This window comes from Desmodus rotundus, chromosome 5, assembly GCF_022682495.2.
Source record: "Desmodus rotundus isolate HL8 chromosome 5, HLdesRot8A.1, whole genome shotgun sequence".
NCBI classification, from domain to species: domain Eukaryota; kingdom Metazoa; phylum Chordata; class Mammalia; order Chiroptera; family Phyllostomidae; genus Desmodus; species Desmodus rotundus.
In genome coordinates this window covers 32,879,338-33,167,695 of record NC_071391.1, presented here as the reverse complement: position 1 = coordinate 33,167,695, position 288,358 = coordinate 32,879,338, and the positions used below count along the sequence as shown (strand labels likewise).

At 49.1% G+C, this 288,358-nt stretch overlaps 3 protein-coding genes and 1 long non-coding RNA gene across 4 annotated transcripts in view; 3 read left to right on the top strand and 1 right to left on the bottom strand.

The window, feature by feature from the left end:
• The window catches only part of LOC123479565 (uncharacterized), a 2,396-nt gene extending 2,059 nt beyond the window's left edge, over window positions 1-337 (top strand). The window contains exon 3 of the long non-coding RNA XR_006655214.2: window positions 267-337. This is a non-coding gene — a long non-coding RNA (uncharacterized lncRNA). The remainder of the gene's footprint in view (window positions 1-266) is intronic.
• A 43,293-nt stretch (window positions 338-43,630) lies between these two features.
• Window positions 43,631-45,692, top strand: MYOD1 (myogenic differentiation 1). Its single transcript, XM_024558640.3, has 3 exons — window positions 43,631-44,313; window positions 44,794-44,872; window positions 45,171-45,692. The coding sequence occupies exons 1-3, from the start codon at window positions 43,684-43,686 to the stop codon at window positions 45,425-45,427; spliced, it is 966 nt and encodes a 321-aa protein (XP_024414408.2). The 5' UTR covers window positions 43,631-43,683; the 3' UTR covers window positions 45,428-45,692.
• Window positions 45,693-58,568: 12,876 nt separating this feature from the next.
• KCNC1 (potassium voltage-gated channel subfamily C member 1) lies at window positions 58,569-101,638 on the top strand. The gene is made up of 4 exons (XM_024558984.3): window positions 58,569-60,161; window positions 90,243-91,176; window positions 98,045-98,233; window positions 100,251-101,638. Exons 1-4 carry the CDS (start codon window positions 59,592-59,594, stop codon window positions 100,313-100,315), a joined length of 1,758 nt encoding a protein of 585 aa, XP_024414752.2. The 5' UTR covers window positions 58,569-59,591; the 3' UTR covers window positions 100,316-101,638.
• A 4,852-nt stretch (window positions 101,639-106,490) lies between these two features.
• SERGEF (secretion regulating guanine nucleotide exchange factor) lies at window positions 106,491-286,469 on the bottom strand. The gene is given in 12 exon segments (XM_024558699.4): window positions 106,491-106,581; window positions 106,583-106,790; window positions 168,762-168,798; window positions 240,552-240,718; window positions 265,176-265,334; window positions 269,699-269,761; window positions 271,447-271,560; window positions 275,606-275,666; window positions 278,182-278,276; window positions 280,457-280,612; window positions 282,495-282,630; window positions 286,381-286,469. Coding segments are annotated over 12 exon segments (1,323 nt in total). The 5' UTR covers window positions 286,441-286,469; the 3' UTR covers window positions 106,491-106,514.
• Between the last annotated feature and the right edge of the window lie 1,889 nt (window positions 286,470-288,358).

Here is a 288,358-nt window from a genome sequence, read left to right as displayed (position 1 = left end):
TACTTATATAACCACTAAAATGTACCCATTTAATAGTGTAAAAGCCATTCTTTGCTTGTGGTCTACAAATAAACAGTGGTTAGCTGGGTTTGGCTCATGAGCTATGATTTGGTAACTACCATCATGGGTCCATGGGTGGGCATGTGACCCAAAGTTGCCCAGTTAGACTTAAGAGAAAGACTTAACTCCATGGCTGGGGAGAGATTACTTTCCTCTTTGCCATTAAACTGAATAAAGTGGGGGAAAATCTCCCTTCCTTCTGGCAGCTACCTTGTAACTACGAGGCAACCATCTTACAACATGGAGTACAACAGAGCTGAGAAACAGAAAGAACCTGAATCCTCGACGACATGGCTGAGCGGCCTGATCTACTGGTCCTGAGGCTTACTTTATCTCTGAACTTCTTGTAAAGTGACCTAATAAATGCCCCTATTGTTCCATTCACTCTGAGCTGGGTTTTCTGTTATGTGTTGCCAAACCCATCCTGCACCCATATAATCCCACACTTCCCACACTAATGGAACCCATACTTCCATTAGTAAATGAATCTCTACTTCGTGAAAAAGAAACGGGCTCACAGAGGCAAGAACCTAATAAGAATGGGTCCCTTGCCTTTTAGCCTTAGCCACTTATCCTCCTCTCATTCTCCAATGATCTTACAAACTGGTCCTTGACTTTGGCTCTGACACTCTCCTCATCTCCAATCTGTGGGTCCCAGATCTGTCAGGACAACCCTGGCCCCCGTTAACTATGAATCCAACTTCAGCCCCTAACTTATGCCTATTGTAGATCCCCACACTAGGCAGACCCATAAATGAGAGCTTCACTGCCTGGTTGTCACCCTGGCCTGTGTGGTCACACTCCTCTCTCTAGGCCTCTACATACAATAACTGGGCTGGACTATATGTCTCATGGTTTCTCCTAGCTCTGACATTCCATGATTCCTGGACTAGATACATCGAATTCTACCCAAGAGAGTTCTGTTGTCTCCCTTTTCCTTGGAAATTCTAGTGACCACTTCCTCCTCCAACCCCTTTCTATAAGCTACATCAATTCCCCCTGCCCCTCATCCTGAACCTTGTTCCAATTCCCAAGCTTTCTCCAGCCCCAGCTGGGTTGAAAATCTAGGAAAGGAGAAGGCAAAATTTTTAGTCCTGTTTTGGGAAGGGGTGTAAAGAAGGGGTCAGTGGGAGAGAGAAAAGAAGTGGAGGCTTTTGAAATGAAAGCCGGGCCAAGCTCATCAGAGATTAATGTAAGAAAAGCCCAGCTTGCCTGATAGGGTCCAGATGGTGGGCAGACTTGCAGAGGCTGCTGACAGATCCTGACGGTCCACAGCCTGCCTCCCACTTCTCATCCTCATCTTGGACAAAAGGATGTAGGCCTGCGCCCCCTTGGGAAGCCTGGGGCTGCCCCAGGGCTATTCCCAGACCAGGTGGGGTGCTCTGGCTCCTTAGTAGCCACCTAGTAGCTCTTACCTCTCGCTGCCTGTATACATGGGTGTGCACATACCCACAGACACACTCACATGGAGAAAGAGGAAGAAAACAGACATTTGACCCAGGCTCTTTCTTCCACAGGAAGCCTGGCCCAGAGGAGAAAGGCCCCAGAGCATACCCTGATCTTGTTCACTAGCTGGAAGTTGGTGGAAAGAGTTGTGACTACTATCACAGCTTCAAACCCTCCCTCAGCTACCCCATACTCAGTTGTGGCCCTGTCTTTTCCTTCTCTTTCTAGCCAAGCTCCTCCAAGCCAAGGTGGTCTCCATTTGCAGCACTCTGCTTCCTCACTCCTCAACTCCTTGTCGTGGAAACCACCTTGTTCCCATCACTTTGTTGCTAAATTTAATGGACACATCTCAGTCCTTAATGGTTTGGACCTCCCAGCATTATAATAGATATTGGTAGCTCCCTCCTTCTCGAGCTTCTCTCTCCTTCCTTCCTTTAACATTGCACTTTCCTGTCTCCACTGACTGCTCCTCTTCTGCCTGCTTCATTGGCTTTTCTTTTGTTGCCTTTCCATTGTCTTTCTTTCCTTAAAGGTAGGGGCTCCTCTCCACACTCTCTTCAGTTCTCTTCTCTCAAGGCACTCTCCCTGACATGTCTTCTCTTCCAAAGTCTTTACACACCAACTCTAGGCTGATGAGGCCCAAAGCAACATCATCAGCTTCAGTCTCTCATGGATCCCCTAGTTTATCCACCCCTCTGCCTCCTTAACAGTCCCTTCTGGGCACCTCCACTCAACACACCAGCTCAGACCACAGTCCTTGTCTTTCCCCAACTTCTCCTTGGGGTTTCCCAACTCAGGGTAGGATACCATCATCCATGCAGTTGGCAGAGTCAGAAACCTAAGACTCATCACACCCCCATATCCTCTCAGCACACGGGACCTGCTGAGTCTACCTCCTAAATATCACTGGGAATCTGCTCCCCTCCATCTTCAGTGACCGTAGGCCTCCATGCCTCTTCCTCTCCCTCCTGAAAAATTGAAAACAGCTCCCAACTGATTAGCCCACTTCCATCCTTGTCTTTTCCAATTCACTTTTCAAGAATATTGCCTGGTCATCCCTCCATTCTTATCCTATTCTCTGCCTCCCCAAACCTCACTCATGGGATGCAGCCAACACTGCTCACCCTGGAATTCAAGGCCCTTCATATTTGACCCTAGTCTTCTGTTATGATTGATGTCTTACCTCTCCTTTATGTTGCCCCTTGTGCCCCTCCCATGCACCCTACAATCCAGCCACAAGAGGTACTGCCCCCTCTATTTCTTTGCTCACACTGCCTGAAATTGCCTTCTAGCTTCTCATCTGGAAAGCCTAGATGCCACCTCCTCCTGGAAGTCTTTTCTTATTTCCCCAAGAAAAATGACTCTCTTTCTTTTCTGGGCTCTCATAGCACATTTCACATGCCCCTAATGTGAAATTCACATTGTGAATGCCCCTGAAATTCACATTCAATATGTCCCCATATGAATTCACACTGGCTTTCACTTCACCCCTTAGATTTCTGCTTCCTTGACTAAATGGCGAACTCCTTGAGGACAGAAATGGTGTCTGAGTCATCTTCAAATAGCCATTCTGTAGCCCAGGGCATAACGAGTGATCAAAATATTTGATGTTTCACTAAATGATTCTAAATCAAGTGCTGTGTCTGCCTTCTTCAAAGGAAGTCAACATAAGATTTCTCTGTGCTGAATCTAGGATACTGAGGACCAGTCTGGCTGCCCCCAGACGGAGCATGGAGCAGAGCAATTATTTCCAAACTGGGTGTTTCCATGGGTATAAGCAATGCTGTGGTGAATATCTTTGTGCATAAAGCTATTTCTGCATCCTGGATTCTTTCCTTGGGACAAATAAGAAAGAAGAGCAATCAGACTGCCTAGCTCTTATCTGGGAAAAGATAGGCTCATCTCAGCTCCTCTGGGAACCTACCCTGCAACTTCTCATAAACCAGGTCTTATTGGTGTTACATCTCATTAATGAGTTATGGAATATGAGCACTGAGGAGACTTGGGGACAGGATGGAACGGTTCCACCGTACTGTGGGTGAGAATCTAAGGCTCAGGGAAGGGAGCAGCTCATCTGAGATTGCCCAAGTAAATAAACAGCCTAAGAACCAAGGTTTTCTGATTGCTACACCTTGCTCTTGTTTCTGCATCCCATGCCTGCTTTGCAGTTAACAAGCTCCCCAGCAGGGAGGACAGAGGTGGTCTCAGGAAAGAAGAGAGGCTCTGGGTAAAGGAGAGCCTTGAGGCTAGGAAGCAAGGACTCCCACTAGGAGGCAGACCTTCAGAACTTTTTCCATTCCCCTGTCCTACAAAGACTTTAGCTTAGGGGTTTCCACACGGACCTAGGAATCAAGGGCGGGGGATGGGAGGTGGGACACAGCAGGGAATTAAGGCGCTTAAAGAATGTAGTGGGATCACCCTGTTCTCCTCCTCATCATTCTTAAGATAATAGATAGTAATAACAACCACTATCATAATAAACATTTCATTGTCTAAGCTTCTCAAGTACCACGTGACAATGGTATTCTTATCAACGGAAGCAGGCTATACCAACTTGTTCAAAGCCATACAACATGTAGATATGTCGACACACTCCACAGCCTACAGAATTAACTCCAAAGACAGAAATTTCCCAATGTCCAGCCAGTCTCAGGCCAGGCCTCTGTTGAGCAACTCTGGAAGGCACTCCTGCAGACTCCTAGAGAGTTGTACGAGTTAAACTCTCACGAAGAGTCGTTGTGAAGGATAAAGTAGATAAACAGGAACACACACACATATGGACACCTGATTTATGACAAAGATCCCACTGCAGTGCAATGGGGAAATGATTATATTTTCTGTAAATGGTGTTAGGCCAACAGAATGTTGACCCCCACCTCAGACCCTACACAGAAAAAAATTCCATTGGGATCACAAATTTAAATGTGAAAGGTAAAACACAAATGCTTTTAGAGTAAAACATCAAACATTTTTGTGGCTTTGAGATGGGCAAAAGTTTCTCAAATAGGACATAAAAAGCAGTAACCAAAAAGGGAATTAAAAAAAAAAGAAATTAGACCGTATTAAGATAAGAATGTCTGTTCATCAAAAGGTGAGAGTGAAAAACCAAAACATCAACAGAATGAGAAGACAAGTCCCATACTGGGTGAAAATATTCACGTAAGACATATTTAATTGTTTAAAAACTGTCTTCAAAATATACAAAGAACTCTTAAAACTCAACAATAAACACTGACCAGCGTGACTCAGTTGGTTGGGGATTCTCCCATGGAGCGAAAGGTTGCTAGTTCGATTCCTGGTCAGGGCACATGCCAGGGTTGCAGGGTAGGTAGGTCCCTGGTTGGGGCACGTTCAAGAAGCAACTGATTGATGTTTCTCTCTCACATATTTCTCTTCCTCTCTTTCTCCCTCTCTTCCTCTCTCTCTAAAAATAAATAAAGAAAATCATTTAAAAAAACTCAGCAATAAGAAAATAAACAATTCAATTTAAAAATAGGCAAAGGCTCTGAATAGACACCCCACCAATGAAAATATACAAATGGCAAATAAGCATGTGAGAATATGCTTAATGTCATATGCCATTAAAGAATTGCAAAGTAAAGCAATAAGATACCGCTGCATACCTATTAGAACGCCCCAAATACCAAACACCAACAACATCAAATGCTGGCAAGGATGTGGAGCAACAGGGATTCCCACTCACTGCTGGTAAGAGTGAAAAATGGTGCAGCCACTTTGGTAGACAGTTTGGCAGTTTCTTAGAAAACTAAACACATTGTTACCATACGATCCAGCAATTGCACTTCTTGGTATTTAGCCAGATGAGTTGAAATTTTATGTCCACACCAAAAAACTGTACATGAATATTTTAGCAGCCTTATTCATTTGCCAAAACTTGGAAGTAACCAAGATGTCCTCCAGGAGGTGAATAGATAAATAACTGTGGTACATCCAGACAATGGAATATTATTCAGTGTTAAAAAGAAATCAGTAATCCAGCCATGAAAAGACATGGAGGAAACTTAAATGCATATTACTAAGAAAAGAAGCCAATCTGAAAAGGTCACATACTGTATGACCTCTGGAAAGAGAAAAATTATGGAGACAAAAATATGGTGGTCAGGGTTATGGAGAAGGGAGGAATGATAGGTAGAGCACAGAGGAATTTTAGGGCAGCGAAACTGGCCTGTATGAAACCATAATGATGGATACGTGCCATTATACATTTGTCCAAACCCATAGCATGTACAACACTAAGAGTGAACCCTAATACAAACTACGGGCCTTGGATGATAATGATCTTTCTATGCAGATTCATCAATTGTGACGAATGTACCACTTTGGCTCAGGGTGTTAACTGAGGGGAGGCTGTGAATGTGTAGAGATGGGGTGTATAGGAACTCTCTGTACTTTTCACTCAATTTTGCCGTGAACATAAAACTTTTCTAAAAAAATAAGTTTTTTAAAAAGGGCACCACAAGAGTGGGAGACAGTATTGCAATGCATATGTCCAACAAAGCACTCACATCCAAAGCAATAAGAGGTAAAAAATAAAAATAAATAAAAATAAAAAGCAATGCAATGAAATAGAAGTCAAAAGACTTGAATAGGTACTTGTCAAAAAATAATACCCAAATGGCCAATAAATATATGACATGGTGCTCAACTTCACTAGTCACCAGGGGAGTGCACATTAAGCCCAGGACAACACCACGTGTCTACCATTGAGTGACTAAAGTGAAAAAGGGAAATACCAAGATTTGCTAAGGATGTGGAAACTAGGACTCTGTGAACTGCTAATGGAATATAAATCGGTGGAACCACTTTGGAAAGTACTTTCAGTATGTCTCAAAGATAAACACACATACCCTAAGACCCATCGATCCCACTCCTCAGTAGATCTCTGACAGACATGCTTATATATATATTCACCCAAGGAGACAGCAGAATGTTCCTAACATATAAAAATTGCAACTACCAGAGTGTCCACCAGCAGAAGACCAGGTAAATAAGTTGTGAGAGAGGCACACAATGAAATAAAACAAGAATAAACAAACTACAACTACATACAGTTCAATGAAAGAAGTCAGAAATGAAAGGACACTGTCTGGTACAATTTAGATAAAGTTCAAAGCCAGGCAAAACTCTTGGTGGTGACGGAACATCCTGGCTGTGGAGGTGATCGCATGAACCTGCGTATGTGATACAACGTCATAGAACTATACGCCCAGAAAAGGTGCACGCGGGAACTGGTGAAAGCTGCCTAAGATCCGCAGCTAAGTTACTATTATTGTACTGCTGTCAATGTCCTGGTTTTGATATTGTTCCATGGTAACCAATGTCCCTGGGGGAAGCTGGGTAAAGGGTATGCAGGAATTCTCTGCAGTATTTTTGCAACTTCTTATGAGTCTAGACTTATTTAAAAATAAGAAGTTTTAATGAAACAGATTAAATGTATCTATGGCACTAGAAGTGAGGGTAGTCATTCACCCTGGGAGAGTCGGATGTGACTGGGTGGGGACACTAGGGGGCTTCTGGGGTGCTGTCATGATCTGGCTCTCTATTCGGGGGCTAACTACACAGGTGTGTTCACTTCATAAAACTTCATCTATAAACTTACACACATTTTTCTCTATGTATATTATACTTTGACAGAAAGTTTTAAAATAAAAATCAATGATACGCTCATAGGAACTTGGCCCAGTGTCCAGAACATTGAAGACTGTGTCTGTGGCTGTCTGCTCCCTTGCTCTCCTGTCTGGTTCTCTCTTGCATTGCCTCTGCCACCCAGGTAAGCACATTTCATAAAGCAGATGCTTTAGCCCATAGGACTACAGGGCGGGATTTCCAGGCAGGTATTTGGGGATTAACAAGACCACCTGGCAGAAGAAAAATGGACCCACATGTGAAGTTTAATGTGCCTCCCGCCAACACTGAACACAATAAAAAAGGTTTATTGTAATTACTGGCACATAACTTTACTCATAGCCAATAATTTACTGGTTTATTGGTTAAAGCAAAAGTACTCTTCATTGAAAAAACCCCTGAAAATGTTAAATAATCCTTGACAATATAACAATCAAGAACTATTCTATTGCTGTGAAGAACTGCATACAAAGTTCAAAGGGTATGCTCTGGTTTTACAACACCTGAGCGTAAGGGGGTCCAGTTAGTTGAGCCCTTCTGATAAGCCACATTAGCCTCACAAAGGTACTGTCTCTGACAGTTCCTTAAAAGGCCTTGAATTATTTCTAATTTCAGGAAAGAACATTTTGTCCAAGTTCAAGGTGATAGGAATTGTTCAAACTGTGACATACACTGCAGAGAAGCAGGCAGTTGAGTTGTAATATTTCATAGTAACCACCCCAGAAAACTGTCTGAATTTTTTGCCAGTTTGGCATTTAATGATTTTACATAGAGCAGCATTGGTAATGCTTCTGAAGGGTCACCTGAGAACTGCTTTTGCAGTGGTGTGTCTGCTACATTGAATGTTTCACTCATTTTTAATTTGGGGGTGTAAGCCATACAAACAAAGCCAGTGGCTGTATTTCACCTCTGAAGTCTTGGGTCTCAGTAGGCAGTTAGTGTATCAATTACAGAATGAAAAATGGCGAATTATAATCTTTTCCCCTAAAGAATCTGCAGATCAGAGAACCATCATATGCTCTGGAGCAGATGACACAAAAATGTTTTAACTATTATCCTTTCAACCAAGAAAGTTTTACAATATGGGAAATCTGATTTAAAACAGTTGGTTTATACTATTTTGAAAGAACATAAGCACCCCTATGTTCATTGCAGTGTATTTACAGCAGCCAAGATACAGAAGAAGCCTAAGTGTCCATCAGTAGATGAGTGGATAAGACAACTATGGGACATTTACACAATGGAATACTACTCGGCCGTAAAAAAGAAGAAAATTTTACCCCTTGTGACAGCATGGATGGACCTGGAGAACATTATGCTAAGTGAAAGAAGCCAGCCAGAGAAAGACAAACACCATAAGATTTCACTCATATGTGGAATCTAATGAACAATCTGAACTAACAAGCAAAATAGAGACAGACCCACAGATAGAGAGCAGGCGGACAGCTATGGGGTGGGGCAGGTTAAGGGGCAGAAGGATCAAGCAAAAAGGACTCATGGACATGGACAACAGTGTGGTGATTGCAGGGGGGAAGAGAGGTGGAAGGGGGTTCAATGGTAATGGAACAACAATAAAAAATAAATCAATAAAACCGTTGGTTTAGCAGAGCCTTTAGGACAATGCCCCCAGCCACTGTATACTTCGGTAACTGGATTATAGTTTATGCATTACAATCAGACATGCAAGAGAATATGCTTTTTTATTCTCTGGATAGTTTTTATCTTGTTTTAAAGCCTAAACAAGATGAAGGTGGGAAAAAATATATACTCCTCTAGTTCAAATAGCCTCTGAGTAAAGCCACTCTCTGGTAGCTACTCCATCCTTCAAGGTGTTCTCACTTACCCCTTCCTCTCTGTTCCCTGAGGGCTGCAGGGGCACCAGCAGGGAGAGGGCCTTCTGGTCTGAGCCTTGTGGCTTCTGCTCATCTAGGGGAAAGGGGAGCTCCACCCACCTGATCTCTGGACATGGAGGAGACTTCATGCTCCCTGCTCCTTGGCTGTGGAATCTGTAGCTGGGCAGCTCGCAGCCTGTGTGGGCAGCACAGTCACTGTGTGGGAGGTTGCTTTCTAGGAGATGGCCGTCTCGCCCTGCTATTGGGCTCCTGCCCCAGCTGCTGATGCTCTGAGACTCATCTACAACACCCACCTGAATCCCCAGTTTGGGGCTGCCTGCCCACAGCCTTTTGTTATGGGAGTCCTTGTACTTCCATGCAATGCTGGGGCAGGTCCCTGCACCTCCACACCATGGCAAGCTTTCATCAGGCCTACTGATTCTCAATTCTCAGCCACCTTCCGTTTGTGATAGTTGTGTAGATGTTTCTGGATCTCTTCCATGGCATACTAAGACTACTTCAGGCTACCAGTCGACAGGTCTTGCAGCAAGAGGGTGGGGCTGGGAGAAAATGCAACACAGCATGAATGCTTGCTTCATTTGCCTGACCCTGTTGGGGAACTGCGTTTCTATTGGGGCATCTACTGTCTTCCCTTTCCCCCCTGCCTGCCACCCCCCCCCCAGCCCCGCATCCTTGAGCTAAGGCAGCAGCAGCATGCTGATCTTATTTCATCCCTTCCTAGCAACTGAAGAGTTCTCTTTCCCCTTCCTGTCTGGAAAGGCTTCTCTCACATCACCTCCTCTTCGTTTGCCACCCTGCCCCACAGTCAGAAGGTTGATGGTACAAGTGCTGTAGGGCACAAACCCAAACCACTTAGAATAGAAAATACATCAGGAGGTATTAAAATATATATATAACCCCTGACATATGATTCTGATAAAGATTTCTATGCACTTTCAGCTAACAAGCAGCCAAGTCTCAAAGGGCCAGCAACTACTCACAGGACAGTTTACCTGCGCCGATGCTCACACAAACTTCCAGATTCTTCTGGCAAAGAGCGGGCAGTGACCAGTTTACACAAGGCTTCCCAATATACTGGCAGATATATGTATATTATTTTTGCATATGAAAATTATCCAGGCACCATATAGCCCCATCCTAAAATTCTAGGATAATAAATGCAAGTGAAACATCCTTTGACAAAATAAAGCCTGGATTTTAAAGCTGAATTTGAACAATATAGTAATTTCTTGTACCTTTCTTTTAAACCACTGATATTTTTCTTTTTACCAGCACAACGTATTTTGCTCTTGCAACTGCTTAACCAATTAAAGACTAAGAGGATGGCTATTAAGTGTTATTGGGCAACTGGCCGAAAATTGTGTTAGTGGGAGACGCACTTTAATATGGCTTAGCCCTCACCTCTCTCTGTTGTCACAAGTGTCGTACATGATGATGCTGTAGCTGTGTGTTTGAACCCAGATCCTTGATCATGTATTTGAATCTCATTAAGTATGCATTTTGTCTTTGCTAGTGTGTTAATGCTCATTTAAAATGCTTTAGCCTATTTTTAATAGGCACAAGCAATATTCTTGCTACCACTGACTTATATGGTGTCTCAGAGCCACTAGTGTAAACACTTCTAGTTTCCTCCTGGCCTCTGGCTCACACCTGAAGCCTCTGACTGCACCTCAAGAGGGACAGCCAGGCAGGACCAGACACTGAGGTTGTCCTCGCCCAGGAAGATAAAAACTGCCTCCGTAAGATCACTGACCATCCATCACTCGGGTCTGCATACTGGCTGATCTTGGACGAATCCTTAGCCACTGGAGCAGAAGGCTGGGCTTTCTTGTTCTGCAAGTTCCCTTTCCTCTAAACTCACGATAGCAATAGCTAACATTTGTTGAGAACTCATTATGTACCAAATATGTGGCATTCATGATCTCATTTAATTCTCGTAATACCTTTGAGGGATGTACTACTCATATCTCTATTTTATAGCTGAGGAAAGTAAGGCTCACAGAAGTTAAGTGATCATTGGAAATCACACAGCAAGCAAGCAATGTGTACCCATCTAACTCTAGGATTCTTAGCTATTAAAATTGGGCATACAAAAGTTAAATAGCTTGTCTATAGCTATAAAGCTATTAAGTGGCTGGGGTGGGATGAAAATCCAGATCTCATTCAAATTCAGACCTTCGTTCTTTACCCTACAGGACAGAGAAGAGGCATAAAGCACAAAGTAGGCCTAGGAGAGCAGCATGAATTCAGACAGCGATAGCAGGAATTAGCCTTTAAATAGAAATTGGATGGAAGGTGCGTGAGAACCAACCAAACGATTCGTTTCAGCTGACTGGCATGTGGGGCTTACCAACCAGAGAACACGATCTTTGGAGAACATATGGTGGACTTGACCAATAAGAGCTGTATATTGTGAGGTTGGGGGCGGGGGGGAAGGGGAACTGGCCAATCAGAAACTGCAAAAAGGGATTAGTCAGTGAAACTGACCAATCATGGTGTCCCAGAGAGACCTATGTCTCTGAGTTGCAACTTGCTCCTTGGAGAGGTAATCTGACTTCCTAATGGCGAAAGGCCACTCAGGGCTCTGACTGGCGCCAGGGTTCCAGGAAGCAGATCTGAGGCTGTTCCCGTGCCAGTAGTCACTGCCAGCGCGCCTTTGCTCATAGATTAGCCATGAGGTCAACCATTTCAGTGACTCACCTCGTGAAAATGAGATGGCAGTGTCAGGACTTACTGTTTCTCAGTAAGCATTTAAATTGATTTTTCCAGATGGATAAATCCCCCTTTGTTTTTATATAGAGGCTTAAGACGTATCTGGATATAGGCTCCGAAGATATTAACCAGGTGAGAGAGTCCCCCACCCCACCCATTCAGGATCCAGATGCTGTGACCCATGGACCTGGCATCAGTACTATGGCGGAGAGTCACTGGCTGAGACAGCCCCACTAGTGACAGCCTGGGGAAGCCGGCACCAAGGGCTGAGCTCAGTACATCACTAACTAGAGACAGGGACTCATCCTGAAACACCCCCACAGAGTGATGACCGCACCCATTGCCACAAGTGTCAAGAGATCACACATCCCTGCCCACTCCTGTAAACCACGTGATGCCTGCCTTTAGGTCAGAAACTTCAGAACCTTCAGGAATTTTAGATGAGAATCTCTAGGCGAGGAAAGGAGGTCCTGGCTTCTGCATCCCCAGGAGTTTTACTTTTTGTCCTACTCTGCCCTCAGAAGTCCCCTCCCACACGCCCATCATGCTGCTCCCAGGTCACACAGTCTTCCAGGTACCTGCACACCATCTTGGTTTGTGTCACTCTGAAAGCAGAGCCTGAGGCAAGGATTTGATGGAGGTGGTCTACTCAGAAAGTGACCCGAAGAAGTGTGGAGTTGGAAGAGTGAATCAGGGAAATAGGAAAGACAAGATGGCTTTCAATAGGGCGTGTTTCCTTGAGGTTGCGTCTGCGAGCATATGGGGATAATTTCTGCTGAACCTCTGCGGAGTGTGCAGAAAGCCCCCCAGAAGTATCCATGTGACAGGTGATAGCTGGAGTCTTTCTCCTCCATCTCCCTCACTGATGGAAAATTGTTCCTGGGGCAGTTAACTCCCGTGTGCTTCTGGGAAGCACTTGCTGGCTGTGAGTGAGCTCCTGTGGTATGGGAGAAAGCCTGGATAAGAATTTGGATAGACTGGTTCCAGCTTACAGCAGGACACTGAGAAAGCGTCTGAGCCAGTGTAGAACTGGAGCCCGTGTCTAGTCTGTCCACAGCGGCTGTAGCTGAGATTAGAGATGGGCCCAGGGCTTTTGGTGCAGACACCACAGGCTACACACACTGACTGCAACCTTCCCGAACACTTGTGAAAGCTGATAGAGAGCAGCAGGGAAATAAACGTAAAAGGAGCAAGAACTGTGAATGAGTTTACCTCGCCCAAACCGAAGTATGTAGTATTCCACACTTTTATCCAGAAGGCTTTGGAGAAAAATGTATTGACTTCTAAATCCTACAAATGTGGGTCCAAATCCTGGTTCTGCCGCATAGAAAGTTAGTAACCTCAGGCACGCCATCTGAGAGCTCTAACCCTGTTTCCTCAAGTGTACAACAGGGATACAAATACTTACTTTGCAAAAAAGTTGTACGCTGCCCTGGCTGGTGTTGCTCAGTTGGTAGGAGTATCATACCGTACACAAAAATATTGGAGGTTTGATTCCCAGTCAGGACACATACTTAGGTTGCAGGTTCGATCCCCAGTAGGGGCGCGTATGGGAGGCAACCAATCAAGGTCTCTCTCTCTCTCTCCCCCGCCCTCTTCCTCTCTCTCTCTTAAAAAAAATAAATCAATAAACACATTTTAAAAAGTTGTATGCAAAGCCTTTGGGACATGCTAAGCCCTTTCTCAACATAAGGCAGCTCTCATCAAAGGGCTGGCACGTTTTCCGCACCCTCAGTCACCTCGGAGCTCCAGGCTGTCGCTGAGGGAAGGTGGCTATTTCACCTTCTCTAGACTAGAGCTGCCTGACATCCTGACACTTTGAAGGATAGCCACAGTCCTCACCCACAGAACCTTAAAAGAACCACTTCTTTTCCTAGAGATTTGGTTCACACCATTTCAGAGGCACAAAGGAAGAAGGTTTGAGTGACATCTGTAAAATTCAGGCATTAAAAAAAAAAATTTAAACAATGTGGGAACGATCACTTTTTGGATAGTTATCGTGACCTTTCTCAACCACTGAAGACAAAAATGCAAGCTTTCCTCTATGAATTTTACTCTTTCATAGTCTACGTTTCCATACCTTTGGGTAAAGCAGTAACTTTGAATGACCGTTGTAATAAGCCAAACTCAGATTCCAGAGGTGAATGTTCCTATGAATCAAACCCAATCATCTGTGTTCCTCAGTTGGGCTAAAAGTGGTGCTATGTCTGTCTATAAAGGACATTAAAAAACTTATGTATTGCCCTTATTTCAATTATTCCCATATCTTCATCCATGCTAGTCCTCAAATTCTCAACTTTAAATGACCTAAAATTTGACTGCTTTAATCTGGGTTAAAAAGATCAAGTTCAAAAACTTCCTTCCCTGATCTGCTTTGTCCCAGGGGTCTGGGACTGGACATGAGCTCCCATTTCAGACCCCATTACCCAGACAGTAAGTCTGCAGGAGAAATTCCCCAGACCCCCAGAAATTCCCCCAAGGAAAAAGCCTGGGCTGGGAGTGGACAGATCAGAGTTCTAGTGCGAGCTCTGCTGTGACCAGGCTGTGTGACCTTGGGCAGGTGCCTCACCTCTCTGGGCCCCAGTTTCCTGTTCTTTAAGGTGAGAAGCCTAGAGAGGAGGTGCTCTGAGAATCAGTGGATGGGATCCTTGGGGGCTTAGGCAGAGGTCCCTGGATAGCTGGGATTTTTCTGAGACCCGCCATGGCGTCCCTAGCCTGGCTAGGGTCTCCCGCAGGGCAGGATCACATTGCCCCAGATTCCAGGACTCTCTGTGGCACAGACCCAGGATCGGGTGACAGATCCTTCCAGCCTGGACTGGCTCAACCTCTTAGCTACAGCCGCAGCCATGGGGGCTGGAAAACCAGAGCTAATGCAAGCCAGCTGGAGGCTAGGACAAGATTGATGAAGGACAGGGAGAGGATTTGGCCAGGGGGTTGGTGGGGCTAGAGCATAATTAGTCCTGCCTGCTTCCCAGAGGCCCGCAAGCTAGGTAAACCTCATTAATTAGGAACCCCCAGTGGGGGATTCCTGCTCGTGACCCAGAAAAGGAAGGGCTAGTTAGGAGTTAATTAGTAGTGAAAGTGCCAATCAGAGAAAGTGTTTAAACTATTAAATGGCTGAGCACCTGTTTACCTACAAACAACTGATATGTCAATTATCTGACCATCAAAGCAGGTCCCCTAAGATAGTGATTACCAACCTCAGTGATCCTAAAGGTCACCTAAAAACCTTGTTAAGCACCAGTCTCCAAAGCAGTGATCCTGATTGGTCAGCCAGGGGAGCAAACTATTGCTCTAAGCTATCCACTAGCTCAAGGTCCCTTGGTCCAATCTCAGTGGCTACGTGTATCAGCAAGCAAGAAGTAACACCTAACAACTACTACTGCTACTGCTCTTTCTGTAATTTATTTAGCAGTTACCTTGCACCAAGAAAATGCTCGGCTTTTACAATGTATTTTCTCTTTTAATCCACATAAAGGCTATTTGTGTACAGAAGATAAGGTAACTCAAAGAATTCAAAGAGGTGGAGAAATGAACTAGAAATAATAGTAAGTGACAAAGATTACATTTGGTTTCACATATTTTGACTCCTGAGCCTAAGTCTTTTTTTTTTTAATCTTCACCCAAGGATATATATTTTTATTGATTTTAGAGAGAGGGGAAGGGAGATAGAGAAAGTTAGAAACACTGATGTGAGAGAGAAACATCGATTGGTTGCCTCCTGTATGCACCCTAACTGGGGAACCCACAATGTAGGTATGTGCCCTGACTGGGGATCGAACCCAAAGCCTTTTGGTGTACGGCACAATGCTTCAATTATCTGAGCCTCCTGGACAGGACCAAATCTTTACCTTTTATTAATGATTTCAAAACCCTTTCCTGTCTTTTGACTGGCTAAGGCAACACTGTGTTAGGATTTTAAGGATAGTCATAGGACTATTAAAAATATTATCCATTGCTCAGAGAGGAAAATCAAGTCCCCAAAAGGAGACATTAATTGGTTCAAAGGGTCCAGGTTTATGGATTCCATGCCTGGGCAATTTTCCATTAGACAAGGCTATCACCTGGAATTAAGGACTAGAAGGAAGGAGAAAGGCCAGTCCCAATGCTAAAAGTCAACATGTGAACCCCGATATTCAAGAGGCAGAGTAATTCAGTTAGGAGCACTGGGCTATAATCACAGCCGTACCACTGATGTCAGTGTGACCTGGGGCAAGGCACTACACTTCTGCAAGTCTCTGTTTCCCCATCTGTCAAGTGGAAGTGCTGCCATCTGATTCGCCTTCCTCCTTGTGAGGAACAAATGAGGGGAGGTGAATGAGAGAAAAGAGAGTGCTGTAATGATGTAAGGATTGCTCCAAGTGTTGTGGGACAGCCTTGACTTTAGGGAGCCTCTCACACAATTAAACAGCAACTTAGGGCTTGATAAGATAGCCCTTTAGGCTTTGGTCCCTAGAGCCAATCTTGCCCTTCCTGGGTTGCAGGAAACTAAAAAAAAAACATTTCCTGATTGTCTCCAGAAAAGTGGCAAGATGGTTGACCAGATGGCCCCCTTGGCCTCCATATGTAGTTCCTGGATTTGACCTTATTGGTCAGGCAAATGTTGCAGCCCTACCCCTCAGGCTAAGGGCAGATTCTTCCAAAGCCAACCTCACTTAGGGGCCCCATCCGGATGCCCGCCTAGTTCCCTTCCGGCCCTGGAGAAGGCCTGAGCCTCCCCCACCTCCTGCTCACTCCTCGGCCGCCAGCCCAGCAGCTGTTGCCTCAGATCAGTGTGGACCATCTAATCCCCTCTCCAGAGCCCCGGCCCCCTCCTCAGGCAGTAAATTAAGGAGGATGTAAGAACAGAGGGCACCAGCGTCAGCAGAGCGGCATCCAAAACATCCTCCCCCACCCTGTGCCTGAGTCATAGGGCCCAGAATTGGCCCCCTCTCTGCTTGGGGTGAGGGAGGAGGAGGCAGGGAGAACCAGGCCTGAGGGAAGAGGGAAGAGGGAGATGAGAACCCAGAGGATGGAAAGGGCAAGAGGTTTGTAGAGAGGAACTAGGCCAGGTCCCTAAGGGTGTTCTAACTCGATCACCTTCCCTGTCGCTCTGTGTGAGACCCCAAACTCATACACTGGAGTGATGAGGACACGGAGCCCCGACATCAGTTTCTAAGGCCCTAATCTCATCTCCTTCACATGTCACATCTGCCCCAGCTGTTGTGTCTCCGTCCCTGAAACAGACAGAGAATAGTCAGCTCACAAGATAAGGAACACCTCTCACCCTAGGACCCACCTTGAGTCCCTGTGTTGGGGGACTGTGGTGGAAGTGGCACCTTTGGCAGCTGTCCTTAACTCCTGCCCCTGAGAGCACAATTGACAGACCTGACTTTAAAATTCTATTACTCTGTGACTTAACACACCACCTAAGATTCCCATGCGTATAATGTATTGAAAGTCACAGCAAGAGCTTCCTGATCTGACACCAATCTACCAACAAACTGATGAAAATGGAGGAAAAGAGAGAAATATGGCAGATAAAACTGCTAGGGCATCTACTGGTATGACTTAGAAAGAATAGCAAGGTAGGGATGCTACCCAGCTTTTCAGAGATTCCACCTGGAAGCAGGGGCTGGTGAATAAAGCAGTGACTTCCAATGCAGAGATCAGAGTAGGGTGATAACCCCCATAAGCTTGCAACTCTAAGTCATCAAAATCAATACCACCTCTTAATCTTCATGGAGATGTAGTAAGATGCAACTCACCTTTCAGAAACAGTATGGAAATGTTTCACGTGCACAAAGAAAATGGTCTATTTAGGGGGAAGGACAAACAGTCCTTATATATCAAAAACATCAATGTTTGTGTTTCAGTGTTGCTGAAAACACCATTTATATGCTGACTATCAAATTTCTACCTTCAGCCCAGGTGTCTCAGATAAACTCTAAACTCTATCAGTCTGCGTGACTTTCCAATAGCCCTCACAAGCTTAATCTGTCCAAAAGCAAACTCCTGATCTCCTCTCTCAGATTTGCTTTACATACAACCTTTCCCACCTCAGTTTACGGCAACTCCATCATTCAAGTTGCTCAAGCAAAAACTTTGACACTATCTTTGGATCTTCTCTTTGTCTCTCCTCTATGGTAACTCCATCATTCACGTTGCTCAAGCAAAAACTTTGACACTATCTTTGGATCTTCTCTTTGTCTCTCCTCTCTACTCCCACATCCAATCTGTTGTAAGATCTTATTGGCTTTACTTTCAAATGCCATATCAAAAAGCTAACTACCTCTTACTCCCTCCACTATTACCACTGTGAACCAAGGTACAACTGTCTCTAAACTGGGTGATGCAAAGGACTTCGTACAGTCCTCCTGCTTTGACCATTGCCCTCACCCCACCTCCTCACCCCCATCTACTCTCAGCACAGCAGCTAGAAGAATCTTTTTAAAATGCAAGTTAGGTTTCATAACCCTTCTTCTCAAAACCCTTCAAGGCTGACCATTACTTCCAACTAAAAGCCAAAGTCCTGGCAATGTCCACAAGGCTCAGCATGAACATGTTCCATTAATACTTGGCTCTTATCTCCTGCTATTCTTCCTCCTTCTCTGCTCCAGATACACTGACTTCCTAGCTGTCCTCAAGCCTGACAGACATGTTCTGCTACAGAACTTTTGTTGTACTTTTTCCCTGTGCTTAGAATGTTCTTCTGCCAGATATCTACCTACCTTCCTCATTCCTCACCACCTTCAAGTTTTTGCTTAAGTCTGTTTTCACCAAGGTCTGCCCTGACCATCCTTTAACTGAAATTAAAGTCTCTTTTCTCCAGCATCCTGATCTCCCTTGCGCCAGTTGACTTTCCTTTTTGTTTTTATGACACTTATACCCTTAGAGTATATAATTCACTTATTCAGTAGCTTTATGCTTGCTGATCATCTGCTTCCACTAAAAGGTAAGCCCCACGAGATCTATATGTTGTGTCTCAAGTGCCTAGAACTGAACTTGGCTCATTGATGAGTGAACAAATGAATCAAGGTGGTAAAGGGGCGAGGAATGTCCCTAAAAGCTGTCTGGTTAGATTACAGAAATAGAGGTTGGCATATTGAAATATGTTACAGGTCTGGCCCAGAGATCTATTTAAGCAGTTTTGGGGTTTCCATCCATCCAGATGCCCTGCTACAAGGGACTTGTGGCTAAAAGTCAAACATATTGCAGACTTTGGGGTACATTTGTGACAGCCATAAGTATGACTAACCCAATAGAAATGGGCAAAATCTGAAAGCAAATTCCTCCTAATATTCCTGAAGTTCACCCCACGCCTGCCACTCTATTCGCACCTTCATAACTGGACCTCCCACCCTTGGCAGTCCATACCCACCTTGTAAGAGTACCATTTATTGACTTCTTTGGCCTTTCAACTCAAATGGCTTATTTTGTTACCAGCTTTTGCCCATTTCCATTTTTGCCACTTGTGTGTGAAAAAGACTTGTATTAGTTTGACATAGTTGTGTAACAAATTACCCCAAACTTAGTGTCTTAAAATAATATCCACTTTACATAAGTTGTCATTAGAGAAGTGATAAGATACCAACTTTGTACATATTGGGATGGTTTTCATTTTAAAAAGATAAATATAACAACTGTTGGCATGGATGTGGAGAAATTGGAACTCTCATGCATTGCTGGTGAAATGCAAACTGATGCAATCACTTTGGGAAACAGTCTGGTAGGTCTTCAAAAAGTTACACATAGAGCTATCCTCTGGCCCAGCAATTCTGCTCCTAGGTGAACAGCCAAGAGAATTAAAAATGTAAGTCCATACAAAAACCTCTTGACATGTTCACAGCAGCTTTATTCATAAGAGCCTAAAAATAGAAGCAAGTCAAATGTCTATCAATTGATGAATGGATAAATATAATGTGGTATATCCATACAATGGAATATTATTTAGCCATAAAAATGAAGGGTGGATATATACCACAACATGGATTAACCTTGACAATATCATGCTAAGCAAAAGAAGTCCAGACACAAAAGGCCACGTATTGTATGATCCCATTCATGTGAAATGTCTAGAATAGAGGAATCTGTACATACTAAAAGTAGGTTCATGACTGCCGGGGCTGGAGGAAGTGGGCAATGGGGAGTGACTGCTTAATGAATACAGGCTCTGTTGGGAGTGGAGGGGCTGATGAAAAGGCCCTGGGTGGTCTTGGCTGGGTCCTAATCTCAAGACTGAAATCAAGGTGTCAGAAGGAGGATGGCATGAGACATAGTCCAGGGATCTGCTTCCAGACTCATTCGATTTGTTGGCAGAATGCAATCATTGTGATTATAGGGCAGTCATTGTGATTATAGGGCTGGGGTCCCTGTTCTTGGCTGGTCAGTACCTTAAGGCCACACACATTCCTTCTCATATGGCCTCCTCAATCTCCAAACTAGCAAATTGAATCAGGGTACTGAGTCCTTCTTAAGCTTCAGAGCTCTCTGACTTCCTTTTCTGCCACTAACCCGAGAGAGCTCTTTGCTGTTCATAACTCATGGGATTAGATTAGACCACCTCAGATAATCACCCCTTTTTAAGGTCAACTGTACCATATAACATACATAATACAATGAGGGGAGTGGTATCTCCTCATATTCACAGGTTCCAGTGATTAAAGCATGGAATCTTGGGAGCCATTCCTAGAAATTCTGCCACTACAGAACTTGATGATTATTTCAAGCGGACTTACTGACAATTTTATCTCCCAGAATGAGCAAGCATTCCCGAGCACCTGTTTCATTCAGACGCTGGAAGTCCCATGAGTTACCCCACCCCCTGCTGCATCTCCCTGGTCTCTAGCCCAGTCCTAGCACATGCTATGTGTTCCATGAATACTTATCATGTGTTTGCTGAACTGTCCCTACCTATAGTATGTCTCTGATCATTGAAGAAGACAGAACCATCTGTATGCTGGGGAGTTTTGGGAGCTGATAGCTGTGAGAGGTAAGTATGAGTGGTGGGAGCACACAGGGGGTTGTGATGTAGAGAACGGTTTCTTTGAAACTAGTCCTGACCTGTTAAATTAAGATAGGTGGCAGGACCCCTGAAAAAAGGTAACAAGTTACTTTAGAGCTTGCGATAACCATAGAGGTTATCTGCATGAGATAAATGTCCCCATTTTTTGAAAGCATATTTCAAAAAAATGGGAGAGAAGATAGATGGGCTCTCATGAGCAGATGTGTTATTCAAAGGTAACATTTTAAAAAATATTAATTGCAAATGATTCTCATGAAGAAGAGAAGTTTTGGGGTGAGGAGGGGAGGGTAGTATCCAAGGAGAACAATATAGACTAATAGGGCCTCTGCAGAGTGTCTTCTGATGATTGCTTTCCTGTTTCAACCAATACCTACTAAGGACACGGTGCTAGGTGGGATACTACAGGGAGACACCCAATGGCAAATGCAGTATGCAGCCCCTAAGATGGCCCCCAATGATCCCCACCTCCTGGTATAATGCAGTCTCTTCCCTCTGCATGTGAATATCAGCAGAAGTATTGGAATGTCACCTCCAAGATTAGGTTATAAAAATACAGCTTTGTTTTGGGTATGTTCTCTCTCTCTCTTGCTCTCTCTCAACTCAACTGCTCTGAAAGAAGCCAGCTGCCCACATGACAAGGAACTGATGTCTCCAGCCAAGAGCCAGTGAGGACACGAGGCCTGCCAACAGCCACATGAGTGAGCTGGACATGGATCTTCCCTCAGTCACACTTCGACATACGGCCCCAGCCAACACCTTGATTGCAGCCTATGAAGGACCCTGAGCTAGAGTCACAGCTAAGCTGCTCCTGGATTCTTGACCCACAGAAACAGTGGGATAATAAAAGTTCATTGTTTTAAGGTGCTAAATTTGGGGGAAATTTGTTATGCAGCAATGGGTAACTAAAACAGGAAGGTTTACAAAAGAGGTAATAATATTTTATAATAGTTATCATAAGGAATATAAATAAAGAATATACCCCCAAATCAAAGGCAGGGCACACATCTACCCGAGGATGAGCCGAAGCAAAGGCTTGAGAGAAGGGAGTCAGAAAGAAGACCCATACTGAGTGAGACTCAGAAAAATGCTAAAGGCAGAACACAGGGCTTCTTCAGTTTTGTTTACGGCAAGAAGCGAACAAAGAAGGCTTCCTGTTGAGGTGAAGGGGGGCAGAGGGGCTGGGTACTCCCCAGTTTCATCCTGCATCTATTGTCACTAGAGATGGCAATGTGCCCCAGGCTACTTCATTCATCCCTCAGATGTTGCCAAGGGCGGAATCAGGTCTGACTGGAGCAGAAGGAGATCCTGAAGACCATCCAAGAGCTCAGAGTCTGCCAAGTGCATCCTCTTAAGGCCCCGAGAACCCACCCTGAAGCCCAAGGACATGGGAAGGAAGTATTGAAGTGCTATTGGTGGCCCTTGGGGAGGTCTGGGGGGTGGTAGGGGTCATATTGTTAGAGAGAACAGGCACTGTCCTGCTTCTCAGAAAGGAGGAGGTGGGTCTTGAGACACACAGACCAGTGATCCCGATATGGGAGACGGTCAAGAACAGATGCAGAAGAGACAACGTGTGAGCTCCAGGCCCAGCCTAGAGTTTGCTAGGCAACTCAGGTCTGACCTTGCATGCGGTCTTGGTTTTTAACAGCAAAGAATGAGCAATCAAAGCCAGGATTCAGGTAAGGCTGTGGAAATAGCATATCCTGATTTCATCTGATTTCATGTCAATTAACAGCCTCTCATGGAAAGTGGAATAAAAATACTACTAGGGTGATTTATAACCATTTCAACAATTATGGCCAGAAATTACTGATTAAAGGAACACTATTGACTTGGGTGTTCCCAGGAGCCCTTCAGCCCCCACTGGATAATGACATTAACAGCTAACGTGTATTGTGGACTTACCTTGTACTAGGAATTATTCTAAGCACTTCTGATGGATTGTCTCATTTGATCCTCAGAACAATAAGATAAGATATTTATTATGATCATCTCCATTTAACAGATAAAGGACCTGAGGTACAGGGAAGTTGACAAGGTCACAGAGTTAGGTTATCACAGAGCCAGGACTGGTGTCTGGTGGCCCAGACAATGCCTTTGTCTTTATTCCATGGCTCTATTGTCCACATTCACGCCCCTGAGAAGAAGCAACTTGGCCCAGTTTGCATGCAGCCCTGCATTAGTGCACGTGTCTGTGTGCGCAGCGTGAATCTGCCCGTGTGTGGTACCCGTGTGCCCGTGTGCTCTGAGCCAGCCAGTTGGGGGAAATGCTGAAGGAGAGGGGGTGGGGCTCTGCAGCCCTGATCACCCAGTGCCCAGGGTGCTGCGAAGCAGCAGGAAGTTGGTCAGTGGGTCAGGCAGCTGGTCACCCGAGCAGGAGGGTGACAGGTGGGTAGGGGTGACCAGCCGGCTCCCACCTGCCAGGGCTGTCCATCAGCACCAGTGCTGGCAGTGCCTGAGGCCAGGACCCCCAGCAGGCCAGTCCCAAAGGCACACCATTCCAGGGGACATCCCAAGGTGGCAGAGACCCTGCCACAGCCAGCCCCAAGCCCTGGCCTAGAGCTAAGCACCCAGATTCCACCCCGTCCACTTTTACCCACCCCCACACTGGAGGCTAAAAGCTGCCCCGGCTGGCTCAGACCCTGCAAGCTAGGTGATGGGATAAGATCAGGTGGGGACAGGGGTCAGTGGGAGCCCTTCCACACTTATCTGTCATCAACATTCAGATGATAGGAGGCACATGACCTTGCTAATGCTCTGGGATAGGAGAAGGCAAAGTGTCCTCAGAAGTCATCTATATCACACCTCTTTATTTTCAGACAAGTAAAACTGAGGTTCAAAGAGACCCTGGCATCCCCTCAAAGATCCTGGAGTCCATCTGGGGTCTAGCAAGAATCAGAGGATTAGAACTGAAGTTTGGCTGCCCTGGGGGAAGGTGAGCTCTGCCCAAAACAGCATGAGCACATGGAGGCTGAAAATTCTCATGGTAGGGGACGAGGGAACCCCACCCCTCCAAACTTTACAAATCCAGGTAGGGGTGGGGTAGGTGAGGGGTGGCCAGCTGAGGAGGGCACAGCAGATGAATGAGAAGGGTGGAGAGTGAGTGCATAAGCTCAAGCCGTGCTCTAGTAGAGGGGGTGCATGGAACTGGCAGGTGGGTGGCTCTGGGGCGGGGCTGAGCACTGCAGGGCCTGCGGAGTTGAGGCTGGCATGGGGGTGGCAGGCAGTCTGCCTGAGGACCCTCATAGAAGATGATGGGCAAATAGGGGGAGGATCTGGGGGCGGGGCAGTAGAGTGCTAAGGGATAGACGAAGGTGGGGGCACAGGGTCAGTGGGTGGTGAGGGGTGGGGGCGGGTAGTGCAGGGCTGGGGGAGATGGGAGTGGGTGGAGTGTGGGGAGGGGCCCCGCAGTGGGCGCCTGGCAGGGGAGGGCGGTGGGCTGGGGCTGCGGTGATGGGCGGCGCGTGGCCGGCCGCCCCCAGCTGTGGCGTCGCTCAGGCCCGGCTTAGCGGGCCAGGGCCAGGGATTAGGGGCAGTGGCCGCACCTGGTGGGACGGCCGCAGGGCTAATGCTGTGTGACCGCGCGGCCCCGCCCGACAACTGGCTCCCTCCTGCCGCCGAGGAGGGCTGTGGGCTCGTTAGCCCTCGCTGGCGTGTGTGCTCGGGTGTGTGAGGCCTCAGGAGGCGGGTGCACGTGTGCCACCGGGGCCCTGCGGCTGTCGCTGATCGTCCACGGCTGGCTGCGCAGGCCTGAGAGGGTTCCTGGAGCGAGGCTGCTGAGGGGCAGCGGCCTGAAGGTGTCTCACCCTGAGTCAGGGCTTTAAGGGTCAAGTGGGGGCTACCTGATTGTGTGCCACGGTGAGCAGTTGTCGCCTTCTGATGGTGTTGCTCTGGGTCTGCACCTCTAAAGGTCTGGCTGGGGCTGCTTCTCTGAAATGACAGTCCCCATTTTCACCCTATGTTCACTGAGCGTCACCATCCAGGACCTTAACCTGTATGTGAGACTGAGTGTCCCTGGACAAGACTATGTGGGACACCTCCTTACTCAGAGTATTTAGGGGGTGTCAGGAAGAACTCTCACCCTCTTTGGGACGAGCTGCTCAAGTTCCTTCTGCAGAGGTAGCCTCTGGGGCACAAGCCCCATCCCCACCCCCAGCAAGCTGCCTACTTCCCAGCAGCAGTGAGCTCAGCCTTGTGCACGCCGCAGGGCCCCAGCCCTCTGGTGCTGACTAAAGACCACAGGAGGGGAATTCTGGCCCCTGAGCTTCGCTTTCCCTAAACTCCGGCCTGCCCCCTCAAGCCCATTCCCAATCTGTGCCTGACTCAGACTTGCTCTAACGGGTCCATTTTCCACCACGACAATCACATCTGGGCAGCTGGAATTGGGAGTTCTTATCTAATGCCAGAGATAAGCCTCTGGGCCTTTGCCCCTGCTGTTCCCTCTGCCCGGAAGGAGGCCTCTCTATTTCCTAGAGCACAGGAGCTGCCTCCACCAGGAAGCTTTCCCTGTAGTACCCACACCCCGCCCCGCTCTTCCCTTTCCTTGCAGAATCTTGGCCCACACCAGGCTTGGACTACTCCAATGTCATCTGCATCACTGGGAGATGGGGGTTTGCTGAGAACAGAGGCAGGCCTGGACACATGAAAAGTGGAAGGGGCTGCTCACCGAGCTGAGGCACTGGACAGACAGAGCTATGGAAGCTGCCCCTGCCCACATACACCTAGGAAAGCCTCCTAGGGGCTTCATTTCCGAGAGGAAGGAGGGTCAGGCAAGCCCTGCCTCCACTCACTCTTCCATGTGTACACGTACGTGTCCTCTCTCTTCTCACGGGGGCACCAAGCTGCCAAGAGCAGACCTGCCCTCTCACCAGCTCCCCAGCCATCAGGAACTAGGCTGAGCTGTCCTTACCCGCCCTCCTGGCCTCACCCTGGCCCTTCCCTGGCCCTGCCTGGGGATGCCAGGACCCACAGCAGGTGCCTGGACAGACTTGGGGCTGCAGAGAAGGGCTGGGCGCAGCAGGCCAGCCTCTGGCCAAGAGCAGAACTCACAGAGAGACAAGGTCCAAAATCTTCCTCTTCCTCATTCTCCCCACCTCCTCCTCAGTACTGTTAATAACAACAGCTACCATTTACTGGGTGCTTACTGTCTGCCTTACACAGTGATGATGCATGTGCATTATCTCCTTAGTGCTAAGTCAATCCTGAGCAACGGGTGTTATTACCCCCATGTTTCTGATAAGGCAGTAGAGATTCAGAGAGGTTACATGTCTTGTCCACGGTCACCCCACGGGTCAGAGGCAGAGCCAGGGTTCACACACAGAGCTCCTCTTGCCCTTGTCCCCCGTGCCGACCCCAGGTGCTGCTCCCCTCACCCTGAGGGCTGGTGACCTCTGTTACACATGTCAGAGTGGGGGCTGTGGGACAGTAAGGACTGTCCTGTTGTCTTGATTGCCCCAGTGACAGTACCGAGGAATGCTAGCGGAATGGTGTTAATTTGGCTGTTAGCACAGCAAGGGGTGGGGTTCCAACCCCAGATCTATTTTACTTGCTCTGTGACCTTGGATGCTAACCTTTCTGCCTCAGTCTCCTCATCTGTAAAATGGGAAGGATAACCATACAGTGGCATTAGGAGGCTGAGTTAACTTAGGGAAAGTTTCTGCATGTAGTAGGTGGTATAAGTATTAGATATTACTCTTATTGTCTCCCAGTAGACTAGAATGGGCCCTGTAAGGGGTCTTTCTGTTCCCTCATCTGTAAAATGTGGCTGAAAATATCCAGCTTCCCAGATCAAGAGGATGCCTATAAAGAGGTGCCTGGGCAGAGGCTGGCATCGGTAGTTGTACCAGTGAGGCTGCGGATAGGATGATAAGGGCTTGGGCCAGCTTGGGCTCTCTTGGATACCCCATCTTTGGATCCAGGGCAGCATCATCCTCCTGTCCACATCCCCTCCAGGCCTCAGTAGAGAGGTAACACAGAACTCACTCAGACTGTGCCCCTCAAACATCTAGGAAGACCCCCAGATGTCAATGGCCAGCCTGGGGACAAGATGTCTCCTCCTCACCCCTTGCTGGGGGTCTTCCCCAAGGAACTGGCAGGCCAGGGCACTGGGAATGGAGTTGGGTAAACAGGAAGGTACCCAGCAGATCATCCCAAGCAAACTTCTTCAAGAGAGGAATCCTATCTTCAGTTAAGTTCTTACATGAGACACTGATACATAAAGCATATCAAGGTACCATTTTGTTGTTGTAAATTAATTATGTTAGTTCAAATGTATAACTCATTTCTCATAAAGAACACCACTGTTCCCCATCAGCCTGAGCTTGCCACATAGCAGTCGCTCAGTAACTTTTGACTGAGTGGATAGTCAATCTGTGGGGGAAAGTGGGGTTATTTGGGTGAATATAAGCATGTGGGATGGGAAGAGGGGTTCTGTGTGGTAGTTGGAGAACCCTACTAGCCTGAACGTCCAATCCAGCACTTGTGGAGTCCCTGTGGCACTTCTGAATGGCCCAGGACTCCACAGACCACTGTGTGAAAACCGATGGCCTACGAGAGTCCTCTTTTTAGTGAATGAGGACACTAAGGCCAGAGGGTTGGTGGCAGCCCCTGAACAGGATGCATTCTGGAGCCCTGGGTCAGGTCTTTCCTGTCCCTTCCCCCACTGCCTGGGACAGCCTGTGTGCCAGCAGCCCACCAGCCACTCTAGGCATTTCCCACCAGCCTCTGCCCCTGGCCTGAGGCAGGCAGGAGCCAGGCCCTTCCCACTGACTTCAGTCTGGGCTCGGTTCCTAATGTGTGTCATCCGGGGAAGGAAGACCCATTGCCTAAGACCCCTCTTGGAACCACCAGGCAGTCCCAATAGGTGCCAGAGGAGCAGAACCTGTGGGTAGGTGAGGACTGGGGGAATGAGTACAGCCACTGAAGGCCTGGGCAGGGGGAGCACCTAGGATCTCCCCAGATCTTGGGCCCCACAGCAGTTGTGGGCATTTATGGGCCTTCCTATAAACTTCTGAGAGGGTAACTTTATCCCGCTTCTTTCGGCCAAGTATCCTCCTCCAGCAGCTGGTCCCAAAGCTGGTTAATCTCCCAGAGTGCTCAGCTTAAAACCCGTGACTCACAGCACCGCCAGTGTGGGGGGAGGGGCAGCCGCCTCCAAAACGTGGCGCCCAGAGTCAGCTGTCCCGGGGCCTTCTCGAGTTTCCCTAACTTAGGCCAGAGGTTTGGGGCCTTGTCTTCCCTCCTGGAGTCCTGCTCCTCCCTGGCCCCTAGATACAAGCTAGGAGAGACTGGGGCCCTGGGAAGAAGGCCAGTTTCAGGGCCTTGGCTTTGGCCAAGACCTCAGGCTGTCCCAGGAATGACCAGCAGGCATTGGCCTTCAAGGGCAGGGCGAGATTTCAAGTGTAACTCCAGTATGGGAGAGAGGACAGCCCTCCCCACCGGGGGTCCCTCACCTGTATAGACCTGGGGAAATTCCCTTTCAATCACGACCGCCTCCCTACAAATCTGCCACTGTCTCGTCAGCGTGTGACATGAGGGACATGGAGAGCCAGCTAAAGCAGGCTTCCAAAAAGTAACACAGATGTCCAGTGGCCACTGACTTGAAACGAGCAGAGTAAACCCAAAACCTTTAAGGGAGAACAAGTGAAGTAGTTAAGAGTATTGGCCTTGGAGGTGGAGAAGCTTGGGTTCAAGTCCCAAATCTGCCACTTGCTCACTGAATGGCGTTTCTGAGCCTCTGTCCCCTCATCTGTAAGATGGGGATCATAATAGTACTAGCCTCGTGAGTTGATGTGAGAACCAGATGAGATGCTGTTTTGCCTACCTAGCAGGTGGGAGCCATGAACATTATTGTTGTACCACCATCATCATCGCTGTCATTGCTCGAGAGGCAGGAGAATCCATTCTCGATTGTCAGGGACTGCCTGTGTAGCAGGAGGGAAGCTGACGCTTAGGAAGCCTTTCAGTGACTCCTTTCAGTGGATAGTATGTTCAGATGAACAGAACTCCGCGAATGATGAGCGCGCATCTGCCAACCGGTGGCACTGTGCTTGTTAAGCCTGAAGACCAAACCCGAGAGTCAGCTCTAGCAGATACAGGGCACAGGGCCCCACTGGTAGCTCCATAAGCAGGGCATAAATCATGTGTGAACCTTTCCTGCTGTGGCTGCAGAAAATCTCCACATTTCCTACTCTATCCAAGAAGTCCCAGAAACAGCCGAAGATTTCTGTGGTGAAGAGGAGGTAACCACTTTCTACATTTCTATTACGGGCTGGGCCTATATTAAACACATATATCTGACCACGTCTAGTCTTTGTGGCAATCCTGTGGGGTGAGCATACTATTATCCCCGTGTGGTAGACTAATTATATGAATGGGCCCTATTCCTCATCCCTCCCGGTACCCATGCCCGTTGCCATGTGTCTTTGAAGCTCTTCGCATCAGGAGGCCTATTCTCCACCCCTCAATTCTGAGTTCAGTCATGAAACTTGGGCTGGCCCAAGGGATATCATACATGACTCAGGCAGAGATTTGAAAAAGCACCCGGGCGCTTCTGCCTGCACCTTGGCACCATTGCCGTTACCATGAAAATGTGTGCGGACTAGCCTTCTTGAAGATGAGAGACCAAGAGAAAAGAGCTGAGTTGCCCTAGTCACCCCAGTCAAAGCCAGCCCAGAGCAGCCAGCAGCCGGTCAGCTGCCACATGTGAGCCCAGCTGGGCCCACAGCAGCCTCCCAGGTGAGTCCAGGAGGGCGGCCCTATCTGGCCGACTTGCAGCCTCATAAACTAAATAATGCTTATCGTTGGAACACGCTGACTGTTGGGGTGGATCACTACATAGCATTATCATGGTAATAGATAACAGGTACACACCTTCTTTTACAAATAGACTTTTTTTTTTATCCTCACCTATGTATATATCTTTATTATTGATTTTAGAGAGAGAGAAGGAGGGTGGTGGGGGAGAGAGGGAAAGAGAAACAGCAATGTGAAAGAGGAACAGTGATTGGTTGCCTCCCGTTCATGGCCCAATGAGAATTAAACCTTCTTCAACCTAGCTATAAGCCATGACTGGGAATTGAACCTGCAACCTTTTGGTGTACAGGATGATACTCCAACCAGTCAGGGCTAGACTTTATTTTTCTAGAGAAGTTTTAGGTTTATAATAAAGTTAAGCAAAGTATAGAGAGATTTCCCATGTATCCCCTAACCCCATAAATACACAACCCCCCCCACTATCAACATCCTGCACCAGAGTGGTACATTTGTCACAACTGATGAACCTGCATTGACATCTGAATCACCCAAAGCCCATTGTTTACCTTCGATTTCACTCCTAATGTTGGACATTGTGCTTGGACAAATGTGTAATGATGTGTATCCACCATTATAGTATCATATAGAGTAGCTCCACTGCCCTCGAAATCCTGTGCTCTGACAGTCCATCTCTCCCTCCCCCATAGCCCCTGGCTAACACCGATCTTCCCGTCTCCAGCGTGTCGTATCGCTGCCATCAGACAGTGTGCAGCCTTTTTCAGATCGGCTTCTTCCACTTAGGAATAGCATTTAAGTTTCCTCCTCGTCTTTTCATGGCTTGATACCTCGTTTCTTTTTGGCACTAAATAATATTCCATTGTCTAGATATGCCACAGTTTATCCAGTCACCTGCTGAAGGACACCTCGATTGCTCTCAAGTTTTGATACATCATTTTTTAGATGAGGAAATTGAGCGCAAAGTGGTTAGTCTGTCCAAAAACACACAGCCATAAGCGGCACGTCTGGGATTTAAAGTTAGGTCTTATTTCAGAAATCATGAAGTTCATATTCTTTTGTCGGACTGTCCCTATAAAACCATGCTCTTTCGGAGTGCTTTGCTTTGCCTATTCTCATCCCTCTAGTTAGAAGAACTAATTTCATTCTTCCCCCTGAGTTGAGGAAATATTTCCCCATCTGCCCTCCTGGCTCAAACATTATAGACTTAAATAAAAAGGCCAAAACCAAGATGTGTTCAATTTTACATCTTTTAGAGCTAGGCACCAAGTAAAAACACATGGTTTGTTGAAAGAATGCATGAGTGAGCTAAGCCAATGGGAGTCATTTACAACAAGGGATAAAACTGCCTGTTCATTCTGGCCCCTCCTCCTGAGAGCCATGAGAGGTGAGAGTCATCAGGGAGCTGCCCTTGGGAAACATTTTTAATAGATTTATACCTAGATCCTACACATGTGCTGATGGTTGCTCCCCATTGGGCCAAGTGAGGTCTCTATCCTCGTGTAGGATAAAAAATAAGGTGACGGAAGGATGGGGCAGGCAGGAGAGACCCCTTACCTTTTTGCTCCCTTCTGTGGTCAGGGGCTATTAAACACCGGCTATAACTGTTCTAGAAGTCTGTGTGTGTAAATTACTATCTACACTCTTTAGATGTGGAAACTGAGGCTCTGAGATTTAAGGGACTTTCCCAAATCACACAGTTAGAGTCAGAGTCAGGAGTCCAACAAAGGCAGTGTGACAGAGCCCACAGGTTCAACCACATTGCCTACACTCCTTCCCTCCATGTGGCTCTTCCTTCTCATCTTCCCTAAAGGCAACTTCAGAACCTCTACTTCTATCTCAGGAACATACCATCTGTTGGCCTTGGGAGATTCAGCAACTTCTTGGTGCTGTCTACAAAATGAAGGTAACAATCCATACTCACTAAGCAGCCAACTTAGCCCCACGGATATTTCTTGCCTTCTTTGTTTATCTTCACATAATTTCCTGGGCATATCTCAGCCACTATACGTACCACATGCATTAGACATTTTATTTCCCAGAGCCCCCTTGCATAGCTGGTATTCATTAGGAGACAGGTTAGGCTGCTGTCACAACAAATACACCTAAATATTCACTTTATTCCTTTCTTACATAAAATTCCAGGGCTGTAGTCAAAGACTCATGTGGCAACCTACCAATGCTGGGGAACCCGGTTCTTTCTATCTTGTTGCTCTGCTACCTTCGATAAGCAACTTCCACCCCATAATCTAAGATGGTATACTAGTTTTCTAGTGCTGCAGAAACATTACCACAAACTTGATCGTGTAAAACAACACGTACTTATTATTTTACAGTGATAGTGGTCAGAAATCTGAAATGAGTCTTACAAGGCTAAGATCAAGGTGTTGGCAGAGCAGTGTTCCTTCTGAAGGCTCTAGAGGAGTATTCTTTCCTTGCTTTTTTTTTTTATCAGCTCTAGAAACTACTGGTATTCCGTGGTCTGTGGACACATCATTTCAACCTCTGCTTCTGTAGACACATGTTCTTCTCTGACTTCCTTGCCTCCCTCTTTTCCTTTAAGAACACATGAGATTACACTGGGCAAACTAGCTAATCCATAATGATCTCCCCATCAAGATCCTTGACTTAATCACATCTGCAAAATTCTTTATGCCATGTAAGGTAACATACCCACAAGTTCTGAGCATTAGAATATGGACATCTTTGGTGGCTCATTATTCTGTCTACCATAGATGTATTCTCTAGCTGCTGCCATTCACCCATATTCCGGCCAGTGGAAGGGAGAAAGAAAGGAGACAAGAAGTCATAACAAAGAAGTTGCATGCAAATCACTTCCACTCAGATCTCATTGGCCAGAACTTACTCATATGGACACAGATAGCTGTGAGAGAATCTGGAAAATGTAGTCTTCTGCTACGTGGCCATGTTTCAGACTAAAAATTATATCAGTATGTAAAAATATATTTTTTAAAAAACCATAAGTATACAATCAGAAAACAGACCATATAAAATTCCACTGGCCAAACATTCCAGTTTTTTTTCAATAAATAAATTGCAAAGGAAACAAAAAGATATGGAGGAGGAACTTTTAGATTTAAAGAGACTTAAAAGACAAATTATCCTTGGCTGGTGTGGCTTAGTGGATTCAATACCAGCCTGCAAACCGAATGGTTGCCAGTTCGATTCCCAGTCAGGGCACATGTCTGGGTTGTGGGCCAGGTCCTCAGTTGGGGGTGTGTTAAAGGCAACCGATTGATGTTTCTCTCACACATTGTATTCCCTTCCCTCTCTTCCTCCCTCCCTTCCCTTCTCTAAAAATAAAGAAATAAAATCTTTATTACAAAAAAGACAGATTAACCAATTATAGGCCCTATTTGGATCCTGATTCAAACAAACAAAAACATTTAAGAGATCATTGAAAATTTGATTACTAATTGGATATTTGATGGCATAAGGAATTACCGTTATTTTTTTAACACTTCCAGTCACTAATGGCATTGTGCTAATGTAAAAAATGGTTTTTATTTTTTATAAATACATATAAGTAAATTATATGATGTCTGAAATGTGTTTCAGAATAATACAGGAAGGGAGGAAGGGCAGGATGTCACAGGTCAGTTTTCGACACGGGTTAATGGTTGCTGAAGCTGGTGATGGGGCTCACCGTGCTATCGTGTCTATTGCAATGTTTGACGTCACGATGAAGAGTGCAAAAGGAGTTTAGGCTGGGAAGGGGACAAGAGCAGGGGAAGGACTAAATGGACTGGGAGCAAGTTTGATGGACCCAGCAAGTCCTCTAAGACCAGATGTCTTTTTCTCCCCAACTCCCCTGCCTCTCCCTCCTTCCTGGGACAAGCACACTCTGAGCCCTCATCCCAAACTAGATAGTGAGACCCCAAATTTCTGAGTCAGATGGATCAGAAGCCAAATGTCAGGGCAGAGGGGGATCCTCTCGACCATAGGGAAATCAAATCAGTGCCAGCTTCTGGTGACCCCACATTTGCCTTTGACTACCAAAGGCGGGGTGGTGTCCCTGCTTCAAGGGCATGGAGTGGGGGCAAGTTCATCCCTATCTATTCAGAGAATCCTGGGCACAAAGGGGTCTCAGGAAGCCGTCAACTCCATTTCCCTGTCTCCAAGGTCTGGGCTTCGTAGAGTTGGCTGGGTAGAGCCAAAAAACCTGTGTTCCTGTTGCAGAGCTGCCATAGCCGAGCATATGTGAGCCCAGGGCAGGTTGCTACAGATTCCTACACTGTACAATGGGAATAAATGTTGCCACTGGTGTTGGGGAGGGGGGGTTGCAGGGGCACTGGCCACTGGGATGCGGCCTCCGCTGGGCCCAGCCTTCTCTGGAGATGGCTTGCACAGAGCTGCCTCCCTGGGCCTCGCCCAGCCCCTCCTCCTGGCCCTGCCTGCACCAGCCTCTCTGCATCTGTCATCAGCCTGCTCTGCTCCCCCAGGGCCAGGCTTTGTTTGGGGGCGACTGGCAGGCTGCCCATGTGCACAGTGGAGGCGGTGACGCCCGCTGCTGCAGACAATACTTTACAGGCTGTGTGGTTACCTACGCTTCCAGCCGTCCCACACCCTACCATAGCCTCCAGTTCCAAGAAGTCCAGAGCCCAGAATAGCCAGGCCAGGCCCCCCAGCGCCCCATCCCCTCCCACTGTTTGCTCATAGCTTCCATCTAAACGGAGAGCGAGCAAGGCAAGAGTAATCCCCAAGCTCCTACTGTGCCCCATGAGGCAGGCTTCACACGCGGCACATGCCTTGGAGTATGGAACCCTTACAGTCCTGAGACATAGGTGCTGGGACTAGTCACATTTTACTGTTGCGAAAAGTGAGGCTCAAAAAGGGTAAGTGACTTACCCAAGGTAAGTTAGGGGCAGAGCCAGCATTGGAGTCCAGGTGGACCTGACCCTTAGGTCTGGAGGAGACACCTGAGAACACAGGTCTAGGCATTGGTCTCTGGGTGACAGGCAAGATCAGTGCCGTATCCTTGAAAGCCACGTTCAGACGGGGCCTGGGAGAGGTTGTGCTATATCTTCAGGAGAAGCCAAAGACCAAGACACTCATGGTCCCCGGCATCCACTGGGTGGAGGACCTCCAAGTTAAGTGCTTTTGCAGTCTGAGGGACAGTTTCTGCATCTCATGCTGGGCGCCAGCCTCACTCAGGCTTCTGCTCCTCCCGCCTCCAGCCCTGTGCTGGGCCAGGTGGAAGAAGTCAAAGAACAGGCCTTTGCCCTCCATACCTGGAAGGGAGGCCCAAGAGGGAGGCAAGGAGGCCAGGGACCCTGGCAAGACTTCTTCCTGAGAGGGAGTGGAGCGAGGAGTCTCGTGCCTCCATTCTACATGGAGAAAGTAAGCTCCAGGAAGGGGTGTGGGGGGTTCAGAGAGTGTCACTCAGCAGCACGCGGCCGACGCAGTGGAAACCCTGGTCTTTAGGCGGCAGGTCAAGCTCTCTCCACTGTACAGGTTTGCTGTCCTCCCCCTGCAGTCCCTCCTCACTCCACCCTCTACCCTTGACTTAACCTGTTGTCTTGCTTGTCCTAACTGGTGGGCTTTACTTCAGGCAGGATTCATTGACCCCCCTGGGGGTCTGAGGAATCGCAAATGACCAAAGGTCCCAAATGACCAAAGGACCCCCAGATACAGTGCCAGCTACAGGGGGAGAATTCTATGTGGCACATTGTCATGCCTTCTGGCCTTGGCTCCGACTCTTCCCTAAGTCTGGAATTTCTTTTCCTTCAGCTCTTCAACTGCGCACTCCTACTCATCCTTCAGTACCCGAGAAGAAGAGCGCCAATGTGTCCTCCTTGGGGAAGTCTTCTTGGAGATTCTCAGGAAAGTTCGTTGCCCACTCTGCTCCCACAGGGTGTTTTGATGACTTATTTGTGGGTCTCCCTGTCCCCACTAGATGGAGCTCCTAGAGGCCAGAGGCCCTGTCCGAAACTCCCTTAGATCCTGCCACAGTGCCTAGCTTGAAGCCTGGGAATAGAGTGGGTGCTTACGGGATGCTTGAGGATTGGAGGGACAGGAGGCCTGTGGGGGCAGATGGGCTGTAAATCACTTTCCAAAACCAAGGGGGAAGGAGCAATCCAGGAGTGCTTCATGGAGGTGGCAGGGCAGGATGGAGGGCAGAGGCAGATGGCAGATGTCTCAGGCAGCTTGGATACCACTCATGAGGCCCTTGCCCTCTATCTTTCTGCCAGGAAACCTTTGCCCTGGGTGCCACTGCCCAGGAGTGGGCAGGTTTAGGGGAGAGAATCAGGCCTCCCCAAGGCACCCGACCTCCCCTTGGAGGCGCATGGCTGGGGCAGCTGCTGGGGGCAACAGCTGGTGTCTGTCCCTGGAGCCCAACGGCTGTGTGTGCCTTAATCCCAGTTCCTTGGAGCCCCCCCAGGCTGGCAGGTGGGCCGATTGGGCAGAATGGAGGCAATGGTAGAGGGGTGGGGAGCCAAGCCCTTCCCCAGGCCCCCACAGCTGCCCGCTGGATCTTGCCACATGTGCCATTCCCCCCAACCCCCCAGCCCCAGCTCCCCCTCAGCCCATAGCTGCTCCTCCCTCATCCCTTGCTTACACGGAGGCCTGACCTTCTCTGGGCAGGAAGATTCAGCCCTAAAACTTTAAACTACAAACTTCAAAAAAGTTTGCTGCGGCCAATATGCCCCCTTAGTGTCTTCATTCTGAATGGAGTGGGGTCAGCCAGACACATAGGTGGAAGCAAATGGTCACCCTGGGACCAAAGTGTGGATGTACCTGACATAAAATAGGAGCAGTGAGTGTGAGACACAGGTGTGGTGCAGACATGGGGTGTGAGGTGGGTTCTGTAGGTGAGGTGTACGCAGCATGTGGGGTGTATACATGTGTGAGGGATGCATGGAGTACGAGGGGTACGTAGCACATGATGTGGAATGGGTGTGAGGCGGAGACGGTGTGAGAGGTGTACACAGTGTGGAAGACATGTCCTTCGTGTGAGATACACTCATACATGAGGCATACATGGTGTGGAAGGTGTAAACAGAATTCAAGGGGTATGTGACATGTGAAGTGCACAAGGAGCAGGCAGCGCACATGAGTCGAGGTTGCAGCTTGTGAGGTGTGCTCTGTGTAAGATGTGCACGGAGTGCGCCATCCGCGTGGAGTGCGAGGTCCCGTGGAAGGTAAGTTGTACTCGGAGTGCGAGGTCCCGTGGAGCGTGAGGTGGACACGCTGTGAAAGATGTGTTCAGTCTCTGAGGTGAACACAGTGAGAGGTGTCCACAGCTTATGGGGCGCTCATGCCTGTAACCTAGCATAAGGGGGTATGGGGGTGAGGACGATGGGTCTGTCCAAGGAAATGTGCCTGTCCGCTCTGTCCTGGACCCAGACGCTGGACCCTTGGCACAGCCTGTGGAGGGTCACTGGCAAGGAGACAGAGGGATGTCCTCTGGCTTTTCGCAGATGCTGACACGTATAAATGAGAAAGCTACTTGGAGGGGCCTTCTCGTGATCCTGCTGTCCTAACAGAACCCTTAACATGCCTGCCTTAACACTTCCACTCATTGAGCTGTGCCCACCTTATTTGTGTTGTTTTAGGAAACCACAGTGACTTTGCATTTCAGACCCCAGGAATCTGGGCCGCAAAGGCCCCCGTGCTCACCTGTGAGGTACAAAAAGGCTTTAATGACATAAAGAATAGACTCGAAGGAGAGAGGCTGGGTGCATGAACTCCTCAGGTCTTTTCAGGAGGCAGATATCAGGTGGTTCTTAAATTGGGCCTCAGCTTTCCCTGCCTCTGTCAAGCAGTCTGGGCTCCTGGTAGCTTCCTTCACTGGCTCCCCAGTGCTGGGGAAAGACTGGAGGTGAGGGCAGTGTGCAGGCGTGTGGAGGGAGGTGCACACGGCACGCGGGGTCATCAGGGTGGAAAGCTATGCAGGCTATGGGGTTTCTCCTCCAGCAATGAGAAGCTGTGTACACAACACCCTGTACACAGACTTTCATGTGCAAGAAGCATCCCATCCTCACCTCACCCTGTGGTCCCAAGTCAGCCATCAAACCCCTCCTCACCCCCACCTCATGCCAGCCCCACAGCCCTCACCCAGCCCAGGCAGGACCAGGCATTCGGGCCACACGATCCTGGAAGGGCAGGAGCCATGCCCCTCTTGTTCCCCGTAGAATCCCCTGCCCCCGGCAGAGGTGACTGTGCCATAGAAGGTGCTCAATGTGTTCTTTCTGCCCGGACGCTCTTCCCCAAACAGGTACGAGGTTCACCCCCAATTCTCTTGTCAACCTGACCACTCTTTTTAATTCTGCAGCCAGTCCCGCCCAGGCACCCTAATCCCACTCACCCTGCTCTGCTTTTAGTATTTTTTCCTCAGCACATCTCACCCAACAAATTCCATAATTTACTTTTTAGTATGCTTATTGTTTACTGGTGTTTTTTCTGTTAGGATGTCAGCTCCACAAGGGCAGGGAACTTTGTTTTGCTTTATTCCCAGTCCCTGGCACAGAATGCGGGCTGCATAAGTGTTTGCTGAGTGAGCGAACGAATTGGACGGGACGACTGACCGTGGGCCAGAGCCCCACAGTGCCCACAGCGCACACACCGCCCACGCAGCCACCCAGCTCACCAGCACAGGCAGGAAGTGTACTTGCCATTTGTCATCTCCCTGTGCCCGTCCCCTTTCATGTGGACCCCTTTTCTCCAACTCCCAGTTCATCTGCTAACCTCCCAAGCCCTGCCTATATGTGGGAGGCTGGAGAATACTCCAAAGTGGGCAGCATGGCCATCTGTGGAGAATCTCTGAGACACTGGCCCTGAATCAGGGATCATAGCCGACCACCATAGACCAGGCCCAGGGCAGGATCCATACCCAAGTTTCAGGCTTTCCCAGGGAGCATGGTTGGCAGGGGACAAAGGGGTGTGCTCGCGGTGAATCCAGGAACAAGAAGAGGAAGCCTGGGGAGAGAGAGGGGACCTGGGGCTGGCGCTGCCCCACCTGGCCCACTCATGTTTTCACCCTCTGGCCCCATGGCACCCCTCATCCCAGGCCAGATATGCAGCCTGTGCCAGGCCAGAGGGAGAGGCCACACGTCCAGCCTGGGCAGGGGCAGGGTGCTTGAAGACCCGGACAGGTGCAGGCTGGATTGGGTTTCCAGAGGCTATATATATATATATATAAAAGCTGCCGCAGCCCTGAGGCCGGCCGCTCCCTGAGGGTGCAACGCTGTGAGGCCCAGCCTGGAACGCTCTGAATTCCTGTGCAGAGGCTGGCTCTCCATTTATAGCCCCAGGCAGGCAGGCCAAGGGAGCTGAGGGGGGGCGGGGGGACTAGGAAGGGTGGAGGAAGAAGAAGCCAGGGAGACCTCCTTCCCCACCTTCTGCCAAAGGAGCTCTTCGTTGTGAAGACTGGAAAACCAAGGGCAGGGGTGAGGTGCGCACTTGCCCCAGATCACATAGCCCACCAGTCTGCTCAGCCTTGAACCGGAGGGAGAGGCGCTGGGGGATGGCCCCTCCATAGGACCCTCAGCCCTTTGTCATTGAGCTCTCCCAGCACAAGTCCAGCACCCGTGTCCCAGAGGGACCCCCTTGACTAGACTGTGCAATATAAAGGTTTGGACTCTTCCAGCTTCCAAACTTAATGTCCTTCTCCTCCCTGCCCCCAAGTCAGCACTAGGACAAAGAAGTACCTGGTCCAAGGGGGGACAGACTTCTCCCTGCTCTTTCAGCCACAGGGATGAGACGATGGTGTTGACAAACTTCTCCCCAAAGATGTGATGGCACAACCAGGAGAGTGACCTTGACCAGGCCCGGGTCCCGGTGCTGGAGGCGTCTGTAACGGTCACCGAGCCCAGGCATTCCCGAGCTCTTCAAGCAGCAGAAGCCGTGCAGCAGACAAAGCCCTACGAGGAAGTCTCATAGAAAAGTGGCATGTACCACTAGGGTGTGTGTGAGTTTTTAAAAGTGCTTCCTAATTACTGAAGAAGAAGATAAAGCTATAAATCCAGTTTTAAATGATCAAAGCAGTTAAGCTTTCTAAGCCACAAGTGATAAAATATTAAATGTGTTTTGTAAGTTCAAACATAACATTTATTTATTGGAAAGGCACCCTGACAACAGCAAAACACAAAAAAACAGTTATAATCGTTTAAGTCTCAGCATCCAATTTATTTTTGAGTTTTCTTTGTTTGCTCTGGTTTGAGAAAAGTCTAGGTTTGTTTGGATACATGGTTTAAAGAGCTCACCTGGAAATCTCAGGGTACTCTTCAGTAAAATGGATTAACTGTTTGATTGATTGATTGATCCATTCATTAATTCACCCAACATATTTATTGAGTGCCTAATAGGTGCCAGGCATCCTGCTGAGGCTTGAGCAAGTGGGAAAACATATATTTGTTTCAATCTAAATCACTAATGTAACACTTATTCATATTCCTCATCGTGTTAGTCAAATGAAGACTCAAGCTTATAATAAGCACCAAATCTCCCTTTGGTGTTCTGTTGTGTTGCGATTTTACAGCAAGTCATGTGTAATCACTCAACATAAAGGAGCTTGCCCCTGGCTGATGGGCCCGAGTCTCGCCTGGGAGGAGCGAGTATGCCCGAGCATGTATGTCTAATCGTGTATGCAACTGTCCAGTCTAGAAGAAATACAACCATCCTCATTAATGACACATTTGAACATGTTCAGATATATACATAGAGATTCAAAGGGCCACCCATTCATTCATTCGATGTTGACAAGTTCCTACTCTGTGACAGCCGCCGTGCTGGTTTCTGGAAACGCCATGAGGAACAATACATCCCTGCCTTTGTGGAGCTACATCAATCCATCAACAAAACTAATAAAGGAGATCATTAAGGAGTGGCTATGCTAAGAAGGAAATGAGCAAGTTGAGCTACCTTAGGGTGGTCACAGATGTTCTAAGGAGTCAGTGTTCGACCTGAGACCTGATAAGTGAAAAACAGCCAATTTGGGGAAGAGCCCAGAGGAGGGAGCTGTAATCAGCAAGCACAAAGCCCTGAGGCAGAGCCGCGCTCAGAGTGTTGGGAAGCAGCAATGGTGGTCAGGCTAGAATGGCATGACCAAAGGGAGCAGTAATTCAGATGAAATTGCAGAGATGGGCCCAGGGCAGCTCAGGCGAAGCCTCATAGAACAGGGGTAGGAAATGGGGATTTTATATGAAATGCAATGAGAAGCTGTCACGGGGGTTGAAGCAGAGGGAGATATGGTCCCAGTTCTGTTGTTAAGGGGTTACTCAGGCTGCTGTGCAGTGAATGGATAGACCGGGACAGTAGCGGAAGTAAGAAGAGCGGCCAGGAGGCTGTGGGGGGCGTCCACACCAGCAGTGTGGAGCTCAGTACAACACGGTGACCCTGGAGATGGAGAGCCTTGAGAGATGTCTTAGAGGTCAAGTGGCTAGGTCTTCCACATGAACAGATCTCTCCTCTGGAGCTCCAGCCTCATCGATCTCCCTGCCCACTTGACATCTTCACCTGGATACTGAATATACATTTCAAATTTTGCCCAAACTTGGACTCTTGATCTGCCACCCATAAACCCACTCTTTCCCAACTTTGCTCTTCCAGGAGTCATCCTCAACTGCTCTCATCTCACTACCCATCTCACATTATGAATAAATCTTACTGGCTCCGCCTTCGAAATCTATCTAGAATTCAACCACTTTCACCATCTGTACAGCTGCCACCTACATCTAAGCCACCATTACTACTCACTTTGAGTATTGCAATAGCCTCCAGCTGGCCTCCCTGCTTCTGCCCTTGCTCTCTATAACCAACATGTTCCTACTGAGATGGAAGTCAGATTATGGCATTCTACTCTGCTGCACAGTGGCTTTCCAGAATACAATTTCTGTGCTCTCTCTTCCACCACTCTTTCGCTTGCTCTCCCTTCTCCAGACATACCAGCCTCCTTGCTATACTTTAAGTCTGCCAAACACGATCCTGCCCCAGGACCTTTGCACATGCTTGCCCCCCTCTGTTGGCTCCAGATGTCTACTCTGCCCCCCCCCACCCCCTTCATTTAGCTCTCTGTTCAAATGTAATCATCCCAGAGAGGCCTTCCCTGACCGCTCCCTATAATGAAACAATCCTCATCCCCTTGTTCCCTTGCCTTGTTTGATTTTTCTTCACAGAACTTATAACCTCTTCACATCATATGCTTCCTTGTTTATTCATTTACTGTCTGTCATTCTACCCTAAAATGTAATCACCATGAAAGCAAGGTTTTGGTTGTGTTCATTGCTTTATCCCCAATACCTGGACCAGTACCTGGCACATAACAGATGCTCCATAATATGTGTTGAATGAATAAATGAATGTGGTGTTGTGGAGTGAAGCCCCTCATGAGGGGGACCTTCAGCACTTCTACAAGTGAAGAAGGCAGGGCGCCAAAAGAGCCCTTTAGATTTGGTGGGAAGAGAGGGCTTCCCAGCATGCAGAGAACCAGTAAGGACAGCCTCCAGAAGTTAGTGGGAAAGGCACAAAGGTCAGTCTTGATTATATTCTGGGCTCCAGAAGAAGAGACCCAAGGGAGTGTGTGGTCCAAGGGAGACCCCCAGCCAGAGCGCTGAGAGGAAGGTGTGGACTGCAGATTAAGGAAGAGGCTGAGAGGCCCTATGGGGGTAGGGATACCCCAGGGCTTGTGAGGGAGCCAGAGATTCCACCGGGTGGTTGTCTCCTCCTATCCCCAGTCTCCGCTGTGGGCCTGCTGGGAAGAAATGCAGCAGTAGACTCTGTGGGAGCTGAGCCCTGAGACTACTCAGGCCCCTGTCAGGGCGCAGTGCCCCAACCAACACCTGGAAAGCCCACAGAGAGCGCACAGACCAGCTGGTGCCCGGGGCAGAGGTAGGCCCTGCTGTTAGTATAGCCTTGCACCTGGGACTGCGGTGAGGGCTTCCGCATCCTTTGTCTCTAGATTGTTACCACCATCGGCAGTACTCACTCCAAGAGATGGCTATTATTATCCCCCAATTTACAAAGCGGGAAACAGGCTCCGAAGGCGAGCAATTTCCACAAAATCACACAGGAAACTGTGGAGTTTGGTCTCGAACTCAGGTCATTGGTCTGCAAACTCCACTCTCAGGATGGGAGGTTCTCAGGAGGAATCTGGGCCTTCGAGGCCTTTGTGCAATGAACTTCCTGCCGCAGCACTGCGCACGATAGGGAGGCAAGGCGAGAGCAGATGGAGTTTTCTTCCCAGCCAAAGAGGTATCTCCTCCCAGAGCGGCATTGGCTACTCAGCTGCCGAGAGAAAGGCGCAGGTTGAGAGGGGCAGGAGTTCGCTTCCCTCCCTCCTCGCAGGGGCAGGAGCTGAGTTCGGCGAGATTCGCGCGAAGCTTTAGCAGCAATGGGAAGGTGAACAGGAACTGGTCTGATAACAAGGCCACCACGCTCAGTTTGTTTCTGGTTTACCCACTTAGATTCTTGGAGTCCATCTCTCACTGAGCTCTCCTCCGCTTCTGACTGTAGCTTTCTGCTCTCCGAATATCCCTCAGCCTCTTGCTTTGTCTCTCCCCATCTCACTATCTCAGTCTTGAGTGTGTCTCTGCCCCAAGTCTCTCCGGATCTGATTTCTATGCCTACCCTGTTTCTGGGTCCTCCCCTCCCCACCCCCGTCCCATCCCACCAAATCAGAGGGCAGAGGGGCCCAAAGTCAGCTGGGAGGTGCGTGCCTGCGGCCAGCGTTTCCCGTGAACACAGGAAGAGCCTTGTGCTGGAGAGGTTTGGAAAGAGTGTGCCCGGGAGCCAAGTGCGGCCGCGTTGAGCTGCCAGCTTCTGCCTCCTTGCCTAGGGAGGAGACAGAGAGCGCGTGGAGTGTGGGGGTGTAGGGGGGTGGCCCCTGCAGCCACCCTGGGGATCCCAAGCTCCTCCCTGCCCTGTTCCTATTGGCCTCGGGCGCCCCCGCCCCCAGCAGCCCGCTCCCTCCCCGGGACCTGTAGGCTACTACTGGTTAAATAGCCCCCGGCGCCTGGCTTGTAGATAGGGGTGGAGAAGCCCTAGGGCGCTGCCGCTAGTTTCCCCGGCGTCCGTCGGGCCGCATACGACCGGGCAAGGAAGGGGGCGGGCGGATATACAATCAGACCCCTAGCACTGTACTGTCACACGGCAGGGGCTTCAGGGCGGCTGAAAGTTCGGACAATCCCTGCCGCTGGGGTTGGGCAAAGCCAGGACTGCTCCACTCCCGGCTGGGATATGGAGCTGCTGTCGCCGCCGCTGCGGGACGTAGACTTGACGGGTCCCGACGGCTCTCTCTGCAACTTTGCCACAGCGGACGACTTCTACGATGACCCGTGTTTCGACTCCCCGGACCTGCGCTTCTTCGAGGACCTGGACCCGCGCCTCGTGCACGTGGGCGCACTCCTGAAGCCAGAGGAACACTCGCACTTCCCTGCTGCCGTCCACACAGCCCCGGGCGCGCGCGAGGACGAGCATGTGCGCGCGCCTAGCGGGCACCACCAGGCGGGTCGCTGTCTACTGTGGGCTTGCAAGGCGTGCAAGCGAAAAACCACTAACGCGGACCGCCGCAAGGCCGCCACCATGCGCGAGCGGCGCCGCCTAAGCAAAGTCAACGAGGCCTTCGAGACGCTCAAGCGCTGCACGTCTAGCAATCCTAACCAGCGGCTGCCCAAAGTGGAGATTCTGCGTAACGCCATCCGCTACATCGAGGGCCTGCAAGCGCTGCTACGCGACCAGGACGCCGCGCCCCCTGGCGCTTCGGCCGCCTTCTACGCGCCTGGCTCGCTGCCCTCCGGCCGGGGCGGCGAGCACTACAGCGGAGACTCAGACGCATCCAGCCCGCGCTCCAACTGCTCCGACGGCATGGTAAGGCTGGAAACCCGGGCTGGAGGAGAAGTGGGGCAGCTCTGGGGTGGGGGTGGGGCGTAAGGGGGTTATCTGGGAAGCATTTCCGAGGGCGGAGAGCTTGCGCTGTGCAGGGAGGGTTGGACGGGGACCGTCCCCTGGAGTGGACCCCTGTGTCTTGGGCAACTGTCACTGGGGTGGCCTAGTGTTTGGGGAATGCGCGGTAGAGATGCGATCGACCCGACTGGGAGCGCTGTCAGAACACTGCTGCACCGGGGTCTACTTTTTCTCCACTTATCCCTATTTCCAAAATTAAGAGTTGTCCTCCGCCCTCTATTTGGCCTGGCATGCTGCAGACAGCTCCTCTCCACCCTACCTCACACCAACTCCATTAAGAAGGGCAGGAAACTCGTGGCTGAGACTTAGGGAGTTGGGGAGGGAGACACAGAGAGTGATGTTCCGGTCCCGCGCGCCTGAGTCGGTCGCTCTTGCCATTTGCAGATGGACTACAGCGGCCCCCCGAGCGGTGCCCGGCGGCGGAACTGCTACGATGGCACCTACTTCAGCGAGGCGCCCGGTGGTGCGTATTCGCGCCTCCTTCCCACGTTCCCCTTTGAGCTGTCCTGCTTTCCCTCTACACAGGGATTTCTCCCCCCACCCGCCCCCCACGCGCATACACACACACATTCTGGAAGATGGTACAAGGAATGAAAGACTAAGCATGTAGCTCCCTCTCTTTTCGCCCCTCACTCTCGCTGGATCGGCCGGGATAATGGCAGGCCCTCGGTTTCCCCGTCTCTCTTAAAGCACTGGGACCAGAAGTGGGAGAGTGGTCCGAGGCTCACCCGCTGCATACTAACCTACTCCTCCCCGCGCAGAATCCAGGTCCGGGAAGAGCGCGGCGGTGTCGAGCCTCGATTGCCTGTCCAGCATCGTGGAGCGCATCTCCACCGAGAGCCCCGCTGCGCCCGCACTTCTGCTCGCAGATGCGCCGCCAGAGTCGTCTCCGGGCCCGCACGAGGCGGCCGCCACCAATGAGGACAATCGCGGCGCCCCTACCCCTACCCCTACCCCTGATGCTGCCCCGCAGTGCCCGGTGGCCGCGAACCCCAACCCGATCTACCAGGTGCTCTAAGGGTGTGGACAGCCGTGTCAGAGGACGCCGCTGTCCACCTGTCCGAGGGATGGTGCCCCGAGGGTCCCCTCGTTCCCAAAAGATTGAGCTTAAGTGCCAATCCCTGCCCCCAACCGCGCTTTAAAAGCGACTCCTCCCGAGGGAGGAGAGGCGGCAGAACTGATGCGTTTCCACCTCCCGCACCCCAGGGCAAGGACACAGTCCTTCCCCCACCCCACCCCCCTAGCAGCAGCCTCCCCTGAGTCCCGCTGCGATGGCCTTTATGCGTTCCTCTGTGGCCCAGAGTTGATCCTGGAGGGGCCAGGCCCTTCCTCATCCCCACTCCTCCCCCCCATGGGAGATGGGGCCCGCGCAGACCTAAGCCCGGTCCCTGGACGCCCGGGTTCCTCATGCAGTCGCGGCCTCTCCTTTAGCGAGCTCTGGGGGCATCAGCTCTTTCCCACCACCAAGCGCACTGCGCTCTCCTCCCAAGTGTAACAAGTATAAGGGTAACCACTCCCACCCCCTGTTCAGGACCACTTTTTGTAATACTTTTGTAATCTATTCCTGTAAATAAGAGTTGCTTTGCCGGAGCAGGAGCCCCTAGGGCTGTATTTATCTCTGAGGCATGGTGTGTGGTGCGAAAGGGACTTTGTATGTTTATACCAAAGCCAGGCGAGCCGCACGAGCTCGCTGGGGTGTTCGAATAAAAACGCTAATTTATACCACGCTGGCTCTGGCTTTCCCTAGGGATAGGGGCAGAATATTGACCCACAGGAAAATCCACAAACTGGGCCAGCTGTGTAGCAACTGGGCCTGTAGGTAGGTGGCAGACGGACTGCAATATGGAGCCGAGGCCGGGAGAAGGCAGGGAGGGGCTCACGTGTCTCCAATATCTGGGGAGGTGCCTGTGACCATCCCGAACATCATCACACACAGGTCAGCACTTTTCACGTCACATGCGTATCAGAATGGTCTGACTAGATCACTGTTGTTATAAAGAGATTCACGCCTGCCCCCCCCCCGAAATTATACTTTAATGTGTCTACTTGCCCCAGATACCCGGGGCCAGGTGTTTTTCAAAAGCTTCCCAGGTGGTTCCGAAGTGTACGTAAGGTTGAGAATCTCGCTTAACCATTCAGAAGGTGAAGCCAGAAGGATCACTGGGAAGCCGTGGCCCCAGGTGCCTCTCAGAATCCTCGTGGGAACAGAGGATGTGACAGGGTGCTCACAGCACTCTGAGGAATCACTGAATGGGTGTAAAGGGGCGTGGTAAGCTGTGTGGTACTCACAGGCTCTTTCGTGGTAGGCGTAACCACAAGGGGGCATCACTGATGGGCAGACAGGTACAGATGCCTCTGCTCAGACAGTAACCCAGCACGCACAGCCTGTTGGCACTGCCAGGTCTCGTGAGGCCCAGCCCCCGCATCACCACAGGTGGTGCAGGTGCTCTCATCAAGATATAAACACTCTGACAGCGAGGGGGGGGGGCGGAGCACTGATTTAGCCAAGGTGCTGGGAAAGGCTTCCTGGAAGAGGTGCCACTTGAGCTGTGCCTTGAGAAACAAGGGAAAACAAGCCAATGCTCACAGACCCACACACAGCCACGGGGAGTGATCATCACCCACGCACGCGCACACACACGCACTCGAGGCACTCCTGCCTCCCACCCTCCCCCAGAAGGGCAGAAGTTCCTCCCTAGTCATGCCACTGTGGCCTCAGCCCCTAACACACACACCTGCCACCAAGCCCTCCGTGCTTTCTAATCCCTCCCTTATGGACCCTTTCCCCCATGTAAACCTTACAAGCCCACTTCCAGGGCTCTCATCACCAGTGGGGGTGGGGGGCACTGAGAAGTGCAGGCAAGACGTGATGCCAGCAGGAAGGGCCTCGTTCCACATCTGAGCTCCTGCTCCCTGCTCTCCCCAGCACAGGCTCCCTGAGGAGCCGCCAGAGCTCCTTTGTTACTAATGCACTTCAGCTATTCTTCTGGCTGCTTCCCCAGATGTGCCAGGGGGTTCCTTATACTTCTTTGAGACCCCTTGGGGCTCATCCATGAATTCGTTCATTCATTCAACAGATGTCAAATCCTATGCTGGCAGACAAAAGAGACCAGTGGACACTGTTCTTGCCTCAGGAAGCAACAAGGCATTTGGCAAAATCATATCTTTTAGCAACTGGTTACCTTATGATTAATTAAATGCTATAGGGAGTATATGTGGCAGAGGAACATGGTAGGAACAGGAGGCACAGACAAGCAGGTCACCACTAATAAGAAACTTGAAGGAGTCAGTCAAGAAAGAGGAGTCAAACTAGGATGCTCCAAGCTGAGGAAATAATAGGTACAGAGCCCCAGAGGTGACAGAAAGCAAACCGTGCCCTTGCGGAACCAAAACTGCTCACAGGGAGGAACCAGTGGTGAGATGGGGACAAAGCAGAGGCAGGGCCACAATGGACCTCATTTGGGCTTTATCCTAAAGGCAGTGAAGAGTCCTAGAAGAATCTAAACAGGGGAAGGGTTCAAGTTAGTCTATATTTTAGAAAGGCCAGCCTGGGCCGGCAGAATGGATAGGATGGGAGACACACCAGGGGGCCGGCCTGAACTGGGGCAGTGACTGGCGGATGGAAGAGGAAGCATGGGAGTGGGGACAGTTGTGCCAGATAAAGTGGAGGTGTGAGGGTACAGTGGAGAATCTTAAAGGTGCAGTCCTTACGCTCACACGGCTTAAAACCCACTGGGAAACAGCCATGTGCCAAAGAACCAGGTAGACAAGTGCAACGTTATAAATGCTGAGAAGCGCTATAAGGAAAAGTAGAGAGTATAATGAGAGATGACAATGGGGTATGAAAAGGTAGCCAGGCAGAGGGAGGAGGAGGCAGAGTTTCTGTACTGAAGGAATCAATTACAAAAGTGAAGAGGGCCCTAGTAGCCTCTAGGGAGCCAGTGTGCAACTAGAAACAGGTGTCCTGCTCTGACGGGTGTGGCTCAGTTTGTTGGGTGTCTTTCTACAAAGCAAAAGGTCACCAGTTTGATTCCTGGTCATGGCACATGCCTGGGTTGCGGGTTCGGTCCTCCAGTCAGGATGCTTGCAGGGGGCAACCAATTGATGTTTCTCTCCCTCTTTTTCTCCCTCCCTTCCCCTCTCTCTAAAAATAAATAAGATCCTTTTTAAAAAGACAAGGTGTCCCTCTTTCCCAAGGACACTGCTGTGCACCAGGGTTCATGGCTAGGCAAGCCATGACTGGACTTCAGCTTCCACTCACCTCTCCAGCCAGGTGCACTTACCAACCTGCACAATTCCTCACATTGCCTGATGTGTGGAGGTCCTAATGAAGGGAGGAAATAGGAGGAGACACAGATGAGGCTCTGGTTTGCTTCTGGGTGGGCAGTGGTGCCACAGCAGAGATGGAGACCTCAAAAGAAGCAGCAGATATGGGGACAGATTTAGTCCAGCATACTTCCAGTTGTAAGTGGCAGAAACCCAACTTCAAATGGCTTAACCCCAGAAGAGGGGACACAGGGCAGCTCAAGTGTGGAAGAGCTTCCATGGCCTGGAGGGTGGGACTGGAGCCCCTCCTGCCCATTTGTACATTCCCCTTCTTGCCTCTAGTTGGCTTTACTCTCTTCCTCCATGTTGCTTTTCTCCAGCAGCCCAGGGGCTACCTTGGATCTCACCATTAAACACCAGTTAGAAAATTCCCAGGGAAAAACTCCAACTGGGCCAAGTTAAGTCATGAGGTAGGATTTGAACCCAGGCAGAGGGACTCCAGAGACTGCACTCTTAGCTGCCTTGCTCTGTGGCTTCTACAGAGGAAGTTAGGAGGGAGGAAAGTCAGGAAGGAGGAAAGCAGCTGGAGACTGGATTACCCCACAAATGACAGGATTTGAGGTCCTGGCATGTCCCTCACCTCACCAGTCACTACCCCAGTTCAGGCCATGTTATGTCTCCTCTGTGGCCTCTGGTGGCTCCCTGCTATATCACCCATCCTATATGTCTCCCTGGTGGTGGCAGCCAGGTGGGGGTGGACATCCAGCTGACCCCAACCCATTTGAAGTGTAGATGAAATGTCCTTCACTTGGGGCGTTTTTGCCTGGGCTGGATCTGAGGAAACACTGGGCCATACTTTCCATAGAAATGTATTTTTCTGTCTCTACACGTGTGTGCTCATACAACAGCACATGCGTACCCGGAGCACACCCCCAGAGGCAGATGTTCCGTGACATTTAAACTTCGGGTCCTCTCCCTTGCATGAGCCCATTTTAAGACCCTGGGGAAAGCCCTAGAAGTATGTTTCCATATCTAGTTTCTTTTTTAATTTGCCAAAGTTAATTATGTAGGCCAAGTGGTGATGACCAGGGTCTGGATTCTGGCTTCCCCCTTGTCTTGGATGGCGTGTATGGGCATGCTGGTGTCCCATGCAAAGGCATACATTTTGTCTGGGTTGAGTGGAATATATCTTAAATAAATATCATATAACAACAGAAGCAATAATGGTGAACAATGAAATAAAATGATTCTGACATTGACAAGATAATTATACTCCCAAAATATGTTTGGATCCTACCAAAAAAGTCTATTAAAAGAAAGAGATAACTTTTGAATGGAATTATTGAAAAGACTTTTGCGTTGCTTGATAATCCAATCAATGAAGAACAGTGAATTGTACAAACACATTTGGGAAAGAAAAAGTTTTTGCTGGTTTAACACAAAATACTAACAGCAAGAAAGTCAACAAAACCATTATAGGACAGTGTGATAAGACCTCAATGTTAACAAACACTTTAATGAACGCTGTCAGTTTAAAATCATTTAAAAATTAATCACCACACAAAAAAACCCAAGATACCTTGAACACTAAAAAGTCCACAGATGAAAGAAACTTGACGGAGTTTTCCCCAAACTTGACACCAATCCTAACATTGTACGTGCCATTCCCAATAGAGCGGCGAGTCTGAAATAAGCTCCCCTAAATGATCGAGGATACAAAACAAGTTTTGATCAACCATGTTGAAGGAAAGACTGAATTATCTGACTTGTCTCTCAGTCCTCTGTATAGAAGTGATATTATAATGATACTCCATTGTCACATGAGGAAGAGGCAATAAAATTATGCACCCTGCCAGATGCAGTGGAAAAGAGGGGGCAAGACTGGCAAGGAAAAAAAGAGGGGGAGGGAGAAGGATGAGGAGATGAAGTAGAAGAAAGACAAGAAAGATGAGGGTGCTTCCCTGACCATTGTGGCTCAGTTGGTTGGGAATCCTCTGGCAAAGTGAAAGGTTGTGGGTTCGATTCCCGTTCAGGACTGACCCAAGTTTCTGTTCGTCTGTTTCTCCCTCCCTTCCCCGCCTCTGTGAATAAATATTTTTTCTTCAATGATGGTGCTAATGGTGAAGAAAAGTCCATTCTAGCTCAGTTTTTTTTCTCGTATATAAAATACGTAAATCCTCTGACACAACTCACTACTATTAAAGGAAAAATATTAAAATGTGAGGCTGTGTAGTATTTGTTTTTATACTGTACAGGATCCTTTTCATATAGTTATTCTCTTTTTCAGACAACATTTAACAGCAGGTTTTAATTCATGGAGAGCTCTCCCAGTATCAGGAGAGAGTGAGCCCCAGACCATGTCCGTGGCTACAAAATTCCTGGGATCTAGGCCTGGCTGTGCCGCTGACCAGCTCTGAAACATTGGGAATGCGGCTTAAGCCCTGGTCCCCAACCTTTTTCACACCAGGGACCAGTTTGGTGGAAGACAGTTTTTCCATGGACCGTGGTTGCGGTGGGGAGGGGGCGGGGGGCGGGGGAGCAGGTGGAGACAGAAGGCGGAGCTTAGGCCGGGGTGGGGCATGGGAAACAGGAGGCAGAACTCAGGCGGTAATGCCAATTGCCGGGAGGAGGAAGGTTGGAGACCTCTGGCTTAACCCATCTGGACGTGCACTTTCCTTCTGTGGGATAGATTAGTGAGTTGAAAAGGTCTGTTCTGAAATTCTTTAGTAATTCACTCAAAGCATTTCAGAGAAAGAGATAATGAAGTAGGTCTTCTGAAGACAAGGGAACTGGAACCATGACAAACAGATTTTTCTCAGCAGAAGCCAATAATTTATAGCCTCCTGCTTCACTGATCCTTCTTTTACTTTTCTCAATGTCTTATTGAGATATAATTCATATGCCATAAAATTCACCCCTTTAAAGGGTTCAGTTCAGAGGTTTGCACTGTATTCCCAACCTTGTGCAAACATCACCACCATCATTCCAGGACACTCTCATCACTGCCCTAGAAACCCACACCGGTTCGCCCTCACTCCCCGCCTCCCGCCTCCCGCCTCTCCCCAGCTCCGGGAACCACAAATCCATTTTGTCTCTCTGGATTTGCTCACTCTGGACAATGGAATCACACACTGTGTGGCTTTTTGTGTCTGGCTTCTCTCACTTAACATAATGTTTTCAAGGTTCACCCATGTTGTAGCGTTTATCAGTACCCCATTCCTTTATGTAGTTGAATAATATTCCATTGTATAGACATATCACACTTTATCCATTCATCAGTTGATGGATATTTGGGTTGTTTCCATGTTTTAGCTATTATAAATTATGCTGCTATGAACATTGGCCTACAAGTTTTTGTATAAACATGTGCTTTTGATTCTTTGGGGCATATATCTAAAAGTGAAATTGCTGGGTGCACCATAACTTTATGTTTAAATTTTTGAGGAACTGCCAAAGTTTTCCTCAAAGCAGCTACACCATTTTACATTCCCATCAGTAGTGTATGAGGACGCTAATTTCCCCACATCCTCGACCACACTGTTACTGTCTTGTTATTCTAACCATCCAGGTGGGTGTGAAGTGGTATCTCACTGTGGTTTGATTTGCATTTCCCTAATGAGTAATGACGTTGAGCATTTGTCCCTGTGCTTATGGGCTATTTATATACCTTCTTTGGAGAATTTTTAAAAATCCTTTGTCCATTTTAAAATTCGGTTATTTGCCTTTTTATTGTTGGGTTATAGGAGTTCTTTGTACATTCTAGATATAGACCCTCTCCAGACACATGATTTGCAAGTGTTTTCTCTTGTTCTCTGGGCTGTCTTTTCACTTTCTTGATGGTGTCTTTTGAAGCACAAAAGCTTGCTTTTTGCATTTCAGTAAAGTGTAATACGCCTGTACTTTTCTTTTGTTGCTTGTGTTTTGGGCATCATATCTAAAAAACCATGATCTAATCCACATTCTTCTAAGGGGTTTACAGTTTTAGCTCCTACATATAGGTACTTGATCCATTTTTAGCCCACTTTTGTGTATGGGATGACGAACGGATCCAACTGCATTCCTTTGTGTGTGGATATTCAGATGTCCCCGCATCACTTATGTTGACAAGATTTTCCCCATTGAGTTGTCTGGGCACCCTTGTCAAAAATTAATTGGCCATAAATGTACGGATTTATTTCTGGACTCTCAATTTTATTCTATTAATCTATATTTCCATCCACATGCCAAACATATAATTGTTTGGCATATTGATTACTATAGCTTTGTAATAAGTTTTGAAATCAGGAAGTGTTAAGTCCTTCAGCTTTTTTCTTCTTCACGATTGCTTTAGCTACTCTGGGTCCCATGCATATCATGAATGTATCTTCAGGTAACCCTGTCCTGATGGTATCTTCAAGAACCACAAACCTTGAAATATTGAAGCTGTAAATTGGCATGGAAATCTAAAGTAGGGTCTTTCTGGTGCACAGAAATGACTTTTTCATTTTTAGTTATTTTTGATGCAGCTTTTATAGAATAAATGTTTTGTTCACTGAACATCATTCTGTAATTGCCAAAAAAGTTGCAACTGTTTTTGTTAGCATGAATACTTCTGAGTAACTATAACTGATTTAAACCATTATGTAGGTGTGTCAGGCAGTTAATAAAAATATTAGGTTAGTTTCCCTGGATTTTTCATGTTTATAATATTTGTCAGCTTTTTGAAATTTGCATCTGGTCCTGATTTCTAAGTCTAAATAAATATTCACTTTTGTACCCAATTTTCTATTCTTTTTTTTTAAGAGTGACTCCCATCCTGGCTGGGTGGCTCAGTTGGTTGAAGCATCCTCCCACGTGCCAAAAGCTTGTGGGTTTGAGTACTGGTCAGGACGCATACCTAGGTTGTGGGTTCAAGCCCCAGTTGGGGTACACACAGGAGGCAACTGATGGATATTTCTCTCTCTCTCCCTCTCTCTCTCTCCCTCTCTCTCTCTCCCTCTCTCTTTCTCCCTCTCTCTCTCTCCCTTACTCTCTCTCTAAAATCAATAAACATATCCTTGGGTGAGGATCAAAAGAGGAAGAGTGACTCCCAAACGTTTAAACTTCAGGCCCCACAAAACCTGGACCCGCCCATGCATGCTGCTGAACGTGCTTACCTGCAGCCTGACTCACACCAGGTGCCCACCAGGAGGAGCACACGCGGGAGAACCCACAGGACTGCTATCGAAAGAGTCTGAGAGGGAGGAAGAGCCTTGGGATAGCCTCACACTTCCAGCTGCTTCTAGGAGGACTCAGTGGCCCCCGTCCAGTTCTGGGGACACCCTTGCAGAAATGCCCATGCCCACCCGCCTTCCCAGCACATCCGCACCCCTGACATCCTCATGCATCCTTAATCACAGCCATCATTTCCCACCCCTCCCCTCTCCAATCTTCCCCCAAACCAAGCCTAGGCAGGGCTAACACTCTGCCCCTTGGGCCACACTGACACTTTGAGAAACAGCAGGAGCTCCAGAGGGTAGGGTTGATCACAGAGTTTAGAGGGGTGGGCAGTCCAAGGGAAGAGAAATAAGGGAAGGAGGGGAAGTTCAGTGAGAGACACTATCTCGTTGAATCCTCACAAAATATTATTTCCTTTATGCAGATGAGGAAAGAGAAGCTTAGAGCTTAAAAGTGACCAGGTTACACAGCTAGTAAGCAACAAAATGATATCTGTAACCAAATCTGTCTAGTCAGTGGTTCTCTCAACTGGAGGACATTTTACACCCCAGAGGACATTTGGCAGTGACTGCAGACTTTGGTTGTTGTGACAGAGGAAGGGGTTCTACTGACATCTAGTGGGTAAAGGCCAGGAATGCTGCTGAACACCCCACGACGCACAGGACAGCCACGACCACCAAGGATCTTCTGGTTCAAATGCCAATATTGCAGAATGAGAAACCCTGGTCTGGCACTTCCGCAGAGTACTCTTTGCCTTGGTCCCTTTCTTGACTTCCCTGGGTCTAGGAGATCTGGGATCCACTTGTCCAGGGGTTTCAGGAAGAGACAGCTCTACACCTACCCATGCCCAGGTTAGGTAGCAGGGTCAGTGCTCAAGCTACGGATCCAGCAGCCACAGCCCCCAGTTTCCCACTCTGGCACCTTTAGGTTCACGCTCCCCTGTACATCAAAGGGAGGCGTTCCTGTGTGGGGAGAGAATACGTGTCCTATTGCTTACCGTAACCTCAAAGCCTACCGTCAGTGCCCAGGTTAGGTGAGCTTCCAGATGTGGCCACAAGATGGCACTCTAACCCATCAAGAATGCTAAGGCTCTGGGCCTGGGAGAGCAGCCTTCACTTTGTGTTAGCCTGGACAAAGGCCTGGAGGCTGGCCTTGGGCCAGTTCCAGAGCCTAGCAGGTCAAAGGCCTGCAAGTGCCAGGTGTGAGAACATCGGCCAAACTTGGCTTCAGGACTACCTTCACCTTTTTCTAGTCCAGCCCCAGTTCATCCTCTCAGCCAGTCCCACCACCGATCTTACTGGAGCCTGGCAACCCCTCCTCTCTAGTCTAAATAAGAGAAATTCCAGAGCTGAGGTGTTAAGGATATAGGGATTATTGCTATTCATATACAACAATGAAGAAAATGAGGCACAGGGAAATAGAGTAATTTGCCCAGGGTCACAGCGAGTAATGGTGGAGCTGGGATTTGAACCCAGGCAGTCTGGGTCCTAGCCACTGAACACCATGACCTGTTTGGTAGTGCACTGCTCCCCCCAGCCCCCCAGGCTACTGATCCCAAAGACCCTGGTATGGGACCACAAGATCTCTCTGCAGAGGAGGAGGCAAATGGCTATGAGTAAGGGCAGCACTGCTCGAAAGTGGGAAGGAGTGAGGTTCTCAGTTGGGCTGTGGGTCTGTGGTTAGCAGCTGTGGCTGAGAAGCTAAGGCTCCGTCAGCAAGTCCTCCTCTCACTCTCATTTCTCTGGGGCCTTGGTCCTTCTTCTACTGGGATGCCCTCTTGGTTTTTCTGGGCTTTCTGCAAATGCCAGCCTTCTTACAGTGTGAAGAGGAAGTGAGAAAGAGACTTTTACATCCCTGCTTGGGATAGAGAAGGTGGGGGACATTCTTTGAAGTCTGGGCTGGGAGTGTCATGAAGGATGAAGGTGAGAATCCTAAAGTGGGACAGTGTGGGGCAGCTGAGAGGCAGCTACCCTTTACCACCTGGAAGTCTCTTCTCGCTGAGCCTTCTCTGCTCACTTCACAGGGGGTTCTGGGGTGTGATGGATGCCCTCTGACACCCCCCTTCCCTCTAACCATGCCTGGCCTCTTTTTCTAGCACATCCTCCAGGGCCAGGCATGACCAGAGCTCCATATTAGGAGCCCATCGCCTCTCTCTGTCTCTCCCCCTTCTTCTCTCTGCCATCTGGGGCACACTTCAGATCCCCATGTGATTCACCATGGGGTAGTGGCTTGAGTGGGCTCTGCACTGACTCCCTGAGAGACCCTGCTTAAGGCCCTCCTCCTGACTCAGCCTCAATTAAGGGCTCCAGACTCCTCCAGCCTCTGATACTGGGATTCTAGGATGCTGGCCCCTCTCCTGGCCTTTCTCAAACCACCCAGCCTTTAATGAGGAGCTCCTGCATTCTGGGCACTGTGGAGGGAAGCAAACAAGGAGCATCCCTGGAGGAACTGATAGTCACTTTGGAGATGAGCTAGAGGGAAGGATGGCGAGTCATACTTTGATCCCATGTGGTTCTGCAGGAAAGGGAAGGGATGGAGCCCTGGGCCCCTGTGGCTGGCAGAATCGCAGAAGGCTTCCTGGGGGCTGAAGAGCCGTGAACATCTATCTGACTGGAAGGAAGGGAAGGTTTGGAAAGATCTCTTTCTTGTCTCTCCCCATCTTGATTTCTGCCAGCCAGGTGTATGTGTGTGTATGTCTCCATCTCTCTGTGTCTATCTTCTTCTTTTCCCTCTGGGTATCCATTTCTGTTTTATCACTTTCTCGGATTGGGGCAGTTTTCTGAGAGCCTGTGTCCAGGAAGTCTGAATCTGGGCCAGGCTGAGCCACACCAGGTCAGGCCTCTTTATGGTTAGGGGATGGTGCTCACTGGTCAGAGTGAAAGGAAAACTCAAAAGCACTCTCACCCTTGCATTATTCTGAGACTGCAGGGGAAATAGCTCCCATTTAGAGGACTAACGCAGATCAATCACTGGAGGGAGGACTGGCCCCATGCACCAGCTTTCTCTTTAACTCTGCCCATCTCCACCCTTGTTTCTGCCCTGATGCTGCCTCTTTCTGTCCTGCCTCTTGTACTTCTATCCCTCATCTCTTGCTCTGCCCTTGGACTTTCTCCACCATCTCTACTTCTCCAAATCTTTTCCCCAGTGCACACAGATTTCCCTGGGGCCAGGCTGGGATTCCCCTGGCCAAGTGAGGAGAGAGATGCCTGCAGCACAGCCTGTGTCCCCAGGCCCACAATAGTGTCCACGGGTCAGTGTCAAGGGACAGCTGTCTGCACAGTTAGCAAGTGCCGACAGGTAAGTAAGAGCCTCATGTCTTCTTAATTAAATCGCCCTTTGCCCAGGCAGTCTCGTGTTCGATTGAGCTGGGCTGAGATCGATAAGTCTCTTTCCGGGCACAGCCATCCCTGGAGCTGGGCCTGACCTTCTCTGCCCTGTCCAGGCCCACCTGCCCACCATCCCACCCCCCACCCCACCCCAGCCTGAGAGACCCCCGAGGGCAGGGACTCTTGTGCTCCTGTGCCTGGGACAGAGTCTGGAACCACTAAAGGAGTGATTGTTCAATTGAGTAAACTGAGGCTAACTCGGGCCAGGAAGGCTTGGAGACCCCAGCTGCAACTCCCAACCCCACGATCACCTTTGAAGCTGTAGCAAGCACAGCAGGTAGCTGCTCCCATCCAGCCCTCAGGCACAGGATCAGCTTACCAACCAGGGTAGCTGAAGTCCTACAGGGAGAGGGGCAATTGTCAACATTGAGAACCACCTTCTGACCTCTAAGGACAGAATGTCCTTCCCTTAAGGGATCTCCACTTAAGGATCCAGCGCTAGTGTGGGAGGATCAGTGGGCGGGACCGACGTGGTAGAATGTGTGCCACTCAAGGGAGACCAGGGTCAGTCTGGAGTATGAAGGTCCCCGGGTCAGTGAGGGTGGAAAGAGGTTAATAAGCACCCAGGATTATTGGATTGTTAGTAGGGAGCTTAGAGGACGGCATGTGTGTTATTTGTATGGGGGTGGGGGGAGACTTGTTTAGCGGGTCCAAGCGAGAGGGTACCTTTGAAAGGATCATGTAGGCTCCAGATTCCATGACAAGGGTCAGTGTTAAAGGGTTGCTTGCAGTGGCCAATACTGGTCAGGCTCAAGGTGTCTCTCATAGCGGTTTCGGTTCGCTAGAGGAAGATAGTCCCTAGTTTCAAAAGAGACGGGTGTGGGCAGACGCCTTTTCACCTCGGTCTGACCCGGGGACGCTGGCCTAGACGTCTCCCGGGGCCCTCGTGCAGCGAGTGGCACTCCCCTGAGGCGGAGCGTCGGCGGGTCCCCCTGGAGATTCAGGAGCCCTGTGGGGCGGGCGCCCCCAGAGCCGGGGTTGAGGGAGGCCCGGCTCCGCGCGGGACTGGGAGGGGGCGCGGAATCAGGGCTTTTTAGGACCCAGCGCGGCACCTCCCTCCGGGGGCGAGTGCGGCTGCGCGCGCCGTGTGCCCGTGTCCGGAGAGCGGCGGGCTGGACGCGGACCGCGCGAGCGAGCAAGCTAGCAAGAGAGCAAGCCAGCCAAGCAGCAGCCCGGGCGGCAGCAGCGTCGCGGCGGCGGCGGCCGCTCCGCGCCTCGCCTCCCCGGCCTCGCCGAGCCGCGCCCCGACCCACCACCCCCGCCTCCCGGGCGGGACCACCGCAGCCCCCTCGCTTCGGCCGGCAGCGCCAACCGCCTGTCTGAAGCGGGGCGCGGAGTGCAGGGCGCAGAGGCACCGGAGCCAGTGCCCGCCGGCCCCGCAGACCGTAACCAGCCTGGAGAACCCCTGCCGGGCCCCACACAGCTCCACAACAGTCCGGGAGCTGTCCCTTCAGCACCGCAGCCGGAGCCGGAGCCCGAGTCCGAGCGCAGCCCAGCGGAACCGCAGCTTGAGCCCGAGCGCACCGAGCGCGGCGCTCCACGGCAGCCGCACCGAGCAGCGTTCCCGGCACCCCTGTCCAGGGGGCCCGCCATCTCCTTCAAGAGGCGGGGAGAAGGAGCGAGGAGGGCGGGCAGGCGGGCGGGCGCGCCCGCCGCCGGGGGGAGCAGGCAACCAGGCAAGGAAAGAGGGAGGGGGCCGGAGCCCGCCCTGCGCCCCTAGCTGCAGCCCGGCCACGCAGGGAGGAAGGCAGCGGGCATCCATCTCCCCCGCGTCGAGAGCGCGCTGCAGCGACCACCGCACAACAGAGCGCGAATTTCCTGGCCCTTTCTCCCTCCTCCCCCTTCTGGGGGCTGATCTATCTGTCCGGCCCTGGGAGCAGCTGACCTTACCTACAAAAGCTTTGTGTTGATTTCTACATTTTCCCGCTGAGATGGGGATGGGAGCCCGGTCCCCCCACCCTCTTTTCCCTCCGCCCAGGGCTCGCCGCTGAGCGCCGCCCCCCTCCCTCCCTTCTTCCTTCCCTCTCTCCCGCCCTTCTTTCCTCCTCTGCCTCCTCCGCAGCCGGACCAGCTCTCTCCTACATCTGGCGCCTAGAGACCCTTGGGATCCCGCGCACACTCCCCTGGAACACTCCCCTGGACCAGCACCCGACAGAAAGCGCCCTGAGGGGCTTGCGTTGCTCTTGGGGTTGCCAGAGCCGCGGTCCTCTGTACCCCCCGACGGCTGGGGGGAGGGGGGAGGAGGCTGCGCGCCCCCCTCCCCGGCACCAACTCCCCCTGGCGGCTGCTCCCATGGGTGTCGCTGGGCCGCGCCATGCCTAAGGGGGCGCCGCGATGGGCCAAGGGGACGAGAGCGAGCGCATCGTGATAAACGTGGGCGGCACGCGCCACCAGACGTACCGCTCGACGCTGCGCACGCTGCCGGGCACGCGGCTCGCCTGGCTGGCGGAGCCCGATGCCCACAGCCATTTCGACTATGACCCGCGTGCCGACGAGTTCTTTTTCGACCGCCACCCGGGCGTCTTTGCGCACATTTTGAACTACTACCGAACGGGCAAGCTGCACTGCCCAGCAGACGTGTGCGGGCCGCTCTACGAAGAGGAGCTGGCCTTCTGGGGCATCGACGAGACGGACGTGGAGCCCTGCTGCTGGATGACTTACCGCCAGCACCGGGACGCTGAGGAGGCGCTCGACAGCTTTGGCGGTGCGCCACTGGACAACAGCGCTGACGACGCGGACGCCGACGGTCCTGGAGACTCAGGCGACGGCGAGGACGAGCTGGAGATGACCAAGCGCCTGGCGCTCAGTGACTCCCCTGACGGTCGGCCTGGTGGCTTCTGGCGCCGCTGGCAGCCTCGCATCTGGGCGCTCTTTGAGGACCCCTACTCATCCCGCTACGCGAGGGTAAGTGACAACTTACCCATCAGAAGATGGGGGCGGGGGTGTATTCAAGAACTGGCACCTAGTGAGTCAGAACTGAAAGGGGTGCGTGTGGCATGTGTGTGTGTGTGTGTGTACACATACGTGTTCGTGCGTAAGAGAGGGGATGATTTCTTTCGAGGGTGTCTAGTTTTGTACGTATGTAAGATCTGTGTTTCCGGATTTAATATGTATGAGCAAGTATAAATGGGTGTGTTCGTGTGTATGAGTAGATTGTGTGTGCCTATTTATGTAAATGTGGCCGTGTACATTTGGGTGGGTAAGGAATGTAGTGAGAATTAGTGAGCATGGGTGTATGTTTGAATGTGCAAGAGTGCCTGTGCATCATGTTTGTGTCTCTGCAGATGTAAATTGTGCAGGTCTGATTCGCCCTTTAGATTTTGGTGTGGGGAGAGAGGCTGGGCACCCTTCTTCTCCCCAGGTCAGGGCATCTGGAGCCAGCCAGGGCCCACAGACAAGGGCTTAAGGCCTGGCTTTGCTACTTGAGGCAGACCCTTATCCCCAGGGAGCAGCATCAGGCCGTTCGGAGGCGGTGGTCAGGGGGAGTCTTTATGGCTAATGACTACAATAGCTTGGTAGGTGGCATAGGACTGGGCGGTGGGGAGGTGGGTGTGATTTCTCTGAAGCCTGCCCCTGGGAGCAGAGCCTGTTCTTCTTTCTTGTCCAATGGGCAGGGTATTGGAGGGGGCCACTGTACTTATGCCTCCGGGGCCTGTCAGGAGCAGAGAGGGGGTCGAAAGGGGGCACCTACAAAGAGAGGGTCCCTGAGAGGTGGGTGTGTCTTCTTCGTCGGCCACTCCCCTTTCCTGACAGCAGCGGTGTGTTCGTTACAGGGGAGGAAGGGCACCCTGCTGCTGACCTTGGCCCCCTGGGTGGCCTTTCTGGATCAGTTTTCTCATCTGCAAAATAGGAGAGGGAGGTCTAGTGAATTCTAAGGGTTTTTGCTACTTAACTAAGCCCAAAAGGGAGGCAGTGGTAGCAGTCACCTACTTGGGAAGAGGTACCCCTTGCCTTCACTGGCGCTGTCCTCAGGCCTGCATGGAGCCTAAGGCATGAAGGGGAGGGTCAGAGATAGGAATTTAAAGGAGAGCCCCTCCCTCATCCAACCCCCCCACCTCTGCAACCCTCTGCCTCTGCCCACCCTCCTTGCTGCTGTGTTCCACATGCCTTCCCTCCTGCCCAGTAGAACTGGGAGGGAAGGCTGGGGCAGGGCAGGGGCAGGAGTGACTGCCCAGTTGCTGAGGATCAGTGTGGGAAGGGGACTTGGGGCCACTGAGGTGCCCCACAGGCAGAAAAAAGCTGAGTTTAGGCACAGGCCTGGTAGATTTGTTACTGAGATAAAACACTCAATGTTTTAGCATCTTTTAAGGAGAGAGCAGCAGGTCAGAGTGTTATATAGTGAATCCTAGAATAGATGTGCATGGGGGGCTAGCAGGAAGAGAGCCAACCCCCTCATTTTGCCACTGAGGACCCTGCCCAAGGTCACCAGGGAGCTAGAGGCTAAGCAGGACCAGAACCAGGTCTCCTGGGACCTCGTCCTCCTCAGAGCTGGCCACCTTGGGCTCGGCTTTAGGGCTCTGACATATGTATGTCCCTGAGTTTCAGAATCGGCAGGGGTCATGTGGGGCACGTTCCAGCCCCCTGCCCTGTCCATCTCCTTGCACTGGACATTCCTAGGCGGTGCGGTGGCCGTCACCCAGTGCAGACACTTGGGCTGGCTAGTGTGGTTCGGAGACCTGTCGGTGTACACACCTCATAGAAAAGTCCTGATCCCACTGAGCGTCCACTGACGAGCAGACTCGGAGGGAAAAGCTGGGCAGTAGAGGGGGTGGGGGTGAGTTAGAAGGTGACTCCCCAAGCCTATCCGTGCTGCCTTCTTTCCCCAGGAGCCTCACAGAGTCGTTCCAACATCCTGGGGTGACAGATGAGGACACTGAGGCCCCCAGGGGAAGGGACCTGCCCAAGGGCACACAGGGACCGAGGGCAGAGCCTGGATTAGAACCCAGGCTTCCTGCCGCCCTCCGGCAGGCCTAGCTGCATTGCGCTGCCTCTCTGCGGCTCGTCTGCGCAGAGACCAGCCGGCTGCCCGCCCTCCCTCCCCCTCCATCTTTGCTCTGCCGCTGCCGCCCTCACCTCGTTCACCCCTCCCCCACGGGCCCCAGACCTCCTCAAACTGGTGGGCCGGGATTGAAATTTTATTTAGATTCTAGACCACGGTCCTCTGTGTGTGTGTGTGTGTGTGTGTGTGACATTGTATGTGTGAAAGGAAAGCCGTGTGTTTGAGAGAGTCTGTGTAAGAGACTCTTCAAGTGTGTGAGAAAGACTATGAGAATAAAACTGTGTGTGAGACTCTGGGTGTGGTGGTGGGCTGTGTGTGTGCGTGCTCGTGTGGTGAGACCGACTGTGTGAGGTTCTGTGTCTCTCTCAGAGAATTCTGTGTGAGTGTGAGAGAGACAGTCTGTGTGTGTTTGGAGAGGTGGGCTCCGTGTGTGAGAATGAGACTGGGGGGGGAGAGTGCATATATAAGAAACAGAGACTATGCGTATAAGAGAAATACTGTGTGTGCCTGTGTGTGTGTGTGTGAGAGAGAGAGAGAGAGAGATTCTTGGGAGAGGTGTGAGGGACTTGAGGTGAGTGTGAGTGCATTGGCGTGTGTGGCAAATGTGAGACTATGCGAGGCAGTGTGTGGGGTGGGGAACCCTGTGTTGCTGTGTGTGCATGCTTGTGACATGTGGCAGAAACCTTGTGTGGCCTGGGTGTGAGTGTACCTTGAGGAAGATGAAACTCCAGACCAGCTTCCTGCCTGCTGCCTCGTTCTCCTGGGACTTGTGAGCTGCCCTAGTGAGCAGCTGTGCTCCCCGTTTCCCGTCCTCCATAGAATTACTCCGCAGCCCCGGCCAGTTGTCGGTGTGTGGACCCGGCGGCAAGGCCACCTCGCCCAGGCCTTAGCGTTGGCTCTGGAAGACAGGGGCTACTTGGCTGGGGTGACAGTGCTAGCCAGGGCAGCTGGTCCCTTGGCCCTTCTCTCCTATGGTTTTCTGGGTGCCCAGGCTGGGGGGTGCGGGGTGGGGAGATGAGCTGTGACAGGATGGGCCCTGCTTGTATTCTGGGTGTGGGGTGGCGCCCCAGACACACACGACCAAAAGGACGACGGCACTGTGTGGTGAGGGCTGCGAAGGGGCTTCCTGGGGCTCTGAGGGTAAGAACTGTCCCAGGGGAGGGAATGCCAGGCCAAGCGTTGAGGGACAAGTAGGAATTAGCCAGCCAGCTTCGGGCAACAGCAGTCCTCGTGTGCAAAGCCGTAGAGGTGAGGGAGCAGGCAGGACTGTGTTGGGGCGGCCAGGGCAGCCCCGACTTGAAACCTGCCCTCCTCCCTCCCTTGGGGGCCAGTGCAGGTCTGACGCCCTTGGCTGTCGTCGGTGATTTGCATGTTGTCATTGGGAACATCTTTCTGTGTCAGGCCAATGGAGGTCCCTGTGCTAGAGTGTTTGCTCTGTGTGTGTGTGTGTGTGTGTGTGTGTGTGTGTGTGTGGTGACATCTGTCTCCCAGAGTCATTTGACCTTCCAAAATGCCCATGGAAGCTCCACCTCTATCCACCCCAACTGCCCAGCTCTCCACCTCCCCCAGGTCTTTGTCACTGTGCGTTGTCCCACCGTCCCACCTCCATAGGACCTGATGTAGTCCGACACCTTCTCAACCCCCTGGGAAGGAATTCTCCTGGCGACGGGGATGATGAGCTCACCCAGAGACTTCTGTTTCTCCCTTGGGCACCAGGGGACACAGGGCTCTTGAGCTTTGCCGTGGCATGCAGAGGGGTGGGGACGGGGCCTTCCCAGGCAGCTTGCCCCCCAGCTCAGAGCCTACTTCCCCAGGTCAGGGCCCCGGGTGCGTCACAGTGACATGTGACGGAGACCCATGAGCAGTGGTGAAGGGGCTGGGTGTGTCCCCACCCCTAGAGCTCCCTGCCACAGTGTATGCCCCATTCGTCGTCTTTCCCATGATGCTTCACAAGTGTCCTCGTGTGTTCGAGTGGTCCTTCCACCCCACCCCCAACTTCCTTCCTGGTAAAGAAAGGCATAAACCCAGCATCTCCTAGTCCGAGTCTCTCAGCCACTTCACCTCTAAAATGGGCATAAAGATAGAACCCACCCCGGAGGGCCGATGGAAAGATGAACTGAGGCAATGTGTGGAGTCACGCGTCATAGGGCCTGGCATGCAGTAAGTGCTCAATAAATGTTGGCTGCTGTTACTGCTCCTGTTGGTTGCACGATCATTTTACTCCATGACTCTGTAGACTCCATCCTTTGCCCTCTGTCTCCACGTCCACCCTCCTGCTTCAGGCAACCACTGTTTCCCTCAGGCCAGCCTCTCCAACAACTTCCTGAGTGCTCTCCCACCTCCCGTCCCTGCACCTCCAGTTCTTTCTCCACTTGAGAGGTCTCTCAACTCACAAATCTGTCAGCTCACCTCCTTGCCTGCTTAAAACCCTTTGGTGCTTCCCTGGCCCATACCTGCCAGCCTCTCCAGTCTCCTCTGGCCTGGCTCTCCTCATCCCTCACTGAGCTCCAGCCACCCTGGCTTCATTTCAGTCCCTTGCATGTGGCAGGTCTGCCCGCCTGCCTCAGGGCCTTTGCATATGCTGTTCCTTTTGGAGCACTCTCTCATCTTCACCCCCACCTCAAACCTCGGTTCCACAGTGATGCCTCCCCGGACTCCACAGGCTGGGTCAGGGTCCAGAACCACAGTCCTTCCCTTCAGAGAAGCTATCTGGTTTGTAATAAAATGGTCATTAGCAGCCTTGCTCGATTCAGGTTTGTCCGCCCTCTGACTCTAAGCTTCTTTCACATGCAGTATAATAGGAGCTACTATTATGACAGGTGAGGAAGCTGAGGCCCAGAAAGGAGTGCTTTACCCAAGGTCACACATCAGCAGGTTATTTGGGGGGCTGGTTCAGAAATGCAGTCTCTAAGCCCCTACTCAGTAGCCTGCAAACCCCCATCCACCTTAAGACACCTCAGGAAATGTTTGGAGCCTGGTGCTCTGGGGGCAGGTGTCTGCTCTCCTTAGCTCTCAGCAGGAGGTCCTGCATCTCCCGGAAGCTTTGGAGATTAGCTCGAGCCTCCCAATGAGGGAGGCAGGTTGTCTCAGTGGTGGGGGAGGGGTCTGGTGGGGCCTCATTTTAGGCCCGCAGCCTGGCCCAGAGTGCTCAGGAGCTTCCCAGACAGCTGAATATAGTGCCACGGCTATTCTGAGCAGTCCCATGACCAGTGTGTTTGCTCTGGACCAAAAGGTCAGGGCCTCAAGCCGCTGCCTCCTGTCAGCCCCCAAGGCCAGCCCGGCCAACCCCATGGCCTGAGCTTCCCTTCCCTGGGTGCAGGCTCAGAGGAAAAGGGGGGGCGTAAGGAGTTCCAGGGACTGTTGGCTGCCCAGTCCTTATTCAGTAGGGGACCACCTTCCACATACACGGGACTGTTGGAGCAGATGGGTGCTCTCAAGCCACCTCTAGCCACTGTCCCCATCTAGTGGAGGAGAAACAGGCTCAGAGAGGGAAAGACACTTGTCCAAGACCACACAGGGAATCGGCGAGACTCAAAATCATAGCCCAAGCCTCTTGGCCCAGGCTCTGGCCGTCTGCATTTCCTTTGATTCTCAGTTTTCAAAGAATACCACTCAGACCTGTGTGCTCTCTTACTACTCCCTTTACTTACCCCCCTCAAGGATGGAGAATAAGCAGTTACCTGCCCTCCCACCTGTCTTCCTCCCCCCACCCACAGGGCCCAGCACAGCTGAGAACTCCACAGGTCAGTCCACCCAGATTGGCCCAAATCCTGTTCTTGTCCCCAAGAAAGATTTCCCAGCACCCCCTTCCTTTCTTGAATCACAATGCTAATAATGGCTACTGTTTACTAAAGCACTTACTATGTGTCAGAAGTCTTAAGGCTTTGATTCACATATTCTCATTTAATTCTCCCCAAATTCCTGTGGAACTGTATTACTATTCGCATGCCAATGTCACGGGTGAGGCTGCTGAGTCTCAGAGAAGTTTAGTAACGTATCCAAGGCCACTTTGTGGAGGCAGCATTCAGACCCGAGTCTGCCTGACACTGGGCCTCTGTCCATAACGATGGCTCGTACTGCCTCCTGGTGCTCCCAGGGATGGCGGCGTCTGTGGCTTGCTGTGACCCAGGCGTGCGTGCTTACCTGGTTCCCTCCCTCCCACCAAACACGCTTGCCCATCAACTCATCGGGGAATCCTGCTCAGCCATCTCTGGCCCCCAAACAGTGGCAAGTGAGGGTTTGGCCTGGAAGGGCTAAGAGAATCTTCTGGTGGCCCCCAGGAAAAGGGTTTTCAGAAGGTGCCTCAACTGCCCCCACCTACAGACTCCGTCTGCCTGCAGGGAGATGGCAGAGAGCTGGGGAAGGATCACAGTTTCTCCTGCATGAGGCGGGGCATGGTGGGCATTCTGGCTCCTCCTCAGCTCAGCATTCGAGGCCCTCTGCTCCGGCTGCTCCCTCTGCCAGGCTCCTCCCTGGCTGCCTCATCTTCAGCCCTCATTCCAGCCTCCAAATTTTTGCTCATCTCTTCCCTTCCATCAGTATACTTTCTAGTTTCTGCAGAACACGAAAAACCAGCCCTCAAGGTCCCTAATGCTTAGCCTGGTTGCTCCGGCCCTTGACGACCCCCTTTAAGAGTGAGGGCTCTGGGCTAGGCACAGAGTCACCAGGCTTACATGATTCCAGCTGGAGGTCCACGGGTCAGCTATGGAGGCTTTGCTGGGGACAGGCAGGTCTTCAGGATTAGGAACCTGCCCTCGTACAAAGAGAGATGAAGCCACAGACAAGGCCCCGGTTGCGGGCATCATGCAACTGGGCCAGAGCGAGACCTGTAGCCAGGCCATTAAACCCACCAGGTTCCCTTGGGTAAGTTCTTCGTCCCTTCAGGCTATAATTTCTCCACCTGTAAAATACAGAGGTCATTCCAAATGCCCACCAAGTTCCTTCCCAGGCCAAACATTTCAGGAGCCGAAGAATTCTGGGCTTTAGCTTCCCAGAGGTGCTGTGGGAGCCAAGGTAGCCCTTCCCCAGCTCTCCTTCCTCATCCTTGGCCCAGCTCTTCTCTCGGGCACGAGTGCGCTCTCCTGGCAAGGGTGCTGGTACCAACTGGTAGGAGCCCAGGGCAGGGGGCTCTGCAGACGTTCCTGCTACAGTCATTCAGGCTCCCTCACCTGCTCTCACTCACCCATTCATTCATTCATTCAAGGCATAGTAATCACACTCTGCTTGGGGCTCATTCCGGTGCTGGGCCCTGTGAGCCATCGGTGGTGTGGTGAACTCACCCAGTCCTTTCGCAGGCACAGACCTGGGGGTCCCACCTCTTCAGGTTGTGCTTGCTCAGGCCTTGCGGGTGGCACCTGTTGCCCTCTTTCCCAGGCCCTCTGAGAGTTGCAGGAAGGTACACCTAGAGAGGAGATGCTGTGCCTAGCTGTAGGGGCTGGAGCGGGGTGGGGGCAGCTTCGATGGTGCAGGGGCACTGTGGAGAGGGAAGCAGTGAGCGGCTGTTGTGCTGGATGCGGCTGGGCAGGGGTGTCTGCAGCGGCTGCTACAGGGGCTGCAGGGGTGGCTGCTGGAGGACCCCCGCCCATGGCTGCCTCTCAGACTACTTGGGATGTTTCAAAAAGGTCAGGTTCCTAGGCCCTGTATAGCAACAACTCAACTCTTAGATCTTAGGGTCTCGTCAGGATGTTCCCAGTCCCAGGTGATGCTAGTGCTCAGAGAGGAAGGGTCTGCAGTGGGGGACATGATGCCCTTGCTATTTGTGTGGCCCTCTGACCAAAGCACCAACATCACCTGGGCGATTGTTAGAAGAGAAGAGTTTAGCGCCCCACCCCCCACCACCTCCTGCCAGACCTACTGATTCAGAATCTGCATTTTAACAAGAGTCCCAGATGAATCACACACACATTAGGTTCTAAGAAGTGCTGATGAGGCAACAGTTCCCAGTGGAGGGGAAGTGTCAGGACGCAGAGAGGCGTGGACGGGTGCATTCAGGGTGGCGGAGCTTCACGGGTGATTCTGAGTTCTCCTGGTGCCCAGGACGTTGGCGTCGGGGTGGTGGGCCTGGAGGTGAGGCCCAGCTCAGTCAATGGCAACTGCATCCCGTTGCTCAGACCAAAAACCTGTCACTGTCCTGGACTCCTCTTTTTCTCTCACACCCCAGCAAATCCTGTTGTCTGCACGTTGAAAACTCTTCCAGAACCCAACCATGTCTCATCACCTTCACTGCCACCTTCCTGGTTGAAGCCGCCCACGTCTTCTGTCCCCTGGATCGCTGCAAACTGTCCTCCCTGCTTCTGTCCCTGCCAGCACCTCTCCACACTGCAGTCGGGGCCATCCTGATGCAATGCTAGTTAGCCCGAGCCACCCTGCTCTGCTCACTCAGGGGAGGAGCCAAGTCCTCAGGAGGGTTATAAGGAGCCCCTCACCATGTGCACAGGAGCTCCCGCAGCCCACCTGTCCCTCAGGCCCCCTCAGGCCTCCTGTCCCACCAGCGCACTGCTTGTGCTTCTCCCTGAGGACCAGTGCTCGCCAGTCCTTCCCAGTGCCTCCTTTCCCCTCAGGATCCGCCCTCACTTCCTCCAGGTCTGTACTCAGATGCCATTGTCTCAGATTGCACCCTGCCCTTCCCTCCCCACCCCCTTCATGCTTTTCACACAGGGGAAGCTTCCTCAAGTCTGTACAGGGCCTCAGATGCCCCTTCTGTGTTCTCTTTGGTGTCCACTGCCATCTATTATACTTACTCACCTTGTTTCTCGTCTGTTTCCCCCACTAGAATGTAAGTTCCACAAGAGCAGGGACTTTTGTCTCTTTCACCCACTGTTCTGTGCTTGGAACCTAGAACAGGGTCTGGTGTGCGGTGGGTGCTGAATAAGTATTGATTGAAAGGAAGGATAAGGAGGCCACAGCTCAAGACAGGCCAGATGTTGGCACAACACCCGCGAGCCTGCTCCTGGCTGGCCCTCCATCCCACAGGTCTCCGGCCGTGACGGAGATGCAGAGACTGAGGCAGGAGGAGGGTCCCTCCTGTCATTGTCACTGCCCAGAGCCAGGGGAAGCCCTGCACATGCTGGCCCCTCCATCAGCCCAACTACTACCAGCAGCTCAGAGGATAACAAACTATTTTCTAAAACCAGGATGTGCAAACTTTTAGGATGGTGACATTGCAGGGACACTGAATTCCCAGGTCCACTTGGTCCAGCCTGATGCCCACGTCTAACTCCTTAGGACTCTGTTTCCCCTCATGGCCAGCCAGGCTTTTCCTCCTTCCCTCCAGTCTCCTTCCCCGTGCACTTCTCTGCCTTCCCTTTTCCCTCCCATTGGCCTCTTTCATCTATCAGCTGTATTGGTGGGACGTTCTCCCAGGGGTGTCCAACCCACAGCCCGTGGGCGGCATGCAGCCCAGGATGGCTATGAATGTGGCCCAACAAAAAATCGTAAATTTACTTAAAACATTTATTTTTGCTCATCAGTTTTCATTAGTGTTTGTGTATTGAATGTGTGGCCCAAGACAACTCTTCTTCCGTGTGGCCCAGAGACACCGAAAGGTTGGACACTCCTGCACCGAGGCATTAACTCCTGGCTTTCAACACAGACTCTACCCCACGAGTACTTTTTGTCCCAATCACTCTGCTTTGAACCTTGGTTAAGTCTTTAGTAGAAAGTGGGTGGCCTTCACGGCCAGCCCCCACTTCCTGGCTACCTGACCTTGGCAATACGGCCTGGAGCCTTGTTCTCTCCCAAGAACATAGCCTCTTGAGTCAGGAGGCCTGTGTTCGAATCCCAGCTCAATCACTTTCAAGCTGTGTGACCTTGGACAAGTTCCCTAACCTGTCTGTGCATCAAGAGAGGGGTATAAATAGCACCTGACTCATAAGGACGTGGTGAGGATTGAATGTGTTAAGCACTTAGCCCAGAGCCCTGAACATAATAAGTGCTTAATTACCATGGGTTCCATTATTGTCTTTTTACCAGCACTTGGCTCTAAAAGATACAAACACACCCTCACCTGTTCCCTGTCTGCTTCCTTCTCCCAGCAAGCGATTCTCCCTCAAATGCCTCTCTAGGGGTCACCTCACCTACCTTGGCCCTGAGGACTCCTCATTCTAGAGTCTGCCTCCCAGGGGCCAGATCTCAGGGGTGTCCCCCTGGGAAGCAGGCCTGGATTCTGTCTTTGTTCTGCCACAGACCTGCCATGTGTCATGGACAGGTCATGGCCCTGTCAGAGCCTCAGTCTCCCCATCTGTTGTAATGGGCTGCTCATCTGTGCTCTGCCTCCCCGCCCAGCTGTACTGGGGGAATGAGAGAGATGAATGATGGAACTTCCACCTGTGGTTGGAGAGGGAGGGAGGGCCATTGACACCAGGCAGTGGTCAGCCTGGGGACCTGAGACTCGGACAAGTATACCAGCATGGTGAGGCTGGCAGGCGGGGGGCGTGCATCACAATGCAGCATTAAAGCAGAGGACGCTCGGGCACAGGGAGCAGTGGCAGCAGGGGCCAGGCAGGCCCCAGGAGCTGCTGGAGGCCAGGGGCTAGGGCCTGGGGCTCCTCTTGGTGCCAGTGAGTAGTACCCACTCTAGGGCTGGGCTGTCCCGCCACGCCGACGCCAGGCTCAATGGGGACAAACTAATATTAGCTGGGCAGCCCCAGACAGCTGAGCTCAGGGGGCTGCAGGAGCCAGCCTCACTGAGCCCAGGCTCAGATGCTGCTTCGGCCTGGCCCATGGCAACCAAAGGAAGCTTCCTCAAGTCTGTACAGGGCCTCAGATGCCCCTTGCACCCCGGCAAGACCCAGACCCTGCTGGCCTGGCAGCTCCGATCCTGCTGCACCCTGGCTCTGGCTCCAGCCCACAATCCTCTGGCCTGCTGCCCATGGTGTTGCCCCCACTTTACCTCTTTCCTTCCCCATCCACAGTGCAGGACGGGACTTCTCTCCCTGCACCCCTACTCTGCACACAAGGGCAGCCTGTGTAGTTCCCCTGCCAGGGGCTGCTGTTAGCACTGCTCTAGAAGCAGGGGTGGTGGGGTGGAGCTGGAGAGAAGTTGGGGAGGGAGCTGGAGGTGAGTGGCCCTTCCAGACAAAGTCCTGTGGGCAGTTTCCATTCTCAGAGCCCTCCACGGCTGCTCACCTGGCTCACTCCAGGTGTGGTGAGAAGACGGTCAGCGCAGCGGCTCTGGGGCAGACTGGAGCCACACTGCCTTGGTCCAAACCTGGCTCTGCTGATTGTTAGCTGTGTGACCTCTGCGGGCTTCAGCCACCTCAGCTGTGAGGGAGGATAACAAGAGCCCCCACTTCGAGGGGCTGCCATGAGACCAAATGAAGTAAGCTCCAGAAAGCACCCAGCACGGACATGGCACCACACAGGCGTGCCAGTTGGGCCCTGCCAGCGTTCCCACTGTTTGGTGCAGGGAGGCCTCTTTCCGGGGTACTCTGCAGAGCACTCCCCCTGGGAGGTCCGGGAACATGAACCGAATGTCTACAAGGGGATTGCTGTGACTGGGAGGCTTGGTGATTCCCCAGGGAGTATCTCTACCCCTGCAGGAGTTAGAGTGGGGACGTGCGTCTCCCTTGGGCCCTGTCCTCAGGGTGGGACTGTGAACATGCCTTAGACCGCAGCCTCCCACTAGGCTAGCATCTTACCACTTAGCGGTTGTTTTATGCTCCACCTCAGGGGCTCTCTAAGCGGCTGTGAGGAACATGGTCACCTGCTGGGCCACCTGGAGCCATCAAGAGCCCTGGGCAGACGGCCGAAGGCTGGGGCTCTTGGAAGCCCACGTGGCTGTCATCTCTCTGCCGAGGGCCAGCCCTGGGCAGCACGCTTCTCCCGTGTTGCCTCGGTGCTCCTAACTGGTCCCCTGACCAGTCCACACACCTGGAGTGTGGCCCTGGTGTTTCTGGGCCTTAGTTTCTTCATCTATAAGTGTGCATGCTGATGTCCCTGGCCTCTCAGCAATGTTGGGAGAACCCACTAAGACCAGAGGCAGAAAGATAATTTGTGAGGGAGAAAAAGTGGCTTATAGCAGAGCCGTGTGTGGGAGGAGGTGACCATCTCAAGGGCAGGGGGCGTGTTGGGAGGGGACATGGTCGAGGTGAGAGCACAGGCTTTGGACTTGGCTGGGCCTGGGTTTTGGTCTCGGTGCTGCCTCAGTGTGGGCTGGGACAAGTGTCGCGTGGCTGAGCCTGTTTCTTCATGTGTGAGAGGCGGATGAGTCTCAGAGGGGCATGGCCCCCGCACGGTGCCTGGCACACAGGAGGCACTGACTGGAGGTTAGCTCCGGCTACCTGAGGCACCATCGCCACCCTGGTCCTGGGTTCAGATTCCCCTCCGGGTGTTGGTGTAACAAGGCCCCGCTGAGCCGCAGATACTGGGAGGCTGCCATGGAAGCCTCGTGTGATGGCCCAACAGCCTCGGGCATGAACCACTGTCACCAATGATATATTTAGCGGCACAAAGGTCAGAAATGCCAGAAGCTGGCTTCCTTCTAGGCAGCAGGAATCGTGTCTCCTGAGGCCTGGCTGTCACCAAGCAGATGTTTTTTTTCCTGTCTGGCAGTCGGGATCTGGGTAAAAGCCTCGGAGTAAGGAATCACTGTGGTTTGCACTGGCTTGCTGAGACTTTCCATGGCCTTTCTCACACCCTGTTGTGCCGCCCTTGGAACTACACCAGTCCTGTCTCTCCAGATCACCCGCCCTTGGCCTCCAGGCACGTCAACCATGCCCCCAGCGTGCGCCAGCTCCCCTGCCTCCTGCTCTTGCTTAGTCTCTTCCCTCCACCAAGAATGCTCTTTCTTCCATCTCTGTGTGTCTGAAACGGAACCACCCTTCAATGCCAGCTTGATGGCCCTTCTATCTGGAGCCTTTCCTGATCCCCCTCCTGAAGAGACTGCTCTCCCTGGAACTCTTCCTGCCCTTGATCCAGCTGACCTATTGCAGAGGTTACACGTCTCCCTGACTCAGCTGCAGCCTCTTAGAGGTCAAGGACCAACTTCAGCAATGCTAGTGCACACCTGGTACGTAACATGGAACCAATCAATCTTTGCTGAAGCAACATACGTCCCAACAGCCCTGCAAGGTAGGATTCAATATTGTCCCCATTTTATTGATGAAGGAAAAAATGGTCCGGAGAGATTAAATATATGTACACAAGACCACACAGTTAGTAATTGGTGGAAGGTCTTCTTGGGGGAATTAAGAGAGTAAACTAGCGGTGCCAGCGTTCCTTCATGCCCTGTTGTGCGATGGTTCTCTGGTCAAGAATGAGGGGGAGAGATGGACAATGGACAAGTGGCTGCAAGAGTGAATATAAAGATGGGTAAGTGGGTGGGTATGGATGAATGGATGGAGGGAAGGATGTATATGAGTAGATACATATCTACCCCTGCTGGGTGGGAGGCTTAGTGGTGAATCAACACGTGGATGAATATGAGGATGGATGGATAATACCTAGTCTCTTGGCTTCAAGGCAGGAGAGGAAGTCCCACCTCTCATTAAGTGAAAACATCCTAGAGAATGGGACGTGGAAGCTGAGGACTTTAGGGTAGAAGGCAGGGTGGAGCAACCCAGCGCATGTGCAAAGAAAGTGGGTTTGCCAGATATAGGCAGGGGATGGTTTGTGGAGTGAGGAAGCTGGGGACAGGGACTGGCCCAGGGGACTGGTCCATTCTAAAAGGTTAGAAGCTCTGATGGGTCAGAACCAGGACAGGATGGAAAGAAGTGGCAGGCAGTACCATGTGACAAGGGAGGCTTTAGGGCCCAGGGTTTTCCAGACTCCTTGAAGCCATGGGAGGATGGACAGTGAGTGGGGGATTGGCCTCTGAACCCCAGGACACGCTGAACAAGCCTGAGGAGCATGCCTTCCCAAGGCCCTGGATGATCCTGGCTCGGGTACACAGAGATCCACCAACTTCCCACTGCTTTTCGCCATCAATCCCCAGGTTCTAGATATGAGCCCCAAGGCTTTCATTCTAATGGCCTAGCAAGGGCCAATAAAGGGGCCACAAACTTAGGTGGCCAGTCACTGAGCTTGGCAGGGCCAGGAGGTTTAGATGCTGCTAACTTAGAGCAGACCCTTCCAGCTGGAGCCGAGGATCTCCATCTGCACAAGGCACAGTGCTGCAAGCGTCTGTGCTCACAGACACAAAGCCCCGCTCCAGCATTCCCTGCATGAGGCTGCACCCCCGACACACGTACACTGGCCCCAGCAATCTCCCAGGGAAACCAGGTCCCAATGAGAGCCTGGTGTGCTGCTAACTGCTCATTACAGTCATGTCTGCAGCTAAGTATAGCTCCAGCACACACAAGACCAAGACAACAAGGGAAAGTCTTTCCATAAAAAAGCTCCACACGCAAGCACACAAACAGCCACACACCCATGCTCCGCACACTTGTGCATACCAATGGCCTCAGACACTCATGGACCCATCCTTGCACCAACACAAAGTTTCGCTCACTCACTCAGACATCCATTCTATGAAGGTTTGTTGAGGGAGTAGGAGAGTGGTTAAGAGCCTGTGTTCTGGAGTCAGACAAAGCTGGATTCCAAATTCTAACTCTCTCACCTCCCAGGTGTGTTACGATCATGGGCAACTTAACCTTTCCAAGCCTCAGTTTCCTTCTTTGTAAAATTGGGATGGTAACCACAGCACGGACCTCAGAGATGGTGTATGGGTAAGGAGATGGGCATATGGGGGTGCTCAGGAACAGGTCAAGCTCAGGATAAGTGACAGCACACAGTAGGTGTCTTTACCCTCATGGTTAATAACCTACTATGTGCCTAGCTCTGTGATGGGAGCTTTATTGAAAGCTTTATTTGTGCAGGTGGTTGTGAAAAGCAGTACCTGGTGCATAATTGGCACCAGGTAAATACTCAGTGGTTGAATCAACGAACAACTGAGGGAGAGCTGCAGCAGTGGGCGGCCAGCTGTCCTTGGGGCTTTCTTCCTCGGGAGGAGTCCGCCCGCACTTGTCTCTGGTCCAGGCTGTCTCTGGTAGGATCTAGATGTTCTCGTGGGTAACACAGGAACCCTAGAGATAGAGCTGGAGCTTGAGGGGGCCCAGGCCACCCCTCATTTTGCAATGGGGAAATGCAGCCCAGTGGGAGCAGGGAGTTCTGGGCTGGCACTAGGCAGGGCTCCATCTGCCCAGTCTGGGTAGGGGACAGGCTGCAGAATTCAAAGGTGCTGTCACTGTTCCCAACCTTTGAATAGGCCAGCCGCTAAACTGGCTGGGCCATCTCCACCCATTGCACCTCCTCAAAAAGAAAGTGACATTTCCTGGTGCTTTTTTAAGCCTGACTGGCTGGGCCGGCCTGGGTGTAGAGTGGGGCGGGGGCAGGTGGTGCTGGAAGTCACACAGCCCAAGTCTCTCCTCACCTTGAGTGATCTCAAGACGCTGGGAATAGACATGGTCTCATCTCCTTACCATGTTTCCCAGATAACAGTTCTGATGCCCAGATTCCAGATTCCACAGTCCAGTGCCCACTTGTAGGTATCAAATTCCACGTTCCCATGCCAAGCTCTGCACATCCCCCCTGCCCGGCCCCAGGCAGTACTTGGGGTGTTGAACTTCATAACCAGCGCCGTTAGCTGGCAGCCTGCTGAGGGGGAAGGATATGTCTGTCCCTCTCGGAACAGGACCCTTCATTCCGGTGGCCCGTCTCCTCAGGCATTCATGCCCATGGCTGGCGGGAACTCAGGTCTTTGTTTACAGAGTGTCCCCGTTGCCAACAGGTACGCGTGAGTGTGCCCACTGCCTGTGCATCCATGAGTCTGCCGTCAGTGGGTGTGCCCATCGCCAGTGTGGACATGGGTCTGCTGTCAGTCACTGTGCCTATTGCCAGGGCAACTAACACTCTGTGGAGACTGAGTTGATGAGAACATAGCTGAGTGATTCTGAGTGCATCTGGGGCCAGTTTAGTCATAGGCTCGTGGGGAGAGGTTGTCCTTTCCCAGTGTCGATGGAGATCTGATGGAAGCATGTTCAGGGCCAGTGTAGATGCAAGTCTGAGACCAGTGACTGTGTGCATTGCCAGCGTAGACGCAGAGACAGCGTCGGTGAATCGGCAACTATGCACACTGCCCGTGCAGGCCAGGGGAAGTGGGCGCCAGAGGAGGGGTTCACTTCCTGAGAAGGCTGAAGGGAGTAAACTTGCTATACCCATTGTGTAGATAGAAGGCTTGAGGCCAGCAGACACAGAATATGTATCCACCACCTTCCCACAGATGGGACGCTGTGCTCTTGCTTAGCTGTGCCTCTGGCTCTGGAGGAAGGGACTCCCTTCCCCCACTAGTGTTCGGTGTGCGGCCAGGCCTGGTGGCAGGGCCGACCCCAGCCCTCAGATCCAGCCCCCTCATGGGCAAGAAATATGGAAACTCAGTAAATTAGATGGTGTAAGGTGCCCACACTCATCCAATTGGACACTTAGAACGGGTGAACTTTAGTGAATGTTTATTATACCTCAGTAAAGCTGGGGGAAAGTTTCTGTTCAAAGATGGTACACACAGTGGGGGGGGGGGGGTGTAGAGTAAGGAAAACCAGATTGGTCAAGTGTGCTGGTTGAGATTTTAAATGGAGTGGCCAGAGTAGGCCGGCACTTCCGTGAGAAGGCGAGGGAATGATTCATGAGAATACCCGAGGGAATGCCTCTGGGCAGAGGGAACAGCCAGTGTGAGGGCCCTAGGGCAGGCATTTGTCTGGCAAGTTTAAGGAACGTCTTTGAGGAGGAGGGTGTGGCTGGAACAAACGAAGGGGACAGTGGCAGGAGAGGAGCTTGGAGGGACAGTGGAGGACCAGCTCATGTGGGGACCTACAGGGCATGGTGAAGACCTTGGCTTTTCCCTCTGAGAGACATGGGGAGCCTGGGCAGGGTTTGGGCAGAGAAATGACACAGATTTACAGTTAGAAAGGATTACCTGGCTGCTGTGTTAAAAACCAGGAATATTGGAAGCTGAGAGACCAGTTAAGAGGCACTCACCTTAATCTAGGGGCAGATGGTGACGGCTGGGACAGGGTGGTAATGGTGGCGGCGGGAATGGTCAGATTCTGCATTTATGTCAAGCTGGCTAACAGGATTTCCGTATAAATTAAATGTGAGGTGTGACAGGAGAGAGGTGTCAGGATGAGTCCACAGCGTTTATTAAGGATGGAGTCACTATTTCATGAGACGGAGAAGGCAGCAGGCGGTGGGGGCGGCACAGGAGTTCAGTTGACATGTCAGGTTGGGGACAAAGCTATTAGACCTCCACCTAGAGATGCTAAGGACCTGGCTGCTGCCTTGCCTGCTGTGGCTCAGTGGATGGAGTGCTGACCTGAGAACCAAAGGGTGTCTGGTTCGATTCCCAGTCAGGGCACATTCCTGGATTGCAGGCCAGATCCCCAGTAGGGGGCGCATGAGAAGCAACCACACATCGATGTTTCTCTCTTTTTCTCCCTTCCCTTCTCTCTAAAAATAAAAAAAATATTTTAAAAATAAACAAAACAAAACAACAAAAAAGGACCTGGGTGCTGAAGTCCTGAATTCAGGAGAAGGGCTCAGCTGCAGAAGACATGTGGGAGTGTGCTGTTAGTGGGATTTGAGTGGGAGATGGCATTCCAGCCTTGAAACTGGGTGAATCGCTAAAGTGAATGAGTGTAGAAGAGAAGAGGACCAAGGACTGTGCTCTGGAGCACCCCGATGGCTAAAGGCTGGGCGGAGAAGTTGGCAAAGAACATCGAGAGGAACAGCCAGTGTAATGGGAAGAAAATCAAGAGACTGTGGGGCCCTGGGAAGTGTGACAAAAAGGAGGGGGTGACCAGCTGTCTCAGATGCTGCTGATGGTCAAGAGACATGAGGACTGGGAATCGTTCCTGTCCTTTCTGCCTAGATCGCTCTTCCTTGTAGCCTGTATTTTCCTAGTTGATTCTTACCCATCCTTTCGACCTCTCCATTTGTCACTTCCTCCTGGGGCTACTCTAAACCCAAGGCTTGTTAAAGACCCACCAAATGCGTCATGCATTCTCGAAGCCCTGGTCTCAGATAGGTACAGATTTACTTGCATGGTTATTTGATAAATATCAGTCTCCTCTGCCAGGTGGCTGTTTTGCTCACTCTCTACTCAGAGCTGCATAGGCTTGGGTGAAGAGTAAATCTTTGTCAGAGAGACAGCAGGCGAGCAGTCAGCTGCAGTCCTACCCGGGCTGTGCCCACCGCCCTCCTTGAGCTGTCTCTCTTGGGGGTCATCTATTCCTTTCCCCTGAATGTGTACACAGTATATCTATACACACGCACACCCTACTGGGAGTCAGGACCCGACGCAAAAACACAAGTGGGCGCTGGGGGATATCTCCCAGTGGATTTCTAGTGGGCACACCATGAAGTTTGGAGTCTCAGTTTCCTCACCTGCCAAATGGGGACAATCAAGACGGTCCTGCTGGTGGCCCAGCTAGTGTCTGTGTGTGTGTGTGTTACTTGCATAGGATTTAAAACGTGTAGATGTAACCACAGACAGCAGTACCCAGGGTCATCATCATGGGAAGACTACCATCTTCCTCCCAGGTCTCCCTGGGCAGGTGTGAAAGAGATTTGCAGACGGAAGCCCTGGAGCACGGTGGTCTGAGAGAGTAGCCTGCTTTCAAATGCTGCCTCTTGCTCCTGAGCTATGTAGGCTTTTGAGATTTTCGCACTTCTTGATCGCTCTGAACCTCAGTTTTCTTTGCAAGATGGAGGTCATGCCAGCTTCCTTAGGGAGGTTTCTAAAGATGAGTGAGATCATGTTTGTAATGGTGGTCACTGTTACTCGACAGCAGAGGACAGTGAGGCTCAGCAAAACTGAATACTCCTGCCACCCAGGGGATTGCGAGGATCGCAAAGGGTAAAGCACGCAGTCCATTTAGCCATGCCCGGTGAGAGCTCAAGAAAAGCAGGCTCTGAACCAGGCCAGAGGAGCTGGCCCAAGACAGGAGGTATGATGGAAGCTGGAGGAGGCCTGGCCTGCAGGAGGCCCACCTGCAGGGGTGAGCAGGGAAGAAGAGAAGAAGCAGTGTGTTCTTGTGACTCCAGAGGGCAGAACCAGGATCACTGGGAGATAGGGGCAGGGAGGGTGACTGCAGGAAGAAACCCAAGCATGTCTCCAGAGCTGTCCAAAGACAGAATGAGTGGCTTCGGAAGCTCTCTGTCACTGGTGGCCACCAACAGAGACATCCGTCTCAGGGTTACCCTGGGGGATCATTCATTGATCTGCCCCCAGGAAAGCCTGCATACCCTGTGCGGGATGCCTCCTACTCACTTCCTGACCTGGGAACCTCAGCTCCGTATTTCTCGCTCCAAACTGGCACAGAAAGTTTTAAGGCACATGACACACAGCTATAACAGAACCTTTGGATGCAAGTCTGAGAGAGTAAACCCTTGGAAGTAAAGAAGAAAAGAAAAAAGTATAAGAGTATAATGAAGAGAAGAAATAGCAACACCCTACACCCAGGTAAAGGATTAGCCCAGAATTGAGCACCCAATTCAGCTGAGCTCCCTGGCGGTCAGAGCAAAAGAGGGGGAATGCAGAGGTCCCCAGAACCTATCAGACAAGCACACCGGGAGGCACACACAATTCTAAGCCTTCAACTGGAAGAGCGGTGTCCCGTGTGTAACATGAGTGTTTCTCCAAGTTTAGTGTTAACGGGAGACGGTGTTCACAGTCTGGACTCCAGGAGGGAGCGGGTGCTGGTGCCTGATGGGACCTTCCTGGCCCAGGGGACTGTAGGGACACTCTGGGACAGCACAACCCCACACCCCTAAGGCGACCTGGTTGTGCCGTCCTCCCTGAGGCTAAGGTTGAAACCCAGCTGGAGCGGCCAGGTCCAGCTCCCAGGGCACAGCCAGGCCTATCCTGCCGGGATGGCCTGCGCTGCGGGAGGCCTCAGGGGCAGGGCTTCCGGGCAGGGCCGGGCCGTTGAGGGCCTCTGGGACCTTGGGCAAGATTCTTCACCTCCCCGAACCTCAGACTGGCGTCTGAAAAGCAATGGCAATAATAGAACTTACCTCACTGGGCTGCCCTGCAGTTTAAATGCGACGGACGCGTGGAGAGCACAGGATGCAGGGCCTGCTCGAGACCAGGCAGCTGCTGGCGTTAATCCTCTGTCTTGTTACCAGTTAGGCTGGAAAGCCGGGAGCTCTGGCTCGCACCCCGCTCCCTCACTGTGTGACCTTGGGTGTCCTTTCCTACCCAGCCTCGTTCCTCCTGGCCCCAAGGCAGGGGCTCCCATGGGAAACCCTGCGGAAGTGGGAATGAGAAGTCGTCCCGTCACCCTGAGGAGAGTGTCCCTCACAGCTGGAAGCTGCAGTGCTGGGTCTTAGACATGGCCTTGCCCAGGGCTGCGGCACCAGGACTCAGGCTCTGAGGACCATGCCATTGGCTCTCACAAGGCAGCATTTGCTCCTGGTCTGTTGTTAGCAAGTGGTGGAAGGAGCAGGATAGGTTAGAGGGGAAAAAACGGAAATGAAACACATTTCTCCCTTCAGCTGTTGCTGCTGCTCCTTGCACTCCCCAGCCCCACAATTTCGGGGAAAAAAACAAAAATGCTGTGTTTGGACTTCTGTAGAGGGAAGCCTTGGCCCAACTCCTGGAATACCAGCCTACAAAGGAACTGGCAGTCTTGGGGTTTCTCCCTGCCCCAGAATTCTGCCCTAGATCTGGAGAAGCCTTAGACATTCCACTTTTTCCTCCAGGCCTCTCAATAGTGTCTTCCTTCCTGGAGTTTGTTACTATTATTGTCCACATTTTAAGCATGAAGGGACTGAGTCTCTGAGGTATTACTTTCCTGCAGCCATAAGCCAGTGGCAGAGCTGGGATGTGAACCCAGTTCTCTAAGGCTAAGTCCAGGACTCTTCCCCTTCCACTATGCTGCCTTCTCCCCAACCCCTAATGTCTCAGGCTGAGGTTCATTGTACATCAGAGCTGCCTGGCACTGGGTCTCATCTGCCCTCCTGGATCCCAATGCCAGGATGGGGCTGGCAGCATTTGAGCCACTGGGGGTGCAAATTAAAGGTAAATTCTGGTCCCACCCACCACTACCAAACCCCAGTTTCTGGGTGTGGGACTGAGGAATCTGCATTAGTATCTCCACCCAGTCGCTCTCTCCCAGCACCCTCCACAAAAGCCTCTGTCTGCTCCTGCCCCCTTCATGCTCTACCACACTCCTCCAGGAAGGGCTTCTTGCTTCCTGCTTTCCCTTCCACCCTTCCTGGGGCCTTGGCCCTCACCAAGGTCTTTTTGTTGCTAAATTCAGAGACTTCTCTTTGACCTTACCCCATTGGGTCTCCCAGAGGCTGTCCCTCAGGAAACACCCCTCCCTTTGCCCTCAGGGACCAGGGCTGGCCTCAGGGGGCAGACTGGTCCCTGTGCTGCTCAGCCAGGCCCACCCAGGAGCCCACGGGGCTCAGGCTCACTCATGCCACACGGGCTGAGCAGGGGTGGGAGGGGTGCTCCGAAGGACAGTCATACTGTTCTGTGATGTGGGGCACACCTGCGCCCCTGTCCCAGGTGCCTCCCAGCTCAGCAGTTCCCATTCCATGACTGTAAGATTCTCAGCTTTTCTACTTCTGACACTCGGATACCAAGAACTCCATTTTGATGGGAAGGGCCAGGGTGGGAGGTCTGTGTGGGGACTGAAACAGCGTGTTTGAATACCGCCTTCTTGCGTTCTATGTGTCATCGCATTTGGTCATCAGGGCCACCCGAGGGGCAGGGCATCTTATCCCACCTCCTCCCTATCCAGGAATGAAGGCTCAGAAAGGGACAGTGACTTGTCCAAGGTCACTAACTGAGCCAGGCCCAAAACTCAGGTTGGCCTGGCCTCAAGGCCCTGCCATTTCCCGCTCCAGCTGCTGCCTCCTCTGACAAGAGGGACTCGGCTGCTTTTGACCTGGGATCTAGGAGGTGGGCGGGACCTGGGGAGCAGAGAGGCCAGGAGGGTGTTCTAAGCAAAGGCTCAGAGGCCACGAGGATGAAGGCCCCACACAGGAGGCCAGCACTGATGTTTCAGGAGAACGTGGCTCTCGTCTCTGCCCCACCTGAGCACTCCGTGGCCTGGGGCAGGTCCCCTCCCTCACCATGACTCCCCTTCTCCATTTCTGTCACAAGGGGTAGCTTTTGGACCAGAAACCTCTGAGGGCCTTTTCTCTGTGTGTGTGTGTGTGTGTGTGTGTGTGTTAGGTTTCTAAGGACCACGTGTTCACAAGACAAGTTACCACCGACTTAAGACAAGCCATGAGTTAAATAACAGCGTGCTGGGGAAATGGGAAGAAATACTATTTTAAGGATGTGTACATTTTATGACATATTTTCATTTCCAACATGTGAAAAAATGTGTATCTTGGAATGAAAAAGCACCATGGGAACTTCTGCCACCTTCAAAGTTGCCAGCGGCAGGGCAGCCCTTTCTGGGTAGGACTGAGGTCTAGGGTCCTGAGAATGAATTCACGAATTCAGTCAAGCGGGTTCTTATCTCTTGGGGAGTCTGTGCTCCCTGAGACCCGGGAACTGCCTTTTCTGGCCTTGGGTCCCCCACGGCCCACACTGGAGCCCAGGACTGAGAGGGTCGGTGTGGTGGCACAAGGCGATTCTGGTCTGAGTGCAGTCTGCCTCCCTGTGGCTTTCCCCTGGGCTGGCTCAGTGGCCTTTTCTCCACTCCCACCCTGTCTGTCCTCTCTCTCTCAGTCAGGGATGGTCCCCGGAGGAGGCGCACACGCCCAGGCTCCTGTGTGAGTGATCGTGTCTGGCATGGAAAAGGGCGGGGGCCCTGGGCTGGGTCTCAGCTCAGAAAGCACATGGCCAGTGTGCCTGGCCAGACCCTGAGTCCTCCAGGAGCGGGCCCATACATGTGCATGTGTGTGCACACACACCCATACATGTCCTCATACACGTACCTCATACCCATGCATGCCCTCACACATGCCATACCCATACATGTCCCAATAAACACACACACACACACACACATTTCTACAACCTGCATGAAAAACCTCCAGTACACACAGTGACCATTTACACAGCCTTGTACACATGCCTGGAGTCAGGTCACAAGCAGGTGACATACTTTCACCACGTGCCCACCTACTCCACGTTTACACACTGCCTCCCCCTTCCCACCAGCACTCTCCCCAGCGCAGACTTTCCCAAACAGGCGCCCACACAGCCATGTTCCCTGCACACACTCACACCCTCCAGCTCCCGCCCTGCATGCAGCACCATGGGGAGCCCTCCACCCACTGCTCCCTAGGCTGGGTGCCAAGAAGGGAGGATTCGTGAGAAGGGGCTGGGGCCAGGGCCTGGACGCCTGGATGGAGCGCTCAGGAAGGACGCAGCCAGGCCTCTTGGAACTGACGGTGGAGGCATCTATTGATAGACCAAGAAAGGGGCCGGACCCCAAAGGGTCCTTTCGCCCTCTCCCCTCCTCGAAGCCCTCAGCCAGCCCCAAACGTGTGGGCATGCCCAGCCCAAGGAACGGCAGGCGAGCCTAATTCAGTTTCCAAACTCTATTCAACTGACAATTTATTTAGGCCAGTCGGCCGTCCCGCCTGCTCTGCATCACTGACTCCGCATGGATTGACTCAAACGCCGCACACCCCCACTGGGCAGATTTAATTAGACGGAAAAACTGACCTGAAGCCTCTGGGGGCCTGGGGCCTGGACGCCAGCCAAGGCTCCCCTGATTAGCCCCACCACTTGAAACCTTGCCGAGTCTCAGAATCCTCACTCAGAAGGGACCAAGTCCAAACCTCACCTTGCCAATGATGACACTGAGGCCCAGAGAGGGGCAGTAACTTGCCAAAGTCACACAGTGAGAGCTTGGCCAGACCAGGGTGTCGGTCCGTGCCCCATGTCACGACCATCGTCTTGATCCTGGAACACCAAATTGTGAGAACACAGGTCCCCACGGCAAAGCCCTGAATGGTTCTGAAAAGCAAGTACAATTTTCTAAAGATGACTACGGCATAAATAATTTAGAAATGAAAATCATAGCACATATTGGTCATTTTAATAGATAAGGTAGTAAATTGCCTTTCTGATTTATGGTTTCAGGGGTGGGGTTATGATAAAAATAACTTGGTGATTTATAAAATTTCTTCTTCTTAAGTCAACAGATCGTTAGTAGGTTTGTCTGACTTTACAGCCAACAGCCTCACCACCCTGGTTACTATAGAAATGGGATGCCTTGCTCTGTTGCCATGGCTACCACTTTCTAGAACACAATTGGTGGGTCTCTCATGGTTTGTGATTTGGTTCTGGGGCGGGGGGGAGAAGCCAGAAACTACCAGCTTCAGTTTATACTGCATTACCAAGAGATCTCGCCGCCTGTGTTGTCTTAAAATTTCACAGGGTGGTCGCTGAGGTGACCAGGCTGGGTGACAGTTACCACTGGGCTGCTGGACAAAGCTCTCTTTGTGGCCCCTCGCCAGCTAGCAGCCCAGGAGGGATTGGCTTCCGAGCTGGCCTGGATCCTGGCTGTGGGGCACAGATGCTGCCCAGGTGGGCTGGAGAAAGGAGACAAGGTCTTTTGGGTGGCAGGAAATCAAGAAGCCTGTGGATGATGGGCCCTAGGGATGGGAAATCGGGGAGCTGGCACCATCCCAGCAGGGAGGCAGGCTGAGGAGGCAGAGGCAAGGTGGGCTTGGAGAGACAGACACTGAGCCAGTCATACCCCACGGGGGTGAAGTGGGTCGGGGAGGGGCCAGCTGAGCGGCCATGCCTGGGGTCTGTTGTATTCCTAGTGGGTGTGCTGTGTGGTGGCCCTTCTGCATCGTCTGCGTGCTCTGAGTGTACGTGTGTGAGCGCCGTGTGGAGGCTGCAGGACGTGCGCCCTGCAGTGCAGCACCCGGGCGTCTCATTCGGTGCGCGGCCATACGTTTCGGTATGCTCCGTGGGCCCCTGTGTTCTCCGTGTGTGTGTGGTCGGGACAGCATGCTGTAGTTTGTGTGGCCACATGCATGCACAATGTATGTGCTTAAGTAATGGGTGAGGTGTGTACTCTGGGTAGTTGTGTGTCTGCAGTCTCTGAGTGATTGTTCCGTGTCCTCTGGTGACTGGGGATTGGGAGGCAGGCAGCTCCCATGGGGCGCAGCCTCTGCCCTTGCCTGCAGCAGGGATGCCCTCCCTGCCAGCATCCAGTTGACCCCAGGTCCTCTCCTCCTCACCCCATGTCCCCCACTTCCTCTGCCTGAGCTTCTGGAACAAGTTGAGATCATCTTCCAACCCCACCCTCTCTGGGTGTTCGAGGAAGTGGGCCAGGTGGAGGTGCAGGCTAGACCATCCAAAGCTGCTGTCAAAGCTTTGCTCAGACTTCCTGAGCAAAGTGGGGGTGCATGCCCTGGACTGCTGTAGCCCCAGGCACTACCAAGTCCTGGGCCAAGAGGCCCCAGAACCATTCAGGCATTGGCTGGGCTCCAGCCTGTGGATCCAGACATCTCAGCTCTCTCCCTCCCTGGGTACGGGTGTAACCTACTCTCAGGTGGTCTGGGCTGCAGGTGTCAAGCTCCAAGATGAACCAGTCAGACACGATCAGGGGCAGCTCCCCAGTGCACTGTGTTTCTAGCCCCAAGTGCTCTGGCCGCCGTAGTGGTGGAAAGAGCTTAGGCTCTAGAGCTAGACAGATTTAGGTCCAAGCCTCTGCTTCATCACTAGCTTTCAACCCTTGGTTCAGTCCTTGAACCTCTCTGTACCTGGGTTTCCTTTTTTGGCACAGTGGGGTTACAACCACCTGTCTAACCAGGTGGTATGAGGATCAAAGGTACAGAATGGGTCCTTAGCTTAAGTAGCTTCCTGTTCTCTCCTTCCTGTGCTCAGATGCCCTGAGTCCAGACAGAAGGGAGCCTCAGACTCAGCTGGATGTGAGCTCTTGCTTTGGCTGTGCACCATGGCTGACCTGCTAGTCTCCAGGCTTAGGAGAATGTGGCGATCTGAACAAGCCAGGGGCACCTTCCTCCACAGTCCTCCCAGGGGCCCACTTGGACCCGGGTGTTGCTGGGGCTCTGCCTGTGACAAAGGACCAGGCTGCTGGCAGCAAAGGTCAGAAAGAAAGCACTGGGAAGTTGGACAGGGCAGGAGGCCTGGCTTCCACCTCTTCTGGCTTCCCTGGGGAAGAAGTCCTAGTGTCTGGCTTGAGGCCTGGCTACTGCTGTCCACCCCGATCCCCACTCCTTTGGCTCTCGGGCCCAGAGAGGAAAGAATCTAGACAGGCTCTCCACTAATGGCTGAGAACTAAGGATTTTTTTTTCTACCCTAATTTTCATAAGACCTGCCCTATTTCTGGGCCTCATTTCCCCATCAAGGCCTGTCCTGTGAGAGGTGCACATGGGATGAAAGCTCTAGGGGCCTATGGGGCCACCAGGGAGCGAGAAGGCTCCTGGGACATCAGTGCCCTGTCTGGGCTGTTCCCATGAGCCTCCCCTAAGCACTAATGAGCCAGAGTTGGAGGCAGGCTCTCTGTCTCCCAGAGGTGAATTTAGAGGCTTCTTGGGGGGGCCTTCATTTGCTGCCAAGAGGAGTCTCACTTGGAGAAGATGTCCCAGAAGAAGGGCTACTTAGTGGGGTGCTGAAGGATGATGTGTTTTTCCAGAGAAAGATTGGCGAGAACACTCTGATGGAAGGAACAACAGGTATGAAGACGAGGAGGTGAGGGACACGGAGGTGGGGGTCAGAAATAGCAGAGTTGCATGTGGCAAGAACATTGGGCTCATATAAGGAAGTCAGCGAGGCCAGAACACAGAGACCACCAGGCTGAGGAGTTAGGGCTCTCCTCTGGGGGTGGCATGGTCAGGTGGCATGTGGAGCTGGGACTCCAGCCGGATGCTCCCTCTGGTATGGAGGCTGGAACTGGTGGCCAAGACCAAAGCCTAAAACTTGTTAGCTTTGATGGCTATAGCCCTGTTGAGAGAAAGTCAGTACATGCAAAGGGGACAGAGGATAGATGTGGGACAGATTAGGAGGGTGATACCATCCATTGGCTGATGGGGCAGCGAGGAGGAGAGATGCCTCTCTACCACTTGCTTTCTACCACTGCCCAGAGTTGAGAGCCTGGGGGTGCAATGGCCCTGCTCTTGGCTCCCTGTCACAAAGGCCAGGGAAGGGGGTATGGCTGGGGGCATTACCTGCCCATGGGGAGTGTGGGCTGTGAATGCCAACTTCCAAGATGGGGCTTCCCAAAGGGAATCTGGGGACAAATACCCAGGGGACATGGATATTTCAGCTCCAAGAGCTCTGGCAGCTCTGGTGATGGGAAGTGCTAGATAAACTTGGGTCACGAGTGGTAGTCTCTTTCAGTCCACTTTGCTTTCCTGGTCTCCCTCTGGGATGACTCAGGCTGGCACTGTCTGGACCCTTACAGAGCTGTTTTGGGAGTTGAAAGACCTGGTTTAAGTCCTTACCCTACTCCACCTGGCCCAAACCTCACCCACTTCAGGGCTGTGGGGGCTCACCTTTTCAGTCCACTGAATTGTACTCATCTCTGTATGTGTCCTTTACCCTCAGCTGGGCAAGGAGCTCCCTGAGGACTGGGCTAAGGCCTTATCCCCTCTGTGCTAGGCATAGCCTGGTGCTTGATGAGGAAGGAAAGGAATGGAGGGAAGGAAGGAGGAAAAAAGAGGAGAGGAGGGAAGGAAAGAATGGATGAATGCATGTTGGATGGAAGAGAGGGAGGGAAGGGGGAAGGAACAAAGAAAGGAAGGAAGGGAGGGAGGGGGAAAGGATGAATGGATGTGTGGATGAAAGGGAGGTTAGAGATGATAGAAGGAAGGAAGATGGATGATGGGTAGGTAGATGGATGATGGACAGATAAAAGAAAGGAGGGATAGGCGGATGGAAGGAAGGATGCATAAGGATCACGACTGCTAGTGTAGAATAGCATTGTTGAGAATCTCTCAGTGCTCTAAAGCTTAGTGTAGAATAGCATTGTTGAGAATCGCTCAGTGCTCTAAAGCCTACAGGACTATCAGCATACCATAGTGATTGCCTTGGGCAGTTCTCTTCCTGCTTCTGGGCCTCAGGCTTCCGTAGTGTGTAGCGTATTGTTTTAGACCTGATAATCCCGAGAACCTGCTCTTATGTTGACATTCTGAAATGCTGACTTTGTCCCTTCCCCTTACCTCTGCCCTTCCCTCAACCCAGAATGTGACTTGGACGGTCCACAGAGTTCTTGGTTTCTAGATCCTTTCCAGGTTGGGTGCCAGGTCCCATGGCCATGGTCAACCCAGACAGGGCTATTCTGGGACTTCCAATGCTGCCCCCCCGCCACCCAACTGGTGGGGGGGCATTGATGCAAACTAAAGAAATAGTAGAAGCAGCCCGGCTGCCTCCTGCTGAAGATACAGGGTGAGACTGTGGCACTCCTTGAAGTTATCTGTGACAGCAGCTCTGTAAACTAAAGGTGCCGCCTATTCCAAACTGCACCCCAGGGCTGCCTCCAGGAAGATGGCCCTGTTCCAGCCATGGTGTGTCTTGGCCAAGCTGAGAGAAGAGGGGTCCAGAGGGAAAGGGAGCAGCAGGAACATGCAGGCAAGAATGACCAGGTGGGCCACTGGAGGACAGCTGATTAGCCAGGGTTCCATTTGCACAGGATGGTGCCGAAGGGGGCCATGGTATGTTCGAGTTCCAGGGGACCCAGCTGGAGGCTGTAAGAAGAGACCTTGCCTGGAATTCAGTCTGAGCAGGAGGGTTTGAAACTCAGACAGCTGCTTGATTCTCTTTCCTTGGGTTTCCATGTGTGCTAGGGGCTCAAGAAGCCCAAGGGGTCATCATATGGGGCCACCAAACCAAATCAAAGGGTCTCCTGAACCCTTTCCTGGGGTCTCAGGGCCAGAGCTGGTGGTTCTGGACAGGCTGGGTTATTCTGGATTATTTCCTTCTCACTGATGGGGTCTGAGAAAAGCAGGTACCCACACATGTTTGGAAAGCTCCAGAACTGCAACAGCTTCTTCTGCCTCCCACCCACACCTCTGTCCTGGGGCTGGCACGCAGCGGAAGGATAAAAGTAGACCCTATGGTTTATGGTACTTCTGAGGATATCTGGTCCAATTCTCCTCCTGGTGCCCAAACCAGCAACACAGTATCTCCACTTGAATATCCCCAAGGTTGGGGAACTCACTTCTAGATTGGATATATGAGTTCCTAGGAGGATAGAGAAAATAGGTAAAAAAAAAAAAAAGTCATCTAAGGCCCCAAGGCAGATACATGTCCTCTTTAGGTTTAGATAGTGTAGAACCTGAAAGAGAATCCGTGAGTGAGGTGCAGCTTCATAAAAATGAGAGCGAATAGGCTGGAGTAGGAAGGAAGAAAGAGGGGAGATGTGGCTTGGTTCCACCATAGCTGCCCCTTCTCGTTTCTTTGCCAACTTCAGCCCCAGCAAGCTAGGTCACTTTCATTAGTCAGGGTGGCTAAATGCTTTAACCACTACCACCCCCCCCCCCAAACCACAGCAACTTAACACAATAGTAGTCTATTTCCCACTGAAGCAATAGCTCAAGGACGGTATTTAATGGTCTTTCTTTTCAGGGTCTCAGGCTCTTCTTTTCTGGTGGTTCTGTGGGTCCCCCGGGCTTCAGCACTTGCCTGACAGTGGGGGGAAGAAAGAGCATGGAAGACTGAGCAGGAAGGTTTTATGAGCCAGACCCAGCATCAATGCACACCCCTTTGGCGCCCTGTCGACTGGCCTGGATTCAGTCACGTGACCCCACCTCACGCAAGGGAGGCTGGGAAATGTAGTCTAGCTGCACATCCAGGAAGAATGGAACCATGTTCTTGAAAACAAAGCAATCTATGCCACAACCCTTTCAACTCCTCCAGCTTCCTTACCCTGTGCCCTGCGGAGGGAAAGGTGGCCTGTCAGCTCCGCCGGTGTTGTAGGAGGGATCACTGTACGTCTTCCCTTGGCCTGGCCTCCGACTGGACCCAACACAAGGGCACCCCAGGTTTCTCCTCTCTGGGTGGGAGGGCCTCCCCTCTGACACTCTGTGTTTCTGCCCCACAGTATGTGGCCTTTGCCTCCCTCTTCTTCATCCTGGTCTCCATCACCACCTTCTGCCTGGAGACCCACGAGCGCTTCAACCCCATCGTGAACAAGACGGAGATCGAGAATGTCCGGAACGGCACGCAGGTGCGCTACTACCGGGAAGCGGAGACAGAGGCCTTCCTCACCTACATCGAGGGCGTCTGCGTGGTCTGGTTCACCTTCGAGTTCCTCATGCGTGTCGTCTTCTGCCCCAACAAGGTCGAGTTCATCAAGAACTCGCTCAACATCATTGACTTTGTGGCCATCCTCCCCTTCTACCTGGAGGTGGGCCTAAGCGGCCTGTCTTCTAAGGCGGCCAAGGACGTCCTGGGCTTCCTGCGCGTCGTCCGCTTCGTGCGCATCCTGCGCATCTTCAAGCTGACCCGCCATTTCGTGGGCCTGCGCGTCCTGGGCCACACCCTCCGCGCCAGCACCAACGAGTTCTTACTGCTGATCATCTTCCTGGCCCTGGGCGTCCTGATCTTCGCCACCATGATCTACTACGCCGAGAGGATAGGGGCACAGCCCAATGACCCCAGTGCCAGTGAGCACACCCACTTTAAGAACATCCCCATTGGCTTCTGGTGGGCCGTGGTCACCATGACAACACTGGGCTACGGAGACATGTACCCGCAGACGTGGTCCGGGATGCTGGTGGGAGCGCTGTGTGCGCTGGCCGGGGTGCTGACCATCGCCATGCCCGTGCCCGTCATCGTGAACAATTTTGGGATGTATTACTCCTTAGCCATGGCTAAGCAGAAACTACCAAAGAAAAAAAAGAAGCATATTCCACGGCCACCGCAGCTGGGATCTCCCAATTATTGTAAATCTGTCGTAAACTCTCCACACCACAGTACTCAGAGTGACACATGCCCGCTGGCCCAGGAAGAAATTTTAGAAATTAACAGAGCAGGTAGGAAACCTCTTAGAGGCATGTCGATCTGACCTTTCACCTTTGCCCCTTGTAGCGATGATTCCAGATTCAGTCAGACTGCTTCCTTAGTTCCATGGGTGATCCTGGAACCCGCACTCAATCTTGAGGTGTGGAGCCTGGGGGCCCAGGGAGATGCTGGGCAGCCAAATTCACCAGGCGAGAGCCCGCTGGAGGAACCTCACTGGTGGCTCTGGGTAAGGCGGTTGACGTGCTGGTCTCACGAGGTTCTGAAGAGATGACAAGGCCCTCGAGGTTGCTGAGGACTCTCTTAGCAGGAGCCCAGGGAGCTGAAGCTCGGTGGGCAGGAGTCCAGCGTGAGTCTCTGACTCAGGCCACTGACCTGGTGTCCGGGCCGGGCGGGGGTGGGTGTGATTTGGAAATGGCAGACAGCTTCTGATTTAGTCTTTACACGGCTCCCTTCAGGCCGTGCAGACGGCACAAATGGTGCATGGGATCTGGCAGGAGGGTCCCTGCAAAGGCAGTGGCAAGGATTCTCACCCCCAGCAGAGCCTATCTCCATAGCTGAGTAGAATTCGTGCTCTGATTCCGGCTGCCTAGCTCCAGGTGCGTCCTAGGAGACGCCTCTAGCCCTCCGTAACAAGCTTACTTCCCCCATAGCATGCCGAACCAACTCATCTTCTACCACCACTCTAGAGTTTAGCATTTATCTTTAGAACCTGTTGGAGTGACTCTAGCTTTCACGTTGTCTGTTTGGGTTGATGGTTGAGTGGGAGTTTCCGATGGCCTTCTGATGGAAGCGGCTGGTGAGCGAGGGACTAGGGGCAGGGCCACCACCCTGGGCAGCTTAGATGAAAGCGCTACAGACCAGCAACCACCACCCACCGAGGGTTCTCCCCACTTCCGACGGTAGGGACTGCAGCAGCAATACATGACACCCCAACCAGTGTACAACCACTTCCCTGTGACTTCAGTGGGGGTGGGGGGGAGGGGGGCATGAACAATACTAGTCACCATGGGATATATTCTAATATTCCATGGCTAGTGGTTTGTTATGGGACTCTCAGTTTTATGAGAGCCTGCACATAGCACATAAAGTTGATCACGGGGCTCTGGTCCGAAGATATAAAGCCCATAGTCTACCTCTACCCATGGAATACCATCGACTTATTCTGTGGACACAGGGATTGCAAGGGAACAGATGACCCAGAGAAGGATACAGCAGTGAGCTAAGAAGGAGCACCGGGTGAGGCAGGCTGAGTGAGTGCTAGCGTTTAGTCTATGAAGGACATCAGCCTTAGATGAGCAAGTTTCCCGCAATTTGGGCGGCCTCCCCCAGCGTGTGATTGACTCTTCCTCCCTGCTGATGCACTCCCTGCCAAACCACCCCCACCCCACTCCAGATCTGGCTTCATCCTGCAGCTGTGCTGCCTAAAACAGTACCCCCAAGGCCCACCTCTCTGCCCATGGGGGCTCTCCAGCCCCTTCTCCTACCCCATACCCTCCTTTTCCTGGGATTCCTGCAAGACCCTGGGAGGAACTTGGTTAGTGTCCTGGGCTGGGTCAGGAGGTGGGCAGGGGTCTCAGAAGCTGGAATGGGGGGCCTGAGGTGGGGCTGGGCTCCGCCAGCCAAGGCATGGCTCCTGCTTAGGAAGTCGGGCGTCGGTTGGTGGAAAGCTCCTGCCCCACCTCTCTGCTGTGGATTAGCCAGCTCTTTGACCACAGGAGCCACCATCATGGTGAGGAAAGTTCCCGGGGCTCTAGGGGAGGGTCTGGGCTCGCCTGGCCCCAGCTCTACTCCAGGCCCCAGCAGGAAATGCTGAGCCCAAGTGGCACCACCATGGTGCCACTTGGCCATTCTGTCACATCCTCCCCAACACCGGATCTTTCAGGATTAGTGCCCCAAGCTTGGGTGCCCCAGGCCAGCCTGTCAGGGATCCCAGGTCACTCCGGTCAGGCACAGATTGTCTGCACTCCTAGACAAAGCCAGTATTCTCCACGTGCTAAGGGTGCACGCGTGCACACACACACATGCACGCACACACAGAGTGCAGATGTGTGTGTTCTGATGTGTACACCAGCTAGTCCCAGGGACAGAAGCCCTCTTCCCATGCTGCAGCAGGCCTGTAAAGCCCACACACTCCTGCTGGATCCCCTGGGCTCACGGCCATGGCAGCCCTGCCCCTGTGGGCCTCCTTACCCTAGCCCCACGTCTCAAGACCCCAAAGCTCTGGCACAAACAGCCTCCATGGCTGAGAAGGTATTCTGGGCTCTCCCAAGCCTTTCCCCTGGAGCCCAGATGCCAGGATCCTCCTCCTGCCACCCCCTCTCGTCCCCACATTGAATCTCCACTCCCTTCCCAAGCACTCACTTGCCCTGCTGGTGCTGGTTTAATGCCCATACCTGTCCACCTTGGCTCTGAGACCCTGCCTGAGCTTCACCCCTCACCAGAACACTCCTTCCACCAAATGCTGGTGTGTGAGACCAGGATTAACTGTCACTGAGAGGGGTGTGTGAGCCCCCATCTCTGCCTCCCCAGGTCCCTTCCCATCCACCTCCTTTCTGCTTATAGCTGTGCACCTAGATGGGCGTGGGGCTGGGCCGCATTTGTGAGTGAGTGGGGGAGGCCAGAGGCAAGGAAGGCGAATGTGGGTGGAGACCCAGCCCTGCAGGGATAGAAGGAGGTGAGATGCAGCACCCAGCCCTCTCCAGCCTCACTCCACCCACAGGGGCAGTCAGGTGGCCTCATCTAAGAAGCCTGGGGCTCTCCATTTCCTCTTAGAACCTGGATTGGGGCCAAGCACAGCATGCTGGGCCCTGAGGCACGGCCCCTGCTCTAGCAAGGCCTCCCAGTCAGGCCAGCAGCTCCCACCCCCCCCAATACCTCTGTTCTCTCCTGCAGCCTCAGGTCCATGTGTCTGTGAGGACGATCTGGTCTGTTCTGCTGTGCCGTGGCTGGCCTGGCTTCCATGTGGGGGCATCTGTCCTGGGGGGTTGTAGGACCTCACAGGGGGATGCCAGGAGAGCACCCCGCATCATCAGGGGCTGCCTGGGGCTGATGGCCCAGAAGTTGCTCCTGTCCCATCTGCGGTCAGGGGCAGTGGTGGCGGGGCCAGACCACTTGATCTGGACAGCTCCGAGTGCACCCTCTGTCCTGCCATGTCCATTCACGTTGTCTCGTCCATCTCTGCTCCTGTACTGTGGGTTGTTCCTCTGTGGTGCCACGTGTGGGGCTATGGGATCCCACCACAGGTGGGCTGGTCTGGGCAAGGGGTGGTAGCCAAGCCCCCTTTTCTGCCCACAGGCACGCAGAGCAGCAGTGAGGCCCCAGAGAAGACCCTGCCCGGGACCTCTGGGAGCTACCATGGCAGCCTCCTGGGCATCTTTGGGGTGGGGGGTGGGAGGTTCTGCCCTGAGCAAATGAGTCCGAAGTTCTCCTCTCCCAGGCCCCCCGCCTTTCCCCTGCTTGGCTGCGGCTGCGGAGAGAGGCTGGGAGCAGGGCTAGCCCAGGGCAGGAAGTGATATGATAGGGGCGGAGGTGACCGGGCAGGTGTGGCTAGGGCCCCTCCGCATGAGCTGACCAAGTTTCTGCTGGATACAGGGCCGGGGGGCAGCTGGGATCCATGTGGGGTCGGGTGGCCCCCAAGTAGTCTGAGGGGGAAGCATCAGAAAAACGATGCAGCTCTGAGGGCCAGGCCTGGTGTTCTTTTCTGTGTTGTTCATATTCTCTCTTTTTCTCTCTCTTCACTAATCATGTTTCTCTCTCTTTCTCTCCTCGTTTTGTTGCATGACTTGTGCCGGTTCTCGTGACTGTACTCTGCTCGTGTCTCTCCCAGACTGTCCCCAGTTAGCCTGGGACTTTTCCCCTGAGCCCCCCGCTGGGCACACCCCTTGGAGCTAAACCCAAGGAAATGCCCAGCAACCCCCCACCCCGCCCCAGCCTTGTGTGCGCCCCTGGTGGCCGCCGCTGGTCTGAACAGTAAGTACACTGGCGGTGCCTGGAGACCAGGGCGGAAAAGCCAGCCCTGCTGGCTGAGGGCCCTGACACCGGCTTCTCCTTGCTCCAAAGTTTAAAAAAAAATGACCCTCTTGCGGACGCTCATCTATCTCAGCCCATTTCAAAGCCTGGAAACCATCTCTGTGAGCCGCTGCCCATGCTGCCATTTCATCTTCACCAGCCCTCGGGTCCAGTGGGGCGGAGGGGCCCTGGGCCAGGGAGGCAGGGCTCCCGCTTTCTGGGAGCAAGGGGGAACTGAGGCTCCTGGTGGCCATCTCATCCAAAGGATGGGGTGACAGCAGAAGCATGAGGAGTCTTGGGTGAGCCGACCCTCTGGCCTTTTTCATGAGTTCCCCAGGTTTAGAGAGTCGGCCCCTCCTTTGTTTCTCTCTCTTCCAGCCAGCCCTCTGGAGTGGGGAGGGAGAATGCTTCCCAGTTTCTGACAGCACCCCAAACCACAGATAAACCAACGACCCAGGGAGGCTGGCTTCTTCACAGAGCAAGACCTAAACTCTTTTACCCAATTATAGCCCTCTCCTCAAAGTCATGGTTGATAGAAGAAGCAGGCCCAGATGTGTCGGGGGGGAGGTCTCTTTAGGAAGCAAAGGTATGAAGCTCACATCTAACCAAGGATCCCTGATGGTTGCCCCCTGCTCCCGTTCCCTGCAGGAAAAACCAGCCCCAACATTGGAACCTTTAAAGGCTGTGGGAGCTGGATGCTCCAGGGCCATGGCACGGGTGGGGGGAGGGCCGGGGGCAGGGCAGAGCCATTGGTGGGGACTCAGCACTCAGAGCCCGAGGAGAGGTCTCATGCTCCACCGCCCACCTCTGACCAACCCCCGGGCAAGAACTGTAGGCTGTAGCTACCTCTGCTGACAGACAACAGCCATCAGAGAGACAGCAGGTCCTGGCTCCCCTCCCAGATGGAGATGCTGCCTGGTAGGGCTTACTGTTTTCCCCTTGAGGAAAACTTGTGCAGGGTGCTATGGGCCCCGACTTCCACACCTTCATCCACATTCTCCTTCTCATACTTCCCTCCCCTGTCCCCAACCAGCCTCCTCCCTCAGCTCAGAGAGGGAAGGAAGCCAGGAGCCAGCCAGAGCGGGAGGCAGGACCCGGCGTGTCTGTGCGCCCAGGTGTGCGCCTGCAGGCACACCCCCAGTGCTAGGGAGGTCCCAGCCCCAGTTACATGGTGTCAGAGTTACCTTGGTAACTGGCCTTTCTGGCTCAGAGTACATCGGGGAGTGAAGCCCCTGGGATTTGTTGAGAAACGCACTGTACGTGAAATGCTTTGCCATCTTGTATGACAGACATTTTTTTAAGTTCCAAAATTATGATGGGATTTTTTTTGGATTTGCTTTATGAATAAACCTGATTGGTCCATTTCTCTTTTGACTGACTGCCTCTTTGTAGTGACACAATGTGCACAACGGTGGCCCTGCCCGCGGGCACACCGAGCATGTGCCCGCGGAGAAGGATCACCTCTACGTGTAGTTCCACGACGTGAACGGGGTCACGGAAGAGGGTCAGATTGGGAGGAGACTGTCTCTGGCTTTTTTTCCCTTTTAGTCTTTCAGAGACCCCCCTCCTGTGGTCCCACTCACGTTGGTGCCCGTCTTCTCTGGAGGCTCGCACCCTAGGTGAAGTCTTTGAGAAAGCTGAGGTGCCCACAGCGGGGCCTGAGTTGGCTCCACCCTAGCCAGGGACAGTCTGCTTTGAGAGCCCAGAGCGTGGGGCAGGCTCAGTCCCCAGGAGTGATGGGTGGGGGCCGAGGCCAGCAGAGCCCCTCTGCCAGCTCCAGGGACTTCCACAGCGCTGCTCCTGGACCTGGGAGAGGGCGAGCTCCCTGCTGTGGCCACACCTCCCCCCCCAACAGGTGCCCCCAGACCTCCTCCCAGGTTCCTTCTCAGGCTGCCACGGAGGCCGAGACTCGTCTTCCCCACCTGCGCCCATCGCTGCTGTTGTCTTTACACATCCATTCGCTCTGCTTCTCGGGGGAGGCTGCTGAAAGGAGACTGAGGAATGGGAGCCCCGCCCAACCCATGGCTCGCTGTCACCGCCTCATGCAAACATCCCAGTCGTGCCTGCGTGAGCTGACCGGGCCTGCTTGGTGCGGAGCGGGGCGGGCGTCACCGGCTCCGTCTGAGTGGGGGTCGGAGCAGACTGACTGACCAGCACCGGTCTGTGTGGCGCTTGGGGCAGACTGACTGGTCCAGCTGGGTCCGTGTCGGGGACAGAGGAGCCTGTGAGACAGGGCCAAGTCTTTGTGGGGGGCAGAGCATACAGAGTGACCAAATCAGAGCCACATGGGGGGCGGGCAGGCTGTGCAATCAGAGGCGGCGTGTGCGGTGTGGTCAGCGCAGAGTGAGTGAGCAGACGGGATCAGTGGGGCAGAGTCTACGGATGGGGTCTGGGTGGGGCCAGGGAAGCCTGAGCTGGTAGGAATGGGGGGCAGTCAAGCTCTGGTCAGCAGCAGAGGGGTCAGAAAAGGCTGCCTCTCTGGACTGGAGTGTTTCTGTGTGTCTGTCTGTCTTCCCCTGAGCTCTGTGTCTGGCCCTCTACCCATGTCTGCATCTACACCATCATGTCTCATCGGCCCAGCCTTGGGCCCTGGGCCCAGCCCCCAGCACCACGCTTGCTGGGCCCCCGACTCATCTTTTTGCAAACTTTGAGCAAACCCAGGAGCCCTTCCTTCGCAGCACCAGGGACAGCCCACAGGCTGCTGCAACGAGCCGGAACCCCCAGCCTCGAGCCTCCCTCCATGGCCCCTCACTTTTCCATCTCCGTCCTCAGGGACGGGCTGCCCCTTGCTAATGCCCCACCTCTGGCCTGTCCCCCCCCACCCCACTAAACAGTTTTCAGTGTCTCAATAGCTTCTGCTTATGTTTGAAGATTCCAAACTGAATGGGGAGGTGGCGAAGGCCGCGCTGGCGAACGAAGACTGCCCCCACATAGACCAGGCCCTCACTCCCGATGAGGGCCTGCCCTTTACGCGCTCGGGCACCCGCGAGAGATACGGACCCTGCTTCCTCTTATCAACCGGGGAGTACGCGTGCCCACCTGGTGGAGGAATGAGAAAGGGTATGTAGAGGAGGCTGGGGCGCTGCATCAGCCTGGCCGCCTCGCGCTCCTGCAGATGGGTGGGTGGGGTGGTGGGTGAGGGGCATTGAGGGGCAGGCAGGCACACTGATGGGGGGCAGGGAGCAGAAGGAGCCCCCAGGGTTGGCCCCCCACCGAGGTCTGAGTCCCTCTCTCCTAAGTGCAATGTCAGGCCAGCAGGGAGAACCTGAGGCCCAGGCATCCATGGGTTGGTATTAAGGATTAGTAAGTATCCAAGGGGTTGGAAGGGCTGGGGACAGGCTGGCTGACCATGGGCTATGACCCAAGGCAGAGGGGTACCCAGGGATGCGGAAGGAGCTTCGACTGCTCCAGGCTGCTTTGGCAGATGGCAGGTCAGACCCAAAAGGCAAAGTGATCCTTCTGTCCAGTGGTTGAGGAGGGCAACAGGGCAGGCCCTGTGGGCTTAGCTACCCAAGATCCATGCTCTGGAAGAAGCCTCCTTTTAAGAGAAACCGTAGCCCATTGGGAGGGGAGCCATGAAGAAAGAGGTGGCTTCAGGCCAGGGGGGCGGGGGGTGAGGCCAGTGTCTTTGCTAGGGAAGGTGTGTGCTAGTCAGAACATTGCTAGTGACAGATAAGAGAATTTGCCAAGAGAAGGTTGTTAACACGAGACTGTAGCCCCTTCCATCCCCAGCGCCCATTAGCCCGGCCCTGGGTATGGTCAGCGCCCCCTTGTGGTTGGTGAAGGAAGGACGTGGTGGTCTCTGCTCAAGGACTCCTTCTACCAGACCCTTACCTTAGGCTGACACCCTGGGGAAAAGGCTTCTACTAGAGCTAGATTGAGCATGGGCTGGGGAGAGGCTTGGGGTGGGAGCCCAGAGCACCCTAGCTCAAGGCTCCAGGCATTGGCCCAGGGCCCGGAAGGCGGAGAAAGCTATCAGTACAGCGGACTGGCTGGGCCGCTCGTGCATGTCTGGGAGCACCTCCCATGCCCACATGGGATGCATGCCGGCCAGGGGGAGCAGGCTGGGCCACAGTGATAGTTGGCTTTTTAGAGCAACAGCTGTGTAGCCTGTAGCCATTTACAACTGCTCCAGTATTTGAAGTGGTTCAACAATACACAAGGAGAAAATGCAGAGTTCAAAATAAAGGGCAAACCCAAGAGGGATAGACAGCCTACACTGAGATGGGAGAAGTCCTTTTTGTCACGGTGCTTAGTGTGCCCACCTGATCCAGGCTGGTCCCTGCTTCCGTGCCCTGCCTGGAGGTCCCTTGGACCCCAGCGCGGCATACTGCTCCTCGCATGGTGCTGCATGGCGGAGGGCTGCTGGCCTGGCCGGGGGGTGGGCCTCATCCTTGGCACCTTCCATGGATAGGCCTAATGCAACTGGCTTTTCCCCCAGTGGAGGCTCTAGAATGCCAGGAACAGAGGCAGCCCGGGAGAGGGAGGGGAAAGCAGGCACAACATTCCCGGCGTCTGTGGGCTGCCTGCCTCCTCCTTGTGTGTTGGACCAATCTGTGTGGCTTCAAAGAGCAGAAAGGAGAGTCTCTTTACTGTGCTTCCAGAAGCCCAGGGAGTGTGGGACAGATGAAGTCTGCTCTCCCTGCAGTTGCCCAGCGGCAGCCACTGTCCCCAGGTGGTGCCCACTGCCCACTCCCACAGAGGCGAGGAGTGGCTGCCAGAGTCTTTGGGAGGCGCCAAGGGTGAAGTGCCCCAGCCACACTCACTGGGCCCCACTCTCATGGAGCCATGACAGCTGCCAAAGACTTGCTTTTCTCGGGATAATTCCAGGCCATAAGCCCTGTGCAGAGTAGGAGAGGAGTTAGGAACTCTACCCGGCCCCCGCCCAGGAGGGAGAGAAAGAGGCGTGCTAGGCTGGCTCACTGCATGGGAAAGCCAAGCCAGCTGGAGAAGAATCTGCCTGCCTCTGCATGCGGCTGTTCTGTCTTTCCTCCTCCTTCCTTAAAAACTAAGTACCAAGCGGGATGGGAAAGCCAAGAAGAGACGCTCAAGTGTTAATTGTATTCTTTACATACAGATCTTTGCAAAGAAAGCCCTGTCATTACTAAGTATATGCCGACAGAGGCTGTGAGAGTGACTTGACCAGGCGGCTTGGCCGAGGACACTGGTGGCTAATAAGCATCTGGGTGGACCTGCAGCCCCTCCTCACCCTCGGACAGAGTAAATTCACGCCACGCAGGTTTGCCGGACGAGTCCGAGTGGCCCAGGCATTGTGCTAGGACGGACGTAGCTTTTTCTACGGCCAAATGGTAATTGACCGTAGAGGATTTCTTTTTCTTCTTTTCATTTTTTAAACTTTTATTTTATTCGGGGAGGGGTGGGCGGAAGGGTCCCTTAGCATGACTTGCATGAAGTTAAACAGAAAACCTAGCAAACCAAACCCACCCACCCCCTGCAACTGTATGATTACCCTAAACACCACCAACAACGAAAAGAAAACAGCAGAATCTATTTTCTTTCAAAGCTCTTTACTTTCACATGCAGTGGAGCCGGACTGTGAGGGTGTTCGGTTGAAAACTGTACATTTCTGGGGGAGGGGCTGAGGCTGGGAGAGGGGTGGGGCCGGGGAAGAGATCGCTCCCCTTTTTCATACACGAGATCGAGAGGAGAGGTTCCCGAAAGGGCAGTTGGTCAGTCATCGGTCATATTGACCTCCCCTTCATAATTCATCTCTCACGCGGAAACTGAGAACTTCGCTGCAAACAGAATTGTGGAAACTCGCGCTGCCGCCTTCTCCCCTCAGCCTGGCATGCTTGAGACCCAGCGGACGTCGCCCTGAGACCCCCGGCAGCGGCTAGTCTAGGTTGATCCTATCATCTTTTCCGATGTGTAGATCCAGTGTGACCAACTTTCATAACAAATTGTTCGTAGTAAATAACCTACACCGTATGGATTTTCCACGTGTTTCTTTAGAGCACCAAAAGATCAGGACCACGGGAGGGGCGGCCCTCCCCCACCTTTAACGAGGCACAACCTGGCATTGTATGCAACCTAGTACTTCAGAGTAAAAACTGCATGCCCAATGTTATGCAAAGCGACTCTAGCATGAAATAAATTTTGTATCATGGTTTCTGTATAGTCTTAAAGCAGATTTGTTTTGCTGAAGCAATCGGAGGTTTGCAGAGACACACGTCTGCATCTCGAATAAATATAGTATTTTCCCAAAAGAAACAGAGGACAGTAGCTTGGCTTTGGTCTGATTCTAAAATTAGTGGTGGGGGGTGGGGGTGGGGAAGGATGATATTTTTGAAAAACACATGCTTGAGTTGAAAAAAAAAATGCAACATCTCGAGCTTTCACTGCAGCTCGCAGCGTTTCCTGGAAAGAGAGCAATGCTGCTTTAGCTCAACACCCTCCCCTCCCCGGGCCCTGGCTCTTGATAATAAAAAGCTGACTTTTGAGATGAAGCACGGATCTGGGTTTTTATTGCCTCAGTCAGTGTCACAACTTGGTTCCGGGCCGCCGGTCAGGCCCTGAGGAAGAAGTTGCTCCCTAGCCAGGCCCCTGCAGATCCTGTTGGCTGGAGGGTGGAGGAGAGAGGCAGCTCTCCGGAAGGACAGGGCACGCGGGGACCTGACCGAGGACAGGCACGTCCTCTACAGACACGGCAGCTTCTCTGTGGAGTCGTGCTGTAGCCACCACTCCCTGCAGACTCCCAACATCTGGCCGTGCCCCAGCCCGCTCTGCCCTTCCCCTGCAGACATAGTCCCTTCCCCCCAGGGCCATCCTGGAGTCGGGCGGAGGCAGAGGCAGGCGTCTGACTGACAGGTGGGGGCCTCCCCAGTGGTGCTCTGGGGGGACCCAGTCTGGTGGAACACCTTATGGCGCACCCCTCACTCAGCCTGGAGGCGCCTTGGAAGGGGAGGAGCCCTCTCCTAGGGATCTCAATTCCATTGGGTTGTTCACTTGGCTTTGATTGGGGGTGGAATAGGGGACTGGGGTTCCAATTCTTCTCTTAGCCTTTAGGAGATTCAGGAACGTTGAAGCGGAAAAGTTCCTATAGTTGGAGCACTTTACAGACCAGGCCGGAGGCCCGGGGGTGGGGGTGTGGGGGGGTGGGGAGGTGACTGCCCAGGGCCACAGACAAGTGGGTGTTGGTCTCCCCCTGATTTCAATTTCCTTGGTGCCTCCCAGCCTGTCCTGAGTCAACAGTCAGATGGGGGTGGGGAGGGAGCTGAAGGTGTGGGCCCAGTTTTCATCTAACAGTTCACATCCCTTCTAAGCATTTGCCTCAACTTCCTGGTGCCCTGTGAGGTCTGGGAACCAAGAGGTGGGGGTCAGTGGGGTGGTGAGTACAGCAAAGCCTCGGCCCAGGGCTTCTGCGGCTGAACAGCTGCCAGATCTGCGCTGTGTACGTAACGGCCATTCATAAGCTTCAGGACGTAGACACCGAGCAGCCTCAGCTGCCCCAGGGCAGGTCACACGCCCTGTGCCCAGCTCCACCTGGAGGAAGTGCCTCCAGTGGACTCGAGCGGGACTCGACACTAAGCTGCTTGGAATATGGGTTTTCAGGGACATAGTAGCTCATGGGGAAGGGGGATTAACAGACTCTGATCCTCTGTTGGGGGGGGGGTATCGCGGGGGGGTTGTCTAGTGGGAGCCCACAATAATTCAACGTGCCTGTTGTAGAGGCAAGAACAAGACACGAAAGTGACTGGCCCGAAGCCACACGGCCAATGAGTGACGAAGCCGAGGTTTTAAACCCGGGAGGACTGCCTCCGGAGCTTGGGTGAAGCTGTCCCAAGGCCTTCCTGGAGCTGGGGGGCACTTCATAGGAACACTGGAGCTGCTGGTCCTGCATCCCCAGGTCCTGCATCCCCAGGCCCTGCTTCCCCAGGCCCCAGACTGGCCTCCTGGCCTCCCTCACAAAGCGCCATGGGTGTGACTGAGGGGCCACTTCACATGCCGCTCTGAGCTTTGCACGTGCGTATTTGGCCACCGCACTCTCCTGCTTAAGCACCCCGTCACCCTAAGAGTGGAGCTGACTCTCCTTAAATTGGCTACCAAGGCCTCTCTTCTCCCAGCTCTCACTTCTGGTCACCCTGAGATTCGGAGCCTGGAGCAGTCACGCAGGCACACCTCAGGGCCTGGCATTCCTCCCCTTTACCCCCCTGCCCCCACCCCTCCCCACTAACTCGCCAACTCCCCGTTTCAATTTATCACTAAGCTATTTCACTTAGAAATGGTGGGTGTCTGGGGGGCCTGGTGGAGGGCTCTCCTGTGAGCGCCAGGCCTGGACTCACCGTTCCCAAGCACGGTCTCATGTCGCTTTGTTCTGGTGGCCCACTGGGACCGAAGGCAGCAGGTGTGTCAGGACGGGGTACCTGTATCAGGAGGGGGAGTGTGGGCACTAGGTTAAGAGGTGAACACCCCACTAACACTTGGTACCTGGTGGGCTGCCAACCATCACTCCTGGTGAGGCCTGAGACCTGCGAGCGTACAATGGGGTCCCGCCTCTTCACTTCCCTTTCCTTCTCTCACACGGGAGGGCTGGGAGGCCAATTTATAATCGGTCTGTCAGAAAAAATTAACTTTTAAAAACAAGGGGCATTTTCTCTAGCTGGCTCCGGTGGTTCACTAGTGAACAGGCGGATGAGTGCGACCTTGCCGATGGCTATGCACCTCAGGGCACAGCCATCGAATGCCGTGAGAGGGAAAAGCAAAGGATTGGGGGCAAATCACAGCGCCCACTCTCAACCTCCCCACGCCACGGCGACCTACAGACACAGTGACACGTTCACTCACTAACATTTATTGGGCACTTCCTCTGTAGCAGGACCTGTCCTCGGGGACAGTTTGCAGAATTGACCTAGACCCGGTCCTCGCTCCCCAAGAGCTCGGGCCTATTAGGAGCGAAGGGCTCGAACATCTACAGGTCTGAGATGGCGCACCAGGGACCAAAGGGTCCAGAGGAGAGCCTGGGGACACTGTCAACAGCCCCTTACCCCCGGCCCCGGAGCTTTCGGTCACTCATCAGACCCAGCCCATGAAGTGCCTCAAGGAAGCCTGTCTGCCGCTGTCAGGAGGGCGAAACACGGGGACTCAAGGTGACGGGACAGTCTGGTGACTTCAACTGCCACAAGCTACCCATTCCTCCACGTGTGAATCATCTGCGCCTGCGTGCTTCCAAGAAGGGTCTGGCTCAGGTTCTGGGCGAGGGGCTGACCCTGTTTCAGGCTGGAAGGGAGTCCGGAGTCCCTTCTTTCCTCTGCCCGCAAGGCCCCAGCAGAGGCTCTGGGGCTCAGCCTCGGAGGACCTGTGCCTGGGTTTCTCCCGGCAGGTGCTGAAAGAGGTGGGGGGAACTCGGCACTGCCAGGCCCGGAGGCGGTGTGGTGGCCCCTCATGAGTGGAAACGCCGGCTGGGAGGTATGGGCCTGCGCACTGTCCCACATGGGACTGCTCGTTGGCCAGTGTCCTGGGCAGACCCCCCGGCCTGTGGGTGGAGGCTGCTAACGATGGGCTTGCTCCAGCATGGGTCACTCTGAGGGCTCGGTCACCTTGGCAAAACGAGCTCAGAGCGCGCAGAGGTGCCCTTCCCGCGTTCCAGAAGGGCTTCGGGCTGCACTGGCCTCCTGGTTCTAGGAGGTGGGGGACCAAGGACTCAGCGGGCCAGGGAGGCATGTTTATAGGGAACAGGATTGCGAGCAGGATGTCGTGCGTTGGTGTTCAAGGTCAGTCGCCTGTTGTGGGCGGTCTCCATGGTCAGGCCTGGGGAGCTCAGGACTGTCCTCATTCCCGTTGGCATGGGCTGAACCCGCCACTTGTCCTACAGCTCCCCCTTGCCTGCCCACCTTGGCTGGGCTCGGAATGGGCCATCTCCCAATCAGGACCTGGGGCCAGGAGTGAGGTATGTGGTCTTGAGAGGGTACCCCCCCTTCTAGGCCCCCACTTTCCCACACAAACGACGAAAGTCCTGGGTAAGACCGGTGGTTCCAAACCTTTCTTGAGGACCCTGTGTCAAGTGAAGTCTTCTGTGAAGTCGAATATATAATATAGATTAAAATATAGCAACTCTGAATCGGGTAGAGGGTGGGGACCTGGACCTCAGTCCTCCTAGCTTCCATTACCCACAGTCCACCAGGTGGCTACTGAGTTCTCGGGAGACTTCTAGGGCTGTAATGAAGGCAGCTTGAGGCTATGAGGCTAGAAGATCAGTCATTACAGGTCCTCCTGCCTTGGTGCCCGGTGTTCTGCAGCTTCCTAAAGCCATCGGAGCCTGGCCCTCCCAGACCCCAGCCCTCTCCGGGTCACAGAGGGAGGCCATGTGGGAGGAGCACAGAGTGGCTGGCGACCTGGGGCCCTCCCACTTAGCCCCCAGGGATCGATGCCTTCTGACACCCTGTGGCCAAAGGCCTGCTGTCAGTCACAGCAGAAAAGAACTCTGTCCCCCTGAGCCACTGGTGCCACCGGGGAAGCCTGGGGCCCAGGGTCCGGCCTGGTTCCCATTTCACGTGGGGCCCCTTCTTGCAGAGGTTAGGGCCTGGGGGCAGATGCAAGGGGCTTAGGGGCTTAGTGCTGCCATCCCTGCAGACCAGACCCCCTTCCTATGCACGGTGGCCGTCCCTCACCTGAAATGACACAACATGGCAATTTAGTCATACAGATTAGCTCCAGAGGTCGCCTGGCTCAGAAGACATCAATCGTCTGGGAGTTTCTGAATGGTGAGCTCTGGATTACAGATACCTCTGTCTGTCCCAGGGGTCTCCTCTGCTGGGTCTTCCCAGAATTCTTATCTCCTCCTCCACTTACCCACCTCCACTTCCATCGACTCTGACTCCAGAGCCTTATCCCGTGGTCCTAGTCACCAAGACAAGAGCTCCCTCCCATCCAGGTACCCAGCCACCAGACCAGGGTACCCTGATACTCTTGAACCAAAAGCTACATGCTCTGGACCCTGAGAATAAAACCCAGGAGAGGCATGTGGCTGCTCTAAGCACGACTTAGAAACCTTCGGTCTTGCTGAATCACTGGTTGCTGGACCAGAACAACAGCTGGGCATGGGCCTCGCCTTTCTGTCCTCACCAGGCAGGGTGGGCCTGGAGCTTTCCTGCTGCTTCCCACGTCCCTTGGCAAGGACCTAATCCCCATTCTCATCTGCTGGGCGGAAAGGATGTCTCTCCCTGTGCCCCAGGCCCCTGGCCAGCAGCCTCCTGTCACCCCGGCCAGTGCCCAGCCCAAGCACAGTGCCTCCTGAGCCCTCCTTGGCTGACCCCATGCCCCAACAACGCAATTCTCCAGGAACACTCTGAGTGGGAAAAGCTGCTTTATTACAGGGTCTGTGTCACAAGGCTTCCATTTCTGCACCTGTAGGATTGGCTTTGGGTAGGTAGTACTGGTTGTCTTTCCGTGGCTTCCTGAGATTTGGTGTCCGCACTGGCCGCTGGGGGAGGGAGGGCGGGCAGCTGGCAGAAGGCCAGGGAGTGGCCAGCCCCGCAGCCCACGAGGAGCACAGATGACGACTGCAGGGCCTGCACCAGCTTCGGGGCCCAGATGTTGGCTTCACTGCCGTCGCCGCACATGCCGTGCTCGTTCCAGCCCCAAGAGCAGCACGCCCCACCTGCAGAGGAGAGAGGAGGCTGCGGTGGAAGCAGTCTGGGTCTGGGTGAGGGGGTTGAATCGCTCACCGTGGGAGCACAGGCATCGTCACAAACCCCAAGAAACTGAAGCTCAGTGACATTCGGGGGGCTGTTCACCATCCCTGCTTCCACCCCTGCCCTCCCGAGTCTGCCTTTGCTTCACTGCTCCCCACTCCCACCAACCCAGACTTGCTGCCTCCCCAAACCTGGCTCTCCCCTCGACCCCTCCCTCAGTGTCACCCCCCGCATGTGATCTAAGGCCTGAAACCCCATCTCCCAAAATATCTCACATCCTCCCACGTCTCTCCATCTCCACTGCCTCCACCCTGATCCCAGCGCCATTTTCTCTCCAGTGGGGCTGCTCAGCATCCGCAGATCTTCAAAGGGCATCTCTGAGATGCCCAATCTAATCCTGCCGCTGCCCTGCTTAAACCCTTCAATGACTTCCACCACCCTGCCTCCTTCCGGCTCCTCGACTGCGCCCTGGGGGCCCTTCCCTTCTCTCCAAGTCCTTGCTACACTGGGCTCCAGGCCTGCTCCTCACCCTTTGGAGCCCAGTTAAGTGTAGCTCAGAGGCCAGATTCCCCAGGGGCCCAGTTTGCCTTCGGTTCCTCTCCTGGCCCTGGGACTAAGCCAGCACAGGCTGTGGAGAGATGACCTGCGTGGTGACATGCTCACCATCCCCTTCGCACTAGACCTTCCCCTCTATGGCGAGGCAAGGAACTGGACTTCCATTCGCCGCCGTACCCAGCAGGGCGCCTGTGCGCAGCTGGGACTCAGGACAGGTTTGCCGACCAGACCAGAGAGCACAGAACTCAGAGCCCGCATTGCCGCAGGGGCCTCTCTGGCCTCCACCGGGCTCCCGCTTCCGCTCCCACCCCACCGCAGCCCCTCTCCTGGGCTTCTGGACCCTTTCCTAGGGTCTAGATTCACGTTTTCTGTAGTTGTTTAAGAATTCTTTCTGGATATAAATGTAATACATTTTCATAACAAAAAAAGGAAAAAGTGGGAAATATGGATGAGTGTGAAGAAAAGCAGACTTCCAGAATTTTGCCCACTACCGCACATATTTTAAATATCTCTTTCAAATTTTTAATTTGTGAAATTTGTAAATATTTGTGTATATTTGTCCTGTTTTATGCCTTAACACTGTAACACAAACATTTCTCCATGGAATTGCAAATTATTCAAAAAGTAAATTAAAAATAATTTGAAATTTTGAAATAGCTAAATATGCAGAAAGGTCCAAAAAAATAATTTAATAGAAAGACACAATATCTCCGTCCAGATTTAGAATATTAGTTAACATTTTGCCATTTTTGCTTCAACTCTTCCTTTAAAAAAGAAAAATCAATCAAGCTGGTGTACAATATCTGCATGCTTGTTTAATATTTTCCCACGTGTCCTTAAATACTATGTAATAGTTTTAGTTTGTTTTGAAGATGTATATAAATAGTATCATTCAAATATGTATCATTTTTATGACTTGTTGTTTTCACAGCATTGGTTTTGAAATTTACCTGAGCTGACAGTTACAGACCTGGTTCATTTATTTTACTTGTGTATAGTATCCAATTGTGTATAAATCATATTTTACTTATCCATTTCCAGGTCTTTAATGATAATAATTGTTGCTATTTATCAGACAATATATATAATATACAATAATATTACAGTACAACAACACTGGCCTTGTTGCTATTATAAACACCCACTGCAATGAACACCCTTGAACGTGTCTCCTCGTACAGACTGGTGTTTGAGCCGGCCTGGTCCCTACCAGTGAGTGGAGCGGGACTGCGTTTAATGGTACTAGGTATGGCCAGACAGCTCTCCACAGAGGCTGCAGTATAGTCCCGTCAGCCATGGATACGAATTTTTTCCCCTCTGCCTCTGCCTTCAGACTCTTGCTATTCTGGTAAGTACGGTTCATTCATGTGCCTTCTCCGACCACTCGTGAGACGCGCATTCCTTCACGTTCATTAGTCCTCAGGTGCCTCTCCCAGGAGTTGCCGATACCCGTTCTGTCCATATTTTACCCTTTGGTTATCTGCCTTTTTCCTATGGATCTGTAAGTTTTCTTTGTGTATCTTTTGTTTATGGAATTCTTTGTTGTTAAATGTATTGCAGGTGTCTCCTCCCAGAAGTCTGTGTTGTGTCTCCATTTTGTTTATTGTGTCTTTTGTGGCACAGATTGATTTAAAATAACTGCCTACTTGTCCATTAGGGAGATCAAACAATTTCCTTAACCTGTATACCATTGTCAGATAAGTAAGCTGTTTCTAATTTTTCATATTTTGTATAACATTCTTACAAACATCTTTATGCAGGAATCTTTGTCTACCTCTCTAATCATTTTCTCAAGTTAGATTCTCAGATGGGGATTCCTGGTCAAAGGCGGTGGACATCCTCAGGGTTCCCGAGCACTGATGTGCGTGCTGCCAGAGTCCTATTCAGAAAGGTCACTGGATGTCCCTACAGCAACCTGTGGGGAGTCTGTTTCCCTTCACAATTGCCAGTATTTATTCACTGTTACAGTGTTTAAGAATCTTTCCTAATTTGAAAACAAAAATGGTATTTTGTTCATTTGATTTGTATTTTTTGAATACCATTGAAATAAAAAATTAATTCTTATGTTTCTCAGGTATTTGTATTTCCTCTTTTGTGTATTGTCTGCCTCTTATCTTTTTCCTGTTTAGTATAGAAAAATTAAGTGTTCAGACCCAAGAGCCAGATGGCCTGGGTTCAAATCCCAGCTCCTCCATTTATCAGCTGAGTAACCTTGGGCAAGTTAATTAGTCTCCCTTCAGTTCACTAATCTGTTAAATGGGGATAGTAACAGTACCTTTAGCAAAAAGTTGTTTACACGGATTAAATAAGGTATAAAATAGTTAGAATGGTGCCCGGCACATGGTACTATATATGAATATTTGCTATTGTTGTTGTCATGAAGAGCCTTGTTGTCTTAAATATTTTTAAAATTAATCTTTCTCTGTCATGTCTGGCATAAATATTTTTTCTCAGTTTGACTTAAAATTTTGTTTTGGGTCTTTGCTACAAAACACAACTTTTATGGTTCTAAGTATTAAAATTTATTGATCTTTAAAAAATTTTCCCATTGCTTGTAAGAACTGAAAGCCTATCCCTACCTAGATCAAAAGTATCCTTTTTGATTTTTCAATGATTAACACTGTTTACTCTTTACATCTCACTCACTGTCCACTGAAACTCTCAAGACCACGCTTTCAACAGAGGGAGGTTGGCTGGCCCAGGGCTCCCCTTCCCCTAGCTTTTCCCTCATGGGAAGGCAATAACTGGCCAAGAGCTTGGGTTTGGGGGAACACAGATGTCTGCCTGCTTGGTCCCCGAGTGAGGAAGTGTACACAGCGAGGATGCGCCCCAGGCTGCAGCTCCTACAGGGAAGCAAGAGTTTCAGCCAGGTGGATCTGAGGCACGAGGTGGGAGAGTGGAGGAGGCTTGGTACCTTCAGACCTAGCCTGGCACCCGGTGTGGGCTTTGTGCCCAGCCCTGGTGAGTGGCACCAGCTGACAGTCAGCAGGAATAGGGGCAGGAGGAAGGCAGAGCTGACCCTACCAGCAGGACGCGGCAAAATGGGCAGCTGGCAGGTCCCTCTCCTCTTGCCAAAGGAAACACGCTCCGAGGAAGCCACATTGTGGGCTGGGGTAGCCATGGCCCTGAGCCAGGGCTTTCGTGCCCGCTGGGTCGAGAGGCCTGGCAGGGCCCCAGAAGTATCTCCCCCCAACACTTCCAAGGACGCTCCATGAGGTTAGGTGCTTTACAGCCTGTATCTGGTTTAATTCTAAGGACCCTAATGAGGCAGCCGTGTTTTATAGATTGTTCTCACTTCATAGATGATGAAACTGAGGTCTGAAACAGGCGGTATGGCTGCGGAAGCTGTGCTGAACTTTGCATACTATATATCAGGGCTTGCCAAAATTATTCCATAAAGGCAGACAGTAAATATTTTAGGTTTGAGGGTGTCATTTAGTTTCTGTCGTATGTTCTTCTACTTTATCATAACCATTTAAAAATCATTGTAAGCTCGCAAGACCACACAAAACACGCCACAGGTCAGATGTGGCCCGTGGATCATACGTTGCCAGCCCCTGGTATACAGGCAATACTACTTACTACGGGCCCCACATCAACACAGCTGTGTGATGATGGTACTGAGCTCCCCACTTACATCATACGGCTGCCAGGAGGACTGCATGACCATATGTATGTATGTGTATGTATATATATATCTCCCTAGCACAGCACCCGACACAGAGTGACAGCTCACACGCACATATGAGGCAGAGGAGGAAGAGGCAAGGAGAGAGGCAAGTGGCAGAGAGGAGAGGGTGGGACACCACCAGATGGGAAGGCCCCGGGTGGAATGACAAGGAGTCTGAAGGTCCTGAATACTTCAAATAAACCTCACAAAGTGAAAGATTGGCTGTCCCCTTAACCAGAAGGGCTCACAGTGGGGTATCTCTAAGCACTGAGCTCCTCCAGCAGTTTAGCATGGGCTCCCCACCCCCCCACCTCACTTAGGGCCAGTTTTCAGGAGCACAGTGAAGATGGGAAGGGCCTCTGGACTCAGCAACATGCTCCCGTGTGGGCTGTTCTCATGTGGAAGGGAAAGGGAGGAGAGTGCCCCACAGTAAACGCCTCCCCACGCTAACTGGAACACAGAACACCCAGTTTTCAGAACAGCCGAGTTACAGGAGGACCCCTGGCTTTGCAGAGGGCTCCCTGCACCCAGGATGCTGAAATCCCACTGGACTGAGCCAGATCTGCCTTCTGATCCTGGAGCGCACATCTGAGCCTCGTGTGCAGAGCCCGTAGTTACAGATGGATTTCCTAGCCTCTCGAGTTCAGGTCCCCTGTTCACAGGGCTCAACAGATCTGGTCTGACCAGGATGTGACAAGCGATGGAGCTCATGGCCCACCACACTTGCATCAGCCTAAGAGCCCTGCAGGAGGCGGAACCTCGGGACTGGCAGGGTCCCTGGCACAGGCTAGACACAATACCCAAATCTGTTCAGGCCTGTGGCACCTGCCTGAGCTTCTTGGCATCCTGGGTCCTCACAGGGCCTTATGGCACTGGGACTCCAGCCCATTTCTGCTGAGGGCCTTGCCAAGGAGGGGCAAACACCTGACCATGTGTGACAGAGTTTCCTGATTGCCCCTGACCACAGAATGAAGACTCCCCAACCTCTCTTGCAGTGGGGTGTGGCCAGTGAGATGTAAGCTGAAAGATTCTATAATAGGTTATGGTAACCTGCCTTCAAAGACAGATGGCATGTATCTTTTATCCCTTCTTCGTCCCTTCTTTCCTCTTGTCATGGGGAATGTGGGTGTGATACCTGGAGCTCCAGCTGCCATCTCACACCATGAGGATGAGGGCTGCAACATAGGGATGGTGCTTCTCAGGTTCATACAAATGTAACCTTAATTCCCACAACAACCCTAGGGGGTGGTATTATCTTCATTTTACAGGTGAGGTAACTAGGCTCAGAGCAATGACATAACTTGTCCATGGTCACAGGGCCATTCTAGTCAAGATTAGAATCCAAGACTCCCAAGTCTTAGGTTCCTTCACTAGTTCCAAACCATGTGAAAATGGTAATACAATCACTGAATACTTAGTGTGTGCCAGGCCCTGTGATAAGCACTTTTAAGTATTGTATTGGTCAAAAAGTTCATTTGGTTTTATCCATAAGATAGTTTAGTTGTCTTTAACTTCATTTCAAGCAATTTTGTTAGATAGTATTGTGATAGCTGTCATATCAGTGTGCATTTAAAAATAAACATCAAAATTAGTGAATATTTGCATAGCCATTTTAATATTGAAGATGGAAGAAAATATGCAACATTTTTGGAATATTATGCTTTGTTGGCATATTACGTTTTGGCATATTATTTCAAGAAAGGTAAAAATGCAACTAAAACCCCCCAAAAGATTTGTGCAGTGTATGGAGAAGGTGCTGTGACTGATTGAATGTGTCAAAAGTGGTTTGCGAAGTTTCATGCTGGAGATTTCTCGCTGGACGATGCTACATGGATGCGTAGACCAGTTGAAGTTGATAGCAATCAAATCGAGACATTAATTGAGAACAATTGATGTTATACCACACGGGAGACAGCTGACATACTCAAAATATCCAAAGCAATAAAGTTATTGGTGAAAATGAAAAATGTGTCTTTATTTTATGGAAAAAGCCATACAGACGTTTTGGTCAGCCCAGTGTTAATTCACTGAACCCTCTAAACAAGCCTATCCGCGCAATCAAACATCACCCTCATTTCCCAGAGAGGCGGTGAGCACTGTGTAAGGTCACACGGCCAGGGAGAAGCCGAGCTGGTGTCAGACCCAGGCAGCCTGACTCCAGGGCCTCTTCTCTTAATCCACTGTCCTCTCTAGCAAATGCCCCGCTTCCCGGGGAATGAAGAGGTGCACCTGTGCAGGGCGTAGGGCGCACCTGCGCGTGGACGAGGTCAGTGATGGAAGGCAAGAGCTGTAGCTGGTGGGAGCAGCACTCCGTGGAGGGGAAGAAGCCTCACCGAGCCCCGGGAGCACTGCGGCCACAGCTGAGGAAGCCGAAGAAGGCCCTGCTTCCTCCTGCACCGAGCAGGGTGGGAAGAGGAGGGAGGGAGGCTGGGGGTGGAGAAGTCAGGCAGCTAATGGCTCACCTTGTCTCCTCCTGCCAAGGACCTCTCAAAGACTTGGAGCTCTCCCGCACACAGAGGGGAGGGGTGAGGTCTGAGCACCTCATGGAGAGGAAGGCTCCGGATTCAGGGAGCTGGTAAATGGCATCGTGGCTGCAGCCGACCTGGGAGCCTGCAAATCTGGGAAAAACTTCTGTGTGTCCAGCCACCTAAGCTCATGGGGATCCCACCCTTTCGGCAGTAATTGGTAGGACGGTCCCTAGGGTTGTGCCGTGAGCACGCAATAAGTGAGTAAGGAACCCGGCATTCAGGCCACTTGAGGTGTTCTGGGTCTGGGTGGCCACTTCAGGATAGAAGGCGGTTCGGGCCCTCACCTGTCCTGGCTGGACAACAGACAGCTGCTCTACCTTTCATGCCAAGGCGGCTGGCCTGGATAAGGGAAATCAGGCTGAAAGAGCGTGGTCTGGGTCTTCCTGTGGACAGTTTCCTGTCTCCCTGCCATCGATGAGACCCAAACAGAGGGGGCCTGGCCTCTTCCCACCAACCGCATTGCCTCCCCCTGGTCCTCCTGCAGAGGGTTTCAACTGGGCTCCCTCGGCCGCCTCCACCACCGTGGTCTATTCTCCACACAGAGCCTGAGTGGTCTGGTTAAAACCTAACCAGACGTGACGCTGCTCCGCTCAGAATCCTCCTCAGACAAACAAACAGATGGCTGGTCCCCAGCTTCCTCCTTGACCTCACGTCCTATCGCATTCCACCTTGTTGACATCACCATGGCTACACTGACTCCCTGTTCCTCAAACAATCCTCACCTCAGGACCTTTGCACATGCTGTTCCTGCTATCTGGCATGCTCTTGCCCCTGATACCCACAGGTTCACTCCCTTGTGTTGTTCAGGTATTTGTTCAAATGTCACCGATCATGAGGGTCCACCCCTGACAAAGCCATACAAAACAGGAATCTATACCCCTCCTCATCTCTGTCGCTTCGCCTGCTTCATTTCTTTATATACATTTTACTGCTTGTTTATTGCCTATCTCTCTTCACCAGAACACAAGCTCTTTGAGAGCAGACTCTTATTTGCTGCTGTATCCCAGCACCTGAAACACTGCTTGGTATGTACTAGTGCTCAATAAATACCTGTTGTGCAAATGAGCAAACGAATGATTGAATAAACGAATAAATGGCTGGCAAGAGAATGAAGCTGCCCTATTTATTCTCTCCAAGAGGGCCAACGGCTGCCCATGGGCGTGGGGTGCAGACGCCGCGGGAAGGCCGATTTCCGCTCAGCATCAGGAAGAACGCTGTAATGAGGGAAGAACTGCCCCGTCCCTAGCTGGCGAGGGCATTCCCATAGTGCACGGAGTCCGAGGTGAGAGAAACAAAAGTCCTTCTGAGCCTGGGAACTTGTGTGGTGGAGTGGATGGGCATGAATGTGTGTGTGAGAGGGAAGGCAGGTGGCCAAAGAGCTGAGTAGAGCACACACCAGGTCCTCAGGCTGGCTCCTGCAGACCCGAAAGGGTAATGGCCTTGGTTCAGATGGTAAATAAAAATGGGCTGAATTCCTGGGTTTGCCAATTAAAAAATGGGCAAAGGACTTGAACAGACACTTCTCCAAGGAAGACATACAGACGGCCCAGAGACATATGAAAAGATGCTCAGCATCACTAGCCATCAGAGAGATGCAAATTAAAACCACAATGAGGTATCATCTCACACCAGTCAGAATGGCCAACATAAACAAATCCACAAACAAATGTTGGAGAGGATGTGGAGAAAAGGGAACCCTCGTGCACTGTTGGTGGGAATGCAGACTGGTGAGGCCACTGTGGAAAACAATATGGAATTTCCTCAGAAAACTAAAAATGGAACTGCCCTTTGACCCAGTAATTCCGCTGCTGGGATTATACCCTAAGAACACTGAAACACCAATCCAAAAGAATCTGTGCACCCCAATGTTCATAGCAGCACAATTTACAATAGCCAAATACTGGAAGCAACCGAAGTGCCCATCAGCAAACGAGTGGATCCAAAAACTATGGTATATTTACACAATGGAATTCTATGCAGCAGAGAGAAAGAAGGAGCTTATACCCTTTGCAACAGCATGGATGAAACTGGAGAGCATTATGCTAAGTGAAATAAGCCAGGAAGTGAGGGACAAATACCATATGATCTCACCTTTAACTGGAACATAAGCAATAGAAGGAAAAAGCAAACAAAATATAACCAGAGACATTGAAGTTAAGAACAATCTAACAATAGCCAGGGCGGGGGTGGGGGGTGGGGGCGGGGACAGTGGGTAGAGGGGATTACAGGAACTACTATAAAGGACACATGGACAAAACCAAGGGGGAGGGTGGAGAGGGGGGAGGGAGGTGGGTTCACCTGGGGTGGGGTGGAGGGATGGGGAGAAAAGGCATACAACTGTAATTGAATAACAATAAAAAAAAAAAAAAAAGAATTCCTGGGTTTGCCCTCATAGGTCTCATTCTGAGGCTTCAAGGTGCGGACGGCTCTAGAACCTCTTTTAGAACCCCATCGCTCAAAAAGTTGTTCAGTTCTCTTCACCAGTCTCTATCCCTTTACGTAAGAGGAAACGGAGGCCCTGAGCAGGTGGTGTTGCGCCAAAGGTCCCCGGCTACGCACCCTCCCACTGCTCCCTACCTCCCCCGGCTTCATGGCAGGCACCACGTTTTTGATGGTTTACAGCGGCCCGGTGAGGAGGGTGTCTGGGTCAGCTCTGTGTGGGAGGGAGAACTGAGGCTGGGAGAGGTGCAGAAACAGCCAAGCTGGCAGAGGCTGAGGCCAGTGACCCCCACCCCCCACCCACAGGAGTAGGAGGTGCTGCGGCTGCTGTGGCTGCATTTCCTCAGTCACCTGCAAAGGGAGCGTGCACACTGGCTCCACTGGGTGACTATTCTTAGATCTAGGCAGCTAAGGATGATGGATTTAGAACTTACGAGGTGGAAACACGTTGGCCTGTTTTATAAACAACTGAAGTCCTCCCCACAGACTGTCTTTCTGAATTCTGTGTTCTCTGTTAGAACGGCTGGCTTTTCTGAGAGGGACGGAAAAGGCAATAACGCTCTCAAGGGCCTACTGTGACCACGCATGGTGCTCTTTTGCGTGACCCATCCCATGTAACAGAGCAGCTCCGGGAAGAAGGCACTGATCACACTCTGCAGAAGAAGAAACAGAGGCTGAGAGGCGGCCACACAAGCACATCCCGTGACGAGTTAGCCTGACATGGAGTCGGGGGCTGCCGGCAGAGGTCTGGCCCCCGGGACGGAGTAGCGAGGGCAGAGCATAGCGCCTCTGGGGTTTATTCCCCTTAAGTGTTTGCAGATAGCTCTCCCTTCCTCAGATTTCTTCACTCCAGGGACATTATCCTCCCTCTGTATGACCTGGTGGCCTGTGCACATGGCTGTCAGGGCCCCCTCCTCTCAGGAGGCTCCAGGTAGTCATCATCCCTCTCTAAGCGTGCTCCTCGGAGCTGACCGAGCCCATCCTGACGCGCACCTTCTCCCAGAGGCTGCCTCTATCAGGTTAGCCTGGGGTCACTTTAGCCGCACTGAAGTCCAAGTCCACTGACTCTTGCTGAGCCCACAGCCTGTGTTTCCGAGTGAGCTGCTCCCCTGGCCTGGCCCGATGCTGGTGTGTGGGACCTAGCCAGAACTTTCAGTGGTCCCATTAAATGCCACCTTATTAAATGAACACAGAAATCTCTGAGGGGCACCAGCAGAGGGGCAGGGGCACAGAAGTGGCTCTGGGGCCAGGAGCGTCGGGCCTGCTGCCATTCCCAGAGCCTGGTCACTCACAGGGCCTCTCTCCATCATCCTCCCTACGCCCATTTGGGCATCACCGCCATGGAGAGGAAGCTGGGAGTTAGAGCAATGGGGGGCAGGGGCAGGTAGGAGGAGTAAGAAGGCCTGTTCTAGAAGCCAGTGGTGGATCCAGAAGAGACCAAATGCAGATAAGAAAAGTAGGGTCTAGAGTTTACTGAGAAGCCACTGAGGACACAAATCTGAGCGGGAGTTCTCCCTGGGGCTTCCAGTCACCTAATAAACACCTGCTGAGTGTCTGCTCTGCAATTGGTAGTGCACCCAACTCTGTTCAATCAGCTCGCTATCCTCCCTGCTGGCCACACTGACCTCTTTGCTGCTCCTCCCACTGCAGTCATGCTTCTGGCTTTGGCCTTTGTACCAGCTGTTTCCTCTGCTGGGAACATTCCTGCCCAGGTATCCACACAGCTCCCTCTCTCTCTCCACTTTGGTCTTAGTTCAATGTTGTGTTCTCAGAGAGCCTTCCCTGACCACTGACCCCCATCCTTCCATCAGCCCACACCGCTTCAGTCTCCTTCCTGGCATGCGACCCCCATTGTACACTCGTTTGTCTCCCCACTAAACCAAACAGCTCCCTGGGAACCATTTCATTTTGATCCCCTGCTGTATCTGGCGCTTAGAACAGTTTTGGGTACACAAACGGTGCTCAATAAACGTTTGTTTTAGGAATGAATATGTGCCACTTGCCCCAGGGGGAGCTTATTCCCTTGAGAGGAAGCCGAGTCAAAGGGCAGGGCAGGCCGTCCACAGGGGTCACGGCAAAGGAACTGTGGGGGGAGGGGCACTTGCAGTTTGTTGAACCTGCAGCCTCAGTGGGGGGAAGGCAGACAGAGCTAGAGACTGGACAGGTCCCACTTCCAGCCCTGGGACCAACCCCGTCGTGGCAGGCCCAGCCGGGGGAGTGAGGGGCCACTAACTAACCCACACGTGGTCTTGCGTGAGTCACTGTCTCTCCCAGGGCCTCTATTTCTGCACCTAGAAGCTGAAGGCAGCAGCTTTACTGATCTCCAAGGGCCCTTCCAGGCCAGACGTTAACGTTTCAGGACAATGGAGAGTACTTGCCAACATGCGCAGGCTGCTGCCATTCACGGCAAGTCTGAACCAGCTGGCCGGCGGGGGCTGCAGCCCTGCTGAGCTCAAGGTGGCTCACGGAGACACCGTTTGCTGACAACAATGCCCCTGTCCCCAGTCACTGGAGATTCAGACTTCCCAAAGCCTCACTCGAAACCCGAGGCAGGAAGATCGGGCTGTAAGCATGTCTAGAAGAGAGGTGGCTCACTTAAGAGCTGCACCCTGGTAAGTGATGGGGTTGTGACCGACACCAAGGCATTTGACTCCAAGCCCTGTGCCCCTTAATGGGACCATATCTTGGGAAGAGCTACAGACCCAGCCAGAGTTGGAGTCAGAAGGTGGGCCCATGCCCCTGCTCCAGCTCTTTGTGCTGAGTGCTTCTGGGGCAGCCAGCTGGTACTGAGTCTCAGCATCTTCATCCACAATGTGGGGCTGTTACTCCTGACAATCCCAGGGCTATGGTGAGGCTCACGTGAGAGTGAATGGGAACGTTTTGTGTATTAGAAAGCTCTACATTGATTAGCACTAATACCATACATGGTTCCCAATGGTCAGGAGGAATCTACTCCATCTCTCTCTCAAGAAACCCACAGCCCTGGGAAGTGCAGTTCTGGGCCACAAGGCAGCTGGGTACGGAACCTGAACAGGCAGGTCACTTAACTGTGCAGGCTGAGCTTCAAGGACAGACTCTGGGCCTGGCCTGGCTCCAGTCCTATGGAGACCAAATGGCACCAAAGCTAAAAACACTCGGCAGGTGTGGAGAGCCCATCAGTGCGGACAGTTCTTTATTCCGAGCATTCATGCATTCACCCCATTAGCAAACATCCGTCTAACTCAAATATGAGTTTCAGATAAAGTACTATTTGCCTGCGTTGTGTACAAGAGGAGGCACCGGAGCAAGGAGGAGTAAGAAAGTCGCTGTTTTCAAGGAGTTACCAATCTCTTGATAGCTAGTATTTCCTGAGCTCTTACTACATACCAGGAACTGCCTTGTATTACTTCCGTATCTCATTTCACACCCCTAACACACAACAGGGTGGAACGCTCAGGATCCCTATTTTACCCCTGAAGAAGCTGAGGCTCAGGCTCACCTGAAAACTCAGTGGTGGAGCCAGGACTCAAACCAAGGTCAGTCTGTCTCCAGATCCTAAGTTCTTCACCGCTATGTACTATTGCCTCGGCATTGCTGGTGGTCTTAGGCAAACATCTTCCTCTCCAGGTCTCCATTCCCCTATGAAATGTAGAGGTTCAATAATTCCAGTGGGTACAAAGATGTTGCAAACAACTGTGAGCCGAAACAGAAAGCAAGAAATGCCGCCCTGAAGTGAGGGCTGGGTGGGAGGTGTGGAGATCGGTTCCCATACCTCAGGAGGGGAAGGTGTAGGACAGCATCTGGGGGGTGTATGGCCAAGGCCAGGCTTTTGCCACACACGGCTCAAACCAGAAGGTTTCAGAGAAACACAGTGGACTCCTGCCCACCCCTACCAGACCAAACCTACCCCCACCCCGTCTACACACTCAGCTCTTTCCCCAGGTGGGCCTTTGTGCATACCGTTCCCCCTATGCTTCCTCATCTCCTCTGACTTTTCTCTTTCAGGGAGTCCACTCGGATCCTGCAGTTCTCTCCGGCAGACTATCACACACACAACAGCTTTACCAGTCACTTAAATGCCGTTTCATCAGCAAGCCTTTATGTCAACGGGACAGCATTTTCCTATAAGATCACGGTCCTTGGTGCATGGATCCCTGACTTTACCATGTGCTCTGTCTCTAAAGGAGAAGGAACAGTGGCCCTTCTCCATCTGAATCTTTCACAGCAGCAGATGCCAGTAAGGTTGCCTGGAGAGTCTGGAATTGCCATGTTGCCACGGTAACAGCAGACCAGAGTTCGGATGCTTTATCCCTGATGAGCTGCCCTGGCAGTGCCATGCCAGGTTATTGGTGGAATCTTCCCCGATGAACCCCCCCCCAAAAAAAAAACTATTAATGGACAAAAAACTGCTCCGTGGTACTGAGGTTTAGCTCCTGCAAACACATGTGTGGCCACTCGTTCAGCCCCTTGGCTGGTAAGGAGGCCAGGCCCTGCCTCTCTGCACTGTGGCTCACTTGGGGGGTAGTATGGTTTTTAACTGGCTCAGCCAACAAAGCAGGCCCTCCCCCAATCCAGCCCCCAAATGATCACTTCTCTTGTTTGATGCTGCCAACCAGGGATCTGCCGCCGTGGACCCTGGCAATTAGCTCAGCACCCGCATTTGTTGGGCAATTAAGAGCCACTGATTAGCTTAATTCCACGCCATTTACAGGCAGTGAGTGTCAGCCTGAAGTTGGCTTTCCCAAACGGTGGCCCAGAGGCTGGCGCAATCACGGCCTGAGTTCGATGTGGAGGCGAGCGCACGGTGAGGCAGAATGAACCAGGATGAGGACAGGACTCGCCTCTGGACCTGGCTCTGCATCAGCCTTGGCCTCCCCTGGTCCTGCCCACCTCAGGGACCTGCAGACCAGAACGTGTGTCCTCACTGAGGCCATGCCTATTTCCAAGCCGATATCAACCAGAAAGGGAGCCCAAATCCCTTTGACAGCCTCCCTGATGACACCCACTGGGAATGCCCAGCCACAGGACTAGCGAGCCCTAAACTGGGACGTTTTGAGGCTGGAAGCCCAAGATAGTCCCTCACTGGCTGGACAAGACCCTGACACTCTGCCTAGACTCTCCTGCCATCCCAACACCTAACGACCTGAGCCTTTTTATTTGTCCCCCAAGTTGCCATATGGCTAGAGCCTTGAAGCCTGAATGCTCCATAGTAATCACCTGAAGATTCCCGCTGTCAGACCCCGCACCCTCCTGCCGGACAGACCCAGATGGGGCCTCCAGGATGCTGACTTCCCAAGATTACACAGGCCCCTATATCTTGATGGTTGATCCCCACCTGGGCCCAGCAGGAGTTAACTCGATAGCTAGAGGGTTTCCCCCTCTCCTGCCAGTTTGCTTGTATGCAGCATACGTGACCGTGTGCAGCTGGATAACTTAATACGTGCCCACAGACACCAGGGAACCTCCGGTCCCTCCAAGGAAATTCACAGACATTGAGGCCCGGCTAGAAGGCCTTGATGACTAAGCTTCCCTAATTCTAACTCCAGCTTGCTTGAAAATGGGCTGAACTTGGTCTTTCCAGCCACTCATAAAACATTTATTGAGTTTTACTTGGTAGCTGAAATCAGGGATACAGAGTGGGCCATTCATTGCATCTGACATCCAGTGATACATAATCTAGGTGATCAGTAGAGACTTCCCAGCGGAAAAGAAAGTCGTGCAAGAGGGAGGAAGGGCATTTTAAGTAGGAAGAATGGTGCAAATAAAGGCCGTGCTGAGGAGCAGATGGAACTTGTAGAGCTAGCAGTGGCCATACAGTCTGGGAGAAGAAGGGGAAGGGCAACAAGTGGTAGAAGGAGATAAAATCAGAGATGATAGGCAGAGGGCATGTCCCTGCGGAGGGCTCAGGAAACACAGTCCTCAAAATGCCTGCCTAAAGAATTTGGGCTTTACTCAGCAGCCACTGGAAGCCGCTAAGGCTTTTGGGTGAGGGAGCAGCAGAATGAGGGCTGTCCTTCGGAAGTAAGTCTGCACAATACCAATCTTCGTCATCGTGCTGTCATCACGGCAATAACGTTCGCGGGGCTCCTAGACCATGCCCGGCCCTTTCTGATCTTCAGACTGAATACGGAGGAGGGGCCACAGGACGATCTGTTTGGAGGCAGGGGCAGAGCCCAGGAGACAGAGGATGAGCAAAGCCTGTGCTGCCTCAGAGGTGGTAGGATGCAGGAGAGACATCTGGAGAGAAAGCAAGGAGGCAGGACCAAGACGACTTGGCGCTGGCAAAGCTGTGGGCACAGAGGACTGACTGCGAGGAGTCAGACGGCCTGGGCCAGGAGACTGAGAGGAGGTCACAGGCAGGTCTAGGATGGGTGATTCTCTGATTCATAGGCCTGGTAGATGAGTCTAGAATCCAATCCCAACAACACAGTCAAACATTGCTCCTGCTGCCCTGAGTTCAGGAAAACATTCAAGGAGGAAGAGACCATGAGAGAAGGGCCGCTGGCCCAGGAAGACTTGCTCCCTCACACCCTGCCCTGGGCGAGGCCTGGAGAGGCCTCTCCCAGCGTTGATGCTTGTGCGTTCTTGGTGGAGGCCTTTCTCTCAAGGTCTGCATCGCACTGGGGTCCCCAGAGAGGAAGGGGCCCTGGTTTAACCTGCCTCATCTGCTTCCCTGTCCAGCAGGTACCAATGGTGCCCCACCCCTGGGGCGAGGGCCTCCAGATGGAAGGCAAGAGCTGCCTCCTCCAAGACTGCTCTTGCTCCTCAGAGCCCCACGGACCCTCTGCTCCAGCCAGGAGGGCTTCCCGCCCTGCTCCGCCCTCACCTGTGCTCTACGGTCTCTGCCTACGATCACGCATTGCCCCCCCAGCCCAGGAAGACCCCCATCCATTTCTCTTGGGCTGGTCCAAATCCTACTCGAGCCTTCAAGGCTTAGCTCCAGTCCCCATTCCTTTAAAAATTCTACAGCAATCACTCCCTCACTGAACTAGAGCACTCAGAGTGGAAGTTCCATGGCAAACAGGATGCTTTGAGATCACCGGACCAACCCTCTTGACTCGTCATAAGAGGAAACTGGGGCCTGGGGAAGGAATGAACACACCCAGGCCAGAAGAAGGGCTATGACTATGGTACAAGTCTGTGGGTTCCCTGGACGCCCTCCCGTGAACTTAGAGCTCATCTCTGTTCCACCTCACCATGTCACAGACTTGAGACTGTCCATGGGGACAATGCCTTCTTATCTCTACATCCTGTGCCTAGCACAGAGCCCTGGATTTCAGGCAGCCAGGGAATAGAATCCTCAGTAGCCAGAGGCTCAGGGAGACAACAGGTCCCGAGGAAAAGCAAGACATAGGTGAAGAAGGGTAAGAAGAACCGCTGCTTCCAGCAATTCTCCACTGTTCTGGGGTGTAAGCCAAGCCAGCCACTGGATTGGGGGTGGGGACTGAGATGATGCATTCAAAGAGACTTTACATCCAAAAGAGATTTCCACTTCCAATGCCAGTGTTCTATCCCAGAGCTTCCTGGAAGAACAGCTTGGCGAGGCTGGCAGACGGGGTCATGCTGAGGTCAGCCTCCAGCCAAGGGACATGGGTGATGGTGGTGGCAGCAGCTGAGGGAAGATTTTTCTTTTCAAGTTAAATCTTCAGATTTTTAGGGCAAAAGAACTTTTCACAATCACCCAATCCAATTTGCAAATTTTTCAGATAGGGAAACTGAGGTCTTAGGTAAGGAAAGAGGCTTCATCGGGCCATGCAGCACACTGGGGTCACAGCCAGGGCACAGTCCTGGGTCTCCAGAACCCAGCCAGGACTCTCTGCCGGCCACCGTTTCTCCAGTGGAGAGCGTCTTCTGTGAGCTGGCAGGGTCCTGCCTGGTGATGGGGGCGTCCCCAGCCACAGTCACCTCTGTACTCATGGAGCACAGGATGCTGCCTAGCACATCAAGGCACTCAATGTCGAGCTGCCGAGTCAGTGCATGGACAAAGGACACTCCTGTCCCCAAGAGGATCGAGCTGCAGCTCCGATGCTGGCAAAGAAAGGGCCTGCCCACCCAGTGGGGCCCTGTGCACCCTCCATCTGGAGAAGGGGCAGGAGGCAGCTGGCAGGTCCAGAAATGCTGACACAGAGAGGGACAGAGCTTCCAGCCCCAACCAACTTCTCCATGGCAACACGCTGACAGAAAGCTGCACAGGAGACTGAGAATCCAGTTTTTAAATAAAGACACAAAACACTCTCCGTCTGAAATCACACATGCAAAGCAACGGCTCCTGCCTCTTAGCCCCTTAGGAGGGGAGACACAGCCATTAGAAAGGTACCCTCTTCCACTCTGCCATTCCTCTGCCAAGGGCCTGTCGGCCCCTCCTACTGTCTACTCTCCTGAGAGCTGCCAGGCAGAATCTCTCTTGCTTTGCAGTATATACTTCAGGGCCCTGCATCAAATATGACACATGAGAGTAGAGGCTCCACCGGGGTGGGGGCTGGCCAGGCCCTACAGCAAACAGGCTGCAGCAGGGTGGCCAAGGAGAGCAGGCAGGGGCCCTTGCCTCCTGTCTCCAACAGTCAAATCCTGCTTCATCCTTCAGGGCTCAGCTGTGTTTGCCTTCCTCTCCCTGGGATGACTTAATCGCACACACCTCCCCCTGTACATCCAAAGCCCTCTGTTTACATTTCGAATATAAAACTTTTCATTATACTTCTGCTTACAGAAGTAGACAGACAGTCTGCTTTGCATTCTACTTTCGCTTCCTTATTCTGCTCCCCAGTAGAGAACCTGGTCTGTGATAAAGCCTCTATAAATGTTTTCTGAATTGAATCAGCAGTGTGAGAAAACATTTTCATTTGAGTAGCTAGAGACCAACCCTCCTTCGGTTTACGAGGGTCCACTCAGACCGTCATTTCCCTCCAAAGCCTCGGGTGCTTAGGGAGCAGGAAGGCGGTGTTACCCGCTCCTCTCTGTGGCTGTCCTTCCCGCTGCATCCCCTAAGAGCTGGCTGCCAACCCCAGTGTGTGCTCTCTTATAGTTTTACAGATGTCACCACATTCAAAAGGCTGCCCCGAACAGGCTGGACGAGGGACCCTGGGTTCAAGTCTAGCTTCATCACCTCCTATCTGCAGGACCTTAGAAAAGTCATTTAATCTCTTTGAACCTTATCTGCAAAATGGGGACAATCCATTCCCACTCCTGTGTCCTGCCCACCTCACGAGGCTGGTGTAAGGGACAGAGCTGATGAATCGTGAAGATGCTCTGCAAGCTGGAAGGTGGCATCTGTGCAAAGGGAAGGTGAGTGCTGTTTCTGGGGTTTTACAAGAGATGTAGCTGGGGCCTAAACTCACGAGTACTATGCCCGTGATCACACAGGGGAGGCATCAGGCGAGGGTCCAGGTCTCCTAATTCCTGGTCCAAAGTTCTTTTCCTGACCTTATGCTACCTTAGAGATCCCATCTAGGCATTCTGCAACTTTGGCAAAAGCAACTCCACATTACTCTACATTCCATTAAAATGAGAAGCATTTTGGATCACCTGCGGAGTATCAATCTCTTAAATGGAATGGAGTCCAGCTCTCCACTTCCAGGCAGAATGCCACCTGCAACATTCTAGGCAGGGAGTTAACTCTGACTCGCCCAAGGAGCCTTTCCTTCCAGCTCGCACCCTGCAGCAGGAAGGTCATCCTCGTGGCTAACACGGGCTTGCTGAGGCGGAGCTCAGGTCTTCGCACCTATCCTCGGAACCAAAAATCAGAAACGCAACACTGTGCATGTTGGAGAAGCAAGACCAGGAAAGGCTCGGACAGGGCACGGAGGACTGCGGGCATGGCCTGGAGTTCAGGCCTCCAAGGAAAACCACCGTGGGCACTCTAGGGCTTGCCTTAGGAAGTAGGGATGCTGATACCCTGGGGGGTGAAGTCAGCAGAAATAGATCTCAGGGAGACAGGAGGAACACAGAGGCCCCACTGCCAGAGCCTAACAGCTTCTGGGCCCACATGCCAGAGATGCCACCGAGTGAAGCCTCTTTTGACCTCAGCAATGACTTGGAAACAGGGGGAGGGCAGGAGAGAGGGAAGGCAATGTCTTTGTTGAGAGCCCTAACCCTTTCATGGCGTGGTGGTAATTTTGTGTCACCCTGGCTAGCTTATGGTGGCCAGTGGTTGGTCAAACACTAGTCTAGATGTTGCCATAAAGGTACTTTTTTAAGATGTGATTAACATTTGTACTCATCTTTTGGTGGGCCTCATCCAATCAGTTGAAGGCCTCAAGGGCAAAGATTGAGGTTTCCTGAAGAAGGAGGAATTCTGCCTCAAGGCTGCAACATAGAACCCTGCGTGAGCTCCACAATGCAATGTCAGCTCAGCCCTTACGGGTCTCTCCAGTCTGCTGGCTTGCTCCAAGGATTTTGGACTTCCCAGCCCCCATAACCAAGTGAGACAATTCTTTAAGATAAATCTAGATAGGCAAATAGACATACAGATCCTATCAGTTCTGTTTCTCTGGAGAACCCTGACTAATATATAGGGGCTGGGTGTTTTCATCTAACTTAACCTCATACAATCCTCCTAAAGACCCGAGAGTTGCTTTTGCTATCCTGGTGTTGCTCACAGAAGAGGAAGCCGAGGCTTGGAGAGTCAAGTCACGTGGGAAGGGAGACTTCAGAGCCCCTGCTTCAGCAGTTCCACTGCTGAGTGGGAGGAGGCAGAAGGTCTCTGAGAACGCTGGGACTGGAACTACTGGCCAGGGCAAAGTGTTGCTGATCCCTCTGGGCTCTCTTTCTCATGGGGCTATAGCTCATGCCAGCAGGACCAGGGGCCTGAGTAGGTGTGCTCACTCAGCACCACGACCTGCTTTTGCCCAACGCGCTCTTTCAGATCTCCCTCTTCCCAGGGATGGGCACAGATACTTCAGGGCCTCCTCCCGTCTACACCCGAGACTGCGTGTCCGGAGGAGACGAGGGTGCTGTCAGTCCCTGGGTGGTCCTCCTCCTGAAGGCAAACCCAGGATGGAGACTGTCTCCATTTCGCTCCTGCCGGGAAGTGGGAAGAGGATTCCAATAAAGAGAACTGTAGGGGCTGCCTTCTCGGGGGTGGTAACCAAGCAGGCTGCCCTTTCCCAGCCCCACAGTCTCTCACCACCAGCATCTCCTGGGGAAGGGAGCACCCTTCCCTTGGGCAGCTTTACCCCAAGGATGGATGAAGCCTCTTTCTTTCCTTAGTTCCCCTCCATGCAGCCAAGACAGGGTGGGATTTGCAGGAGGAAGTTAGTGCATTAAGTGTGAGGGGGCACTGGAAAGGAAAAAAATCACAGCAATCCAAACACATCTACAGGCAGTAGTGCTGCCAACACGAGGTTTCTGACTCTTGATTTAACCCCCCCCCCCCACTCCAGAGGGCTGGGACACACATCCGCAGCAGCCTCTGCTCAGCTTCCTGTCATCCAAACGTCCAGCGGGTTCCACTGGGTCACTCTCTTGCTTCCTGCCTCCCAGAGCACACTGCCCGACATGTTAAGGCACACAGGAAAAACGACAACATTTGGCACACTGGGGAAAGACAGGGTAAACGGGCCATCCAAGGCCTGGAGCCCGCTAGCCCAAAACAGAGCTTGGAAAGGTAAAGTACCTCATCCGAGGTCCAACGGTGAAAGAGACAGAATGTGATTTGGCTGTTGATCCTTTTCTACTCTGTCCCCAGGACAAGGACCACAAGGTGTCCGGCCCTGAGTTTCCGGTGCCTCACCCATGGCAGTGCTGAGGAAGAGCCCAAACGGCAGAAACCCAGAGAACCCTTCCCTACACGTTCTCAGGCCCTCCAGCTGGTAGCAGAGACCCCCCAGCTGCAGACAAGCACAGAGCCCTCACACCAGAGAAGGTGCTGGCAAAAGTCGAAGACGGCAAAGCATGGCCCGCTTCTGCTTTAAGTGCTATTTCTCTTACAGAGTAGGCATCCCTGCCTGACCCGTGGGCTCTAAGCCCCCACACTCCCCCCCGCCCAAATTTCCTGTCCACGTCTCAGCCCACAGCTCTCAGCCTAGTTCCCACTAGATCGTAATACCTGGTAAAGCTAGGCATGGTCTTCCCATGGCCATCTGTGTTTTAAACCGAAGGAAAGACACCTCAAGAGTTCTGGTTGATCAGGAGGCCACAGGAGGGAAAGAATGGGCTTTACAGTCAGACCACTCCAGGTTTCCAGGCCTCGCTCTGCTACTTCCTTTTTAAATGACCTTGGGTAAGTCACTCCATTTTTCTGACCTTAGTGTCCTTTTGTGGACAATGATAATAAAACCTAACCTACTTCATAGGGTGACTACACAAAGGTCTGACAATCCTGCACTGTGTTCTGGGTTGGAAAGAGACGTCCAGTCTTAGCCGCCAAAACCCAGGATGGTGCCCTATTTGGAAACAGAGCCTTTACAGATGTGACCACATTGAGGATTTTTGAAACGAGAAGATTGGCCTGGATTACATGTAGGCCCTAAGTGCCATCACAAATGTCCTTTTCAGAGAAAGGCAGAGGGGCATTGGACACACAGAGAGGCAGGGGCAATGTGACCACAGAGGCAGCGACTGGTGTGAGGTGGCCACAAGTCAAGGAATGCCAGCAGCCGCCAGAGCCGGAAGAAGCCAGGACATGTGCTCCCAGAAAGCCTCTGCACATGTCCCGAAGCCAGAGGCCATGACCTGAGATCATCCTGGGTTATCCGGGTGGGCCCTATGCAATCACAAGTGTCCTTGTAAGTGACGGACAAGAAAGAACAGACACACTGAGGAGAAAGCAATGCGATGATAGAGGCAGACATTGAAGTTTCGCAGCCTCAAGCCAAGGAACACCTGGAGCCCCGAGACAGAAGAAGCAAGGAAGTTCTGGGCCTGGAGTCCCCAGAGGGGGTGTGGCCCTGCTGACACCTTGATTTCAGACTTCTGGACTCTGGAGCTGTGAGAGGACAAATCTCTGGTGTGAGACACTCAGGCCGTGGTACGAGGTTCCTGTGGCCGTAGGAAACGAATGTGCAGTGTCTCCCCAACTCCTTACATACCACCCCTTCTCTCCTGCTTTATGCTAGAGCCATACAAACCTGGTGTGAAGAATGCAAGCTTCGGGGGACAGGACTCTGGGTCACTACTATGACCCTCATGATTAGCACGGTGCCGATACTTGATAGACGCTCAATCTATTACTTCGAGTAAATGAATGAGTTGTAGTTCTTGGAGCGCGGCGGCCCTTCGTGATTTGCGTCTCTGTCCCCAGCACCCCGGTGCAGGGCACAGGCTCCACACACGTGCAACTTCCCCTTCTCGCATCTAATCCAGCAACTCTCCAAAAGAAAAGGAGGCAAAAATCTTATCATCCTTGAGCCCAGAAAAAGCTTCCATGGTCCACAGAGTCCATGATCCTTGTTTCCAAACTCCCTCTAAACAGAAGCCTTGGAGCCCTGGCCAGGCAGCTCAGTTGGTTCAATTCCTGGTCAGGGCACATACCTAGTTTTCAGGTTCGATCCCCAGTTGGGGCATGTGTGAGAGGCAACCAATCGGTGTATCTCCCTGACATCGATGTTTCTCTCTCTCTCCCTCTCTCTCTAAAATCAATAAACATATCCTTGGGTGAGGATTAAGAAAAAAAAGCCAGAAGCCTTGGAGAGAACCCATGACTGCACAATCCTGGGGGTGACACTATTTAATTAAACAGAGACTCAAGCCACCCGTGTCTGGCTCAGGCTGGGCCTCTGGGACCTGAGCAGGCAACATTTCATCATTAGGAGGAAAGGAGATGACAAACTCTTTCCTGAAAGAGCCCAGCAGGCAGTCAGAATTACTGAATGCGGATAAATAAAACTATTATTTCCAAGTACACAGCCCAGGCAGCACTAACTGCATTCTTGGTATCACAGGCAATACTAAATTTAGAACTGGCAGGTTGAGTCATATGCTGATTCCTGAAGAGAAAAACTAAATTCAAGGGGGAGAAAAAATCAAGTGCTATATAAAAATAAAAATGCAACCCTGGTCCCTTGGAGCAAGCTGTCAAGAGAGGGGAGGGAGAGGTTTCCTGCGAGGAACTGTGCTCGGGAAGGCGCTCCGGAGTGGTGGGGGCAGGGCCCCGCCCAGCCGCAGCAGCCTCTGGGGAACCTCTGGAGTGCCTCCCCCTGCAGAGCTGCCGCGGCAGGAGGGGACTCTGCATGCTGAGTCATACCGTGGGAACACTGTTTCCAAAGCGCTGTCACACGCTGTCGCAGCCCTGCAGTGAAGGGACTGTCACCCCATCACGCAGTTGAGGAACAGCGCTTAGACAGGTGAAGTGACTTGCCCAAGTCACAGTGAGCAGGAGAGCAGGGGTTTATTTTAATCAAGTCTTAAATGAAATGTGCTGGGATGGCAATGGCTAATGGGATTATACAGGTTTCAGGGGCGCAATTCTGTAACACATCTGTATACCGCACTGGGTGCCCACCGCTCGAAGCTAAATCTTCTGTCACCTGTTTGACCCCCTTTACACTTTACTCCCCCCCCACCCCTCTTCCCCCTGGCGACCACCGTACTGTGTCTGCGTCTTTTTGTTTGTTTTTCTTGTGTGTTCATTTATTGCTTTCAGTTTTATATCCCACCTATGAGTGAGGTCACATGGTTCTTACTATTTTGGTCTGACTTATTTTCATTTCAGAATAGATTTACAGAAAAGTGGAAAGGGTACCACAGTTCCCAAATACCCCTCCCCTGGTTGCCCTATTGTCAACAATTGACTATGCTGTATTTGTTACAACGAAGGGACCATCTACCACTAGTACATTATGACTAACTAAATGCCACACTCTGGTTAGACTCTGTTTTCCCCTAATGTCCCTCTGTTTTCCCCTAATGTCCCTTTCGTCCCCAAGGATACCCTCCGGGACACCACAGTACTTTCTACTATCATGTCTCCTAGGCGCCCCTGGTCTGGTAGTTCCCCCAACTTTCCTCGCTTTGGTTGACTGTGACAGTTTGAGGAACTGGTCAGGTGTTTTGTACAATGCGCCCCAGTCTGGGTTTGTCTGATGTTTTACTCATGGTGAGAGTGGCATTATGGGTTTGCAGGAGGAAGACCACAGAGGTGAAATGCCCTCTTCGTCACATCATATGAAAAATACACACTGCCAATACAATTTACTGCTGGTGATGTTAACCTTGACCACGTGGCCAATGTCAAGTTTGCCAGGTTTCTTCACTGTAAAGTTTTCCTCCCTCCCCGTCCCCTACTGTTTGGAAGCAAGTCACTAAGCAGAGGCCAACTCAGGGGATGGATGGGAGGTTAAGTTCCAGCTCCTTAAGTGATGTGCAGCAGGTGTCTACATAACTTACATGGAATTCTGCGTGGGGAGCACACAGAAGACGCTGCCAGCATTGGTTCCTGTGAGACCTCCCTTCCTGGCTTGCAGATGGCCTTTCCTCTGTGCCCACAGGAAGGGAGAGTGATCTCTGGGGTCTCTCCTTCCTCTACAAAGACACCTTCGATTGGATTAAAACTCCATCCTTATGACCTCAGTTAACCTTTGCTATCTCCTTATAGGCCCTGTCTCCCAATATAGTCACATTGGGGGTAAGGGCTTCAGACTATGAATTTTGGGCAGATACAATTCAGCAAGAGAAGACTGACTTCTCTTGCTTAAGCCATTATTATTTCTGGAGTCTGCTGCTAGCATGGCACACAATTCCTTACTGACAGACCTTCAGTGTCTAAGGAACATCTTCTAAACCTTCCACCTTGATGACCTTGTGAGCTAAAAGTCCAAAGGAAACTACCAAAGATGTCACCCTTGAAGCAATTTTGAATGCTGATTCATTAATATCTTCCATTCATTCAACTGACAAACATCTATTCAGCACCTACCATAGGCCAACACCAGGCTATGTGCTGGGGACACTACAAGGCACTTACAGTCTTCACTGATTCACCCACTCGAACTCCTTTCTACTAAAGAGCATCCCTGTAATACAGCAAGTGAAATAGAAATGGAAGTTCAAAACCATGAAAAGGAGGACTATCCAAACACGCCAGCTCTGGGAATTCACATCCATGCTGTGTGTGAGTCTCAGCATTCAAGTTGGCTCTGAGCTTCCTAGAAGCCACGATGAAGAGCAAAACAGAGTGACTCGGTCCTATTTTCTGAAAGGAGGATGAATCCCAGTCACGCGAGGAAGTCAAACGTGAGCATTTTCCTTTCTGAAAGAGCACTACCCAATACTTCTGGGTCACTCGGATGTCACAGAAAGCACCGTTTTCTGACCAAAACCCCAACAATTGTTCTAAATGCCATGCGTGGTGCAGAGAAGAAGGGCTGGTAAATCCAGAAAGCTCTGAAGCTTGGATATTAGGGGATGATTTTAAGAAAAAGGAATAACAAGAAGATAGGACCCCAGAGAAAGGCCAGGGTATGTGGGAGCAGAATACTAAGAATGAAGTCAATTCGACTCCCCTGTGGAGTTCCTTTCTTGGCATATCACAAGCAGTGTCTTATGGCAGCAAGAGTATGAGCTGGAATCCCAGCTCTACTACTCTGCCTCTTACTAGCTCTGTAATTTGGGGAGTGTTAACAGCCCAGAGCCTTCGTTTCCTCATGTAAAATTTAGATGACATTTGCCTAGTATGGGGATTAAATACCAAAGCATTATACATAATATCTCTGCAAAAAAAGTAACCACAGCCAGCACAGACAGGCCGCATCTGCACCGGGTGCTGTATTACACACCTGACATGAATTATCTCATTAGTCTTCACCATGAAGTAGATGCTACTGCAGAATTCAAAACAGGTTCACCCCAAAGCTATGCCAAGCCACATCCTTGGGTGTTTTCGGGAGGAATGTACCATCCACCACCGGCAATCCCCAACACTTGCTCCAACTGACACAGACCTTTAACTCTTGGGATTCCCCAATAAGAGTTTGCAGAACTCAAAGAAAACCCTACCGAGAGGCACTTCCCAACCCCCCTTTGTGGTGGGAAGACAGACATGGATCTCGGAGTGTGCGATTCCAAAGAGGATGACCAGGCCCGGGCGGGGGGCGGGGGTCAGGGGTCAGGAGGGTTATTGTTAACGGTTACAGAGTTTCAATATGGGAAGATGGAAAAGTTCTGGAGATGGATGGCGGGGATGGCTGCACAACAATACTTAAAGTCACCGAACTGTACACTCAAACCTGGTTTCGATGGTAAGTTTTGTTACGCATGTTTCACCACAATAAAAGAGTAACGGTTGTAGTAGTAATAATAAAAGTAGGGTAACCAGGGTGGAAAGGGGTCTAAAAACATAAATGATAAAGAATACCTGAAAAAACTCAGGCATTCTGCAGGCCAAAGTTTGAAAGCCCTTGGCTTTCAAAATAATGATAATATTACCCACTACTTATCAAGTACATCATATATGTTGGCACTTTTTTTTAACATTACCTTTATTTCCTAGCATGTCCCTACAAGGCATTTCTCACTTAGAGGAACCGGATGACCAGCCCAGGATCACACAGCTAGAAAGTGGTAGAGATGGGATTTGAACCCAACTAGTTTCAGTAGACTATGTCCTTCTACACCATGCTGCCTCTCATTCATATATTGAGTAGATATCTAGATTTTAAAAATGCTGAAGATTTACTTTAATCTTAAGATTTTATTATTCTGAATTGGGGTGTGGAGAATAGGAAGCTGAGACGTTCATCTTCTCGAAGGTTCCCTGTACTGCCAGGGCACATAGGCAAACCTGAGCCTGCTGAACAGGTGCTGTGCACTCCAGAGGTAACCATTCTGATCAGAGGGAAGACCTTTGAGATTAGAACCAGAGGCAACATCAGTTTCACAGTACCAGGGGCCTGCATCAGGGCCCATGGACCACTACTAGCTCCCACGGGCTCGGGGGAAGGCCACCAGCCAACAGAAAACACATAGCAAGCTGCAAATACAGCAAGAGCTACTGGAAGCATTTCTCCCCTATGGTGCAGTCACCACATCCCAGAAGGGAGACTTTGGAGAGGAAGGAAGAGGACAAAGCAGAGGAAAGATCAGAGCTAGGGGAGAGGGCCCTAAAGGCTATAGCCTCTGTTCAAATCCCAGCCTATGGATCAGTTGGTAAGAGCGGGCTTGCAACCCTCTGAAGCCAGAGCACAATCTGGCAACTGCCTGGGTGTCCTCAGAAGTCCCGTGGCATTACTTTCTATTTTTCAGTAATGTCCCTCCTGTCACTGAGTCTTGTCCTCTATGGAAAATGGATCTGGGAAACTGTCCTCAGGTCTAAGTCAGTACCTCGAGCACCTAGATAATAAAGGTATTACAGCAGAATCAAGGGGTGGGTGGCAGGGAAATAGGTTTTCTGTAATGTTGATCGGAGACCCCTGGGCACGGGCTCTGCTTCTTCCCCACTGGACAAAATGTAGACTTGCTGGTCCTGAGTTTACGGTGTTGCAAACATTCTTTGAAAAGAAAACACAGAAATTGCTGTGAGTTCGCCAAGAATAATGAGCTAAACCTTGAGTACAAGACCTGTGATGCCACAAGAAGTGGCCGTTTCCTGGATGAGGTAGGACCTACTCTGCACGATGGACAGCGTCACCAACAGGTGCATGCTCCATTACGGAACCAGGGGCCAGAGAAGGCGAGGGAGACATGCCCCGTAGCCACCCCTGTCATGCCTGGCCTCTGCTCCCAGTGTGTACCTTTATCCTTGAATTATTAAGTCAGGCATGCAATATAATCTTATGAATGGTGTGTGTGTGTCTTTGCACCAATCCAGACTCTCACTGCATTCCTCCACTCTCCTTTAAGAACTTCTTGTTTAGCGGGTCCCACTGTACTTATTTGTAAGTTGGGACCCATGTGTATGAGCAGCAGCTGGAACCACTTCCTGAAAAGGACCCTTGGAATACTGAGCAGAGCCTCAGCTGACCGGCCTGCCACGTGGGTCTAGCTGGAGTCTGCTGGGCCCCACCCCATACAGCGCTTGGCTGTCGCCTGCTCACTTCGAGTGGAGGATCTGGCACTTATTTTAGGCCTTTATAAATAATACATTTTGCCATCTTGATTCTTCTTTTAAGCTATTTTTTTTCTCTTTGGGAAAACCACTTTTACTCTACAAGACAGTTGTTCATAAATCAAGAGGAACTCCAAGTGACCCAAGCCTGTATTCCTGACTTCAGAAGGAGTGGGCAGCCGTCAAACCTGATTGGTCAAGGGAGAAGCTGGCCTCGTACAGGAGGAGAATCTTACTTCAAACATGAAAAAAATGTTTATAACATGTTTGATTCCTTGACCTCTGACCCAGCAAGTCCTACTATCAGAACTTTATTTTATGTATTTATTCTTTTAATCCTCACCTGAGGGCATGCTTATTGATTTTAGAGAGAGGGGAGGGAGGAAGAGAGGGAGAGAAACATCAATGTGAGAGAGAAACATGGATTGGTTGCCTCTCGTGCATGCCTAATGGGGGACCGAACCCGCAACCTAGGCATGTGCCCTGACCAGAAATTGAATCCACATCCTTTCAATTTAAGGGACAACGCTCCAACCAACTGAGCCATACTGGCCAGAGCCTCTTACCAGACCTTTAAATACCACCTTCAACCCCTGTCTCCCTAAGAGTCCCTACTGATTGATTACACTCAGTGAAATGCTGCGGGCCCTTACCACCTGTAAAATGGAGACGTCTACCTTCCATGCAGATTTATCCAAGCACCTGGCATACAGTCAAAGCTCAGTCTGCAAGTTCCCTTTAACATTACCTTTATTTTCTAGTGTGTCTCGACAAGGCATTTCTCACTTAGAGGAACCAAGTGACTGCCCCATGATCACACAGCTAGAAAGTGGTGGAGATAGTGGGTGGAAAGTGAGTGGAATTTGAACCCAACTAGTTCTAAGAGTTCCCCTTGAACTCTGCTTGATACCCTGCAGCTCCCAAGAAGATGCACTTGTACCTTGAAGAAGTGTCATTCCCCCTGCCACCCCTTCACTGACCAGGAACCACTGAAAAAGTATTCTTTAATTAATACAGTTGCACAGCGCACAGAACACTGAATTTGGAATTGGAGAGACTAGGGCTTGAATCCTCACTCTGCTGCTTGCTATGGGATCTTGGGCAAGTTCTTTAATCTCCCCAGGCGTTAGTGTCCTAATCAAAAAATGGGGATAAAACACTAACTTCATAGGGAATCTTGTTAAGGTACAGATTCCAGCAAAGGAAATAATCAACAAAATAAAAAGACAATCCACAGAATGGGAGAACATATTCCCGATACATCTGATAAGGGGTTAATATTAAACATTTATGAGGTACTTACAAAACTCAACACCAAAAAAACAAACAACCCAATTAAAAAATGGGCAAAGGACCTGAATAGACACTTCTCCAAGGACGACATACAGATGGCCAATAGACATATGAAAAGATGCTCAATGTCACTGATTATCAGAGAAATTCAAATTAAAACCACAATGAGATACTATCTCACACCTGTCAGAATGACTATCGTCAATAAATCAACAAACAACTTCGGGCAAGGATGTGGAGAAAGGGGAACCTTTTTGCACTGTTGGTGGGAATGTAGATTGGTGCAGCCATGGTGGAAAGCAGTATGAAAATATCTTAAAAAATTAAAAATGGATCTGTCATTTGACCCAGTGATTCCATTTCTGGGAATATATCTGAAGGAACCCAAAACACTAATTTGAAAGAACATAAACACCCCTATGTTCATTGCACGTTATTTGCAATCACCAAGATATGGAAGCAGCCCAAGTGTCCATCAGTAGGTAAGTGGATAAAACAACTATGGGACATTGACACAATGGAATACTACTCTGCTATAAAAAAAAAGAAAATTTCACCCTTTGCAACAATATGGATGGACCTGGAAAACATTATGCTATGTGAAATAAACCAGTAAGAGAAAGACAAATATCATATGATCTCACTCATATGGGGAATCTAATGGACAAACTGAACTAACAAGGAAAATGGGAACAGACTCACAGATGGAGAGCAGACTGACAGCTAGTGAGAGGGAGAGGTTAGGGGGTATAGGGATTGAGCAAAAAGGAGGAAGGACTCATGCACATGGACAACAGTGTGGTGACTGCCAGGGTAACAGGGGTATAGGGGGACTAAATGGTAATGGAAAAAAATACAGTAAAGATTAAATTTTTTTCAAAAGTCCTGATTCTGATTCAGCAGGTCTTGGGTAGGGCCTGAGGCTCTTCCCGTCTCCTTAGCACTGGCCAAGGCCGTGGCCACTGGTTTGTGGAGCTCTTTTTGAGTAGAAAGGACATGCATGGTGAAGGCATTCTGTAAATTGTGAAGGGCTTTGTCAGCTTAAGGTCTGATTCATTAACCACCGTTAATTAACCTTAAACACAAAGAAGGTCATTCTACAACTCAACTTAGACTACGCATTAATCCTTGATTCTTTATAGGTAAGCAAAATAGTGAATATTTATCTAGTGAAATAACAAGGACTGGAGAAAACCATTTGTCACCAACTCTCTTCCCCCAACAAAGCACAACACCTCTACCAGCCAGGTGATGTCAGAGGCAAACTACGAACAAACAATGTCCAACAGACCTTAAAACCACTTCAGATGAAACTTTTGGGGGTAACAATGTAAACCACACCTTCCCAAAAGCACGTTTTAAACCCAAATGTTTATGACTAAACCTCAGTACTGACTTCAGTGCAAGCAGGCTTTGGTAGGGTGAACAAGGGAAAAGCCAAGAACGCTGGGTCTCTGCAATGGGTTCGATGGGGGAAGAGGGGCGGGAACTGAAGAGAGAATCTGATGGCATGAAAGACGGAAGCCAGTGATAGGGACCGTGAAAGGGGCTTTCCTTCTAGAAATAATCGTACTCGTGTTCAAGACGCAGTGCCAGGGTCCCCACCTTGGCCATACCTTCCCTGATAGCTGGTTCATGCTCTTGCTGCCAAAGCACCGATGCCCACCCCTCTGTCCGCCCTGGAGCTGGTGCTCATCATAGCAGACGGAACACTCATTTCTGTATTGATCTCCAACCCCCTGGGGTCAGGGACCATGTCTTATTCATGTCCATATTTCCAGCCCGGCACCGTGCCCTGGCATGTATCGGACGCTCAGTGAATGAGGCTGACGGAATGCACAAGGTGGAAGATATTGATGAGAGTGCTCTAATGGCCTTGCCTCAGGGCCGTCCTTCCTGGAGGTATTCATTCACCGTTCACGCGTCAGGACACGCGCATGCTCCCAGGGTGGGCACTCCGGCCTTTCGCCAGTTTCCAGTGCATTTCAATCTGAGAAATGTCTCGGGCTTTCTTGACCCCAAGATTGTAAATTTAGTAATATAGATAATAATGATATATATTGGTTTTTATAAATATATATAAAACTTCTAGCATTTCTTTCAAAGTGTTTTTGTCTTTTCACTGTAAACTGTGTATGCAATTTCCCTATTTTCAAACAAGGAAACTGAGGACCAGACAAAAAAAATTAAGTGGTCTAAGGCAGAGTCTCAAATTTTAGGTACATGAGAAACACTTGATTCTTGTCAAAAATGCAGATTCCTGGCCCCTCCCCCCAGAGATTCTCATTCAGTGGGGGTAAGACTGAGCCCAGGAATCTCCATGTCAGCGCTCCCTGGGTTCTGAGGCCGGCGGTCAGCAGACCTGAGGCGAGGCCCCCGGAGGATTAGAGGTCAGCCCAGTGCCCCCCTAGGCCCAGAGCCTGGCCCGTTCTGGAGCTCGGGATCTGTTGGAGGTCGTGTCAGGGCTTTGGTTCCACACCTAGAGTCATGAGATGGGAGGCAGGTCACACAGACAGCACCTTCCCAGGGCCTGGCAGGAAACCTAAAACCTGAGACACTCAGATGATGAGGGCAGTTTCAGTATCCCGTGCGTAACCGTGAAGCCAGAGTGGTGGCTGGAAAATGGATCACATTTCTGAAGACTTAAGACCTGAAAGCCTGAGTTCTGGAAAAGGACCAGGCCCTCTAGGCAAGAGGGACTGCGAGAGAGAGAGAGAGAGAGAGAGAGAGAGAGAGAGAGAGAGAGAGAGAGAGAGAGAGAGAGAGAGAGACACTCAATTTAGTAAAGAATGGCAACGGAAGAAAGTACGAGCAGACTTCTCCCTCCCATCTGTCTTCCATGCCCCGCTGACTGCACCCCTGTTTCCTCCATCAACCCCTCCCCCTCCCCCATTGCCAAGGCCCTGATTGAAGACCTCAGGGGTTACCTTTCCCCCAACCCTCACATAAAAGCCTCCCAAAGCTCTGCCTGCTGTTCACCTCTCCTTTCGCTCCCACCAGAAACTGTCCCTCTGCCTATTTCTACTAGAAAGCCTCCCTAATCTTCCCAGAGCACAGATCACACCACAGAGTGTGAACGATCACTGTATTTGAAGCCAGAAGGTCTAGTTCTGGTTCTGGTGCTGGTGCTGGTGCTGGCCCTGGCTCCAGCTCCATTATTAAGTAGTTGTCTGTCCTGGGATTCCCCTTTTGGGATTCAGCCTTTATGTGTGAGATGGGGAGCTGGACTGGGTCATCTCCAAAGTCCTCTCCAACCCTAGGATTTTATGCACATTCCTACTTAAAAACCATGAGTGACATCCTTCTCCCTATAAAATTAAAGATGTTCGAGGAAGTGCCTACCCTGGAGGCCCTCTGTGATCTGGCCCTGCTATGGACTGAATGCTTGTGTCTCCCCAAAATACATAGGTTGCAATTCTAATCCCCACGTGGTGGTGTGTGGAGATGGGGCCTTTGGGAGATGAATGGGTGATGAAGGGGGAGCCCTCACGATGAACTCAGTGCCGTGAGAAGAGGCAGGAAGGAGCTCGCTTCCGCTCTGTCTGCTGTCCCCCGTGCGAGAACTTCCTAAGATGAGGGCCACCCATGAGATAGAGGGAGGGTTCTCAACAAGAACTGACCACGCTGGCCCCCGATCTCAAACTTCCAAGCTCTAGAACTATGAGCAATAAACGTGTGTTGTTTCAGCTACCCAGTCTACGGCAGATGGTCACAGTGGCTTGCATTGACTGAGACAGGCCCAGACGTACTCGAGCATTATTCCCTTTGTGTTCCCTTTGTTGGAGTCCAACTGAAGCATTCCCGGTGCCCTGACGTGCCAGGAGTGCTTCTGCTTCCTCCGCGCTTTTGTCGTTATTTTATTTCAGAAGACCTGCACCTACTTCATACACCTGTTTCAAGGCGTGTGATTCCCACGTTTGTCAAGGTCCAAATCACATGGATTTCTTTTAGGTTTTCCCTTTACGCCACTAGCCAAAAAGTCAAGTCTTCCTCCTCTGACTGCTACTACTTCATTTGTCCCCTCTCACAGCTGGTATCACCATCCTCCCCAGGGCCTGACACATACAGTTTTCAGCTCCAGGAGTGCAAGGCCCGTGTGAGTCTCCTACCCACTTAGCACAGGGCCCGCACAGAGAAGGGCCTGAGAAGGACTGCTGGGTAAGTGGCAGAAAGCAGATGCTCCCATGTTAGTGAGACCCTGGGTTTCAGTGGCAGCCAAAGCAGAAAGGGTCACATGGGCAAACAGTTTCCAATCTTACAAAAGAAAGAATATGAGTTCCTGTCCCAGTGGACAATTTTTTCTTGAAATCAACCGCAAGGATGTGAGCCATCAAAAGGGGCCACTGAGCATGGTGCTGCAGGGGCCCCATTTCTCATAACACCAGGGGCTGAGTGCCTGAGATGATTTTCCCTGCCAACAGCAGCTTGGGCCTCATGAGGTCCTTGACTTGGTGGCTGCAGGCTGACTGGGAGCTCTCGGCACATCTACACAGCACATGCACGTGGCCACGGGGCTCAGTGAATTATGTGCCCTACACAATGTGGTACGAGGCAGACTTCCTGCCTGTGCGATGTACTTGAAGAAGGGGTTTCCTCCTCTGACCTCTTCTCCCTGGACCAGGCCTATCCCAGCTTGTTCTCCGTGAACCTGGGGTCACAGTCAAGTGTGCATGTTTTATCCTCCTGACTAGACCGTCAGTTCCTGCCTGGAAGGATCTTGAGCATCTCGCATCGTGTTCATCTTCCCGTCTCCCACACGCGCAGCACAGAGCCCTGCTCCTAGCAGGTGCCAATAAGTGTTCTCTGGATGGGTGCTTAAATTTAGATCAAATTGACTCAAACCCCAATTAAAATCCCTAGTCAGAAAGACTAGATTTAATTCATTTCTTCCCTACAAAAAGGACAATCTTGCTGTTTAAAATAACCTAATACATTTTCTTCACCACTCAGAGACAGACGCAGTTTCTGTTTTTAGAAGGCATATCTGAGATGCTGTGAAGTACAGCTTGATTTTGATATTTTATTCTGATTAAATCTGAGGCATATCAGTAATCTAGAGCGATGACTTGGCCTGCTCTGAACCATTCTATTCATCGTCCTAGAATCCTGGGGCAGATGGATGTGAGAAGCCTTAGAGGCCGGCGAGGTGCTTCTATAGCTAAGAGAATGGAAATTCAAGCGCTGGGGTGAGCACCCAGCTTTGATGGTTGACTGCATGGTTAGCTGTTCCTTTCTTCTCCTTGTTCATTTAGTCAACAAAGAACACTGAGCACACTCCGTGCGCCAGGTCCTGTGCTGGGTGCCAGGGACAAGGACACGGCAGAGACAATCACAACCATCACTGAGTTCTCAGACTGATGGTCACCTCCTGGTTCCCTGGCGCAGGACATTTTACCTTCTTCAAAGGAGCTACATGGCCTTCAAAAGAGCTTTCTGGGAAAAGAACCAATGTCAGCTGGACAAAGCAGCCTTGCGTTTATTGGAGCGCCACATGTAACTACAGGTCAGGAGCATCCATTCAAGGGCTGGTGGACAGAGATTCCCTGAAATCCTGGTACTTTATGCCCCAGCACGGCCCCCTTGGAAGCCACACAACCAGGGCTGCATGCAGAACCCTTCAGACCAGGTTGCTCTCTCTCCCTTCGGCCTGACGGCCACTCTCTCTTCAATGGCGGGAACACTGCCTTCTCCCCCACTGTCCTCCACGATGTCTCGTACAATGTAGGCAATTTATACTTGTGGCTGAGGAGACAACTGTGAAAGGTAGTTTTTGGTCCTAGAACACTTCTCTCTTTACACTCATCCACAGACTCCTCTCCTTTCGGGAATGGCAAATAGGCCTCATCCTCTGCCAATTCCGGGTGACTGGAAGTGACTGCCTGGAGTGCTATGTTGAGAACGTTTCTGAGGCTGCATCCAGACACAGGAGGAAATGAGCATCTGAGTGATCGGCAGTCTATGGGATAGCCATTTGCCTTCCATCAGCCAGACCCTGGCTTTGAGACCTCTGCTGGTTCCTGCGTGCCTGAGGGGTTATGGCTGATGCTCTCCACATGCCCTACCAGGCCCTCGACAGTGCAGTCAACAACCCGACACCCCCCGCCATGCACTCTATAATCCAGCCACGCTGAGGTGTTCTTGACGGTGCCCCTCTCTTTTAGGGTTCCGGGCCTTTGCAGATGCTACTCCCATTTTCAGGAATACTCTCTCTCTTTACCCCTTTCGGTGCCTGGTTTCTCTGTGAAGCCCTCCCTTACTTCCCCTATGAAAAGCCCCCTCCTCTGTGTTCCCACACTCTCCTGTTCGTCCCTTTGCCATGATACTGACTCATGGAGATTCATCTATTTACATGTCTACCTCCCCTAAGACATGGGAGGTCCTCATTAGCAGGGCCCTGTCTTACCACCAGCAGAACACCAGCCACAGGTAAGGCACTTGCTATAGGACCGTTAAGCGAAGGAACTCTTTGAAAATCTCTCCCCTTTCACTTCTCTCAGCTGCCTTTTAGAGATGCAAGAACTGACTCCTATCTATAGTCTCTTGAACTTGCAGAGGTGCCACCTGGCTGTCGGGCCTGTCGCCTCTCTCGAGTCTGCCCACCAACAGATATTGCCCCCTTCCTCTGCCCCGCCCCACGGTTTAGGAATTAAAACTAGATATCACTTTGATCTACACTAACTGTGTACTGAGCAGACTGAGCAGAATAAATTATTTCATTGAATCCTTCATGAAGACCTGGTTCCTACCTCTATCATAATCACAAAACTATCTGCATCTGTCTCCACTCTCATAGCCCAGTCCAGGCCACTGTCAACTCTCCCGGGCTTCTGTAGCAGCCCCCTAACTGGCATTTCTGCTTCCCTATTCTCAGCTTACAATCCATTCTCCACTTAGCTGCCTCCATTTTCTTTAAGATCCCATCACTCCCCTGCATAAAGCCCTTCAGTGGCTTCCCATTGATTCTAGAAAAAAAAATCCAAGCTCCTCTGCGGCTGCCAGGGCCCAGCGTGACCCAGCTCCTGCCTCTCTCCGACCTTGTCTCCTCTCCCTCTGGCACACCGCGTCCCGGCCACCCAGGTCTCCGTTTCAGTCCTTGCATGGCCAAGCCCTCTGCACCTCTGGGTCTTGTTCTCACTGCTCCCGCGGCCTGGAATGTTCCCGCCCCAGCTTTCCATTTGAGATCTCAGCTCAAAAGGTCAGCTCCTCGAGTTCCTGTCCTGACCATCCTATCTGAAGCGCACAGGGTAGCTCCCTGTGACTCTCTGTCCCAGAGCCCTACTTCTTCCTTTCATGGCATTTAAATCATCTCACCGATTTACCGGTTCATGTTTTTACTATCTACTTCTCCCGCTAGAACGTGCGCTCCATGAAAGAGATACCTGTCTCCTTCCCTTCCCATCCAGTGTCTAATGCAGGGCCTGGCTGAGAGTAGGTGCTAAAAGCTGAATGTGGAAATTCAAAGCTGAATGTGGAAATTTCTGAGGACTCGCACACACAGGGCTCCTATTTATTCCCATGACCTATTGCACACTCCTCTTAACCCTTAAATAACAACAAGCTGCTGAACATGGCATTGGAAGTCAGGAGACCTTGGTTCCAGGTCACTTCCATATGTGGCCCCTCATGAAACACAACGTAACAACATCAAAGATCCAGGCAAGACGCCAAAATAAGGAAAATAACCTGTATTTGCCTTAGAGAAAGTCAGAGAAGAGACAGCCCTGTGACTGGAGAGGCCAGGGTAGCCTTTAGAGGCCCAGAACATAGTCCCGGGCAAATGTCAGCGGTGTGATGGTGCAGCCTGCCAGGGAAGGATGGTGTTTCCTGAACTGGCATAAGACTGAACAGGCGCCCTCTGACTTGGAGCTCAGGTCAGAGCCTCAAGGTGGCCACTCGGAGGGGGGGGGGGGCACGGAATGTGATGGAGAAGGACTTGAGCACCAACTCAGCTTCCAAATGTATTAAATGGGAGGTAGCGGAAAGAACGCCGGAAAGACCACTGGATTAGGAGTCAGAGGGGGGACAAGAGAGAGGAAAGATGCACTGATTGAGCCCCTCCTCCCCTGAAGGGTCTGTGCTATGCAGTTTCCCCACATTACCTCATTCAGTCCTCATAATCACCTCCCCACCCTGCCACAGAGGCAGTCATATCCTCATTGAGAAACTGAGGCTCATACAATCTACTTTAGTTCTCTGAGTTTCAGGTTGCTTACCTGTAAAACGGATGTATAATATAATATAATATAATATAATATAATATAATATAATATAATATAATATAATATAATATAAATAACATAATAAATGTAACAATATAAAAATAAAATGAATAAATGAAACCCATTTCACAGGTCTTGTGCGACAATGCAGTACGATATGGTATAGCGTACCTACACCATGCCAGGGCTTTATAAATTTTACTGTTAATATTAAGAACCACTTACAATATTAATAATTAGCACGTGCAAGGTCACACAGCTCGTGAATGCCATAGGTGAGATGCAAATATAGGGCGGTGTGTTCACTATGCTGGGCTGCCCCAACAGACCAAGCTTTGAAACAAAGACCTGCCAATGATTAGCTGCATGACCTCCTGCAAACTGTCACACCTTCCAAGAGCCATACTCTCTTCCTTGGAATACAGGGGCCGAGAAGTCCACACTCCTGGGCCCGCAGAAATGCCAGGGGGGAAAACAACCCGTGAACACGAATCCACGTTGTGTGTGAGGACAGCCCCACGAACAGGGACAAGTGTCTTCAGGTTGGCATGATTCAAGTCTGCTAGATGGTGGCATATGAAGCCAAAGTCAGGCCTGGAGTGCCAAGGATTTTGCAGGGAGTAAACGGCTTTGAGTCTATAGTGACCGTGTTAACTCCATGCAAAGGCTGATCTGTATCTTGTTAATGTTCCCCTGGAAAATTAGTGTAAAACTCCTAAGGCATCATCAAAAACATGCTTTAAGATTTTATCTAACACATTTGGGAAATAACTCCTCATGAAATCAGCTTTAGGAAAGGGCTGGCACAAGAAAGGGACATAGCCAGAATTCTAACGGGGTCAGATTGCAAGCCATACACCACCTCGGCACCTGAAAGGATTTCTCTGTAATGAGGCCTGAGTTCTTCGGGGAAACTGAAGCCGGTGGGCTGACTGCTTGCTGAGCGGGTGTCTCCTCAGGTAGAAACAGGACAGTGTGTCCCAGCCCACCCCAGGCTGCCAGCAAGCTGACACATGCCCTGCATTTGTGCCCAGGGAGCAACGATGGTGCTCCCTGAGCAGAGCCGTGGACTCAGGCCCCACGCACATGCCACAGAGCTGACAGCTGATCAGAGGCAGCTGATCAGAGGTCCCACAGGCTTCTCCCCTTCTTGCCTCCTGAGGTGCTGGCTGCTGAGCTTCACTCATCCCACTGGAGTACGCAAAGCTCTGCAAGGTATTTTTGAGTCTGGTTGTGCAGACTGACAGAAGGAGTTTCAGAGAACAACTCGCCTAAGTCACACTGTTAGAAGAGGTGGAGCTGGGATTTAGCCGAGGTCCTTCTGACTTCAAGGGCACTTCAGTCCTTGACAGACTTGCCTAAGCAACTTACTTTTAAAATAAAAGGCAAAGAATCAGAGAATCCTAGAGATGGAATTCTCAGTCCATCCCCCAAGCCTCCCCCTGAAGGGGTTTCTCCGTTCACGTGACACAGTGTCACCCCTGCAGGAACACCTTCCCTAACAGGGGCTCACCATCTGTTTCACTTGTAAGAAGTTCTCTGTTCCTCAGACACAGGGAATGCCAGCTTCCCTTGAGCACCAAAATTCACGTAGATTTCCCCCTTTCTCTCTGCAGTGCATGTTAAATATACCAGAGGACTTTTAAAAGAATACCGTGCTGACCTTCACAGTGGTAACCACTGGCCTGAGTTCACGTGGCTCGTGTGTTTAGATTTTCACAGGCAAACATGTTCCTAGAGCATGTATCTATCCCACATGGGTACCCACAGGTCCTATCACATGGTCCCAGGGCTGGATGAGCCACTCCTCTGCCCACACCCCTCCCTGCCCTGACTGCACCCTTCTCCGCCACCCCACAGGAGGACACAGGCCTGCTCTTCCACTTGTGTCACCCTCACCTGAACACAAAGATGCTCTCAGACAACAAACCAGAACACCTGGTACAGGGTCGGGCTGGGGGATGGGAGGTGTGTGCTCAGAATGCCCAGCTAAGTCCCATTCAAAGTCATGAACCAGCATTGTTACTGGTCCTTTACAGGTGCTGTCTAGGGAGACTACAGAAGAGGGAGCCCAGAGACAGACCTGGGGGTCACAGCCACAGAGGGAGCTCCTGAAACACCGACCCTCTGAACTCAAGGACATGCCCCCTGGATAAAAGTCAGCAGTCAGCACCCCGGAGATTTAGCATTCAGAGAAAGGGCAGCATCTTGCTTTATTTTTTATTTTTCATTTTTATTTACTGATTTTAGAGAGAGAGGATGAAGGGAAGAGAGAGAGAGAAACGTTGATTCGTTGTTCCACCCATCTATGCATTCATTGGGTGCTTCTTGTATGTGCCCTGATGGGGGATCGGACCCACAACCTTGGTGTATTGGGACGATGCTCCAGCCAACTGAGCTACATGTCTAGGGCCTGTTTAATTTCTCTGTGCTCATAAGAACACAAAGCAATGCCGGATGGGTTCTAGGTATGTCACTTCCCAAAGAATCCTTTCTCTCTGACTCGGCATTGCACCTGTCACCTTGTATATATTAACAGTAAATATTTTAATTAATAAATGAATAATGAAATGAATAAAAGAACACATATCAAATACAAATATCTCACCCACAGATTTGGGGAAAACCACTCAAACAACACGCATCAATATTGGAATTATTTCTCTGGAGAAGCAGACTCTCTCCAGACTGTTCACACCCCTCTCCTAGGCTGAATTTTCTCATGGCACCCTTTTCAGAATATTCTGGTAAGAAAACAGAACCACAAGGGGCGGGAAGCAAACCATGAGTCCTCAGACCAATTGGACCAAACCACCGGACCCCCAGAGAGGCTGGATCTGGGTCAGACTGCTCAAAGGAATCCCAAGGCCTTTGTCCTACTGTTACAGGTGGCCCTGGGCATGGGCCATCTGCCCTTGGCTGTCTAAAAGGCACCTCAACCAAGTGCAGTGTGTTCAAATTCAGATCAAAATCTCTCTACTCAAACCTGGCCTTTTCCCACTTTACCCCCTTCTTCTTCTTTTTTTCTTTTAGCTTAGAAAGGCAAGGCCATGATCCACTTCTGCATCCAGAAACCTGGAGGTTGTCCTTCCTACTTTCTCCTTCCTCACAGCTATATTTAACCCATCATCAAGTCCTGCCAACTTTATCTCCTAAATACCTCAAAGCTCCTCGTCCTTCCTGTCTCTGCTGTCATTACTCTAAGCCTACCCAGCACTGTTTCTTACCGAGACTAATGCAGAAGCTTCTTCTTGACTGGTTTCCCCACAAGCACTCCTGCACCCTCCAACCCATTCTCCAGACAGCTGCCGAAGAGGTCTCTTGTAAGCATCAAATTGCTCAGATCACTCTCTATACATACAACACACATATAATATCAGCCTTCGCTCAAAACCCTCCAATGGTCCCTATGCTCTTAGAACAAAGAGAAACAAAAATCCTGAACAAGGCCGACAGGGCCCTGCTCTCTCTCTCCAGCCTCTTGTCTTCCCCACTCCAGTTATACTGACCCTCTCCATTCTCCGAAAGCACCGAGCTGCCACTCACCTTAGGGGCCCTATTGGTCCAAGTACCTAGAAAGCTTTTCCCCAACCTCATCCGCTCCCTTACTTAATACTCCTAATGATCCTTCAGACCTCAGCAAGGATGTCACTTCCTCAGCAAAGCTATCCCTGATTAGCTGAAATGGATCAGAACCCCTATTATATGATCTCATGGCAACTTGTCCCTTTCCTTCGTAGTATTTATCCTAATCTGTAATTTTACACTCATTGCAATTTTTCCAATAGTGTCAGACTCCCCCAAGAGACTGTAAGCTATTGGGTTGGCCAATACGTTCGTTTGGTTTTTTTCCATAAGATGGCTCTAATAGCGCTCAGCTATCTTTAACTTCATTTGAAACAATTTTGTTAGATTGTATTGTGATAGCTGTCACATCAGTGTTCATTTAAAAATAAATATCAAGATTGGTAAATTTTTGTGTGGCCATTTTAATATTGAAAGTGGAAAAAAATAAGCAACATTTTTGGCATGTTATGTTTTATTATTTCAAAGGTAAAAATGCAACTGAAATGCAAAAAAAGATTTGTGCAGTGTATGGAGAGGGTGCTGTGACTGACTGAACGTGTCAAAGGTGGTTTGCGAAGTTTCGTGCTGGAGATTCCTCGCTGGACAATGCTCCATGGTTGGGGAGACCAGCTGAAATTGACAGCAATCACATTGAGACATTAATTGAGAACAATCAATGTTATACCACATGGGAGAGAGCCGACATACTCAAAATATCCAAATCAATAAAGTTATTGGTGAAAATGAAAAATGTATCTTTTATGGAAAAGACATAATGGACTTTTGGGCCCACCGGATACTTGAGGGCAGGGGTCACGTGGGTTTTACTGTCATTGTATCTCCAGCTTTTAGCGTCAGGTCTGACACATAGTAGGTAGTCGATAAAAATCCGCTGAATAAATAAACAAAATACAGATCTTTCTGAGTTTATTGCAACCGATACCACCAGGTCCTTTTCTAACACCCTTCCTGAGGGGCCCTTGAGTTTGTCTTGGGCTACTTGGAACTGCTGACGTTTTGTCATCTCTCCTCCTCCCTCTAGTGTCCACTGTAGGGACCTCCCTTCCACAGGGGAAGAGATCCCAGCATTGTCATATTGTCATCACAGTTACATTTATGGAGATTTCACCTACCATGGATTAGACACTGTCGAGTACCACACATGTGGTATTCACGTGGTCCTCCCAGTACCATGAGGTATACATTACTCAACCCTATTTTGCTGATGAAAAAACTGAGACTCAGAGAGGGTTATCTCCAACTTGGTGGGGCCAGGTTTTGAATCTTGGTCTAACTCTGAAGTCTAGTCTTAATTACAACCTGTAGCCCTGGGGAAAGGGGCCAATAGTACCCACTCATAGTGATCTCATGAGGGCTCAGGCACAGAGGCATTTGGGAAAGGGCAGCTATTATTATTGCTGTGGCGCAGGCGCCATTGTGGGGAGGGAGAACCACTTGCCGTTTTGCCCAGAAGAGAGCTAGTCTGGCTGCCCTTCTGGGCTGAAACAGCTGGATTTGGTTTGAAAAAGAGACTTTCATGAAAAGCAGCATGCTGTGGCAGTTCCAACACAGAGTGTGTGGAGATGGAGGCTTTATACCAACAAAACCATCCCAACGGTCTCTGGCCCTGGGAACTCACCATTCTGGATGAACTTGGGTTTGTCTTTGCAAACCCAGACATCAGCCTGCAGTAGTTCCTTGCGTTCCTTTTGCTCCGTAGAGAACACAATGCATTTGGAGGCTAAGTCTGAATTCTAACGTGCCAAGGGCTGAGCAAATAGGGGTCCACCAAGGTGCCTGGGCCTCCGTCAGAGCCTCAAGGGTCCAGGGAAGCCAGCAGATGACAAAGGACCACGTGTCAGCTCTGTGTGAATGCATTCTTCTGAGACTCCCCTCCTTTTCCTGTCACTCACCTGAGGTCATGGAAAGAAGAGCAGCCAAAGCATTCAAATACTTTTACACGCATATTCTCAGGTAGGAAGTTAATCCTCACAACAGAGTTGAGCAACAGGCGTTATTATCCTTATTTCACAATCAAGGAAACTGCAGTTTAAAGAGATTCAATGACTTGGGAGAAATCACTTCACAGTAAGAGGTGGAACTGAAATCCAAATCCAGTCTTGCTAGGTTCAAAAATCTGTGTTCTTTCCATTTATTTGCATTTATCACAGAAGATTTATAATGACTGAGCCTATGGGAAAACTTAAGGAAATTACTTGGATGTGCGTAAGTGGTAGTGAGGCCATGAAAGCCCATTCACTCCCTGTGCTGAGCACCTCCGTGTGCCTGTGCTGGAGGCCAGGCACAGAGATGGACGAGGTAGGGCCCCTGCTCCCGAGAGGTGCCCAGGCTAGTGAGGGGAGCTCTCTAGGGAAAACAGGATAAGAGAAAATCAGGACCCTGAACAAGAGAGAGAAGGCAACGGATTCTAAAACATCAGAACCAAGGGGTTCTTGAAAGACAAATGCTCAAAACTTGGCTGCATCACCTGGAATCACCTGGAGTATTATAAGAACTGAAAGTGTCTAAGCCCTCAATTCCCAGGTTCTGCAGATACGCAGTTGGGCCCAGGAATCTGTACATGTAACAATTATCCCCGTGTGGTTCAATAAAACTGGTTTACAGGCCAGGTGGGTAAAACCACCCCTGGTCCATTCCCTTCACTTGCAGGCAGGAGGGCGGAGGGCGGAAAGGCAATGTGACCAGTCCGAGGACACACGAGAGGCAACGCTTCAGACTCAGGTTTCCAGCTCACCGCCAAATGACTTGCCTTTTTCAAAAATTCTGACTGATTTATTTGAAGCACTAAAAGTGCACATGACCTATCTGATGCACATGGATTAGTTAGTTCTTTATGCACAATGTCATGTGCCCACTAGAAAATTATTTTCTACAAAAATAGAGTGTATAAAATAACAAAGGCCAATTTAGGAGACTAAAACTATATAGGAATACACAGAATACAGGTATGTTTTCCTAACCAAGATCAGTTTTCTCACCCTCTCCTACCCCTGACCTTCTCCATCCTAGGGGATCTCGACAGAGTAGAATACTTTATTAATTAATCAAGGACAGAGCTTCAAAGTGCCGGTTCCAGAACTGTGATGGAGCGACGGGAAAAGCAACAGACAAACAGGCACTACGGTAGCTAGCTGCACCCTTGTATACCCACAGCATCTTCCTCTGCCCAGATGGAGACGTTCTGGTCACTGATAAAGTGCTAAGCCTCCTGCTGCTGACTTCCCTGCAGCCAACTCAATCCCCTGTCTTCACCAGAACAGCAGGAATATCCTCTGTTCCTTCCAGCTTTAGATTCTTTCCACTGGCCAAATGTAGGACACAGGCAAAGGCCAGAGGTGTCCAGAGGCTCTGAGGCTTGCAGGGAGGCAGGCTCTTCTGCAGGTCCTCTGTGAGCTCACTGAGGAGCACCTCACTGGCCACCCTCACCAGGTTCCCTTCTTTGTCAGTGTCACTGTGGCTTGCCTGCCTCTGCTTGAAAACTCTGAGAGCAAACTACATGTTCTGCTTCAGCTTCCTCATGTCCACCTTTGTGGCAGTGCTGGCAGAGTGAATTCCAGTTCCATTGGCCTTCTAAGGCTCAGGGACCAGAGCTACCCCTTCCTCTTCCAGTCATGGGCCACAGGCTCTGAGCTGGGAAGGGAGCCCAGAAGCAGTGGTTAGAGAGGCAGGTTGGGGAGATGCAGGAGAGCTCAGTGTCAGAGAAGCCAAATGCAAAAAGGACTCCATGGGGGGATCAGCAGCAGGGCTGAGTGAGGAGCAGCTGCTGGAGGCCTGGAGATGAGACTCAGCCTTACAGACCAGCGCCCCACCTTCCGCCCCCCATCCTGGCTCCCTCCCTGATATACCAGGCAGGTCATGACCTTCTTTTAGCCTCATTTTTCCCATCTGTAATTGAAGAAATTGAAGTAGTTTGTGTCCAGGGTTCCCATTCAGATTCTGAAATGTGGAATTTTCATTTTTGTTCTCCTTGGCATTGGATACAAATGACTAAGATTGACGTTGGACTCAGTAAGAACTGTTTATAATCCAGAATCATAGATTCTGAAATCTTGGAGCTAGAAGAGACTGATGAACCCAGTTCTCCCTTTCCCACCCATTTGATGATAAGAAAACTAAGGCCCAGGGAGGGGCTGTAAGTTCTGTGAGGGCAGAAACTATCTGTCTTGCTCTCTACTGCATGCCTGGTACATTTTTTAAAATGTCTGTGGAATGAATGAGTGAACAAATAAGCTCCCTGCGAGGTCAGGCAGCCTGAGGGAGGGGGAAACATCCTCATGCCTTGCCTAGGAGGGAGCAGGAAAAGGCAGAAGCCACAGGCTGCTTCTCGCCCCTGTAGGTATGGCACTCTCCAGCTGGAGAGCCAGAACAGAGCCAGGAACAAATTCTCAAGGCTGGTGGTGCCAGCGGCGGTTGGCCACAAAGTGGGCTTCTGCTGGAGTCCTCCGTGCTTTGCATAATGAATCACACGACATCAATTACTGCATTTGGTTAACTAGCCCGTGTCCGCCTGTGCATCGCCAATGAGTGCCCTATAATGTGCCCCGATCTGCAGTTCATATGTGGCAGGGTAAGAGGCGCAGAGGATTTCGAGACACTTCAGGCCCAGGGAAATCAGGTGATCAGTTTGTTTTAGGCAACTACTGGCCTCAGTGATTAGGCAGCAGTATGTAGGGATGTACTCTCTCCTCTCTGCAGAAGAGGGCTGTGTCCTGCCCTGTCCTGGAAGGAGTACATTGTCAGGCTCAGATAAATCCAGCAGGGGAAAACCATCGCTGTGCTGTTTTCTCTGAAGTATCCAACAACACGGGGCAGGGATACAGTGTAATCAAACACCACCTGCTGCATGGTTTGATGGACTGCCCGGTCGTCTGGTCCTTAGCCCTGAAGCCTCCCACGGAGGAGCTGTGTGATCTCTGAGTAAGTCTCTTTCTCTCTGGCTTGGTTTCCACATCTGCAAAATGGCGATAATACCTACTTTGCAGAGGTATTTGCAAGGATTGCGCGAGATAACGAAGATCAAACCCAGGACAGGACCTGGGACATAGTGGGGGTACAATACATGAGTGTCCTACCATGTTCGAGATATTTTCTGAAGGGATTCCCATCTCGTGAGGAAGATTGGGGCCAGGACCCTAGGCAAACCCAGACAGGAGCCTCTATGTGTTAGTTGTGTGTGTGTTTCCCCCTCAGGGGCCCCACAGTGACGATTACAGCGGCAGTCACGTGAGGATGTCAGAGTTGCCTTCTTCACCTCCACCCATGCTGCGGAGGGAAGTGAGCAAGCCTCCCAGTGCGAGGGGAGGCTGCTCATTTCTCCAGCAGCACCACTGCAGCCCCTGACCTACTTTCTTACTAAAAATATCCCCTCTTAGGTCACTGCCGCAAATTGAATTCCGCTGCTTCCCTGCACCGGGTAAGCAGGTGGGTGGGCGTCAGAACACATTTGGTGAGCAGGCGCCTCCGCCTATGTGGCGCCTAGCATCCCAATCACCAAGCACACTCAGAGGGCAGAGGGCTGCAGGGCCCACCCCACCAGGCAGGTCTGCACTAGCTGAGCTGCCCCTGTTCCTGCTGGGATGCCTTTTGGTGGGGGGCAGGGGGAGTGGGAGAGGCATCAGTGAAGGAGATTCTAGTTCCGGAGCTCTGAAGTCTGCTAGAACTGAATTCAAATATGAGTTCCACTGCTTTCTTGTGTTTTAAACTTGGGCAAGACACTTAACTTTTCTTTGCCTTAGTTTTCTCATCTGTAAAATGGAGATAATAAAACTGACCTTAAGGTATTGTAAAGATAAAATATATTGTATGTAAAGCAGTCGTTGGCATTGAATAGGTCCTCCATAGCGAAGCTATTATGGTCATTCCCCTTTGTTGGGTCTATTATTCCACGATGCCCTCATGCTAAAAGCCTTTCAGGTTGGGGTCGCAAGGGACAGGTGACCATTCCCAGAACTAGAAAGATTTTAAGCTGGAAGCACCTTGGAGTTACTAAGGTCAAGGGTTCCTACACAGGGTGAAGTAACACAATAACCAAGGTGGCTTGTTACTGATACTGACTCCAGGTCCCTGCCCTGGAGACTGGGAACCAGGAAGCCTGTCTCGGGGCATGGGGGTCTGCATTTTCATAAGCTCTCCATGGGATTCTCATGCACTGCCAGGCTTGAGAACCTTTGAGTCAGTCTAGTCACCACATAACAGAGATGACAGAGCATCCTTCTAGAGGTCAGGACTGGAAGGACAGTGGGTGTTCACCTGCTGGGCAAGGAAGGGAAGGGCATTTCAGGAGGGATGAACAAGACATATAAAAGCAGATAAGGGAGAAAGGCATTTGTTAGGAAATGTCCTAAGGTCACCACACACGGTAAACAGTGCTGGCACAGGGGTAGTGTGTGTGAACCAGATCACAAAGGGTCTCAGATGATGACAACAATGTTACCTACATCAGAAAGTATCATTTTTTCCCAGTATTTTTTAATATATGCCTTTTTATTTTCATTTTTATATGTCCACTGTGACTTAGTCACGCAGATGGGCCATCGTTTATCTAATCCCAATTGTTGGACGTTTAAGTAGCATCTACTTTTACTAAATTATAGAAACACCACAACGAACATCTTTAACCATAAAGCTTTTCTAAAGATCTCTGCTGAGGAGACAATTCCAGGATCTAAATTAATAAATGAAAGTGCAGAGATATCCTCAAAGCTCTTGACAAATGGTTCCAAAGGCTTTCTAAAAGAGATTGGACTGTTTTTATGAATGAAGAGGTAAGGCCCAAAGAGGCTGCAGGTCTTGTCCAGCTCACACTGCGGGATGGGGCGCGACCAAGAACAACATCGGAGCCTCCTGACTCCAGGTCCAGGGCTCTTTCTTCTACCTCACATCCCCTTCCTACGGACCAAGGCTGAGGGCAACACACCTATTCGGCCAACACCTCCGATCACTTCTAACTGAGACTTTTACCTTAGCAATGTGCGTGGGTAGGAGATGAGAATATATGTGTATGTTTACGTGTACGTGTGAAGCTGTATCTATGATCTATTTTTCTAACCTTATCATGTCTGCCCCCCAACAATTACAATTTCCATTCCAGCCATGCCACGCATATCTTACACTATCATCCCTCCACACGTTTGATCCCGTATACAGTGTCTCCTGTCCTCTGGTTCAAATTCTACGCCTAGTTTAAAAAGACAGACCTGCATGAGGCAAACAGCATTTACAGACTGTGGGCATTTCCCACCAATAACATCCATAGGTGATACTTATTTTACTGTTTTGCAGCATCTTTTGTATAAATGTAAAGTTATGTAAGTTTACCTACAGAATAAAAGTTTGTTTCGGGCCTCTGTTATTAGAGAAAAAAAACCACAACCATCCCCGGCCCCACTTCAAAAAGACCTTCTAGAGTTCGATGGGCCCCACACGAGTCACTCCAGCCCCCCGTACCGTCGATATCACAGGAGTGGTATTGACCTTGGTAGACCGGAGAGAGTGCTAGACTACGAGACAGAGAATAAGCTTCCATGTTCTGGGGACCTACCCTGACCAGGCACCATGCAAGTTGCCTTATATATATTATTTAGAGCAATCTTAAATATTTCCCAGCAAGGGAAATGTTATTCTCCCATTTCACAGAGGAGAAATGCTGCGGTCTGAGAGACTGAGTGACTTGCTCAAAATCAACGCCATTAATAAGTGTCAAACCAGGATTTTTAAACTCAGGTGTGTCTGACTCAAAAACGAATTTTTGCTGCTTTAGTACACTGTCTCAAAGCTGAAGCTGTCCGACTTCAAGCAGACCATGAGAAGGCAGGGTTCTTTGGGACAGACAATAATGCTGGGAACTATAGAAGACAGCGGGAAAAGAGAAAGACCAAATATGAGAGGGATTGACTCCATAAAAGAAGCCAAGGACACGAGTCTACAGGAGCTGAGCAGGGCTGCGGAAGACAGGCCACTGCGGACGTAGCTCATTCATGGGGTGGCCAGGAGTCAGAGCTGACTCAAAGGTACGTAATACACACACACACACACACACACACGGTCTCAGCAAATGTCATTTCAGTTCTCGCCCTGCTATTAGCAAGCTATGTGATCCCCAAGGAGGCATTCATGCTCTCTGAGTTCTAGCCTTCTCACCTGAGAGCTGGGGATAATTCTCTCCCCATCCTGCCCCTCACTCTCAACACACACACACACACACACACACACACACACGCACAGCTATTGCCATGATTAAATGATACAAGAGCGTAAGAGACCCAAACGGACATACAGATTGTTATCAGAGTCCTGAACGTCACAGCTGGTCATTTCGGTGATGACTAGAGACCCTACCAAGACCCCCTGTCACTTCAGAAAGATTTAATTATGCTCACTAGACAGCGTCTTCTAGCATCAAACAGGGAATGGCTGCAATGCATTTCATAGCAACCCTCAGTGAGACCAGAAACCAAGAGGTTAATACTTCAAGCAAAATGCATTAACCAAACTGCGTTCCCGGGGTACTCTGGGGAATCATGGTTTCCCAGGACCTTCTCCGGCTCCATCACTGATGGTTATAAGTGCACGCTGTACACCAGCAGCCTGTTGCTAGACAGCAGGATTCAGCGCAAGGGAGGCTGGGCTCAGACTCCACCACAGGGGTCAGATATTAATGGGTTTGGGGCATTTACTCCAGTTTTCCAGCGACTTCTGGTGAAATGTCAGGAGCCCGGGCTTACAGCTCAGATTCTGCTGCTTACCTTCCATCTCAGTTGCCACTACTTAATTCAGGTCCCCATCACACCCCTCCCTTCAGGCAGTGCTCTGGTTTCTCTACTTGTCTCTCTGCTTCCCGACTTTCTCTCCTTCCACTCAGTCTGTCCCCAGAATGATTTTCTTAAAATACTCATTGAACCATGTGATGGTCACTTTTTCATGCCAATTCATACCCAATTAGTCGATCAAACACTAATCTAGGTGTTGCTGTGAAGGTATTTTTTAAAATATGTTTATTGATTTTAGAGAAAGAAGAAGGGAGAGAGAAACATCAATTGGTCGCCTCCTATACGCACCCCGACTAGGAACCAAAACTGCAACTCAGGTATGTGTCCTGACCAGAAATCAAACCCCCAGCCTTTTGGTACACTCCAACCAACTGAGCCACCCGGCCAGGGCACTGTGAAGGTATTTTGTAGGCGTGATTGTCATCTACAACCAGTTGACTTATGTAAAAGAGATCATTCTAGATAATCTTGGTGGGTCTGATCCAATCAGTTGAAAGGCCTCAAGAAGAAAACTGGGGTTTTTCTGAGGAAAAAGTTTCTGCCTATCAACTGTAGCATCAGCCTGCCCCTCCTGATGATTTGCCCCATGGATTTCAGACTTGCCTAGCCATCCTCAATCCTTGTATAAGCTGATTCTCTGCATTAAATCTCTTAATACAGGGTCTGGCACAAATAATGCCCCTTTTTAATTACAAAATCATAAACATGTCCTGCTTTAACATAACAATATGTTGTTATTCAAGCACACCATATGACATTTTAGCTGAAATGTTCAAATTAAAACTATAAATTATTACACCTATATTATAACCCTACCCACCACACTGAAGCAGGCCTTACTTCTGCCGGACCCTGTATAGGTCTCCTGCAGAGTCATTTCTCCGGTCGAACCCAGGATGACATACTCTGCCTCTGAAACAAAATTATTGTTTTGATAGAACCTATTAGCCTGGTAAAAAATTGATGGCTGGATCATTCCGAGTGTTGGCAAGGATGCAGAGCTACACAAATCTTCGTGCACTGCTGGTGCCCTGTGTCAGGCGTTAAGCCGGGTCCTTTGCATACATGATCCTGTTTAATCGCCACAATAACTCTCTGAGTGTTCTCACTCTCCTTATCCACACAGGGACACTGAGGCTCAGGGAGGCTGTAATTCACTCAGAGTAACGGAGCTAGAAAACGGCGGAGCTGAGATGTGAAACCCAGTCAGGTTTCTTTTACGGACTTAGTGCCCACCCCCCCAGATCACATCAAATTTATTTGAGAATTAAAACAAAACTATATTAATCTATGATATTCTATCTTGCTTTTTATGAAAAGTTGTTATCTTTCTTTTATAACTGTGCTTATACTTGTTACAACATGACAAAGCCTCCATAAAACAAGGTTGAGGGCGGGGGACCAGATTATTATCTTTGTTTTCATAGTTGTGCAATTAGAGCAAGCGAACTCCTTAGAGTCACATAATTTAGAAGAGAGGGTGGGTGGTGGAGAGGGATGCCAGACCGGAGCTGTGGCCCTTAATCGAGGGATGGAGCATTGGCAACTAAGTGGGGAGGGCTCTAGGGGAATAAGTACCCTGACCTCACTCTTTTCCGGTCCTCAGATCTCCTGCGCTACCAGAAGTCAGAGGTGGGTGGGGGGAGGATAGGGTGGGGACACACCTGGAGGGCCAAGTCAAGGAAGTTTCCCAAAAAATAATCAAAAAAATTAAAACATGTCCAAGAGAAAAGGAAGCTAAGAACATTTGATGATTAAGTCCAGGAGATTTAATATATGACTAATGTTAGTCCCAGAAAGACAAAAATAAGAATAGTAATTATCAAAGAAATACTTCAAGAAAAATTTCCAGAACTGAAGGGCATAAGCCTCTGGATTGAGAAGGCTCAATAAAGTATTGTACCAGGACAATGAATAAAAAAGACCGGCACCAAGGCACATCATCATAAAATTTCAAAACACTGATGATAAACAGAAGTTCCTAAAAGTTTCAAAGAGGGAAAGGAACCTGGTCACAAAGGAACAGGAACTAGAAAAAAACAGCAGACTTCTCCATGGTAACACTAGAAGCCAGAGGACAATTGAAAAATTTCCTCTGACAATCAGAAGGAAAAGGATTTCCAACTTGGAATCCTACACAGCTAAATTATCAATCAAATGTGAAAACAGTAAATATATTTCCAGAAATTCAAGGAATCAGAAAATGTTATCTCCAACTAATCTTTGTCGGGAAGCTGCTAGAACAGGTGCTCCATCAAAATGAGAGATTAACCAAAAGGAGGAAGGTGGGGAGCAGATGAAACAGGGTGAGGAGCAATCACAGGGTGATGGCCGCGCAGGCTAGAGGAAGGGTAGACACTGCTCCAAGACACACCAACCAGGCGATACGCGGGGGCAGGGGCCATTCCCCACGTCCTCTCACCGCCCCTCTCCAAGGCCTAGATTTGTGCTGCACACAGAGGAAGAATGTTTTCATTAAAACGCACCTGGGGATTGACTTAGGAATAAAGGAGCAAGAGAGACGACAAAGAGGGGAGTATGGGAAGCAAGGAGAAACACCAGGAAGAGCACTGAAATGAGTCAGAAGAGAGCTGCGGAGCACCTACTCTGTGCCGAGAGTTGTTCCCTAAACCACAAAACTCACTCCAATGACAACCTCTCACAGAAGCTATTATTATCTCTACCCCTACAGATGAGAAACTGGCAGGCTCCGAGAGGGCAGCAGCCTTGCCCGTGGCCATACAAACATTACACAGTAGAGCCAGTACTGGAACCCACGACTTCCTAACTCTGAGGGCTCAGTTCCTTACTCTGTGTTATGCTGCTTGGGCAAATCACACAACCTTTCTGAGATTCGTTTCCTCTTCTGTACAACAGGGACTGTACTTGCCCTGAGAACTCTAGAGTTAGTGCGAGAACGACAGGAGACTAATGGGCAGAAGTGCCCTGTGTGCCGCGAAGCGGCGTGCACACGTAAGAGGCTACATGTGCACCATGCCACACCGGGGCCACACTGCGGAGCTTCATGACCAAGTTTGGCCTCTTGGCTGCCATGAGAAGAGGGAGGGACTGGCCTGGGCTGGGCCTGTAGTTGCACTAGGACTGGGCAGAGGCCGGGCCAAGCAGTCTGATGGGGATCTGGAGCCCCAGTGCCTGGTCAGAACAAACAGACCTCCAGTGTGCTGAGGGCCAAAAGATCAGCAGCATCCTTCTTGTCTCAAACCGAAAAGCCCTAACTTACTGAATTAATATCTTACAAACTGACGAGATCCAAAACCACTGCCAGTCCTCCCAGATTCCTCTACTGCGCAGCCACTAGCTTCTGAAAACAGATCAGATCAAGTCATTTGTCTACTTTAAAACACTTCTTGGTCCCTATTACCCTACAGGATGAAGTCCCAGCTCCTTATCCTGGCATTCTAGGCCTTCAGGACATGGCCCTGGGGACCCCTGCAGCCTTGTCTCCCATGGCTCTGCTCCTCTCCCAATCCATTCTCCCATCCCCCCAACTTGCCAGTCCTTCTTCATGCCTTTGTTCATGTTGTTATCGTTGCCTGGAATGCCTCTCTCTTCCTGCTGCTCATCCTTTAAGACCCACCTCAAATGTCACCTCTTTTGAGAAGCATTCCCTAATCCTATGGTAGGGTGAAGGCCTGAGTTTATGGATGAAGGAAACAGTCTCAGAAAGTGTCAAAGCTGCTTGAGACCTCAATGACTGCCTTAAACACTTCTCTGATTTTATCCAAAAAGAAAAGGAGGCCCAGAGAAGGAAACTGGCTTGCCCAGGGTGGCAGCTGCTAGTCTTGTACTCAGGTCCTTTGGCCCAGGGCCCTTTCTACAACCTGGTAAAGCCTCTTAATGAATGAATAAATTCATGAATGGCCAAATGGGGAAGGAGAATATTGCTGAAGCCCTGCACAGAGAGCACGCTTTAGACTACACAGTCACAGCCACTCTGCATTTAAGGGCATTAGGGGCACCCAGGAGGAGCAGGAGATCCACAGAGAAGAGAGGCAGCAGAGACGGCAGCCATCGAGTAAGTGGGATTTAAGGCCCCACGCAACCTGAGGCCTGTGGGTGCTCAGGGCAACGCTGTGAGTCTAGGCGAGATACCATGGTGCCGCCCAGGCTCAGGACGCTCGCTCCTAAGGAATAGCAGAGCAGGCTCAGGGGCCTGACTGCTTGGTTGCTGTCAAAGCTGCCCTATGCTGCACGTGGTCCCCTAGGTGCTATGCTCCGAGCAGAGACTGGGATGGGGCTGGCCTCTGCCTCCCCCCCCAGACAAGTACTATCAGTACTAGCTCTGCTGTTGGTCTTTCCAGTCTTCCGAAGTCACTGCAGGCTATAAGCTCCGGTGATGCTGCTGGATACACTAATTAAGCCAAGCCCGACCTGTGCAGGGAGGCAATATGATGCAACCTCGGAGTCGGCCGATGTGAGTCTGAATCATGGGATCCAGCTCTTTGAGTTTCCAGTTTCCCATTGAGAAAACAGGGACAATTATCTATATGCTTCTACCTTGCACGGTGATGATTAAGTGAAATGATATAGGCAAAATGCTCAGGTTGGTGCCAGCACTTAGTAGGTACCCAACTACTGTCAGTTCTCTTTTATTCTGTAAAAAGGCGTTATCTTTTTTAAATCCTTTTATCTTCTGTAATTGTCAACGGAAGTGTCTTGCTAAATAGCCCATCACAGATCCACGCTGACACACAATAAAGTCGGTGTCCCTCAGCATGCCATTGGAGACTGAGCCTGGTTGACCCTCAGCTCTCATGCTGGTTGACCATTTGTGCCTCAACCATGATGCACACTTTAAAACCTTCCTCCTTTTTTTAAAAAAAGATTTTATTTATTTATTTTTAGAGACAGGGGAAGGGAGGGGAAGGGGGAGAGAAACATCAGTGTGTGGTTGCCTCTCACATGCCCCCTACTGGGGACCTAGCCCGCAACCCAGACATGTGGCCTGACTGGGAATTGAACTGGCGACCCTTTGGTTCACAGGCCATACTCAATCCACTGAGCCACACCAGCCAGGGCAAAACCTTCCTTCTTTTTGTTCATGTTGATCCCTGAGCACAGAATCATCTTCACTCTTCCTCCACTCAGGAACTACCTCTTTCATGAGGATTTCCAAAATTAATCATTCCTTCCTCTCCACTCTTTCTCCTAATTCTTATCACTCTCCGCTTTGTAGTCATTCAGTCATTATTTATTAAGTGCATATTATGATCCAAGCTTCATTCATAGCTCTCTTTCCCATTAAGTGTCAGCCCCATGCGGTCACTAACAGTGGTCTGCTGTAGGCCTCCGCAGCATCCGGAATGCTACATTATCAGGGCTAGCAGGCTAAGGAGACAGAATGAGGCAAGTGCTGTAAGAGTCACGCAGTGCTTGACAAACATGTGAAGCGCCTACTGCATGCAAGGCAAGTGTGCGCAGTGATGGTCTATCGAGACGTACAACTCAGGCTGTGAACACGAGGACACACGAATGTGCAGCCCACTTCAGAAACATCCCTCAGACGGGGACCCTAAGGGCCCGAGAGAAAGAGCAACTACCCAGAATCCCACACTCAGCACAACGGCCTCACTCAGTAAGGCTGAGAGTACCCGGCCAGGACGTGGCACAACAGGGACTCATATGTCACCGGTGGGAGTGCAAATTGGTGCACTCTTTTTGAAAACTATCGAGCAGTGCCTATGAATGCTACACTTATGACCCAGATATCCTACCCTTAGTTACACACCCAAGAGAAATCAACGTATACATTCACCATAAGGCATGGATAAGAATGTTCATAGCAGTTCTATTCACGACCCTAAACTGGAGACAAACCAAATGCCCATCAGCAGTGACATGGATAAACTGTGGTGTGTTCACACAGTGGAATATGACTGATAAATAAAACAGGACTATTGCCACACACAAAATGAATGATTCTAATAGACACAATGTGTTGAACGAAAGAGCACACACTGTATGACCCTATTTGTGTGAAGTTCAAGCACAGGCAAAACGTGTGGAGACGGGAGCCAGAATACTGGTCACATCTGGAGCGGGGTATTGACTGCGAAGGGTGTGAGTGGCCTTCGGGGCTGAGAACAGCTGCATCTTGTGCAGGATGGTGGCTTCTTAGGTATATACAGCTGTAAAACCTCAGCAAACTGAACCTGTAAGATTCACGCACTCTACTGTATGCACACACACACACACACTCAGAGAGCACTTCGATTTAAAAAGTAACACACACAAAACCACCCTAAGTGGTTTGCCACCTATCAGACTGGCAAAAATCCAAGCCTGTTACCATTTTCTGTTAGGGAGACATTAGACACTAGAGACAGGCACTCTTTCATTGCTGGGGGAGTGAAAAACGGTATAATTCCTATGGAGGACAATTTTGCAGTATCTTGCAAAATAAATACACTTAGTCTTTGACACAATAACTTCACTTCTAGAAATTTATGCTACAACTACTCTCTCCCACATGTGAAATAAAATACATGAGGTTATTCACTACATCATTACTTGTAGTAGCAAAAGGCTGAAAACGACCTAAATGTCCATCAACAGAGCATCGGTTAAATAAACCATGGTACACGGGTACCCTGGAACATTATGTAGCCACAGCAAAGACCTAGGGAGGCTTTTATACTGATATGGACAGATTTTCCAGCTGTGAGTAACCTGCTGAAAGAAAGAAATCAGACACTAGAAAGCGTGTACGGTAAAGCACTACCGCGTACATAAAAGGGGGGATAAAGTACTCACGTCTGTATGCGAAAAGAATCCAGAAGGATGCAGAGGGAACTGACAACAGGCATCAGCTATGCGTGCGGTACGAGGGTTTGGAGACACTGGGCAGGTGCGGGATACGGAAGGAGTGGTTTTACATTCTAAGTCTTTCTGTGCTTTTTTAAAGTTTTGAATCATGTACATGTATTATTTTTAAAAATATATAAGTACATTATTTTTTTATAAAAAGAAGTAAAGGACAATGGAGGAGGGAGAAGAATCCTAAAAGAGGTGGTTTTCCAAAACAGTGCCATCAATTTCATGATTTTTTCTGGTTACTATGCAGAGAACTGCTTAATCGGAAGTGAAATAGTTTAGGCTGCATATACAGAAGAACTTGCCAACATGGAGGGGAACTAACCATTGACATGTGTGGATGAAACGATGTTATCTGGTGGCCTTAGAAGCAGGCCAGACTGTCGCTGGTGCGCAGGAAGGCACACTGGGAGCCGCCTCTGAGGTTAGAGGCTCGGGCTAAAGACCCGGCACGCAGATGCCTCCTGACCACCCATGGCCGGAGTGGAGCAAACTGCCCAGCCTCAGCTTCAGCTCCCCTCACCTAGAAAATAGGGCTGACGATAGAGCCAACTCACCAAGTTGCTGTGAGGATTAAACGGATACGACACTTGGTCCATCACACCGCACACAGGACCACACACGTTTGTATTTATGTCTATGCTCTCTACAAGGCCCTGGGGTTTGCAGGGACTGCCTCTCAGAGGAGCGCCAGTGTCAAAAAAAGAAAAAGAGTTTTGTCTATTAAATTCATACAGGAAACCGTGACGGGTTCCAGGTCAAGATCAGACATTCTGCCACACATATTACAAAGGCACAACAACTGGAACTCATCTGTGAAATGAAAAAAAACCCCAAACCCTTGCATAGATTATTGTTCCAACTTGCTTAAGAACTGCTTTGCTTGGAGGAGGAGGGGAGGAGGCCCCATACTTTCCTACCACATATCTACCCTTTAACCATGCCTGTCTGCTGAGCCTGAGCACTGCAGGAAAAGGCCATCAGGAAAATTCTTTCCAAGGGTCTTTGCAGAGAGGGGAGAGAGGAAATGCAGTCAGCTCTTTTCTCTCTGCAGGAAGGGAAGGCTGAACAACTGCACATCAGGAGAGAAGGCAAACAAATTGCCCATTCAAGCCAAAATAAGCTGCTCCTGGGGGGAGTAAAACAGCTGGAGTCAATTCAGTCAGACATGGAGGTGAGGGCCCCGAAGACAGGGCCAGGCCTGGGGAGCCAGCCTCTGCCAGGCAGGGATCTTCTGAGCAAGTGGTGGCCACTTGCCCTCCTCTCACCTCTGCTGACCTCAGTCTGTGCCCACGAATGGGAGCCAGGCAGCCAGCGTTGTCAGATGTGGAGGGAAATCCTGGGTGGAAAGGAAGAAAGAAAGGAAGCCAACTAGTGAACCTGCCAAGTGAGCGAGCCGAGCCCCTGCTGAGCACCTTTTATGTGGCAGGCACTGAGCAGGCACCTGACATACCTGTGCCATTTGGAAAAACCACTTGTAGGGGTGGGCATCGTGATGGTGATTTTACCAATGAGGAATCAGGCTCTGTCAGGAAAAGTGATTGTACAAGGCACATAACTGTAGAGTGGCCAGGCCAGCCATGGCCAGTGGCCTCAGCTCTCTCCTTCCTGCTTGTCACTTGAGTTTGTCTCTGCTCAGCTCCAGTAGTTCCTTTGTCTAAAGCAAGAACTCACCATCCTTTCTAGCCACGAGGCTGTCTGGAGGCAAACAGACAGCATATCAAGAGGTGCTTCTTTGGAAAACTAAGAGCCAAAGCAAACTGCAAAAGAAGAGGGAAAAAAAGAAACCTGGAAGCAAATGAAGTAGCAGAGTAGAATTGTTTTGATCCCCTAAGAAATCTGAAATGTGGCTGCCCGTGGAGATTGCCTCAGGCTGGACACGCAGGTCCTACGTCCCCATCTGGGACGGTGGTAGCAGAATCCTGACGGGGCACAAATCAGGGCTAGCAGTATTTCCAGGGCTGTTGGGATTTCCAGGTCCCCTGGACTGGAGTCACCAGGCTCCAGTGTGAAAATCCATTCTGCAGCTATGCTGAGCTCCTGCCCTGGACGCTGACATTGCGGGGGTGGAGGTGAGGGGAGACACTCCTCTCTATCTTCTGAGATTCCCACCCTGGGTCTCAGACCTTCCCACAGTCATGTTAAAATTAACTCCTTCCTTGAGGTCTTAATAAATAATAAAATCAGCTACCATTTATTGAGCCTTTACTTTTGTGCCCAGTAGTTAGTACTTTCTAACTCTATGAGGTCAATGATATATTACAGATGAAACACAGAGAGGTTAAGCCACCTGCACAGGTTACACAGCTCACGAATGGAGGAGGCAGAATTGGAACCCAGTGCCCATGATCTCCTTCAGCGCCCCGCATAGTCCCTCCAGCCTGAGGGTCTGCGAGGGGAAAGAGCAATCTGGGAAGCCAGGCGGACAGCTCGACATTGACCCTACTTAGCCCTGGGCAACCTGGTTAACCCGTCAGATCTCCGAGTCTCAGTTGTCTCCTCTGTAAAGCAGATGCAATAAACATACTTTGTGAGGTTGTGTCCAATCTAAGGCAGAGTAGGTCCTCAATTATGTCCTTCACCCGTCTCTTTTTCACCTCCCCTTCCAATTTTGACTGTCTGTCACACTTCCATTAGACATTAAGCAGGGGTTGGCATCTTCATATTCTGTTCTAGTCTATTCCGTGACTACTTTGAGCCTATAAAGTGTGGGACCCAGCACCAGGCACTGTGGGGCTGGGTCTCAGGGAATGAGACCGAATGTGGGGACGTCCATCTAAAGCGGGCAATGGCAGAAGGGCTGAGGGGAGGCTGGCTGTGAAAACCAGGCTTTAAGCTGGTAGGAACTCTCCTCCTCCAGCTTGTCTCCCTCTTGCTGGCCTCCTGCCAGGACTAACAGGCACTCCTTGCTGCTTCCCAGTGCACAGCTTGCACCCTGCAGGGCACCCACCGACGGCCCCACTCCCTGCTCCTGTGGTGGGAGCCCCTGCTCCCAGCTCATGCAGGCGCACAGACAGGTTCAGAGCCCTGGGACTGCTTCCCCAACCCCCTTTCCTGAATCTGGAGCCATTCATTCAGTCCACAGTCCAGTTCATTCAGGACTGTGAGCCATACCCCAGGCACTGGGGACAAAACAGAAAATGACAGGTTTGCCCTCAGGGAGTTCACCAGCATCCCTGCCATCTGCTGTCCCTGATGTCCACACTTGGGTAACACGGGACACAACTCTCCAGAACATTATCATTTCTCTCTTCCAATGAAGAATTACTTCACTAGAACAGTCACCTAACATGTGAGTCTTCCCCCCACCCGCCACCCTGATGAAGAGAAATGAGAAACAGAGTTATAAATATATATGTATATATGTATGTATTTCTTACGCACCCCCTATTTACCAGGTATTTCACACACAACAACAATCCCACAAGGTGGAATTCTCCCCATTACATAGATGAGGGGAAAATGGAAGCTCACACCGAGACGGAGCCGGTTTGAACCAAGGCCGTGTGCCTGCAGAGTCTGTGTGCTTTCTACACAGAAAGCCCCGCGGCTGCCTCTGGCCCCCTCCTTCATCTGGATTTTGTCCTCTCCCATGTTCAGATTCCCTGCAATCTTCTTGTTTGTGCAGTTCCAGAGGAGGCCAGCCTCTGCCAGACCAGTGACAGCAGCAGCAGCAACATCCTAGGCACCACCTCTGATTCTGTGATGAGTTTGTCTTAATTACACCCTGGCTGGAGCAGTTCCGGGACTGCTGCAAAGCATGCAGGTTTGCCGATCCACTTTCCTGCTCCTTCCCTGACTCCAGCCCCTTTTACTCCCCACCCCCAAGGCTGGCCGGCAGCCTACCTCCCCTGCTGCCCTTGGTTCTGCCTCCTTGCATATCACACTCAGGTCGGCAAAGGAGCACTTCAAACTGCTGTCACCCCAGGCAACCGAGCCAGTCTCGCTTGACTCAGAAAAGAGTGCTCAAGTCTCGGCTGAGTGCCAGGCACTGCTCGGGTACCACAAACAGGCAGGAAGCAAAAGGAAAACACAGGGGCCTGGCCCCTCAGAAGCTCAGGGTCAGAGGCTGGGAGAGAAGTAGAAAGGAACAGATACCACTGGCACAGGGCAGGCAGTGAGGGCGCTGTAATGGAGTCCTCAAACATCAGAGCTGCAGGGAAGCTTGCTTTCCTGTTTGAACCCCTCCATTTATAGATGGGGGACCAAGGGCCCACAGGGAGGCAATTATATGGACAGATGTCATGTTATAACAACAAGCACTTCTAAAACTCTTACTAGGAACTAAGTACTGTTCCCACGCGCTTTGCCTGCATGAACTCAACACCCTCAACAACACTCTGAGGTAGGCACCATTGCGCTCCTCATTTAAACATGAAGCAAATGAGGCACTGAGGGGTTCAGCACCTTGTCCAAGTTCACAGGGCTCGTAAGTGGCAACCCATATTGAACTTAGGCAGTCGGGCCCTACATGGTTGTCTTTCCAATGTACTACGAAATAGAGACAGAGTCTACCTGTGGAAGTAATGAGAAGGCTTCTTGCAGGAGTTACTCATAGGCCTGGTTATAAAAACAGTGAACCCTGGTTATCCAGAATCAACTAAGAGGAAACCTTAATTAATCAGAGGCCTCAACTGAGGGTTCCCAAACCCCACAGCGTACAAGGCAGTGAGTGAACAGAGCCCGTATTTCCAAAGAAAGAGTCAGCCAAGAGGAACCAACCTGATGGAAGGGACTTACTAAGGAAGGAGAAGCAGCTCAATGCTCTTCCCCTGTTACGTCTGGCTTTCTACACATGCTGCCCCCAACTGGTAAGATCTTTAATATCCTCGAATGTCACTTCCTGAGGTAGGGAGGCCAGCTCAGACACCTTAAAAAGATGCCCAGTGATGTGGACTGAAATTTTTAGAAGAGAAGGTTCTAGTAAAGCTTTGCTCAACCAAAGACTTCTATTTCCCAGAATTTCCTCCAACACACACACACACACACACACACACACACACACTCACACAGGCATTCTGGTCTCTGGTTAACCACGAGTCTTCTCTGATTTTGCTGCATGAGTTTCAGCATAAACAAGCTACTTACCAACCACTGCCAGATTATGTTCTGAGCCACAAGCGACCTGTAAAAAGAAAGGACATTATATTAAAGAAAGAAAATTTACAGATATTTCAGCTTTCACATTTTATGATCACAGATATTTTTTAATAATACTAACACCTATTTTTGGCAAATTTAGGACGTAAGTAAAAAGGGACACCATATACAAAGCTGACTCACAACTACATTTTTAAAAAATGATAAAAAATTGGATGAAATACACCAAGATGTTAATGTATTTGTTTTAAGGCAGTGAGACCATGAGTGATTTTTTTTTTCAAATATCCTTTCTTCTTTCTAGTTTTTAGTATTTTTCAGACTTTCCATAATGAGCACATGATACTATAAAAATAGAAATATAAGGCAATACAAATGACACTTTTTGAAAACTGAACTGAGGAGACCATCACTCTCATCTGGACTGGAGAAATGACCAGAGAATTTGGTGGAAACCAAAGACTTGTCCAAGGACAAATGTTTGACTTTTGTCACCTGCTCACTCTCCCTTTCAACTTCCAGTCACACAAACACCTGTAGTTCTCCGAGCGCCAACACGTTCGCTCACACCTCTGGGCCTTTGCACATGCTGTTCCCCTGCTTGGAATAATCTCTCCTCAACTGCCTACCTAGAAAACTTCCACTCGTCCCTTAAAATCTCAAAGTGTCCACTGAGACTCTTCTGCAGTTGCTTCTAGGCAGCCTCGAGCACTCCTTCCATTGCACGACTTATATACACCCCCATTGTAGCAATTATCTTGGGGCCTTTTACATTTTTTTCCCATCTCCTCACTAGACTGTGTGTGTCTTGAGAAGAGGACTAAGTCCCCTTCGCCCCTGTATTGCACAGTTGGACTGCACAAGGCCAGGGACTCGGCTAACACCTGCTAAGTAAGAGATGGAATGAAAGGACAAAATACATAAAAGAACAAATACCTAATTTATAAAAGACAACCATTCAGGGCTCTGAATCCAGTGTCCACCCAGTGAGAGACCCCTCGTGCCTTTCAGTCTCTGCACATTCCTACTGCTACAGGAAGAAGTGACTGGGAATGTAAAAGCAGAAACCGTTCTGCAAGTACTAATTACAAGAAACTCAGGACTCTGGAGAAGCATCCTGTGACCTTTATCAGGATGCTCACTTCAGCTCCTGGCAAGAGGAAGTCTTCGGGTACTCCAGGGATGTTAACGCAGGAAGGGCCCTGAACATCTTCTAGTCCAATCTTTCTACATTATGAAGAGAAAACAAAGGCTTGGGAAGAGGACAGAACTTGCCTTGGGTGTCAGAACAAGTATGTGTCAAGGCTAAGCCTAGCCCTGGCCAGTATGGTTCAGTTGGTTGGGTGTCATCCCACAGACCGGAAGGTCACGGATTTGATTCTTGCTCAGGGCACCTGCCTAGGTTGCGGATTCAGTCCCTAGTCCGGGCGTGTACAAAAGGCAACCAGTTAGTGTTTCTCCCTCACACTGATGTTTCTCTCCCTCTGTTTCTCCCTCCATCTCTCTACAATCAATAAGCATGTCCTTGGGTGAGGGTTAAACAACAACAACAACACTAAGACTAGAGCCACTCTGATTCTCTTACAAGTTTCCTTCCTGATGTTATAGCTTCTCACTCTTTCCCAGTGAAAACCACTCGGAAGTGATACTCAAAGGTAATCAGCACAGGCTCCTGACAGTAAGGCATTTGAGCACTGAAGGCCAAAGAACACATTGGTAGGTGAGAAACGGCAGCAAGGCGTCTGAGGCTCTTTTCCTTATAAAATCTATGCTTCCCAGATCCCAGCTTCTACAGGGAAGAGGGCTACCCATACTTAGGTGGACTCCCTGACAGTGTCCGGCAAAGGCGCTCCTGTATTCTTTATCCCAGTGAAGATTTCGAGGCTGTCTAGTCCCTGAGGTCCTTTGATGCAGGCTCTGTGTCTAATTTATCTGAGAGGCTCCCACCGTGACTTACCCAGGGCCACACACACAGCACAAGTTCATTACATGCTTCCCGGTATACTGAGGCGGGTCCCCTAGGTTCTGTCACAGGTACATGTTTAGGTTGAAAAACTGGAAAAAAAACTTAGATTTCTAACTTTAGGGGAATGCTTATGTAAATTGTAGTTGAGCCACCTGATGAACTATTATACAGACTTGGAAAGTGATGTTTACAATAAAGGAAAATTCTCATGATATCCTGTGAACTGAAAAATTGCCGAAAAACTGGAATACATACAATTATCTGTCCCAACTCTACAATAAAGCGCAAGGGAAAGACTGGAGGGGGTACATCAACATAGCGACAGCAACTGCCTCCGGACTGGGGGTTAGATGGGCACCAAAACTGGGATTTTTCCTGTGCTTTTTCAATGCTATGTATTCTTATAATCGGAAAATAATCTATTAAAAATAAGAAAAAAAATATAATGCAGTTTCTGCCACATAGGAAAAACCCCTGCCTGCTATAAAATCTGATATGTTCTAAAGCAGTGCGGGGAAAAGATTGGAAGGAAATGTGACTAAATTTTAAGGGCAGCTTATAGTCTCTCTTTTTTGACTATTCTTTAACGGTGGTGGTAGCAGTAGTAGTGATGATGGCAGCAATATAAGCAGGAATTAAAGCCCCCATATACTGAGGACTCATGTGCCAGGCATCAAGCCAAGGCACTTTCTAAACATTATCACATCTTAATCATCACAATAATCTTTTTCAGGTAGGTGTGACTTTGCTCATTTTACAGATAAGAAACTGAGCACATACATATTAAATAGCTTTCATAACCAGCTAAAGTGGCAGTAGCAGAACTAAAACCCAGGTCTGCCTGTTCTCCGAGCTCCTGTTCTGTACTGCTAGATCACGTTACTTTGTTTTTAAAAAATAAAGTTGTTTCATTTCACAAAATGCAGACAGAGAAAGGGCCTGCCTCTGGCTGCCAGGGTGCAACCTGGGGCTGCAGACTGCAGAACTGACCAACCCAGAGAACCGGAGGCTTCCAGAAACAAGCCACTGACAAATGCCAGTATCAGGCAGCAGGTGCTGCTCTGAATTAATGAGCGATACAGTGATGAATGGCTTCTGTCAAGGCAGAGTAGAGCTTGAAGCTCAGAGCTCCTCTGCTTCTTGCTGTCTGTGCATTGGCACTGAGGTCAGGAGACTGAACACCACAGGCCACAAAATCCCATTGCTACAGTCCCTCAACAAGATTGTATCAATGACCATTTGCTTCGTTCTCCTCCTGTCAGCATCTGCCTACCACCCAGCTGCAGGCAGCTTTCTAGAAGACTCTGTTAACAATGGCAGTGTGCCCGGGAGAGAGAGAGATTCAGAGCCAGGAAGCCAGGTGAATCCTCGGTCCTCTGCTTCCTGGCTCTGAGACCTCTAGCCAGGTATTTATCTCCTCGGGCCTCAGGGTTCTCAGGTGTAAAAGAGTACATAACAGTGTCTATCCTGTCTGCCTCACAGAATTGCTAGAGGACAAGCGAGACAATAATCCATCCCCTGGAAGCCATGAATCTCACCTTTCTTACAGATAAGTCTGACCGTGGCACGCCCCTACACAGAAGCCTTCGTAGGCTCCCAGCACTGGGAGGGCAGTATAACGCACACAGTGAGGTTTACGAGACCCTGAGGAGGAGTCCCCTGTTTACCTCTCTGGCCTCATTCCCTCCTTTGGCTACCCATGAACCCTCCACCCCAAACAACATATTCCCTTGGTTCCATTCACACCATATTTCTCTAAAGAACACTATGCAATTTCAGGCTTGTATGCATGCTATTATTCTCCTTGACTGGAATTCCCGTTCTCCCACTGCCTACATAGCTAAATCCTTCAAAATTGCTCAGATATCACCTCCTTGTAAAGCTGTCCCTGATTGCTCGCGGCAGAGGCAGTTGCTCCACCCTGGTGAGTCCCACAGCATTATGCACCCCAGCCCTATCACACACGAGATGTCTATTCGTGAACCATGCATGAGTTAGGCATCACTGTCTCTCAGACACTCAGCCAAGCGTCTGCCCAGCAGCATCTCTGCCAAATAGCCCAAGTGCAGGGCATGAAGGGCAGCAGGGGGGAGATACAAAGACAAGGGGCCCAGAGCAGTTAGACGACCCCAAAATGAGTGTTAGTAGTAATGTGGCCACTCCAGCCCCACTGGAGACAGGCACTGAGACGCACAGTGAGGGCAGGAAGGGAACCGTGTTGCAGGAATAAGAGAGATGACCGGGGCGTCAGTAGCAGAGCAGACTGTTCCAGGAGCTCTAGCACAGCAAAGCACAGTAAACCAGCCATGGAGCTCAGCCCTGGGAGACACAATCCCACTATAGAGAAAGGAGGTCCCGGCTTGCTGGATGGGGCCTTCAAGTAATGGGGGACACACCTCCCCAAGGGTGAGGAGTGGGACAAAGGTAGCTGTGGAAAGCTGTCGGGACTCAGTACTGCTCAAATGCTAGAGGGATCTTTTCTGGTTGGGCATCTCAGCCTGAGGAGGCAGCACTGCAGAAAACAATTTCCAAAACCCCAGCTACCAGAGGGCAGAGATCTCCCAGCAGCCCTCCTGCCAGGCTAGACTCCGCCAGTTCTTCTGAGGGGAGTTGCTCGGGGACGCCCTGTGGGCTGCACTCCACCAACTGCAGCTGGATGCGGATGAGTGGGGCAAGAATTGACTGGTAGCAGGTGCCCAGTGAATACATGCTAAAGACATTAATGAGTTAAAGGAATAACTAAATGAATAGGCAAAAATTAGACTAACATGAAAATATTTGCCAAATGTTGAATGTGAGCACTTTAGTTCTCAGCAGTACACTGGACCATTTCTAAAAACAGCTCACTGGCCCTTCTGAGTGCTTATGGCCAGGCACCTGGCTAACTGCTTTGCCCGTTTTATCTCATTTAAACATATACCTGAGAGATGGATGGACTCTTTTGTTACAACTGCTCTGGACTGGGGTTCAGAGAGGTAAAGGAACTTATCCAGTGTCTTACAGCTAATGGAGATGCAGGATTCTGTGATCATTCTCATTCAACCTTTCTGTCTTCCCAACTGTTTATTAACCCTTCTTGTTAGCATATAGGATGGAAATACACGGCTCACCCAGTTCCTCACTTCCAGGAACCCTGTGTCAATTACCAGGGATTAAAGGAGGCGATTCCTAGACTCACTCACAAGGCCCAAACGTCACCCTGGGCCTAGAGGAGTCCTCCTCTGGACCGATCAAGAAGCTGTTCCAGGAATTTTTCTTGGGCGAAAAGGCTGTTAAATGGCAATATGGCTTTGTCCCCTGCCCTCCCTGTGGAAGCTGTCACCTCGCCAGGACCTCCACCAGATTTTTTCAACTCTGAGCATGGGGAAATCACAGCGGGGAAAACAGAGTGGGGCACAAACAGGATTCAGGGGAAGAAGCACTGAGATGCTAAGAACAGGAAAAGGGGCCAGGGACCGCCCTCACCTTCTGCTGAGCAGCTAGTGACAGCCCGGGGACCACCTTGGGATGCGCGCGGGGGGCCTGCTGATTGGTTCCTGCTGGTGCCAATGGGCCCAGTGCCCTCAGATGCTATGACAACAAGGCGCAAGGGCGGAGGCACGTGACACGGAAGTGGGGGAGGGGCGGCCATTCCAGAGGACTTGGAGGAGGAACTCCGCGAGCCTGTGCTCCTGCCTGCCTCTCCGAGAGTGCTTGGCAGGCACAGCCCCCAGGAAGGAGAAGCGTGCTGGGAGCAGCTCCAGAATGGCAGCCTCCGTTGGGGTTTACGGGGAAGGGAATGGGCGCCTCCGCGCAGCCTTTGCTAGAACCCCGCCTAAACCCAGTTGCCATGTGTGTAGGGTTCTGGGGAGACAACCAGAATTTCCAAACCTGTTACAAAAGCAAGGCTGGGAGGCTGGGCACGTTTCACAGGCAAAATGCAATCCTGCTAGCCAACGGAGTTTTACGGCTGGCTCAGAAATAACCCCAAATGGAGAGCGCATGGTGACAGGAGGGAGGCGGCATGTTGCTTGCTTCTGGAAGCACTAACCTTAGAAAGAGACCTTTAACTCCAGTGTGAGGGCTTGAATTTCTGAAGCCTAGAGGCCAAAGGAGGTCAAAAACAATGATACCTCCAAGCCCAGTGGCTCCATCTGTCCTCCACCTCCAAATCCTGGATTCCTTTTTTTCAAAGCACATTATATACCTTAAAAAAAAAAATGAGGCTAACACTAGGACCCCCACAAATAGAGAGGTTGGGGAGGGCAGGAAGAGAGCTAACATTTGGGAAGTATCTGGATGCCAGGCATGCAACATTAGAGAATTTTACTTTATCCGCGTAGCCTCACACCCTCCACTACTCTGAGAACCGGACTCCATCTCCCTACTCAGTGGGTCAGCAAGCACACTCAGAGGAGTTAAGGCACTGGCCCCAGGTCACACCGGGATATACACCCGGGCTGGCCTTGATCCGGAGCCTGAGCTGAAGCACTCCACACACTGCCTTCCGCTTCTGATACTGGTGCCAGACTGCCCGTTGGCAAGGCCCAAACTCTCAGTGACAGGCAGATCTCTGACTCTGTACCTCCCTCCCGCTCTGTCTCCATCCTGTCAATTCTGTTTTCTCAAATCTGACTTGATTTCCAGCTGCCACCCTGTTAGTTCAGTCCTTTTCACTCTGGCCCAGTTCTTTTAAAAGACACTTAGGGGACATCGGGCCTTCTTCTCTTATCACGTCGGGATCTCATTTTTAAGTTGTCAAAGTCGCAGGGCCTCCTCACTTCCTACCGCACTCGCTCCTTTTCTACACAGACCTCCAATCCCGCAACACAAGTCTCTTCTCAGTCCCTGGAAAACTGTCATCTCCCCTTTGTACGTTTCCTGGCACCACTCTCCCTTCACACCATTCTAAACCTGACCACCTGACCGACCCCACAAGTCCCAGTTCAAAGCCCACCGCCTTGAGGAAGCCTCCCAGATTGCTGCAGCCCCAAGGAGATCTGCCTTATCTCACGTCCTGCCACCTGCTGCGGTTACAGTCTGCTTTGTCAAGTCTGCTTTGTGGTGTCGGTAATCTAGGTGCCCGTATAGGCCCTGTCTCCCCAGGCAGTGTGAGGCAGTGGGAAGGGCTCTTGCTGTGGAACCAGCAGTCCTGGCCCTGTCCCTTCCTGGTCGTGTAACCTTGAGCAAACCTCTTTGCTTCTGTGGCCTTCAGTTCCCTCATCTTTTTTTTTTAATTTAATTTTATTGTATTTTTTTTTCCAATACCATTTAGTCCCCTTATACCCTCTCCTCCCAGCATATCTCATACATTCTAAAACCATTTTGTGGCCTCTCTCTCCTCCCCCCCAAAATCTACAAAATAAAATTCACTTTGAATTTAACCCTGTTCTACAGATATATTTCCAGAACTCATAAACTATAAGAGGAAACTATAAGCATTAGGAACTGGTGTAGCTTCACTATGAACGGTTCATTTCATTTTTCAACAGAGTTACTCTACAGGCAGATAAGGAGAGGGTTTCGGAAATATCTACTGAATTAGAATGTAACACACACAATAAGTAGAATACAGCACACGCGGCTGAACTCGCCAGGCACCCAGCTTGCTGGCCTTTCCCTCAGGACCCTTCTGAGGGCACTCACTCCTCTTTGCTACGCGGCCACACTGGCACTACGTGCTCCGGCTCCCTGTGCCAGTGGTTGGACATCTGTCCCAAAGCGGGTTAGTGCATGAATTGGCCACAGACTATGAAGTGATCTGATGTGAAAATTCTGCCTGAAAATGGTTGTGGGCTGTGAGTCCCCTGGTCTAGTTGGTAGCTAGAGCAATAGCTGGAAGAAACAGACACAAGGAAGATGAGTATAAGAAGAGCAGCAGGCAAAAGAGTCCGAAGCAGCAGGAACAGTCAAAGTAGGGAAGAACAGCTAAAGCACCAGAATGTGAGAGTTCTGGGGCTTAAGAAGGTCTGAAAGGAGTGTCCAACCTTTTGGCGTCTCTGGGCCACAGTGGAAGAAGAAGAGTTGTCTTGGGTCACACCTTAAATACACAAACACTAATGAAAACTGATGAGCAAAAAACAAGGTTGTAAGTAAATTTACGATTGTATGTCGGGTGCCTTCATAGCCATCCTGGGCCACATGTGTCCCACAGACCGGGCTGGACAGCCCTGGAGGGTTTAGCTGCCTTGTGTTCTGAACGACCTCTCAGTTGTTCTTTTGTGAGGCTTCACCTGCTCTCCCTACTTACGCCCATCCTCACAATACTAAAGTAACCTGCGAGTCCCCCTGATCCTTGCAGACTAAAAGTGCCTAGCACAGCAATGCATTCGGCTTTCAGCTAAAACACACCTTTAAGTTACTTAAGAGTCCTGGGAACAGGATGGAACCATGTGAGCGGAACAACCAAACTCAAAGACAGGCAATTAGTAGATTCAGACCAGCCAAACACACTATAGTATGTTTCTCAAAAAAATTTAACAGTTGCCTTAATAGCCAAGAAAGGCTGAAGTTAAAAAAGCCTGCCAATACAAAGTGCTGGTAAGGATGTGGCACAAATGGAACTCTCTTCCATAGCTGGCAGGAACGGAAGTTCAACCACCACTTTGAAAAACTGTTAGCATCGGCTAAAGCTAAATATATATACGCAGGCCAGGAGACCCCAGTGCTCGCAATGAATCATTGTTTCCATCAAAGGGTATGTACAAGAATGTCCACAGCAGCTTTATTTACAATGAAAACATAAAATCACCCAAATATTCATCATCAGCAGAATGGATAAGGGGCGGTATATTCAGAAAACATTGTAACAAGGGGGGAAACCCTACAGCTGTTTACAACATGGATAAATCTTCAAGAATAACAGTAAACAAAAGAAACCAGCCACAGAAGAATAAATACTGTATGCCTCTACTTACATGAAGCTCAAAAGTAGGTGAAACTTATTTTAAATAAATAACATAACTTCTGAAGGAATGAAAAGAATCCTGGAACCTTTTAAATATGGTACTTTGACTAAAAACTGCTGTTTAAAAACAAAAAGCTTCAAAAAAAAAGTCTTTAACTCTACTTAGTGGATTTTTAAAAATCATAGTAGTATGTACGTATCAATTCTGAAAGCATTTCCTATGCATTGTAGGAACCAGCAAATGAGGAAATACAGTAATGTTGTTGGGAGCTGGAGTTCGCACTGTGAACGAAGGAAACAAGTATGAGGAACGGCAACAAGGAACCCTGTGGACACTCTATCAAAAATAGAGGCCTCAGGACGAACTCACAGTTTTACACACACACACACACACACACACACACGTCAAACTAAACCAATATGAAATTGCCTAAGAGAAATGACATCCCAGAATCAATGAGTTCACTCGGTGTATGGATTTTGGCTTTTAAATGCTGTTCAACTAAGAGGAATCAGAGCTCCTCAGAGAAATGGCTGGTTCGAGGGTTGGGGTGAGGAAAGAACAATGTGAGCCTGAAACATCTATTTGTGCCAGGAACAAAGGAAGTGATCAAAGAGTGACAGGGACATGTCAAAAGGATACAGGAACCAGCTTGAAGGGTCTCCCACTGGCTAAATCAGGGAGAATTTGAGCATCAAAATGAGTAATGACAGTTGTAGATTATAACTCAATGAATAAAATAAAAATTCATGAGTACACACTGAATAATAAATAGGGAGCAGGAGAAGCTCTTCCTTACAGTGCAACGTCAAGGATAACAAATGTAAAAGGGAAAGTCAGACAAGAAAATAATTTCGCAATAGTAACAGTTCACTCAGGGAAGAATTTTTAATGGATGGTAGAACTACTGGGCAAGTCTGTAAAGGAACAAGATATTTGCATAGTCTCAAAGGATCTCTCCACAGATTACTCCTTAATTACAGAGGAGAAATGGTGACTTTGTAGCAAAGAAAGGAGGCAACATCATCTTACCCAAGTGATCTAAATTAGCACCACTGATAATGACACAATATCACTTATTTAGTTCTCCTGCCAAAGGCGCCTAAGTGAAACCGAACCATGGGGAAAAATCAGATAAAACCAAATTGAGGGCCATTATACAGAACAACTACAAAACAACTGTCCTGTACTCTTAAAAAATATCAATGTCCTAAAAGATTGTAAAAAGCTGTTCCAGCTTAAAGGAAGCAAAAGGATGTGACAACTAAGTGCGATATATGATCCTGGACTGGCGCCTGGGTCAAAGCGAGTAACTTCCAGGAAAGAATCATTGAGACAATGGAGAAATACGCAGGTGCTCTGCAGATTAACTAACAGTAGTCTATCAATGTTACATTTTCAGAAAAGAGAGAGAGGACACATACGTGGCAAAATGTTAACATACACCATGCCTGGGTGAAGGATTTGGAGAGTTCTTTATATTATTCTTGTAACTCTTCCATAAATTTGCAGTTATTTCAAAATAAGCTAAAAATTTTTAAACAAGCTAATGCAAGGTGAGAGTACAGAATAGTGGTTAGCTTCGGGGGCTATACTGGAGAGGAGACAGCCGGGAGGCTTACTGGGGTGTCCGATCTGGGTGATCGCCCAGCCACGTGCAAGAGTAAAATTGGCTGAGTCTGGCCCAGAGTCCGACTTTTGTCAAGTCATTTGATCTTGAGCACAAGGTCTGCACTTTCTTTCCTGAGCCCTCATTGTAAAGTGGGTTCCATACACTTGCCTCACAGGACTGTGAAGAGTCCCGAGATCCAGTCTGCTGAAGAACCCACCCCAGCTCCTAGTACTTAGGAGGTCAATGTTACTTCTGTCTCCCGTGATGTCCCCACTCCTTTTATGTTATAAAGCTTCTGAAAAATGTCTTCATGTGTGATCAGTATCAAGGTAATTTTCATTGCTGTGGTTTTAAATACTGGGCCTCTCTTCATAAAGGCTCCCATGCAATGAGGCTATTTCAGATTTCGGCAGGCTCCACAGCTGCCCGGCCCCATGCAAGCCACTGCGGTGCACGTGCAGTGGGTCTTGTGTGTATGCCCAGCTCACGTGCCAAGCCACGAATGCAGCTAAGAAGGCAGGGATGTATGGGCGGCTCAGCCTTGAGGTCAGAAGGCTGAACATAATCTCAGAATGTTAAAATTTATGGGCTACATGGGATAATCTGTCACTCAAACCAACGTTCCTCAAGAAACCCGCAGGCTCGCAGAAAGAGAACTAAATCTCTTCCTCAGCCTTTGCCACACTGAGGCCATCAGACGAACAGTGAGTCTTATTCTGGCCTTAGCTCTTGCCTGGAATTCTGCGGGAGCTTTCTTGGTGCCCCTCTCCTTCCCCGCTTCTCCCTGCTCTGCCAACACACTCTTGCTAAAGTACACGTGGATTATTTTGCTCCCCGTTGCCCAAGCCCAAATTCCTCCGTCTGGTATTGAAGATCCGCTGTGGTCTGGACCTAGTGCAGCTCCCTAGTTTCCCCAGTAGAACTATCCGCCAGTACTTGCATTCCAGCCTCATCAGCCCCCTTACACAGCATGCCGCCCCCCTTTCACCATGCCTGGCTTGCACTGTCCCCTCAGTTCAGGGAAACCTTCACCACTCACCTTGGGGAGGAGGGAGAGAGAAGAAAAAGAATTGCTAATATTTATTAACTACTAAATCCCATTTTAGTACTTTGCGTGAATTAACTCATTATATCTTCATTTGATAGATTAACTGAGGAATAGAGTGGTTAAATACCTTGACTGAAAGCACATAGCTAATAAGTGGCCAGGCCACTTCAGAAGTAATTGCTCACTCCTATGGGCCCTGCTATAGAAATAGCATTTATTCCACTTATTAAGTGGCTTATATGTCTGTCTCTTCCCAGATTACACAAATTACAACTTTCCTGAGTATGAAAACAACATCTAACTAATGCCCTTCCTCAGTGCATTGCACAGAGTCCTTCCTGCACATAGTAGGTCCCGATCAGATGTTTGATGAAGTCATTCATCTGTGCACTTCACACAGCTCCTGGCTCAGAGTCCAACACTGAGTAGGCATGCAGGAAATGTTACTTGAATGACACTGGATTTATCTCCAAATTTCCTCAGCTCCTTTCCAGAGTCTCATAAATGCTCTCAGTTCCGTAAGTAGTGGTTGAATTCAGAGACTATATGATCCCTCAAATGTTCGGAATTTGAGTCCGCGGATAAACAGAATGGCCTCCCTGGCATGACGTGTAGATTCCACAAGGCCTGAGAAAGAGCCGCTGGGTGATGCCCCAGGGTGGGAACAGATAGAAATTGGACCCCCAGCATGTGGAAGGAGACAGCACAGCCCCTTCCATCTCAATCCTACCCCCAACAACAGTAACAACAAAAACAAGCCAGCAGAATGACTCTGAGCCACTTGTGTGCAAAGCTCAAGAACCTTCGCCTTTGCTGCAGCAGAGAGCTTGGCTGGGGCATTGCCAGGAAGGGACAGGAGCCCCTGAACACAGCCTCTGACCAAGAGGTCCTCTGGTACCTTGCAGCCCCTCAATTTGGTTTTTTTGTTTAGAACAAAACAAAACAAAATCTAGAGTGCCAGATCCCAAAGCTTTATTCTTTCTGCGATTAAAAAGTCAAGAATGCAAAGATGTGACTGAGAGATCACAGCTTATCCTAACAAGCATGTGCAGCGTAACAATGAGCAGAGCGCTAAGAGTGATGACTGTGTCTGCTACAGCTGACTGGCCTGCCCCGTGCCCCAGCCTGACAGACTTCCTTCCCCAGGACAGCCCCGCGTGCCCGCCGCCCGACCAGCACTGCTGTCCCGACCCCAGAGGCAGCTTGCGAGAGTCCCAGCGCCTTCAGTCCAGTTCCCAGCTGAGCGGCTGCCTTCTGGATCTACTGCCATGACTCTGAAACTTTTCTGGTTCAAGACTAAGCTGTGGACTATCGTGTTCTGTTCTGGGCTACACACATAGGAGAGATTTTAAATACAGTTTATTCTTGCTTTCAGATTATAAAAGTCATATACAGTCATTGCAAAACAATAATAAGGAAAATTTGAAAACCTCTATAATCCCACTGCCTACATGATATAGTCCCTTCCAATTCTTTCCCGGTCAATATTTGTCTGTGTGTGAATAAAATATATACAATTTCAGACACACAGCTCATGCCATATATGGATCATGCTATATACTGCGTTTCATATCATGACTTTTGTACTTATGTTATGTGTCCTGTGTCATTACTCTCATTGAAAATGTGATTTTTAGCTTATGCTCTATAGCATCATAGGAATATGCCCTAATTTCATTATTTCCTTACTGTTGGGTTCCTAGATCGCCTTCAATATTTTGCTATTAGAAACTGCATTATGATGAATTTTTTTTTAATCCTCACCCAAGGACATGCTCATTGATTTTAGGGAGGGAGGGAGGGAGGGAAACATCGATCAGTTGCCTCCCATATTCAACCCGACTGGGGACCAAACCCACAACCTAGGCAGGTACCTTGACCAGGAATTGAACCTGAAAGCTTTTGGTCTACAGGACAACGCTCCAACTAACTGAGCCAAACCTGCCAAGGTGCACTGTGGTGAATGCTTTTGAAAAAATATTTCCCTACGTCTCTGACTATATCCTTAGGATAAATTTTCCAAGGTAGAATTATTGAATAAAGGACTATGAACCTCTTTAAGGCACTTGTACAATTCAGACAGTACATTTTAATCGGGTCATTGACAAAACAGATCACATCCAGAAACACAAGAACAAAATGGGGACAGGATAATAATACTGAAATAATAGCACTGGCTAACGTACACTGGGTGTGTATATAATGTGGCGGGAAGGTGCTTAAGAGTTCTGCATGCACTGGCTCATTTAATCTGCGAATTAATCCTGTAAGGCATACGTACACGGATTTGTATGTTTGTATGTGTGTACCTTGACACCAAGGTTCAAAGAAGTTAGCTTGTCCAATATCACAGTTAGTAGGTGGCATAGCTGATTTTAAATCCAGTTATGTCTGATTCCAGTAAGTACTAAATGCTATGCTATAACATGTTATGTAAAAAGTCAAGGGAAAAATGAATATTTCAATCTAAAGAGAAAAACTGGATAGTACACAGGCCACAGGAAGAAGGGGAATCATCGGGTTGCAGAATGAAATAGCCTAAGTTTCGATGGATAGAAATGCTTAAAATGTCAAAGTTCAGCTTAATAACAGGAAGGCCATTCTAAAAATGAGTGTATCAAAAATGTAAGGGCTGTCTCCAGGTGAGCCTGATCTAATTGCTCTAGGAACTCTTTAGAAGCAGAGAGTTTTCTCTGGCTGCTGGCAGAGGGAGAATTCAGAAAGATCTGAAGCACAAGAAGAACCTCAGAAACCATTGCTGGCTTTGAAGATACAGGGGCCATGTTCAAGGACTGGAGAGCATCATCGAATTTCTGAGTGTACCTTGAGCCAACCACCAGCAAGAAAACAGGACATCAGCCCTTTAACCACAACAAGGAACTGAAATATGCCAACAAGCTGAATAAGCTTAGAAGTAGAGTCCTCGATACGAACCCAGCCCAGCTTGATTCTGACTTTGGGAACCCTAAGCAGAAAACCCTTTTAACCCCTGCAGACTTTTGAGCTACAGAACTATGAGCTAATATTTCTAATATTTTAAGAATAATGTTTTAAGCTCCTAAGTGTGTGCTAGTTTGTGCAGCGAGAAAAAACTAATACATGCTGCTTGAAACACCTTGGGGTATCAATGTTCTGAAATAGAAGACTGTGGGCCTTTATTCATATTTCTAATGACGGTGATGTTTCGTTCTTTTAAGGAACCTGTTCATCTTGGATGTTCAATAAAAGCAACTGTGATCACACACACAGAAATCTAATACAATGGGTAAATGGATAAACAAACTGTGGCACAACATATAATGAAATATTACTTATCAGTAAAAAGGAATACTCTACTGACATGCACAACATGGATGAATCTCAAAAACAGCATGCTGAATGGAAGGGGCCAGACGCAAAAAGTACATCTTGTATGATTTCATTAATGTGAAACTCTAGGAAAAACAAGTCTGATTTTTACTGATAGAGAACAGAATGACGAATCTAATTGTGCAGGGATAGAAAGGCTGGAGTGGGGGTAAGTGGGTTGCCTGGTCCCACCCCCTTCCTGTCTGACTTTTCTGCCTCCACCTGCAGCCTCAGCCGAGCGCTGGAACTGGGGGGGCCCCCTCACCAAACACACCACTGCACACTCATTTCTTTCTCTGCCGCTCTAACTGAGGGCCCCAGTAGCCCCGAAGGTGGGCAAACAGCACACTCCATCAAAGTCCTTAAAACACATATTCCAAAGGGAAGTAACCAAGTTTTCAAAAAGCTATGTTACACAGATTTCTCTTTTCAAGATCTTTTTAACGTCATGTTCCATTTATAGGGGTCACATTGGGAGGGTTGAGTATTCACAGTAATTTAAGACTTTTTAAAAAATCATATTTTAAATCAGTGACCACCCACAATGGTGACTGAGGAAGTCAGGAATCTAGCCCTGCCTTCAAAACAGAGGTCAAATATTTTTGAACAAAATGATTGGTTCTAGCAGCTCTGATGTGAAGCTATAAACATGAGCTGCCACCTTTTGCCGTCCGAGGAGGGCTCCATGGCAGAGGGTAAAGGGCATGAGCTCTGCAACCACAGACCGTCGGGAAGCTGCCGCCACAGTCCGGGGTGCACACAGGTTTGACTTCTGCTTCTAGAACCTATTAGTTTTGTCAACTTGGCCAGGTTACTAAGACTTCCCAAACCTCGACTGCTTTATCTGCAGAGCTGGAATTATAGCAGTAACTTCATAGGACTGTCATGAGCATGGGATCAATTACCTACATTTTGTATCTTGGACAAAGTAGATGCTTACATGCTAGTTCACCTGCCCCTTTGTCCACTGGCGCGCCGATGGCCCTGAGAAACAAGGGGGAAGTGGGAAATTATTGAGAGGTGGGGAAGGGGTCCTTTCCCCCCATACCTCTTTTATCTTTCATTTTTAGGAAAGAAAAACACTCTTTGAAAATTCATTTCTAAATTTGATTCTCTCCAAATGTGTGAGCAATGATAATTTTATGGGCAAACAAAACATTTTTATATTCATCAACTAACAATGATTTTAGACCTCTAAAAGGGCACTTTAAAAGCACTGTCTATATTTCCATATTAATCAAAATGTTAGTGCTATCTTTTAAAAAATGACACTTTTCCCTTTTATGATTTCCAAATTTCCATGTATAATAATATAATTCAAATTTATTGAGTGCTATGTGCCAAGTACAATGCTAAGAGTCTTTATCCTGAATACACACAAAACATCAATCTTAGCATTGCTATCACCTGGAATATATTTTTAAATCTGACCGCTCTTTCTAAGAGTCTACCTACTTATGGCAGCTAAGAATCACCCCACTTTCCCATTTGATATATGCTAATGTCTTCAATTGAATTATTATGAAACTAAAATGTGTCATTTATTCCCTAATTGAATGAATGCTTCAGTGACCCTACCTGGAGGGACTGGCAGGGAAATACAACACACTTCTGACCATTCTAAGTGCTTCGTCAACAAAAACATGAACTGCTGTCATGATTATGTCAATTAAAACCACAAGGTGCTCGTCCCATGCATACCAGGTACGTATGGGGGCTCATGCTGGGGAGACTGGACTCAGGAAATATCAAGTGCACGGACGGTACATCAGAGATTCGAAGACAGACAGGGCCCACTTGAGGGCTTCATTTGGCTGCATGGGAAAAGGCAGCCAAAGCTCGCCTAATAAAGAGGCAGGACAGAGGAGATCAGGATTGGTGGCAGCAGCAGTGGTGAAGCGCCTTGAGCATCAGTGCGAATAAGCAATTCACCAGCAACGAAAATTCCACCTGCACAAAGCAGAATGAACCATCAGAGGGTTTTCCCTTCTGACTCTCTGCTCCTTTCTGTCTGTGCTGCCCTCACCACCCTGCAGTCACCGCGGAATCATTTCGGAGTCCCTGTTACTCCCCAAATCCAGCTAGTCACTAAGGCCTGTAATTCTGTCTCCCTGGTTCTGCTCTCATGTTGTCCTTCTTCTCTATCCCCATTGTCACTGTGCTATTTCAGGCTCTCAGAACATCTGCACTGGACAATTGTAACAGCTTCTAATTATTTCCGCTCTCTGCTGTTTCCCCTTCTCTCCAATTCATTGGGTGCCTAAGGTAACCTTTCTAAGTCTCCGCTCTACCAATTCCCCTGCTCAAAACATACCAATGGTTCCCCTGTGCCTTCAGAGCAGACCATGAATCTTTCAACCAGACATTTAGGTCCATCTGTGAGCAGGCTACAGCGCACACTGCTAAGCCTGCATCCCCACCACGTCTTCCCCCACAAGAACCCTGTGTTCAGCCACGGTGGGCATTTGCTGATGGTCCTCTCTGCATCTCTGTCTATGACAGTCCCTCTTTTTCTGTCCTAGCCTGCCAGCTCCTTCTGTCAAAATATTACCCACCCTTCATACCCAGTGGAAATCTATCTTCTCCATGAAGTCTTCCTGAATCCCCCAGCTAGAAGAAATTTCACGATCCTCAGAATTTGTACAGGATGGTATCCATAGTTCTCAAGACAATGGGCACTTCCTCCCACCACAGCTGTTTGCGGGCATGCCCCACCCTCCTGCCAGCCTAGAGACTGCCTAGTTCCTGCATTCACCTCTGGCACCAGGCCCACAGCACAGGAGAAGAAAATGTGTTTGTTTCCTCGGGGCCTCAGTTTCCACATCTCTAATATGAACATAACCTAACTCACAGGACTAACAAGAGGATTAAATAAGATAATATATGCAAATTATCAGCACCCAGTAGTCGCCAAATCTAAAACTCCATTCTTCCCTTTCACAGAGCAGAGTACTTATGAAACAAATGAAACCTTGCATGCTTTATGGATTGCAAAGAAACGTTATATTTCTTTCACTGAAGGATGGAGGGAACAAATGAGCAAAAAACCACTAAGTACATAGAAGACACGAATAGCCCAGTCTGACTGGGATAAACAACTCACACTGGGGATGGAGGGTGAGACTATGCAAGAGCCAGAATGTTTCACCCAACAGCTTCGGGGGGTGTACATCAGAAAGTAGGCGGTGCTTAGAGCCCAACAGTCTGCATGACGGATGGAGACCGGACCAGGAGATCACTGGGAGGCTGCTGTCACGGTTCGGGACACAGGGCACAAACACCTGGCTATGGCTGGTGGCAGCCACAGGGAGCAGACGGGAATGGTTGGATTTGCAAGGTATGTCCAGCAAAAAAAAAAAAAAAAAAAAATGACAGGTTGGGCGAGTGCTGACAGAGTAAATGACCAGAGAACTCTTATCAAGCTGAGTCACAGGACTCCAAGCGGGGTAATTAGGAGAACAGAAGAACCCCCAGGAGAACGGAGGGACAGCTGGTAGGTGGGGAGGGCTTGCGGGGAGCAGCACATGTAGGAAGAACACATTTTACTTTTAGGTTGAGGTGGAACACAGGCAGAAATGAGCAACTCATGCTCAGTGGTCCTGAGGAGCCGAGAAACCGGTCGAGAAACAAACAAAAACCTCCTTTTGTACATGAGGGCCTCCACGGATTCACATGAACAAGAGTCATGTAGGACAAAGTGTCCCACACGCTGGCCCCATGACCTTTGGAGGATCAGGGGAGGCCTGCCTATCAGACATCACCTGTCTGGGAGGAGGTGACTTCTAGGCTAGCTTTCCTTCTTTACACTGATAAGGCATAATACTGCAAAACAGGATCCCTGGTTGTTTTATTCTCAAAGAGAAGTCCAGAGAGTTGGCACCTTCCTCAAACAAAGAGCTGGTGTACATAGAGAGGATAAAGTCTAACTACAGCCTAAAATCTAGTCTGCCATTAGTGTCCCAAATTTATGAGCTGGATGACCTTGGGCTAGTCACTTAAACTCTCTGGGTCTCGGGTCTTTTATTCATTAAGTGCTATAACAGTATTTCATGCACCAGAAAGGACCAGAAGATGTCAAGAGGTCTCTCAATCCTAAGATCTATGATTCAGGACTCACTCTAAAGGCTGCAGGTCAGACTCCACTGTCTCTGCACCCCTGGACTGTGGCTCACTGCAGAAGCTATGTGATGTGGAGACGCTGATAAACCTGGCAGGGCACATGTTGTGAGTGGGGACAGAAATTCCAACTGTCAGGTCCCAGTCACAAGAAGATACAGCTAGAATATTAAAGCTGGCCCAGGGACAGAAGATAATTAATCTTCAAGGCAATAAAAATATTTAATTCATTCCTTTGAGCGAAATGACAAGAGGGAAGATAGATATTTGCTTTTCCTCTCTCTCTCTGACAAGGTTGCTCTGGATGGATCGTAGAACGTTTAATGAACATTTAGTGTAAGCGCCTGAGATGCAAACAGGTAAAGGATGAGGGCCTGGGCAGCGGGCCGCAGAAGCTGACCCTGTGAAGGCTGCGGCCGGGGCAGCCGTTTCCAGAGCAGAGCTTTGGGAAGAGAAGCTTATTTGCAGTCATCCTGGTGACAACGAAATGAGAATATGGGGATGGATATAAGGGGCGAAATCATAGGGTTTGATCATTGAAAAGATAGATAGGAAAGGAAGGAAGAGGCACACAGAAGCTCCTTGTGCTTCCTGTCCAGCATCAAAACTGGGGAGTCGCCAAAGTAGGCAAGAGGACAGGCATGGAGAGAATAGGAAATGGGGGTCTCCGTGTTCTATGGGTGGTCTTAAGGGACAAGACAGCAGCCATCAGCAGTGAACACAACAATCCCCCCCTTACCTCAGCCTTGCAGGCCTTGAAGGCATGACCACAAAGTGCTAGAGCAGTCAGCCCACACATGCTCTATGCCCAGAACAGAGGGGCGGGTGTCTAGGGCCCAGGGAGTACATTTAGGGAAGTATTCAGGGACTGGGAGAGTAGAGGGAAGAGGAGAAAATGTAAGAAGCCCACTGCATTAGACCCTGTGCTAGTTGTGTGTCTCATATATTTTCTTCCTTAGAGGGGGCTAATGAGGGCTCTAAAAACCAAAAAAGCATTTCCGAGGCTGCAAATGACAGCATGGGCCATGGCCTGAACTGGTGGAGTGGAGCAGGGAGTCCTCCAGGAGAAGAGTCTGGACTCTCCCAGCTGCCCCTGGCAATAGCTAACATGAGCGATCGAGGACTTAGGACCACTCTTAAGTACCCATGAGGGAGAGAAAAGGCTATGGCCAGGGGTAGACAAGTTCAGGAAAGACTCTTCAGAGGGTCGCCAGCACGTGGGGCTGAACCTGGCTGGGGCATCCCGCTGTAAACGCAGCCCTGCCTTTCACTTCCCTTCACGTAACCCTGCAAGGAAGACGGGGACTCTTGAGAAACTTCAAATTACAATCTCTCTTCAGCTTCTCTCTGTCTATTCCAATCACTTCTATGAACTGTTCGGATGATGTTCGCTCTAGTGACAAGTCCTAGCATGACCCCAAAGTGGGAATATATAGAAATTTCTATGAATGTGTCAGCCTCTGGGTGGAAACCTGCCTGAGTGTGAAGACGCATTCCTTCTTTCCTTCCCTCGCTTCCCCACGTCCCTTTCTTTCTTTCCGCAAATACCAACTACCTGCAAGGCCTACTAATTTGCAAATAAATATATACTTCCAAGACTAGAGAAATTACTTAGAGTCATTTAAAACCACCTGCTCTAACCTAAGATAAACTAAACTAAACTAAACTAAAATAGAAACCTCTGTTTGGGCCACCTGACTACCAGGGCCATCGAAGCCTGATTTTTAACACTGGAATACATGAAAACCATCCCAATGGGCTTGTTCTGTTCACGTCACTTAGCTCAAGCCAGAGACTACTTGACTTCTGAATTATAAACTGCCTCACCAAACACGGTGCCCTTAAAGTTGGCTTTGAAAGATCCTGTGCAAATGGCTCACTTGATTAGCAAACTTCTCTATATTTATCAGAAAAATGGGCACACATTTCGGCATTTCAATGAATAACATCAGTGCTTAGTCCAAAGACCGAATCCCTTGAATTGAGTCCATCCAAAAGATTCAGGGAAAATTACCAGGGAGACTGTTTTATTCCCACCCTCTGGTTTCTCCTCAGAAGAGAAAGAGATGCTGTACAGAATTAAAATGGTCCAACGAAAACTGTCTTTAAAGCAGATTTCAGTAGCTTTATTGAAAACAATTTTCAGTCAAAGAAGCCCAATTTTCTCACAGAATAACGAAGAAGTGCAACGGCCCGGATTCCCGCCACACTTAACTTTTCTGACTTGGAGAATTTAAGCCCTTGCTCTGACGCAAGACCCATTCCCACCAAGCATTGTGGGGAAGGCACTAGCCTCCTGGTAAACCAGGCCTGGCCCGAGGAAGGAAAGGGGTACCATTGTCTAGCAGAGATCCACATAACCTGGGAATCCAATGCCAGCAGGACCCAGGTCCCTCCCTAATGGGTAATTTACAGGTGGACACCACTGGGTATCTCTGAGTTCGCCTGACAGGAGCCAGAACGGTGACATAGGAGTGAAATCAGAAGGAGAAAGTGGATGTTCTTAGAGCCACATTAGAAATAAGGACAAGTGCATGACTGGTTATAACAGGACTGGGCCGGCTTATGTTCAGCCCCTTCCTTTCTGGGCCTTCGTTTGCCCATCTATAAAATAAGGAGCTTGACAAACAGATCCTGAGGGTCCCAGTCAGCTCCAACAGGCTAGACTCTAGCCCAAGACGACCAGGTAGGTCCCCAGCCTCCACGCGGCAGTCCTGAGACCAGCATGGGCAGGCCACCCGTGTCTTCTCCGCATTTCTTCCTGTCTCCACCCAATGCATTGCTCAAAGCCTAACTCAAATGTCGCTGCCTTCAAGAAGTTTTCCTGACCCTTCTCTTAATCACTCACTCCTCCCTCAAGGCCCCTGATTTGTCTTAGTGCTCAGCACTGAGACTTTTGAACATGGGTGTGATATAATATTGGGGGGGGGGGGCGGGGCGGAGAGAGGCAAAAAGAAACTGTGTAAAACTCTCAAACCCACTTCCGGCCCCCTGACAAACCCAGCTCTGGTAAGCACAAAGGCTTGCTCCATGGTTTAATACCAGTGGCTAATGAAGATTCTGTCTGAACCAATCTTTGGCTTTTTTATTGAGAAAAAGCCATTCCTGAGCTGCTAGTTATAAAAGCTTTGTGGTCTGTAGAGAAACAGAAGGCAAAATCGTCACAGGAACAACTACCTGCAACAGAAAGGGCGGGGAGGTGGGGCGGGGGCCTGCCCCTGGAGCCACAGGATGGGGGGACGCTCAGGGCTCAGGCTCTGGAGGACAGTGCCATGCTGTGGCCACCTGCCGCTGCTGCGCCGCCTTCCGCAGCGGCTGCAGGTACTCGAGGCCTGCTTTCTGACCCAGTTTCCTTCCCAATCTCTATTTAGCTGTTCGCTAGTGATGTTCCTGGCATGCCAATCAGATACTGCAGCCTGCAGTGCAGTTCACTACAACAAATTCACAGTTCCTAGTAAATTCAGTGGAAAAGTACTGTGTCAAGCAGCCTAATTAAACTGACGTCATTTCCACAGCCATACACTTTTATCAAATAAGAAAAGAAAACATTCAGGAAAAAAAGGAGGAAATCATATCTTTGGAATCTTATGAAATCACCTGTGGTTGTGATACATTTGAAGAATGATTCTGTTCAGTGTCCTTGGAGCCAAGCTGTCCAAGTCTTGGGTCCGGGGTGGGACCTTGGATGGGGTTGGAAAGGGCACTAGATTACAAGTCTGCAGGCTCACTCACTCTGCGATCTCCGACAGGCTCTTTCCAGTCAGGGGGACTATCCAACAAAACTGTCATTGAAACAGACTGTTAGTATCTTATTCTCCAGACTGTCAAACTTATGGCCAAAAAAAAAAGCATGTACTTTCATGGGACTAGTGAGACAAGAACTGAACTAGAGGCCCCAATTCTAGTCCCAGTTCTGCTACCAGCTAATTGTGGCCTTGGGCAAACCACACCACCCCTCGTGACTTCAGAGACCTCATCTGCAAAGTGAGGATGATGACTTAGATGACCTCTAAGGTCCTGTTCGATGTTAACGCTTGCTTCTACTCCACAAAAGACTGAATCAGTCAGCACCACCATGGAGAGGACAGTTCTGAATGTCACCAACCTGGAGTCACGCTGGGCTGCTTCTTCTCTTGGTGGGATTTAGTTACGTGTTCTTTCCCACTGTGTTCAAAGACCTTCTATTCTAAAAATACAAAAGGGATACTTGCCTCTTCCTCCTTTAGAAGTAACTCAGCAAATAAGGTCACCTTTTGTCTCATTCCCCCCCCACCCCAGTACCACCCTTGGAAGAAGATGGCACTAGCCACACAGAGGGGGAGTGAGGGTTACCTAGAGGGAAACCTGAGTGACACCTCTTGGTTGACTTCAGGTGCCACTCAAAGGAATGTCCTAGACATTGATCAGACAGATGATAAAGGTAGGGTGAGCCAAAAGGAGAAGGACCTTGTGGGGGAAGGGGACAGGCAAACAGAGCCAGCCAGGAATCAAACATCAGGTTTCTCTTCTGACAGCAAACAGGGACTGCATGTCAGAGGAGGTACAAATGTTGGGGTGAGATGAAACAGCATGCCTCCTCTAAACTCAGCTACCAGCCCTAGCAAATGCACCTCTCTCATCTTCTGAATCCACTGGCTTCTCTCCTTTTTCACTGCCATACCTAACCTTTGCTCAAGTTCTCAACTCGGGCTTCAATCACTGCCACAGTCTTCAGACTCCCCTCTTATCTCTGCCTCCCTCTCTCCCCAGTCCATCCTTCACCCTGACATCATTAGAGAGATTAGTGATCTCTCTAAAATGCTACTGTAAGCAAGCCACTCCTCTCCATAAGGTCTTTCTACGACCTTCATCACCTTCAGAACAACATAAGAGTCCTGCACAGCCTGGTTCCAGGTGACCTCCCCTGCCTCACCCCTCACCATCCCCACAGCCTCTGCTCCGGTCAGGCTGAAGTGTGTGCAGTTCCCTAAATGTTCGCTTTGGGTCTTCACATGGCAGCTCTTTCTGCCTGTCACTCTGCCCTCCCCACAACTTCCCCAACCACCACCACCACCACCCCTCACTCTGCGCCAACCTCAACTTATCCTTTAGGGTTCAGTTCAGACATGATGTCTTCTAAGAGACTTCTCTGACCCCCCAAATCTGGATCACATGTCCCTCCTCCTATGCTTCCCCAAACATCTTTTGTTTAGGTCTTCACAACCATCCCCATATTGAATTGTAATGGACTCCTGATTCTTCAGTCTCCTCAACCATGTTTTAACATCTTGGAACTCCCAATGCCTAAGTACAGTGCTTGGCAGTGGAATTCAGAAAATGGTTGATGAATGAATGAGTAGATAAATAAATAAATGTGGGAAACCAAGCCTATTTCACAGGAGGAAACTTGGTCTATTAAAGAAGCAAAAACTAGGAGAAATGTGAGTCAGGTTAGGAGGAAAAAAGTCAAGGGACGAAGTAGGGCCTAAGGGTCAGACCAAGAATAAACTTGACAGTGGGGGAAAAAGAAAGGCAGAGACATGGGAGCTCCAGCTGAGGGAGATGGATGTAATTCCACAGTCAGCATGGGAAGCTACAGAAGAATCTCAGGGTCTGAGAGAAATAAATTTCTTCCTGCTGGAGTCTATGGTACTCTCCCAAGACTAAAAGGATAGAGAAGCACAGAGAAAAGTAATAAATGGTTTAGCTCAGACTCACAGAAAAGACCTGGAGCTTAAGCCAGAACAAGCCAATGCAGATCAAAGAGAAGATACGGGTAGGGAGAGCCCAGACATACAGCGGAAGGTGAACAGGGTTTGGAGCAGGTGGCTCCACCAGTTCCCAGCTCTGTGACCCTAGAGAAACCAAGCCTTTTTTCCTCTAGGAATCTTAGATTCTTCACTGGTAAAGTGGGAATACAATGTCCGTTTCATAGGACTGTTTAAGGAACATGTGAAATATACTGTACTTTGTAAACAGAAGGAACAAGGTAATTGGCACCTGTTCTTATGGATGTTGACCAGAAGACTCCTTGGTCCCAAAGCATGTAGTGCTTATAAGTTGTTCCAGATTCCTTGTGAAGTGGAAGAATGCATATTGATTGATAAATGAGTATCCTCCAAGATATGAGGGACCTGATACGTTACCATTTCCTGTAGGAGATACTGCTGGAAAGGGCAATGCTTAATCCAAAGGAACCACACTAATAAGATGAACTCGTACACTAGGTCAGGGCCCAGTGGGGATGGCACCGAATAATGTATTCTTTTGTGTAACTGCCACAGTACGGATGTCATATTGATGATATGGCTGAGGTATCATTTCCCTATGAGACTCATATAGCGGATTAGGCAGAATCACATCTGTAGGAAATGAAGTATCACCTGAATGGCGCTCATCCTGGGTGTAGCCCTCAAACTGGAAAAAGGAAATGGGTATCAATAGGAGGAATAGAAGCCAGGTTCCTTGGTCTTGGACACAAAAATGTCAGGGTGTCCCAAGAAGTATCTCCTGAGAAATAAGCTTTTAGATTGGGCTCTCCACTTAGGCAAGACACTGCAGCTAAAAAACGGGACGAGGCCAGACTCAGGGGAGTTGTGCCCAACCTCTGGTGCAAGAGACTCAGTGCCAGCCAGGGACCAGTGGGTTTCGCTTCTCCTCCCCTGTGCTTAGTTCCCCACTGCTCCCTCACTGTCCCTCAGACAAGTCCTCTCAACAGTGCCAGCCTGGCTCAGCTGCGCTCAGGGGACACTGGGTCCACACTTGGGCCAACATGTTAAAGGAGGCCTACAGATCCCTCAAGACCCAAAAGGGAAGGTAGGATTAGGGGAGCAGAATTGGGACCACCTTTCACCTACACACATTTTGAAAACTTCCTTTCAGGGCTAAATTTTATAAGTCCTGGTTTGTTTTAATAATGAGCTAACTGATGGAAATTTGTCTTATTGCATGAAATCTTCATAACACCTTATGAATCATATACCAGTCGTTTATTCACTTGACTTTTACTGAGCACCTACTGTATGCCCAACATAGACAAAGGGGACAATGGAAAAAATGCGGAAATAATACATGCTTTCACATGTCCAATGTAGATGGAGAGGAAAGATATGTACACGTGAAGCCACTTTTTTAAAAAAAGACAAAACAAAAATCTAGCTCTGAATCAGTACCAAAAGTGCTCATATAAAGTACTGGCATGGGGCGGGAGGGGTGAGACCAGGAAGGCCTTATGAGCTCAGGTGTGTGAAGACTTCACCGAGCAGGTAGAGTCTAAGCTAAACCTTAAAGAAAAAGTAGTATTTGGATTAAAATTGGGGAAGGAAAATAGTACTTGGAAGATTATGGCAGCACTCACTCATTAAACACACACCGACAAATCACCTACTCGGTGCAGACACTGTAAACCTGCGATGAACACGATACAACAGCAAACACGGGGAGAGCTAAACGTGTGGCAGGTGCTGTTTTAAGCACTTTGCCTGAATTAATTCACTTAATTTTCCCAGAAACCCCATATAGTAAGTCACTGTTATTATCCTCATCTTACAGATGAGGAAAAATAAGCACAGAAAAGCTGAGTAACTTGACTGAGTGCTAGAGCCAGGATTCATTCAGACCTAGGCGGTCTGGCTCTGAGCGGCCTTCCTTCCTTCTGCAGATTTATTGAGGTATGATTGACATGTCCATTAAGGTGTACAATTTGATAGACTCTGACATATGTATGGAGCCAGCAAAGCCCTGGCTGGTGTGGCTCAGTTGGTTGGAGCATCATCCGTAGACCGAAAGGCCACAGGTCCAATCCCCAGTTGGGGCACGTGTGAGAAGGCAACTAATCAATGTCCTCTCTCTCTCTCTCTCTCTCTCTCCCCCCCTTCCTCTCTCTCTAAAAGCAATGAAGAAAAATGTCCTCAGATATAAAAATGGTTATAAAACACCCAAAAGTTCCCTCATGCAGCAGGGGCAGCTTTAACAACGACTCACTGACAGAAACAGGGAAGTTGGGTGGAGAGGTCGAAGGTCACTAGTTTGAGGTTTAAATAAAGACAAGTTTATTTTTATTTTTTTATACTATGATGTAGTCCTTTATTTTCAGCTTTGTGAGGTCAGGGCTTGTGTCTTAATTTATTTCTGCATTTCTAGTTCTAGTGGGTATAGTTATGCAGCTTCTAGGTCAGAAATTATATTTTTTCCCAGCAAAATAGGGACCTAGAATCCATATCAGCTTTACTCAACCCTTGTCAACACAGAGAAAAGTTTCTCTAACCTTTCTAGAAAACTAATCAAGTTTCTCCTTGCTATTATTAGCTAATTTTGTTCCACCTGCAGTAAATTCTTCGTAATCAGAACGTGAGCCTAAACTTTTTTTTAAAGATTTTATTTATTTATTTTTATAGAGGGGAAGGGAGGGAAACATCAATGTGTGGTTGCCTCTCATGCGCCCCCTACCAGGGACCTGGCCTGCAACCCAGGCACGTGCCCTGACTGGGAATCGACCTAGTGACCCTTTGGTTTACAGGCAAGCACTCAATCCACTGAGCCACACCAGCTAGAACTAAACTTTTTTTTGTGTGTGTGTATTTTTTCCATTACCATTTAGTTCTCCTTATACACCTTCCTGCCCCCCACAATCACCACATTGTTGTCCAGGTCCATGAATCCTTTTTCCTTTATGCTCAATCTCTCCACCCCCTACCCAACCCTCACCCCCTTAGCTGTCATGCTGCTCTCCATCTATGAGTCTGTCTCTATTCTGCTTGTTAATTTATTTGTTCACTAGATTCAACATATGAGTGAGATCATATGGTATTTGTCTTTCTCTGACTGGCTTATTTCACTTAGCATAGTGTTCTCTAGGTCCATCCATACTGTTGCAAAGGGTAAAATTTCCTTCTTTTTTGCAGCCGAGTAGTATGCCATTGTGTAAATGACAAATTTAGTTTTAGAGAGGATGAGTTAAAGTTTATATTCAGCAAATATCCAGAAACAGGGAACTGGAGAGGGGCTTGGCCATTGGGCGTGGAAACAATGATTTCAGAATCTTCAAGTAAACATAAAAGATTCCACCTGAGGAAAAATCCCCAAGGGACAGAGCAGGGGCTAAGAACTGGATCTGGAGAGGCATGCAGGAAAGAGGACAGGAAGGAAGTAAAAGAAAGGGAGAAAATGTGAGAAGATAAAAAGAGATGCACCATGCTATGAAAACCAACAAAGAAGGAAGTTTCCAGAAAGTCAGATTCCACAGAAAAGTCGAGGACAATAAAAACACTGCATCTACCATTTCAGAGCTAGGGAAAAAAACCCTCAGAAATAATCTAGTCTAATTTTTCTCTGAAAAGATAAAGGTAAGCTGGATAAGGTTATAGTCTAGTTAACAACAGGTACTGTACCAATGTCAATTTCCTAGTTTTCACGCAGACATACAGATGCTCCTCAATTTATGACAGAGTTGTGACCCAACAAACCCATCATAAGTTGAAAATATCATAAATCAAAAGTGCATTTAATACACTTAACTTACAGAACATCAAAGCTGAGCCTGGCCTACCTTAAATGCGTTCACAACACTTACCATTATCCGACGGTTGGGCAAAACCATCTCGCTGCTGCCGCCCACATCATAAGAGAGTATCATACCATATTGCGACCCCAGGAAAAGTTCAAAATGCAAAATTTGAAGTATGATTTCTATTGAATGCGAATTGCTTCTCATCGTAAAGTCGAAAAATCGTAAGTCAAACCATCGAAAGGCAGAGACTATCTGTAGAATTACATGAGATTCTACCACTGGGGGAAGCCAGGGGAAGGGCACACGGAATTCTCTCTACTGTTTTTGCAACTTTCTGTGAGTCAGTCATTATTTCAAGGAAAAGGTTTTTGTTTTTGTTTTGTTTTGTTTTGTTTTGTTTTAAGAGGAACATCTTATATATGGCATATAAGATATATGCCACATATCTTATATATGCCTATATTGTACTGGACATTTTTAAAATAAATGATCATTTTAACCTTCAAATAACCCTGCTAAGTAAGCATTATTATTCCCATGGTACAGCTGACAACACTGAGATGCACAATAAAGGACTTGCCCAAAGTCACCCACCAGGTAAGGAAGCAGCTAAAATGGTAACTTCTTCAACAACGAACATGAATTCCACCTAAAGCAGCCCTGACAAGTCGCCTCTTCGCTTCTGCTTGAACAAGACCCAGCCTCTACGCTGTACATCTACATGACTTTAGAATAAGCGACCTAAGCCCATTCTAGCCCCAGTTTTCTCATCAGAAAAATGGATCAGCAACTGCTGTCCTAATCAACTCACAGGATTGTAGTGAGATGCCAATGAGATGAAGGGTGTGAAGCCCCTTGCAAACTATAAAGTCCGTGTACGTCTGAGAGACTGACATCCTGAAACTGACTGCGAATGAGGTCAGCCCGGGGAGGAAAAAATATCTGCACTAGCAACTCCTGCTGGCCTGTCCTTTTGGATAGTGTATGACCCCGGGGATGCACCAGCTACCGGCAGCATCTGGCCAAGGGCAGGCAGTCCTCTCTGCACAAGCCTATATCAGCAAACTAGACCTAATCACCGTCCTCCCCCACCAACTCTGGTCTCCCCCAGCCCCACACGCATATGGTGTCCTTGTCTATGCAGATGTCTTATGCCCCCAGAAGTTTCAGCTCTTTGTAGATAAGCACTCTGCTAGGAGGCTACTGGAAACATAACCCCCTGGCCCCTGGCCCCAGCCCTTGCTCGAGCTGTTATTACTGAAGCCAGGCTGTCCTCAATACACCCAGAGCTTAAGAAATGAGGTCTAGAGGCTGATAGAGCTGACCTCTACCAGTCACACCCATGGTGTCCATGGTGCTAGAGCTAGGCCGAGGTGAAGCAGACACACACTGCTGTGTTAAAGCAAGAGAAACCCATCTCAAAGGCAGCTTGGCGTGGTACCGAGTTCTGCTTGTGGAAATGCTCCTCTGGATTAAATGGCCTATCTTCTCAGGAAGGAGGCCAAGCTGCACCACTGGTTCGTCAGCCGGGCACAGCACTGGAGTAGGGATGCCAGCGCAGCCTGACTCCCCTGGCTTGATCCAAAGGCACTGATCATCGCAACACCAGTGATTCCAAGAGCCCTCAAAGGAGACCCATAGCTGGAGGGTGGGCAGGCCTTGCAGCCTGGCTCCATCTCAGCCCTTCTCTCTAACAACACTAGTGCAGCCCTATGTGAAGCTCACATTATGTGGACCATGAACCGCCTGTAACTGCTCTTCCTGTTTCCAAGCCAGTCTCCAAGGGCAGCCAGGGAGAGCTCTGATTGCGTCACTTCTATTTAAAAATCATTCACAATTCTCACCGACTGCAAAACCAAATGAAGCCCAAATCTCATGGCCTAGCATTCAAAGACCATCTCAAACTGTCCCCAGCCAACCTGCATAATGTGGTTTCAGTTATTCCCGTTTATGTTCTTTAGGCTCCGGCCAAAGTGAACGACTTCTGATCCCTGAACTCGGCCTGTGGTTCCTGCCTCTGTAATTTGCTTATGGTGCACACTCCATTTGCAACGCTTCCTTCTTATCCAAACCCTGGTTTTCAAGCTGTCAAACCCCAACCCCTGCGTAAAGCTTTCCCTGGCTACTCTAGTTCCCATTGCTTTAAGCTACCCAGTGTCATTACCAGGGAGATCTTATATAAAATACTGATGTGCAAGCATCACCCAGAGGTTCTGACTTAACCCATATGGGGTAGCATCTAGGCACGACTGATTTTTCTTTTTGAAGTTTCTAAGGTGTTTCTAATTTGCAACGGCATTTAAAAACCATTGCCGTTGTTAAAAGTGATCTCTCCCTTCACAAGCTCCCATAGCACTTTATCTAAATATCTTTTAGGACATGTCATTTCTAGCTTCTTTTATAGACTTTTTTTTTTTGAAAGGTATTGAGTTTACTTTGTGTCAGACTCTGTTCTAGATATTGGAACACAGCAGTGATCAAAGCAAAACTCTTGTTCTCATGGAGCTTTTATGCTTTTTTTCTTTATTATTTATTTTTCAATTATAATTTATTTTCAATATTATTTTGTATTGGTTTTAGGTATACAGCTTAGTGGTGAGACAATCATGTACTTTATAAAGTGTCCCCCTGACACTTCTAGTGCCCACCCAGCACGATGCACAGTGATTGCACTGTTATAGGTTATATTCCCGATACTGTACTTTATGTTCCTGTGACTGTTTGTAACTTCCAACATGTACTTCTTAGTCCCTTCACCTTTCACCCTGTCTCCCAACCTCCTGCCCCTCTGACAACCACTAGTCCACCCTCTGTGTCTGAGTCATTTTAATTTTGTTTGTTTTTTATTATGTTCTTTAGATTCCACATATAAGTGAAATCATACAGTATTTGTCCTTATCTGACTGACTTATTTCAATGACCGACCATCCATGCTGTCACAAATGGTTACCACTTCGCTCTTTTTATGGCTGAGTAATAGTCCACTGTATGTACGTACCACTGCTTCTTTATCCATTCATCTATTGAAGGGCACTTGGGCTGCTTCCGTATCTTGGCTATTGTAAATAACGCCAAAAGGACATAGGGATCCATAGTTCTTTTGAGTTAGTGTTTTGGGTTGCTTCAGATACATCTCCAGAAGTGGAATCGCTAGGTCATGAAGCAGTTCCATTTTTAATTTTTTGAGGAAACTCCATATTGTTTTCCATCCCCACCAACAGTGCACAAGGGTTCCCCTTTCTCCACATCCTCACCAACGTTTGTTATTTGCGGATTTATTGACGAGAGCCATTCTGATAGGTGTGAGGTGATATCTCATTGTGCTTTTAATTTGCACCTCTGACAATTAGTGATGTTGAGCATCTTTTCATATATCTACTGGTCATCTGTATGTCCTCTTTGGAAAACTGTCTATTCAGGTCCTTTTCCCATTTTTAATCAGATTGTTTGGGGGTTTTTGGTGTTGAGTAGTAAAGTTCTTTATATATTTTTTAATTTAACTCCTTATCAGATGTATGAGTGGTGAATACGTTCTCCCATTCAGTAGCTTATATTTTCATTTTATTGATTATTTCCTTTGTTGTACAAAAACTTTTTAGTTTGATGTAGTCCCATTTATTTTTTTGTTTTTTTTTATTTCTGCCTCCCTTGCCTGAGGAGATATGTCAGAAAAAACACTGCTAAGAGAAATGTCAGAGATTTTACTGCCTATGTTTTCTTCTAGAAGTTTTATAATTTCGAGTCTTACATTTAAGTCTTTAATACATTTTGAGTTTATTCTTGTATACGATGTAAGAAGGTGGTCTAGTTTCATTGTTTAGCAATGTATCTGTCCAGTCTTCCCAGCACCATTTACTGAACAGACTGTCTTTGCCCCATGGCTCGTTCCTGCCTCATGGAGCTCACTTTCCGAGGGCAAAGGAAGAGTGTGCACAGAGGCACAAAGGTGGGAAAGGGGTCGTATGGTAGGACTCCCCTTGGCTGAAGCAGAAGGTTCACTTAACTTCGATGTGGAGGATGAAATGGGCAAGGCAGGTCTGTGCCAACCAGGGGAGATACTAAGTGCCGGGTGGAGAGACAGAAACTTTACTTTGTACATATATAGAAAGCTGCTTCACATTACTCATCATATTACATAATAACTCATTGAACTCCAAACCCCTTTTGAAAGAAGCCCAGGTAAAAACAAACATCTCTCAATTGGTATTATTTTCAAGTCCGCTTCCTCCATTAGACTCGATTCAGCTGGCTTTGAGCATCAGTAGATGTTCATTAGACACTGAATGCATGAACAAAGGAGTGACTGAGTCAGTGCACCAAGGAGCAGCTCGGAGAGGTCCCGAGCAGGAGAGAGGTGGCTCAATATTGCACCGAGGTGTGGAAAGGACGGGACACGGGGAGGGATGGAGATGGAGAGATTGGCAGCAGATCCAACGGTTAGGGGACTATTGTGATTAGACAGGTGAGAGGCCTGCAACTAGATTAAAGACAATGGGGACAGAGAGAAAAGGGCAGAAGAGGGAGACACAGCTACAGGACCTAGCAGGGGACTGGCAATGGGGACAAAGAGAAGGAAGATATCAAAGCTGCACTGAAGTTCGGAGCCGGGGCGGCTGAGGGGGTGACAATGCCATGGGAAAGGGGAGGTCAAATGGAAGAGTGAGGTGCTGTAAGGACGGCACTTCGTTTAACCCTCACACCCCTGGGGGTGTTATCACCGTGACCGCCCTGCCTTCATCTCTGCTTGTTGTGCACGCTCACTCTGCTCGAGCCACACTAACAAGCTGCCTTGTTGTTTCTCAGGTGGGCTGGGCTTTTGCCCTGCATCACTCTTCACCACACACCTGCATGGTCAAGGCCCTCACCAGCTCCACCTCTTTGCTCCAATGTCACCATCTCAGTGAGACCTATTAAAAACTACAACCTACACCTACCCCAGCTCCCCTCCAAAATTCCCAAAGTCCCTTGCCTGCTTTCTGTTTTCTTCTTTTTATTGTACTTATTACGTTTGGATATATAATACGATTTTCTTATTATGTCTACGGTTTAATGTCCGTCTTCCCTCATTAAAATGTGAATTCCATGAGGACGAGGATTGCTATTTCCCAAATGCCTTGAACAGTGGCTGGTACAAAACAGGTACTCAATAACCAGTTGTTCAGTGAATTATCTCCAGTTTATTTTATAGATGAGGAAACTGAGACTCAGAGCAGTAATGCAACCTTCCCGAAGTAACACGGTTCCAGTCAATCTCTCCAATTCCACCCTCCACTCTGCCAGGCTGTCTTGCATTAGGCCAACTTTGAGGGGACAGGGGCCCATCTGGGAGGTGATGGTGAGCAGACAGTAAGAAATGTGAGATTCGAGCCAACAGTAGCCATGCTCACAGACTGGAGTGGGCCCAGCTGGGAGCAAGTCCCGGTACGTGGGGCCTGAACTGCCTACAGCCTCGGAAACAAGCACCCTCACCACAGCCTTGCCAAGAGAACCAATGGCTTCATTTTCCAACTGCGAATTTGAAGAATCAGGCCAGCTTCTCCAGCATGGCTGCTCCTAATTTTTCCAGCTGTCCAAATTGTCAAATTAAAAGCTTATCTTCAAAGGAATGTATTTAACAAAGGGACATGTTCTATTTCCCTTTTTGCCACCCATCCGGTGGATCTGCAATTGGTTTGCCACCACATCCCTTCACATAATCCACAGAGCACGGGCTCCTTTTACAGCACAGTCCATTAACGCACTGGAGCTGCTCAAAATAAACAGGGCTGGCAAAGTGTAATTATTTCCAGCAAAAGAGTTGGTGCTGCATTTTGACAGTCATCTGATATATTACCGTACTCGATACTAAACTGTGAAACTGCAAAAATAAAAGAAAGCATTTTTTTAAGTCTCAACAGTCCTCATTATTAAATTATGAAGCAGGTCATTAGGATGAGTCAGCCCAAACCAGAAGGGTAACAATGAGAGACTGCAGGAAGCTTGACTTCTTTGTATCACCTCCACATCTGTGATCCAAGGCCATTGTGAAAGTTAAATGAGATAGCACACCAAGCCCCGCACCTGGGCCCTAACAGGTCTCCTCAGTAAATGTCAATTTTCGTCCCTAATTATTACTGTTACTGTCCCAGCAGTGGAATTTAAAAACCACCTCGGTTTGTCCATTTGGTCACGATTCCATCATCCCCAGCAGGGAAAGGTAAGTGAACAGGTAACTCCCACATGGGGGATGAGTGCTAGGGAAGAAGGAGACACAAAGGGCCGTGGGGGTGGAGAGAAACAGCCCCTCCCCCTTCAGGGGAGCACGACCTGAACTACGCTGGAAAGTAGAATAGAGGTCAACAGAATGTGGAGAAAGGTGAGAAGGACGGCGAGGCCTAGAAGCCAGAAAGAGCACATGATTTGGGGAAACGGCAATTAAAACGGCGTAGAATGACCAATGCAGGGGGAATAGATGCATGTGGACCTGCAGTGGCCCCTCGCTTTGTATTAAAGTGACAGAATGCACTGGCTCCTCAGCACAATGGGAAGTGGCTGCGTGTCTCCTGCAGCCCTCCCCAGTCCAAATTTCTGGAGGAAGGCGATCTCTGGCCCCCACCACAGAGCCTCCTGTGCTTGCTCGCAAAGATGACAGGACAGATCTCTCTTAAAAAGAGGGCTTGACGAAATCTAAGCTACCCAGTGGCGAGGCCTGAACGTGCTGAGTCAGCTGCACTTCAGGAAACAGAGCGTCCTTGGGAGACAGGACATATCACTTTCATACAGAAAATCGCTCCCGTTCACGGAGGACAAACTGTGAAACGTTTAAAGTTGGCCTTCAATTATTAAACGAGCCCAAATGAGTTCTGGCAGGAAGACGGATCACACGCACTCACAGAGAGGGCTCTGGCAGGCCAGCCTAAATTGTGTTGCGGTTATTCATCAAGGCCCCAGCAGCCAGAGCGAGACCGAGGGCTCACTCAGAGATGATGGGGTCATGTGGTGCCCAGAGCTTTTGGAGAATCCTAGGAAGAGACCGCCACATCCAGAGCAGGGCAGAGAGCGCAGTGAGAACCCAACTCTTCGGAAAATGTGCTTTTTTCCCTAGGTGTGACAGCCATGCTGGCGAAGATTGCGTTAACAACCTTTTGATCCTTGGTTGGCATTTTCACAGTGGCCAGTGACTGGCTTCCTGTGTGGTACTTAGGCAGTTACTCTGTTGTCTCCCCTGGGTGTGCTTCTGTCCCCTGAGACCAGCAGAACACGGAGGTGACACTCTGGGGATCACAGCTGGCTTCAAAGCCTGCTCCCCTGTTTACTAGCTGCATGGCTTACAGTCTGTTTCCCTAATTATACACGTGGACTCCTGGGGTTGCTATGAAAATGAAATAACACGTTATTAAATAATAATGTGGCAAAATAGGGTCCCTTATATTTTGCTCCCTGCGCCCCTACTCCTTTTGTGTCCTAGAAAAATTAGACTGTTTTCCTGTCTGGGTGCTGGGTTCCCCTTTTTTTATTTTAAATTAAAAGAGTTATCCTTTGGGGCCTCTGCTTGGTTTGACTTTAACTTCCCCTGGGGGTTGCCCTTATAGGAAGAAATCTCGGTAATGATTCTGACCTCGACAGCCCACCCCATGTGGAGGATATACATCTGATCATGTTGCTCCCTCACTGACTCACCCATGAGGTCGACCTCTTTCCCAGCCCCTGCAGCCTTCTTTTCCCTCATAGCTGCTTTCTGTCCCTGTCTGTGGTCCAGCCCTGCCACAGGCCCAGGGAGCACCCTCCAGGCCTCACTAGCCTTCTGCCCCTCGCCCGGTTTGGCTACTGAATCCGGAGCCCCTGGAGAACAGGGCCCGCATCTCAGTGCTCTCTGCTCCACAAGCAGCACAGAATCCAGCACATGGCAGAAGCTGGCCAGGGCTGGTGGGGTGAGAGGAACACTGTGCCAGAGGGCCCAATCCTGGGACATGTTCTTAGAAGTTCTGTCTTGAGGCCAAGAAAAAATTTCCTAGGATGGAAGCACTCCAGGAAGCCCAGGCAATGACAAATGAGCTGAGCACAGGCAATCTCTAAGACTCCTGGGACTCCTGAAGCCTTCCCACTCTTCCGCACGGTCCGCACTTGGAGCGGTTTGTGTGAATGGGCCTGGACAGGGCGCGGACAGTACGGATTCCAGACTCAATGAAAGGAAGTGCTGTGGAAGGACTGATGAGGATACAGAGAGTGAGAGAGTGGAACCAAAGGGGACTGGGATGTGGAGTCCTGGTCACAGGGGAGAACAACTTAATTTAGCCCGGTACTGGGTGCTAGGGATGCAGAAGTGGGTGTGTGCACAGCTCCCGCCCGCCCCCATCCCTGAACCCCGTCACTGGACCCAGTGTCCTGGACTGACACTCTGACTTACTTGTCATCTCCTAGACCACAGACCCCTTGAGAGAAGAGCCTATGTCATACTGATGCCACATCAAGCACAAACCCAGGTCTACCGATTACTAGCTCTGTGGTCCTGACAAGTCACTTAAACTCTCTAAGCCTCTATTTCCTAGTCTGTAGAGTGGAGATAATAATATCTCTACAACCCAGGGGGAGGAAATGAGACCTTACTTAGCCCAACGCCTGACGTACAGACAGTACTCAACAATGGATAGGTAGTAGTAGCACTATAAAGCCAACACCAAGCAAACACTTGATGAACTTGGGTTAAGAGAGAAGGATAAACATTCAAACAAATGGTGACAAAACTATGTAATAAAAAATATACAAGCAATACATCTCAATTACCATAAGAGCAGAAAGGAGAGAAAACACCTAATTCTGCCTGACCATATATAGAAAATTTCACAGACGAGGTAGGGAACGCTTGGATTAAAATCAGGTCCGAGGAATGGCATGTGCAAAGGCCCATAGGCAGGACAGAGAATCTGGTGTGTTCGGGAATTGCTAGACTGGCTACAAGCAATGGAAGGAGTATGCAAAGGAGCGGTGGTGAAGGGATTGATAAGAGCCAACAATTCCCTCTGAGCTCGGCCAAGGAGGCACAGGAGAGCCGCTGCAGAGTTCCGAGCAGAATATGAATGGCACAGGCACTCTGATGGATACACAGAAGGCGGATAAAGGATAAAGACAGTGATTTGGGTTGCGGGGGGAGGGAACAGAGGTGGGGAATGAAGCCAGCTGAAGGAGCCACATAGAGGCTGAGCCTCGGAAAAAAACGCAACTGGCCTTTGGCACTCCCCAAGACTCCATCGCATGAAGCATGGGTCTGGGAGTTAGATGAATCACCTTCTCGCCACATTTGCTGCCTTACAGTTTGTGCAACTACAGAAGAGCATGAATATGGAAAATTCCAGCTGAAAGCTTTGACCGGAGTGAGCAGGCTCAGAGGTCACAGTCACCACTGACAACTGGACAAAACCACCTACAACAGGCCTGGGACCAAGGCCAGCCCTTTTCCACTCACATGCAAACCTGGCGCCAAAGTTGCAGCAACAAAACCTTTTAGGTGCACTTTTTTAATGTCATTTACAGGAATTCAAGGTCCTCCGAGTACTTCAGAGAAATGGCTCTATCTCATCTCGTTGGTTCTTGAAGAAAAAACAGTAGTCGCTCTGCCTGACATGTCTGGGTGCCAGCAAAAAAAGACACCGTGACTCACCAAATCTCTAGGGCCCTGAAGTCTGTCAGTCAGTCCGTCTGTCACAAACACACACTCTTGCTCCCCTCAACTCCCACACATGCCTCTGTCTCCCTCTCTGCAGTAAGAATACACTACTGTCCTGTGAATGGAGGTGCATTCTAATGGCCTTGGTGGGGTGCACAGGAAGGGAGGAAAGCAGGGTTCAGGGCCATACATGACCATTTCTGCTAAACAAAAATGGTTGCCTTTGCTGCTTCCTACCTTGGTTTCAAACTAATTAGACAGAGCTAATGAGTAGGCAGCAATGGTGCTTGGTTCAGCTGTTCCAGACACAAGTGTTTTTTACTTATTAAAAATAAAAACACCCAAGGGCTCAATTTGGTAAAAAATGTACACAGAGAAGCACATTTCCTTTTTAAAAAAAAAATGTTTTGCATTAAAAAAGATATCTGTTTAATAAGTACCAAAAATCAAATGTACAATGGCAAGTTCCCTGGCAGCATCTGTGAGCATTTTCAGAAGTGACTTCAAAGGACATTAGGGAGAAACTCAGAAGACCTGAGTTCTAGTGCCAGCTCTGCCATTTACCAGCCATGTGATCTTGGATAAAACATGCAGCTCCCTGAGCCTCAGCTTCCTCAGTATCAAACGGGCATAATGCTCTGCCTGTCTCAGGGAGTCTGGGGGAAAGAATGTAATTGGAAGTGTTTTGCAAACTATAAAGCACTTTGTCAACACCTACTCAGTCAACAAATATTTACTGAGGGCCTATTATGTGCCAGGCATTGTTCCTCTTCGACTGCTACCATCATTCCCAGCACTGCCCCTCTTCAGCTAATCACTGGGTGTCAGCTTCAAACGCAGCCTAGTCTCTGGTCCCAAGCCACCCACCCATTCACCCAGCTTTTTCCCCATTGAAGCATTAGTCACTTGCCTCCATCAGGAGATACTTAATGACATCTCAGCCCTGGCAGGCCCTGGGACATGTTAGTACAAACGATGATGAGGACAAGGACCTCCTGCTGCCTCTGCTACCCCAAAGGGCCTGAACCTGAGAAGCGTCCAGAACCTTCCTCTCCATAACCACAGAATGCGATGATTCTTACAACCAGGGCCAAAGTAGGTGAGCAGATGGTAAGCCTGGCTGTGTCCTTCTGGGATCAGAGCACCTAGCTCCTTGTCCTCACCAGGTGACTTTTACCTGCAGGCTCAGCTCCAGCCCTGACCAGTCAGCCCTGCCCTCAGTTAGGAAAGGTTTCAAGTGTCTGAGGTCAGCAGCTCAGAAGCCAGCTCAGTGTGCTGCCATCCTCGCCCTGACCTTGTTCCTTGGTTTTCATCCCTAAGCATCTGCCTTATTCCAGAAACCATGCCCTGCTTTGTGCTAGGGGTCCAGCAACTATAACCCTGAACTGTTTCTTCTATCTGAATCTCCACCTAGTGAACTGTTCCACCAGGACCACAGTCCTGCCTTACAACCACTCTAAGAGATCATCATGATGTAGAATCTACCCAGGAGCCTCCTTGGGCCAAAGGCGCTAGGAATTCATCTGCACGTCCCCCAGAGTGCAGCGCAGCATCTGGTGTGCTGTAGGCACACCAAACATACTGACGGAGTGCAAAGCTTACACACCTGCCTAGATGACTGCGAAGTGTCTGCTCCTGTGCCCCTTCCCACTCACAGGACCTCCTTGATGCCATGTTCTCTGGCTCCTGTGCAGCTGCCACAACTCCAGGCCCCGGGCATGGTCTCGGGGTCAAACCTACCTACCCCATTCCCAGTATGTCCCCTTCGTCATTTAGTGCCTTCTAAGAGCCAAAGTGCTAAGCAAGTTCTGAAGTCTGGTAGCGGGCTCAGCATCCCAAACCCACCCTTCACTCCTAGAATCTGAGAGTCTGAAGACTCAGTCTGGGCCATCTGGCTCCTTCTGGCACCAGTGTAGAAAGGACTCATGATCTGTTCAACAAGCACTGCTAAACATCAAAATCTGTGAGGGGGAGGCTCTCTTTAAGATGCCAAGGCTGACACAGAATAGGTCTCACTACGACCTAGGAAAGAAAGGCTCTGGGTAGGTCTAGATTCCAACGTATCAGATTTTGGCTTTATGATGTTGCTCTAAACCTGATAATAGGAAACTTTATTTCTACTTCTTGATTTCTATTTCTTTCCAGATCAGCAGATGGAAAGTATATGTAACACCAAGGGAAAGTGATGACCTAAAATTTAGCCCTGGTCCCCTTCACTCATTGGTGGTGAGACCGCAGGCAAGTCACTCTCCTTACCTGAGTCTCCCTCTCCTCCCTTGTACAGGCACAGACTTAGACGGGGTGATCATTTCTAAGGACCTTTCTATGCCTGACATTCAGCAATTTCCTTGCTACTCAAAGTGTGGCTCTCAAATCACAGCAGAAATGCAGAGTAGACCTACTAAGTCCAACGTGCAAAATCCAAATCTGCATTTGGACAAGATCACTAAATGACTTGCATGCACATTAAAGTTTGACAGACACTGTTCTATAGCTCCTCAGAAAGAGCCAGGCTGACCTGAAGCATGACATCTTCTGCAAGAAGCTGGAAGAAGGATGAGTCTGTCACAGGACTTGACTAAGTGTGATTAGAAGCAGCTGGCCAGTAGTAAGGGCCGGGGAGAAATGCTGCAAGATCCTTCTAAGCTCAGCTGTGATCCATAAAATATCTCTCAAGTGCTTAGAGCCTTCTAAATTTGAAGTCTTTAGTTAAAATGACTTAAAAATACTAATTATGCACGGAAGTCTAACCATGAACCAGGCATTAGTGAATGCGGAGCTCCTGCTGTACTGGCGTGCTGCCAGCAGGCACTGCACGGAACTCTCAGATGAGTATGGGGTCGCTTCTGAAACCGCCGCCCTCCTCCCACCCCACCGATCTCCTGGCTGGCCCCGGCCACCCAGAACTTCAGGTCTCTTGGCGTCCCACAGACAAGACCGTACTTAGAGGAATGCCACCTGGACCCACAGAGCAGGGCAGAGGTGGGCAATGGCCACAGCCTCTGAGGTCATGGACCCACAGAGTTGGAAACAAAAGAAGAAGAGAAGCAAAGACCGGAAGCTGCACAGAGTAAACCTTGTCCTTGCTTCCAAATCCAGGGAGAATACAAGTTCTGGCTTGGGGACCATCCAGCTGAAAGTCTTATTCAGCCAATGAGGCTTTGAGACAAGCAGAGAAATCACCCTGAGCCCTGGATCCTAGTCCTGGCTCTATACTGCTGAGCTGTGTCCCTGGGAAGCAGCCTCCTGCTTCTCCCCCTCCCCTCCAGATGAAGAGTCACCACTTGCTTCTCTGATTTGGGATTCTACTACATGCTGTAGAATTATTCATCTTTGTTTGCAAAGTCCCATCACCCACTATGCAAAGGCTATACCTCAACTGCCCGTTTCCTTAGCAATGGAGGGAACACGAAGGAGGAGGGAGGGAGGGAGGGAGGATGGGAGGGGGGGCTCGGACTTGATGACTTTGCAGGGCATCAGCAAGTTGGAAAGCAAGCCCTTTCTTGGGGCATTCTCAATGTCACAGTGCCCATTTTTCATCCTGAGCACACTGTGAAAAAATAACTGATAACCCCTGGAAGCCAGCTCAAACTCCTCACCGCACCTGCCAAAGGCTCCTCGTCCACCTTATAGTTTCAGGATCACACAATAACCACACACATCATCAGGATTTCTGGCCACCTTACTTCCCCTACCAACTCTGATAGAAATCTCTAGTGCATATCTGACTATAAAGCTCTCCATAAGCCATTAGCTATAGCTGTACTCAGTCTCCTAAAATCAATCTTCAAAACCTCCAAAGCTTACACAGAATCTAAAGGAGCAAGGCAGCAGGACTCCTGATTATTTCTTGATTATCCTTCTTCAATAACCCTACTATTACTATGGTGGGGGACAGGGGCCAGATTATTCCAAGTACTTAGTAAATGGACAATGGCCTGCCCCAGTCCTCTCATAGTAAGGGATGAGGGCTTGCCTTTGTGAGTCCTCACTGAGAGCTGAGCCCTGGTGGACCTCTAAGATGCACATTCTCCTAGGATGCCTTCTCTGGCCATCACTATCGTCCCCCCCGTGCCCGTCCCAAGACTCCCTCCCTCATCTTATATGGCCGCTGTCTCACCCAGGCATCGTAAGCTTTGTGAGGACAGGACGGTAAAACCTGTCTCTGCGTGTACAGTGGCCTACACATAGGAGCCATTCAAAAGACATTTGATGAGTGAATGAATGAAGGGACCAACCAATGCAAAATGAACAAGCAAGAACCAAAGATCACTGGTTTTATCAGTGTCAGTCAAGACAGCCCTTTAAACTCATGGTGAGTTAGGCCTACTCCTTAGTCCAGAAGCAAGAACAGAAAGAGAAAACCTGCGAGGTTAAAGCTGGGAAAAAACTGGGACTCACATTGGCTTGGAATTTTTTCTGGATCGAGGTATACTAACAAGTAGGCTATTCTCACCTACTTCAGGTTCTGCAATGTGCGCCTTTCACCAGAATTGTGAGGTCAGAAATTTATTCTTTAGAAACTGGATACTGTTTATATTATAGTTATCCCAGCACATACTCATTGTTTAAATTAACATCTGTTGAACCTCAGTCTGCAGAATTATATTTCTCTATGTCATAAACTAAGAATTTGCAAATAGTGGGGTTACAGAACCACTCTGGGCCACCCACTTATGTGAATATAAAAGCACTTAAGTAAGGCAGGCTGCCTTTGGTGGAATAGCCTCTATTTTTCATCCACTTACATAACTCTGCATTGTCAAAGTACACCAATAACTGGTGCTGTCATCTCTCATGCCCCCAAGAAAAACCTCCTTTGGGGCACTTTCTACATTTATTTTCTTTGCCAGATCCCCAGAGGAAAAAATCAAATCACTGACGCTATTTCAAACTTCATGCTCAAGGCGGCCACTTAGAGGATAATAGGGCAGCTCAGCTTTTGCTCTCTGTGAGACAGGAAGACACCCCATAGCTGTAAAGGAAGGGCAGGACACGTGTGAGGACATTCGAAATATAGTGAGGAAACCCAAAACCACAGAAAGATAAGAGGAGCTGGAGGGAAGAGCTCTTTGGAACTATGAATCACTCCAAGGCAACTTATTAGGTTATTATATAAGAAACAAAATGAGCTTTCAGAATTGCCATTCACTTCTTGTTTCATCCATTCATGCATTCATTCAGCAAACATTCACTGGGTACCCATTATATGCCCGGCACTGTGCTAGGCGAGCAGGAAGAATAAGGATTCTTGCAAGTAGCAGAATATCAGTCCACACTGCCCTCGATGTTGCTGTCACACAAGCCTTCCTTCAGGTCTTTGTAAGAGGTCCTTTCATACTTTGGCACAAGTCTCAGCTTAAATGTTCCTCCTCCAGGAGGTCTTGCTTGATTTGTACACTCACCCGACCCTGGATTAGATTAGGCTTACCTATTATATACTCCCACAGTATCTCCTTTGCACTCAACAGTACATTGTCTTCCCCAATGGACAGCCAACTCCATGTGGGCAGAGACTGCCTCTCCAGGGACTAGCATGGTGGCCAGAACATAGTAGGACTCCAACAGGCACTGAACAAATGAATGAACTAGGGTTTATGGGCAAACTACCAGCCCTGAAATGCATGGTGGGGTAAGTGTGGGGTTTGGAGCTCAACAGACTCAAACTTGAACCCCAGCATCACCGCTCTTTAGCTATGTCACTTTAAGAAAGTCCCATGATCTCTCTGAGCCTCAGTTTCCTCATCTGTCAAATGGAGATAATACTTAAAGATGTGGTGAATATTAAATAATATAATGTAAATAAAATGGTGCAAAATATATTCTCAACAAATTATTGCCCCTCGCCCTCCTCCCAAATCTTCTACAGTGAAGAAATAATTGACGACAGCAAGGTACTGCCCCAACCCTACAGGAACTTACTAACTTTTCAAAACAGGAGCCAGGCACAGGTTAGCAAGACAGAAACAGAGGCAGGTCAGGACAGGGGTAGCAGCCTGGATGACATCTCACTGACTCCCAGGCTTTGAACTTCAGCTTCTTCACTCTCCCTGACCGAGATGCAACACTGGGCCTAGGTCCGGGCCTGAGGGTGAAGGTCAAATGGCTGCAGCTACAGGAGAAGATGGCAGAGACTGAGCCTATTCCTCAAGGCAGAAAAGTGGCTTCGGAGCATTCAAACAAAAGTATACACCTCCTCCCCAACTATGCTGTCCAAAGGTAACTGAAGGGAACCCAAAGGTCTACAAGTTGGATACAGTCACTGAGGAAGACCAGTGAGGAGCCTTGTTTGGCAGGACAAGGCTCAAGGTCAAACTATGCCACCTATCAGATGTGTGCTTTGGAGGCAAGTCTTTCCCTTATCTAGGCCTCATTTCACCGCCTGCAAATAGAAGGGACTGGGCTAGGATCATGTCTTAGGACCCTTAGGGCACTAAAGATGCAAGTCAACTGCCTATAATCAAATGGGCAGAGGGAGACTCTTCAATCACGCACGCCACTGATCTGGCGTTCGGCCACGCTCTCAATTACACAGCCAATGAAATGGTCAGAAGAGCTCATACAGAATATTTCCTGATCCTGTTTCGTCTCCTGATCCAACACTGCACCAGTTCCTTTTGCATTTGCAATGTACGAGATAACACCATCACAGGCACTCCCTTAAACAGCTACCATCCATCAGTGGCGTGGGAATTTCAGGTCTTCTTTTTTTAAGACTAACAAGATTATACAGACTAATCGATAAAATTGCCAAACAAAATTTACCCCCAAAATGACTTTGTCCTTTCTTTGTTTCCATTAAAAATGGCAATACCTTTAATGAACCGCTAACCTGTACTGATAATCAGACAATTAGTAGAAGGGAGATGGGGACAAACACATAATGCTACTTCACAAACAAGTGATGCCACAGAGGGTACTGTAACCCCTTCATAACCCAGAGCTTTATCCTTATGGAAACAGTACTATAAATAATACTCAATATCCAGGGCCTGCTGCCTTGCAACAACGTCCACCCACACCCCCGAACACATACCCGACTAAGTTCCCTTTAATGTGTCCTAGCCAGTCTGCAAAGGGCTGGAGAAACATGGAGATAAAACACAATTCCCGTCCTTAAAGTCTGATGCTACAGGTCAAGCGGCCCCAGCTGTGGAGAAAAAGTCGCAGACTGGAACCAGTCCATATGCCAGAAAATGGCCTCTGTATTTAGGCTACAGAATGAACTGGAAAACATGGCCCAACATCCGTACCACAGAAGCCCCATCATCCTGGGGCAGCAGTTTTCAAAGTGTGGTCCCAGGCCATCAGCACCAACACCTCCTGGGAACTCGTTTGAAATCAAATTCTCAGGCTCCGCCCACACCTACTAAATCAGAAACTCCTGGGGTGGGGGTGGAGGCAGCCACCACCGTTCTAACAAGCCCTCCAGGTGCTCGAGTTTAAGAATCACTGCCTCAGAGCATCCCAACTGCTGCATGTTTGCAACAAAAATGGTAGAAAACTAAACTGTCTACTATACCTAAGAGAAAAACAAGAAAACTGGGTAAGAAATAGGTTCAAATTGTCTTAAATGCTGATATTTTGGAAAGGCAGGTTTATTGGAGGAGGAAGGAAGAGACGGAAATGCTGGTTCTGATGCAGAAGGAAATGTCTGCACAGACTGAGGAGCCTCTGAAGCTTAAGGCCCCAGGCCTCTCCTGGGTGGTACTTCATTTCCAAATATAGGCCTTTTCTGTCCCTTCGGCTGAGAGCTCATCACTTCAGAGGGTGTTCCCACACATTCAGTAGCAGGGCTCTCAGCCTCAGCAATGACAATTAAGGTCACTTAAAAAGATTTTTTTTGGACACATAAATAGAAGGAGGATGGAAAGTTAAAAAAAAAAAAAAAGGAAGGAGCAATAAGTGTTGTGAGGTCACTGAATACGAAAATGAGGGGAGAATTAAAAGTGAGAGAGAGAAAGAAACCTGTGAGCACATACGAGGCTGACGTTGTTTAAAGCAGGATTTGCAAAGCTGAATAACAAAACTAAGAGGAGGAGAAGATAACCCAAGAGGGAGAAAAGAAGTAGTGAAGGAATATTAAGATGGTCCGTGGCCTTTGCCACCAGGTGGCGAAATCAACCCAGCACAGCTTAGTCACTGTCCCAAAGCTTTTGGGTTGACTGGTCCTTTCTTTTTGCGGGACTGTTTTCGGGTGGGGATGGAGATACACAGCAATTTCAAGCTGGGTGGCGGGGCCAGGGAGAGCATACTGAGCAATGGATTGTGTTTATGCTTGTTAATTCAGTCAGTGACCTTAATTAAGGACTATCATCATATTTCACAATGTGGAGACGACCATGTGATAAAAAGTGCCCATCACGATAAAGGCTATGCTGAATTATACACTAATATTTTACTGCAACTAAGTTTTTAAGATAATACATTTGGTTTTAAAATACCTATTTTCCTGGAATAAAACTCAGTATCAAGTTAGATCTAATGTTTTGGTCCAAATGCAATTTTCCGCCTGCACACCACAAAAATGTTAAATACTGAGGAAGACAGTAATAATGAAAAGTCAGCTGTGCTGTAACAGCAAATTTCCTGAAGAGATGATTTGGGGTTCTACAGGTCACCAAGCAAAAGACACACATGGTTAATCATAAATCCATCTAAAGATAGTTCATTTCTATCATTTCTCATTTTAAATGGAAGCTTAAACAATTCTCTGGGCTAGAAAGGTTGTAAATTTAATAATGTTGTTCCAATCCACTACTGGTTCCCATTGATTTTCTCTCATTGTATTCTGTATTGATTGATCGATGTCATCTCATGACATTCAAATGGTGAATGGAGAAAGAAAGCTATATGCACTGAGTTGGCCCCTACGAGCAACAGCACTAAACTGGGAATCAAGGGACCCGGGTTCTAGTATTTGCACAGGAACACCAGCTGTCACCCCTGGGAAAGTGCTTTCATCTCTCCAGGCTTCAGGTGCCTCACATTTGAAATGACACAATAATCTTTACCATAATTCACCAAATTATTACAACAAGCAGATAAAAATATAAGAAGTTATTATAATATAGTATCTAGATTTCCCCACATTCAGGTCAAACAATTAAACAACCCCTCCACGGAAGAACAAACTACTTTTAAGAACTTTTAAAATTAAGCAAAGAAAAATATGCTGCTTTAAGGATCACAAATATCAAGGTGGGCAGGGAGGAAAACTGGAAAATAGTTCCCTGTGTTGTTAGATCCTCAAATTTTGTTATAATCAAAATAAGTGCCTTTGGAAATTTTGAGTCTGAATGCTCCCAAATGATGCCAGAGTTACCATAGCAGCAGATGGCACCATTCAGTTGGAGCAATCAATAACAGCCATCAATTATAATGTGGATATAAAATAATAACAAAAAATATAATAATTAATAAAAATAATAATACAAGCATAAACTGTTTCACATACAACTGCAAACCTACTTTTGCCAACCCCTGTGTAATAAAGCTTTGGGTTGGGAAATGATTTCTTAAGATGGTGGCAAAAATTCTAACTACAAAGGAAAGATTATTATATTTGACAGCAAAATTTAAAAAATTTTGTTTATCAAAAACTGCCATAATGTAAAAAACACCTAGAAAATGAAAGAATGTATTTGCAACACATGTTCTCGGCAAAGAATTACTATCTAGAACATATAAATAATTCTTCTCAAGAACTCAATAGAAAAATCAACAAAAGATAAACTGATACATCACAGAAGAACTTGAAATGGCCTACGAGTATGAAAATGATCCTCCTCACTAGTAATCAAGCAATTGCAAATAAAAAACCACCACAATGAAGTACTATTTCATACCCACCAGTTAGTTAATATTAAAACATCTAAAAACATCACATTATGTGAACGTCTTCTGCCTGAAAACCCAGCAACGCCACTCCTAGACACACACCCTGAAGAAATGCTTTGTGTGCGCACCACGCCTTGCACGGACTTCACAGCAGCAACACCTGTGTTCACGAAGACCAGCAATAACCCACGTATCTATGAATTGGAGAAATGGCAAATAAACTTTGGTGTAATTATACAGTGGGATACTAGAGCACAGAGAGTCTATATCCCTGTGACGGGTACGTTCCCTTGGTTACTGTATCCCTGAAATATGGGCCTGTGTCCCGTGTGACCCTTCGTTCCTGAGTGTGTCTTACAACCCCAACTCCCAGCCCCCTAAGGCCTGTATGTGACACCATACTCCCTTGACCCACCATTCCCTGCAAATCCATAGCTGAGCATAGCTGAAGTTTGCTGAGATGTGAACCAGTTTCCACCATGACAGCAGCTTCCCTTTCCTGCTTTGCCCACTCATTCTTGACAGGTAGTCTTACTTATGATTTATCTTTTAGGTAATGGTAGTTGGCAATTTAACCTACTTTTGCTCATCCCTGTATTCTCCAATATTAGTCTCATAAACTTAAATGATTTAAACTTTCATCTTAATTTTTGTCATATTTTAGAAATGAATCCAATTATGTATTTTTAATGCAAAAAAAAATAGCAACTTTCAACAAGTGGCTCTGCTTTTCTTGCCACATGTAATTTCCACTAAAGGCGGCACCTATATGCTTATACTTCTCTGAAACATACAGTTTCAAAATACTCATGGAATTAACAAGATTTGAGTGATTTTCAGAATAAAGTAAAAAATAAAAAATACCAGGAATCTTTTTTAAGTGTTGAGATCCTTGAATGAAAAGTATGGCTGGGTACTTATATCACTGCTATTATCCAGAAAGAAATAATAATCAAAGGAGTCTACAGACAATTTACTCTGAATGTTTCTTTAGCTGCTATATTGCAAAAGGTAACATAATACTCACTAAATATGTACTCACTAAAACAAGAGCTTTCAATCTCGCTGTTAGTGGATACCCAAATTCAAACAAGCCAAACCATCCCTCAAACAATTCAGATCACAGAGCTAGACAAATATTAGCTTAGCTTGCCTCCCAGCTGGTAGCCCAGACAGATTTAATCCAGTTACTGAAACAGGAGAAAAGAAACTGCCTTTGTCATTTACCTTTAATTCACTGTCCTGTTGAACCCACTTACCTACCAGCTGTCCTCCAGGCAAAACCCACAGCTTAGATATTAGGTCTGCTATTAACTAACAATGGCTCACTTGAATATGAGGGGACCAGTGGTGGGGCCGTGGTTGGGGCAATCTTAATGTAAGAACTTCATCAAGACCCTCAATCCTCTGGCCACTCCAAACAAGCAGATCTCTAGGCCTCAAGCTACAGGACATTTGTCGCCATTAAAGAAAAAGGACCTAGAGACAAAGATTATTGGGTAATCTCAACCAAAGTGTTTCTAATAAAATCGCATAACCAAATAATTTTATCTGATTTTATTTTTGTAAAAAATAAATTATTTGTTGAAAGAAAACTTTATAACTCCACCACCTGACACCACATGGTTTTTTTGTCCCCATGTTTCAACATTCCCTGCAAATCCATAGCTGAGCACAGACTGAAGTTTACTGAGATGTGAACCAGTTTCCATCTCTCACTTAATCTGAAGAAAGGGTTCTCAAACTGTGTCCTGTGGAACCCCAGCACCCCTGGGACGAGCCTCAGAAGCCATCATAACAAGAGGGCCCACCAGCAGGCGGCCAAGCTCTAAGGCTTCAGTCTCCCCATCCTCACATCCCTATCCCTGTTTTAATTCAATCAGAACATTTCCACGTTTATCTATTTTACATTTGGAGGTTCTGCACAAACTTCTATTTGAAAATGAAACAAAACTAGTTCTACTACTGTCAGGCATTTAAAAATTAGAAATGTAAAGAATCATGAAATTTTAGAGCTAAAAAGAACCTTAAAGATCCAACACTTTTATTTTACAGAGGCTAACAGGAGACCCAACGAAAAGAAAGGCTGGCCCAAGCTCACACAGGCAATTACGAACTCGAATTGGATCCCAGGCCTCCATCCCCAGCTCGAGGATCCTAGCCTTAATTCGGGAACTATTCATTCACTCTTTCAATAAATACTTATCAAATGCTACTACGTGCCAGGCACTGCTTTAACCACAGAGAACTTAAAAGGGACAACAAAACCCTGCCGTCGTGGCACTTACAGGTTAGCAGAGAGGAGAGATGATAAACACAACAAATGAGTCGAATATATAGGATATCGGAAGGTAGTAAAGCAAAGAAGCGAGTGGGGACGGCAGGGTGAGGGGGTGGAGGTTACAACTGGCGAATTTCCTCAAAGATCATCACCATCGGGTCTTTATATACCTAATAAAAATATGTGCATATGTGCTCTAACTCATTAACTCAGGCTCCCTAATTCAGAAGAGGAAATAATCTAATGGCAAGTCTGTCTGTTTTTTTAATGGCATACAAAGCAAATAAGCATAATACAACAAATGGGGTTTTTAAATTCTTGGGTAAGAATGTTAACCAGCACTTTAGAAGCACAGAGGAGCAAGATATTAATTATTGCACTTGGCTCTAGAGGAAGCCAAGAATGTGAGGGAAAAAAGTTACAAGGGAGGAGATCTGGCAGCCAGGCTTATCCTGCTGTGTGACATTGGATAAGATGATTAAGTTCTGAGCCTCTGTTTCCTTATCTGTAAAAGAAGGGGGCCAGAAAAACACTCTCTGAAGTCCCATGCTATCATTCAAGTATCAGGAAGGGCCCCAGACTCTTCCACCCCTTGTGGTCTCTCTGCTCAGGGTCACAGGAGACTTTAGTTATTAAATTGTTAGTGACCGAAACACAAGGAAATAAGGAAGTCCATACTTGAAACTCAGGAGTAATTGACAGTGGGCAAACAGGAAAAGACAGGACCTGCTGGGGATGAGGGACTGAGAAGACAGAAGAACCCCAGGGTTTCTCAGGATGGGTGATAGGGAACCAAGTTTTTACAAAGTGAACAAATAGCGGCTTAGCGCTAAGTAGATGCAGGAGCAAAGCTGTAATAACTCGCACTGCTCACCACAGGAGACAGATAGGGATGTTCTGGAATCTGAGGAGGCCAAACTGATAGAATGAAAGAGTGTTAGGGAAGACAACCCATTTCTGCCTCGGTGTCTTGGTCCTCCTTAGCTTGGCTGTAGCCTTGCTCACATCAGACAGTGAACTGCGTGGGGCAGAGCATAACAAATGTGATATACTCTGAATGAGTGAATGCTACATTATGGATGCCCTCTTTATTTTATTTGTTTGTTCGTTTGCTATTAGAGAGAGGGAAAGGGCAGGAGAAAGGGAGAAAAGAGAAACATCGATGGGAGAGAGAAACATAGATCAGTTGCCTCTTACGTGCTCCACCAGGGGACAGAACCCACAACCTAGGCACGTGCCCTGACCAGGAATTGAACTGGTGGCCTTTCACTTTGCAGGATGATGCCCACCCAACTGAGCCACACCAGTCAGGGCCCAGAGCCCTCTTTAGATAGTGACTCTATTACCTGGAGAAGGGGCAGCAATCTGGTGATGTGCTGTATTTTTCTTACCATACCATATTTTCATATTCTCGAAAAACAAATGAATGAAAGAGTAGAAGGTGGGGCAGGGACAGGAGGAAGAGAGAGTGGCAGGACAAGGAGAAAGAGCATGCAAGATTAGGGTGGAGGAAAGAAGTTATAGTAGAAAAGCATACTTTTATAGTAAACAAGTTAGATGACAAGCCAGGGGACAAGAGTTTTTTCTAACTTAAAAAAGTTAGAAAAATGTCTACTCAATGTCTACTCTTTGGAGAAATGTCTACTCTTTGGAGAAATGTCTACTCAAGTCCTTTACCTATTTTTAATAGTGAAGGTGGACTTCACTATTCTGATTTCTCTCAGACCGCCAGTCTCCACCTCCCTCCCTAGCCCGCTGGCTTTCAAGGCAATGAGATAGCAAGGTAGACCACGCAAGAGCACTTAAGTGTGGGAGTTAAAACCCACCTCTCCTCAGCCCCACCCCTTGTGCTAGAACTCTCTGAACTGCCCTGAGCCTTCTCAGCTGGGAGGGCTGCTAACAACGGTGAATTAATTTGGGCATTTCACTGCAGAGATGTCAAGGTGCCACCTCGCTGCATGAATAGAGTGTTCTGCTGGCTTCCGCTGGATCTTCGGGTGTCCCCAGACATCAGAGGCAGTGTGACTGTCCAGACAGTCTGGGGCAGGGGCGGGAGAGTCAATGAGCCAGCAGGGAGCAAAGACACGAGGGGTATCCCAAAAGTGCGAACACACAGAAAAGGCCAGCCTCTGGGTCAGATTCAGAGCTGAGTGGAACCCTGCCCATCTGGCAGCAGATGGCGGTTCTAGTCTAGACTTGGTCATCCCCCTTGAGAACCCGCTTTGGTAATAGTGTCATCAGTCCCCTTCTCAATTTGCAGTTAATGCTCAGACATCATGGGGACATGCAACCAAGAGCGATGCCAAAAAGAGTCTCAGTAATATTTGAAAAGGAGAAGGAATACAGTTACTTGCTTGTTTTCTTTTTTTGTTTGTTTTTATCCTCACCTGGGGACATATTTTCATTGCTTTTAGAGAGAGAGGAAAGGAAAGAGAGAAAAAGAGAAACACTGATTGGTTGCCTCCCGCACAAGCCCTGAACAGGAATCAAACACACAACCTGGGTATGCGCCCTGACTGCGGATTGAACCTGCAACCTTTCGTCTTACAGGATGATGCTCCAACCAACTGAGCCACACCAGCCAGGGCTGCCCATTTTATTTTTAATTAAAGGTGTTCCTGCAGAGGGAAGAGCACCAGAAAAGCCTTTCTAATAACACAGTCAGTGCACTCTCCAGCCTGGCTGCTCCTTTAGTCTTCCAGTCTAGCAAAGAGGAGGAAAGCTGAAGGGGTCTAGAGAAACCAACTGAACCCAATCTAGTGGGCTCCACACAGAAGCTGGAAGCACACTTTTCAGACCAAAATGAAACCCAAGCCATCTGCAGCCTCAGCACAGCTCTCCTCAAGAACAATGTATAAATGTCCAAAAATGCTAAAAAGGCCACCTGGGACAGAGAAAAGGACAGTGCCCTGGAAGTGGGGATATGTGGGTGGCAGGCCCAGCTCTGCCATGGACCTGCTGTGCGGCCTTGGACCTGGTGCCTAGCCTCTCTGAGTTCTGGCAACCCCATCTGTAAAACAGAGATTAACACTATTGGTTTTAGTTTTACCTGTTAGAATTCATATACATGGAATCACGCCATATGTATTCCTTTACTCCTTTGTGCAAGGCGTCTTTCACTCAGAATAATGTTTCTGAGATTTCATCCGTGTTGTTGGGGGCATCCCCTTCACTACTTTGGAATCATATGAATGTACGACAGTTTTTCATAAAGGGATACTTGGGCTGTTCCCTGTTTGGGGCCACTATGAATACAGATTCTGAATACAGATTCTACTTTCTATCTTTATGAATCTGGCTATTCTAGGTACCTCATACAGGTGGAATCATACAGTACTTGCCCTTTTTGTGACTGACTTTTTTCACTCGACACAATGTCCTCAAGGCTCATCCACACTGTGGCATGCGTCAGAATTGCCTTCCCTCTTGAGGCTGAACAATACTCCATTGTATGTATGCACTACCTTTTGCCTACCCACTCATCTAATGCACTCTGGGTTGCCGCCACCTTTTTGGCTATTGCGAATAATGCTGCTGTGAACACCCTTCAAAATCCTGCTTCCACCTCTTCGACTACATATCCAAAGTGGAACTGGTGAATCATATGATAATTCTATTTTTAATATTTTTAAGGAATCACCATACTGTTTTCCATAGTGGCTACACCATTTCACATTTCCACCAACAATGCACAAGGCTTCCAATTTCTCCATATCCTGGCCAACAGGTTGTTGGTGGTTACATATATGTATGTGCGTGTATGCGCACACACATATGTATATACACACATATATAGGTGCCAACGTAATGTGCGTAAGGTGTAGACTCATGTTGTTTTGATTTGCATTTTCCTAATTAGTGATGTTGAGCACCTTTCCATAAGCTTATTGACCATCCGTATATCATCTTTGGAGAAATGTCTACTCAAGTCCTTTACCTATTTTTAAAATTAAGTTATTTGTATTTTTGTTATTGACATACTGTAGTTTTATAGCAAATCTTGAAGTCAGGTAAAGTGAATCCTCCAACTTTATTCCCCTTCAAGATTGCTTTAAATATTCGAGGTCCTTCATGTTTCCATGTAAACGTTAGAATGCTTGTCAATTTCTACCCCTACGCCCCTTGGGACTCTGACTGAGATTACTTCAAACCTACAAATCAATTTAGGGAGAACGAACAACATGAGTCTTCCAGGCCACGCATGGGACACACCTCTCCATTTACTTAGGTCTTTAACTTCGCACAGCACTATTTTGTCATTTTTATGGACAGGTCTTTCACATTTTTTTGTTAAGTTTATACCTAAATAGTTTTGGCTTTTGGATGTAATTGAAAAAGAAATTGCTTTTTAAAGACATTACAATTCTTTGCCGCTGCCATGTAAAAAATATAAAACGATTTCTGAATATTGACTTTCTACCCTGCAAAAATTCACTTCTTGGTTGTAATAGTTATTTTATAGGTTCCTTAGGATTTTCTTTGTCAACAATCATGTTATCTGTGAATCAAAACAGATCTACTTACTCCTTTCTGATCCTGAAAACTTTTATTGCTTTTTCTTACTTTATGGCACCGGCTAGAACTTCCATCCAACTTAACGGTGAGAGAGGACAGACTTGCTTTATTTTGATCTTAGGAGGAACACCATTTTTCACCATTGAGTATGACATTTGCCCTTTCTGAATGCCCTCTATCAGACTGCAGAAGTTCCCTTCTATTTCTATTCTGCCAAGAGTTTTTAATCACAAATGGGTGTTACATTTTTTTCAGCTTTGAGGTATTGTTTACAAATTTAAAAATGTACATAAGATATACAATATAATTGCATATACACTGTAAAGTGACTACCATAATCAGCTAATTAACACACTTGTCACCTCACATAGTTACTATTTGTGTGTGTGTGTGTAGTAGGAACACTTAAGATCGCGAATCTCAAGTATACAAATTATTAACTGCAGTAACCACACTGCACATCAACCGCCAGGCTCATCATCTCGCGTAACGGAATCTTTGTACCCTCAGACCAACCTCTCCCGTTTCCTCCCCATCCCAGCCGCTGGCAACCACCGCTCTACTCTGATTTTATGGGTTCAATTATTTTAGATTCCACGTATAAGTGAGCTCATGCAGTATTTGTCTTTTTGTGTCTGGCTATTTCACTTAGCATGATGTCCTCCAGGTGTTATCCATGTTGTCACAAATGGCAAGACTTCCTTCTTGTTTAAGGCTGAATAACATTCTGTGTGTGTGTGTATCATATTTTCTTATGCATTCATCCATCAATGGACACTTAGGTTGTTTCCTATCTTGGCTACTCTGAATATTGCTGCAATGTACATGGAAGTGCAGACATCTCTAAAAGATACTAATTTCATTTCCTTTGGGTGTATACCCAGAAGTGGGATTGCTAGATCATATGGTAGTTCCATTTTTAATTTTAATTTCTCAGGAACCTCCATTTTGTTTTCCATAATGTCTGTACCAACTCACATTCCCACCAACAGTGCACACGGGCCCTTTTCCTCCACACCCTTGTCAACGCTTGGGATCGCTTTGGCTTTTTGGTGACAGCCACCCTACCAGGCCTGAGGTGATAGCTTGCTGCGGCCCTGACAATGCTTTCACAACATCTGTTGAATGGACCACATGGTTTTCCTCCTTTGTTTTGCTAATACGGTGAATTACAGTCACTGTTTTTCAAATGTTAAAGCAAGCTTTGATTCCTGGGATAACACAGTTTGATCATGATATATTGGCAGATTTGATTTGGTAATATTTTGTTAAAAACTTCTGTGTCTATGTTTGTGAGGGACGCTAGTCTATAATTTTTGTTTGTGAATCTTTGCTGGGTTTTGGTATAAGATCATTCTATGCTGCATAAGTCATTCTATGCCGAGTTCACAGAAGGAGTTGGAAAGTGTCCCCTCCTGTATTTTCTGAAAGATTTTGTATAAAATATTTTTTCCCTTACATATTTGATAAAAGGTATCAGTTACACTATCTTAGCCTAGCCGGTTGTTTGTAAAAATTTTATTAATAAATTTATTTCTTTAAAAGATATATTGATATTCAGATTTTTTATTTCGTCTTGTATCAGTTTTGGTAAGCTGTATTTTTTCAGAGAACTCATTTATTTTATCTGAGTTGCTTAATTTATTGGCACAAAGTTGTTCCTAACCTTTCCTGAGCGCCCTCCAATGTCTGCAGGCACCGTGGTGACGCGCCGGCTTCCATTCCCGACGCTGCTGGTTTGTGCTCTCTCTTCTCCTTCTTGACTAGTCCAGCTTCGTTTATCAATTTTATTGATGTTTCCAAAGAATTGCTTTTGGCTTTATCATTTCTATCTACTTTTGTCTGTTTTCTATTTCGTTAATTTCTGCTGTTACCTTTATTATTTCCTTCTTTCTACTTATTTTGGGTTTACTTTTCTTTTTCCAGCTTCTAAAGGGGGAACCTCCAGTTACTGAATCTAGTCCTTCCTTCTTTTTTAATATATATACTTAAAGATACAAGTTTCCCTCACAGCACTGCTTTAGCTGCACCCCACAATTGTTGATGTGTTCTATTTTCATTATTGTTCAGGATGAGGTTTTTAAAATCTTATTTAAAAAAAAAATTCATGTTTATTAATTTTTCATATGTTTATATGTTTATTAATTTTAGAGGAGGGAGGAAGGGGGAGAGAGAGAGAAAGACATTGACATGAGAGAGAAATATCGATTGGTTGCCTCCCATATACTCCCTGACTGGGGTTCGAACCTGCAAACCTCAGTATGTACTTTGACTGGGAATCGACCCCTCAGAATTTTGGTGTATGGGACAATGCTCCAAACAACAAAGCCACACAAGCCAGGGCAAAAAAAAAGTCTTATTTTGAAATAAATTATAAGTTAGAGAAAAGTTGCAAAAACTATACAAAGAGCTCCTATTTACCCTTGACTCATATTCCCCAATTGTTAACAGTTAACCATCTTTTCTCTATATTTCTTTCCCTCTCTTTCTCCATTTTTTCCTGATCTATTTCTGAGCAAGTTGCCAAACGGATGCAAAATGTTAGTGTGTTTGCCACCAAAACTGACAACACTCTCTACATAACACAGCATGACCATCAAAATCAAAAGCTTAACACTGTAACTGCCAACGAAACTTTAGACTTCATTAGGTTTCATCAGTTGCTCCAGTCATGCCCGTTACAGCAAAAGGACCGGGTTCACAGCTGCACATTTCACCGAGTCACCACATCTCTTTAGAGTCATTCGCTGGGGAACAGTTCCTCAGGCTCTCCCTGGCTGTGGGGACCTTGACGCTTCTGAAGACAGGGCCTGCTTTCGGTCACTCTCCCGCTCCTCCAGAGAGCTGCTTCTTTCACATTTTGTCTAAGTTTACAGTCGTTTTCTGTGGGATGGCTGGTCCCAAAGAACTACTCCAGATGGGACTCGATTGTTCCATCAAGATGGGACGCGACTGTCTTCTGACCACGGACCCTGCACGAAAACCCTGCCTCTCTGTTTGGTGGGCTTGGCAGTTCTCCACAGCAACAGCTCCGCTGCGCAGTCTCATCGCATTTCAGGCAACCTTTCCACATATCTGCATTACCATTATTATAATTAAGATAATGCCTATAAAGAGTTAAAAAAAGCAAATAGTACAGAAAGGTATCACTGAAAAGAGAAAGTCTCCCACTTCACATTAAAAAAGAATGATCTCAAATGAGCAGAGTCTTTCTATGCTATGCTCGGCACACCAGTGATGGGAAAACTAAAGAAGACTCTGGCCAGAAATCAGAAGACCTAAGTGTCCAGTCCTGGTTCTGCACCAAAAAAATTACTCATGCAGGAAGTATTTACTCAGCTCCTAGTAGTGTATTCAACTCCTCTGTGCCTCAGTTTCCTTACCTGAGGGATGATGCAATAATGCACATTTGAGTGTGTTAAAAGTTGAAAGCATAGTACAAATGTAGGAACATGTCAAATATCAGACCTCCGTAAAAATCAACATGGAAATCAGAAGTGGGATACAGAAGACAAAGATGAGATGGGAATGGAAAAATCCATACTCTATTTGGTTTTATATTTTCATACCATCTATACCACCCTGTCTAATACAGTAGCTACTAGCCACGTGTGGCTATTTATATTTAAATTAATTAAAATAAAATTTAAAATTCAGTCCCTCCGTCACACTAGCCATATTCCAAGTGCTCTGTAGCCACCTGTGCGTATCAGCTATTATACTGGACCACACAGACCATTTCCATCATCACAGAAAGCTAAACTAGATAATGCTGATTCATACTTTTTTACACTATGTACAGTCTTAATTGCCTCTATTGTGTTGCTATGGAATTAATATATGGCAGCTAGCCTGTCACTACAAAACAAAAAATAAAAAATCCCAAAGCTAAAAGGAAAACAGCCTCCAGATAGGTAAACATTCTAACCAAACCAGAATGGGATGAGCCTTAGGGTGTTGGAAAAGCCTTTGGAACTGCTTCTCATCATGTGGATTAGGCGGTTGAAGCCGAAGGACGCAGAGTCTCTGGCCCCAGGTCCCACAGAGAATTAACACTGGTATTTCACAGCATAGGCTGCACAGCAGGATCTGGGTTTTAGGCACAACTCTGCCACTTACTAGCCACGTGGCCTTGGAAAAGTGACCACCCCTGAGCCTCACTCACCTCATCCGAAAACAGAAATAATAACCCAAACCCTGCCGGGTTGTCATGAGGATTAAAGAAATGATGTCTAGAAAGTGCTTAGCAGAGAACCAGGCACCCCATCAGGACAGCTACCTGCTGTCATTATCAGCTAATACATTGCTCTTTCCACTACATGACAAACTCTGAGCAGCGAGGCTGCAGCCACCAATGCATCATCATCACGGAGTGAAGGAAGGAACGGGGAGTTGATGCAGCTTGGCAAAACATGCCGGGGGAGCAGAATGATAAATGCGTTGTACAGCAGTAACTACGGAACTGCTCCCACAAGTCTCCGTGCCGTAGCAGAAATTTCACCTCGAGGGGTGCAAAGGGAAAGCTACCATTTGTGTGCCTCTGTGCTCTTGCCCTTAAATTGGCGTCTGAGGTACGGAGCACTGCAGACTGTGAGAGGTGCTTTTATTCCTACAGCCCTCACACTGAGACACCAGAGGAGTCAGCATTGTTTCGCTCTTCTCCCTCCAAACCCATGTCCCACGACATGTTAGCCACCACTGCAGCTACCCGACAGCAGACCTCTCCAAGCCTGCTTCAGAGTGGGTGGGGCTCAACCCCTACCCCCCGCCCCCCGGCTTTTACAAGTGCCCACTATGTGACCTAGCCACTTGCTTCCTATCCAACAGGGTATGAGATTTTTTAAAAAATACTAAAATACAGTGCCCACTCTGTAACACCATGTGCTGTCCCCTGGAAGACCCCCACACATGAGATGGTCAGATGTTAGAGTCAAATCACACAGTAACACGTGGCTCAGACTCTAAGGGAGGAGAGGCTTCCGTTCAATTCCGTAAGAAGTTCTGACCGCTTGCTTTCTGAAAGGCACTGTGCCACGTACTGAAGACACATCTGCAACAGAGACAAGGTACCTATCCTCAAGTAGCTTATGCTTGAAATGGCAGCTGGAGTTGTTCAAATCAGGTTCAGCTGGGCAAACCTAATCTGAGCCTTGTAAAGTGGTACGAGCGGGGTTTGCAGGTAAGGGGGCAGGGGTTCAGACCCTCGGAAACTCATCCCTGCTGCCGCCGTGTTAGTCTGGATCCTCTAGTCTACTACGCTGCCACTGCGACAGCTCTGCTGTTTCCTAGCTGCGTCCTTAGACGAGTTAACCTCCCTAGTTTGGTTTCCTAATCCACAAAATGGTGGTGAAAGAGCACAGTGAGGCAGAGGAACGCAGTAAGAATTGAAAGCGATGTCTATACAGTGCTTAGGGCAGTATGTGGTGCACCGTCAGCGTTCAGTAAATAGAAGCTATCGTTATTATTTCTAAAAAATCCTACTGTTTCCAATCAAGTCCTTCTTAGGTATGAGCCAACCACAGCTCATACCTAAGCCTGCCACCCCCCCACCCAGGCTTATTTTCCCAGAAGGAACCATAGAGATCCTTTAGAAGCCTTAAGAGGCTTGATCTTCTCCACGACCAAAATTCAGTCTCCTCAGTCTTCAAATTTCATCTCCTCTAAGATCTCCCAAAAGACTCCAGAGACCTGGCCAACAATGCTCTTCCCAACACTGCTTCTCAATCTCTCTGTTCCCAAGTCCTCAGCTCTTACCTGTAGATTTATACTGTCACTCACATCCCACTTAGAAAGCTGAAGGACTCTGCGTCCTCCCTGTTGTCACATTCCAAGTCCACAGCTTGAATGCATTCTGTGTATTTGGTGAGTACTAATGGGTAAAGAGGAACACAAAGATCATAAAAATGATTCATATCAAACCCCAGCTCCATGATAGCTGACAATGATTTCCAAAGAGCTACAAGACCTGAACAACCATAGAAAGTTGGATATGACAAAGAAATCTCCTGACATAACTTACATTTGTTTATTGCCTCATAGCTTACAAAGCGCTTTCACATCCATAACATCAATTTGACAACCACTCGGAGAGGAAGGCCTAATAAGTATTATTATAAATGACGGATGCAAAATCTGAGGCTTCAGAAAGTAATGCAGTTTGTCCAAGAATCAAAGCCATGATGTGAAAGTCTTTTGATTCTTCCAAGTCCTTCTCCTATTTGCTGCTCCTTCATGCAGATTCTACACTCAAATAGTGTGTATGCTCCAGGCTATTAATAAAAAATCGTACCCAAAAGGGACCACATGGAAATAAAACCACAGAGAAGATCCTTGAGAATGACTAAATTATCTTCCTGGACTGAGGAACTTCCCTCCCTCAGTCCCGGGAGTGCTGGCTACAATGGCCCATGCACTTCGTTCAGCAGCCACGAGCACCCGTCCCCAGCCAGCTGGGTCTTCGGAAGTGGCAGGAGGGAAGGTCTTCAGGGAAGCTCCCGGCACCTGTGAGTGGGCTCCCACCATGCTCGCTGCTTCCCTTTCCCTTACACTTCTGGCCCCTCTGAAAAGCCAGACGCTGCATGACTGACTGTCGTGGCAGCTGCTCTTTTTGCAAAGACATCTCTGATTCCCTCCATTTCTGCTACTCAGAGCCAGCCTCCCCTGATCTTGGATGATACCAGATACCCAGTAAAAAGTGCTCCCTTCCAAACGGCAACCTGCAGTGTTTCCACAGAGAGAACCACTGCATCACAGAAGGGAATTACACCATCATACAACACTGACTTCTTCTAGTCATAATTTGGTGGTCCCTGCACCAACTGACCTGGGGTCTTGGTGTTCTAAAGGCTGCATCCCAACAAAATGGGCTGGTTTCGCTTCCTTAGGGGTGACAACAGCAATGTTTCCTCTTTATCTGCTTCAAGGGGTACCTACCAGGCAAGGCCTCAGTGGCTCAGAACACTGCAGGCCAGAAAAAGGCTGGAAGTGGAGGAGAATGACCTTCGGGTGAGAGGGACAACGAGAGGGCTGGCTCCTAAGGCAGCCCTCTACTACAAAGTGCCAAAGGGGCCTGGTCTGACTCAGGCCAGCGCTGATATCAAGGCAGGCCTCTGGGCAGGACGCTCTGAGCAGCAACGACCCTCAGAATCAAGCAGGTGTGTTCTACGGGGGAATCAGCCATTCAGAATAAGGTCCCAAACAGTGACCACAGGTCCAGGACACAGAGTCCAAGCCCCAGGAACTAGCACTGGCAAAATCCACTCTCTGTTCAGCGTAGGGTTCTTGTACAAGGTGGACTGGCAGAGCGGTCCCGCTGTCCAGATAGGGCCAATGTGGGAGGGAGAAGAGGTTTAAGAAAGGAAAAAGGAAGGCCAGGATTCATCACAGCCAAGGAGCCAGGCCTCCAGCAGCCCGACAAAGTCCAGATCTGGACTCTCAAGAGGCTCGGGGACAAGGATAGAGGGAAGGTGGAAAAGGGCTTCAGGGACAGTGGCTCAAAGGAGCCAAGGAAGGTGAGAAATGACACCAAGCCAAAAAAAAGCACAACATAGAGAGAAAAAGAGTCAGGTCTGTTGGGCTGAATGGTAGGAAGATTGAGATGAATATAAGACATCATCCTTGTTATCCATTGGAGGATGAGCGTAGTTGTCCATGGAGCCAAGGGCAAAGGGAAGCAGAAGAACAGCATATGCAAAGGCCCAGAAGTGTCAAACAACACGATGATTTTGATGGCTTCATCTGGATGAGCTGCACAATGCCAGAGAGAGACTGGGTCAAGGTGAGGCTGGATATCGTGACGGGGTGGGATCAGGAAGAGCTTCTTATGACAAGCCAGGGACTTTGGACCTCATCCTGGATGTGAAGCCATTAAAATGTAAGGGCATACATTCGACCCTGTAACACTTACTTACTGAGTACTACTGCGTGCTGGGCATTAATCAAGGTGATGGGATACAGTGGGGAACAAGGCCAGCAACAATCCTGAACTTACCCTCTAGTAACTCATTCTTTGCTTACTGGCTGTAAGGATTATGGGTTATGAGTTTCACCTATCCCTTGAGGGCAGAGGCTGGGCCTTATTCTCCAATATATGCTAAAGGCTCGGCTAAGTTTCATCCATATGGCAGGTTTCCAATAGTGTTTGTTGTGGGAAGAATGTTCCCTCCTGCATTTTCTAAGAATCTTAAAAAAAAAAAAAAAGAAGTAGGAGCATAGCACAATCAGATTTATATTTTAGTACATCATCTTGGCAGCTAGAATAAGGCCAGACTAGAAAAAGGGAGTCTTCAACTAAGGGGGTGTCACTATAACTAGGCAACAGATACGGGGGTCCAAGCCAGATGAATAGGGGTAGAGATGGAGGTAGTTTTGGTTCCCCAGCCAGCCAACTCAGGCACAATGCAGCCTTCACAGACCCTGCATTTCATCCAACCACTGCCGCCTCCTTCAAACCCTCACTGACTTCCCTTCGCTGGCTCTCAACCTCTGCGTGATTTACTTCCGCCCTGGAACGCCAGGTTTTCAAGGTCAAATGCAACAAAAGACAGCTGGACAGCTCCCGGGTGACCTTGGGTGCAGCCTGGGGCAGTTGTAATGCTGCAGAGAGTGGTGCTGACACATGAGGTCACTGGGACTTTAAATCAGAGCTGATGAATTTGCTCTGCCGCGGAGAGAAAGCAAGGCGGAAACACCCTTGCCGTCAGTGCTGACCGCTACCTTGACAAGAATTCACGCTCTCCGGCACTGCGTGGAGATTGGCTATGGATTCCCAAGCAACTGGCCTCCACTGTGTTCAGTGGTTCTGATTCTACAAAGTGTTTACCACAAGATCCAAGCTGGTTTTATGTAGCTCCTAAGATGTCAAGTGATTAAGACAGAAGGGCAGCTCTGGTCCACACTTACAACAAATTCTCGGTCTCAGCTTATATACTATGAATCCAATTATAATAACTCCTTGGTACAGTACCTGAGAGTTTACAAAATCCATTATTTGTCTTACTTGCATAACCCTGTGGGCAAGGTAAAGCAGAAATTACTACTCCCACTTGGTAGATGAGAAAAGTAAGGCTTGGAGACGTTTTCACTGTCCCAAAGCCATGTGGATTGTAGGTGACAGAGCAGAAAATCCAACCTGGGTGTCACCCCACATTCAAGACTGCGCTCATCAGACCTCCCACTCCGGCAAGCACCATGGTCTATTACAATCGCGAGTTAACTTCACCGTCACAGTCCCACCGAGGCGATTCCTTTCCTCCTGCTTTTCTTCATGAGGTACTGACCCAGACTGAGTCTGGAGAGGACTCCCAGGTCTCCATCCGACCCAACTACCACCTAGTGACAGCCAACGCCAGAGCCCGGGCCCACACTCTCATCAGGACTGTGCAGAGTGGAAGCTGTTGGTATATAGACCCAGCAATGAGAAAAATGAAGGCTCTGAGCGCCAGGGTCAAGTCCTTGTTCCTCCATGTGCTATGTAGCGCTGAACTTCTGATAGCTTTCTCTTTGAATTTCAGTTTCCTCCCCTCTAGAATGACGGAGGCCACATCTGCACTACCTGCCACTCAGAGGTCAGAGCCAATAACAATGTCTTCTCTGCTCCAGGCCGTTACCAGGCTGTGCTGGAGGCCTCCCTGCACTAACCTCACCACGCCGGCAGGCAATTTGGCTTTCAACCTAACCAGGAAGACCGAAACCACCTAACAGGAGCTCTCACACGACTTCCAACATACCTCTACTGCTCTTTCCCTTTTGCACCATGTCCGGCCCTAATTATACCAAGATCAACAAGACAATGACTGCTCCCAAAGAACTCAAAGTTAGATCTAGAGATGGACATATTAATAATTACTATGTTACTATACATGCTGTATTACAGTAGTGGGCAGCAACTTGGTCTTTGTGAATTCTGGGCACCCTGCACGATGCGTGGCCCACAGCAGGATGTGGGAAACACTTACTGAATAAATAAATAAAACTAAGATGTAACATGAGGACAAAGAATACACACACTTCAGTGAAGGCATTTCTCTCCTCCATCGTGAACGTCTGTCTTCGCCTGTCCTCTTTCTACATTATTCCTGCGCAGAAAGAAAAAGTGTCCTTCCTTCTTGTCAGAACTAACCCATTCGCAGCAATTTCAACCCCGTCTGTCATCTCCTTGGGTGCCTCGCTCCAGCTACCCCCCTCCCTTTTGCATCTTCATTCAAGCTTTTTCTCTATCTCTCTCTAAGCCTTTCTTGCAGCCTTCTGACACACTCCAGTCCCCGCCCAAGCTTACAAAACAAACTCACACCAGGCTCTCCTTTCAAGTTCCTGAGTTGTTCTCATCCTCCTTTGACCATGAACCTCCTGAAAGGGTCTTCACACCTATAGCCCACATTCCCATCACCCTTTCATTCCCTGTGTCCCTGCTTCAGTTTCCACCTCAGCTTCTCTCTGAAGTGACCCCGCACCCCCACCACCAAATCCCACGGTCTGTTCTGTCTCCAACCTCCCCAACCTCCTGCTGAAATCTCCTTGGCTTCTGAAACACTGTAGCTCCTGGCGTGCTTGCTCCCTCTCTTGTCCATACTCAGTCTCTCTCTGGCTGCTCTTCCTCTGCTTTCCTCTTAATGCAAGTTCCTGCCAAGTCTCCCCTGTTACTTCACATTAGTTCCCTTGAGAACTAATTTAATGTCAACGCTTCCAATTTAGGAAGCCCTTCCAGTCACCACCTCCCAACCCAACCACCCCCCCACCCCAACCCTGCAGAATCCAACAGAACCAAAGGGACTGAATATAAGAGAGAAAAAGTCCCCAAGGACACAAGAAAGGGATGGGATCAATATATTTTCATTGTCAGACTCTCCCTTCCAGCCTTTGTCGCAGTCTGCCTGTCCTGCTGCGAATTTATCCGGGCCCTGCCGCTAGCTCACAAGCCCGAGACAGGAGCCATCCCACTCTCCTCTGCTCCCCCGTTCGGTTCGTGCGCTGCTCGGACACATAGGCACACATAAGCATCTGGTGAGTAAAAGCAGAAAAGCCAAAGATGAAGACGCGTGAAAGCGCTTGGTAAATTGTGGAGTGCTAAAGGACAGACTATAAAAGCCTCATCATCCACGGACTTCATAAGAACCGTCTGGGTTGCCTGAGCATCACAGGGTCCGTTCTCTGTCTCTGCAGGACAGCTGATGCCCAAATGCCTGAAAACGGAAAGCCTGTCCCTGAATTGGCCTGGGATTGCGGAGTATAGACCGCAAGGAGAGAGAGGAAAAGAGGGGAAAAGGGCCCATGCCTCCAATACATTCCTTTCATCCAATGTTCACGTAACCGGTCAGGAAACATCTACTAAGCACCTACGAGGTGCCGGGAATCATTCTAGACACAGGGAACACAGCCTTGGGCGAGAGAGATAGGCCCTTGCCTTCCTGGATCTTGTATTTCAGTGAGAAGAGATGATAAATATAAATAAATGAGAAAATAGCAGAAAGTAAGTAAGTGCTTCTGTATCATACCCTTTTACCATCTCTTTCAACCAGCACAGCCCTGTCTGGTGGCTCTCTCCGTCTTCAGAGTGCTCACACAGACAAATCCAGTTTGCCACTTTGAGGTCTGTTTTGGGTTATTTCTCCCGTTAGGTCAGCAGCTACATGCAGAGGGGTTAGCCTTCCTAATCTCCAATGAACCAGTCTCTGGGTGAATCCTGCTGCCGCGCTTACGGAGGCCTCTACAACCTGCTGCACCGGGAGGGCTTGGGCTGCCCGGGCCCACGGTCTCAGGGACCTCCTGCTCCTCGAAGGATGGCAGTGACGCTGCGATCACTTACCAGAGAGCAACCTGGAAATGCTTTTTCAGGCTGTTTGCAATTCTGTGAGAGCCCTCCAGACTCAGCTGACTGCTGGTGGTAGGTTTCTGTGTTATTTAGGGCACCAAAGTCCCACGGTCTTGACACAAACTTAAAATTAGAAATGCATTAAATGTAGGAAAGGAGGAAGGTCATTCAGGAAAGGCAGTCTTCCGGAGGAGCTGCAGGACAAAGACGCCCTGGAAACTTCCAGGTTCATTAATGGGTTTGACACAGCATTCAAGTGGTATTTCTCCTTCAGAAATAACACTGTGGAAAGCGTAGGGAATGGCTCAAACCTCAGCTAACACAGCTGAGTGAGTGACTCTGCAAACTAAAAATAGCTCCTTTCCCACTCGTTCTGACAGATTTCACTTAGACCCTGTGCACAGGTTGATCCTCCAACAAACAGTTTTAGTCCCGCAGCAAAATGAGGGCTGATGGCATTTGGGCTCGACAATTACCCAATCCCTGGTTCAACTCTTGTTTATTTCCGCATTTCCTGCTCCTGCTCCAATGGCCGCGTGTGTGCGCACACGTGCACGTGTGCACTGAGCTCCCGCCCTGGGATTTGGTGCTCCTCAACCAAACGTGGGCAGAATTTAAACCAGCAACATGACTCAGGGCCGTGGCTGCAGACTGAGCCCAGAGCAAGGCCCTCAGAAACACTGGGAATCAGGCTGCTTGCCTCGGGTCTTCTCAAGTCCTAGCTAGAGGTCCTCTGGGCCTCAGTTTCCTCGGTTATGAAGTGAGGATAACCTTTCCTATTCTGGCCTATTGCACAGCATTGCACTGGGATCGAACGAGATCACAGATGTGAAAGTTATTTTCCTTCAGACTGGTAGTCCTAGCAGAAGAATGGATGGCAGTGAAGAGGCAGGCTAGACAGGCGGCCGGACTGCAAAACCAGGCAGGACCCCTGGATCATGCAGGACCCCGATCGCACCAGCAGTTAAGGCAGAGTCACATTCACGGTGTTAGTTCACGTTGCCTCCTCTGCCTGGAATGTCGTCCTACCTCTTCTAAACTCCTGCTCATTTTTAAGAGCCCAGTTCAAACAATAGCTCTTTTTGTTAGTGTCCTCAGAATAAATCATTCCGTCTTCACTGCTCCCTTGGCCTGTCTAACATACCTCTAATAACACTTTTCACTCTGTATGGTAAGGATTTATTTATGTGCCTGGAAGCTCTAGCAGAGCAGAGACATGTATTCTTTATCTTTGTAGCCACCTCCCCACCCACCACCACTGTGTGGCCAACGCAGGTGACCAGGAAAGGTGGGTCAGCACACACAGAGCCTGAAGGCGGTGGTGGGTGGGGAAGCCAGGAAGGTAGTGTCAGCAAGGCCTGCCTGCCCCTGGCAGTGAGGGCAGAGCCACAGAGATGGGAGTCAAAACCAAACTGCAAGTCCTGGGAGGACCAGGGGGGAGCATCAGACTAAGTCTCAATGACCTAAACTGGAACAGGAGGCCCTGGGGACAAGGAACAAGGGCAGAGAACAGAGCCAAGGCGAAAAGGCAAAGCAAAGAGCTCAAGTAAGACTGAAGCCTGGAACTTCTAGGTTGGTTAACACTCTCAAATGCTAACACTGGTTAAATCACCAAAGATGAGCCAGCAGCAAGGGGCTAAGTGATGCTGGCTATGACACTGAGGGACTCCAGCGGCAGGAGTCACTACAAATTTCAGTAGTGATCATTATATGAAATAAGAGTCACAGATGGAAGGGACTCTTAGATCTCTAAGCAACATTAGGAATCACCTGGTCTAACGGCCCCAACCTACATATGGGGGAACTCAGGTGCAGGAGGAAAGGGGGCTTGCCCGAACTCATTAAGCCAGGGTAAAACCAGACCTAGAACCCAGATCTCCTGACTCCCAGTTTCGACCTTGTCCCTCAGAGGCTGGTCACCCTCAGTCAAGCAGGTCTCCTGACGGATTCATGAACGCACCAGGTACCTGGCTCCACCTGCTTCAGAACCTTGGGGGAGCCCCGACGGGCCCACTAAGTGAGCACAAACAAACACTTCTACCAAACTGGAAAATGCAGGCTTCCACCTCTGGGTGGAATTTACAGCCAATATCCCACAGGCAATGTGCAGGCAGCAGCCCCACTCAGGGCTTGGAAAGCAAAAGGCTGCCGTGGGGCATGCTTGCTGTCCGGGAGCACGCAAACCTGTGCCCCCGCACTCTGACGTGTGCACGGGGGGGGGTTAATCCCAGTCACCGTGCTACCCCTGGAATTTTCCGAGGGTGGATAGAGAGGCCCAGTGTCTAAGGCAAAGCTGACAGTGCATGAAGCATACGGTCCTCACCGCTGTGAGAACATTAAAGGAAGGTCCACTGGGTCCAAAATCTCAAAGTCTTTCTCAGGCCACAGATGAGACACAGCTCAAGAGAAAAATAATGAGACCCTCAGGGAATCAGAGAGCCTGAATCTCAGACTTCCAGAACTTTCATCCAGGTGAAGACACACATATAAAAGGATATATGCAATTTTACTTCATCTACACACAAAAAATTGTGAGCTTCTGGTACTTCAAGTCCAAGTCCCAGCCCCATCGTTTACCTACAGTGTGATCCCGGGCCAGTGACTTCCCATTCTGAGCCTTTGTCTCCTTATTTGTAAAGCTGTGAGTATAACCTGTGCCCAGGTTTACTGAGAAGATGAAATAATCTATAGAAAGCATTTAGCACACTGCCTGGCCCATAACAACCACCGGGTAACACTGTGTTTATTTGCTTTCTTTTGTTCACAGGAAGAGATGCTTACATCACAGACCAACGCTACCTACCTGTGCCTTCCCCTCCTGCCTGGCTATCCCTCTGGACCCTTCTAGGCAGACATCCAACCTGAGGCTCCAGCCCAGACAGCTCACTCCTCCCCCAGCTTATCCCTTAGACATAAAGAAGGCAATTGGTCAGCTAAGGGCCACACTCGGGTCCTTGAAGATCAGCAATCACCAACTCAGTTCAAGGCTGTTCCTGACTCCCCAGATGTCTGCACTTCCCTAGCCAAGCCCTTGCCAAGGTAATACCTTGTCATGTCCAAGGGAAATGGGATGGAATGGCACTTGGGCTTGACAATTACTCCTAACAGCTTAAAGCTGCTCACACTGGTTTGCCTCTGGGCCTCAGGCAAAGAGATATGTCAGACCGGGACATCAACCATGGAGATCATTCCCAGCCCCAGTTTACCAACAGAAAGAGCCTGGAGTCTGAACCTGCAGTGAGACCAGCGAGTATACACACCAGCACCCCAAAAGGCTGGAGCGGAGGTGGAGGGGAGCCGCTACAGGGCCCACGCCGACCCCTCAGATTGCCCTGCTAAGAAGCTAAATAAAAGTCACGTCATTGTCAGGCTCTTAGGCTGTATGTTTATAGTGGCCATGCCTGTCACAATGCTGCACATCCTGGCCACTGCAGGGCGTTAAATGGCTTCAAAGGAGAAGAAGACAAAGGACCCAACAATAACTGAGTTCCTGCCACATGCCAAGAACTTTGCAAGTAATCCTCATTAATGACCCTCTGTCGTAGGTATTATTATCCTCATCTTGCCCGTAAAACCAGAGACTCCACGGAGCCTCTGTACCTCTGCTACGCTACCTGACCACAAAGTCTTCGCGAAAAGAGTCCAAACCCTTATGTTCCAAGTCTCGGCACCTGAACTTACTAAGCAGACAAAACCGGCTTAAATACCGCATTCCCTCATGCCCTGCTGGTGGAGGCAACGTCTTTCAAACAGAATCCAGAGAAACTGAGCAGAAGTCATAAAGGTGCTCATGGCCTTTGCCCCCTGCAATTTCACCCCCACGACTGTACCTTCAAGAAACAGTTCAATGGGTATTCACTGCAGAGTCCATCACAGTGCCAAACACATAAAAATAAAAAGGAAAACGATCTCAATGTCCAACAGTCAAAGAGCGATTTAGAAAATCCCAGAACCTTCCACCCATGTAAGAGCCACTTCAAATGATCTTGAAGACCAAGAAAAACAAAGCAGCTGTGATAAAATAATGAAGACAATACAAAATATTATAAATAATTTTGTAAAGGATGTACATGTATATATATAAAAAATGCAATTGTGTGAGGTGGTAAGATTATGGATGGTTTTATTATTGTTGTTGCCATGTCCAAACTGTCTTTGCAGTGTTGTTTCCTGCCTTTCGATGAAAGAAAAAGAGAGAAAAGACAGACAGACTCGGCTCAGCACTGAGAGAAGGCCCAGGAGGACCAGGGCTGAGAGGCGAGGCAGAAATGGAGACCGTCCTACATACCCAGAAGGAGGAGGCCAGGCAGGCCCTGGGGGAAGGGAAGCCCTGTAGGTATGGGCAAGGTAGTAATTAGTCTGATGCTAATTACAGAAGTCTCACTAGCTTATTAATTGTTTTTGACAGACTCTGAATGAAAACTGAATTCCTTTATCAAGTCAGCTTGGGTTCAGAGGCACATCTCCTATGTGGCCATCCTCATTCTTCTCTAAAACCAAGGCTTTTCTTTGTCTTTTCTTTTCTTTTTTAAGAACAGCAGTAAAGTAAAATTTAGTAACAGTAGCACACACCCTGGAGAAATTAAACCTCCAGCCTTAAATGTAGAAATTCAAGACGTTTCAGGGAACTACAGGGGCCTGAATAAGCAAATGAACTACAATGTTTTCTACACTGGGAAATATAAACAGAGGCACAAAATACTCAGCTCAGTATAAAGGCCCCCTGATCAGGCTCCACCCCATCTTTCTGATATCACCTCGCATTCGCCCTCACAGACACCCATGCCCCAGGGGTCCCCCAAACACTTTCTTTACTTTCCTACCGCCGTGACTGTTCAAGCTGCTGTGCCCACCTGGAAAGTCCTCTCCTACAGCTGCTTGCGCATGCCTGACCCAGCCTCAAGGCAGAGCCCAAAGCCACAGTCTCCTCAAAGCCCAACCTAATCCCAGCGCCCTGAACTCATTCTCCCTCCTGAAGTGGACCCAGAGTACCTGGAGCCTCCCCAAAGGCGCCACACACAGCCTACCCTGCAGTGTAATTATCTGGATAACTGCCTTCGCTACCGTGTTAAACCACAAACAACATGAGGCAAGGACCCTTTTCAGATTCCTACATGGAACCTACCATAATGTCTGGAATACACGCACACAGTAGGCACTCGGTAAACGCTTCGCTGAAAGACAAGGAAAAGAGATGCATCGCATCTTTGGAGAGTCACTTCCTACCTCAGTTGCTCCTGTTAAGCAGTGCAGAGACGAAGGCGTGTTCTTTTGTGGTCTCGAGCAGGGGAAGGGTGAGCCCTGCTTTTCTGGATTCCAGCCTTCAGGAGACTCCGGCTTTCTCCCTAGTTGACCGTAGTCTGCTCGGCCCCAAGTAAACACCTTGCCAGTTTCTAAAAACAAACATTATTTGAGTTAAGGCTACATTCCACAGCTCTCATGAATAGGCACTGAATTACAAGAGGATGTGTGAACATTTATTTTAGTACCAACTACTACGTACCAGGAGCCTTCCTATCTGCTGACAAGGAAAGCACGAGTGGCCCTGGCCAGGCGGCTCAGTTGGTTTGGAGCATCATCTCGTACGCTAAAAGGTTGTGGGTCCCACCCCCAATCAGGGCACATACCAAGGTTGCAGGTTAGATCCCTGGTTGGAGTGTGTATGGGAGGCATCCAATCAACGTCTCTCTCTCTCTCCCCTTCCTCTCTTTCTAAAATCAATAATAAAATATCCTCGGGTGAGGATTTTTTTTAAAAATGTGCAAGTATTCACATTTTACAGGTGTGGAACCCCAAGGTTCGGAGAGGTGAAATAACTTGCTCGAGATCAAATAAGTAGTGAGCAGCAGAGCTGGACTCCAACCGAGACCGACTCTGAAGCCCCCGCTCCTGCGTGTTTACAGATAAGGCCATGACACATGGAATGCCCACCCACGCCTCATGGCACGTGGCCCAGATGTCTGTTCTCAGGCTCTCCTCTCTCTCTCTCACCCTCTTCAGCGCCCCCATCAGCCACCCTGAAGTCCCCTGGCTCCTGACTTGCCCTGTGTCACCACCTCTTAGGGCCTTACTCTGAGCTCAATTAATGGCCAGTTTCCTGTGTTTTCCCCTCCGTGTAACATCAGAGGCCCTTCCAGAGTCTACGCTCTCACTCAAAGGAGCAATTCTAACAGTCCCCAGGCAAGTGTCTCTGTGCGCTGGGGAAGGGAGTGCGAGAAGGAAAGAAGACAAAATCATTTACAGCCAGAAAAGCATTCAGTTCCCCAGATGCACCACCTGGGAAGCTGGCCAGTGCTGAAGATGATTGAAGAAAATGAAGTTTGGAAAAAGAATTGGCCTTTCTTCTCCCAGATAAGAGAAATTTCACCAAATTCATTCAGTTGTACCAAGTGCCACACTTGTTATTTCAACAGAAATGCAAAATCCGATGAGGCACAGATTATTAACAGATTCTCCGCAATAAATATGCATAACCATGTGCGCTGTATAAAGTCTTTATACATGTTTATTTTAACAAAGAAAAACTTTGCTTAAGAGACAAAACACCGAGTAATGCATATTAAACTCTAGACACATCTACTACACACTCTGTTTAGTATCAAAGCTTCATCTGGCCCCACATTCAACATATGGCTCATAGTGTCAGCTGAAAAGCCACCACGGACTCACAGGGGGAATGTCAGTACCGCAGGCATGCAGGGCTCTGCAGGGTACGGCTCTCAGGATCAGTCTCCCCCTGGACACCAACATAAATACCAAGGAGTTCACGGGGACCCCACTTCTGAGCTTCTTCAAGAAGGAGCCAAAGTCTGGGCAACCCATGGGGTAGCAGGCCTATTCCAAGAACTGCGAGTGGGTCCACTGAGAAGTCCCACCTCGTGGCCGATGTGCGCTGTTCCTTTGTGCCATGGATGACCTTTCCTTACGTTACTCATCTGAGAAACAATGGCTCAACCTTTACAGTCCGGTTCATGCACCACCAGCTCGGTGAAACCTCTCCCAACTCCTCCGTTCTCCACAGGAAGGGTGAAACCCACCCTCCCATGAGCCACCTTCACTATTGCACTCGCCGACTACTATGTTCCCATTCAACAACTGAGAAAATTAAGTCAGAGAAGCGAGCAGCCCAGGGTCACACAGCTAAGTCACCTCCCCTTCTGCGAGCCCATGATACCTCTCTGCATTGCTTATCCCTACCGGTCCACATCACTAGGTAAACACTCAACACTCTGCCTCACCTCTGTAGTGTTAGACCCCCAAAAATCCCATGTGCCCAGCATCCAAAAATGTCAAACTCTCTCTCTACCTGAGCTGGCTGAGATTTACAACCAGATTGCCCTAGTAGGGAGCTTCCCACGCAGCCAGATGAGGAGACTGTGATTTCTGAAGTGACCCTAGCTTCCTCTGCTGGGAAGAACTGGCAAGTTGCTCTCTGCAATTCTGCAGAAGAATTGTGTTATCACAAATCCCACAATGAATCCTTTCTTATCAAGTAAAACATCTGAGAACCTTCTCTGCTATTGATTATTGATGTCCGAGATGGGCAAGACTGCCAGAATATGGTGCCACCACTATTACATCTCCAATAGCGATTCAGACATTCCACTTACATAGCGCTTTTCACTTGCAAAGTGCTTTACAAAGATTAACTAATTAATCCTCATGCTCCCTGGGGAGACCATAGACATTCTACTAGAGACAAACCCAGAAACCAAGCCAGCCCGATGTCCAGCCTCCGGTCTCCGGTCTTCAGCCTGTTTGCTCGGTCAGACAGCTGCACTTTCTGAAGCTATTTCCCCTGAAGTATACTCCGCGCCGGAAAGCTCACTCACAGAGGATGGAGGAGACTCTTTTATTTTTTCTTTTCAACAGACGCTTATTGACCACCTCCAAGGTGCCAGCACATTCATAGGCACTCTCTCAAGTCTTCCTCCTAATAATTCTGTGACGTATACATCATTAAGCTTATTTTCCAGATGAGGTTAAATGACTAGAGAGGTGAAGTGACTTACTCGGTCCCGTGACAACAACAGGCAAGCGGGGGAATCAAGACTTAAGCCTGCGCCTCCTGACTGCAGGACCAGCAGGCGTTCCAACGCTAGCACAGCTGCTGTCACACGCTGACAAAACCTGGCCGAGGGGACAGCGCTCTCACAGTGTTTGAGGAGGGGGAGACCCAGATTAAATGGATACGTTTTGTGTACCATCCAGCTTCCCACACTTCCCAGGAGGACATGCGGAACTCGGGACTGTAAGTACTAGACGACAGGCATTAAACACAAGGATTATGATTCCAGGTCACTTGGGGTAGAGGGAAATAATAATCCACACACAGAAGATGCTCCATCCTATACTGCAGATAAATGTCTGCCTCAGGCGGAAGCACACCATCAAATCTGGGGAGATTCAGATCACAAATGTCACACGTGCATCTTCTCCTTAAAGAATTATATATTACTATGATAAAATAGAGATACATTAATGTCATTCAAAAAGCACAGGTACGTGTCTCCAGATAAATGATAAATGACAAACAGGTCAAAATAAAGCCCGCAAGCAAAACCTAATTTAAAGGCATGTCCATGTGAGAATTAACAGGATCACGGAGCCAAGAAATGTACGCGGCAAAAGACCCCAACCCCAGGTAGAAGACAGCAGGGGCCGAAGGAGCAGTATCGACAGTGAGTGCCGGGGAGCTTGAAGGAAGCGTTTCAATCTAGAATGATCCTGGCAGGCTTGATGGAAGAAGCAGCATCTAAGGTGAACTTCTGGATGAGGAAATGAGAGAAAAACCTCTAGGAACAGGAAGAGGGGGTGAGCAATGATGGACAGCAAAAGGCACACGGTGGGGCAGGTGGAGAGAGAGTGAGGGCCATGAGGAAGGGGGACTGGCAGGGGACTCAGGGCCACCAGGCTGGGGCCAGCCCAGGGCCAGCCCCAGGGAAATGCCAAGCATGGAGTCTGGATCTCAGCTTCCGGACCAGGACCTGAACTCACTTGTCTGCACTCCCCATTCAGTGACACATGTTTAACCACCACCAATATTTGTATATTTATTTATCAAAGTGTACACGTGTATCGCATACATCTATAAATTATAAATGTGCCCTCACTCAGAAATATACAGTGTAAAACACACTCAAAAAGTAGAAAATTTAAAAGAATAAGATTTTTTAAAAACATGTAAAAGGAGTCCATTTTCTCTTCCCATGCCATGGCAATTTGGTCTGGCATGCTAGACAGACCATGCTAGGCAGACAGACCATGAGGAGACTGCAGATTTTTGAGCAGGGGTGGAGCCCAAGGAAAGGAACGTTCTGGAATGGTGCACCTGGCAAAGGACTGGAGGGCTCCAGTAATGATAATATTCATAGCCAACACTTCCGGAGCGCCTACTCTGTGCCACGCACGGTTCCACACATTCTCTGTATAGTCTCCTGTTTACCCCTCCCAACAACGAGACTGGCATTCTTACCTGCCCCACTTTACCGACAAGGAACAAGGCACTTACCTTGCTCTCAGTGGCAGTAAGTGAAACAGGAAGGAAGAGGGGAACATTCCCTACAATGACAGTCTAAGATGCATCAGGACTAAAAGGAGGGCTGGAATTACATGAGGAAGAAGTAAAAATTTGGAAGGCTTGGCACCCAGTTAGATGTGAGAGGAAGGGAGCAGGAGGAGATAAACCACACTCTGAGAATTCAGGGTTTCCTGCTCAGTGGGAAGGCGGTGGTGCCATGGAAAGAAATAGACAAACGGGCGGAGATGCTAGATCGGGGTCCCCAGCAATGAGAATCATGGAATGCTATGGCAAACCAAATGACCGAACGCTCCTGGGACCTTCGGCAAACATCTTATCAAGCAGTCGACATAAAGAAGTAAACTAGGAGAAAGACAACTAGGTACAAAGCCCTGCAGAAGGGGGTGGGGGCTGTGCCCTGAGGTCAGAGGATACTCAGGAAGGTGGGTGGGTGGTGAATATTCGAGGGGGCAGCGTCCTGTCCTTTATTCTCCATTGGCAGGCTGCCTGGACTAGTGGTAAAGGCAGGTGAGGAGCCACAGCTACAGGCTGAGTGAGAAACTGAGTGAATGAGTGAAAAGGAATTCCTACACTGCTCCAGAGAAAGGGGTCCTGAAGGTGTCAGGAAGGCGGATTTGGCACAGGGAACACAGTCAATAATACTGTAATAACTCTGTATGGCGCCAGGTGGGTCCTCGAATTATTGGGGGAACACTCTGTAAATTCCACAATGGTCTACGGACTACGTTGTACACCTAAACCTAACATAAAATAATATTGAGTGAATGTCAATTGTAATTGAAAAATACAATCTTAAAAAAGAAACAAAAAAGATAGATTACAGTGAAATATAAGGAATAACCCACATTTTCTGACCCAAAAGGGAACAGAATGTCACTGAAGATATCAAAATGTTGTTGGCAAATAGAGGTGGATGTCAGAAAAAGAACACGCAAAGGTGAGGCAGAGAAAAGGCCGTGCAACCTCTCTGTCCCTCCCCGGGGACGTTCTAGGATGCGACGAGGCCTTCTGGAGCACACGCCCAGAGGACACACTCTCTACCCACGAGTTCATTATAATTCCTCTGCTTACAAACCCCGCGGACTCTCAGGGCGATTAATTCTGAGGCCTTACAGCAGTGGTTCTTCAACCGGCGTGCTGCAGGGGTTTGAAAACGTGCCACACCTGACTAATTCAGTCAGGGGCACTGACTTCTTTTCCCTGAGATTGTCCAATAAAAAAATGGCGACAGCCAACACAATAGCTGTCTGGTGTGAATGAATCAAAATTATACCTATTTTCTGGTAAGAGAGGCAAAAAAAAGATTTTTTGGATGTGCCGCAGAATTGTAGTATTTAGTTTACAGGTGCCGTGAGACGAAAAGGCTTGAAAACAGCTGCCTTCGAGTCTAAGAACCTTGTTTCTATAACTCGCCCGTCCTTCTGCCACACGGACAGAGATGCTGGAAACAGGCACTTGGTGATAATAACCAAGGACTGGTCCAACACAGAACGACCTGCCTGAGTCACCCAGCTAACCTTCCGTGCAGGCACAGAGCCCGGAGCTCGCGCGCTGGAAGCGGTAACATCAGGCCGCTCTTCCCCAAGGCCTCTTTACTGCCTCCCTCCGCCTCAGGTAGTCTCCACTACCCCAGCCCCGTTCACCTAACCATCACCTGGCACTCACTCTTCAGCTCCACTGAGCCCTCACCCCTGAGCAGAGTCCCTGTGCAGCCACCTCAGACAACAACGTTCCTCCCCTCGGGGGCTCTGATGTCAGTTTACGAAGCAGAAGGGCTGTCTGATTAATGTGGGTCTCCTCCCCACAGAGTCAGCTCTACAATAACAGGGACTCTCTGCTTTTGCTCAGCCCTATCTCCAAGAATAATGCCCAGCACAAAGTAGGTGCTCACTAAATATTTGCTGCCTGAACGAACAAATGAATCTACCTGATTCTTGCTCACTCCTGCTGAACTGTATCATTCTCTGGCTCCAACTTGAGAACATTATCCCATATCTGTAAAAGGGGAATTGTAACACTGACCTCATGGGGTTGCTGCAAGGACACTTTTGCATAAAGTGTGTGACACGTAATAATAAACGTTAGTCACTGTTACTGTTATTCTCCCCGACTGAACACCACAGCCTTGTTATCAAGGCTTTCTATAGTTCCACCCACAGTTTCTACCAATTCATCAAATCTTCTCGGCCAGCCCCCACCCACCGATGTCTTATGGCCAGCGCTCTCCTGATAATCCAAGAAAGGGAAGAGCATGGAAGGCTGGGCCATGAGATTTTGGATTTTTCTTAAGATTCACACATAGTCTCTGGGACATCGGAGGCCTCTGCAGTACTGCACAAGACAAATAAATTAAAGCTAGGAAAAAAGAAGAGGAGAAGAGCAGGGCAGTGGAGAAGGGAGACGAAGCAAGGTGAGCTGGAAAGGGAGGAGGCTTCAACCGAAGACTCTGAAGACCCGGATCCTGTTCCTGGCTTCTCTTCTGGGCTACGTGCCCTTGAGCAGGTCCCTTGACCTCCCCATCCATAAAACTAAAGCGCTGGAATAGATGACCCCGAGACAGCTTCCTGATGTAAACTGTGACAAATGGTGTCTAAAGGTCTGCAGTGTCAAAATGAGCAGTGTGTAATACAATGTTTCTGGCGCCCTTGCAAAATTTAGTCTGACCAGTGTCCTAAAATAAAACATCAACTTTAAAATCAAAGACCACACACACAGTTCGCAATTTCAATAAAAATTGGGACTTGACTGCATATGTAAGTATTTTCAGTAAAATTTTCCTAGTCTCCAAAGTCATATTATGAACAATACCACATGATAAAAAGTTTGGAATTTTTTTAAAAAATTAATACAGGAATAGAATTGCCAAACATGGGCTCTCTGACTGACAAAGAGGGGAAGCAGGAGCAGCCTACAAAGACAGTGAACAAAAAGGCAAGGAACAGGGGAGAATTTACTTATTGAGAGGTGACGCTAACACTCTACTTTAGGCACTGCTATTAAGTCATATAATTTAATCAACCCTTAGTGATTGGTGTGAGCCCCACTTTACAGGAAAAGAAGGAGATCACAACGGTTAAATGACTCGCTCAAGATCGCAAGGCTGGTGAATGGCAAAGCTGCAGTAATAATGGTAATGCTGACACAACAGCTGATATTTTGAAGGCACTTATTTCATGCTTTCTTTACATGGACTGTTCCTTTTAGTCCACAGAAACACCCCATGAGTATGGATTATTATGACCCTCAAATTACAGGTGAGGGAATCAAAGCACGAGCAAGGTTCAGTCTTGGGCTCTGAGTCCACAGCTGTCAGTGGCAGAGCTCACAGGGAAACCAGCAGCCTGGCACCGACGTCAGGACCCCAGTCACTGTCCTGCAGAGGACACATCACCTTTCACCAGTCGCACTGCCTCTTCACAAGAGAACACTCCCAAGGACTTCTGGAGGTTGTTCGAGGTCATGGGGACGCACGTGCGGGCGAGGGGCACAAAGAGAGCCTGCACGGCAAAGATCAGAGTCCCAAAATATACCGGGCGCTCCACACGGCTGCTCCATTTTCACCCCTGATTTGATGAGCTGTCAAATCGGGGCACCAGTGTAGAAGTCAAGACAGTCCACACCCCGAGGAGCCCCAGACCGGCTGCTGACCGGACTGTCCATACCCACAGGGGTGGGGCCCCCAGAAAAAAATGCATGCTTTCCTCTCCCAAACCGGTTGAGAACATCTCAGGAAGCCCCAGTCCTAGTTCGTTTAGGAACTCCCTTGCCTTCCACACAGTGCCTCCCTCCAAACACCTATGCTCTTCAGTGCTGGATGGCGGCCCTCTGTCAAGGGCATACTCCACTTCCCCTCCCGGCCTTAGGGTCACACTGCGCCCCAGCCCGCAGTGCTGGTCCGCCTGCAATGCTGGCGGGCTGGCTTGTTCCACCTACAGAGCTCCTCCTCACCCTGCGGGTCCTGGCTCGAATGTCACTGCCTCCCATCGTCCCCTTGTCAGAATGAGACACCCCTTCCTGTAGAAGCCACTGGCATGGGACTTGTGTCTCTGTTCCAAAAACTATTCTACTCCACTGAATGCAAGATCGTTTGACAACACGTTTTCTGTTGCCCTCTGTATTAGTCAAGGTTCTCCAGAAAAACAGAACCAATGGGATGTACAGAAAGAGATCTGTAAGGACCTGACTCACATGATTACGGGGGCTGGCAAGTCAAAAATCTGCAGAGCCGAGGTCTCCGTTCAAAGGCTCTCAAGCAGGAAGAAATGATATTCCACCCGGAAAGCAAGAGAATCCACTCTTACTCAGGGAAGGGTCAGCCTTTGCTCTGTTCTGGCCTTCAACTGATTGGATGAGGCCCACCCACACTAAGGAGGGTGACTGGCTTTACTTAGTCTACTTGGTAAATTGTTAATCTCATCCAAAAACACCCTCGCGGAAATACTCAGAATAGTGTTTACCAAATATCTGGGCCACCCTGCGGCCCAGTCAAGTTGACATACAAAATCAACCATCACATCCATTAAAAAGTGAAGAACAGGGATCCTTTCTCTGTATCCTCACAGCATCTAGCCCAGGGCCGGACCCAGGGTAGGTGCTCAGGGCTTGCTGAAAGAAAAAGGAGTCACAGGCATCGCTCTTACCACGCCACCAAGGGCCATCCCATCCAACTCCCCAAAGAGAGCACAACACTGAGGAAAATAAACAACTTTTCCAAGTCACACAACCTACTCAGAAGCAGAGCTGAGCATTCACCTTGTTCAACAAATCACCAGGTGCTGTCCCAGGTGCTCGGGGCCACAGCAGTGAACAGACAGACAACACTCCCTCCCTTCACAGAACTGAGAGTCTAGTGCAGGGAAGACAGACAACGGACAAAAAACGCACACCCTCTGGCAAATGACTTTAGGTGTTGCAGAGCAGTAGAACGTAGGGAAACAGAAAGGTCGAACAGGGGAGGGAGCGGAAGCCCAGGACTTGCACCCAGCTCGCCACTTCCTGTCTGGAGCTTTTCCTCTAGCTTACCATCCTTTTTAAAGGAAGAATCTTACATTGTAGAGACCTCAGCCAACTCTCACTACCTCTCAGGACCCCTGTTCATCTGTGATGAAAAGGGATCCAACACACACGAGTGCACTTTGTAAACTGCAAACACGGATGCTCATCATGTTATGAGTATAACTCTTTCTCTAAAGTCAGTCTGCAAAGGGCCATCCTGAGAGGCTGGACCGCGAGCCCCGCCTCTGAGGGGGCTGCTCTGGCTGAGTTAGTTGCTTGGGCTTCCTGCTCCTCCAAGGGCCCAGCAACACATCAGGCTGCGGCTCACACCCAGCAGCCACTTAGCACCCGAGAAAAATTCCTGCTTGAGGCCAGTGCCTCTGCAGATGTTTCCCAAGTCATTTCACATGCAAACGCCAAAGCTTTGCACACTTTTAGCCTCTTATTAATAACATTTTAAAATGTAGATTGCTGCCTAATGTTAGCTGCGTAATTAAAAAAATAATCCTGCTGCTCTCCCTCCCGGCAAGAAAGGAAACTGTACCTCAGGGCTTCTGCAGCTAAGAATCACATCCTGCAGAAAAGCCAGTAGGAGGCTCAAGGAGGGAAGGAAAGTGGGGGGAGTCGAAGCCAAGAAGCGAGCCTAATCCCTTGATTTTAGAGAAAATGAAAATGAGGCTGAAGGAGGGAAATGATGGGCCCAAGGACACACGTGTATTTTGGCAAAGCCGGAGCCAGAATCCCAGTTTCCTGCCCCCTAGCAGACTCTGACAACTGCCCCATGGGGAGACGAAAGGGGGAAGGCAGACTGTCGGCTCTCGGAGGATAGGCCTCTTCCCGATGTGATTCTCCTTGCAGTGAGCACTGTTCACCTGGAGAAATAGCTATGAGTTTCAGGTGTTCAAGGGAATTCTGGAACAAGGTTCAAAGTTCTTTATAGTCCACTTAGACTCACAGACGGTGACACCAAGAAGGAACCTCAAGGCACCCTAACCCAACTGTCTGCTTCTAGACAGGAGAAGGGAGGCCCAGTAGGTAAAGTGACCTATTTACCCAAGGTCAAATAGTGGTAAGCCAAGCAAGCCTAGGTCCCAGGCCGCCCTGACTTCCGGTACATCCTGTCCACAGCTTCTTAGAAAAATGCCAGTCAACCCTCAAAGCTTCCATTGCTGCCTGCAATTTACCAAAGGCGTCCTGGGCTCCTTGGCTGGGAAAAACAGAGACAGGTGAGGTCCACGTGGTCCCTCACTGCCTATCTCCCTGGGGCAGCTTTTTGGAAGGCCCACGGCTCAGTGACTGAAAGACACACACTCCTACCCCCATCTCCTCAGGGTTCTCCTCTTCCCACATAGAACTGCTATCCCTAACCTGGACTTCAGTTACGGTCCACTGCGAAAGATCATCAGCAGTTTCTATCTCTGTGAAGTTACAAAAAAAGAAGTTAAAAAAAAAAAAAGGCCAAGCACTGCACCCAGCTGTTGGTGAGGCCGTGTTTTCTACTGATGATGATGACTCACAGCGCCTGAGCTGGAGGCAGGAGCTGGAAATGAGACTGAGCAAGGGAAAGCCGAGGTTCGCAAGCAGCCTGGGCCTGCAGAGGAATGCTTGCTTGAGTTCCTTCAGTGAAACCCCAGTACCTGGCTGTGGGAACACAGCGCCCCCTGCAGACCACCATGAGGCCCCTCAGGAGCAAGACCAGAGGCAAATGGTATACTGGGGCCAGCCTTCCTGCAAAGCCCACCATGACATCAAAGCTGTTATGTTAGCAAGCCAAGGGATCCCACAACCCCCCAGAAATAATATTTGCATCCTCAGCTTCCAAAGAGAAACTGGTTTTTGGTTCATGAGAGGCCCAGATTAGGATCTTCAAGCAGGGGAGACAAAGGTTGGCTCTAATCTTTTGGTGTAAATAATTCACCCAGGCACAGGAGTGAGGAGGAGAGGGAGCCTTTCCTGGAATGCCAGTTCATGGTCAACCAGTGACAACCCTCTGGGACATGACTTTGGATGGTGCTCCTCAAATTTCCTCTCACCCCACCCTCAGAACCTCTCCCAGGTCTTCCTGAGAGGCGGGTATGAAAGACCTATGGGAGACCTCACAGAGCTGCACTCATGGATAGGGAACCATTCTCCCACCCCCACATGTCAGGACACTTCAAGGGAGAGAACTGAGCTTCAGGACAAGGTCAGGAGGACCCCATGGAAGTGGCAATGCCAACTCCACTCTCAGTGGTTTGGGGGTTTGCACTTGTATCAAGCAGGGGGAACAACAAGCACAGCTTGAGGAGGCCACCAAGAACCACTGTGATCGAGCACCCCACCCAGAGAAGGAAGACAATCAGAAGACTTGGAGTTCCGATAATTTCGATGTCAGGGCCTGGGGGAGCCTTGGGATCGAAATCTACTGTCAAAGCTGGGCAGTCATGTGACAGGCGCTGAAGTTATATTCAAATTGCTCATTGGAGGGCCACAGCCCTGTGGTCTGAAGGGCCACCAGTCCAGATCCATGGTGGCACAGCCTGTCTTTCCTTCCACATCTGCTACTTTCCCTCCCACTTTGCTCCCCGCTCCCATCTGTTCCTCAGGCCCCAGAAGAAGCACCCTTTATCAGCACCCCGTCTTCTGTAAAAACCTAACACACTTCAAGACCACCTCTGACGGCCTTCACCTTTGGTCACACCGGACACCGTAAGGACCAAAGCCGCAGTGCCTTCCCTGGAGAAGCTGGCTTCTCCACGGCCAGGGGCTGGGAAAGGCATCTGCTGCACAGGGTTTTCCATTTCACAGGAACGGCTCCAACCCGATCAGCAGAGCACTGTTACTATGGACCATCTGTCAGGACCCGGAAACAGCCCTGTTACATAAAGGGGCTGGCGTAATGAAATGAAATGTACGAAACTGGATTCTTCCTCTGGACGAAGCCCTTGAAGTCTCTCTTAGGAGGGGCCGTGTGGGGCAGTGGAGGGGCCCTGATCCCGGCTCTGCATCAGGCAGCTATGGGGCCATTTCCCTGAGCTTCTGTGTTCTCAAGTTACAAATAAGGAGGAAATGGTCCTTTCCAGCATTTTAATTCCATGACTTAGTATTATTTTCACCAAAATGGCAAAAAAAAAAAAAAGTAAGCGTACTTTGATATTAGTTTTATACTGTAGAGTTAATTTTGTTTAAAAAAAAAAACACAGTGCCCTCATATTTGTGGGTTTAAAGGAGAGAAGTGGTGAATTGAGCCACAGACACTGGGGCTGGCAGGAGGAAGCGCACCAAGGAGAAACCAAAGGTTAGAACCTTCTATCGGCCCAGGCAGGAAAGGCCCAAGCAAGTCTCCAATAATGTCCCCGGGAAGCTGTGCCAGGGCACACGGTCCTTTCCAGTTTACAAAGTGCTTTCACATCCAGATCTTCCTCAAGCCTCGCGACACCCTCGAAGTTGGCGGGGTGACGTGGCTGACCACCATTTCACACTGAGCAAAGCAAGGCTAAGAAACGAGACAGGGCGAGTCCTTGTCCCTTAGCTGCTCTTCACTCTGCTCCATGTAAAACGGGAGTGGGCCGCACTGGGCAGACTGGGTAAGGATGAAATGGATGGTTTTGTAAAGCCCTGGCAAAATGCGTGGCACATAGCTCGTCCTTGATAAATGTGAGCGGCCCTTCCCGCACACCTCCACCTCCTCAGGGCGGCTCATCTGCGGCTCCTGACAAGTGCTGTAAGACGGAAGCCGCAATGGTGGCTTCCTAGGTGCCCTTCCATGTGGCCCAAGACAACTTCCCAGAAGGCAGCCTCATGAGCCAGGTAACGCCACTCCCTACCGACCTCGTGGATTCTAACAACCACCCCAGCTCATGGGGGATGGGGCCCCAAGAACCCGGAGCACCTCAGAATCAGCCAGAGATGGGAACTAAAGCAAAACACAAGCCTGCGGCCTCCCCGGGGGAGCCTCCGAGAGCCATGCTGAGGCAGGGCCGCTCTTCCCCTGTTCACGTCTATCACCCCCCACCCCACCCAGACACCTCACTGTCCTTCCGCTGCTCCCAGAGCAAAGCCCGAATAAGGACCCGTGCCTGTGACACTTGCATGTTTCCAGCCCCTTCCCATTCCGTCTGGCCCCGTGTCGAGCAAACTGCGGCAGGGTGCACCTCACACTTCTATGCCTGGAAGGTCCTCCCTGACCTCTGCCTAGTCCACAAACATTTGTTTAATAACAGAGTGAAGGAACGAAGAAAGGAATGTGTGAACGAGTGGATGACATGATATATCCCTGTGAGGCAGGCAGATTAGGGAGTATGATTCTCATTTAACGGATGACGGTATTCAGGCCCACAGAGGCTAACTGACTTGCCCAAGATCGCACAGCCAACAAGCAGCCAAATTAGAACTTGAACCTGGCTCTTCAGGGCTACTTTGGCCACATCAGGCTTTCTCCTAAGGTAGAAAGTCACTGTCCTATTAGGAAAAAGCTGACCCAAGATTCCTCAAAATGGCCCACTTCCATCTTGGCACACGTCTGAGAGCACTTGCGGGCCCTGGCTGTCACTATGGTTACTGAGAGTTCCCCTGAGACAGGCAAGGTCCCCTGAGAAAGGGCAAGCACAGTGCCATCTGTCAGGAACCTAAAATGATGGCGAAGTTACAGCCTGGTCACTTAAAGCTCACTTTCGAGAGCTCCTGGAACAAATCAATCCGACCAGGAAAGAGGAAGAGGATCCCTTGAATGGAAACGGAGCGCTCTGCCAGGGACCTCTGAGCCCTCCCCGGACCATCTGGTGAGCTCGCAGCACGCCTGCTGCCCCCAGCCACCTGCTGCCCCCAACCACCATAGGCAGATAGGGAAGGGGAGGACCCACAGCAAGGCCTGGCAGACATGCAGTGACAAAGTTGTCCCCCAAGCCCTGGGGCACTAGGCATGGCTGTTGGCCTCAGGGAATGAGGCACTCAGCCTGGGGCTGCTCCACGAAGGTGGGAAGTGGGAAGGTTGGGTCTCCTCAGCACAGGCACTGAAAACAGCACAGCGTCTCCATGCAAAAGTGCAAGCCGTCCCCTGGACCTGGCCCTCCCTGAGCCTCGGCCCCACCCCAGGGAGAGCCAGGGGAGACACAGCGCAGCAAGTGCTTAACCCCGTGGGCCTCGCACGTGGTGAGGAGACAGGGATGGCAAGGAAGTAAACAATGACAACACTACGGTTCCAGGCCATGAAAACTCACATAGTGAAAAACAAAGCAGGCGGGAGAAGAGTGAGGCTGGGACAGAGCAGCGGTGGCTATTTCCAACGGGGCGGGCCTCTGTGAGAGGGGATGGTCGGGCAGAAAGCAGTGCAGTGTGGCAATAGCTCGTGGGGTTAGAGAGACCATCGCTCCTGGCGGAGGGGACTGCCAGAGGAAAGGTACCTCACCTCTCAGACGTGAGCCATCCCACACAGAGTTGTGAGGAGAATGTAAGTGGCAGCACCCGGCAGGGCACCCAGCACGTGGCGAGTGCTTAGCAAAGACTGGTTCCCTGCCCTACTCTGACCCAGGGAAATATTTTTAAGATTTTGTTCAACAAACTGTGCTAACTCACGTCTTATTGCAGTGGGCCTCTGATGAGGCCCTGGGCTGCCCATCTGTGGGGCGAGAGGACCCCTGGCAAAGGTTTCATCACAGCACAGCCTGATAGAAGAGCCTTGGCCTGAGAGTGGAGCAGATGGGGGGGAGCAGCAAAGACAGTGGATACTGCCTTTCCTGCAGGGGGGAGGATGGAAATCATTAGGACTAGACACTCGAAGAAACCAGGGGCGAGGCAGAAAGTTAACTCCTGTCCCCTTCCCTTCTTACCTCTGGCTTGCTGGCCCAGGGCCCAGGCCCTTGTCTCCTGACTCATAGGGCAGCCAGCTAGAGGCCAAACCAATCTCAGTTCTTCTCACAAGCAAGGAGATAGCTAAGTCTTAACTCATGGTGAGACCTTAGGTAGCCCCCGTCCCTCTCTGGACCTGAGTTCGCCCATCCATAAAAAAAAGAGGAGGGCCTGGGTGACTCCGGGGGAGGGGGGGGGCGGGGGTGGGGGGGTGGAATCCTCTCAGCTCTGACCTTTCTAATTCTGACTCCGGATGCTGGCCCTACCCACCTCACCCCCAAGGCTCTCTGCTTGCCCACTGCTGCCATCTAGTGGCCTCCACGGCCAGCTGCACTTTGCTTTAGCCAGGCCCCTCTCAAGCCCCTTTATTTGAATGCACCTATTTCTAAGAGTGAATCCTGCTCCTGCTTCAGTCTGACACACACTGCACCTCTCTGCACCACAGATCAATGGGTATTCATTGCCAAACAAACCAAAAATAACACCAGAACTTTATCTCTCTAGCAGAGATGACACACTGCAGCTGAGAGTCTGACCTCCCTACCCAAAGACAGGAAGTGACCTGCCCAAGGTCACACAGCTGCCTGGCTCCCAGATAAGTGCACAATTCCACTTTACCACAATGCTTAGGGCTGGTGGGCACCCTGGAAACCAAAAATAAAGTCAGCCCAGGCCAAGGAAAACAAAGCCTCTGAAAGGTGGGAAATAAACTGTCACGATTCCTTGCAAACCTCAAGAAATGGTAAGATCGGGCATGTGAACATGTGAGCAATGCTTGCAGAAATCCACTGGAAATAACAAAAAGGCGGTGCCTGGGGTACCTCTTGACTTTGGAGGACCTCGATCACAAGGACACCTGCAATTCTCCCATAAACCAGCCTCCGAGCCACCCCCGCAGCCTGGATCCTGGGCTAGGCAGCCCAACAGAGGATAAGAAAGATGCTGGTGTAGCAGCATGTGTCTGCATGGGCTTCCCCCAGCACAGGGGATTCTCTACCTCCAGGCCTCTCAGCACCTGGCCAGAGGAGCTCAGTAAAGGTGTATATGGGCAGATCCCTTCGATTCTTACGTAATCATGGGAACTGTCTGTGGACTCAGCTGACCACACTCTTGCTCTGTCTGCAGCCTACTCTGGAACCCTATAGTGCAGACCCAGAAAAAAACATACTGTAGGTCACTTGCCTTTTCTGAACTCTATTACTGCACACCTGCAGCACAATGGGGCTCTCCTGGATGATCTTCAAAGTCCTTCTAATTCTAGAATTTGAAACCAAATCAAGGCTACTCTTCACCTGCAGAGCAGATATGAGAAAGGAGGAAGTAATCAAACAATGCTTCCCTCTAGCGGCCTCATGCTGTCACTACACTCTCTCAGCTCTGAGCCCTACCACTGAACTTCATTTAATCCCACCCTGAACTCTGAACAGAAATGGGCTTGCCCAGGTGCAAAGGAGAGGAAGAAAATGCAAGGATGCCAGCCAGCCTCCAGGAACCAAAGAGGCCTCTGAGCAGGTTCCACACCTTAGAGAAATTCTCCATCCTTAGGAACAACTATATCTTGGAGCTCAAAGGACATTTTGTGACCTCCCAACTCTGCAGATAAGGAAACCAAGGCTCAGGGATGTTCCGAAGGGACTTGCCTGAGGTCACAAAACTGACTCACCACTGCACCAAAAATTTATCCCCTCTTTCCTGCCTCCTTCTACAGTCTCTTGCCTCTTTTCTATGCGACCTCCCAACCGAGGCCAGTGGAAGTGATTTGTCAAGGACTTATACACAGGAATGGGTGGCAAAGCGGCCATCCCTATACTGCGGGGCAAGGGATTTTATTCATTAGCCTTAACATTTATGGGGGATAGAGTCAAACTGGAAATCACATATCAGCATAGAAAATATAAGAGAAAGTAAAATTCATTCATAATCCCACCAATCAGAGATAATATCCCAGCATATTTCTTTCTAGTCTTTTCTATGCAAACATCCCTTTGTAAAGAAATAGAAGTTACGGTGTAGTAACTTATTGTAATCTACTCTTTTCACTTACTATATCATGAGCACAACCCTCTGTCATTAAATGTCTAAAGCATTCTAATTAATGGCTGTATATTCCAAAATAATGAAATGCATTTTACCAATCCCCTGTAGTTTCCTTAGTCTCCGTGCATGTGTTTTTGGCATTATAAATCAGGCAACAATGCGTGGCAATATTCTAAATATTCTCACATCCTTAATTATTTCCTCAGGCCAGGACTGGTTTTGTTTTTTAATAAGACAGAATTTCAGAGCTGGAATGGCCCTTAGGAATCGTTACGTCCACAACCTCCTATTGTCCAACTGGGAAGGAGGACACCAGAGAGTTTTGTGTCTTGCGAGAGGACAAAAAGACAGCAACAGAACCAAGTCCCAAACCTCCACCCATTCAAATGTGACCTTGCGGTGTCTGGGCCACTCCTCCGGCTCTTGGTCACATTCTTTTTTATTCTTTTACTAAATATTTCAGGTTTTCACCCAATAAGCTTCCAGAAGTTAGTTCCGGATTTTATGTTCCCTTGTAGTCTGAAGTATAGTGCTATATACACGTAGGTGAGCATTCCACAAATACCTGCTGAAGGATCAAGGATAGCTAAGAATCACCTTCCTTATTGCTTGGGAAAGTCACTGGCAAAAGTTCAATTCAAGGATAACTAAGAATTACCTTCCTTATTGCTTGGAAAAGTCACTGGCAAGAGCTCAGTTAATGAGTTAGAGCATTCGGAGACACACACAACTTGGAATCAGAGCAGCAAGCTTGAAGACAGCTAAGTCAGGTTCAAGTTTTAGCTCTGCCCATCTCTGTGAACCAGGGCAGTGCAGTTAACCAAATGAGGGCCTGGTCTGTGAAAGCAAGGATAATAGCACCCACCTTGCCAACTTCACCTGAGAAAATGGATGTGAAAGCACTTGATAGTGATAAAAGTGGAACACGAGAGCTCCGATTGCTATTGTATTATCATAAATGGAAATGCAGCTGCTTCCATGAATCCTGGAGCAGCCTTTGAACCTCGCTCCCAGGGCACCATCTCCTGGTTTCTGTTCCACGCAGAAACCCATTAAGGGACTGTATGGCTGCGCATTTCAGGTAACACATTTCGGAACAGAACTTCATGTACAGAAGGAACTATTATTCCTGCTTCAGGTCCCTGGGTGTGATTAGTTAAGTCATCCTCACTTCCTCCTCTTCTCCAGAGACCGTGACAAAGTGGAGAGAGCACTGGACTGAGAGCCACGAGACCAGTGTTCTGTCCCAGCTCCTTTTCTCACTGCCTGTGCTTCTCCCTCTCCAGTCCTCAGTTTCCCCATCTGTAAACTGAGGAGTCAGGCCACTTGAGTTCTAAGTTCCATTCCTGACATTCTGAGGATTCCAGGATAAAAACTAATGACTTTAATAATAAGCAAAAACTGTCCATTTCAAAGTAGTTCTTTGAGCTTGGTTTGACTTTCAGCCACTGGGTTTTCAAAGTTCTAAAGCACAAACCTCATTCCAAAGCACCTGCTTTAAATAGAGTCCATGAGGTCAGAATCTCCCTGAGCTCGGTTGAGGTTTCATGATATATGGTCCCAAAGAAGATGTTGTAATATACACTGTCACCTTATTCTGGCAGGGATCTTGGCCCAAAAACAGAAAAATCAGCATTAGGTATATTTATAAACTCGGTTCAGTGTGAATCAATGGCTAGGCTTGGATTTCACTAATGCTTAGATATCAAATGCAATAAAATATTTCTTGGTCTGCGACGCTTGAAGAAAGGAGAGTGATCCCTTCCACATTTGTCATGCAATTCCCCACGTTAGAGAAAAAGAATAAAAAATTTCTCAACTAAAGAATATAACCAAGAACCAGGAGGACAGTGACGGGAAGGGAAAGAATTTACTGAAAAGCAGAACTGCATTTCTAGCTTAAATGCTGCCATAAAGTCACCTGCTCTCCTCTTTGATTCCATCTTTTCTTTTGCAAAGTGAGGAATTTTCTTGTTCCATCTCTGATTCTCTAAAATGTCTGACATTCTAGGACTTTCTCAGGTGACACTGAAGAAACCGAAGAATGTCAAGCACTCAGTATCTGTACTTTTTCAACCCACAGCCACTGGGAAACCACAAGACTACTTTGGGATACTGCTCGGCTCAGGGAAAGCTTCCAGCAGCCCAAAAGCAACCGGATTCTGGACATTCTGGCCAACCCCACATTAAGGTTCAGATCTTGTATAAATCATTCCCCTTGAAAGTCTAATTAATCACCAGCAGCCAACAGTTGGCGTTTTTAAGCACTGGTCTTTCTGCACTCTCCAGGAGAGTTCTGAATCAACTGTGACCTACCCAGAGACATTCATATCCAGCCCCTCAGGGACCTCTGCCGGAAAGAGGCGCTATGGGGCATCTGACCTCCAGAGAGCTCCAGAGTTTCAAAGGGAAGAGGAAGCTGATGTGCACTGAACCCACAGGGGGGCACAGTCCTGTGCTAGGGGTAGAAGCATCTCATTTAGTTCTCAGCCAAGGTCAGCAATACTCCATTTTCCTAATGAAAAAAAAAAAAAGCTCAGAGAAGTTAGGTGTATTCATTTGTCCAACATTTACTGAGTACCTACCTAGCATGTGCCAAATATTTTGCTAAGCGCTGAGAATACAATGCTGAGCAAAACGAACGTGGCCCCTGCCCTCATGGAGCTTACAGTCTAGTGGGAGGGGGAACTAGTCATGGAACACTATAAAAAAAATAGCACAAAGGACAGGTTGTAGTGGTCTGAGAACAGATAAAAGGGGAAAGTGATTAGTCAGGACGTTAAGGAAAGTCCTCCCTGAGGAGGTGATGACTAAGCTGAAGCCTGGAGGGGGAAGAAAAGGATGTAATGATGTTAAAATGAAGGAGTGCAGGGATATGTGTGCCAAACGGAGAAAACAGCAGGTGCAAAGGCACTGCAGTGCGAAACACATGATGTGTACAAGGGGCCAAACAAAGGCCAGAGTGGAGACCAGCTAGCGGTCAAGAGCTAGCATGGTAGGCAGTGGAGGGGAAAGGGAAGCAGAGCGCAGAGCACTAAGGACTACGTTTTTCTCACAGGAGCAATAGGAAGCTACTGGAACGCGTCACAACGGGTTGGAAAAGATATTCCAGATGAGGTAAGGAATCAGACTGGAAGGGAGAGGAAGTGCCTGTAGGAAGACGAGGACCCCAGTCAGGGGCCACTGCAGGACCCAGGCAAGAGGCGGAGACAGGTGGTGCTGCCCTCAGCCACACAGAACTGAGATTCCAACTTAGGCCTGTGTGACTTCAAAGCCCATGCTTCTCTCCACCTCGCCATTTATTCATTCATTCAGCAAGCAGCTACTGATCATCTGCTAAGTGCCAGGCCTGGGCCAGGTGCTGAGGATATAGCTCTGAATAAAACAGACAATGCTGGCATGGAATTTACAGGCTGGCCATTAAACAAATAAGAATACAAATCAATGTACAGAGTTACACATTGGGATGGGTACCACGGAGGAACAATAGTGTGATCAGAGACTAACAGGAAAATTACGTATAAGGCCATGAAGCTCTTCCAAACTGTTGGTAACATGAAAGAGCCACTTGCCTGCTGCATGTTAGTGAAAGGTTTTAGAAAGCTCTGCCGGTCAGGGTTGGATATGGAGCATCACATTCCTGGCCAGCTCAGGAGCCCTCAGGGGAGAAGCTAGTACCTCGAGCTCTGCACGGACCTTGTTGAAATAGAAGCCTTTCTAAAAGCAACTGCTGACTCCTTAATACACTCACATATCCCACCCTCAGGCACCTCTCGCTTATGTGTGCACACAGCATTTTACAGATAGCTGAGATCTTTCACACAGATTCAGTCAGTGGAACCTCATCACAGAGCTATGTAGAAGGAGGGCAGGTTTGAATATCCTGCTTGAGAGATGAGGAAATTGAAGCCTCGACAGGTGAGGTGACTTAACCAACATCACCAGGCTAGGGCGGCACCCAGATCTGCCATCCAGCTCTCACCAGAAGCACCTCGGGCCAGGAAATGGTGAATCTCAGATAAGACAGCTGCAGGTCACTGAGCCTGGATAAAGTCACCCAGGAGTCCCATGAAGTGCCCGAGAACAATGAGCAGGGACATCAAGCGGCTTGAGAAAGGTTTCTAGAATGCAGCTTCCCTAGCCTGAGACACAGGTACCCTTGCCAACTTTCCCAGATTAGAACAGGTTCGCCTGGACTCTTTCCAAGTGCCTCTGACTAACAGAGAAAAGTATTTTTCCATCGCAAACACTGCAGGCAGGCACCAGACTCCTGAAGGGGGAGGGCAGGGACTGCATCCAGATTCCTACACAGACAAACGGTCAAGTTATCCTGGTACCATGAGAACCGCCTAGCCGAACACCTGCCCCTGGGGGTGGCAGTCTTGGGCAGTGTTTCTTGATCTTGGCACAACTAACATTCACTTCGGGCTGGGTATTTCCTTGTTGCGAGGGATGCCCTTGCATTGTAGGATGTTTAGCAGCATCCCTGGCCTCTACCAACTGGATGGTAATAGCACCCCCTAGTTGCGACAACCAAATATGTCTTCAGACATTGCAAATGTCCCCCAGGCTTGAGAATCCCTGGTCTAGGGCCTATGGAGAAAGGAAAGCAGAATCCATTCCCTTCCTCTCATCCTAGCCCATGCCACCCCACTCCATCCTATCTCACTGGACAGATACATGGTCACCGTGCAGAAACTCTATTTTAATCAGCATCATCACATAAGGCCTTCCCGAAGGACACTGGGAGCAGCCTCTGTGCTACTGTGGCCTGTAGGTGGGTCCCGGGAACAAGTCACCACTGGCGCATGTGAAAACAACTAGAGTCAAATAACTCCTTGTTCCACTAAAGAGCTGCTTCTGACCCAGTGAGCAAATCTTGTTCCCGTTAACACGAGCATCTGAGTCAGATTAAACCGGAGGCCCTGGGTGCTTCTTCTCAATGACACTGAGCCCAGTCGAAGGCCCCCGGTGCCGCCAGATGGAGCGCAGCACCAGTAAGTGAAAGGGCAGCACTCCCATTTGCCCGCAATTCAGTGCAGCAACCGGGACTCGCAAACGTCCCAGCTCCTCACCATTCTGAACTTAGGAGAAAGGGGAAAGCGACAAGTATATAAACAAGCGATCTGAATTAACAAGTTAATTAAACAGCTAAAACATTACCAAAAAAATCACACTCTCAAGTGGAGGTGGAGACCTGAAGCTGAGCTCTGGAGCAGCTGGGGTGACTCAGTGCCACATACGTGGGTTCCCGACCCCCCACCCGAGGGTTGGGCTGCTGGCCCAGAAGTGGAAACCAGTATCAGTTACGACACTTCAAAGCCAGAATCAAAGAAGAGGCATCTTCACGTCTTTCGTTAGTCAGCTGCCTAACTAGTTAGAGTTTACTGACAGACTCAGCCAAACTCACTACCATTTGGTAGTAAGTGTATTTCACTGCACTGCAATTCTGTGAAGACTGACTAACCATGAAACGCCTACCTGTTAATACCCAATTACTCACATGACTGCTGGTTCCTCTGCTCCCTCTGCACGCTGTACTTAGCTCTACTGTTGCACAGCCCATACTGCAACGTACTGGATTTTCATAGCAGATCTGTCCCCCTAGTGGACAGTGGGCTCCTCGAGGGCAGGGTTTATATCTAGTACAGTGATGGTATATAAACAGTCCTCATCGTACGTATGATGGGTGGATGGACGGACAAACGGCCAAGGCTTCCTTCTCTACATTCTTTCACTTAAGCCTGTGTACACACTCTAGTGGAAGGGAATGACCCGGGTCTTCTCTCCTGTTTCTCCAAGGCCTATGAGGATATTGCTCCATAGTTTCCCTATAAACAATGACTGATTTGGTTGGACTTTTGAATACAGAGAGACAAACTGAGGCCTTCTGATCACGAATTAGTGAGTCCAAGGAAAGAGGTCAGGAATCCTAGCTGTCTACCCCACCTCAGGTGCATTCGAATGTGTTTTGTCTCGTAACCAGATCCAGTTGGATGCAGGAACTGAATACACTCGCTACTAGATGGTAGAGATGATATGGCGCCTTCTCTCACGGAGCTCGTTGTCTGCAGGAAAAGGCAGACATTAACAATTACACAAATAAGCAGCTATCATGCTCAGTGAGTCTTTTTAAGAAAAACTTCTGCAGATGTTGCCCATCCTTAAACGTCTGAACTTTTGGGGGGAAAGTCACGATTTTCCTCCAAATAAATTAACACACTTTCCGTAGAGCAGCCTCTGAAGTTTTTTACATGGAAAGTTTATTAAACACCTTTGTAATATAGGCCTCTGTTCTAAAGTGGTTGTAAGTGGTTTTAAAAGACCAATTAAAAGCATCATAACTATGAATACTCGTAAGTCCATGCCTGTGTGTTCCAATGTGTAGCTGGCGTAACTTACCAAGGATAACTGAAGCTGACCTGAAAACCTACAAAAGCCAGAAAGTACTGGAATAACACTCACCAGATATTTGGGAGCACAGAAAGCCAGGTTTGGCTAATAAGCAGGCCAAGAGCGGGCAAGGGGACCCCTGAGAGAGCCCCTGGAGTTCAGAAGGCCTTGACAAGATTACAGATCTTAAGAATCACAAATTACCTGCCTGGAAACTTCAGTGTAAGCCAGCAGGAGCTCTAGGAAGGTGGGAAAGAAGAAGGGCCGTGAAGACACAAACCACAAGAACAAAGTCAAGGATAGAAGACCAGGAAAGAACTGCCCTAAGGGAAGGATAAGAAATAAATGAAGACTCAAGGAAAGGTAAACATGCCAAAGGCAGGTGGCATGGCAGAAGGTAGTATCTGAGAGAACACACAGGATGTCCGAGTCAACGTACACAGATCATTAGGGTTAATAAAAATTTAAATCCCAACACCATGCCAGCTATGATTCAAACTGATGCTCCCGCCTCAATCATGAAATGCAGCGGTTGGCAAAAGTAGGCTTACACTTGTTCATATGGAAAATACAATAATTAATGACTAATAATACAAAATAAACTGTTCTGCATACTCACAACCATAAACCTACTTTTGCTCACCCCGGTATTTACCTTTAAGGTAACAGTTTCTGCTGCCTTTAATTCAGACTCAGGTGGAAATGCAAACAGACTCATCTCTTCAGCTATGACAAGGCAGCCTCCCCAACGGCCTAGACACATTTCTGGGTGGTGCTTGCTGCAGCGGGTTCCTTTTCAACACCTCGTGGACTCTTAGGGCCAGAAGTCAATAACCTAACCCAGTCTGGACTTTTTGGGGTGCACACCTGCGATTCAGCGAGGAAAAGCCATACATCTGGCTGCCTGCAGAACCAGATCCGCGGTACTCCCCTGCCCAATCCTAAGAACTTTTCATTGGTAGAATCCAACCTACCTAATCCTGAGCATCCATGGCTGTTTAGACAGCTGTCCCCCACAGTTGCTCTTACCGACCACTAATTCTCTGCTGCTTCCTTACCTGTCTGGGCAACCAGGTGTGTCCACCCACTCCAGACAGCGGTGACCTTTTCATTCTGAAAACAATGAGCTTCTATTCCCTGGGGCACAGGGAGGAAAGCAGCCTGGGAAGCCAGTTGCCCGTGCTTGTTGCTTCCCCAAACATACAGCTCTCCGGCATCTTAACCAAGCAGAAGGGGAACAAAAGAAGGGAGGAAACATTAGTCCCAAATGATGAGAAAGAACACAAGTCTGAAAAACAAGTGGTTACCGAAAGTTGTGTTATTTTTATGCTACGGTGCTGAGTAGAGCAAGGCAAGATACAAAATTCATATATAGCATAATATTAGATTTTTTAATTCAATAAATAGGAAACAAGGCCAAACACTCTTAGTAGCTTGTCAAAGAATAGGAATACGTGAGTTTATTTTTCCACTAATTCATTCAACAAATATTTATTCAGCATCTACCATCTGAAAGATATGTTTCTCTATATTCTCTATAGCTTTTAAAATATATGCTTGCATTAGTTTTTATTGGGAAAAATGTATTAACTTTTTTAAATAACAGGTTAAAAATATATGATTTAAGCGTGAACTTTTGTTCTAATTCTTATTTTTTTTCAGTTGCAGTTGACATTCAATGTTTGTTAGTTCCGGGTGTGACGGCATGGTGGTTAGACATGTATACAACTCCCTGAGTGATCCCTCTTTGAGTCCAGCACCCACCTGACACCACACATAGTCACTACAGCATCACTGACCGTGTTCCCGACGCCGCACTTCACACCCCGGTGACTGTTTGTGCTTCTTAATCCCTTCACCTCTCCACCCAGCCTCCAACCCCCAACCCACCTGGGAACCATCAGTTTGTTCTCTGTGTCTATGAGTCTGTTTCTGTCTTGTGTGTTTGTTTTGTTTTTTAGATTCCACATATAAGTGAAATCATGTGGTATTTGTCTTTGTCTGACATAGTCCACTTATGAAGCTTACACTTGTTACTCATAAGACTGCCCTACATGCCCTGCTCAGCGGACACTGTCTTGCTACCACATCACATCTGCAGAGCACTTCAGCTCACTTGGGCCTCACAATAATCCTGGGATAGAAGCAGGACACAAATAGCTGGCACTGTGATTTAACAGAAAAAGAGCACATTCAGAACCAAGTGACTGGCTTCTATTCTCGGATCTGCTAACTAGCTATTGACCTTGGACAATCACTTCCTCTCCAAGCCTTAGTTTCACCAGCTGAAAATTGGAGGCTAGTCTAGAAGGGCAAACAATACGACTGATGACACTGGTAACGAGAGAGACGGGTGGGCAACTGGCAAACCGGTGGGCACATGCTTGTTTAAAAGGCATTCGGGTTCAAAAAAAGTTTAACTGGAAACCAAACAAAATGGGGCCATGGGCTATAACGGAGCCTTTGAATCTACAATGTGTGGCTCCTTCAACGACCTCTAAGCACTTTTCCAACTCTAACACTCTAAGGTTCTGTAATTTCCTCACACGCGGCTAGTAAACACCGGAAGTGTGGCTACTCCAAACTGAAATGCGTTATAAGACAAAAAAGCACAATGGATTGCAAAGACTTACTAAAAATCAATAAGTAGACCGTAGCTCATAAATAATATTCCTATCGATTACAAGTTGAAATAATATTTGGGGTATGTGGGGTTAAGTAAAATATATTATTAAAAATATGTCACCTATTTCTACTTTTTTTTAAGATTTTATTTATTTATTTTTAGAGAGAGGAAGGGAAAGAGAGAAACATCAGTGTGTGGTTGCCTCTCACGTGGCCCCCACTGGGAACCTGGCCCACAAACCGGGCATGTGCCCTGACTGGGAATCGAACTGGCAACCCTTTGGTTCGCTGCCCACACTCAATCCACTGAGCTCTACCAGCCAGGGCTTCTGTTTACTTTTTGAAATGCAGCTCACATTATATTTCTATCAGACAGCACACTTCTAGAATATAAATTAATCAAGGCCAGGAGATAGTAAATGACTTTTAAGATCACATGGCTAATAAGGAGTCAAGCAGAATAAGAAGCCAGGTCTTCTGTTTCCACCATATTTTGTGACCTCCCAATAAAGCTTTATAGTACTGCTTACCCTAGGGCAGTCTGGTATATTGTCAAAAACCGATCAAAAGCCAAACAATACCTTAATGGGCACTAGACAAGACACAGGGTTCAAGTCCAGATCTGCTGCTCTACCACTCTGACACGGGCACATCACTTCACACCCTGGGCCTCCATCTCATCAAGTCGAAACTGAGGGAGTATAACGGGTGGAGCTTTTTGGTCACCCAGGTGACCTTGTAGCACTGACATTCTGCAGTTCTGTGGTGTATTTCATGCAGCCTCCCTGGACTTCACCAGGGTGTGCAAAGTATGAGGATCCCGTACAAGAAGGCAGAAGAGACCCTCAGCAAAGTCCCAATCCATTAAATGGCCTGGTTAGCTACCAAGATGCCATTGACCACGAGCCTGTGTCTGTAACAAGCTTCTATTTACCTCAGTAAAACTAAACCACCTCTTTGCAAACGCAAACCGCCTTCCACATGCGGATCAACACTGCTGCAAAATTAAATTCTGCTGCAGTGCCAACAGTTACATAACGTACGAGGCCGGAGGAAAGGTCTAAAAGGCACGGAACAAGACCCAATGTGTTAACAGCTTGAACTAGAGCAGAAAGGGGAGCACTAATGTTGACAACTTCTAACTGACATTAAAAATATCCAAAACAACTCATTGTATGAGTACACTAAAAATCCCTAGCTTGGACAATTTAAAAGGGTGAATTTTATATGAGTTACATCTCAATAAAATAAAAATGCAACATGTTTTTTAAACACCAAAATAAAAGTGTTCCACATATACAATAAGTAGCCTTACTAATTACATGATTTTTTAAGGAACTGATGTTAGCAAGCAATTGGACAATCTCTAGGTTTATATAATGCCAGCTATTTCAAATTAATTAAAACAGTAGAAGCATCTCTTAGCCTCCTTTGATTCTCAGAAAAGAATGCCTTCCCCAGCCCTCACTGACCGTGGGGCATGAACTACTCATTTCTCACCTGGGGCCTCCAGTCCTTCCTATATAAGTGGCATTCATTTCAACTCAACTCTCAACATACATGTATAAATCTACCTAATACAAGACTTAGGCTAAAAGTAAGTATTTCTTTTGTTGGCTGTTTTAAATTCAGTAAATAACAAATTATATGTAGCTCAGTTTGTAAAGGATTTAAACTCTTACATTATGTCTCTGTACTCGTTTGCAAACAATAACAGCTTTTCAGCTGGACTGCATTTCAAATTTGATGTTGAAAAATTCATATGAATTAGTTTACATTTACTATGTATACACCTTAATTTCCACATAAAACACTATGCACGAAAGTCATTTCCCTTTGCTTAAAATGTAATGCAGCCCTGACTAGGGTGGCCCAGGTGTGTGGGCAGAGTTGGGCGTCATTCTGAAGGGCAAAAGGTCACCGATTCAATTCCTGCACAGGGCACGCGTCTGAGTTGTGGGTACGAGAGGCAACCGATTGATGTTTCTTTCCCACATAGACGTTTCTCCCCCTCCTTTGTCTCTCCCTTCTCTCTAAATAAACAAAATCTTTTAAGAAAAGTGTATTTATCTGTGTGAGAGGCCTTAACCAAAATAAATTTCTCAGAGCTATAGTCTCCAGTCTACCAGCAGGAGGAAGGGCCATCGGGGCTTGGAAACAAACAACCTTTAGAAGAGATAACCTTCACTTTCAAGAAAAGGCTACACTGTCACTAGAGTTTATACTATAGTGGCTGGGTGTGTCAAATGTGTGGATGGATGCACAGCTAGGCAGATATAGTACAAGAGAGAAAAAAGGTTATATAAAGGAATAGACCAAAGATATGGACTAGAGAAATACATAAAAATACAAATTACAATAGGAAAAACATACATCACTCAATTTAGATAGATAGATGGATACATAGGTTAGATAGAAAAATACAAAGATGAAAGATCAATAAAAATAGAAATATATAGTTACATAAAAAAATAGAGTAAGCAAATATAGAAAGAGCAAACAGAGAGATAAATGGATTAGAAAGATTAGTTTGAGATTAAACAGAAAGATTAGATAGTTTCATTAGACACTTAAATGGATTAAATGGATGTGATAACAACATGTTAAATATAAATTTACTGTTGCTTATATGATTTGATAATCACAATTACCCTGAGAAGAAGATATTCTTATCCCTCTTACACAGTTGGGAAGACAAAGTCAGAGAAAAGGAACTAAGCCCACATAAATGTTTACACGTACGGTCATAATAGTCCTTAGAACTACCCACGAAGTATTTTACAGACAAGGAGATGGCCTCGGGAGGGTAAAGTGAGTTGTCTGAGACCACACAGGGGGCGACACCCCAACTCTGACTCCCAAGCCTAAGCTCTGCCCTCTGCATCCCAATATCACCGCCTGAAGAAGGAACACACAGAACTGTCAATGGCCTGTTAACCGGAGAGCTGGTACCCACCTGTCAATGAAGCTGAGTGCTCGGAGCCAGCAACAACGCATATTGCTCTAGAATTCTCCAGGCCTACAAAGAAAAATTCTTTAGAAATTACACTTACAACAGAGCAAACTGGGCAGAGAAGGGACTCAGGCAGCACCAGCGGGGTCTGGGAGAAACTCTCAGCCAGGGCAGGCAGCTGAGTCGGCAGCACTGGCCAAGAGGGTTAACGTGGTTACAGACCAGGGGATTGAACACATATGTAAATATATCAAGGATAAAGGAGCTCATTATCAGAGAGGAGAGGAAAGGTGCAGGTATGAAAAGGCGGAAGGCTAGTATTAACCATGTGATGTTGGACTGCAGTTGGAGAAATCAGCGTAGACTCACGGTTTCTAGTAGGACGGACAAAGACACAGGGGTACGTATGTATAAATATGCATATCCCCTAGCTCGGTCCACAGAGGGGGCCTACAAAAACGGCATCTCATACATTCAGCTGCTCTAACATGCAGACACTAAAATACACACCCAGGCTTCCTAACAACATACAGACAGAACTAGAACCCGACCTGCCTTCCATCTCCAAACCCAGTACCTTTTCCCCTTAATTACACTGCCGTAACTGGCAAGGCATAACCCCAGTCAGCTCGGGTAGACATCATGGTCACCTGGTCTAGAGAAATTCAGTCCTTCTGTAACTCTTTTTCCTGACATGTCTGCTCCATTAACTAGTGTATTAATAAAATGCCCCTCAACCTTAAAGTATCCTGTGGAATGAGAAAGGGAAAAGGCAGATATTTCTGCTGCATTCCCCAGAGAAAAAGCGCTGGGCCCCAGTGGCCAGGTGAGGAGGGACACCCAGGGTTCCAGCTCCAGCACGTAGGGTGGTGAGGTAAGTTGGCAGAATGAAAAATGACAGGCTTTGGGGGCAGGAAGCTGATGATCTATTCTAATGTCTCCTCAGAAAACTCCCCCATTCAATTCTGAATCTAAGCTGTGCTCCGAGCAGATCTCAAACAGGTTGTTCAAATCAAATCAAATCAAAACACTTCTAAATTCCTTCCAGTTACAGTTCTGTGCTAAAATAGATAGCAGACACAGTTCCTGCCCTGAAAAAACTCAGAATCTTTGGCATGTGGGAAAATGTACAAACAACTCATAATAGCACAATATACTGTGCTATCCACGAGTGTGAGAAAATGCAACAGAGGCGAGAGGATGGGAGAGTCTTCACAGAGAAAGCTGCACCTGAGCTAGGCCTTAAAAAATGACCAGGATTTTCCCAGAGGGACAAAAGGAAAAGGCGGAGGTAACAGTTTGCCCGTAGGCACAGAGGAATGAGAAAGCAGGATACCCCAGCGAGCCGTGAATATCTTGGTGAGGCGGGAAAAATGTTATGGAAGTTTTCAATGTCGCGTGAAGTGGATTGCCTGTCCAGCATCCAGTGCTCCCTCCTCCTCTAAGAGCACCCTCTCCAACTCAACCCTCGGGCTTCTGGACAGCTAATCTGACCCTCAGAGGAAGGGGGAGGGGCTTGCAGGACTTAGAAAGATCAGAATGATTCCAATGTCTTGTACATCGCTCCCACTGTGGTTTACCCTTCTCTTCTCCACCCTCCACCCCCCCACTTTCTACTACCCTCAAAAATCCTGCCTCTGTTCTGAGGTCCAGCAGAGTAGTTAGAGATTTGCTGTAAAGGTTTCATCACAGCCAACCATCAGGGTCACAAACTGGGCCTTATAAAGTTCGGCCTATACAAAGGGCCTCACCTGTCACTCTGCTGGGTTCCTTCGCTGTCAAAAACAGTGGGAGAGTCTGCCCAGGGCACAAGCGCCGTCCAGAAGATGCCAAACCGGTTCCCCACTGGAACACGATGCCGCTTGCTTCCCAAATGAGCAGAAGAAAAAAAGAAGAAAATGTGTATTTGTATAAGACTGGATTGGTCTTTGAACCTCACTGCCGTAGATTCCCAATTCATTCTCCCTAACACATGTATTACGGAGAAGCTCCTCGCTTCAAGGGCCCCGTGACTGGTCACAGGGATCACCAGCAAGCCAATCACAAATCCAATCTTTAGAGCAATCTGAGACCACCAGAGAAAATTCCAACATCGTTGCAATTCCAACAGTGCCAACATTGAAGGACTCCCTCCAAAAAGTGCCAGGACACTCCTGCACAGTCAAATTCCTGATGACGCCTTGTTCGTGAATGACCTGAGAAGGCCGCTCAGACTCCAGACAGAGCAGGAAAGAACCTAGAAGATGATCAAGTCCATTCCTGACATTTATTTACTAGATGAGAAAACGAGCTCCTGAAGAGGGGGTGGGATTTGGCATACAAGGAGCTAGTGGCAGAGGAAATGCCAGAACTCAGCTGTCCTAACACCTAATGTGGTGCTCTTTCTACTACACCAAGATGAATTCAAAGATTCCTCTGCTGAATAAATGTATGACTGCAAGATAGCTTCTTAATAAGCCACTACTTCGGTGGCGTGGGCTTTTATTTCCCTGTCTGCTGAGTCTAACTCATGTACTCATGTTCTGCACCTCATACAAATGCATACATGAAATTTTACATATTTGGCCTACAGTCAGATGTGTGTAACTGGGCTCCATCACCCAAAAGCAACATTAAGGTTCTGTTCCTCTGGAAATACCCTATGATCTACGGTCCTTAAGGTGTAAACAGACAAGCCTGCTTTGTGAAATGTAAGTGATGATGACCGAGCACAGTGTAAGCAAAACGCGGTGTTGAAATAAAACAAAAGTTAATATGTCTTTAACAAATAAATTGCAAGGGGAAAAAAGACAGGGAAAGGAATTTATAGACTAAAAGTGACATGAGATATCTGATAAAGGATTCATATTCAGAATATATCAAGAACTCCTAAAACTCCACACAAAAACAAATGACCTTATGTAAAAATGAGTAAAGGACTTGAATGAACATTTTCCAAAGAAAATATACAAATGGCCGATAAGCACAAGAAGATACTCAATATCACTAATCATCAGGGAAATGCAAATCAAAACTGCCACGATGTGTCCACTTCACACCCATGAGGATGTGTACTGCTTCACATCACTGTTGGTGAGGTTGTAAAGAAATTCGGGAACCCTTGTGCACTGTAGGTGGGAAAGTATATATGATTGTCTCACCACTATGCTGCACACCTGAAACTAGCACAAAATAATTCTGAATGGAAACTGTAACTGAAAATTAATTTTTTTAATGATACAGCAATTATGGAAAACAGTATGGCAGCCCCTCAAAAAATTAAAAATAGAATTACTATTGATTGAACAATTCTATTTCTGGGTACATATCCTAACAAATTGAAAGCGGGACCTCCCAGTGATATTGTATAACCACGGTCGCAGCTCCATTATTCACAATAGCTAAAATGTGAAAGCAACCGTGGTGTCTACCAACAGAGAACTGGAAAAGGAAAATGCGGTGTACACGCAATGCAGTTACTCAGCCTTAAAAAGGAAGGAAATTCTGACACCTGCTACCACATGCATGGACCTTGGGGACATTACGCTGAGGGAAATAAGCCACAAAGAGACTGACACTGTGTGATTCCATTCATGTGAGGTGCCTGTGTGAGCAGTCAAAGTCACGGAGGCAGAAAGTAGAGTGGCGGGGCCAGGCCCGGGCAAGAGGGAAATGGGAGTAGCGGTTTAGTGGGCATAGTTTCAGTTGTGCAAGGTGGAAAGAGCCCTGGAGATAAACAGTGCTACCAGTTGCACAATAATGTGAACAGACTTAAAGCGACTCAACTGTGCACTTAAAAAATGATTAAGATGGCATATTTTGTTATGTATTTAGCATGATAAAAATTTTTAAAGGCATATTTTTTTAAAGAGACAGACTTGAAATACATATCAACCAATTGCAATGTACACACCTAATTCAGATCTTGATTCAAACAAGCTATAAAATATATATATTTTTTGAGACAATCAGGGAAATGTAAATGCAGATTGGATATAGTTTGATGGGATTACAGAATTATTTTTGCAGGGATGATGATGGTATTTTGGTAATGCTGTCAGGAAGAGTTCCCATCTTTTGGAACCACATCCAGAAATAGTTACAAAATGAATGGGGGAGGGGAGGGCTTGACAATTAACTTACTCAAACACATCACAGAAACTCTGCTGCTTTGTAAAAGTGTAATTACTACCACACAACTCAGCAATCACACTCCTGGGCATTTATCCCAGGGAAATGAAAATTTATGTTCACATAAAAACTTGTCCACACATGTTTATAGCTTTATTCTTAATAGCCTAAAACTGGAAACAAGCAGATGTTCTTCAATGGGTGACTGGTTAAGCAAACCGTGGTTGCTACGTACTGAATCATGTCCCCCAAAAACTCACGTTGAATCCCCAACCCACAGTGTGACCGCGTTTGGAGACAGGGCCTATAAGGAGGCCACAAAGATCGAATGGGTCATACGAGTGAGGCCTTCATCTGATGGAGCTGGAGCCCTTGTAAGAAGAGAAATAACCAGAGGTCTGTCTCTGCCCGTGTGCATGTAAAGGAAAGGCCACGTGAGGACACAGCGAGAAGGGAGCCATCTACAAGTCAGGAAGAGAGGTCTCACCAGACACCAGTTCTCACAGCACCTTGATGCTGGACTTCTAGTCTCCAGCACTGTGAGAAAATACCTTCCTGTTGTTTGAGCCCCCAGTCTGCAGTATTTTGTTATGGCAGCCTGGGCTAGTACAGTGGTACCTCTGTGCCAGGAGACACTATTTTGAGTATTAATGATACTCAAAATTTGGATGAATCTCCAGGAAATCATGTTGAGCAAAAAAAAAAAACCAAAACCCACCCCCAAAAGGCTGTATACTCTACAATACCATTTACATACCATTCTTGAGTATTACAGAGATGGAGAGCAGAGGAGTGGTCGTCAGGAGCTAAGAAGGGAGCGGGGCAGGCAGAGAGTGAGTGTGCCTATAAAGGGCGGCGAGTGGCTCCCTGTGGCAATGGAACTGCTCTGTGTCTTGACGGTGGTACCAAGACAGCTGTGCTGTCGTTGCCCTACAGTTAGGACTGGGAGAAGCTGGGGAAAGAGTGCATGAGAGCTATCTGATTTCTTACAACTGCGTGGGAATCTGTAATTATCTCAAAAAAAAGTCGGTTCTTTTTTACTACAGTCAGTACTAAGCCCCCAGCAGCACAGTGCAGCACCACACTCTTCCTCACCTCCTCTCCTCTCCCCACTCCACAACTGGACTCACCAAATGCTCGAGCCTCAGCTGCCACAGCTGGTTAGGGCTGTCCTTCAGCCCAGGAGTGGGAGCAGAAAAATGAGCAAGGGGGAGAGAAAAGGGTCACTGCTCTTCCCCCAGCCACTGTCCCTCTCTACTCATCACCCTCAACCTCACACACACTGTCAGCCCTACCTCCACCGCCCCCTCATGGCCCAGGAGACAAGCTCGTCTGAAGCCTTTAAATTAGTAAACATTAAAATCCCACTAGTGCAGTCACGGCAAAGAAAGTGGGCCTTGGAATCCAGACCATCCTAGACTCTGACCGCAGCTCCACCTTTTACTACCTTACTCCCTGTGCAAGCCTAGACAAGCACGTTGGCTTCTCTGGACCTCAGTTTCTTCATATACAAAAATGTAACTCGTGTCACTGCACAGCCGTGAGGATGAAATGAGGTATTGACGAAATCAAGAGAACACAGCCTCCTGCCCAGAACATAATGAAGAGCTAAAAATTTTCATTTCCTTCCTCCCTACCTGCTGAAGGCTTTCCCACATGACTTTGGCCTTATGTACCCTCCTTTCAATCAGAAATGCAGCCAAGCAGGACACTCTGAATTACTCCTTAAAGTTTATTTCTCCTAAAGCTCTGTTTCTCCTTATCACACACTAGTTAGAAAAATAAAAGCAAAATGATCACCTGTAGCGGCTAACGCATGCCTCAGTCCAGCAGCAATGCCAACGACCTTCTCTCTCAGGAGCTGTCAAAACAGAGAGGAGCACTGCAATCTCAGAGGCATCCATCTACAAAACGTTACGTGACGGCTGCCCAAATGCAGTGCAGCAGGGTGCTCATTTATGTGCCTGACTGGTTTAGAGCCCCCAGCCAACGGCATTTCCATTCATAAATACCTCTTTATGCATCCCTAAAAGACTAAAATCTTTTAAAAATACCATCTCACAATGCCTCTCAGGGATGGGGGTGCCTGCAAGTTCATCCAGTCCAGGGGTTGGCGAGTGTTTTATGTCATGGGCCAGATAGTAAATATTTTAGACTTTGAAGGCCATGTGGTTTCCGTCACACGACTCTGCCATTGTAACATAAAAGCCGCCATAGACAATACATGAATGAATGGGTGTGGCTGTGGCCCAATAAAACTTTATTTACCAAGGGTTCTAGTTTGCAGACCTTTGATCTAGTCCAATCCCCACCCAATACTAGAAACCGCTCCACGGCACCCCACCAAGTGGCCATCAACCCCTGCCAAACACCTTTCTCCGGTGACACAGACTCACTGCCTCCCCAGGTACCTGTTCCATTCATCTCCTCGGGTGAAGCCAGTCCTCTCTGCTGAGAACTTCTGACAATGCTTTCAAATATGTGAAGACGGCTGTCACATCCTAAGATGCCTTGTGGTGGTTTTAAAAATAGGTCCTCACATTCTTTGAGACCCCTTTCCCTCAAGGTATGCAGCTTAATTCCCCTCTGGCTGAGTGTAGGCTAGACTTAGTCACTTGTTTCCAGGGAACAGAATAAGGAAGAGATGAGTAGCTCAGAGACGAGGTGATAAAAGGCTCTGCAGCTTCCTGCTTGGCCTCTAGGGGGAAGAAAGCCAGAGGCCAGGTCTGAACAGTCCTGCAGAGAGGCCCATGTGGCAAGGAACTGAGGCCTCCCACCAGGAGAGAGAGGTAGAAGTGGACCCGCCAGCCCAGTCACACCTTCAGCAGGCCCTGGCTGACATCTTGACTGTGACCTCATGAGAGACCTGCTAACCTGTTCCAGGTTCCTGACCCTCAGAAACTATGAGATAATAAATGTTTGTTTTAAGGTGCTAAATTTGAAGCTAATTTATTACAAGCACTAGGTAACTAATACATTTCTCTTCTTCAGACCAAACATCCCCAGTGCCATCGGCCATCACCCAGTTTGAAATTCCCTCCCACTCCTGGTTCCACTCCTCCAAGAAAGCTCTGATTACTCAATCTCTCTTTTTGAAAGGTTCTGTATATGCATCACTCACAGCCCCAATGGCGCTTTACTACGTCTTTACTTACAGACCCTCTGTGTCTTTCTACACTCAGGACTCTCAGGGCAGGGTCCGAGTCTTATTCAGCTTTATGCGCAGGGCCTGCACACCAAACCCACAACAGAACGCAAGACCCCGGATGCAGCTGGTCAGCGCAAAGAACGGTGCCCTGGCCTCCCTTCTTCTAGAGGTTCTATTTCCGTTACGTAGCCTACAATCACATTAGCTTTGGGGAAGATCAACTTGTACTGCTAATATAATTTGAACATATTGTCCTAGAAAATGTTTTTTTTTTTCTTTCAAAATTAACTAACAGGTTTTAATGTGGATTCAATCTCTTCAACATCTTCAACTCACCACTATTCCTTCTTCTCCGTTCCCACTGCCAGTGCTTTGGTCTGGACCACGATCATCTCTCGTCTGAATTATTAGCAAGAGTTTCCTGAGTAATCTTCCTTCAGTCCATCCTCTGCACCACCCCGATCAGGCCGCTCCCTGCCACACCGGTCTCACCATTTGTCATACACCGCCTCCCCAACTGCCCCCTCCCCACTGGCACTTCCTCCCCTCCCTTATACTCCAGCCCAACTACACTGCTTGCAGCATCTCAGACCCTCCGGTTCCATGCCTACGTGGCTCCTTCTGTCTGGAATGCTCTTCTTCTGCACCTACTCTGTGCATCCTATCAAGCCAGGTAAACTTCTACTCAACTTGCAGGAGTCGGCATAAGCCTGTTCTCACTCCACTTTCCCCTACAAAGAAGAGTTCAGTACTCCTTCCTTTGAGCCTATACATACATTTACCATAGTTCTAATACGGTAATGCATTTAGGTGTTTCTATGCCCTCAAACACTAGGATTGGACCTTCCTCACCTTTGTCCCCACGGCCTAAACACAGCACATATACTATTAAATAAATAAATGAATTTCTATACTATTTCACTTCGGTACTTTCCTCCCATTGTTCCACAGGGTACAGCCTGTGAAAATGTTTTTACCTCCTGCTTCTGTCAAAAAGAATTTATAATGTGTATGAGGACTAAACAGAGGTGGTTGTTTTTTTTTTTTTTACTCACAACCTTCATTCCCCCAACCTAATATTTCCTAGAAAACACCTAAGTTTTTCAACTTAAATTTTAACTACCCCATGGGCTTTCAAGGACCCGGCCAGTCTGGGGAGGAATAACTGTAATACCCCGGAAAGTCTTTAACAGGACAGGGGCAAGGTGAATATTGGGTGCTGTCTTACCTCAACGGCCTGGGGAACCACACTTCTCCGAGGCCCATGAGGAACTCCTAATTGGCCAAAGGAGTTGGATCCACATGATAGAACTTGACCACTTTCTGCAAAATACCAATGCTTACATTACAATCCAAGTACTAAGATACCTGTGCCCAATGGGTAAATGCTGAAGGAGCAACGGAAGTGAGAGGAGGGAGGGAGCGCCCTGTGCTTCAGCACATTCACGCCACGTTCCCTGCTTTTATTGTTCCCTAGGAATGAAAACACGGGGCACCGGGCTGTTTTACAGACTGTCCATTTCGCTAGTTCACGACAGATGAGCTGTGCAGAACACCTAGCCCCAGTGCTCAGTGTTGGAATCGGGGGACGCTTATTCCCCACTTTTCACGTTGCCATGTAACACAATGCCCACTGTTTAACACTTCAGGCCTTTCTCCCTGCCCTTCCCATGCTCACTGCTTTCGAGCAGAGGAGGGGCAAGCTACCCAGGTGGCGAGTTTGGGACAAGGAAAGAACAGGACATGTGTGGCTTAGCACTTTCCTCTCAGGCACTGTGGGCTGACACATAGTAAGGGTTTCCCCTGGGGGGAAGGCCTAGAGTTTGGGGGGTAAGTTTGGATCAAAGGAGTGTTAGCAGTACCCCTGGGCCTGACAATTCACCCTGGCCTCCCACTTGGCCCTTACGGGTAAAAAGCCAAGAGTGTGCGCTCCACCTGCCCGGCTGCGCTCCACCTTTCCCACAGCCGGTTCCGCATGTGAACAGGAAACAGCGCTGTCTACTGCTCCCTGCAAGCCCAACGCGGGCCCACAAGGAGCACGTCATACATGACAGCTATTACTTAGACCCCAATAAATACTGCCAAATGCGGCGCACAGTGCGGAGCCCCTCCCAGGCAGAGACGGTGACACTGTCGCAGGGTTCTAATGACAGGACAAGAGTTCGCCAGACAGACAAGAGAGAGGCTGGTCCAGGCAGAGAACAACATGCACTGTTGGAATTACCAGAAAGAAAAGAACAGGGAGTGAGGAGACTAAGAGCCAAGGCAACAACAGGAATAGGTGGGGAACAGTAATTGAAGGCCACGTGCTAAGAAGCGTGGAACAAGCTGTGCCTGGGAGAATCCCCAGGGGTTTGAGGTGGGGCTGGAGGATGGGCAGGTCCCATGATCAGAAGATACCCTTGCCAGAGGACTGTGTCAAAAAGGGATCTTAGCCGGAAATTACAGATGGTCCCTTGAATCCAGAACGGCAAGCTAGATGGGGCAAAACTACTTCCAGGGAGAAGTCAGCAGACAAAGGATCTGTCACCTGATTCCCAAGAGCATTACAGTGGTCCCTCGGTATTTGCAGGGGATCAGTTCCAGGACCCCCCGCAGATACCAAAACCTGAGGATGCTTAAGTCCCTTATATAAAATAGCGCAAAACAAAGCATAGTTCGCCCTCTGCAGCCGCCAATTCCCAACCGTGGATTGAAATGACTGTATGTACTACTGTTTTTGATCAGCACTTGGTTGAATACACAGATGTGAAACCTGCGGATACAGAGGACCAACTGTATTCTATTAACCCTTTACCCATATCCCTCTACATCCTATTCTGCTACCTGGCTTCACAGTGAAGGAACAGTTCTGTCCATGTATGTTTTTTAAATCCCTCATTGGGGAAAAAACTACCATCAGTGTTGTGTCAACCTCTGATTTCCTCACACTCCCCACCACGCTCCCCACCACACTCCCCTGTGAGTAACCCTTAGCCAGCGCTTCTGGCCAGCTAGCCCAGTCACACAGCTAACATGAACTTCTGGCACAGGAAATGGCCACAGAGGCAATCCAGTTCATTCCCCAGTCTCCGGTAAAAGTTTTCTAGCCCAAAGTGTTAAAGATTTTAGGTATCAATTTTCAGAGAAATGGGAAGGAAAGGAGAAATAGAGGGTGAGAAGCATCAGTGTGAGAGAGAAACATTGATCGGTTGCCTCTCGTACATGCCCCGACCAGGGACCAAACCAAACCCACAACCCAGGCATGTGCCCTGACTGGGAATCGAACTGGCGACCTTTCACTTTGTAGGACTACACCCAACCAAGCCACACCAGTCAGGGCTCCAGCCCAAAGTTTTACTGTTTAAACTCTTGCAGAAGACACCTCTCAACTTGACAACAAGAGAGAACATCTGTGTGTGTTTAAACGCACAGAGGCTCTGATTTAATAAGCGTCACTGCTATCGTGCTTTTCCCACCCAAAGCCTCTATGGGGATAAAGATTGGCCTGGGAGTGAACTCACCTGTGAGAATAACGGTGAAGTCCCAGCCACAGGCCACCTGTTGGACAGGACAGCCAAGGAGGGATCTGCAGGGTGTAAAACACAGAACATCCTCCGTGTGACCAAGTCCCAACTGCCCGTCTTTGTTCAGGCCACAAACGAAAAGACTTCCTCCATCTGCAATACACAAAGGCTTTGGTGATACTGTGTAGGAGAACTTATAATTGCCAAAGGAAGCAAAAGGATTTCACTATTTATTTCAAGTTACAAACCCCATAACCTTTTTCCCACTCACCTTAATAAGCCACGTACGTTAATGTGCACTGAACCCAATGGCATTGGGCCAAGGGGCTCAAGTGGAATATCTAAATGGAAACTGCAAGTGCTACGGTGGTGGCCAATCAATCACCAAATCAGGCATCCACTGTAACAACACAGCCAACATCTACTCTGTACTTAGACTGTGGCAAGTATTGTTCCCAGAGGTGTTTGTGTGGGGCCAGCTTATCCTTACGCACAGTGCCTAGGCCCCACGGTACTTTTAGAGGCCCACAGAAATGTTTTTCTTTTAAAATAAGAAAAGGAAATGTAATAATAATGAATATATAATACTAAATCTAGCCTGGATTATTTAGTCTTTGTATCAATGCCATTGTAAAATATAATTTTCAATACCTCTTTCTGGAGAAAGGAGTCCACAAAGGCACAAGTGCCAAGGACCCAAAGAGTCGTTACGCAGCCATCAACTCCATGATTCTTCTCATCCGCCGTCACTGACCCCATGCAACAGAGGGGAAACAGACGTAGGGGAGAGAAGTAACTTGCCCAAGGTCACACAGCTAATAAGTAACAGAACCAGGACTTGAACCCAGGAAGTTTCATTCGGACTTAATGTTCTTAAGCAGGATACAACATGCTCTCTTTCACAATGTTGTAGTACTTGTAATATTTGTTAAGTCCTATCCTAGGTATTGCAAGGAAAATTTAGGAAAATACAAAGCTCTTGCTCTCAAGGAATATTCAATCTAATTGCAGACTTCTAATTCATGTGTTAAAGTTAAATAGCAACATATGAGGTCTGTCCAGAAAAAGTCCAGCCATGGTTAATATAATGAGAATGGTTTGTGCAACATCCATGTAACCTGGCAGCCAAGGAGAGTGGACTGGAATGTGCATGCGTGAACAATGACCACTTCACTGTACTAGTCAGTGGGGGTGGTAGACGCCGTTGAGTGAGCATGTGTACTGTGCAGCCATCACATTCAAACTGACTGAGTACAGCAACGAATCTGCATCAAATTTTTGTTAAGCTTGAACATTCCCCCAAGGAAACTGTTCGGAAGATTCAGAAGGCCACAGCTATGGGCAACTGGTGATTGGCAGCTTCATCAGGACAACGCCCCCGCTCATGCATCACGTCTGGTGCAGAGTTTTTTGGCAAAACATCAAAACACCCAGGTGACTAAGACCCTCTACAGCCCAGATTGGGTGCCCTGCAACTCCTGGCTTTTCCCAAAACTGAAATCACCTTTGAAAGGGAAGAGATTTCAGACCATTGGTGAGATTCAGGAAAATACGACAGGGCAGCTGATGGCGATTGGGAGAACTGTGTGAGGTCCCAAGGGGCCTACTTTGAAGGGGCTGAGGCGTCATTGTCCTGTGTACAATGTTTCTTGTATCTTGTATCTCTTCAATAAATGTCTCTATTTTTCCTATTACATGGCTGGATACCTTCTGGACAGACTTCGTATGGTATAAAATGTGATATATATTGCAGCTCTGCCACTAATTTGTCTTGAACTTCAAGCAATTTGTTTTCTGCTCCAGGCCTCACTTGTGTAACAAGACTGGGGGTGAGGGGGAGCCTGAGGAGAGCCTAGAAGATCCCTGAAGTCCTTTCGGCTCTGACAGTCTAGGATTCTTTGGTGATAACTTGGCTCGTTCACAGAAATGTTTTCCTCTGCAAAATACAAAAGGCTGAAAGATGGCAATAAGACGTCCTAGGGAGAAATGTCTAAATAAGAAAATGAGAGGCTATTTAATTTTGAAGGAAAGTTACCTGTGACAACAGCAGAGTGGCCCCCTCCGCCTGTGATCCTCCTAATGCACATAGGTTTACAGAAGTCATTCAGTTGTTGGGGCGAAAGTACATCTTCCTTATGGCCAAGGCCAAGTTGCCCATAGCTATTTGCACCCTAGGGATAAAATAAAGCAAAGATGAAAAAAGTATGGGAATCCCAACTGTCAATGTTTATTTACCTGGCCCTATCCTCCTCACCACGACATCATCTGAGCCCATGTGAGATTTCATAAACTCATTTTTAAGAGGCTGTTATGTGCAACCAACACTTAGATGGCAGCCTCACCCCCAGGACACCGCACTGTAGGAGCCTCAGCATCCACAGCTTATTATCCAGTGATACTCTGCACCTTCCCCTTCCAGTGCCCCAGCCCCTATTTGTTACTTTTCAGGACAACAAGGGAGTTCTTCTAATAAAAGCTAATTACCTGGAGTGGCTAAGAAAAGAAATAATGAGGGGAAATGGGAACAAGTGGGTGGGAAATGTGCTAGGACTAGTTCTTGTCCCTTCTCCCCACACCCCACAGGGATAACTGGCAACGACTTTCTGTAATCAAAGTTAGCTAGGATTTTGTGCCCTCAAGCAGGGCACATCGCTGTTATTTCATCTGTAAGTGGAAGAGGTTGGCAATGATCGCTAAGGGCCTTTCCAGGCACTATGTTTTGTGACTCTTAGATTCTCGTGGTGAGAGCCCTGTAAGGGAACCGATTTCCTTTTGGTGAGCAATATGTCTATCATTATTATACAATAAAGGTCCATAATCCCTAATCGGAAACCCTTGTAGCCAGGTATGAAAAGTAATGCAGAATAAAAATCATACACTCTTTCGTAAGGTCTGCGAGCAGTGCCCCACAAGCAAAACAGTATTATTCCTACAGTAAACAGTACACAGATCCACACTGACGATAACAGCTTCACAGTGAGTGGGCAAAGACTGTAAACAGCCTATGTCAGGTCAGTTCGGGGTATTCAGAGCTTTTTGTTTTCAAAATGAAGATAAGGACTTGGGGACCTGCAGAGAGAACCTAATGAAGATTTCAGAAATCCTTATAATTTCTCCAAATATCTGCTTCTTGCTGGTTCTTCCCAGAGATGAGTAATAAAACCTTTAAAATGTCTTTGTTTTTAAAATGCCTGATTTAAAACAACTACAAAAAATACCCGTATTACATATAAACTCCGGCCCCTTGTGGCCTCTTCCACAGTCATCTGCGACTGTAAGGACTCCAAGCTGGAAGAGCAAGCCATGGCAGGGACGCAGCCGCCCCCCCCCCCCCCCAGAGGCCCTCAAGAGCAGTATCAGCCGCCAAAGACTGAGTGCTTCTCCCCGTGGTGAACGGCATTCACTGTTAACTCTCACAACAACAGAGGAGATAGGGACTGCCGCTCTCTTTGTACAGAGGAAGACTAAGGCTCACAGAGGTTAAGTAACTTTCCATTGTCACACAGCTGGTGGGCAACAAGTCAGATGCCCACTCCCTTCATTATACCATACTTTGTCTCCAAGAATAAAGAAAAAAAATTATACACACACACACACACACACACACACACACATATATTTGGTGAACCAGCCCAGAACTTACCTGGCTAAAGGCTAACTGTATGACCCTATCAAAAATAGTACCCCCATCACTTTTTCTGCTTTATTTTTCTCCATCACACTCCCTGACATTACATTATATATGTTTAGTTGTTTACTGTCTACCTCCTAAAAAGTAAACTCCATCAGGGCAAGAACTTTGTTTTGCTCACTGCCATTTCCCCTATATCTGAAACTGTGCTGGCCCAGAAAAGGCGTGTGTATATTTTATAGTGAATGAATGTAAGACCCCATGAGTCCCTACCTAGGAAAGATCAAATGAAAAGCTTGCCGAGTGTGAAGTGGAGGGCATATGCCCGGGATTTCTCCGTCAGCCCTGAGACCTCGCGGCTGTCCCATTACCAGGATTACAGGCTACTGAACAGAAAGTCATACGCTGGCATTGTGGAATTCAAATTATGGTACCAAATTTTTGTAATGTGGCAAGAGGCCCTAAATCCATGATAAAGCAACACAAAAGAGAATTTTAATACAACCTATCGTAGCTCTATTTGCCTCTCTTCCTTATAAACACTCCAGATAACACACACACAACACACAACTCCAAGGAGATAAATTCCCTTGTGATGGACTGAATTGTGTTCCCCTAAAATTCATTTGTTTAAACCCTAACCTCCTGTAGCTGGAAATGTGACTGTACTTGGAGACGGAGCTTTTACAAGGGTAATTAAGGTTACACGAGGTCATAACGATGCAGCCCTAAGCAGTATGACTGGCATCCTAATAAGAAGAAACACAGGGCTGCTCTCACAGAGAGAGAAGTACGTCTGAGGGCACAGCAAGAAGGCTGCCATCTCTAAGCAAAAGAGAGAGGCCTCAGAAGAAACTCCTACTGACACCTTGATCCTGGACTTCCGACCTCCAGAACTGTGAGAAAATAAATCCATTGTTTAAGCCCCCCAGTCTGTGCTATGCTGTTCTGGGAGTCCTGGCAAACTAATACACCCCTCCACACAGATAACGCAGCTGGAAGAACACACCATAGACCTCCAAGCACAGCAGTGGGGTAACATTCCACAGTCTTTTTGTTTCGGTACAGACAAGGCCACCTCTGAAAGGCTTTTTCTGTCAGATGGTTTCTCTGGCCACACAGGCCCCCATCTCTGGCCTGGGAAACGCCAAAAACACCACCCACCCCGGGCACACATTCAATCCCCAACTCCATCACCTGCTCAGGTACCACCTCAAAGATACTGACAGCCACACGAGCTCAAGCCACACCACTCTTCCTTCTGTCAGTCTGCAGCCTGCCTGACATTCAACAAGTGCTTCCTTGAGCTGATAATTACCCTTTTTTAATTAGTGAACATATATTGGTTTTAACAGCAATACAGGTATCTCCCCACCCCACCCTCATCCCAACTCGTGTTTTTCCCAAAAGGCTGGCACAGAGCTCACACACAACAGGTACTCATTCAGTCGTTAGTCAACAGATACCGACTGAGCACCTTACCATGTCGTGTGACAGGCACCGTGAACAAGACAGGCACAGTACCCGCTGTCACGATGCTTACAGTCTAGCCAAGGAAACTGGCATTAACAATTATACATTTCATTCCAATTGGGATACGTGTTATGAAGAATTAAGAAACAACGTCTGCTTGTTCCCGTGCCTCTCTGGTCAGGTGCCTGCCACACACGCCTGAGCCCCGACCCTCCGCTCTCCCAGCCCGGACACAAAAAGATGACCCTGCCTCTCGGGGCTCCTGTCAAACCGATATCGGCGCAGAGTCCCACTTCCCCAATACAGGCAAGATCCTGGTCACAGCGGAATAGCAGCAACTATGCAGGGTCTCTGCCTCGTGCACAGCCAAGCAGGCCTCACAAGAAAGGATGCTCCCGCCAGGCTGGGGTGGGGCCCGGGAAAGGCCCCGTCCTCCGGGCAAGGGGAGGGTGCAGAGCACAGGTGACCCACGGGGCTCCGAGACGGGGCGATCCTCTCTTCAGAGCCATCCACGCCGTCTTCCCCGGAGCTCTCGCGGAACCAGACGCTCTGCCCTGGAGGCAGGTTCTTCCCACAAAGCCGCAGCCCCTCCGGTCCGGACCCCATCAGCCAGGAGACCCCCTATATCACCCCATGAAGACCCTTCCCTACCGCCTTCTCGTCTTCTGCCACCGGCCCAGCATCCTCCAACCCAGAGCCTGAGCGGGGCTCGGACCTCCGCCGCCCAGCCCAGATCTGCCCACGCGGAGGCCCGGAGCTCCAGCGTCTGGGCGCCCCTCGGTCCCAGCCGCCCCGGCGCGGGGGCGGAGTCACGTACCCAGGCGAAGAGCGCGGTCGGAGCTGGGGTAGCATCCAAGGCGCTGGGATCCCGCTCCATGGGGGACTCTCCACCGACGCTTCCGGGAGTGGCCAACGCGGAGGGCGGGGCCAGCTGCGGGGCGGAGCCGGCGCTGGGGTAGGGGACGGCTCGGGGGGCGGGGCCGGCGGGCCGCGCCCTCCTGCCTTCGCGAATCAGGAACGTGCAGGAGCCTGGTCGCTGCCTCCCAGTAGCCCCGCGGCTCTGAGCGTCTCCGCCCCCGGCCTCCTGTTTTGCAGGGTGGCTGTGTTCCTTTGCCTTAATTTTTAGTATTAATTCTAGACGAGAAGGTGCAGCACGGTCCTTCACATTTTTATCTCCTGGGAGTCCCACCACATCCCAGAGGGGCTGACAGGGCTTCACCATTTGATGGGTAAGAAATTGAGCCTAGGAAGGGGTGGAAACTGCCCTACCCCAGGGTCTTAGGCCGAACTTGGGCCTGCTTTGGTGTGCATTTGCAAAATCTGAGGGAGCTTCTTGGTAGATGAGGATAGTGTCTGACTATCGTTGGTGTCGCCCTCAGCGCCTAGCATGGAGCGGGAACTTGCACTGAGAAGGCTGGTGCTCGTGAATTCCTGCTGGGGCAGCCTGCGGACTCTCAGTGCTCCGAGCACGGCCCTGAGTACTGGGTCATTTTCACCCAACAAAGATTTTCATATAAAATGGCTTTTATAAGACACCCTCATACACTTTTGGTGGGATCTAAATAAGCACAATTTTCCACAAGGAAAATGTGGTAATGCATATTAGTAATATATAGATATTTACTCAGTAATTCCACATCTGCTCACTTATCACAAGAAAATAACCACAGCTGTGCATAAAGTCTTAAACTGTGAGTTATTCATTATAGGATTACATATAATAGGAAAGACGTTGCTACCTGGAAGTCCAAAAGTAAATTGATTAAATTATGCAATAGCCATGCAATAGAATACTACTAGGCTGCCATTTTAAAATGTTTTTAAGATATTAAATAAGGGAAATATTCCTGATATATCATGCACGTGTTATATCAATTTTACACACACACACACTCGGGTTGGTGAATCAGGGGTGATTTTTTTTTTACTTTTTTGTGCATAACCCACTTTACCTTGTGGGTACCTTGGGGTCACATTAAGGATAATAATCCATAGTCACTAGTTCTTGACCCCTGTGGTGACACAAGCCTCCGGAACTCATCACCCTGTAGGCCTGGGAGCCCTGGGCAGTGTTCTGGGCTGAGCTCTTAACCCTTCCCGTTCTTTCACTCCGCCACTCCCCGTTGTTTCTGGCTCTAGGACCACTAGAGGGCAGCACCTCACCTTTACCTCTCCAGACTACGGCCATGCTAAGAAAACCACGCTAAAAAATAAAAATAAAAACTTTAGAGAGGCAAAGCAGCTCTTTGTTCTCCCGGGACCTTGATGTGCAAAAACTATGCCATGTTTGGTGATTGTTTTATAAGACTGGCCCTTTTTGTTCTGACAATTCCTTTCAAGCATGTGTAATAGGATGTAAAAAGGGGCCCTTCCTGTCTCAGTTTTGGCTGAGACCCCCCAAGGCAATAAATGCCAATTACTCTCATATTATAAAGTGAGGTACAAGATCACCAAAGCATAACTTGTGAAGGAGGTGTCCACAAACCAGTGCATGCCATCCAGTCTATGAAAAAGGTTGGAGAGGCTGAGAAGGAATCCTGATAGGATATGTGGCGATAGCTGTCAATGTGCCCTGGCTGGTGTGGCTCAGTGGATTGATCACTGACCTCCAAACCAAAAGGTGGCTGGTTCAATTCCCAGTCAGGTCACATGCCTGGGTTGGGGGCCAGGTCCCCAGTTAGGGGCATGTGAGAGGCAACCTCACACATTGTGATATTTTCCTCCCTTTCTCCTTCCCTTCCATTCTCTTAAAAAAAAGTAAATAAATAAGATCTTTAAAAAAAAATAGTTGTCAA

What these genes read in the sequence shown, in the direction of transcription:
- MYOD1 (XM_024558640.3), top strand. Translation starts at nt 43,684, where the DNA reads ATGGAGCTGCTGTCGCCGCCGCTGCGGGACGTAGACTTGACGGGTCCC. An exon ending in CCAACTGCTCCGACGGCATG is followed by an intron (nt 44,314 to 44,793) that starts GTAAGGCTGGAA and finishes TGCCATTTGCAG; the next exon opens with ATGGACTACAGCGGCCCCCC. An exon ending in CTTCAGCGAGGCGCCCGGTG is followed by an intron (nt 44,873 to 45,170) that starts GTGCGTATTCGC and finishes CTCCCCGCGCAG; the next exon opens with AATCCAGGTCCGGGAAGAGC.
- KCNC1 (XM_024558984.3), top strand. Translation starts at nt 59,592, where the DNA reads ATGGGCCAAGGGGACGAGAGCGAGCGCATCGTGATAAACGTGGGCGGC. An exon ending in ACTCATCCCGCTACGCGAGG is followed by an intron (nt 60,162 to 90,242) that starts GTAAGTGACAAC and finishes TCTGCCCCACAG; the next exon opens with TATGTGGCCTTTGCCTCCCT. An exon ending in TGGTGGAGGAATGAGAAAGG is followed by an intron (nt 98,234 to 100,250) that starts GTATGTAGAGGA and finishes CTTTACATACAG; the next exon opens with ATCTTTGCAAAGAAAGCCCT.